Here is a 266,832-nt window from a genome sequence, read left to right on the forward strand (position 1 = left end):
ATGGCTTTATGCCAAATGAATAATTGTGTTACAAATTTGGATGATGTCCTTCCAGAGGGGTGAGAAAGTCCAAGAATGATTTCAAATACCTTCCTCTGATAGTGGCTGGCACAAGGGTGGCTGGTGCTGGTGTTGCAGAGGATGGTACATTCTGCATTACTGAAGGGGATGTCTTCCCCACATAGATTTGTTATACAGGTGTGACAGGCTTTGGTTTATTTTGTCTGTTCTCGATAGTGAGTCCGCCACCGGCTTTTTCCTACAAAGAATCTATTGTATGGTGCACCTGAAATCAGCGATACTAAGAGCTAGTGTTCTTAACAGGCAGAACATGTCTTGGTTTCTAGCATGGGCGTCAACGAGTGGTTGGTGGTCTGTTAGGAATGTAAAAAGTGTGCCTTTGAGAAGGTGCCTGAATTGCCGCGTGCTTAGGTTTATGATGAAAAGTTTGCGGAAAGGTACTGTTTGTTCTATTAAGGCACCCGTGACAATGTCGCTGATGTCTGTCATTAGCATGAATTTGGACTGGGGAATTACAGGGTGGTGGTGAAAGCCAGCACATTTTGGGTGGCTTTGAAGACGTCTCTTTGGGCAAGGTCTCAAATTTAGTTTTTGGTTTTTCTGCTGACGGCATAACAGAGGGGAATCTGATTTGTGTGATCTTCAGCAAGAACTGATGGTAGTGGTTTACCGTTCCTGTGAATTCCTGGGGGCCTTTTTTAGCAGTTAGAATGGAATATTTCCTGAATGCTGATACCTTCGAGGGCGAGAGGTAGATGCCGTTTGCTTAGGCTTGATGATCCAGGTATCTGATGGTGAATGCCCCGAAGACATATTTGTTGGGACGGACTACCAAACTGTCTGGTAAGTGGCATGTATATCTCGTATCGAAGTGCAAGATACTTTATGTATGTCTTGTGTGTAAGTGCAAGATATTTATATAACTCCACAATGAGTAGGGAACTGGTCTAGGAGCAAAAAATCTAGAAGTAGCATTTTGCTTTAAGACTAGTTCCTTACTCACTGCAAAATAACATAACGTACTTTGCAATTACATATGAGATATACATGACAATAGTCTTCCAGAGTCCTGTAAAAATGAGGATGATGTCAGGCACAGCAGATGCAGAAAGGGAGATCGCCAAAAATGCTGTCCTGTAGCCTCTGTAAAAGTGGCCCCTGAGTTATATAGGCCGAAGGTAAAGTAGTTGAATGTGAAGGTTCTGAGGGGTGTAATGACTGCTGTCCTTTGGACGTTATCTGGTGGACAGGGACTTGGAATTAGCCCTTCATCAGGTCGAACTTGGAGAAGATTCTTGTCTCTGGGAGGTGGAGGTGATGTCCGCCAATGTGGCGTTGGTAGTGGTGGAGGAAAGTGATGCCCAGGAGTCCGGAGTGGGACTGCTTTAGTCTCATAATCTGACCTGTTTTAACTATGAAAGGAGATAGAAAATTAGTAACAAGTAATTGACTTGTGGTCAGAAAACTAGTGCGAGACAGGCAACTGACGTGTTCAGAAAACTAGTGGCAGGTAATTGACTTGTGGTCAGAAAACTAGAGACAGGCAATTGATTTGTGGTCAGAAAACTAGTGGCAGGTAATTGACTTGCAGTCAGAAAACTAGTGACAGGCAATTGACATGTGGTCAGAAAACTAGTGGCAGGTAATTGACTTGCGGTCAGAAAACTAGTGACAGGCAATTGACATGTGGTCAGAAAACTAGTGGCAGGTAATCGACTTGTGGTCAGAAAACTAATGACATGCAATTGACTTGTGGTCAGAAAACTAGTGGCAGGTAATTGACTTGTGGTCAGGAAACTAGTGACAGGCAATTGACACGTGGTCAGAAAACTAGTGGCAAGTAATTGATTGTGGTCAGCAAACTAGTGACAGGCAATTGACACGTGGTCAGAAAACTAGTGGCAGGTAATTGACTTGTGGTCAGAAAACTAGTGGCAGGTAATTGACTTGTGGTCAGAAAACTAGTGACAGACAACTGACACGTGGTCAGAAAACTAGTGGCAGGTAACTGACTTGTGGTCAGCAAACTAGTGACAGGCAATTGACTCTTGGCCAGAAAACTAGTGGCAGGTAATTGACTTGTGGTCAGAAAACTAGTGGCAGGTAATTGACTTGTGGTCAGAAAACTAGTGACAGGCAATTGACACGTGGTCAGAAAACTAGTGGCAGGTAATTGACTTGTGGTCAGAAAGCTAGTGACAGACAACTGACACGTGGTCAGAAAACTGGTGGCAGGTAACTGACTTGTGGTCAGCAAACTAGTGACAGGCAATTGACTCTTGGCCAGAAAACTAGTGGCAGGTAATTGACTTGTGGTCAGAAAACTAGTGGTAGGTAATTGACTTGTGGTCAGAAAACTAGTGACAGGCAATTGACACGTGGTCAGAAAACTGGTGGCAGGTAATTGACTTGTGGTCAGAAAACTAGTGACAGGCAATGACACGTGGTCAGAAAACTAGTGGCAGGTAATTGACTTGTGGTCAGGAAACTAGTGACAGACAACTGACACGTGGTCAGAAAACTAGTGGCAGGTAATTGATTGTGGTCAGAAAACTAGTGACAGGCAATTGACACGTGGTCAGAAAACTAGTGGCAGGTAATTGACTTGTGGTCAGAAAACTAGTGGCAGGTAATTGACTTGTGGTCAGAAAACTAGTGGCATGTAATTGACTTGTGGTCAGAAAACTAGTGACAGACAACTGACACGTGGTCAGAAAACTAGTGGCAGGTAATTGATTGTGGTCAGCAAACTAGTGGCGGGTAATTGACTTGTGGTCAGAAAACTAGTGGCAGGTAATTGACTTGTGGTCAGAAAACTAGTGACAGACAACTGACACGTGGTCAGAAAACTAGTGGCAGGTAATTGACTTGTGGTCAGAAAACTAGTGGCAGACAACTGACACGTGGTCAGAAAACTAGTGGCAGGTAATTGACTTGTGGTCAGCAAACTAGTGACAGGCACTTGACTCGTGGCCAGAAAACTAGTGGCAGGTAATTGACTTGTGGTCAGAAAACTAGTGGCAGGTAATTGACTTGTGGTCAGAAAACTAGTGACAGGCAATTGACACGTGATCAGAAAACCAGTGGCAGGTAATTGACTTGTGGTCAGAAAACTAGTGACAGGCAATGACACGTGGTCAGAAAACTAGAGGCAGGTAACTGACTTGTGGTCAGAAAACTAGTGACAGGCAATTGACTTGAGGTCAGAAAACTAGCGGCAGGTAATTGACTTGTGGTCAGAAAACTAGTGACAGGCAAATGACTTGTGGTCAGAAAACTAGTAACAGGTAATTGACTTGTGGTCAGAAAACTAGTGGCAGGTAATTGACTTGTGGTCAGAAAACTAGTGACAGGCAATTAACATGTGGATGGAAAACTAGTGACATGTAAATCCATGATAGTGACTGTGTGGGGGCAGAGGAGGGTGGCCAGGTGGTGACGTCTGGGTTAACTTTGAAACTGGCTGCCAAAGGCGGCATTTAAACTTGATTTTGATAGCGAAGCTCATGAAGCTTCACATCCTAGGGCACGTTTGAATCTGAGGTTTCTTCACTCCTGTATGCTCCATACGGGATTTTCCCATCGACAGGGGACGTTGGTAAAAAGAGGCTCTCGATATTCAATGAAATATTGATGCCCGTCAAAAGGGAGCTTCAGAGTTCCTGTGGGAAATCTGTTGAGGACTGGAAGCAATACCTGTTGGGAATCTAAAAGAAACCTCGAATTCAAACGTGCCCTAGGCTGTGAAGCTTCGTGAGCTTTGCTGTCAAAATCAAGTTTAAATGCCACCTTTGGCAGCCAGTCTCAAAGTTAACCTGGACGTCACCACCTGCCCCCACGCCCCGCCCGCCCCCACACAGTCACGATCATGGATTTACATGTCACTGGTTTTCCGTCCACATGTTAATTGCCTGTCACTAGTTTTCTGACCACAAGTCAATTACCTGCTGCTAGTTTTCTGACCACAAGTCAATTGCCTGTCACTAGTTTTTTGACCACAAGTCAATAATTACCTGCCACTAGTTTTCTGACCACATGTCAACTGCCTGTCACTAGTTTTATGACCACATGTCAATTGCCTGTCACTAGTTTTCTGACCACAAGTCAAATACCTGCCACTAGTTTTCAGAACACATGCCAATTGCCTGTCACTAGTTTTCTAAACACAAGTTAATTACGTGTCACTAATTTTCTATCTCCACTCATAGTTAAAACAGGTCACTGATTCAGCTGATACAAAACATAGTACGAGACGCCAGTAAGAGAGAAAGATGGAAGGAGAGAGAGCAGTCCAATGCCTTAACCACTCAGCCACCTCGTAATTGAAGGAAGAAGCAAAAGAAATCAAGTGGAGTAAAATGCAATAAGAGAGAGAGAGAGAGAGAGAGAGAGAGAGAGAGAGAGAGAGAGAGAGAGAGAGAGAGAGATCAATTGGCATAAAATGCCAATGTATGTGTGTGTGTGCGTGTATGTGTGAGAGAGAGAGAAATACTGAATTCATATTGCTCTCTTTGTCCATGACCACCTACTCATGTGCCAAAATATGATGATAAACAACATTAACATGATGCTTAGTAATATGTCATAAGTAATTATCTACCAACTAATGAGAACATAATAAGACGAATATAGTAGATTGTTTAAACTGAATGCCTCTGGAACAGAGTGTCAGTAACACTGCTTTGGAGAGGAACTCCTAAATAATAATAATTATAATAATAATAATAATAATAATAATAATAATAATAATAATAATAATAATAATAAAAAATCCGAGTGGATCTTGTTTGTCCTCCCCCTGGTGACAGTAGGCGAGACATGGCACAGCCACCCACCCCACACAAACTGGTTTGTCTGCCCTGGGTGGGAGCAGGGTAGGTAAGGGAATGGGAGGGTATGGGGAGACATCCACCGTCCCCCTGCAGACCTGTTTGTCCACCCAGGTGAGGTGGGGTAGGTAGGGGATCGGGAGGGTAGGGGAGACAGCAGCCCCGGGTTCCAGCACACATAGTGCGTGCCAACAAGCTCATAATAATAACACTACTACTACTACTACTACTACTACTACTAATACTACTACTACTAATACTACTAATAATAATAATAATAATAATAATAATAATAACAATGAAACCTATCCTCTTTTTCCCACATCGTTGTCTTGTTTGAGTGTGACTTATTCTAAAAAAATGATCTGTTCCCTCAAAACAGTTTTCCTTTTCTTGTGATACTTCTCGTGAATATGTTATTCAACTTTCTCTCATTCTTGAGGTAAAACATTTCTCATTTAATTTCGAATTCGAGGCCTGACATACAACATTTGGCTATTTTCATCTTTCTATCAGGATAAAGCTGGAAAATTATGGCCGGTTGCTATCTAAATGTGTCCAAAAGACTGTTATACAACAACTTCCTTAAAAATGCAAAAATAGTCAACTCAGTTCAGTTTTAACTACAAGCTATCCTTTCTGTTAAAAAGAAGGATAAAGTGACATTCTAAGCCAAAAGAATGCCTTTTTATTGCATGTGTGATACCATCGCAATCATGAAGAGAGACCCTATCTTGGGAGTACCAATATGGTAGAATGATGTGAGCGACATCAGCAATCGGATACCTCATCTAGTTACTCATTCTTAACTCTACTAGAGCTGGCGTAGGTTGCGTGAAATCAAAACAAAAATCCCCCGGCACACGTCTGGCGGTTAGGTGAATTATCAACTACTGCTTCACTTGCGAGTGTTTCATGAACAATTCAGCAATGAAGGTTGTAGATCGAGCGACTGATAGGATAACAGAGGATGAAGCAGAGTTGTACGACAGACAGATCCGCCTGTGGGGCTTGGACGCTCAGAAAAGGTGAGTTCTTGTTTGATTCAACAGCTTCCCTTCAAGCCCTAGAAGGATTTGTTTTGATATATTCCTCGTAATTTTTGCCATTTGTACGCCCTTTACCCTAACATAAAATTGGTAGAACTATGGGGTTTGCTCCGCATCGGGTATTTGCCTACCTTGGAAATTGACTTCATGTAGGTTGCTTATTTACAACTTACCATTATATTTTGGCGGTCGACTATAATTAACCAATAATTAACATCAGAACATATGTTTTTGAATTCTGGCCATCCTGGAATGCTATCGCGCGTGCTCAGTGTTATATGTGAGGTTTTGGTAAAACAGTTTCCTTCACTGGGGGTCTGACAAGCCTAAGTAACACGGTCTGCTTCAGTTCCTCGTTGGGTGGGTGGGTTCCGTCCTCAGCTAGCACTCTGCTGGCCGCGAGTTCGAATCTCCGACCGGCCAATGAAGACTAAGAGGAATTTATTTCTCATGATAGAAATTAATTTCTCGTTATAATGTGGTTCGGATTCCACAATAAGCTGTAGGTCCCGTTGCTAGGTAACCAATTGGTTCTTAGCCACGTAAAATGAATCTGATCCTTCGGGCCAGCCCTAGGAGAGCTGTTAATCAGCTCAGTGGTCTGGTTAAACTAAGATAAAGTTACTTAACACAGCCTGTTAGGTTAGGTTAGGATACATTAGGGTTGTATAGTTCCATTTATAATAGGTTTCCTTAGCCAATCCATTCGTGAACATATGGCTCCCTAATAACTTACACATGCATGGAACCATTCCATTACAACAATGTGGCAGTGCGTGCAGAGTTACCCTGTAGGTAAATGATCGGGGTTGAGACACATGGGTGGCAGAATTTTTACCTTTCTCTCGATATTTAATAGGAGAAATAAAAAAAATTAAACCTTTAAGAAAACCTTTCAAAAGATTGAAGCTTCATTAACAAAGTGAGCTATAGGAAAGTACCATATGAACTAAAATAAGCATGTGAAGTCTTTGTAAAATAGGTAATTGTAAATATTAGCTCCGCGCCTGTTTTTACCTTGGAAACTGGTTTTTTCTACACTTTTAGGGCTTCTGATACTGGCGGTGCATTTGTTTGTTGTCGGCCAAATGGAATGTCCCTTCGCCGTGTTTAGTACTGGCCTGGGGGGCCTGGTTCCCATAAGTTAACCAGTTATTGCAATTGCTGGATGGGATATGAACCATTCCAAATAGACTTCCCCGTGCTCTGTCTTGTGAAGATCGCATATGGAAACCCCTTGTTGGATGAACTTCAGTGGTTAATTACAGGTTAATTACATTCGTGTGACAAAAATTGAAGGTAAATCCATAATTAGCCACCAAAAAACTGTAGAAAAAGTCAAGTTAGAAGGAAATCGCCGCTGTGGAACTACTACTTAGATCTACCATAAAATAGGTGTTGAAGGCAACTTTGAACCCAATATGACATCTTCCCAAATACTGTGACAGAATGAGTGGTGATTGGACACTTCCTTCCCAGTGCTCATTTAATGGTGTGCTGAACACTAATTGCATGTATATGTAATGTTTATAGATATTACTCAAGACTTTAGTTGTAATCAGAAAGAATAAAACAACATTTTGTTGCCTATATTAGTGAAAATATGAGACATGGAATTCCTGTCTGTCATGTGGTTGAACTGAAATGCATTTTTACCTTTAATCTGTGGTTTTATCCTTACTTAAATCACAACTGAAGCTGCACAGTGCTTATATGATTGTAATTATGCACATTTTGTTCTTAATTCACTCACAGTACCACTTAAAATATGTGAGAATGTTTGTTTACAGTACTGTACTCCATCAAAGTAGTGAAACTGGCAGGAACAATTTTCCAGCCTTATTGTACATCAGGCTGCCACAAACTTTCAAGAGCAGACAACGCATTAGTGAACTGTTTACGATAGAAATGTAGTATTTTGTTGTTAGGACTTTTCATTTATTTAAGTCCATATTACTATGTATACTTCTGAGACATGCAATGTGTACATATGAGTGTTACCACTTTGGCAAAAATGTAAGAAAGTTGAGTGATGATTTATCTAGAACTGGTACGAGAGTCAAGATGCCATGGCGTCAAAATACAGGACTGAAATAAAGGTCTTAAATCCAAAATTATTACCTAGAACACCATTATATTTGGCAAAACTTACACCGTGTATGTGATATATATATTACACTGTAATATATATTAATAAATAAACAAAGATGGGAAAACGCAAAAAATAGCTACATCATAATGTTCACTGCTAAAGTGTTGAAATATGTCTCAGGAATCTGGTTTGCTTCAACAACAAATGTTTTCGAATGAATTATAATGAACACGGAACACATTTACTCAATTTATAACCTTATTCTGGTGTTTAGCTACCTAGTTATTTAAATATTATCTAGAGCTCTGGCATCCCGAAAATTCGCTAGAGTTCCCCGTCCAAGCCCTGAAATGCGCCATCGTCTACCACTGATGTCAAGGAAACGGTGTCAACGTCTATGGGTAAAAATATTTTGCAGATTTAACACAGGAAATGAGCAGTTTTTTGTACACAAGTGACTCGGCAAATATCGAGATGGCGTCACTTGTCCAATTTTAAAGTGTTTTAAGTAAAAGTTTCAAGAGCGTCATGGCCAGTAAGTTAGCACCGTACACGGCTAAATCTTAACAAACCTCTGTTTAATTGGAAATATACCATTATTTCGTAATTCAGGAGAAAACTGCTACTTTGATGGGAGCGTCGAGGTCTCGGCATATTGTGTAGAGGGGGGCACAAGTCTCACTGATGCTCATGGGGGCGCGTTCGAATGAATTTTCTGGAAGTGTCCAAACAGCGGAGGAATGTCACAGTGTGCCACTGCCCGAGCGTTTTCCCTAATTTTACCATAAAATTGGAAACAGAATACGTCTTGGAGGTAGGTAGCTCAGCAGTGTGATCTTACCTGAAGTCCTGTATGGCCTGTAGGGTAAACGATCGGGCCGTGGCACACTGTGTCATTCCTCCGTTGTTTGGACACTTCCAGAAAATGCATTTGAATGTGCCCCCATCAGCATCAGTGAGACTTGTGTCCTCTCTACACAACACACAGTAATATGGACTCAAATAAATTAAAAGTCCTAACAACAAAATACTACATTTCTTTCGTAAACAATTCACTAATGCATCTTCTGCTGTCAGATGTTTGTGGCAGCCAGATGTACAATAAGGTTGGGAAATTGTTCCTGCCACAGTTACCTACTTTGATGGAGTAAAGTACTGTAAACAAACATTCTCACTTATTTTAAGTGGTATTGTGAGTGAATTAAGAACAAAATGTGCATAATTACAATCAAATAAGCACTGTGGAGCTTCAGTTGTGATTTCAGTAAGGGTAAAACCATGGATTAAAAAAATGCATTTCAATTCAACCACATGACAGATTAAAGGTAAAAAAAATGTTGTTTTATTGTACTGATTACAACTAAATCTTGAGTAATATCTATAAACATTACATATACAGTATGTGCAATTAGTGTTCAGTACACCATTAAATGAGCGCTGGGAAGGAAGTGTCCAATCATCCAATCACCATTCATTTTGCATCAGTATTTGGGCAGATGCCATATTGGTTTCAAAATTGCCTTCAACACCTATTTTACAAAGACTTCACATGCTTATTTTAGCTCGTATGGCAGTTTCCCATAGCTCATTTTGTTAATGAAGCTTCAATCTTTTGAAAGGTTTTCTTAAAGGTTCAATTTTTTTTTATTTCTCCAACTAATATTGAGTGAAAAGTGAAAAATCTGCCACCCATGTGTCTGATGCCCCATCTTTTTACCCTATGGCTTGTAGCCTATAGGCTAGCCTACCTGTAGGCTTTAGTGCAGAATAGTGGTACACATTGGGCCTGTTTCTGTGTGGCGCAGCCTGTTTAAAATTAGATCAAAGACAGATTTCAATAGGGATTCGTCGTAACTTAACCATCCCTGAATCTAACATATCCTAGGGTGCCATACCCTGACCTGGCCAGAGGACCTCAGCTCCCCAAACTGACAGCAGACCGGGGTGTGTGCAACTATTCTGCAGTATTGCTGCCATCTGATTTTGACCAGTCAACCTCTTAAACTTAACGAAACCTGACTGAGACTAACTATGGCACCCTAGGTCTTAGTAACATTAGCTTACCTTTAAGCATATTTTAAGGTAGAACACAAACAGCCTGCCCAAATGTTTGTGTCTATCTTGGTAAAATCAAATACATTTTTCTTTTATGACTAAATTGATGTAAATGTAGATCACAGGCTGAAAGAGGGGGTTGATTGCACTGGGGAAGTATAAACTATCTCAGACATGGCTAAAAATATCAGAGATCTTTGTTGAACCCAGAGAGAGGGTGAGGCAGGACCGTACCATGGCCAAATCAGTCCACAATACCCCAAGTTTAGGTTAGGATATATTAAGTGTTTGGGCATATTTTATAAAAAAAAACATACTTTAACCCTGAGTGTACTTGCTCCATAGCTGTTTCTAGGATGCAAAGGCTAAAATTTGGCAAATTGTTATGATTTCTAGTGAGACATAGCAGAACTCAAATGTTGCTAAGTAACTACCTTGCTACCAAGCTCTAACTACTGGACTGGTATAAATGTTGAAATATGTTGTGTTCCATGTGTAGGCATTACGGGAAGTGAAGGTACTGTATTGATAAAACAACCAAACCTTCAGTCAGTATTACTAGGTGAGATATTCCAACAGAAACAGAAACCATCACCTTTTATGCAGGAGTTTCCCTCGGCATGAGCTGGAATAAGTTGTTGAAACTTTGTAACAAGCTAGTTAACTGGTGTACTTACGCTTGGCCATCATCAGATGAGAACATATTGTGCATTCCAACTGACTGCTAAGTTGGAACTTCTGTTTTTGGTTTGAGTGTTTTTTTACCTTACCCTGGAAAAAGTGTCATTTCCATAGGTGTGAGGGCCATCAGTGAATGTAGTGGCCTGTCTTGCCTTCAGTGTAAGTGAATTCCCTCTATTAACTACTACATTGTAATTATAGATCTGCTTTTGTCTTGAGAAAGTTTTGGTAGAGGAGGTAGGCTAGACTAGTTAGCCTACCACTTCTTCCTCACCACTGAACACATTCCTACTCCTCCAAGTACGTCACTTTTTTGGTCGAGAGAGGAGTTATACGCACAAGGTTGGGGATCAAAACAGCTACCCTGTACATAGATTTTTGGTGTCGGTAAGCGGGTTATTGGCACCGATAAGTGGTTAATGGCGCAGATAAATGGTTTATTAGCACTTACAATGTATTAAACACCATTTATTGCAGTACCGTAATTATCAGCGATTTTTGGTTAGCAGCTCTGAGCTGGGAACAGAGCCTCTGCCATTAACTGGGGAACTGCTTGTATTTTAAAAAAGTCTGATGTCACAAACCCAAGTTTCATTGGCTTAAACTGATTTATGAGGTCCTTAATAGGTGGTAACAATTTCACGGTCATAGCAAATAGAAAAAATACCGGGCAGATCTTGAAGTCAATTGTATTTATCCTAGGTATACAAACGTGTCATTTGTCAACAAACGTGTCATTTGTCATGTTTTTCACCTGAAGTTTTTATATCAAGTAAAAAATGCAACTTATCTACAACTTGCAATTTTTATAAAGTAGTTTCAAGATTAACCCTTAAACGCCTACTGGACGTATCATACGTCGACTAAAATTGTCTGTTGGGTGCCAAGTGGATGTACTGTACGTCAACTACAAAAAACTTCAACCTTCGGTCAACTTTGACTCGACTGAAATGGTCGAAAAACGCAATTGTAAGCTAAAACTCTTACATTCTAGTAATATTCAATCATTTACCTTCATTTTGCAACAAATTGGAAGTCTCTAGCACAATATTTCGATTTATGGTGAATTTTTGAAAAAAACTTTTTCCTTATGTCCGCGCTGTAACTCGGCCAAAAATTTCAGAAATTCTTTCGTCATTTTGTCGTAATTTTTGCACTGTTTTATATTAGCCGTTATGTAAAGTTTTATATATGAAAATGTGCGCAATTTCACATAAAATACAACAAAATACAACCCATGGTTGTAGCTTTTATCAGTTTGGAAATATTTTCATATAAATCTCGATAACTGCCAAAATTTCAACCTTCGGTCAACTTTGACTCGACCAAAATGGTAAAAAAACACAATTGTAAGCTAAAACTCTTACATTCTAGTAATATTCAATCATTTACCTTCATTTTGCAACAAATTGGAAGTCTCTAGCACAATATTTCGATTTATGATGAATTTCTGAAAAACTTTTTCCTTATGTCCGCGGCAGAAATTCTTTGGTCACGTTGTCGTAATGTTTCCACCGTTTTATATTAGTCGTTACATAAAGTTTTATATATGGAAATGTACGCAATTTCATGTAGAATACAACAGAAAATAACTCATGGTTGTAGCTTTTATTAGTTTTGAAATATTTTCATATAAATCACGATAACTGCCAAAATTTCAAGCTTCGGTCAACTTTAACTCTACCAAAATGGTAAAAAAATGCAATTATAAGCTAAAACTCTTACATTCTAGTAATATTCAATCATGTACCTTCATTTTGCAACAAACTGGAAATCTCTAGCACAATATTTTGATTTATGGTGAATTTCTGAAAAAAACATTTTTTTTCCTTACGCTCTGCGCGGTAAACTCGGCCAACATCTCAGAAATTCTTTTGTCACGTTGTCGTAATGTTTGCATCGTTTAACATTAGTCGTTACATAAACTTTTATATATGAAAATGTGTGCAATTTCATGTAGAATACAACAGAAAATAATTCATGGTTGTAGCTTTTATCACTTTTGAAATATTTTCACATAAATCACGATAACTGCCAAAATTTCAACCTTCAGTCAACTTTAACTCGACCGAAATGGTTGAAAAAACGCAATTGTAAGCTAAAACTCTTACATTCTAGTAATATTCAATCATTTACCTTTATTTTGCAATAAATTGGAAGTCTCTAGCACAATATTTCGATTTATGGTGAATTTTTGAAAAAACATTTTCCTTACGTCCGCGTAACTCGGCCAACATCTCAGAAATTCTTTCAGTCACGTTGTCGTAATGTTTGCACCGTTTTATATTAGTCGTTACATAAACTTTTATATATGAAAATGTGCGCAATGTCATGTAGAATACAACAGAAAATAACTCATGGTTGTAGCTTTATCAGTTTTGAAATATTTTCATATAAATTACGATAAATAGAAAAAATTAGACCTTCGGTCAACTTTAACTCGACCGAAATGGTCGAAAACTGCAATTGTAAGCTAAAAACTTACAGTCTAGTAATATTCAATCAATTAGCTTCATTTTTCAACAAACGGAAGTCTCTAGCACAATATTTCGATTTATGGTGAATTTTTGAAAAAACATTTTTATGTCCGCGGCGTTACAGATTCATGCATCATATTGTGATAATATTTTCTCTGTGTTGCTTTGATCGTTTTACAATTTGTTATATACAAAAATCATCGCAATTTAGTGTACAATACAAAGAAAAAAAATAATCCGTTAGCTTTAACTGTTTTGCTCACAGCGTGATTTGTATAAAATTATATATGAAAATTTTTTTGCACTGTCATATATTTCAATATTTATATATGATAATGATATTTTTTTTAATTTCTGATGGTTGCATACTAAACTTCAGGCAATGACAAAAAAAGGAGCCAAAAATGAACCCTTAATCTTAAAAACTAAGCGTGCTGTGATTTTTTGAAAAAAAACTTTTTTTCCGCTTTGGCGCTAACTCCCGAACGCCGCCAGCATACGGGAGACGTTTTTGTAAATAGAGGCTCGGCGTTTAAGGGTTAATAAGGCCTACCTGAAGGAATTGTTTAGAAATGATACTCTAAAATTGAAGTAAGGTATTAGTACTGGTACTGTTCTCACAGTTTTTCTCATTTTACTATACAGTACAGTATATACTTTTTTATGTAAGTAACTTACCAAGTAATTACATAGCTATAGTTTCCACTTAACAGCAGTTTAGATTCAAAATTTCGTGGGTAGCGCTTCAGTATAGTTTGTGTAGGTGATCAGCCTGTCCCACTAATGGAATATTGGAACAACCTAGCAAACAATTCTCATTAGTTTCATGCCGTCTGTGGTGGCAACACCTAGTCTGGCGGTAGCATTTTCATTATTTTCTGGTTATTTTACTGGATTCTGATGGAGGATTCTTTCAATCACCCATTGGAACGCATATATTGTAGCCTTCAAGCTGAAGTCTTTCAGGATGAGTTTTTTCCTGTTTTGTTTTACGTTGATTCAGTCATCATCAAGCCGCTGTTAAATGACGCCATTTGCATTGATGATTTGTTTACCGATTAGGCTTCTGGCGGCGTCAATAATAGTTTTGCATTAAAAGTTAAATTCTCGGAGTTACAACATTCCATTATAAAAGTAAACTATGTTACGCATTTTCATTAGGCCATAACTTTGGCAATTTATGAATTGTTTTCCGGCTATAAACAACTAGCGAGCTGCCAATAATAGTTTTGTTTTTTAAAGTAATACTCGAGTATTACGACACTCCATTACAAAGTAATTGGCCTAGACACTATTATAAAACAACTGGTGTATGTTAGGCCTTTCATTAGACCATAACCTTTGCAATTTATGAATTGTTTCATGGCCTTAATATATTAACGAGCTGTAGATAATAGTTTTGCCTTGAAAGTAATTTGCAGATGTTACAGCATTCCATTATAAAGTAATCGGTGTATGTTATGCCTTTTCATTAGGCATTAGCTTTTGCAATTCATGAACTGTTTACCGACCATAGGCTACTGGTGAGAAGCCGATAATGTTTTTGCTATAAAGTAGTTTTCAGATGTTATGACGTTACGTTACTGTTTTTCATTAGCCCATAATTTGGCAATTTATGATTGGCTTATCGGCCATATGCTTCCCGCAAGCCACCAATAACTGCCTTGAAAGTATTTCTTGGGTATTTTGCCATTTCATTAAGCCTGTAACTTTTGCAACTATGAATTATTTACTGGACCTATGCTTCCTGGAAGCCTCCAGTAAATATCTTTTTGACATAACCGTCACACTTTCCTTTGCAGAACTCAAAGTGCTAGGCAGAAAGTAGTAAGGAGAGAATTGGGGTTTTTTTGTTGGCGGCTAAGAGTTGACGTTTTCAACAGCCAAGAACCGGCTCACGCTAGGAACCTTGCTGGCACTGATCTCGGGTGCTAGCTTCGTCCCCAGCACCCTCTCTCATGCGCTCGGTGCCAATTCTCTCCTACTACTCCTACTAGCTGTCTTATCACATGCTCCCACGCCTGGCTCCCTTGCTTCCCTTTCCATACCTTTGCCAGTCTTGTGTCTTGGTTAACAGATGTTAACCTTGTTATAGTGAAGTGTAGTGCAGTGAAGGAGGTTACTACTCGTCCCCCGATGCTCCTAGACAGAAGGTCCCTGTCAAACTCCCCTTGCCAACTTGGGAGGAGGCAAACTGGAAGTCCAAGGGAGGTTGGGGGGTTTCACACGGGTTGCTGCCTCTCATTCAAACCTATTGCGGTCCCAGGTATCGGCAGACAACCACTGGATAGGCGTCTTGTTGGATGTGTAGTGGAGGAGGTAGCTATCCGGCCCTATCGGATTTCATAAACCCAGTCCCTGTCAAACTCCCCTGCAAACCTGGGAGGAGGCATACTGCAGTCCATGTGAGTCCGAAAGGGTTTTGCCCCCGGATAGTTACCCCTCAGTCGAGCCTGTTGTCTGCAGGTCTCGACGGACAGCCATTGAAAAGGCATCCACGAAGATGTGCTTACCTTGGCCGTAGTGGCGCCGATGATGTTTTTTCGGTTTATGGATCCCAGTGAGAACAAGATTAGGATTCCAGTGTGGACAAGAGGCTCCATTGACACTTCTGGGATCCCAGTGTGGTTAGTTAGGGATCAAAGTGTAGACTAGTGACGCCAATGGCATTTTTTCGGAATTATCTCAGCCATTGTAAAGATATATTTCCCAGTTTTATTGCATCAGTGGTTGTCGTCATTGCTCTCTGAATCTGGACAGTCAGAGCGCCCAAGTTCCGAGCGCCCAAGTTAACAAGCTACCTAGTTCCAAACCCCCGATTTCCGAACTCCTGAATTCCGAGCTTCCAACTTGTGAGTGCCCAAATTCCAAGTTTCGAACACCTGAGTTCCGAGCTTCCGAGTTCTGAACTCCCGAGCTCCGAGTTCCAAGCGCCCAAGTTCCGAACTCCCAAGTTCTGAGTTCCGAGTTCTGAGCTCCCGAGTTCTGAACTCTTGAGTTCCGAGCTCTCAACTTCCGAGCTCCCAGGTTCTTAGTGTCCGAGTTCCAAGCTCCCAACTCCCGAGCTCCCAGTGTCTGAGCTCATGTTTGTGCTGCTACCTGTGTCCTATGTCCACTCCTCGTCCTGTCCGTTTTGAGCCAGGTATCAGTTATCTGACCCCACACTCAGGACTATGGGCACAACCTCTTCACTTTTCTACATCGGTTTCATCCACCCCTTTGCTTCGTTGGAGACCATTCAGCACCAACTTAGTAATATGTTGGGCCTGTTACACCATCTACTGAAAGTCTAGTGTCCAGTGTCAGAGCACCCAGTGCCTTGGATTGTTTCTGTGCCGTGTCATGTATGGACTTGGAAGAGTTTTTTCCGTTCTTGTTTTGTATTCTCTAAAAGGAGATCTCTGGTGCTCTCTTCTACTGTAAGATTCACACGGTTGCAACAGGTTGTCGCTCCCAAACGACGTTCTGACACTAGTTACGGAGCGCTTGACTTTTTTTCTTGAACTCTGCCCCTGACAATGGGCTGCCTGACCACAGTTCATTTCTTTCTCTTAGACCTTAGATGAAGGTCAAGAGGGAGTTGATCCAGATAGTTCTTTCACCCATTTCCAGGGCGATTAATAGGAGCTTGGATATGCAGGGAGCACTCTTCCAGATCCCCTTCCGAATCCCAGAGAGTTTTTAGTTCCGCCTTTCGGGACAGGGCTTCCCAATCGGGAGTCGTTGCTTCGATCTCCCAACTACTAGCTCTTCCTGCATTTGACTTCCCCCTTTTGTCTGGGCATTACTTCAGTCTTTACATGTTGACTGACTTCATTATCTTCAAAGAAAAGGGGCTCGGAGCCTCTTGACAGTAACCTTCACTGGGACAGAAACACAGTCGGACACCTCCGTGTTGTTTCTTAGCCCAGGTTTCTTTAGTCAGTGGTGGCTCTCTGAACATGACTTGTGCAAGGGGATTCCTTCTTCTGCTGAACTTAGTTCTAGTCTTCTTCTCAGCACCTCAGATCTAGGTCAAAGGAGCCCATTTGAAGAACCGGGAAGATGTCCAGGACTTGGTCCCCAAGAAGAACAGAACCTCACGTATACTTTGGAGAGGTAAAGTGTTTCTCTCATGGCCCTAGTACTGCTCAACCCCAGCTCTATGCTAGTGTGTTTGGATTAGACCTCGGCCCTAACACATCTACTTAAGCAGGGAAGCGGGATCCAGCGTTTCCTCTTGAGCAATCAGCAGAGTTCTTCCTCTGTTGACAGATCAATCAAGTCTTATAGTTATTTGATTTATTCAGGGACTGACCGTCGAAGGACGTACTGGGCCGTCAGAAGCTTGTCCTTCCCATCATAGCTTTTCGATCCCCTGAGTTGTCAAAATCTCTTTATTGTATGAAGTAAGCCAACCTTAGACCTGTTTGCGTCTTCAAGGAACCTTCTACGTGGTCGAGGAAGGCCTAAACAGTCTCAGGCTTAGTTTCCAGTAACTGGTGGACTCTTCAAGATCTTTCCCCAAAACTGAGTCTTCTCAAACAACCTAACTTCAGATACTACCACAGGGGTCCACTCTTGCCCAGACAGGTGCCGGGCTTCCATAGGATTGTTTTTCGAAGAGTCTTCAGTACATGTTGCAGAGGCAGTTACAAGATTCAGAAGTCACCCTCTTCCCCCGTCTCCCAGACTTAGTGGTCGTCTTCCAAAGCTGGTGTCTCAGACTCATCGTCTCTTCTTTTTAGACGCCTCTGACCCTGCTGCAGATTACTGCTTTGTTTCCAGGTTCTCTCGCTTTCCTTGAAGAGGTACTGATCTATGCTTATCTCAGGTTAAGCACAGAGACCTAGGTCTTTCATCTTCTCAAAGACCTCGCAAGCCTTTTTCACACCCAGCTAGGAAGCAAGAGATGTATTATCCTTGTTTTTTCCTTTGACTTTAGCCAAGAATGAGGATCCATCCGAGACCTGGATCCGTTCTTTCTCCCTTAGAGCTTAACGGACATGCTTGGCTTCCAGGAGCTCCGGCCAGCTCCTGAATTCCTAACTCGCCTGGTGTCCAACTCGCCTGACACCAGCTACAACCTGGCGCCAGCGCATGCTCCAAGCACCCAGGAGCGCTCACCAACTCTAAGGGAAAGAGTGAACTCTCTGTTTGAGGGAAAGAGTGAACTCTCTGTCCAATTGGAGTTTTTTTTTAGGTATTTACCTGAACAGGACTTGATAATCTAGAGGGCTTTCTTGTCCTTTGATGTTTGGTCATGAACCCCTCTCTTGGATTAAGATCACATTGTCCTTCATCCTTAAGAGAATTTCTGAAACACTCAGATTCAGAAGAACAACTTTGCCTTAGTTTAGTGAAAGCTAAGGGTATCTGAGCAACCTCTACATCTTTAGCTTTCAGTTTTCAGGCACATATGTCCCTTACTTCCATTTGGCATCAGCCTACTGGAAGCATATCGTCCTTCACGTCTCACAGGCACACGTGGCCATTACTTCCATTCTGCATCGACCTACTGGAAGTATAATCGCCCTTCAAATCTCACTATCTTAAGAAGTGAAACCTGAACTTCTAGCTCTGCTGGCACCCAGCTCTTCGGGCGCTAGCTATGGTCTGTCACCAGCTTTAGAGCTTCCAGAGCCTCAAGCTGCTAGCTTGCCTGGCAGCTAGCTCACGTGGCGCCAGCTACAAGTCTGGCCCCAGCTATAGAACCCCCAGCGCCCAGAGCTTCAGGCTCCCCTGGTACGCAGCTTGCTGGCACCAGCTACAGTCTGGCGGCAACTTTAGAACTTAAGGCTTTCGTGATCTCCCAGCAGCTTGCCTGGTGCCAACTCCAGACTGGCGCCAGCTAAGTAGCGTGTAAATTCTGCAGTACCACAGGATAGTATCTGGCATGGTATGGCAGGAGGACGCATAAGATTTTCTCCTACTCTCTCTTCACCTTCTGGTGAGGTATAGAGTTTTTTAGGAGCCAGGAGGTATAAAGTACCTGGAACACCCACCACTCTCAGTGGATGGGTTGTGGTGTTATTTCAGTGTAGGTGACAGTGTATCTGGTTGTTTTTACGTTGGTACTGCACCCAGGGCATGGGCACTTATTAAGGTTTTGCTAGCTATTGGATAACTCCTTAGCTGCATAACTTCTACTGATTCTTTGGTAGCCATCGGAGTACTCCTTTGCTACAAAGCCCCCACTTAAGTAGAGGCGACCCTTGGCTCTACCGCCACACCACTACAGGTTAAGTTGGGCATCAACCAGTTGCAGTTTTATACTGCAGGCTCTCTTAACTAATAAGGAACAACAAGCTTTGTATTCAGTGCTAGCAACTTTTCTATTTCAAATTCATTACATGACTTACTGTTTTTAGAGTAGAATACAGTGTCCATGTATCCCACCTCCTGTCAATGTGGGATTCAGCTATGTAATTACTTTGTAAGTTACTTATATAAAAATGACATTTTTATAATAAAATAAAGTTTTATATATATATACTTGCAAGTAATTACAGAATCAGAGCCCACCCTCCTCCCCTCTGATGGACATAAGGCATAAAATGAATGAGAATTGTTTGCTAGGTCGTTCCAATATTCCGTTAGTGGGACGGGCTGATCACCTACACAAACTATACTGAAGCGCTACCCACGAAATTTTGAATCTAAGCTACCGTTAAGTGGAAACTATAGCTATGTAATTACTTGGTAAGTATATATAAAACTTTATTTTATTATAAAAATGTCATCTTTTGCAGCAATGAATTGTTTAAGCAGTATATAAACAGTCTTTTCTCTGCCCTTTGACAAACTTAAATGTATAACATTTAGCTTTTGATTATCATCAGACTGTATTTTACTTTGCAGATTGCGGGGATCACGCATTCTTGTGGCAGGTTTATGTGGGATGGGAGCTGAGGTGACTAAGAATCTTGTTTTAGCAGGTGTCAAGTCTGTGGTGCTGCTAGATCATCGAGAAGTTACCCAGATTGACACATTTTCAAATTTCCTTGCTCCTCCAAATGCAGTAGGCCAGAATGTAAGTGTACTGCTGTTTGTTGTTAACAGGTTGCTTGAGTAATTTACATACAAAGGTACTGTATATCGTCATTCTCCTTCTTTGACACTGATATCTAATGCATTTTTGCATATCTGACTTTCAGCATTGGTTAAAAACATGCTCATGAGTGTGTACTGTATATGCAGGAAAAACTGATAAAAAAATGGTAATTTTATATAAATAACTTGCCAAGTAATTACATAGCTATAGTTTCAACTCGTGCAGCAGCTTAAATTTTAAAAATCACAGTAGTGCTTCTATTGTTTTCATGTAGGTGACTAGCCCTGCCCACTATCGGGGAACAAGAGGAACAGCACAGCTGAAGAGCTCAATTCGTTTCTGCTGGCTTATGACTGAAGATCGGTTGTATGAAGCAGCTTATTTTGGATTCTTTTTGCATTCTGCTTGAGAATTTCTCTGAAATTGGTGAAGTATTCTTACCTTTGGCAGCCTTTGAGCTAGTTAGTGCTAGTTTAGGTTTTTAAACCTTTAGTTCCCTTAATTATGTCAGACTCTAGTTCATCTAGTATTCGTTATTGCAGTGAAGGTGGCAAGAGAAGACGTTATTAAAGCCTCTTACGATTCCCATACCATTTGTACCAGTTGTAGAGGACAAGTATGTAGGAAAGATTTGATTTTTAACAAATGCAGAGACTGGGATGAGAGAAAATGGAAAGTTTTGAAAGCACATTTAGACAAACTTGAGAGAGACAGGAAGAGAAAGGCATCTTCTAAAGCCAAGAGTGGGACTTTAGCTAAACTTAGAGTCTACCCCTAAATCTGTTATGGTTGATAATGTTCCTATTATATTTTCTGTACCTGTCTTGTCTCCCATCACCAGTCCTCCTCTTGTACCACCTACTCTTTGCCTGGCTCCCAAGCTTCCGACCCCAATCCCATGGCCAGTCTCGAATCTAGATGACCAGAAAATAAATCAAGTTGTGAATACTGTGGCCGAATTTGGGGCATCCCTAAAAACCCTGATGGACAAAGTGTGTGAAGTATCCAGTGACAGTGCAGTCCAGCCAACTCTTGTACCAGAGGTCCAAGGGAGGTCGGTGGGGTTTGCCCACGGGTAGTTGCTCCTCCAGTCGAGCCTCTTGATCATTCCCGGGCTACAACTGACAGCCATTGAAAAGGCGTCAGTGTGCAAGTGCATCAATTGTCCTCCGGTTCGGATGAGTCCTGATAAGGCCGTTGAAGAGGTCTTGGCGTTGAAGCTGTCAATGACCACCCTTCTCCATTGCCGTGTAAGTGGTTCAAAGAGCCTTTGCACAGTCCACAGCCTTCCTGCAGTGCATGGGACAGTCCTGAGCTTTTTCACCCAAGTGCTCTGTTGTTGAGTGCCAGTATTTGGCATCTAAATGTCTGGTGAGTTCTCATAAGCACCCATTGGCTCACGGGCACCCAGTGCCAGCTCGCCAGCTGCCTGCTTCTGGTCTGCCCGCTCCTGCAGTGCTTGATCCGTCTCTGGCACCTGTTCATCGTCAACTAAGTGATGTTTGGGCTTACTGCAGAAAGCGCCTACTGCAGCTAAGGCTCCTTCAGATTTGTCTCTCTCCCCGGTCCCACCGGACAGTGAAAGCTTAGATTGGGAACCTGCTACCTCAGCATATGCAGTGTCTCTGAGGTATTTTCTATTGAACTTTCCTGCCCTCTTTTCTCCAGCTGCCTCGACCTTCATGATGAGGAACCACCCTGATGATAGTACCAGGCCTCCTAAGATGGTTCTTTCCTCTTCCTCAAGGAAGACCTTCAGTGACGTAGAAGTTTGGCTCTCGGAGAAGAGAGAACAAGGCAAGGCCACTTTCTGCTTCTCACCCCTCTCAGTTGTCCTGTAGGAGGTACTTGTCTTACACCACCAGAGATGCTCCTTCTCTAGGAGTTGCTGCCTCCTTCCAAGGGAACTTCTCTGGTCTCATCAATTTGTCTAGAAGATCAGCCTTCTCATCAGCCAAGATTATGTTCTCCTAGATGGAGCTTGACCATCTTCCTAAGAATATTTTTAAAGTGTTTAGTTGATAGAGGACTGTGGTACCTTGACAGGAGACTGTGCTTCAGACTTGCTTGGCGTCCTTTCCTGGTTGGACAAAGCCATAAGGGATGGTTCCATGGAGCTTGCTGCTCACTTCTCTATGGGAGTATTTAAGAAGAGAGAGCTTTGCTGATCTTTCATTACTAAGGGAGAAGTCTGCCCTCCTTTTCTCTCCCTTAGACTGTCACCATCTCTTTCTCCAGTCCACTGTGAAAGAGATTGCTTCAGACCTCCAGAAGAAGTCCACACAGGATCTCTTGGCGCAGTCAGCCAAATGACCTAAGGAGTCGGCCTCGTTTGACTCAAAGTCAGTCTCTCCTCTTCAGCAACAGACCTTTCATGGGAGCAGACCGAAATTTCAGCCTAGGCCTCGGTTGAATGTGCATTTCTCAGCCAGGGCAGTTAAGAAGTCCTACACCAAGCCTTCCTCTCAGAAGTGAAGATTCAGTCCTCTGTGCACCAGTAGGAGCCAGACTTCTTCATTTCTGGCAGAAATGGAGAGTCAGAGGAGAAGAACACGGTAGTAAAGGTTCTGAAAGACGGCTACTCCATCCCATTCAGAGAGAAGCCTCCTTTAGTCAATGTGCCCATTGTATTGACTGCCTACTCAGTAGGCTCAGAGGGATATTCGGCCCTTTCGGGAGAAGTTGCTTCCCTCATCAGGAAGAAAGCTGCAGAGGTGGTCAAGGATGCCAAACAAAGGGATTTTACAACCGTCTGTTTGTAGTCCCCAAGTCATCAGGGGATTGGAGACCTGTCCTTGATGTCAGTGCCTTAAATATCTTTGTCCAGAAGACGAAATTCAAGATGGAAATGAACCAGGCAGTCCTTTCATCCATTCACCAGGGAAATCGGATGATTACCATCGACATGCAGAATGCATACTTCCATGTCCTCATCCATCCGAACTCCAGAAAGTATGTCAGGTTCGTCTTTGAGGACAGAGTGATTAAGTTTCGAGCGCTGTGCTTCAGCCTCTCTACAGCTCCTCAAGTGTATACTTAAGTTCTCACCCCTCTTGCGAAGTGGTTCCACCTTATGGGAATAAACATCGCCCTGTACCTGGACAACTGGCTTCTTCGATCCCCTTCAGAGTAGAAATGCATGGAGGACCTAAAGTCCCAGCTGACTCTGACACAGGAAATTCTTTATTTGGGGATGACGATCAACTCTCAGGAGTTTTGGGTTTTTCCATCCTCCAAGAGAGTCGAATCCTGCCTTCAGAAGGTTCGTAATTTTCTCTCTCATAACATGTTCAGCTAACCAGTGGATGAGCCTATTAGGAATGCTAGCCTCCATCAAGCTGTTCGTGACATTAGGAAGACTCCATATGAGAATGCTGCAATTCTTTGTACAAGCCAACTGGGACAGGAGAGCTTACCTGGACTCTTTTGTTTTTCCTGTAACACCAGAAATCAAGATGGGCCTGCGATGGTGGCTCTCTGAAAGAAGACTTTTGGAAGGAAAGTCTCTTTCCAGTGAGCCCTGACCTAGACTTTTACTCTGATGCATTGGATCTAGGTTGGGGAGCCCTTCTGGGGAACATTGAAGTTTCCGGAACAAGGTCCCTGGAACAGAGAAAGCACATCAGTGTCAGAGAATTGAAGGCGATTCATTTGGGCCTTCAATCCTTCTCGACTGTGATTTTCAAAAGACAGTGGTGGTCCACTCGGACAGCACCACTGCTCTGTCTTATTTCAGGAAGCAAAGCGGGACTCGCTCTTTTCCCTCTGCAAGGCAACAAGAGACCTTCTCCTGTGGGCAGAACAGAATCGGACCAAGATCGTCACTCATTCATTCAAGGCAAGTTGAACCTGCTGGCGGATGAGCTGAGCGGCTACAAACAGGTCCTTCCCTCAGAATGTACTTCACAGCCACAGGTATGCACCGATCTGTGGAAACTTGGGAAAGCCTGTTGACATCATCAAGTAATCATTGCCTTCCTCTGTTTTGTTCTTCAGGCCTGTACCCTGTGGCATGGGCAATAGATGCCATGCTCCAGACCTATAAACATTCCCTCCATTCAACATGGTCAGGGAAGTGTTAAATAAATTTTTACCCATCACAATCTGTCGATGACTTTGGTAGCTCCATTCTGGCCTCTGATGGAGTGGTTTCTGGACCTTCTCAAGCTGCTCATGAACTCCCTGAGGCTACTTCCACAAAGACCAAGTCTTTTCAGGCAGCTTCATTTCAGGCAATTCCATCAAGGACTATTTGCTCTTGCTCTGACAGGCTTCAGACTGTCAGGAAACTCATCAGAGCAAAAGGTTTTTCAAGACCAGCTGCAGAGTCTGTTGCAAGATGTAGATGTCATTCTTCTTGCAAGGTCTACCAAGCCGAGTGGACAATCTTCTGCAGCTGGTGTAGAAGACATAAGAAATCATCATCTCAGACCTCTGTGACGCTGATTGCGGATTTTCTACTCTACTTGAGATCTTCTAGAGGCCTGTCCTCTTCTACTATTAGAGGTTACAGGTTCTGTGTTTAGACACAGAGGTTTGAATCTGTCATCAAACCAGGATCTAAGTGAGCTCATCAAATCTTTTGACACCTCCAAGCAGGGGAAGACAGATTTGGTTGCCTGGAATCTCAACATAGTCCTAAAGTGGCTATCTGGGTCCCATTCAAGCCCCTTCGTTCCATGCTGTTAAGGGATCTAACAAGAAAGACCCTCCTCCTTGTTGCTTTAGTAACTGCTAAGAGGGTCAGTGAACTGCAAGCTACTGATAAAAGTGGTTGGTTTCTCATGAGGAGATGCAGTCTCTTCATTCACTCTCAGTTTTCTGGCCAAGAACAAGGCTCCATCCAAGCCCTGGCCCCATTCTTTTACCATTAAGAATTTAATGGAGATTCTTGGCCCAGAAGAGGAGGAAAGAGCTCTATGCCCTGTGAGAGGGACTTGAGATATTACAGGCAGTCCCCGGTTATCAGCGGCCTCAGTTATCGGCGATCTGGTATTACAGCGCTTGTCTGGTGACGACGATAACCGGGTTTTTGACCTGATCCTTGGTGATCGGCGCTGATCCCCACTTATTGGTGGCTCTGATCCTCAGATATCAAGCACCGACAACCAGGGATCAGTGCTATTGTCACTGATTTTCGGTTGTCATCACACTGTCGGGGACAGAACCCCCGCCGATAACCGGGGACTGCCTGTGCTGGACAGAACAGAGAAGATCAGAGGACCTTCAGCAGCCTCTGGTGCTCTGTGAAGAACCCTTTGGGACCTGATTACCGAGGCACATTCACGAATTGGAGAGGACCTCTTGCTATTGGGTAAGGATAAAGCTCACAAGATCAGAGCCGTTGATACCTCGTTAGATTTTAGACATAATTTGTCTATCTCTTCCATTTTACAGTCCACATATTTGAGGTGTAAATTGAAACGATGTTCAAGAACTGCAGTACCTTGGGTCCTTTGTCGGTGGCTTGCATGGCATTGGAGGACGAAGCATAGGAAACATTCCTTCTATCCTCTGTCTCTTTGCCTTGATATAGGGTGTTGAGTCTTGGGGGAGCCTGAGGGTGCCATGTACCTGGAGTGCCCACCAGTTTTTAGTGGATGGGTGGTGGTTTTTTATTTCAGTGTAGGTGACAGCATTGTCTGGTTGTTTTTTATCGTGGTACTGTGCCCAGGACAAGGGCACTTATTGATGCTTTGCAAGCCATCAGACACGTCCTTCGTTCCAAAACTCCCACCTAAAGTAGAGGCACTCCATGGCTATACCACCACACCACTACTGGTTAAGATGAACACTAACCTGAGGCAGTGTCTACCTGCAGTAGCTCTTTTACCAGGTAAGGAAACAACAAACATTGGCTCAGTGCTAGCAACTTTTCTGTTTCAAATTCATTACCAATACTGAATGTTTTGGAGTAGAATATTTCCATGTATCCCACCTCCTTTCAATGTGGGGCTCAGCTATGTAAGTTCTTGATAAGTTACTTATATGAAAATTTTATTTTCATAATAAAATTAAGTTTCATATACTGTGTACTTACCAAGTAATTGCAGAATTGGAGCCCTCCCTCCTCCCCTCTCAAGGACACAAGGGCACAAATGAATTGAGTTCTTCAGCTGTGTTGTTCCTCTTGTTCCCCGATAGTGGGCGGGGCCAGTCACCTACACGAGACTAATAGAAGCGCTGCCGCGATTTGTAAAATGTCAGCTGCTGTGCAAGTTGAAACTATAGCTATGTAATTACTTGGTAAGTATATATGACTTAATTTTATTATGAAAATAACACATTAGTTCATGGAGGAATGTCTGGATGTTTTGAGCCTTAGTAGAAATTGAAAACATAATGGGTGTACAGTACTTTTCTAATTAGTACAGCACCTGGGTCTACATCTCTAATTTGTATCAGATAATTAAACCCTTTAACGCCAAGCCCTATTTTCAAAACGTCTCCCGTATGCGGTGGCCTCCGAGAGGTAGCGCTGCGGAAAAAAAAGGTTTTTAAAAAAATCACAGCGCTTAGTTTTCAAGATTAAGAGTTCATTTTTGGCTCCTTTTTTTCTCATTGCCTGAGGTTTAGTATGCAACCATCAGAAATAAAAAAATCATTATCATATATAAATATTGGAATATATGACAGCGAAAAAAAACTTATATAATTGTATACAAATCGCTGTAAGGAAAACGGTTGAAGCTAATGAGTTAATTTTTTTAGTTGTATTGTACACTAAATTGCGATGATTTTGGTATATAACAGATTGTAAAACGATTTAAGCAACACAGAGAAAATATTATCACAAAATGATGCATGAATTAATGCGCCTGGACGAAAAAAAGTTTTTTTCAAAATTCACCAAAAATCAAAATATTGTGCTAGAGACTTTCCAATTGTGCCAAATGAAGGAAATTGATTGAATATTACTAGGCTGTAAGTTTTTTTAGCTTACAATTGCATTTTTGAACCATTTCGATCGAGTTAAAGTTGACCAAGGTTGATTTTTTCTATTTATCGTTATTTCGATGTAAATATAAAAAGCTGTGAAGAGCTAAAGGAATGATATATTTTTTGTTGTATTCTACATGAAATTGCGCACATTTTGATGTATAACACTTTATGTAACGAATAATATGAAACGGCAAAAATTACGGCAAGCTGATGCAAGAAATGACAGGATTTTCAACGAGTCATGCGAGAGCGGGAAAATGTTTTTAAAAATTCACCAAAAATCTACATATTGTGCTAGAGACTTTCCGTTTGTTGCAAAATGAAGGTAAATGATTGATTGTTACTCGAATGTAATAATTATGGCTTACGGATGCGTTTTTGATCATTTCGGTCGAGTCAAAGTTGACCGAATGTTAAAATTTTGTCAGTTATTGTGATTTCGAAAAATATTAAAAACTGTGAAGAGCTAAAGGAATGACATATTTTTTGTTGTATTCTACATGAAATTGCGCACATTTTGATGTATAACACTTTATGTAACGAATAATATGAAATGGCGAAAAAATTACGGCAAGCTGACGCAAGAAATGACAGGATTTTCAGCGGAGTCCGCGCGCGTGGAGCGAAGGAAAATTTAAAAAAAAAAAATTCACCAAAAATCTAAATAATGTGCTAGAGACTTTCCGTTTGTTGCAAAATGAAGGTAAATGATTGATTGTTACTCGAATGTAATAATTATGGCTACGGATGCGTTTTTAGATCATTTCGGTCGAATCAAAGTTGACTGAATGTTAAAATTTTGTCAGTTATCGTGATTTCGGCGAAAATATTAACAAACTGTGAAGAGCTAAAGGAATGACATATTTATTGTTGTATTCTACATGAAATTATGCACATTTTGATGTATAACACGTTATGTAACGAATAATATGAAATGGCGAAAAAATTACGGCAAGCTGACGCAAGAAATGACAGGATTTTAAGCGGAGTACGTGCGCGGAGCGAAAGGAAAAATTTTTTTTTTTTTTTTTCAAAAATTCACCAAAAATCTAAATAATGTGCTAGAGACTTTCCGTTTGTTGCAAAATGAAGGTAAATGATTGATTGTTACTCGAATGTAATAATTATGGCTTACAGATGCGTTTTTCGATCATTTCAGTCGAATCAAAGTTGACCGAATGTTAAATTTTGTCAGTTATCGTGATTTCGATGTAAATATTAAAAAACTGTGAGGAGCTAAAGGAATGATATATTTTTTGTTGTATTCTACATGAAATTGCACACATTTTGATGTATAACACTTTATGTAACGAATAATATGAAATGACGAAAAAATTACGGCAAGCTGACGCAAGAAATGACAGGATTTTCAGCGGAGTTCGCGCGCGCAGAGCGGAGGAAATTTTTTTTTTTTTAAAATTCACCAAAATTCTAAATATTGTGCTAGAGACTTTCCGTTTGTTGCAAAATGAAGGTAAATGATTGATTGTTACTCGAATGTAATAATTATGGCTTACGGATGCGTTTTTCGATCATTTGGTCGAATCAAAGTTGACCGAATGTTGAAATTTTGTCAGTTATCGTGATTTCAATGTAAATATTAAAACACTGTGAAGAGGTAAAGGAATGATATATTTTTGTTGTATTCTACATGAAATTGCGCACATTTTGATGTATAACACTTTATGTAACGAATAATATGAAATGGCGAAAAAATTACGGCAAGCTGACACAAGAAATGACAGGATTTTCAGTGGAGTTGGCGTGCGGAGCGGAGGAACATTTTTTTTTTTTTTTTTTTTTGTCAAAAATTCACCAAAATTCTAAATATTGTGCTAGAGACTTTCCGCTTGTTGCAAAATGAAGGTAAATGATTGATTGTTACTCAATGTAATAATTATGGCTTACGGATGCGTTTTCCATCATTTCGGTCGAGTCAAAGTTGACCGAATGTTAAAATTCACTTTGGTTGCTGGGTCCATCTCCAGCATCCCAGTCTAAAACTCGCCTCACACACTCACTTCTGACAGGCAGTATGCGCCTTTCACGGTCCTGACGCCTTTGTGACATATCTACAAATGTCCTGTTGCAGCACGAATACACAAACACTCGCCAAAGTTCTGCAAAACATGTCTGCGTCAAAATATCGTTCCCACAAGGTCCGACGCTGATGCTATCTGGCGTGAGTAGGAGGGAATTCGTGCATGCACGTCTGGGTGATGCTCAAAAACAACACAACACCTGGATCTGTGAGCTCCCAGCATCCGCCAAGGCGCGTGATTTGAAATCTTCCGCAAACTAGGCCTATAATTATTTTTCCGCGAATATTTAAAAAAGCATTTTCAGTCAACGCTTGCAACGCCCACTCGCATTCGACAGACAATTTTTTTGACGGCGTTTAAAACGCCCAACAGGCGTTTAAGGGTTAATGTGCTACTTAGGAAAGCAAGGCAAAAATAGAACTGAAAAGCTGGATCAGTTAAGTATGAGAAGAATAGAGCAATACTGCAGCATGATTTATTATTACAGATTACAGTACGTATTTTACCCAGTCATATATGGTTAGTTAGTTATAAATGATTTGTTTAACCAGACCTCTGAACTCTTTTAGGGTTCTTCTCGGGCTGGGACTCGGTCATATATGGATAAGTATGTTATGAATATATGAGAACAAGTAGTGGCTTAAGACTTTCACTTAGTTTACCCTTACCACATCATGACTTGATGTGATTTTTTTAAATTTGTGGGGTTGAGATTACAGATTAGTAAGAGAAGAGGAAAAAAGTAAAAGTTGGAACAATGACAGTATGCTTTCTTATGGTCAGGTACAGGCAGTCTCTGGTTATCGGTGATCTGGTTTTTTGGTGCTTGTCTAGCGACGACAATAGCTGGATTTTTGGCGCCGATATTCATCGATTTCCGGTTATTGACAGTTGTCAGCTATTGTCATGCCATCAGGAACAGAACCCCCACCGATAACTAGGGACTGCCTGTACAGTAGTTGCATGTAACCTATTCCATGTATCTCATGCATCCCATCATAGTTCTCGCTTTACTGTTCTCTGCAAATAAGGAGAAAATAAAGCTGTTGCAACAGATATGTGGTGATGAAGATGGAGCTCAAAAAGGCTTAAAATCATTACCTAGTCTTAAGTCCAGGTCCTAGTGTATTCATAGCAAGTTTTGTTCTAATGAGTATATATGCTAAATTCTGAGGGCATGTACGCCACCCATTTGAAAGTCAGATGTAGAAAACAGTTTATATGCAAAAAATTTTAATGGACATTATTACAGGGTATTCTTAATATTTGCAGGTATTAAGTTAAAACATTTAACAGATCAGTATTCACGTAATATAGATAAGATCCGAATGGCATGGGTGTCCATAATTTTTGCTAATGTTGATACTGTATGACCAGATTGCTGTGGCATCAGAAGAAAGAGCACAGGCATTGAATCCAATGGTGGATGTAGTGGCAGATCCAACTAATATTGAAGATAAAACAGAAGATTTCTTCAGAAGTTTTGATGTGGTCTTCTTAAGTCGTTGCAAGAGAGAACAGCTTCTCAGAATTAATAACATCTGTCGCAACAATGGCATTTTGTTTTTAGCTGGGGATGTGTTTGGCCAGATTGGCTACATGTTTTCAGACCTTTTGGATCATTCTTATGCTGAGTAAGTTTTGTTTCTAGTTATATCATTCCAGTTTTTTCCCCTTGCAAAAGATTGTAGACTATCAAGTTTTGAAGGAAGAATGTTTGCTTTGAGTCATGACTTTGCTTTTATATTCCTCAATGTTTTTAAAGAATTTGAAGACTAAAGCATTCCATTCTCTTCAGTGCTTTAAGAGTTCATGTGAACTGCATCAATGTAGACTGTGTGCACTATTTCATATATTTCTAATTACAGTGAAGTTAAAGAGAAAGTGGAAGTACCTGGTCAGTCTCAAACTGTTGAGGAAACAAGAATTGTACGTCGAGAAGAGTCTTTTATTCCTCTTAGTCAGGCTCTTGATGTGGATTGGACCACACCTAAGTATGCTAGCCAGCTGCGAAGAACATCTCCGGCATATTTCATTATGCAAGGTACAGTGATTTTAGAGTACTCAGAGTCTTTTAACAGCTTTGCATTACACATTTGTTGTATTTTTATCTTGTGCCTTAGCAACCAGTGCAAGTAAATATTTGATTAGTATACATAAAAAAATCGTGTATTGTAATTTTGCCAAATGTAAAAATTCCAGAATTAACTGGTATTGCAAACATAATGGTATCTAGATGGCACGCTTTGTTGGATGACCAGCCTTTATAATAGAGCAGACTTAACCATCTATTACTGCTTAAACATTGATTTGTTCCGACATGATGTACAAACTGTCAGTCCTTTACATTAGGAATTACTTTCAGCGTAGGCTGGAAATGGCTGTTGAACTTTTGAACAAGATGGTTAGGCAGTTGACTACCGTCCGGGAGGTGGGAGTACTGCCTGCCCGGATGTAAACATTCCAGTTTGCTTTCGGCCGTTGTGTGCTGCAGATGTGTTTCTTGCTCTCTGCCCTGACTGCCTTTGAGCTTTTTTCCCGGTGGGATCTTTTTTTGTTAGACATTATGAATGTGGATAAATCCTGTAAGCCCTCCTTCCCCCTGCGTATGTGTCCTGGGGTGGCAGGCAAGAAATGTAACACCTATCGCTCTAGCATTGACATTGACCCACACGCCCTCTGCCCCACCTGCAGTGGACGTATGTGTTCATGCGCTTTGCCTTGTACGGAGTGTTGTTCCTGGTCAGCCGAGCAGTGGGCGAAGTTTGAGGGGAGGAGACAATACCGTGGGAAGCCTGCCAAGGCGTCGTCCGAGGGTAACACTCCCCCGATGACTCCCGTGGTGGCTGATCTGTCGGGATCGTTTCTCCCTCCTGGCAAGCTTCCCCTTCTTGCTGCCTCTCCCTCAGGTGAGGACTCCCCTTCCCCATTTGTTTCATCGGGTGTGGAAGGCCGCGGGGAAGCGGATGTTCAAGACATCCTCTCTGGGGCCTCTCCTTGCTCTGGGGGTGAATTTTTTCCCCCCGGAGCGAGTAGAGTCTTCCGTGTTTGACCCGACTCTTTCCTCAGGCTTGGGTGTGGAAGCATCTCTTGGTAGCCAGGTACCTGATCTCGCCTCTGCCTGGCTGCACTTGGGTCTGCCTGCCGTTCTGTCACTGGAGGGTCTGGTGTCCCATCTGTCAGACGCTCTGGTGACAACCCACGCAGCCACCGCATCCACCACCACGACTGTCACCATGTCATCATTTGGGAAGCTGCCTGTGACGGTGGCCTCGCACCTGGACACCCAGGTGTTGGCTGCTCCTGCCATGTTCCATTTTGTGCCGCTGCCTCCTGGTTTCCTGGCCCTGTTATCCCTGCCTGGCCTCTCAAGGATGGTGACTTCTTTGGTACCATATATTTCCATGCCTGCTCCTGGTACCAACCCACGCTCGTTCCTGACCATGGTTCCGGCTCCTGGCTACCCTGACTCTCGGCCTGGCCTAGCTTCCCATGCGCCACCTGTGCCCTCAACCCATGCTTCGCCTACTGGCTTTCCTGGCTCCCGTGCTGCTCCACCTGCCCTGGGCTCCTGTCCTGCTCCACCTGCCCCGGACTCCCGTGCTGCTCCACCTGCCCTGGGCTCCTGTCCTGCTCCACCTGCCCCAGACTCCCGTGCTGCTCCACCTGCCCAGGTAGCTGCTGGCCCGAGCGCCGTCTCTGCTACCTGAGTTGTGCCCACTTCCCTGGCCCCCTGGCTGCACCTGTGCCTTCTGCTGCTCCTTCATGGATGGGGGACCTGACTACAATCCTGAGGAAGATGACGAAGAAAAAGTCAAAGAAGAGATCTAGGAAGGTGCTGCTGTCGTCGGCGTCTGCTACCTCTTCTTCTTCCGAGGCTTGCCAGATGAAGAAGAAGAAGCCTGCCTCTCCCCCCCCCACAAGAAGTCTTGCACCAAGACTTCTAAGGGACTGCCTCCTTCCACAGGGAAGGCAGTGGGATCTCTTGTTGGCTCTTCCTGGTCCATGGACCAGGGAACCGATGCGTTGACCCCTGGGTCAGTCGTATCGGGAGCCGAGGGCATGCAGACCGCAGTTTGCACTTGTTCGCGAGCCACTCCAAGTACCTGGGTCTCTATGGAGACCGGAGTACCCCGGTCTGGTACTGGAGAAACCTCTCTCTCTACTGATTCAGGCACGGGACGGGAGAAAGAGTCCGGGCATGTAGGTGCTCTGACTCTTCCTGTTGGTACTTCTTCGAGTGCCAAGCCAGGTTCCTGGGAAGGTGCACCGAGACCTCGCGTCCAGATACCTGGTGAGGTAGAGAAGAGGTCCCCTGCTCAGTCTTCCCGAGAGGTTTCGGCCTCAAAGAAGACTGGGGCGTGTCCAGAGGACAGCGCAAGTTCTCGCCAGCCAGCCGCATGCTCGACTCCTCCCAGTCCCCGGCCACGTTTGCATGGCCAGCCCGGCTTGGGGGAGCCAAGTGCGCAGCCCTGACTTGCGTGAGCCGCTCTGCTGTCCTCAGGAGGATGCTTCACCCAGGCGAAAGCATTCTCCTCAACCCGGTTTGCCGTCACCATTGCGGGTTGTTGACCGCTCCTGGCCCGCTGCTCCTTTTGGTTCTGCCGAAAAGACCAGTGGGAGTGCCCAATCCTCCTCGGCTGTCCCCTCTACCTCCTGGGTTCCTCCCAGGGGGCGCGAGTCAGACAGGAAGAACTCTGGTGAGTTTTCTCCCCAGAGTTCTACCTTGGGGGTGTACATGCCTGGCTCGGTCCTCGGGTCAGCCAGGTTGTACACCCACGTGGTGCAGGAAGGATCACGGGTCTGCCGAGGTTCTCCCTCCTGCAGGGAGAGTAGATTGGGAGGACCGCACCCTGGAAGGACTCGAGGGTCCTCTTCCCCAGGATGCGGACACCCCCAAGATACAGAGGACTTTTGCCGAGGTAATTGCGCTGATTTGTCAGCATAACGACCTTGGGGAAGGGACCACGGCCTCTTCTGTGGATCGTCCTTCTTACCTCAAATCCTTTTGGGGACCCAAGAAGGAACCCAAGGCTTTGGTGGGGTTGCCGTAGTCCATGCTTGCTGAGGGGGCCCTTGATCAAGTGAATGGTCTTGTGTCTAGGCAGGACAATTCGCTGTGATCGAACCACTTGGACAGGCTGCTTTCCCCTCCTCTGCCTCATCAGAAGCGTTTCTATATGCATCGGAGAGGTCTTTGCCGCCTAAGCAGGTTGACCTGGACCTGGTTCGTCTGGATCCAGGTCTTTGGTTGCAGCAACTTACTGCGGAGAATATCTCCCTCTGTCAGCAAGAGGCCGCAACCCTGGAAGCCACTGCCATGGCAGCTTTCCAGGCAGTCTCCTGGTTGGATCTGTGATCATTCAGTGTCCAAATGGCTGCTTCCTCGGGCGCTATTGTACCTAGGGAAGACTCTGCTTTTGGGAGACTATGCCATTCTGGAGGCAGAGCCATCTCCTACCTCGCCCACCAGACGGCAAACTGTGAGCTAACCTGGTCTTGAAGTGAAGGGACGCAGTTCTTTCTTACTTCTCCAGGTCCATGGGGCCCGAGTCGGCAGTGACCCTGCTGAACGGACCGTTGCTGGGGTCTACCTCTCTCTTCCCTAGAGAGTTGGTGGACACTGTGGTGGACAAGTGTCATGCCGATGACAGCGTCCGCCTTGTTCACCAGGCATGGCCAAGACCTCTGGTTCTTCATGTCCCACTGCGACCAGGCCCTCAGGTCAGGCTAGCTCTTCCTCGGCCCCTAAGAAGTCCAGTTTTCGAAGGGATCCCGTGGAAACACCCAGCCGCCTTCTTCCTCTGGAAAGGGTGGTTCTTCCCGCCCCTTTCAGCCTGCTTTCCAGTCCAGTAAAAGGGGCAAGGGGAAGAAGAAGAAGGGGAAATGCTAGGGGTGGTGTTCCCCCCGACTACTGCTGAAGGTGGGGGTGGTGGGGGGTACCTGTCATACCACTGGGCAACATGGCAGCAATATGAAGCCGAGAACTGGATAGTGGATGTCCTTCGGGAGGGATATCTACTACCCTTTGAGCCTTGGCCACCCCTCACCAACACTCTGGTCTGTCTCAGCACCTGCGTCTAAGGAACACCGAAGGACTCCGCACTAGAGCAAGAAGTGCAAGCCATGCTGTGGAAGTCGTGTCGGACCAGTCCCCAGGCTTTTACAGCTGTGTCTTCCTCTTAGAGAAAGCCATAGACCTCTCTCCCCTGAACCGATTCGTTTGCCAGACTTGATTCACGATGGAAATGGCGCGATCCGTGCTTGCTTCCATCAGGGAAACGACTTCATGCTTACGGTGGACTTGAAGGATGCATACAGTAAACTCCCCGTTTGCTTTCACGGTTCGCGGACTCACATATTCTTTTCTCTACTCCATTATTCGCAGAAAATTCGCCCATTCGCGGTTTTTCACCGAGAAATATTCACTAATTATTGTATTTTCATATCATTTTCATGACTAAATGCACTTTTTGTGATAAAACTATTAAAATATTCAGGTATAAGCATTTTTAGAGGGTTTTTCTTGTGTTTAAATTATCAAAATAGGCAGTTCTAAATGTTTTTAGAGGGGTTTTAAGTATTCGCAGATCTTAGCTATTTGTGGGGTTGGGGGCTGGACTGAAGGATTTACTGTATTTCCAAATACCCATTCATCCGTCCTGTCGCAAGTACCTCCGCTTTATACTCGGGGAGACAGTCTTCCAATTCAGGGCACTCTGCTTCGGGCTCTCGACAGCTCCCCAGGTGTTCATGAGGATCTTCTCTCTCGTGTCAGCTTGGGCCCGTTCTCACGGGATACATCTGCTGAGGTAACTTGACGACTGGCTGGTCCCGGCGAGCTCCTGCTCGCAGTTGCTGCAGGACAGGGATCGGCTCCTGGAGCTTTGCCGCAATCTTGGGATCACAGTGAACCTCAAGAAGTCGGATCTCACCCCAAGCAGAGGATAAAGTAACTGGGCATGCTGATAGACACGTTACTAGTGAAAGTCTTTCCCTCGGACTCTCGTATCAGCAGGTTCAGGCAGGCAGCACAGCTGTTCCTGTCTTGACAGGAACAGCCAGCCCGGTAGTGGCAAGTCACCATCGGTCACCTGTCGTCGCTGGAGAAGCTGGTACCTCATGGGCGTCTTCGCCTGCGGTCTCTACAATGGAGACTAAGAAGTATTGGTCCCAGTCCTGAGACCCCCAGTCCTTTCTCATCCCTCTTTCTGAGGAGGTGAGAGAGGACCTTTGCTGGTGGATGGATGACAGGAACCTCTTGATAGGAGTATTCTTGCATACTCCCCCTCCGGACAAGCTGCTGTTCTCAGACGCATCAACCGAGGGATTGGGCGCATACCTGGAGGAGTTGCTGACTTCGGAAGTGTGGCACCGAGACAACAAGCACCTTCACATCAACATCCTGGAACTCAAGGCAGCTTTCCTGGCTCTCTAAGAGTTATGGGATCGAGTGATGGGACACTCTGTGGTACTGATGAACGACAATACCATAGTAGTGGTATACGTCAACAAGCAGGGGGTCTAGTATCCCTCCCACTCCACCAGTTGATGATGTAGGTGCACGAGTGGGCCCTGGCTCACATAGTAGAGCTGTCAGCCAGGTACATTTCAGGCAAGAGGAATGTCTTGGCAGACAAGCTCAGCCGCCAGAATCAGGTGATTGGAACCGAATGGTCCCTTCACTCGGAGGTCACAGAAAGGCTGTTCAACCTGTGGGGCCATCCAGTCATCAATCTGTTCGCCACCCGGCACAACAGAAAACTCCAGGTCTTCTGTTCTGCCATGATGGACCCATGGGCTGCTGTGGAGGACGTGTTCCAGCACCCATGGGACAACCTAGACGTCTACACCTTTCCTCCGTTCTGTCTGATTAGTAATCAACCAGGCGATGATGTCTGAATCTCAGAATGAGTGATAAATCAACCATCTCCGATGTAGAGCAGTGCAGTCCTTGTGTCTTCACGGCTGGAGGTTATCCACCATCTGCGAGCGAGAAGTTTTTCGCGTCATGCAGCAACGGAGATGGCCGGGTACCTCAGATGATCCTCCGCAGTGGCATACCAGGGAAAGTGGTCCGTCTTCTGTGGTTGGTGTCATGGACGGGGTATCTCTCCAGTCGGAGCTACTATTCAGCAGGTCGCGGACTTCCTCGTCTTCCTTCACCGAGAGAAGCTTCTCTCCGTTTCAGCTGTAAAAGGCTAAGGCTACCGCGCCACACTCTGCCTAGTCTTGCAGCTGAAAGGAGTAGATATCTTGTCCTTCTTTGTGATTTCCCTACTGATGAGAAGCTTTGAAAGGTCTTGCCCACTCAGGGATCTCAGGCCCCCTGCGTGGGATGTGACTCTCGTTCTAAGGAGCCTGACTTGTGCACCGTACGAGCCTTTACAGGAATCGTCAGACAGGGATCTGACCCTCAAGACTGCCTTCTTGGTGGCCCTGGCATTGGTGAAGAGAGTTTGGCAAACTTCATGGACTTTCCTTTGATGTTAAACGCTATAGGGAATGGGGATCGGTTACACTCGATTTCGTCCCGGGTTTTGTGACAAGACTCAGATTCCTTCAGTCCCTGACGCACGGTTCAAGTCTTTCACAATTCCCTCCCTAGAGGACTTTGTAGGTAATGAACCAGACGAGATGCTACTGTGTCCTGTTAGAGTGCTATGGTGCTATCTGAAGAGGACTCGACATCTTTGCCCTGAATGTTGACGACTCTTCCTTAGTACTGGCTCGACCAAGACTGGCTTCGTGAGATGATAAGGAGTGTATTTTACTGCTGGAGAAGACGACACTGGTATGCTCCATCTGAGAGCTCACGAAGTCCGCAGCATTGGTCTGTCCCTCGCATTCTGGAAGGACATGGCAGTTCTTCAGGTGTTGAAGGCAGGTGTGTGGTCCCAACAGACCACCTTCACCTCCTTTTACCTTCGGGACGTTGCACACAAGTCCTTGGACACTTTTTCCTTGGATCCTGTGGTAGCAGTATTTTTAATGAAATCAACAAGAAATTTATTAGTTACATTATGGTCTTTTAAATATTCACATGGTGGCAGTCGATGCAGGTAAGCACTCAATGGGAGCTTCCATTCTATTTCCATTCAGGTTTGTAGAAGCAACCCCACTCCTTCCTCTTGCAAAGGGGGGAAGGACACCATGACAATAAGACAAACCCAATGCTTGTAATTTCCTTAATGTCACCGATTCCAAGTTTTTCCTAGCCTACTTTGCATGAACTGACGATTCCTCTTTCATGCAAAGGGACCCAGAAGTCTGACAATTGATCTCACATTTCTCACAACCTGATCATTTTGTCAGAAGCAGTTTTTCCTTCTTCACTCTATCGACCAGGAAGGGAAGACTAGGTGTGGTGAACTCCAGTCAGTTCATAGAGACTCAGTCAGATTCCTCCCCCCAACCAGTGAGTCTTTCTAATGTAAAGGACTGACGGTTTGTATATCATGTCGGAACAAATCACAGTTTTTTTAAAGTAAATTGTATTTTTCCTAACTATACAAACCCAAGGTCCTTTACATTACATTTCATGCTCACCTTATGCCACCCCTCAATCTGATACCTGGGCCGAAAGGCAAATTGGAATGTTTGCATCCGGGCAGGCGGTACCCCCACCTCCCGGACGGTAGTTAACTGCCTAACCACCTTGTTCGAAAGTTCAACGGCCATTTCCAGCCTACACTGAAAGTAACTCCTAATGTAAAGGACCTCGGGTTTGTATAGTTAGGAAAAATACAATTTACTGTAAAAAACTGTGATATTTGGTGCGATTATTAACCAGTCTTGGAATTGCACAGACTCATTAAAGGCTGTGTGAGTAATGTGCTTTTATTTTTTCTATCACCAACAAAGTATGTTGTGCTTTTATGTGTTTTTGAGACTTGAACTTTAGACAGTGTGCTGTGTTCATAGCACTTCCCCATAATGGTTACTACTTCTGAAAAGCATAAATTATTTCTTTGCAGTTATGATGGAGTTTGTTATGCTACATGACAGACTTCCTAATCCATCCCGACGAGATGAGGATACAGTTGAAATATTGACTATAAAGAATGCCTTAATGGACAAACTGAACATTCCACCAGAAAAAGTCAAGAATGATTTTGCAGAGTAAGTTGCTAGTTTTTATCTTCATGCAGTTGATAAATGTCTGATTGGGTGACTCATTAGTTTTACCATTTAGTAAAGTGCTTTTAAATGAGCACATTATATTAACATTTGAAAGTCATTTTCAGAGCATAGTAATTTTAGTTCTGTTTGCAGATGCTCTAGAGAATAACCAAAGGTAATTCCTTCAGGTTGAAAATTTTAATAAATTTGAATTTTCAGTACAGTATATAAAAATGTATATAGAATGTATTTGAGGCCTTCAGAATCCTTAAAATAAGTTTTATGATTAGTTCCCCTTTCCCCTGTTCTTTTGTAGTAAAGAACTGATTATTGTGGGGCAAAAATTACCCACATGCATATAGCTCCATAATAGAAAGGGTCTTTGGGAAGATCTTGGAAAGTACGTTTTGAAATTACAGTGCAGTAAACCCCCTGTATTCGCGAGGGGTGTGTACCACAACCCCCCACGAATAGCGAACACCTCCCCTCTAAAAATGCTTATAACTGCCTATCTTGAAAGTTCAGATACCAAATGTTTACCTTAAACTAGCATCCTACATCAAATATATGTTAAACTATTATCCTATTATTGTATTAATCTTTATAATGATATTAATATCATTCCAAAGTCATCTTAAACATTTTACCCCTAAAAATATAAATGTACATACTTCTAACCCTTCCAGCCAATAACAGAGAGAGAGAGAGAGAGAGAGAGAGAGAGAGAGAGAGAGAGAGAGAGAGAGAGAGAGAGAGAGAGAGTGAGTATATCTTTCTATCAGCCATCCTCCCATTTTATCTATCTAACTATCTATCCATCTCTCACATTCTGAGTATCCTTTGGTGTGAGAGAGAGAGAGAGAGAGTGTTTGTTTTTATGTATTATGACAAAGAGCAAATAATTTTGTTGAGAGAGAGAGAGAGAGAGAGAGAGGTTATTCTTACGTTAGATATCAAAAGATGGAAATTCATGATTTAAAAAGGAAAAAGAGAGAGAGAGAGAGAGATTTTTCAGTATCCATATGAACTTCTGTGGGCAGCATTACCTCCCCTTCTTGGTCTATGTCAATATGTCAAGTTAATTGATAGGTAGCCTACTTGCAATCCCCATTGCTCTGAAGAATCTGAGAAAAGACTGGGAATGATATGTATTTGTTTAAAATTTTTGATAATTTACTATACAAATGCAAAAAGTTGTAATTATAGCATGGAAAATATGAAAAAAATTAATAACGTTAGTTTATTGATAAAACTACAGTATACAAAACAAATAAACATATGTTGCATATGCATAAAAAATTGCAGTGAGAGAGAGAGAGAGAGAGATATGAAATACAAAGAACATAATTTAGATTAGATGAGAGAGAGAGATTTTTCACTATCCTTTGTAGGGTATTTGCCCACCTAGTGGCAACATCTACCCTTGCGGTCAATATGTCAAGATATTTTACATATTTGACAGACTACAATCCCCCTCACTCTAAAGCTTTCGGAAAAAGATGAGGGAAAGAATTTGTATTGAAGTAAAATCTTACTAATTCACTATTCTTTAATGAATTGATATTTTGCTGTGCTTAGTACATTAATATTATTTGAAAATTAGTAAATCATTTATTTATCATACAAAACAAATAAACATACATATTACATATGCATAAAAATTCTCTCATTTCAGTAGAGAGAGAGAAAGAGAGAACTGAGAAAGGAAGGAGGAAGAGAGAGAATTATTATTTTTAATATTTAATCTTAATTAATATTTGAAAATTATTACTGTAAATCATTATTTTATCATAAAATGTATGTTGGTACAGTACAGTATTCTAGTCATGAAAATATGAAAATACAGAATACTGCTCTTATGAAAAAATCTGCAAATGGTTAAGTTTTCCTGCAAATAATTTATAGATAGGTTCCACAGAAAATTCCACAAATTGTGAGAACACGAATCTGGGGGGTTTACTGTAATCTAAATTTCAGTATAATATTGGAATTTAATTTCCAAAAATAGCTAGTAAGTCGACTAATTCTATAAAGTTTTTGTGTTTTTTCCTTTCAGATATGTTTTTGGTCAACTAAGTCCAGTGTGTGCAATTCTGGGAGGTGTAACAGCTCAAGAGATCATCAAAGCTGTGTCACAGAAAGATGCTCCCTTGAAGAATTTCTTCTTCTTTAACACTTTAGAAGGAGCTGGAATAGTAGAATGTATTGGTCACTAGCCATAACTGATGCCTGTTTGTTTGTGTATGTGTGTGGCTTTTGCTGCAATACGTATAGATGTAACTTTACGTACTTCTAAGATAATTTTTTATATTTCAAGTGAAAATTTATTTTGTTTCTTAACAGGTCCAAGTTAAATTATATTACATTGTTAGTACAGCAATTCTGTTAGACTTGAGTACAGTCTTTCTTTCTGTTTTATTTAGGACCCATTTTGAATACCCTTTCAAATTTTTGTAGCATTGTGTTGTTTTGTATCAGATAAACTTTCTTTACTATTTGGATGTTTCATTGCACACTGGATGGTAACAAATATACTATTGTTAATGGACCCAATCCAGTCCATAAGCCTGTCCTTAAACTGAATATTTCTCATAAGGAAATATTTGGTAATCTGTTCCAGACCCTCAGAAATACAACCCTGTAGGGAATATTGCCATCAATGTACCTCACATGGTGCACTGTAGGCATTACTCATGGTTCTTGGCAGCATCCCTACAGCCCCTAGCTGCAACCCCTTTCAGTACTTTACTGTACCTTCATTCTTATTCTCTTCCATCTTACTTTCCACCCTCTTTTAACAACGGTTCGCACAGTGCATCTTGGTCTAAATTTTACATTTCAATCCACTCTCAAAAAATGTAACAAATAAAAGCATTTTAAGTCTTAAGAAATCATACAAAAAACAAAAACTAGATTAAATAAATGCAAATTTGTTCTTACTAATCTGCAATTGGGAGAGTTGCTGGTGAATGTGGTAGGTGGTGAGAAAGATGAAGAGGAGGAGATTATTTAGAATGGGGCTCCCATTCCATAAAAATGGCAGGAAACTATTGTCTCAGATTGTTTCTCTTTTCAGTCTCTATACTGCTTTCTTTCTTGCTAAAAACCTGTCAGTGTTTGTTTTTGCCTGTATTCTAAAATGTACCTAAGGTGAGAGATAGCATTGTCATTCAGCCTGTTTACAACATAGTTTGCTAAAACTATGTCAGGGTGATAGTTTTCAAGAGAACTTTGTACTTTCCCCCAGTTTGCACATATTAATGAACTAGGGACATCCTTCCATCCTCCTCCTCTGGTGACAATTCCTCAGTTGTCTGTTGCTGCTCCCTCTGAAGGTTCTGCAGATGTTTTGTGCAAAGCTCTCCTTTGAACTTCACCACATCATCATGAATAACCTCCAGGCCCATGGACTTGCTAGACACTGTATCTTCCACAACAGGTTCAGTCTGTAGGCCTTCATATTCCTTTTCTGTTACAGCATCTAGCCACAGTTTCCTCCCGGCAGAGTTCATGGTCCTGTAAGAGACATCTCCCTGGCTCTGTCTATGAGGCTTACACAATGGAAGATGTTGAAGCTAAACTCCTGCAGCAACTTAGCCTCAATGCCTGGAGGATGAGCAGGAGCATTGTCCAACACAAGAAGGGTCATTAGAGGTAATTGTTTCTCCCTGTGGTATTTCTTAGTTTAAGGTCAACCACTTCATTTACCAACTCGACAAAATGTTGGATGGTTACCCAAGCATTACTATTAGCCCTCCACATCACAATTTCTTTCATGACACTGTTTTTATTAATAACCCTCTAGTTTCCTGAGTGGTAGACATGAAAAGGCTTCAGTTTTAAATCCCCACTTGCAATTCCCGCAGAGGAAAAGTTAGCCTGTCCTCCACTGGTTTGCACCCTGGCAATGACTTCTCTTTGGTGATATAGGTCCTGTTTGGCATTTTCTCCCAAAACATGTCTGTCTTATCACAACTGAACACTTGTTGAGGAACAAAACCTTTACATATTCCTTGAACCTTTTAACACACTTCTTGCCAGCATCCTTGTCAGAATTGGTGGCCTCCCCATGCCTCAGCATATTGTATATGCCACCCCTCTTGAATTTGTCAAACTGCCCATGACTGGCCTTGAACTCCTGAATGCTACTTGTGTCAGCACTTGTTCCAGCAGTGATTTTCAAGAGATCAGCATGCACTTGTCTTGTCTTCTCACAAATGAGGGCTTCAGAAACAATATCACCTATGAACTGTTCATTATTACAAACCATCAACAATTTCTCCATATCTTGAGACCTGTTTGGTAGTAACTTTCACTTCCTGAGCAACATCAGCTGCTTCGATGGCTGCTTTACGTTTAATAGTGGTAGGAATTGTTTGCTTGGCCACCCCATACTCCTTTGCCAGATCAACCATGCAAACACCCCTTTCATATTTTTCTATTATAGTAGTTACTTTTGAATCTCTATTGTTTTTCTAACTCTTTTTACTTGCTGGCCCTGATGACTTACACATTTGCATTAGAACTGCAAAAGACACAAGAGACAGTTTAGCAGAGATGTGCACTGAGCGAGACTTGTGGAAACTGAGCCCTACCCTTTGTTTCAGTTGGGAACCACACTCAGATGTGACAGGCCTTATCCCACATGTTTTAGCTGATCATCTTTGTCAGTCCTTTAACCAAGCAAGTCTTCTACTGGAGCAGATTTTCCCTGACAAAACATCCTTAAACCAAACTGTATGTTAGTGGAGATGTCCATTAACCATTAAACACCTGTTGGACGTAGCAAACGTCGACTAAAATTGTCTGTTGAATGCCGAGTGGACGTAGCAAACGTCGACTACAAAAAATTTCAACCTTCGGTCAACTTTGACTCGACCGAAATGGTCGAAAAAAGCAATTGTAAGCTAAAACTCTTACATTCTAGTAATATTCAATCATGTACCTTCATTTTGCAACAAATTGGAAGTCTCTAGCACAATATTTCGATTTATGGTGAATTTTTGAAAAACTTTTTCTTACGCCCCCGCAACTCGGCCGAAAATTTCAGAAATTCTTTCGTCATTTTGTCAATTTTGCACTGTTTTATATTAGCCGTTACATAAAGTTTTATATGTGAAAATGTGCGCAATTTCATGTACAATACAACAGAAAATAACTCATGGTTGTAGCTTTTATCAGTTTTGAAATATTTTCATATAAATCACGATAACTGCCAAAATTTCAACCTTCGGTCAACTTTGACTCAACCAAAATGGTCAAAAAACGCAATTGTAAGCTAAAACTCTTACATTCTAGTAATATTCAATCATTTACCTTCATTTTGCAACCAATTGGAAGTCTCTAGCACAATATTTCGATTTATGGTGAATTTTTGAAAAAAACTTTTTCCTTACGTCCGCGCCAGAAATTCTTTCGTCACGTTGTCGTAATGTTTGCACTGTTTTATATTAGTCGTTACATAAAGTTTTATATATGGAAATGTGTACAATTTCATGTAGAATACAACAGAAAATAACTCATGGTTGTAGCTTTTATCAGTTTTGAAATATTTTTCATTTAAATCATGATAACTGCCAAAATTTCAAGCTTCGGTCAACTTTAACTCGACCGAAATGGTAAAAAAAACGCAATTATAAGCTAAAACTCTTACATTCTAGTAATATTCAATCATGTACCTTCATTTTGCAACAAACTGGAAGTCTCTAGCACAATATTTCGATTTATGGTGAATTTCTGAAAAAAAAAATTTTTTTCCTTACGCCTCTGCGCATGCGATAACTCGGCCAACATCTCAGAAATTCTTTCATCATGTTGTCGTAATGTTTGCATCGTTTTACATTAGTCGTTACATAAACTTTTATATATGAAAATGTGTGCAATTTCATGTAGAATACAACAGAAATTAGCTCATGGTTGTAGCTTTTATCAGTTTTGAAATATTTTCACATAAATCACGATAACTGCCAAAATTTCAACCTTCAGTCAACTTTAACTCGACCGAAATGGTAAAAAAACGCAATTGTAAGCTAAAACTCTTACATTCTAGTAATATTCAATCGTTTACCTTCATTTTGCAATAAATTGGAAGTCTCTAGCACAATATTTCGATTTATGGTGAATTTTTAAAAAACATTTTCCTTACGCTCTTGCTGTAACTCGGCCGAACATCTCAGAAATTCTTTCATCTCGTTGTCGTAATATTTGCACCGTTTTATATTAGTCGTTACATAAAGTTGTATATATGAAAATGTGCACAATTTCATTTACAATACAACAAAAAATAACTCATGGTTGTAGCTTTTATCAGTTTTGAAATATTTTCATATAAATCACGATAAATAGAAAAATTTGACTTTCGGTCAACTTTAACTCGAATTTAAATGGTCGAAAACTGCAATTGTAAGCTAAAACACTTACAGTCTAGTAATATTCAATCAATTAGCTTCATTTTTCAACAAACGGGAAGTCTCTAGCACAATATTTCAATTTATGGTGAATTTTTGAAAAAAAAAAAAAAAAAAAAAAAACGTCCAAACGTTAATTCATGCATCATTTTGTGATAATATTTTCTCTGTGTTGCTTTGATCGTTTTAAAATTTGTTATATACCAAAATCATTGCAATTTAGTGTACAATACAACTAAAAAAATTAAGTCATTAGCTTTAACCGTTTTGCTTACAGCGATTTGTATACAATTATATACGAGTTTTTTTCGCTGTCATATATTCCAATATTTATATATGATAATGATATTTTTTCATTTCTGATGGTTGCATACTAAACTTCAGGCAATGACAAAAAAATGAGCCAAAAATGAACTCTTAATCTTAAAAACTAAGCGTGCTGTGATTTTTTGAAAACCTTTTTTCCGCTTCGGCGCTAACTCACCGAACGCCGCCGGCATATGGGAGACGTTTTTGTAAATAGGGCTTCGGCGTTAAAGGGTTAAGTGAGGTCTGACTGTATTTCTTTTCTTTAAGAATGAATTTTCAACTTATACTGTAGTTCTTGGTTAAAACTAAATAACAGATACATCTATAAACTAAATAACAGATACATCTCTACATTATATTTCTTAATTGCGGTTTTATAAGTAATCTATTTTTCCTGGGTATACAAACCAGAGCCTTTTATATTAAGAGTACTGTACCCTGTAGCACAAGCTGGACTGGCTGTTGAATCTTGGTAACAAGGTAGTCAACTGGTGGACCACTCTGTCCCCTTCACCTGACACTGATGACTGAGCTCATCCACCAGAACATTCTGTCTGCCTGGAATGTTTCTGGCTAACAATTTGTCAGCTTGAGAAGCTGACCACTCATGACTGCAAAGCCAACTGGCACAGGGTTCAAGAAACTGTCCCTCTGTTTACTGACGTAGGGAACTATGGTCATATCAAAGCATATCAACACCACCAAATGCCCTCTCAAACAATCTTGGAATGCTTGTAACACTAACCAAGCCACTTACACTTCCAAGATACTGTGTGATGGGTGTGTCTGTCCACACACCTAAAACAAACTCCTCTCAAGCGTGCGTCCCATTCCTTTTTCAATGCATCCGTAAACAGAAGCGTTTCTGATGAGGGGTGCTTAATGGACTCCCTTTAAGATGTATGTGTTGCTTAGCAACATTTACTTCCAAACTCAGTGTTGTTGTTTCAGATTTAGCTGGCCTTGTGCCAGCACGGGCTCTTGCTCCTAGAGCAGCCCTTTGCTTTATGTTGATGAGTCTGTGAGATGGTTAGGTAAACTCAGAGACATGATTTGAGGTGGATTCCAAAAGGCAGGCCAATGCTGCATTAGTTGCTGTTTCCAAGCAGTCCAGTTTGGAGATCAAAAGTTGGTCTAACAAAATGAAAGGTGAAGATGCTACTACTCATGCTAAGGCAGCAGCTCAGGAAGGAAGGAGCAGCACATGAAGACAAAAATCTCTCAGTGCAACAGAAAGACCATAGAGAGGGAGACATCTGTATGAGGGGTCAAAACTCAGAAAAAAAAAGCCCCAGGTCAGAACAGTCTTGGTGAGGGGAGCAAGAGAACATTGGGAAGTGGAAGGCTCCTTAGACAAAACTTGATGTCAAAAGACTGCTATACTACTGAAGAGGAACAGGCTGGAAACAAAAGCCAAGACCAGCCCTAACCACATGGCCCATGCTTTGTGGGGAAAACTGCAGATCCTTACACAAAAGCACTTACAAGGGTGACTTGCAAGAACTGCAGACTAAGCTTACCATCTTGCTAAAGGAGGGTGCTGAGGAATGATTAAGATAACACCGTTGCCTTAAGGTTACTAAAGGGAAGGGGAACGGCTACAATGGTTAAAAAAATCATTATTTCACACATCCTGATGCAAATAATCAAGCAACTGGAGGCTGTACTATTTTCCAACAAATACACTTGGACATTTCCAGATGGCAGTCATAAAAACCAATTATATCACTTACCCATTACTTGAGAGAAAGAGAACACAAGAATGTTAGGAACTTCAGCAGAGATCATCAACATGTCATTGCCACATTAAAGCTGAAATTATAAGCAACCTACAAAAAAAAAAAAAAAACTGATAGGGTATGTGGATTTCATACAATAAAGCTTCATGAATAAGAAAATTGAAGGCTTTTGCAACAAAGTCAAAATAGATTTGCAGTCCTAGAAACTATATCTGAGAAGGAGCAGAAAACCAATGAGGACTGATTTAACCAATCCTATGTGGTGTCAATGTTACTGACAGCTTTCCTCCACCTGGCTCAACCACACACATCATCATCTGTCAATTGCTTGTCTCTCAGATCTGCTCTAACAACATCCATCCACCTTCGCTTTGGTCTTCCTCTTGCTCTCCCACCTGGCACCTCCATCTGCATCACTCTCCTCCCTACATATGTCACCCCCCTTCTCATCACATGGCCATACCACTGCAGTCGTCTTGCCTGGACCTTCTTTGATAGTTCTGCCACTTTTGTGGTTCCATTGTTCTTTTATTCTTGATCCCATTCACTTTTGTCACTCTACACATGAGGACTGATTTAACATCAGAGGTATATAACAGCCTGCTGTAAAGGAAAAAGTGGGATATAGGATAACAAGACAGAAACTTTGGATGTTGGATGAGACCTAGAATAAAATACAAAATGAATAAAAGCAAAAGGTACTGGTAGAACATTTCAGAGAGAAAATGAAAAATGTAAATTAGAACATGCTGAGTACTCAATTCTAGACCGTAAGGTTATACAAAGTTCAAAAGGGATGAGAGAAAATATCTGGAAAAATAAGCAGATGCTGACATGGCCCTGTAGTCTGGAAGTGATCTTGGTGTTATAGTGGCTCAAAGAATTATTAATGGAATATCCATGGGTGAAAAGAAAAAGATGAAAATACCTGTCAAAACAAGGGTTGGTTTAATAAATATATCAGAAGAAAGACAATACTGGGAGGAACATTTTTGTGAGATATGAAGGGGATAATTTAATTGACATACCAGAAGTTGAAGAAGACCTGAATGTGCTAATAGATGAATTCACAGTTTTTGAACTGGAATGAATACTGTAGAAAGCAGGGAGATGGAAAGCACCAACTTATGATACCATTATTTCAGATAATTTTAGCTGAAAATGAAATGACACCCCTTATGCTAACTAGACTATTTTGCTAAAAATGGAAGGAGGAAACAATGCCTGAAGACAAGGAACTGGAAGTTATTGCAAAGTTACCAAAGAAAGGTGATCTGACTTAAAATGTTAACTATTGAGGCATGCTTTCTTCACAACAGGCTGGCAAGAGAAATGGATAAAATGTTTAGATGTGAACAAGCTGGTTTTAGAAAAGGCAGGAGTTACACAGATCATGTTTGTGTACAACATATTGTGTGGTAGAAATACGGAATTTTAAAATCCTTGCCTCATAGCTTTTGTTGATCACTTGAAGGTGTTTGACAACAGTCACAACAAATTACATGTAAAGTTAATGCTAACAAGGTGTTGTCAAGTGAATTTGCAGTAAATATTATGGTCCTACAGGTGAATGTTTTAGAACATGCATGAGTTACAAAGATCAGATATTTCTATGATGACTTGTGCAGCAGTGTAAGGGATTTAAAAATCCCTCTCTGACAGCATCCACAGACCAATATTATTAAAGGCCTTCTGTCATTATAGTATTCCAATTAGATATATAAAGGTAATTGAAATTATCCATAAACAAATTAGATGCACATTAAATGTTGATGGGATCTTGTCAGATGGATTTACAGTAAACTGTAAGGTATTACAATGAAAAATTATGTCAAAATTCGTTACGGATTTTATAATGAAAAAAGTACAGTAATTGGATATGGTTGAGCTTTACACTGGATTAACAACAGAAACTTATCAGAATTAGATGAAGCCAATGGTGCTGTTTTAATCAACAAAACACCAAAATATTTACAAACATTGCTTAGTAGAATGCATTATAATTTAAGAGAGTTGGAACTCGCAATAAATTTAAGAAAAACGGAAGTAATAGCAGATTATGTGCAAAGGGGCAAAATAGCAATGGATGGAGAAAGGATTACCAGTAATCAAACTGAATATTTCTATTATATAGTAACAATGATTTCCAATACAGGTTCTTCTGAACTGGAATTTAGTGAATGGGAAATGGCAAATCAAACAATAGGCAAGCTAAAGATGACTTAGAAACCAAACAGACTAAAATCGCGATCTGTATTACTATACTGTATAGACACGAATCATTGTATGACATTGAAATCATATCTGGAAATATCTTCTTGATCTGAGAATATGGCTTTAAGAATATTAAAAGTCAAATGAAAGGACTGAGTTATAAACAATACCACACAGGTAAAGAAGTTCCACATGTAGGTGATATAATGATGAAAGGGACATGGTGATGGTATGGACACGTCCTTTGCACCAACCAGGGGAGACCAGTACATAATGTCTGCTGGGCTCCTGCAGGCACCACAAGAATTGGAAGATCCAGACCTTATTGATGAGACTGGAGGCTGGAAATGAATGGAGATTTGTGGAAGATAAACACAGGAGAAATGAATGGTGGAAGTTTACAGAGGTATTTTGCATAACATGATGTTGGCAGTGATGATGATGTTAGATTACTTATTGATTTTAAATATATTACGAGTCAAATTCTGAAATTGAAATCTGAGCATAGTATTTTTTTTTTACATAAAATTATTTTTGTTTTTATTTTAACTGATTTTTATATTTTAAAAATTTTATTAATATAACTAAGTGAATTAAAAGTATACAGAGAGGTATTGGAGCAGACATCAACATATTCTTCATTACTGTACTAATATACATACCTAATTAAAAAATTTAAGCCATCATGTTGCAAATCAATTCATCCTTTACCATAAGGCTTGTATCATTTTTACTTGTATTTGCCATTTGTAATCAAGAAAAATAACCATGTCTGGTAACAATACTGCTTTGGCAATAATCATGCTTATACCTGAGATAACCCTTGAGACCTCTCCTTGTGCCAAACCAAAAGAATATACAGAAAGAGCCAATGAAATGAAAATAATAAAAAGAAAATTTCTTATTCTCCTTGTAAGATTGATATCCGAGTTTCTTAAATTGACAAAAGTGCCAATTCTTAGCCACTAAAAAGCACCCATATAAGAAATGGGTTTTGTTAAAGTTATCAGACTAAACACCCTATATGGGGATAAAACTCACATTTGCCTTACACAGCACTGTGTGATTCTTCATCAGCCCTAACTGTACTGCTTTCTGTCTTTTAATTTTCATCCATTATTTTTCTTTCAACATTGCTGTCCAACTCCTTCAACTCTGCCTTGCTCTAATTTTAACCTTTCATTTATGAACAAATGCTTCTGGTGAGCCATGTGAGAATGAATATGACACTAATACAGTTAATCTACATGTACTATGTACAGTAATATTAATAAACAGGATAAACAAGCACTGGCCCAATTTACGACCCTGTTCTGCAATACGTACCGAAAAATTAATGACTATACACAAAAATATGGATATGATGTAATCTTAGTAGAGACAAAACTTTTACGAAAAATTAATGACTATACACAAAAATATGGGTATGATGTAATCTTAGTAGAGACAAAACTTTTACAACATTTTTATTGTGATGCAGCACTTGTTAGGTTATGTGACATACCTGTTTACATGACTAATGGATGTCATTCATTTTGACAAATTATCAGCTAGTTATCCTCAATGAATTTGGGTTAAAAATTTTTTTAGTATGAATATATGAAAATAATGTCAAACTAAACCTACTGAGAACAAATAGAAAGGAACTGGAGACAAACCAGAAAAATAAATCAGTCACAGAAATGATGATTTAGATGGCTAGACTGAGAACACTCAGGGAGGTGCACTGATGTCTATCATACTGTGTACTCAAGTTTCTTTGTTTTCTATTAGTTTATAATTATGATTTTAAAAAAATCATATATATATATAATATATATATATATATATACATATATATATTACTGTAAACAAAACCATAGTTTACATTTTTCAATAAGCTCATTCTAACAATAGCAATCTAAATAGGCTGATTCAAGATTTCTTCAAGTTGTTCCTCAGTCATGTCATCTAGGTCTTCACATTCCTCTTCATCTTCAGGATTGTAGAAAATATCCTTTACCTGAAAATAAAAAGAATAATATTAACCTTTATTGGACGGGCATCATCACATGAGTATCTATAAAAGGTTTTGAGTGATGGATGGGCTAACCCATATGAGTATTAATATTATGAGCTATTCGGTTTGGATGAATTTAGTAGGAAAAATGTTCATATCGCTTCACTGCCCCATAAATGACTTATGGCAACTGTTATAGCTCAGCACGGGAGAGACATAGATCAGTATGCCTTGAGATTTCAGGGAGAAATGTACTGCCTCTCTGCAGCTCCAGGATGTCTTTTTATATATTAGCTCATAAATATACCCAGGGATTGCTGTTGGTTTTAGCTCTTATCTTTTATGATAGTGTGTCAGCTATAATTGTAATTTTGCAAGGAAAAGTGCAAAGGAATATTACAAAAAACATGTAAATCTTGTAAATATTTTACATCAAATATACTCAGAATTTATTACAGATTTTAGTTCTTATCTGTTATGATATTGTGTGAGCTGTACTTATAATTTTACAAAATAAAATTATTAGAAAATACATGCATAACTTGGTAAAATTAGCATATTTTTACAAGTGTCTCTTGTAAAAGAGGCCCCATACAGCATAGTGAATAGTCACTTTCAACTTCCTGTGGAATGTAGGGAAAATTGTAGGATTTTATTTCTTACACCATGTGCATTTGCATATCTTCCTCCTTCCATTGATGTTTTTTTTTTCTTAAATTGGCCATCCTTAAAGTTTGCCTGGTCTGGGAGTGTGCTTGATATACTGTATATCTAGCCCATTCCTTAAAACTTAAGGTGTGTCAGCTATTAAATAATCACTGATGTAATGTTTATCAACACACATGACATTGCAAAAGAACATAAGAACAATGAAATTTGGTACATAAGGAAAATGATCTCAATATCACTGTTTAAATTTTTCATGAGGTTTAACCTTTATGGATTTACATACCAATGAGCTCTTTTTGTTCCTTTCTATCTTGTGTAATTCTTCAACAACAAATCTGACCTTTTAAGGCTTTGCAATATAACATGACAACCACAAGCACATACCCTTCTAATTACAGTACAGTGCTAAGATTTCAAGTTATTTACAATCTTATTCCAGCTACAATAATAAAGATATCAAGTTTATCGAAAGAAAAGTCCCGACAGAAAAGAAACACCATTATTTGTTTTGATGTCAGGTTTTCCCTTTATGGAGTTAGACATCAGATGAGTTTTTTATTCTCATATATCTTGTACACTTTCTACCTGAATGCTATTCTGGTCCAAGTCCTCATCTCCATCTCCATGCCCTTTCCTCAATGGTCAAGTCACAAATATGTCACTTCCAAATCGACCACTTGGCTAATTAAATGCTCTTCTACCTTTCTCAACACATGCTAAACTATTTCAGTCTTTACAATCTCACTCTATTTTCTGGTTTTTGATGACAACATTTTTCTTCTATTTTTCTAGATATACTATCTACCCTTTGAACTCCAGAAAAATATGCCAGCATTTCATAGGAACACCTCCTGAAAATTTAATCCATTTTCTTTCAGTCCAGCACATAAACAATGTAACAAAAATATTTTATCTCCTTTACGGTGAGCCTCTCTGCCATCAAAATCCCAATCCAACTTTCCACTATTAGCACTTATTGTGCATAAAAAATTACTTACTCCATTTAAGCCATTGTTACACTTACTATGTCATGGATTCTCTTCCATCACAGCATCCTTTTGCTATTCCATCTTCTAAATTAAATCTACATACTCACATCTTCTGTTAATACCATGTCATATACATACAGTTGGTCCCAAGTTGTTTCCTCCATTTCTACGACATACAACAAAGGGATCACTGTGGATCATTGATGGACCCCAACCAATTATTAACCAGACCAATGAGTTAAATTTCTATAATGATAATAATAGTTGAGATAAAAGTTAGTCCATCAACGATCAACACTAAAGACTTTATTTAAGATTCTTTAAAATCCCTACCATTGTCTTCTCATAAATCTCATTACAGTATATACTTAAGTACAGTCACTTATTCAGGGATGTTTCTGGTACTGTCAGGCTTCATAATGCCAATACAGTACAATAATAATAATATTAATAAACAGTTTAATCAGACCACAGTCTAACACTGTTGTTCTACCAAATAAATTCCTATAAGCATGTTACTTCACTGTCAATTCACTTCCATGGTCTATATTCTCAGCACTGTATCATATTGACCACTTTTAATTTCAACAATTATTCTTAACCTTTCTTCAAAACTTTCATCTTATAGTCCATGGTCAAAATGAATAATATTGTCCAGTATTCAACATACAGCAAATAAAAACCTACCACTAACCTACTTAAATTTATTAGTCTCTTTTAGACTCTACAAATAAATGTACTATACTACAGTACAATATAATCACATAAAATCCAATCACCTTGAATGATGTCAAGACTCTGGTAAACAAAAAGTACTTCTTACCTTCACAACAGGCTTATCCCAAGCAGGATCATATATCAAAGGTTCTTGCTTTGTCGTATCAACTTCAACTGTCACTTTTCCATTGCTCATGACAATAATTATGTATTTGGAAAAAGCAGATTTCATAGCAGCATGCATGGCAAACCTGAAAATAATAAACCTGAAAATAGCATTTTGCATTGTGTTTTAGAGAGAGCAGCTAAACATTAAGAAGATTACCACACTGTATTAAAACAATCCTTTTAAAGAACTACAAGTAACCTCTTCTACATGAAAAAAATTTTCCACGTGAGAAAGCATTGGATCAGTACCGTTTTTATATCAGATTTTCCTTCTCTGGGGTTAGTGATGGAATTAGTTCTTGCCACTCTTTTCTGACTCAAGAAGCCATAATATAATTAGTTTAAATTAATGAATTATAAACAAGAAAACTGCAAGATCAGCTAGGGAAAGTGTACAAAAATTAATGTATACTATGCAGTGGCAGAGAGTTTATATTTCGTATTTTGGACATTTGACATTTCATCAAGGTCAAAACAAATGGTAAGACATCTGCCATGAAATACAAAAGGCAGAACTATTCTGGAAATATTTTGAGATATAAAAATACTGCAAAGTCAACTTAATTTGCATTTTCATATATAAACAAACCTATAGCTCAAGCTTTTTAATTTTCTTTCCCTCTCGGTTACTTGCTCTGTGATCTACCAAGTTTGAAGGCATACAAGACCCTTGGCCAAGAGAGTTCAGAGGTCTGGTTAAACAAATTATTTATAACTAACTAACCGTGTGTGTATGCATGCACATATCCATCGCATTAAGTAAGTTATACACTTACTGTGCCTCCCTCTCTCTCTCTGGTACTGAATTATTTATCACCATTTATTTACTGCAGTACAGTATTGTACTTGACAGAATAATGTAGCGTTACACACATAAATTTTTCATTCTATGTACAGCATTCTTTCAATTATTCACAAGAATAAATCCAAGGGTCTAGCAGATATTGGAAATTTATAGTTTAAAAAAAACACTAATATGTAAAATGGATATAATGAACAAAACACTCCATGTATGTAAAATGACAATTCTGCAACCTTTTTTCCTTTTGTAACTACACAGTACTGTAGACACACCTCTACTTTTGAACAAGTTACGTTCCAAACGGCTGTTCGTAAGTCCACTATATGATATATGCGGTCAATACATACGGTACTATTTACGTTTTTCATACTAAAACACAATACTAGTAATGCACTGTATTTTATAGAGTATTTTACTAATATGAATGATATATAAAACCCAAATACATTAAGGAAATTATGATAATAATAAATTAGTTTTAATTTATGATCACGATTGTTCGTATCTCTGAAAGTTCATAAGTAGAGGAGCGTCTGTATATGCTTATAAACAACACAGAATACGATGTACAACAGTGTACACAAAATAAATACCAAAATGCGGTTTACTATATTTAATGTATACAAAATTTCAAATACTTAGATGGGCCAGAATAAAAAAACCCATTTCTTTTTAAACACTAGGGAGAGAAAGAGAAACGCTGAGCATATACACAGCAATGTGACGCACAAGTATGTATATACAAACATTAATTTCTGTAAACACATGCTGATTTATACTGAGTATCAAAAACCTAAAGTACACTTAATTCAAATCTGTTTGTCCAGGCTTATTAAAGATGCATTACAGCAATACTGTATTGTTATTTATTTTGTATGGCATACAATAACTTATTGAATCTTTACACCGTCTGTAACAGGATGTACGCTACTAGAGCTTAGACTATCGGATAACATTGGTTGAAAGCTTTGGTAAGTAAATACAGTAATGCACTGTATTTACTGATTAACACAATTATATTAATCACATTCCACTAAGGGATATTTACTTTATCATGCACTATGTAATATAATTTACATTGTAAAAGTTCATTTCATCCGTCGGTTACATGTAAATTGCACTCCTGTTAGCGATCGTAATAAGTCTTGTCTATTACTTTCTCTCACTCTTGCGTTGTGCATGATTATTTTATTACTGTACTAGTTAATATCTTCAATAAAATGTGATTTATACAACTTTATCAGTAAACATACTGCAATACCTATTTACTCAAGGTTCAACCAATGATATATGGCAGCCTACTTTGAAGTAAATTATGATGTGTTTTGGACGAGTAAGGATCTGTAAATTTTCATATGCCATACCAAATAAATAGCAATAAAGAATAACCCACAAAGAGACAGAGAAAAGTGAGCAAACACACAGTGCACTGGAGTTTACCTATACCCTATACATACACACATAATGTACTTATACACATGCACACAATACATACTCTTTAGCCTTGGCGGGCAACTCTTTCAGGAGAAGGATACTCCAAAATCAAACCATGGGGTAGAAGGGACCCTTTAGCCTTGTTAGGCAACCCTTCTTAGAGGTTAATCTGAATACAAACCTTGTTCTTCAACCATGGACTGTGCCACAGATGTTGTACCATGGCCTTCCATGGTCTTGGGTTTGAGTTCCCTTGCCTGAGGGTACAATCAGGCATTTATCCTCTTTTTTGTTCACTTTCCTGATTTTACGAAGTGTGTAGGACAGGCTGATAAGAAAGCAAAATTTTTGGTGGATTATCAGGAAAGTGCCGTGTCTATACCTACTCTTTTCCTTCTGAGTGTTTTACAATTTCTAAATCCATCCTGACTGTCCTTTCCCCTTTGTTGTGGCAAATCTGGTGGATTTCTTATTTCCCTTACAAGGTGTGCCAGCCCCACTTTGTCAACCAGTTGCTGCTGGCGCTTTTTTCAATGACATATAGTCACGTTTATTTATACTTTCAACAAAATTTTTGTAAATAATGTAAATACTATTGTTGTTGATGGTATTGTTGTTTACTATTCTGTTGAATTTTACAATGTTACTGTTGTTAAGAGTTATTTATTAGATTTGCTCCTGATTTTATGTTGTTAATCTTAATTCTTTCAGGAGACATCAAGTTGAGCCCTGGCCTGTTATTCATTACAGTAAGAAAAATTGCAAAGTATTTTACTTAAATATTCAAGGCTTAAGGTCCAATTTTCTTTGTCTCTGAAGTTGCGCCTGTAACTACAATCTGATGTTTTTATCTGTAATGAGAAGACAAAGGTTGAGTTTTTAATCCCAGGGTTTGCTGGCCCTGACTTATTTATCGTTGTAACATCCCGTATGCGCAAAGTATGGCTGTATAACACTAAGTCCGGACAACCTTTTTATTGTCAGCAAAATATGGAGCGTAGATGAGGTTCTTTGTTTTAAAATTTTCAGTAAGTTCTAAAATACACATATTTGCTGTTTACCACAATCCAAATACTGTATGGACGATTCTATATAAGACTCTCTTGGAAAGGATTAGTATGGCTCAGTCACACGATTCAAAGTTTCATTCATTATTTTGGAGATCGTAATGCAAAGCACAGAAAGTGGCAATATGACCAGTCTGCTCTTGAGTTCTGTGTATCCTCCAATTTTGTCCACCTAATTGAGGAACACATATTTCTGGTAATAGATTAAACTTCATCTTCCCAGATGTTCCAGTTATTGTCAAGTCCAAGGTCTGTGAACATATAGGCACTTCTGACCACTGCGCCATTCAGATGGACATATCTGTCAATCAGTATATTCCTAATGCCACCACTGGAAAAATGGTCTGCTGAAATCTGGATCCAATTGGGATCACATTACTGAAGCCATTACTTTTCAAAAAAATCGAATTCGAGTTTTTCATCGATTTATATTCTATACCTATCCAAAAACACAGAGCGAAGTTCATTTGAACATTCCACGTCTCACATGGCTTTAAAGGGGCATGGGCGTAACCCATTTAAAGGGCAGAACGCGAGAATAAACCTTATGCGATCTGAAATACTGTTCATTTCTACATGTATTTTTGGTATTTTATGCCTTAAAATCTAGTGATCTGTACACCCCTCCACACAGCCAAGGCTGTGAGACAACCAACACCACACCAAGTTCGCCGACAGTATTGATTAGTTACCTCCAAAACGTGAAAGTTCAAGGCCACGCACTTGCATCATCCGACTCTCACCTTGTGTTTTGTGTATTTATGAAATATTTGTGACTTTTTCTTAAGTTTTTCTTTATTGCTGTAAACATGAAGTTGACGAAAATGTATGAAGCTTGAATGAAGGAATGCAGCCAAAGCTGATTCAGTTGGCAGCAGTGCTGTTCATGTCTCTTTTCCCTCAACCTCCACCACCAGTCCACCGTCACCCACAAACACCTCCCCCAAACCCACATCTACAAGATCAAAACAGGAACTTGATATTGGTGAAGAAATTGATATGGAAATTGATAATGAAGATTTCAAGGCAACATCATATGTGATTTTTGATAAAAGTAACTTGTTGCAATGGGTTCGTGATATTGCATGCTGGAAATGTGGCAATAAAATGACAGTGAAAGAAGAAAGAACTGTGGGCATGACTGAGATGTACATTGCAAAATGTCGTAAGTGCAATGTCAATAAAGAGGTGTGCACTTCGAATGGAGGAGTGAAAAAAGCTGATGTGGCCAAAGGAATACAAACATGCCATTATGACGTGCATAATGGATTGGTGAAAGCTTCCTTACAGGCAAGTAATGGATATGGTGTGATATGTGAATTAGGTGCTACATTGAACATGAATTCATTATCTACAAAGAATTATTATATAATTGCAAAGAAGATTCAGGAAGCTGAAATCGAAAAGCCTGAAAGGACAATGGAAAAAACTCGAGAGAAATTGCATGAAATATTGTGGCAGGCAGGAAATACAAATGAAGTAAAAGATATTCGAGTGAGTTGTGATGGCAGCTGGTCTAAGGGGGCTTTACTGGTCTAAGGGGGCTTTACCTCCCTGTATGGATTTGTTTCAGTAACAGAAATGACTACAGGTTTGTGCGTTGACTTCGTAATTTTGAGCAAGTGGTGTAAGACTTGTGAACAATTCAGTGAAGGAGAAAATGTTCCTGAACATGAGTGTACCAAAAACTACAATGGGAGTTCACCTGCCATGGAGAGAGAAGGGTGGAGGATTTTATTTGCACATTCAATTGAGAAATGCAAACTGAGATATACTGAAGTAGTGTTGGATGGAGACTCAAAAGGAGTAACTGCTGCACAGTCTGCTGTCTCCTACCCAATAACTAAGTATGAATGCGTGAATCATGTAAGTAAGCGATTGTATAACTTGCTCATGAACTTAGCGAAAAAAAAAAAAAAACTTGGTGGTAAGAAATTTAGTGCACTTGCACAAGTCAAAATTTTGAAGCTCTCTTATTACCTAGGATGGGCTACAGGCAGTCCCTGGTTATTGGCGGGGTTCCGTTTCTGAGGGTATGATGATAACAGAAAATCGCCACTAACCGAAAATCGGTGATTTTCAGGGTCATCAGCACCAAAAAGCACCGATTTTCGGTTATCGCCGCCTCTGTTAAGTATGTATCGGCACCAATACCCAATTATCGGCAAGGATGAGCAGAAATCGGCGATTTTTGGCGCTGAAAATTGCCGATTTTCGTCACTAAACAAGCCCCATAAAACCGGATCGCTGTTAACCGAGGACTGCCTGTATTAGGAACTGTAACTCAGTTGCCGACATGAAGCAATCAATTTTTGCAACACTTAGGCATTGTCAAAGCACAGATGAGAAACCCCAGCATAGGACCTACCCAGATGGCGAAAATTCATGGTGTTTTTACTAAAGACCTGTTGCCACGGATCAGCCAATCCCATCTCATAAAAAGAATGACTACCTATCTCACCAAGAAAGTTTTGTGTAAGATGGTACCTGTTTACTTGAAACTGGCAAACTCAGAAACTTTAGCAAGGTGTCAAGGGGAGACAAAAATGCCAATGAATTTCTTCATAGTGTGCTGTGGAATGAATTACCAAAAACAAAATTCTTTACACTAAGAAGGATGACGTACGGTATTTACAGAGCAGTGGTCAAATTTAACTTAGGGGAAGGTGCACTGGGGAGAGCATTAGGTGAGAACGGGGTAAAAAACGTGGATAAGAGGAAGAGGATCGATAACAAGAGAAAATATTCATTGATGGTAGCACTGGAGAAGACATTAGAAGCGAAATTTAGGAAGCTACGGAAAGTGCAAGAGGAAGAGGCCAAGGTAGTAGCGGAAAGCATTACTTACGGTCCCAGTATGGCACCACTAATCTAGTGGCACTGTGGCACTTCTTTAATGAGCAATGTCGATGAGAAGAGGGAAGGTGCCCACTGCTGATAAAACAAAACCCCTTTTCAATGATTTGAAATTGTGATGACACCCCAGCAGTGAGGCTAAAAGGCCGATAAAGGCATGGAAGAGAGAGAGAGAGAGAGAGAGAAACATATGCTGAGGATATCAACATTCAACAAGATGCCAAAGTAAAAAATAGTAATCATTTCTAATAAACATTACAATAAACAAAGAGTAATAAGTCTAATATCGATATATAAGTGTTTAGAATGTTGTATGTGAAAATAATACCAATCATAATGTCAATAACCAAGGTATGGTGTACTGAAAAGTTCACACATCTTACTGAAAACTTTGAGGTGCGATTACTCAAAACAAACATTTTGCGGTTTCAAATATTTGCTAAAATTCGAAAAATTATTGGATCACCTTGAAACTACTCATGTTAACGCATATTTGTTGTGCCTTTCTTGTGCAGTTTAGGTTTTTTTGATAAATGATAAATAATATCGCTAGAGGGAATTTTATTAAAAAAAAAAAAAGGTGGTCTATCAGTGTGATGTCACAGTTATCTCTCTATATCTAGATCTGTTTGAGAATTTAGGAAAAACTAAACTACACGTTGTTTGTATGATATTTGAGTATTTACATGCAAAAGCAGGTGAGTCTAGGATACAAAATAAGACCGCAATGCGCTTGTGGCGACAGACATACATATCGTGTTCTTATGCTAACATAAAGTTCGCAAGGTAATATGATTGTACCCTGAGAATATTAGGTTGCTAAAGTACTTTTTTATTATTAATATTTTTGTGTTCTTAGGCCACCGACCTCTTAACATTTCCAATGCTATATTAGATCCTGACCTTAAGAAGTTAAATGAAATGCTGATGGCTATTTTAATACGGTATTTCTCTAGAAAGGTCATCAAATTAAGGACAAATGACCAGCCATGATGATACATGTAGAAGAGCTTACCATGATAAACAGACTAAATTCAACATGTGAAGATGAAACTGTTCAAAAGAAAATTACACCATTTTTGTTAAGTCTTGCCGTGCTGCAAATAGAATTTACCATACACCCATTACAAAAATTCTTTGAAGAGGAAACTTGAAGGAATTACTCAGCCTCATCTGTGTTGGACCAAATTGGCATCATCTACCTTTGGGTCAGCCTCGTCTCCCATTCCACCACTACTAACAGATGATAGTATATTAGTTACTGACTCTAGGGAAAAGGCTGAACTGCTTCATCAAGCTTCTGAAGCTAAGCAATCAGCTGAAGATGTCCCTCTCCCTGATATTTGTCATCCTGAACCTATTCTTACAAAATTTCCATTTTGCTCTATGGATGTTAAGAAAATTCTTGATAATCTTGATAGCTGAGGCAGAGAAGATCCTGATGGTTTCTCCCTTTCGTTTTTAAAAAAATTTCTAGTGTTTTCTCCCAAGATTATTAGATTCTATACATTTTTATTTCAACATATCTTTGCAGATGAGCGCAAGCTTAGTAATAAAGTACCTGTTTCCACAGAGTGGCATATCAGCAGACTGCAGTAATCACAGGACAATTTCTATTCTCCCTGTGCCCTCCAAAGTTGCTGAAAAACTTTGTGTGCTCTGAAGTTGCTGAAAACTTATTTTTAAGCTACTATACAAATATGTGGAATCTACAGGAATGTTAGCTGATAGTCAATATGCACATAGGAAGCAGTTAGGTATCTGCGATGCTCTTTTAGACTTACTGGCAAGAGAACCTTGATAAGGGTTTTGAGTGCATGGTAATTTAAATAGATTTTAGTACTACTTTTGATTTAGTAAACCACAAGGCACTTATTTATAAACTTTAGAATCTTGGAGTGGGTGGATATTTTTTAGGATTACTTCAAGATTTCCTTACAGGTAAGCAGCAGTGAGCTGCTTTTGATGGGATCTTTAGTGAACCATGTTCTTGGTCCACTTTTATTTCTAGTATATACAAGTGATATGGTTGTTGACCTGAAAAACAAGACTGTTCAGTATGCAGATGATGCAACACTTGTGGGCGTATAGTAGTCTCCACTGACAATATGTATCAGATCAGTGTATGGTGTTGTTGGTGGGGAATGAGGCTGAACTCCAGTAAAAATGAAAACACTACTAATTAGCAGATCTTGTACAGATTTTCCACCCCCTCCTCCCCTTCAGGTGCCTGGAACTTTGCTGAATGAGTCTGAAGCTTCAACTATTCTAGGTGTAACTTTTGGCTCAAATCTTACTTTTGAGAAACATCTAATGCAAGTTTTAGCAAATGCCACACGAAAGTTAGGTATTGTTCGTAAGGCCTCATACACAGGCAGTCCCCAGGTTATGGCTGCATTCCGATGTTGCGGCGCTTGGCTCACGGCTTCGTTAACCTGATTTTTCGGCACCGTAAGCAGTTTTACAGCACTATAACCTGGTTTTACAGAGCTTACAGCACTTTAAGCGCTATTTATTCCCATGATAATTATGATGTTCCAGTTTACAGCATGCCGCTGGGAACAGAACCCCCACCGTAAACTGAACTGGGGACTACCTGTATTTATAAGTGATAAAATCAGTGCAACCTCTTTTAGGTCATTTGTCTTTCCTTTGCTAGAATACTGATCTCTGATGTGGATGTGCTTCTGCCAGAGATTTATCTCTTTTAGATAGTGTGGTTCATGTTGGTAGGTTTTGTTTCCTAAAATTAGCAGTTATAACTTGGGCCATCAACGGATGGTCTCTTGTTTGTCACTTTTCGTAAGTTATGTTTTAAAAGAGATCTTCCCATTCACAGTTGAACCCTGATCCCATTTCCTGCCGAGAGCAACCAGATTTGCAGTAAATGTGCCTCACTGTTGAACTTCTCATTTCCAGGAGACCTTTATTCCTCACACCATTAAACTGTGGAACTGCCTCCCCTAGGATATCGTGCAACTGGAACTCCATAAATTCAAGTGAAGGTGCAATGCCTTACTACCATAATGCAATTCAACTTGTATTTTAATATTTTACTTACATTTGCATTATTTATTAATTTATCTGTTTTTCTAATAACTGATCTCCTCTTTCTGTATTTCCCATTACCTTCTGTTCCTTTCGAATGAACACCACATTCTTTGGAACCGTGAATTTCAAGTCAATGGCCCCTGTGGGCTTGTTCCATATGAATAGAGTTTATCTTCTGAATAATAATAATAAAATACTGATACAGGCAGTCCCCGGTTATCGGCGGTGTTCCGTTTCTGAGGGTGTGATGATAACCGAAAATCGCCGCTAACTGAAAATCGGCGATTTCGGTGATTTTCGGGGGTTATCGGTGCCGAAAAGTGCTGATTTTCGGTTATCGGTGCCTCTGTTGTTATGTATCGGTGGCGATAAGCGGAAATCGGCAATTTTCGGCGCCGAAAATTGCCGATTTTCGTCGCTAGACAAGCCCAATAAAACCAGATTGCTGTTAACCGAGCCAGCCATTAACCGGGGACTGCCTGTATGTTACTTTGTAATCTGTTTCAGTTTTTCAAATTGCTGGCACATCAACTTGAGAAAAGCTTATTTACTATTAAAATCAATGAACTAGAAAATATACAAAGTATTTTTAAAAAAACATGGGGTGAAAATTACAATAATCAAAATGTTGTACAAGCCAAATTCATACATCTTCCATGCAATGAGAAAGTTGAAAGTGATACAGCACACCAACCAAAAGAAAGCAATCAACTTGTATGTTGCCATCTTATTTTTATGTTATCAAAATCTTACTAGTCAAATGTGAGGTGCGTCTTTGAGGTCAGAGCGTCTTTGGCATTGGGATATATTAGATTTTTTTATGTTTAATGTACAATTTTAGTTTTTGTTTTCATTCTGTTTGCAAATTTAAGCAATCATGAGTTCACTGTCATTGCCAGAGTTATCCATTTGAAGCAGGGGAGATGGAAGACAATGAGAGAGGGAGGACTCTTGAGAAGTGGAGGAGCTTAATTTATATACATACACACACACACCCCAATGCAAAAGGACCAATAAGAGAATGAGACTTCTATGATACAGTCTTCATGCATCTCTATCAGCCATTCAAAGGTGATAAACAAAATTATGTATGACATTGCTTTTGAGCCGTGGAAGCTCCAAAAACTCTCATAGCCATGAAATTTCTATGACACTATCGTAGTCATAATGCATCTCTATCAGCCACTCAAAGGCAATAAACAAAATTTCATTTCATTTTTGCTTTTGAGCCTGGCAGATAAGGGACCCTCCCCACTCTGCTACACCCCCCAAAACAATTACCCTAGTATACTCCCCCACAATACCCCTTTCTCAGTTTGATATATGAACTTTTAACAGTGTTACCATCACATTTTTCCACCCACAGAGCATTGCAAGCCAAATAAAAAGCTTTCCATTAATTTCTATTCATTGTATATCTATCCACATATATTACAGGGGGCTACAGTTGCATGCAAATAATGCTGAGTTGTTACAGATAGTGCCAGCTTGGAAGGTTGCAATAGTAATGCAAAATCTTCTGAAATAATAATGCTCTAGCACCTGGACACCCTCCTTCATAAAAGGGAAACAGCAATAGTCATAGTAAATGTGACTATCACTGTCTCCCTTTATGAAGGAGGGTGTCCAAGTGCTAGAGCATTATTACTTAAGATTTTACTATCTACCAAAAGGCCAGAGAGAACAATGTAAGGCTGTTAGCTGCTAGACAGAGGAATACAGAGAAAGGGAAGGAAGTACCAGTCACCTTGTATGAACACCTGTGGAGCAGCAGACTGTCCAAAGCAAAGAGCCTTGAAAGGACAGATTGTCCTATTCAAGATATAGCATTTTGATAGACACCATCATGGAACATGGTGTTTCCATCCTGAAAAGAGTTTGATGAGTAAACTTTTTCAATGGAGAGAGATCAATGATTGGTCTTCAGCCCCAAGTTGCCTTTTTTACCAGGAAGGGATAACTGTAGAAACACTGAGGGTATTCTTCTGTCTTCCACACATCCTTCTCCAAAACTGTCTACAGAGAGCACCAGAATTTGGATGGTCCTAGAGAATGTGCTTTGGACATGATCATTCTGTGGGCAAGCAGAGATTATTAGCCTTTGACAGGTAGTAACCATCCCAAAAGACACACTCTGTCAGACTATCCCAAGGACCAAAGGTGAGTAGGCATCCCCAACTCTTGGGACTTGGGGAGGAAGACTGCCAGTTTTGTCCTTTCCCTTCTTTCCTTGCCCCTTTTCCAGGCTGAAGCCTGGAAGGATGACTGAAAGAACTGGGAAGAAGCCTAACTTTCCCCTCAGGAAAAAGAAATAAGAATGCTGAGTCCATAACCAGACCTTTCCCTAATCCTGATGTTGATGGTTTGGCTGCTGTAGTTCTCTTTGCAGACCCCCAAGAAATTTTAAAGGAAACTGCACAGTGGGTAATGGGGTCTCAAGCATCAGTTGTCCAAATCTCTACAGCTTTTGCAACCTCGCTCTTTAAGAAGAGAAGGAGATGCCCAGGAACAATTAATTCAAAAGCATGACACTGTTTTCAGCCAAACTTGTCTTGAGTAGAGACTAAGAATACCACATCTTATCTAAACAAGGTTCACTCACAGGTTTGTGGACTGGTGCAAGAAGATCAGCATCCTTCCTCCCAACACCAAAAACCTCTGTAAATTCAACTCTGAAAATTTAACTTTTCCTCCTCAGATGACACAACGAAGATGGCAAAGATTGCCATCACATTGAGTCAAAGGTCCAACCATGATAATGCTTGGAATAAAGCTATGGTGGCCAACTCCATGGCTCCTGCTTCAGCAGCCAAGAGGGAAATCCCTTCTGCACAAAGCTGCTCTAAGAGAAGATTATTCATCAATCCACACACTAATGGGTCCAGCTGCAGAGGCTAAAACTCAGTGTCTTCTAGGGTGCAATACTTCCCTTAGGTTGTCGATTTGGTTGTGGGGAAACAGCTCGGATGAGTGACTAAGCGAGAAGAAATTCTCCAATCTGGAGGTCAGAGGGTATATCTCGTCCAGTTCACTGTGAGCAAGCAGAGACCAAGGTAGTCAAAACAATGGTGAAACCTCCTGGACGAAACCTAAGGGGCTTTTTTTTTTTTGAGGATACTGGCTGCCAAGTAGTGCTGGTTGCTTCTGCTGTAGTAACCACTCATGTATAGTATGATCTTAAAAAAAGTGCCTCTAGCTTGATACACATGGGTTCCATGAACAAGTGGGATCCAAAGCAGAACCAGAAGGTACCTCAGCTAAAGGAGAGGAGCCTTGCACCTGCTCTAAGGATTGTGACAAGTGCTTACAATGAGCCCAAACAGAATCATGGTCCAAAGATATTAAAGGTTGTCAAACTTGATTATCTTCTCTGCCTTCAGGCCTTGAAAGGAAGCTGAACTAGCAGGGCTGGAACGCCTAGCTGACCAAGGCGAGCAAGTGTTCACACCGTTTGTACCGTACAGAGCAGTACAAAGTGGTACTTTGCCAAGTCAGACCTAGACCAAGGGCTCAACGCTTACCTTGGTTGATATCTGGCATAAGAGTACAAATGGTCATAGGCATGTAGAGGGATGTACTTAGCTACTCCCAAAGAAGTAGCATGGTCAATAGTTCTGGGAAAAGTGGACTCTTCCATCTGAGCTTCTTGGGAGCACAAGCATGAGGAAAAGAGTCAGGGTCAGTCATTCTCTCCCTGGAAGGTAAAACAAGCACTGTACAGGCAGTCCCCACTTAACGGCGGCATCAGTTAACAGCATTTCGGTTAATGGTGTTTCAGTTTTACAGTGCTTGGCTAACAACTTCATTAACCCTTTAACGCTGAAGCCCTATTTACAAAAACGTCTCCCGTATGCCGGCTGCGTTTGGTGAGTTAGAGCCGAAGCGGAAAAAAAGTTTTTTTCAAAAAATCACAGCACGCTTAGTTTTCAAGATTAAGAGTTCATTTTTGGCTCATTTTTTTTGTCATTGCCTGAAGTTTAGTATGCAACCATCAGAAATGAAAAAATATCATTATCATATATAAATATTGGAATATATGACAGCGAAAAAAAAAACTCATATATAATTGTATACAAATCGCGCTGTAAGCAAAACGGTTAAAGCTAATGACTTAAGTTTTTTTTAGTTGTATTGTACACTAAATTGTGATGATTTTGGTATATAACAAATTTTAAAATGATCAAAAACAACACAGAGAAAATATTATCACAAAATGATGCATGAATTAAATAACGCCAGGACGTAACAAAATTTTTTTTAAATTCACCATAAATAGAAATATTGTGCTAGAGACTTCCGTTTGTTGAAAAATGAAGCTAATTGATTGAATATTACTAGACTGTAAGTGTTTTAGCTTACAATTGCAGTTTTCGACCATTTCGGTCGAGTTAAAGTTGACCGAAAGTCAAATTTTTTCTATTTATCGTGATTTATATGGAAATATTTCAAAACTGATAAAAGCTACAACCATGAGTTATTTTTTGTTGTATTGTAAATGAAATTGCGCACAGTTTCATATATAAAACTTTATGTAACGACTAATATAAAACGGTGCAAATATTACGACAACGAGACGAAAGAATTTCTGAGATGTTCGGCCGAGTTACCGCACAGACGTAAGGAAAATGTTTTTTCAAAAATTCACCATAAATCGAAATATTGTGCTAGAGACTTCCAATTTATTGCAAAATGAAGGTAAACGATTGAATATTACTAGAATGTAAGAGTTTTAGCTTACAATTGCATTTTATGACAATTTCGGTCGAGTTAAAGTTGACTGAAGGTTGAAATTTTGGCAGTTATCGTGATTTATGTGAAAATACTTCAAAACTGATAAAAGCTACAACCATGAGCTAATTTCTGTTGTATTCTACATGAAATTGCACACATTTTCATATATAAAAGTTTATGTAATGACTAATGTAAAACGATGCAAACATTACGACAACATGATGAAAGAATTTCTGAGATGTTCGGCCGAGTTACCAGAAGCGCAGACGTAAGGAAAAAAAAAAGGAACATAAATTCACCATAAATCGAAATATTGTGCTAGAGACTTCCAGTTTGTTGCAAAATGAAGGTACATGATTGAATATTACTAGAATGTAAGAGTTTTAGCTTATAATTGCGTTTTTTACCATTTCGGTCGAGTTAAAGTTGACGAAGCTTGAAATTTTGGCAGTTATCGTGATTTATATGAAAATATTTCAAAACTGATAAAAGCTACAACCATGAGTTATTTTCTGTTGTATTCTACATGAAATTGTGCACATTTCCATATATAAAACTTTATGTAACGACTAATATAAAACAGTGCAAACATTAACGACAACGTGAAAAGAATTTCTGGCGCGGATGTAAGGAAAAAAGTTTTTCAAAAATTCACCATAAATCGAAATATTGTGCTAGAGACTTCCAAATGGTTGCAAAATGAAGGTAAATGATTGAATATTACTAGAATGCAAGAGTTTTAGTTTACAATTGCGTTTTTTGACCATTTCGGTTGAGTCAAAGTTGACCGAAGGTTGAAATTTTGGCAGTTATCGTGATTTATATGAAAATATTTCAAAACTGATAAAAGCTACAACCATGAGTTATTTTCTGTTGTATTATACATGAAATTGCGCACATTTTCATATATAAAACTTTATGTAACGGCTAATATAGAACAGTGCAAAAATTACGACAAAATGACGAAAAATTTCTGAAATTTTCAGCCGAGTTACATACGGGCGTAAGAAAAAGTTTTTCAAAAATTCACCATAAATCGAAATATTGTGCTAGAGACTTCCAATTTGTTGCAAAATGAAGGTACATGATTGAATATTACTAGAATGTAAGAGTTTTAGCTTACAATTGCGTTTTTCGACCATTTCGGTCGAGTCAAAGTTGACCGAAGGTTGAAATTTTTGTAGTCGACGTTTGCTACGGTCCACTCGGCATTCAACAGACAATTTTAGTCGACATTTGCTACGTCCAACAGGCGTTTAAGGGTTAACCAGATTTTTGGTGCCGGTAAGCAGTTTATTGGCGTCAGGAGGCAGTTTATCGTGTAAGCGATTTTCGGCACCAGCAAGCAGTTTATTGGTGTCAGTGAGCGGCTTATCGGCGCTTACAGTGTCATAAAAGCAATTTATTACCAAAATTATTGTGATGTTATGGTTAACAATGATTTTCGGTTATCGGCACCTAGCCAGGAATGGAACCTCCGCCATTAACCCTCTAACGCCGAGCCTCTATTTACAAAAACGTCTCCCGTATACCGGCGGCGTTCGGGAGTTAGCGCCAAAGCGGAAAAAAAGTTTTTTTCAAAAAATCACAGCACGCTTAGTTTTTAAGATTAAGAGTTCATTTTTGGCTCCTTTTTTTTGTCATTGCCTGAAGTTTAGTATGCAACCATCAGAAATGAAAAAAATATCATTATCATATATAAATATTGAAATATATGATAGCACAAAAAAATTTTTCATATATAATTTTATACAAATTGCGCTGTGAGCAAAACGGTTAAAGCTAACGGGTTATTTTGTTTTCTTTGTATTGTACACTAAATTGCGATGATTTTGGTATATAACAAATTGTAAAACGATCAAAGCAACACAGAGAAAATATTGTCACAAAATGATGCATGAATTCGTAACGTGCGGACAGAAAAAAATGTTTTTTTCAAAAATTCACCATAAATCGAAATATTGTGCTAGAGATTTCCCGTTTGTTGAAAAATGAAGGTAATTGATTGAATATTACTAAACTGTAAGTGTTTTAGCTTACAATTGCAGTTTTCGACCATTTCGGTCAAGTTAAAGTTGACCGAAAGTCGAATTTTTTCTATTTACCGTGATTTATATGAAAATATTTCAAAACTGATAAAAGCTACAACCATGAGTTATTTTCTGTTGTATTGTACATGAAATTGCGCACATTTTCATATATAAAAGTTTAAGTAACGACTAATATAAAACGGTGCAAATATTACGACAACATGACGAAAGAATTTCTGAGATGTTCGGCCGAGTTACTCGCGGGACGTAAGGAAAATGTTTTTCAAAAATTCACCATAAATCGAAATATTGTGCTAGAGACTTCCAATTTATTGCAAAATGATGGTAAATGATTGAATATTACTAGAAATTAAGAGTTTTAGCTTACAATTGCATTTTTCGATCATTTCGGTCGAGTTAAATTTGACCGAAAGGTTGAAATTGTGGCAGTTATCGTGATTTATGTGAAAATATTTCAAAACTGATAAAAGCTAAAACCATGAGTTATTTCCTGTTGTATTCTACATGAAATTGTGCACATTTTCATATATAAAAGTTTATGTAATGACTAATGTAAAACGATACAAACATTACGACAACGTGACGAAAGAATTTCTGAGATGTTTGGCCGAGTTACTGCGCACAGATGTAAGGAAAAAGTTTTTTTTTTTTCAGAAATTCACCATAAATCGAAATATTGTGCTAGAGACTTCCAGTTTGTTGCAAAATGAAGGTACATGATTGAATATTACTAGAATGTAAGAGTTTTAGCTTATAATTGCGCTTTTTTACCATTTCGGTTGAGTTAAATTTGACCGAAGGTTGAAATTTTGGCAGTTATCGTGATTTATATGAAAATATTTCAAAACTGATAAAAGCTACAACCATGAGTTATTTTCTGTTGTATTCTAAATGAAATTGCACACATTTCCATATATAAAAGTTTATGTAACGACTAATATAAAACGGTGCAAACATTACGACAACGTGACGAAAGAATTCTGGCGCGGACATAAGGAAAAAGTTTTTTTTTAAAAATTCACCATAAATCGAAATATTGTGCTAGAGACTTCCAATTTGTTGGAAAATGAAGGTAAATAATTGAATATTACTAGAATGTAAGATTTTTAGCTTACAATTGCGTTTTTTTACCATTTCGGTCGAGTCAAAGTTGACCGAAAGTTGAAATTTTGGCAGTTATCGTGATTTATATGAAAATATTTCAAAACTGATAAAAGCTACAACCATGGGTTGTATTTTGCTGTATTTTACATGAAATTGCGCACATTTTCACATATAAAACTTTATGTAACGGATAATATAAAACAGTGCAAAAATTACGACAAAATGACGAAAGAATTTCTGAAATTTTCGGCCGAGTTACCGCGCGGACGTAAGGAAAAAGTGTTTTTCAAAAATTCACCATAAATCGAAATATTGTGCTAGAGACTTCCAATTTGTTGCAAAATGAAGGTAAATGATTGAATATTACTAGAATGTAAGAGTTTCAGTTTACAATTGCGTTTTTCGACCATTTTGGTCGAGTCAAAGTTGACCAAAGGTTGAAATTTTTTGTAGTCGACGTACGGTACGTCCACTCGGCACCCAACAGACATTTTCAGTCGACGTATGATACGTCCAGTCGGCGTTTAAGGGTTAACCTGGAGCTACCTGTAACCAGAAGTGACCAGAGAAGCAAGGTGGACATGAGGGAGCTCATGATCAACCGTGAGCTGATTACCCCGCAGCAACCCTGGCCCTGAACAGTTGCACAGGAAAACTGGTAACAGTGGTCTCAGATAGAGAGGTAACTGCCAAAGTAGTAGGGTCTCCTGAGATCTAGGCAGATGAGGAGCTCCTGGCAACGGTTAAATTTTCCATAAAAGCATACAGTGAGGTGTCTCCAGGATGTCCAAAACATTCCAGAGACTCCATCAGCTACTTGTCTCCTGGAAAGGCCTTGAAATTGTCAGTGTTGAAGCAAGAGGGATGGGAACCAAACCTAAAGTAGTAGGGGTTAGGGGAACCACCATCACACCTAATGAAATTCCAACCAAAGAAAGTTTACTTCAATTGACAACCATACATTCCTCTGGTGGAGTAAGGGGAAAACAGACAGGTCAGAGCTGGTGAAGGTTGGCAGTGTGTTACCCCAACAAGGCACCTACAGTGCTTTTTCTCAACTTCCTCCACTTCAATACATACCTGCCACTGAGCAGGGAACCATGGAAGGCACCCAGAGAGACAGTGTACACTCCTGGCCTCTGCAAACAAAGCAGTAAGACTGAAGTAAGACTGAAGTTAACTTCAAAAGAGGACATGATCCTAAGATGCATTTGACCATGTACTGGACAACTATGCTGATCATTGTTACGGGCAAGAGAATCAAGCATCATCAGTCTTACAAGTCACTAGCAAGGTCAACAAACAAGCCACAGTCAGCAACCACTGAAGCCATCAATACTTAGAAAGTCTACTTAACTGCCATAACAAACACAAGAGCATAGTACAGATGTGTCAAAAGCAAGGGGACTGAAGACAAAGCAACTGATAGCTGAGTGAACAGGTGGGCCCCCATCCCCTCACTTAGTGCTGCTAGTTAACTATCCAGTTATCAATGTTTGAACTGCCAGAACAGCTTTCACAGAAGGTAGTTCATATACAAGACAAAGGAACAAACTGCCTTACAAACCCCCTTTTTATTATGAGAGACCAGTTTATACACTTAAACTGCTAAATGAGTCATGGTTGATTAGGGAGCTCCCCTCTCCCACTCTTTTGTATTGTCACTTTTCTCTTATATCTCAAAGCAAGTACGTTTCAGCGGTTAACTTACTTGGACGAAAGAAGAGATATTTCTCAGCAAAGGTTTTCAGGTTATAAAGCATGAATCATTTATTTACTTTGCAAAGATTTAGATAGCTGCAAGGGCAACTATTTGGTTCATTAATAAAAACTTAATTTTAAAAAGAAGACTAAATAACATAAATTAAAAAATATTAATTTACACAACAACTGTCTACTACAGGTTTATTCTCAGTTTATTGACATTTTTGGCTTTTTAGAAAGGCTGTCTACATGCCTACTTTGTAAGAAAACTGAGTCTGAATAGTCCAGAGATAAAAATTTAAAAATTGAATTTTCTTAATAAAATGACAGTGAATGGATGAATTTAATATCTTCCAACAAGAAGAGAAAAATCCTAATACTGTAGAATGTTTAAAGCCAAAGATATAGTTATTCTTAACGAGAACCTACTCATAATGGGGCAACATGCCATGATATGTATACTACAGTGTGACAAGGTTAATTTTGCAAAAATTCTTGAAATGCTCTTACTCCAAAAACTTGCATTGAAATCTTCCTTACATCTGAAATATGTCTAAGGAGTGAAAATAATAATTCGATACAGTATTTGACTATGGACTTGAAGCATAACGCATTATCTGAAACTACAAGGGAAAAATCTCGTAAACATACTTCTGTGAACACGAAAAAGCACTTCCGCGGGAGACTGGTGAACTCATGTTACAAGGGACACTGCTTAGTCCAAGGCCTTCACTGCAAAGACCTTCTTTGGGCATCTTCACACGAACCAAGCACAAGTACTGAACTGTGTTAGGTTCAGCGGGTTCTAACTCTCTCTCCAACTGTTAAAATGAAAAATAGAATTTAAAATAGATATCATTACTAATAAATATTTTATACAGACCAGAGTTTGTTCTTAATGATATATTAGACCTTAAATAACCATCACTTAATATATTGTACTCTCTCTTTCTCTCTGCCATCTGCCCAGCTGGTGACTAGGTTCCAAAACTTGCACAGCATCCAATATGGAAAAACAAGATCAACTAATATGAATATTAAAAAGTGGTTTAAAAATAACCCTAATAAAATGAACAGAAAATAAGACTACAATGGAAGTATTGGTTTTTATCTTTCACTCAAGCTGCTAGAGCAAATGATTCCAAATGGTACAGTTCAAAACCCATTCATGTTTCTCGGACAGACATCAAATTTTTGCAAGCTTTTGTATATGGAATTCTGACTGTATAATGAATTCATTTTGATTTGTCCTTCATGGAAAGTGTTCCTAATTACTCATTATAACTAGGAATTTTAGCAATAATAGATAATTTCTAGGAAATTATTATATCATGTTTTATCAATGCAGTTCTATCAGATCTCTCTTTACTTTCAGAAGTAAAAGAGCAAGGATCCAGGTTATTCTTAACTTATTTCACCAAAAATCTATTACTAGACTAATAATTATGTTTAACAGACGTAAGAAGATAGGAGCAGTTCTGTTCATGTGTCTATGGATCCTTGGGTCCCAAGCAATTAACTACCCCACTTTTTTTGTAGGTCTGTTATCTTGTATTCGGTTTAGAGAATTCCCAAGATCTTAGATGATTTCAAGATTTCTTGGGCATTCCAAACATAATTAATTCAACTAACCTACTTTGTTTCATCCCATCATCTTCTTTGTGATAAAAAGACTGACAGGTAGATATTTTCTTTAATGGCTAAAGGGTTTTTCTGCCTTTCTGAATGTTAGTTGCAAGAACATTTTTCTTTACAGTAATTTGCTTGAGAGAAAAACACTGCTGTACCTACATTTCATCTGGCATTAGTTTTTCAGTGTTCCCAGTGTTAATGGTATTTTGGGATATCTAGTGTCATGAAGTTAACTATGAAACAAATGGTGCATTATTTAGCTAGTCTTCTGAAGTTACTCCTGACTGGCTTCTGATAACTTTCCTTTTTGTATGTATTCAAATGCCAGGTTTTCTAAAAAAAATTGCTCCGTAATGGTTTTCTTTCTTGGTTAGTTAATTCACGGATAAATTATTTTAAAAAAGTACTTACAATTAATAAATTGTTAGCAACTATTTCAATGAAGACTGACCTTAACCTCTAGATACTTATCTATTATTGTATCCAGGGTCTATGACATGGATATTGTAACAATGAAATATCTATATCTGGTGTAAATATGTTTGTTCCTATGGAATAGATTTGTATCCATTCAATTGTTTTTAATGTAACTTATATTAGTTCTCTTTTCAGAAAACTATAACATCAATATACCTACTTCTGCAACAACTCCTTTTTATTTTTAACTAATAGCGTTGTTATTTGTTACTGACCATAAAATCAGGCATGAAGGGACTGTAACTGAATGAACCCTTTTGACAACCCTTATACAGTATTCATAACTGTTCCTGCTTTTACCTTGCTTTCTTGCTGTTTCTCTATATATGTAAAGAAGCCAACACATCTGTAATGATAAGGTGGGTGAAGCTAATTAATCTACCTATCCCACTAGTTAGAACTGATTTCCAAATGTCCATCTCTTAGTCCCATTCTGATGTCTCAGTAGGTCTGATAGGGCTTAGTTCTATGAACCGACCAAGTGACTAGAAGACCTGATTGATCTGTCCACAGAAACAGGTTGAAGAAACTTCCAGCTCTATGTGAAGGAAGTGAAGGATCTGTCTTTCCAGGGACCACACCCCGGAAAAACCCCGGTTCCTTCAGAAAGCTCCCCAACCCGTAACCAAAGCGTTGAAAAGAAATCCAGGACTAGCTTCAAAGATGAAGGAACTTCCTTTCAAAAGACTAAGTTCAGAAAACTATGAGAACAAGGGCTCTGGAGAAGACTAGTGCTGTCAGGAGGCCGACATCTGGCAAGGATAAGGAAGGGTGCTTCCTGATCTCCAAAATCCATTCAATAGCCATGAAGATTGAAGGAAGAGGCTATCTGGTTCATCCTCTATCCACTGTGGGCATGTCTCGCATTGGTGATCATGCAGACTCGCAGCCAAAAAAAGCAAACTAGTAGAAGGATGTGCAGAACCACAGACAGCCATGCGAACTAGCTGTCAACTCTGTGGACTTTATGACAGCCAAGAGAAAATGTCAAAATCCTTGCATTTTTAACAAAAACTGAACTTGATAACACTTAGCACGGACTCAACGATACCCTTGTACAGAACAAAGACATGCAGAACTGTGCGCCGAAAAAAATTCCATAACCGTAAGAACCTGGGCCCTGTGAGCTTACGCCAGGCGAACGGAGGTGGCCGCCGAGTACTTGAGATATAATGATGAGCGCTCTAGTGCAGGTGCTGGGCACTCAACGAATGCGCCAGGCACTACGAAGTGGTGCCACGAGCTTGGGAAAGGGTCCAGGAAAATGGGAATTGGTGCCTTACAGGGAAGGTCATTCAACCAAGAATGAAACTACAAGACAACCGTGAAAAGAAGATAGATGGCTTTAACCGTTGACAGGAAGCACAGAACAGCAACTGACAACATGCGGAGTGAAAGGGTCAAGGAGCTTACGGTGTTCAGTCTTCGCCTGAAACCTTGGAACTGAAGTAAAATCCGAGGAAACATTTAGGTCTGTCCAATCTGGCCAATGTCTCATGGGCACCGGAGCTAGAGCAGGCTTACTACTAATGTCCCGGGCACGAAGGGGGGAAAGAGGGTAAAACTCTCGGGCCGTCTGAAAACAGAGATTCTTGGCAGATGGAAAAAAAACTAAAAAATCCGAGAGATGTTGAAAGTCGACAGGAGGACTCTGGCCAGTGCTCCTGATGTCAGCCCAGAAAATCAGGACTCCCAACAATCTTGACAGGAAAGTCTAGATCCAACAAGGCACTAGAGTGAGGGAAGACAAAAGACACTTGTCTTGCTCCTTTTAAATGAAAGACAATTTCCCAACTTTGACAGATGCTTGGATGGCTAGGAAATAGCCCACAGAGGAAGCTTCCTACAGCAACTCAACAACTCTGACCCAGAAGTCTTGTCTAGAGATAAACCTGGTTCCTGCTCAATGGGAACTGGTGCACAAGACAGGACAACAGCGTGTTCTTAAAATTCAGGCACCGAACCAAAGAGGAACTGTTGTCGGACACAGCAGGTTAAAGCTCGGATCCCTTGGATCTCACTACACACTTGCATCCCTCGGATCCCACTGTACACTTGGATCCCTTGGATTCCATTGGGTGCTTGGATCCCTCGGATCCCACCAGACACCATCAGATCCCACTGGATACTTGGATCAACCAGATCCCACTGTATATTTGCAGTCCCTGGTTTACAAAGGGTCCGGCTTACGACGTTCCGAGGTTACAACGCTTTTCAAATATATTCATTAGAAATTATTTCCCTGTTTACGATGCATGTTCCAGAGTTACGACAGGTCGTACGCTGATGCGAAGGAAGAAATATGGCTCCAAAATGGCAGAATAATCAAAATTTGGAGTTTTTTTTTTATGAAAAACTCAATTAGAATGCAGTTTACATCGTTTCCAATACACCCAAAGCATTAAAAGTAAGGTTTTCTTAGGATTTTTCACAATTTTCAACAATTTTTTGGTTTACAAAGATTTTCAGTTTATGACACGGCATAAAAACGGAACCCCCGTCGTAAACTGGGGACTGCCTGTACTTGGATCCATCAGATCCCACTAGACACCTGGATCCATCAGATCCCACTGGCCACTTGGATCCAACAGATCCCACTGGTTACCTAAAGCCATCAGATCCCTCTGGATGCTTTGATCCCAGTGGACACCCGGACACTGGGATACAGGTGGATGCTCGGAAATCAGGCGCTTGGACACTGGGCGCTCGGACTCTGTCCACTCTGACACTTAGATTGAAAGAGCGTTTGGCGCCAATTACTGGCACTCCACAACTGGAAGATATGCCTCTTCAAAGGCCAAGATATGCCCGAAAATCGCCATCAACACCCCTTGTCTACACTTGGATCCATGTCTGTCCACACTGGGATCCTGGAACAACACTATTGATGCCTCTTGTCCACACTGGGATCTGTAACTGTTCACGATCCGCTTTACTAGAGGACATAGAAAGCGCATCCCTATTGAATGGCTATCTGTTGAGAACTGCAGATAGCAGGAACGACTGAGGAGCAACAACCCAGGGGCAAAAACACCTTCAGACCCCCATGGACCAACAGTACTGTATGATTCCTCCTGGGTTTAGGGGTCTGACAGCGACTGGGTTAGGAGATCTAATACACATCCAGTAAAACGCCTTTCCAGCGGCTGTCTGTCGATACCTGGGACCAGCAACAAGCTCGACTAGGGGCCAACTACCCGTGTGTAACCCTCCTACCTCCCTACTTCTAGTATGCCTCCTCCCAGGTTTAGGGGCGTTTGAAGGGACAATCTGTCTAGGAGCATCGGGGAACAAGTAGACACCTCTTCCACTGCACAACACTTCACTATTCCAAGGTTAACTCCTGTTAACCCAGACACAAGACTGGTAATGGCATGGGAAGGAAACGAGGGAGCCAGGCGTGGGAGCAAGAAGAAAAAATTAGAGGGCTAGTAGTAAGAGAGAAAAATGGATGCGGGGAGAGTAGGTGCCAGACTACACTTGAATCCCTCGGCCACTTGCATCTGCTGGACGCTCAGATCTGCTGGGCGCTCGGATACGCTAGGTGCTTGGATTCACTGGAAACCTGGATCCGCTGGGCACTCGGATCCCGCTGGGCACTTGCATCCCACTGATTGCTCAGATCTCACTGGGCGCTTTGCCGGGCCCTGGGTGCTCCCAGGTGGAGATGGAAGCCAGGCAACTGGGCATCAAATGAGCTAGTAGCTTGTAAGCTGAGAAATCAGGAGTTGGTGAGCTCTCCTAGGCGTTCAGAGCCAATTCTCGGCTGTCAAGAATGTCATTCTTCCAAAAGCCCAGCGCAGCCAAAATAAGCACAATTCTCTCCTTACTACGTTCTGCCCTTACACTTTTTCAGTTCTCTGTAAAGGAAAGTGTAATAAGACAATTTTACTCAATTCTTGAAGTATACAGAGTACCATCATAAAGACAAATCTCAACTAACAAATATTATTTGAGACTTACGGAGTTATAGTATATCATTATCAGTCCTGTAGCAAATGCAATGTTTACGTTTTATTACACTACTTGATAAAGATGATAGCGAATGCAAAGTTTATTTTATCATGTTACTCGGCAACACTTTACATTATTACATTACTTGTCGTAAAGGTGAGTAAAACCAAAGATTGTAAATTCACTGCTGTAGCATCGAAAAATTCAGTTCAGTAGCGAACATAAATATCGGTTCGACAACGAACCAATGTTTACATTATAGTGTGCCACTCGGCAAAGTAGCTGAACAATTAACTGCAATTTTCACCGTAAAAGCAAAAACCTGATATACTAGACTCCATTTAGTAACAACAAAACAAGGAAAAAACTCATCCTGAAAGATTTCGGCTGAAGCTACTCAACTTTCGGCTTGAACACAGAAGTCCGGTTCAATAACGGCAAAAAAGAAAAGCTGCTTCCAACACCTGATGCTAACACCAGATGTCACAGAAACAGACCGAGGATTCTCTGCTAAGTCTTTCCTAACTATCTTGTTAGAGGGCGAGACTAGTTCCCTACACAGAGCATTGGCATTGCTACCGTGAAATTTGAATTTAAGCTGCTGCGAATAAAGGAAACTAATAGCTATGTAATTACTTGGTAAGTTACTTATATAAAATATGAGGATACAACAGAGGAAGAACACTAAAATCTGGAAGTTGTTACAACCAGGTGTTGCTTGTTTCATGCACACACACACCTAACTATCACTGCTGCCTCTGGCAGTTTAAAGACTTTTCTTTTCATCTTCTTTTGCTGTGTCTCCGAAGAGTTGCTGACTACAGGATTGGGTAAATGTAACTGATACACTTGTGTTAAACAATGATCAATATTCCATAATGATAAATTTGCTGAATGTCATAAATTTATGAACATGCAGTTGTAAAACATAAAATGCACCTACTTACAAAAACTACCTCAGAAGTCCAGCAATTAAATCCAAAATAATAAGTTAACAATTCTTGTGCCTTTCCAAGAGAAAGTCCAATCACCTGCTTTGGCCTTGGAAATGGGGAATACATTATCTTCAAACGCTGCCCCTCAAAAATTAATTTTCCATTTTCTTGCACTGCCAATGTAGCTGCTCTCACTGAATAAAATGTTACATAGGAATACCATTCATCGCTGTAATAATATTTCAAGTATATCATTAAAATTCTTTAGATGTCTTAACCTTTATATACGACTTATTTCACAATCAGAATTAGAAAAATATAAGAGATATATAATACTAAAATCAATACAAAAAAATTCAAAGTCAAATAGATACTCTAAAGACTTGCATAAGCTAATTCTAAAAGGCTAAAATAACAGCAAGTGGTACTAAATAGTCAAACTGTCAATTTATCTCAATCCTGAAATTTCTACCATAACAGGCAAAAAGATATATACTGTACATCTTTCTTCTCATTACTCTTCATCCATTCTCATTGGTCTTTCCCCAACCTAGTTGTCCAACCTCATTTAGCTTTAACTTTATCCAGTTTTTAGCTTTCATTTAAGAACAAAAGCTCTGGATAACACCACAAGTCTAGGAATGCTACTGAATGGTCTTCTTAAACTACTGTGTAATAGCCATACTATATTTTAAGTAAAAAAGATTATCTCATCAGCACAAAATAATTCTATTTAACCCTATTTTCCATCCTGCTTTTCTTCTCAAAAACTAATAAAAAATGTGAGACGAGCTTCGCGCTAAATAATCATGCATTGGTGATAACATTAATTCATCAGATTTTATTATCAAATAAAAGTTGTAACTTTTTTAATCCTGCAAAACTCCCAAAAACTGTCCAAGTGCAAACAACAACTGCACATCTATGTACTTAAAACAGCATGGCAAAATACAATATTATACGATAATAATATTAAACATGAAGTTTTCATAATAAAACTAATATTGTAATACCTACCTGAACACCTGAATTCGCCCTTAATCCCACTAGCCCGAGCAACCTCAATTACCAATCCCACTATGGGAATTTTAACAACCAGCGTTACCAACACTGCATGTTAAATCTTGTCACTGAGCTACCACAAGAAATGCTTGGTAAAACTGACACAGGTGTGTGCCGACACACCCACTTTCGTCAATTGCTTTATTCAAGGACAAACTGATGTGGGGAAAGGAGGGTCGGAATCATACAGGTGTTCAGGTAGGTATTACAATATTAGTTTTATTATGAAAACTTCATATTGCAATACACTCCCTGAACACCTGAATTCGCCTGATTAACAACATTTAGAGGAGGAGGGATCAATTCTATTGCACACCCATTTTATCAACCGCAGAGATGGTAGCTCACCAATCTGCTCTGCATAGGATCTTTGTTTATTCCTACACTCACCATAATGATTGATGTTTTCGGTGAAGAGACATACTGGAGAGTACAGTCATACCCCGAACTTACGCGAGGTTAGGTTCCAGAACCCCACACGCAGGTTGAATTTTCGCGTAAGTTTGGCACGGTCTCTAAATATGCTAATAAGTGCTTATTTCTGAAGTTTAAACACTAAATATGACCCTGATCATGCTCCCAAATTATTAACTTTTAAATGAAATTAAAGTTACTGTAATTATATTTAAAACTTAGTTTAATACATTACCCTTAAAAAAAAGAAATAAATGGCTGACATAAAAATTGACAGTTGGAAGAGAATTTCTGTCTCTCCCCTTCCAACTGTTCTATCTTTAGAAGTTGTCTCAACCTCTCTTTAATAACTTCTTTATTCTGTGTCTCTTTCTCTTTGTTCTGAAATGCTTTTTCATGAACAAACAGTGTTTTTTATTTTGACTAATACAACTCTTAATTACTATGTCTCTATGTTTTAGAACGTATTTGCAACACTAGCGCATTCACACATCGTAGACGGTACAGGTCAAATTAGATAAATTTAAACTATCTACTGTACAGGTAACGACGTACAGAGAATTAATAAGTTGTAAAAATGTGTGAACGCTAACTATGAGAGAGAGAGAGAGAGAAATATTGTCCTTGCTTGAAATATCAAGTTTAATTATTTATGGAGAGAGAGAGAGAGAGAGAGAGAGAGAGAGAGAGAGAGAGAGAGAGAGAGAGAGAGAGAGAGAGAGAGAGAGAGAGAGAGAGAGAGAGAGAGAGAGTTATTCTTACATTAAATAAAGATGGAAATTCAGTATTAAACTAACTTTTAAATGAAATTAAAATTACTGTATTTTCATTTAAAAGTTAGCTTAATACATTACCCTTAAAAAAAGAAATAAATGGTTAACGTAAGAATATAGGAATGTGTGACTCTCTCCTCCATTCCACCGATCTATTTTTACAAGTCCTCTCAACCTCGTTTTTAAAAATTTCTTTTTCTGTCTCTTTCTCTCTGTTCTGACATGCTCTATGTTCTGGAATGCTCTATGTCTCTATGTTTTAGAATGGCGCATTTACAGTATGTAAACGGTAAAGGTAAAACTAGATCAATTTAAAATTATCTACTGTACAGTTAAAGACATACAGAGAAACCGTACTGTAATACGTAGGTTGGCTAACTTCGAACAAGAGAGAGAGAGAGAGAGAGAGAGAGAGAGAGAGAGAGAGAGAGAGAGAGAGAGAGAGAGAGAGAGAGAGATAACAGTTGTCCTTAATTAAGAGTGTGAAATTTTTATTATGGACAGAGAGAGAGAGAGATGGACAGAGAGAGAGAGAGAGAGAGAGAGAGAGAGAGAGAGAGAGAGAGAGAGAGAGAGAGAGAATTACAAGAAATATTTGACCACTGATCAGGAACACACCCCTTCTTGTCATGTTAAATGACATGTCTGACAGCTTTTGCCCTTGACCTTCTTACAAAAGATGAGGGAAGAATTAGTTTGTTTAAAATAATACGAATTTTGTCATTATTATTATTATTATTATTATTATTATTATTATTATTATTTAATTTTATTAATCTTATTAATATTTGAAAATCAGTACTTATTATTAGGTAAAAAGTTTAGTTATCATACAAATAAACATACCTGTATACATGTACCATAAAAATTCTCTCATCTCACTAAAAGAGAGAGAGAGAGAGAGAGAGAGAAATTATTACCTTTAATATTATTTAATGATATTTAATTTACACATAAAAGCTTGAAAACTTATAAATTCCATAAAAAATTAAAATACACTTTTGCAGGGTTTCTCAGTGTTTGCAAATGCTCTCGTGTCTGTGAAAAACTCGTGTATGACCATTAGTTAGGTTCCAATGAAAAATTCATGTGTCTGTGAATTCGTGCAACTCAAATTGCGCAAGTTCGGGGTATTACTCTACTTTGTTCGTCGGTCGGGTCAGTATTGTCTCTGTCCGTCGACTTTCCATGTGACTATTCAGAGCCTCTCATGTATGGAGGAAGTGCTGTAGTGTGCAGAGCTGCTGTCCTTCCGGGTAACCCAACTGGGTTGAGGAAAGGGTCAGACGACTGACCAGCGACGAAGTATCTCGGTGTCGATGAGAAAGCCTAGCCTACTAGAGCACCCCCTTGGACTCTCATATGGAAACTATCCGAGACTACGATAGTTAAAGAGACGAACTAACCTAATTTCCTTTGATTATACTATCACTGCTGCCTAGAAAAAGGAATTCATTTATCTGGTTAACCTACAAATCAACGAGCTAAGAGAGAATACCCGCTTGGTTAAACTGAACGCACCTTAGATAATAGAGTTAGCCACACATACGAACTAAGAGAATACCCCCTCAGTTAAATTGAACGCACCCTAGATGCTACAGTTAGCTGCTACATACAGACTAAGAGAATACCACCTCAGTTAAAATGAACGCACCTTATATGACAGAGTTAGCCGCTACACACAGGCTAAGCGAATACCCTTCCGACGAGGCGAATTGAACGTCTCTTAAGTAAAAGGAAGTAAATACTGAGACGGATTTCCAAGTAGCCGCTTCCAGAATAAAAGACACTGAGTAATTCCTTAAAAAGGAAGATGAAGTGGCCATACTCCGAATGCTGTGCGCTCAGGGTAAGACAGAGCTTGAAGATGAAGAAGAAGAACAACCCAGAGAGGCCTGGGAAATCACCTCCCTCAGAAAGTAACTGATCTCATTCTTTGACAGCGGATGGGAAGGATTCTGCGGAGAGATAAAAAGTGTATGCGGACAAGGATGGAGTTTCTTAACCTTTGACAAAGAGACTTTTAATGCTTGCACCGGACATAAGGCCATCTCCACTGGATCGCCAGCAACAAACTCTTGAGAGAAAGAACTCTAAACGAACGAGGAAGAGAGTTAACTTCCGACTCCGTCTTCGCCACAAATTCCGAAAGAAAAGACAAATGCATATCATTCCCTGCATAGGAGACAAGCCTAGAAACCCCCTGAAGCTCACCCACCCTTTTCGCTGTAGCTAAAGCTGTAAGAAAAAAGCACCTTCTTAGTAGGCTGTCTTAACGTTAGAGCTTTAATGGGTTCAAAGGCAGGGGAATGCACAAATTGAAGTACTTCCAACAAATCCACGAGTCGGCAAGACAGGACGTTCAATCTTAAAAGAACGTAACAAATCGTGGATGATTTTGCTACTAGAAATCTCTGGGAGATGGAAACTAAATGTACAGTACTGCTAAGCATTGAGCGGTAGCCAGCAATAGCCGAATACGAAAGTCCCTTGACTTTCCTAAGGAATAACAGAAAATCTGCTATTTTAGCAATAGAAGGTCTAGAGATAGAGTGACCTTCCTTACGACACCAACTTCTATACATTGTCCATCTGACCTGGTAAAGCTTGCAGGTTGACTTTCTCAAGCTGAAAGAAGCTGTCTAGTCACAGCTTTAGAGAGTCTGGTCTGTCTAGCTGCTCGCTCAATAGTCACAATGCAACTAGGTTCAGCACGCGAAGGTTTGGGTGATAATGGTGCAAATGCGGTTGTCTGAGAAGATCTTTCCGCATGGGTAGGAACATCGGAACTTCCGTGAGGAGCTCTAGGAGTTCCGGAAACCAAGGTCGTTGGGGCCAACAAGGAGCTATTAGAGTCATGTCCCTCTTGACATTCTCCCGTAATTTCCTGATTACTTGATGAATGAGTCCGAATGGAGGAAAGGCATATACCTGCATTCGATTCCACTTTTGTAGCATCGGATCGGTGCCTATCGACATGGGGTCCACCACTGGAGAGAAGTAAACTGGAAGACGATGGTTCAATCTCATTGTGAATAAATCTACCGTTGCTGGCCACTTCCGGAGAACCTGACATACTATGTCCTGAGCCAAAGTCCACTCTCCCCCCAATACCTGACGAGAGCGACTTAATGAATCGGCCAGCACGCTGAGACTCCCCGATATGAATTGAGGAAGAAGAGACACTTTCCTTTCTTTGCAGGACTCTCTGAGCTATAATAATGAGTTCTGTTGATCTTGCCCCCCATTCTTCAGATACAACACCACAGTTATGTTGTCGCAAAACAGAGCCACTACTCTGTTGAGCACTAGATCTGAAAACAACTGAGGACTTCTTCTACCGCCCTGAGTTCCCAAAGATTGATTGATTCCTCTCGTTCCTGATTCCCCCAGAGGCCCAAAGCCTAGGATTCCTCCAAGGTTGCTCCCCAACCTTGTTCTGAGGCATCTGAGTACAGATGAATGTTGGGAAGAGGGGTGTCGACAGACCTTCCGGGTGTCAGATTCCCTTCTTCTGACCACCACAGAAGATCCGACAGGCAAGAATCGTTCCAGACTATGATCGCGTTCTCGTTATGGAAATCCTAGCGATTCCTGAGACATACCTGCAGAGAGCACACCCGAGAAGAGAGAGAGAGAGAGAGAGAGAGAGAGAGAGAGAGAGAGAGAGAGAGGACATTTTCCCTAAGAGGCTTCTCCAAGCTGATACCGGCTGTTCCCTGCTGGACAGGAACACCTCTACCTGCTGCAGGACCGATTGGATCCTCTCCAGGGTTGGAAAAACCCTCAAAGGAAGAGAGAGAATCCTCATCCCTAAATAAGTCATGGACTGTGTTGGCACTAGGCAGCTCTTGGCTAGGTTTAGTTGAATTCCTAGTATCCTGCATAGTTTTAAAAAGAAGTCCCTTGCCCTTACTAGCTCCTCTAGAGAAGAGGCAAGGATCAGCCAATTGTCCAGATACCTCAACATCCTGTATCCCCTACGATGCATAATTGCCGACACTGGAGACATGACCCTCGTAAACACCTGTGGTGATGTGGTCAGCCCAAAGGGGAGAACTTTGAACTGGAAGGTGTCGGCAGAAGACACGAACCTGAGGTACCTCCGAGAATCCTGATGAACCGGAATCTGGAGGTACGCGTCCTCTAGATCCACCGAGGCCATCCAACCCTCCTGACTGACTGACTGCAGCACCAACTGTGAAGTCTCCATAGGAAACTTCACCGAAACCACCAGACGGTTGAGGCTCGAAAGGTCTATAATGGGCCTCCATGCACCTCCGGCTTTCGATGTGACGAAAATTCTGCTGTAAAAACCTGGAGAGGGAGGAGCTGGTTCTAACGCACCCTTCTCCAACAGGGCCCGAATCTCCTTCGCTAGAGCCATCCCCCTGATGGAAGACGGGGAATAACTCGGAAGGTTGACAGGGGAGGAGGACAGAGGGGGAAGGGAATAGAAAGGAATTCGAAAGCCCATCCTCAGGACCTCTACAACCCAATCCTCTGCACCCGACTCCTTCCAGACTTGCCAGAACAGAGCGAGACAACTCCCTTTGGAACGGACGAGGGACATATCTCCTCCTTGGTAAAATCCCAAGACGACAAGGACCTAGGAGCAGACACCGATGCAGCCTTGTTTGCAAAATGCATCCTTTTGGGTGTTCTAGGGGGAGACTTCGAAGATGTTCTCTTGGAAGGAGAAGACTTGTGCTCTAGAGGAACGAGAACCCTGGGCTGCTACCCTTATCATAGCTTGCTGTGATTCTACAGCTGAGTTGGTGGTGACAAAATTTACCATGCTGGCTACATCCTCATCCCTGAACAAGGAATTGGCTAAGGCTAAAGGAGCTCTGAGGAGAACTCTCTTATGGACGTCTGGATAATGCTGGGGAAGATGACTAAGATATAAATCCTGCTTCTTCTTACTCACAAATGTCGTCAATGAAGCCAATGCATTCGCCTGGTGCACCAGACCCATCAACACAGAAGTTATTAAACTGTCAAACAGCCCCAGATCCAAAGGGATATATCTGTCATTCTTTAAGAAACCCATTAACCCAGACAACATCCATAGAGAGTGCGAAAGAGCCTCAGTCTGATTACGCAACACGTCCTCTAGACCCCCGACTTCCCCAAGGGAAATCCCTACGAGGCGAGATGATGCCTGAGACCTAGATAGGATTGCCTCAACAGATTCGCTGAGTGGCAACCTGGCACCTGCCGAAGGATTACCATGAACTGTATAGATCGCCTTGTATGGGGAAAGAAGAGAAATGTCCTGCCTATTGGAAGTCACCACCGATGCCAGATGACCATCCGCCTCCTCCAAGGCTTGCCTAACCCGATTGAACCAAACCAGACCACACAAAAAGGGAGCAAGACTTGGCTTAGTGGCATAAAAATGACTTGAATAGAGACTGATTTGATGCATGTGGTCGGTCCGGAGCTCTTGCTTGAGGGTACAAGGAAGTGACATACTCAAGCATACATCTGTAGTCAATAGAACTGGAAAGAGGACATTCCGAATCCTTCGGAATTTCTTGAACCTCCGGATAAGAATCCTGTGCCGCCATGTCTGAACGGTCCAAGACAGATGAAGGAGGAGGAGCTGAACGGAACCCAGATGATGACGAAGAGTCTGCAAACAGACTGTCAAAGCCAGAATGCCACATACCTACACCTAACCTGGTACCCGGAGCTGGATCCAAATTGTTGATTCTGCAGGGAGGAAGAGAGGAAGGAACCGAGAGATCCAGAACCGCTTCCACATTACTACCAAAGGGGAGCCAAGTGAGAGAAGCCGAACCCACATAACTAAACCCTGCGGGAGGATGCGCAAGTGAAACCGCTTGCGGAGGGACAGAAGAAGATGAAGAAGAGGAAGAAGGGAGAATGAAAGCGGTAGGAGCTACCAACAAAGTTTTTGCAGCAGAAAATGTAGGTGATGAAAACAGTGGACCGATCAGAGAAGGTACCGCAAGTCCAGTCAGGGCCGCGGATCGCAAACCCAAACTAGAAGTGACTGGCAAACCCTGGGAAATACCTGATGCTTGAAGTGGAAGCAAGGGGTTGCGCATACCCGAAGGGATGGAACCTGAAGCACCTGGGGCCAAATTTTGCTGAAATTGTTCTCACCTGACCGGAGGATCTTCCTACCAAAGAAGGCTGTACTGCGGAAGGGAAGGTGGAAGACAGAGGAATGGTGTACGAGGAAAGAGTTGCTTGGGAAGAGGAGATGCCGGGGTCCGTAGAAAGAGGGAAAGCGGAAGATGCGGAAGCCGCAGAAAGGGCAGAAGAAGAAGAAGAAGCCGAAGAGGAGACTGAAAAAGAGCAACAGAGAATGTGGGCGAAGAAGGTGAAGCTACAGATAACTCAGAAGAAAAAGCAGAATCCTTAGAATGAAGGGACAAAAAGTAAACCGAATCCGCACCTCCCTGATAATCCTGAAGCGTGTCCGACATAAGTTCCAGACACTCTTGAGTCACATATTCACTAATGTTTGAAAACCCATTTAACAAACAACCACTCACCAAAAGTCTATACCCTCTGGAAAGACCCAGCAAATCTGCATTATATTCTGCCACATCCCCATACCGATCACGTGAACCACTCTTAGGAGCCGAAAGAGGCACACCCGAATCAGCTTTATTAGATGGAGGCAACCTTGCACTAGATCTAAACAGAAGCGATGAAGGCAAAAATTTTGCCGGAGCATAAATTCCATTAGAAACAGGAACCGAAACCCAATAGAAGAATGACTTTGCACACTTGATACTTTCTCCTCACTACCTAACCCCGACCTATCTGTCTTAGTCACACCTAGCTCCTGATTCAGACCAATGTTTTCAACATTGAATATTTCAACAATAATACAAGGGGGTTGGGGGGGAGGATCCTTCACTGTCTGCTCCGTGCCAAGGGGGCCGGCAGAACCTACCCATTTGGTGGCTTGCGGTTCTCCATTACCCTCAGCACCCATTAGGGCTGGTTCTGGAACAGACAGAGGAGCTGAAAAAGAAGAAAGATTAGACATCCTAACGCTACTACTATCCTTACTTGAAAATTGTTGGAAAAGACTAGCTACTAAATTTGTCATACTACTCGTAATCCTATCTTCTATCTGTTTAACTATATCTGAGCTTGCTAAATCTGAAACCAAAGCCTGAGGTCCTTGAGGCAATGAAGAATCTGACCGCCTTTGCCGCCCTTGCTAGCCAAAGACTTGCGTTGGCGAATGTAATCCTCCATCTGTTCTACCATCCAATCGAAGCATTCCTTGCAACGCGTTTGAACATTACATTGAACCTTCCTACATGCCTGACAAATAGTGTGTCTATCATGTCTTAAAGTACTCATCCGTTTCTTGCAGGATGAACAAGAGCAATGAGCGCTAGCATCCACAGTCGTAGGGGCAGACGAAGTCAAGGCCAAAGGCGCAGTAGTGGCAGAATAAAGATGACCAACTGAGTTTCAAGAACTGGAGAATCCAAGTCTAAAAACATTCCATGAAGAAATATCCAGAAAAGGCAGAGAAATCCAAGCAGAAGGTCGTAAATCTGGGAGAAAATCCAGAAAATCCAGTCCATAAATCCCAAATACCAAAGAGAAGTCGGGCAATACGATTAAATCTTGCCCTGCTGAAGGGAACAACCATTCAGCAGCGCGAACAAAAAGCAATTGATGAAAGTGGGCATGTCGGCACACACCTGTGTCAGTGTTACTGTTTGTTGTGGTAGCTCAGTGACAAGATTTAACATGCAGCGTTGGTAACGCTGGCTGTTAAAATTCCCATAGTGGGACTGGTAATTGAGGTTGTCTGGGCTAGTGGGATTAAGGGCAAATTCAGGTGTTCAAGGAGTGTATTGCAATAAAAAATATTCAATAATCAAACTGAACAAACCCTTTCAATTAATAATACCATAAATGCCCATACTTTTCCCATCATAAGTTTAACTAACCAGTTCAGGTAAGAACAGATTCAATCCTGCTGGCTGGGTTATAATAATTTCAACGGTAGAAAATTACTAAAACAAATGGTTACTCACCACTTGGCTGAAATATCTCACCTCTCTTCCGCCGCAGAACGAATTACTATGTTGTGTATGAGTCCAAATGCAGAAAATATTTTCTCCATTTCATGCTGGAATCAGATTATGAATTAAAGCAGAGTACTGTTATACATATTTTAAGCCTCAGTCTGTTTAACATAAGCTCTAATAAGACAGCTCTTTTTCCATCTTCTACAATATCAAATCTTTTAAAGTAATTTGTTTTTTTCCTACATATATAAATCAGAGCCTTTTATACAGAAGTATCTTTCATTGCAAGCTGGAAATTGGTTGTTGAAAACTTGGTAACAAGGTAGTTAACCAGGTGGAGATGGGGTGTGTTATGGTGTATTCCTTCCTCACTAACTGCTGCACTCACTTTTCCTTTGCCACTATAAGGAGTATTCCTTCCTCACTAACTGCTGCACTCACTTTTCCTTTGCCACTGGGGACTGCACAGGGCAGATGAGGTGGGTAAAGTATATACCTAGGAAAGATGCAAATTACTTTTGAAAATTTGTTACTTGTTTCTAAGGAAATATAAACCATTGCCTTTTACACAGAAGACTTAGTCATTAGGAGGGAGGTCAGTACCCACAACTGACTAAAGTTGAGATCCATCTTGAAATTGCCACACTCCCAGTTGCCTTGCAAGCAGGGGATGTCATGACTCCTGTAATCTCCTACCTGTCTGGCAAAATGGTTGGCCACAGTAGTGGGACCCTGGGCCCTAGTACCCCACTAATAAAAAGGGATACACATGTAGGGAAAAATTAAGAGAACCATGAAATCTCTCATACAAGACTTCGAGTTAGAAAGCAGTTTAATTTTGACTATTACCAAGTAATGCGTTCAGGATTAGACTCAACCATTTTCCTGCCTCCCAGCTGTTATAAGAAAGAGGATAAGTGCCGCCTACCAGTCACTGACAGTTACCTGTATCTGGTAAGAGCTGACAGTCACCTGTATCTGGTAAGACTTCAATATGTACTCTGGCTCAGATAATGCTCTTGAAAGAGGAAGTAAGGATGAGAAGGAACTCAGTCTTTCAACTTACACTCCTCCACACTTGAAACAGGCTTAGATACATCTAAGATACTGACCTTGTCTGAAGTGGAGCTCAAGTGACTGCACAAACTGTAGGGCAGCCACCACAATCCCCTCAGGCAGAATGAGGTAAAGGTAGTCTGATTACGCCAGACACCTGCCATCATTACTTAGAAAATCAAACAGTTCTTCCAAATAGCAAGGGACAGACCCATGTCCCTGACTTCATGAGACCTCACATGGGAAAAGAGGCCCACCTCCTACTCAAAGGTGTAGGTCCATCTGATTACTTCACAAAGCCAAAAAGAAAAGGTGTCTCTAAACACTTCCTTCTTGTGCTTACCTGTGCTAATGAAAAGTCACTTATGCTCCAGCATCTGGGAGTGTTCTCTTTTCAAATACTCGTAGTACCTAACAGCATGAACTGTGCAAAGCAGCATCTCAGCCAGATCTCCACATACAAAATCTCAAAGGGAGGGGATCATGAAACTCTTGAATCTCGCATCTGGTATAGATGCATCTGAGTCTTTGCTACAAACTCAGGAATGAAGGAGAACATGAGATTTCCACCCTTCTGAATGCAGAATCAGATACAAAAGGCCATGTAACTGTCCCCCTTTTCATCAAGGCCAAAACTCAGAGGTAAACAGCCTTATGTGTAAGGTCTTTGTCAGTAGCCTGAGACAAGAGGTTCAAAAGGTGTCCTGGTGAGACTGAAGTACCAGGGACATCCCACTCAAAACAACTCCAAAGAGGAGAGGTCTAGTCTGCAATCTGCTGAACAGATGCTCCAACCAAAGAAGTACAGTATCCTTTCTACAACATCAATCATAGGTGATGGCTACAATCCCCAGCAAAAGTTCATTGAGGAACAATGAGGGTACCATGACATTTCCCTGGCTTCCCTGCAAGAAAAGCCTCTCTCTCTCTGCAGGATAGGCTGGGTAATCTTCAAGTGTGAAGCTGCAGGGTGTGCACTGCCTCATGGTACTGGCAAACATGCAGCTGAAACAAGAAGGGAGGCAACTGGGGTAACTCTGTCAGTGCCTCAACCAGGAGAGACAGCAGATTGGGATACCAATCAGCATAAGGCCAACAAGGAGCCACTGTAGTCATGCAAAAACTGGAGGGTGACAAAAACTTGTTTTTCACACTGCAAAGAAGTTTGAAAGATTGGAAAGAAAAGAGTACACACCCAGGCTTCCCCAGAGGTGTTGAAAACCCTAACTTACACTTCTAGAAAATCTAATCAAACCTAACCATGAGTGGCCATCTCAACATCCTCCCACTTTCAGCAATTAAACATCCTCTCCATAGGTAGCCTAAGGGAAAGGTGTTGAACTGATCCATCTGTTTCAAATGTACTTTATAACATATTATAATGTGCCCAAATGATTTATAAGTAATTTTAAATGATGCATAAATCATACCTCCAAATGCTCTTTGATGCCTCGCCATAAAATCCTTCTTATGTATATCTGATGATCACGATCCCCTGGCACTTCCATTGCTATCAATTCTATGTCCTAAAAAGGAGAGACACAATTAGCAAAACCTAGTACTGGTACCTTAAACACATTCTTGTACACTGGAAATACCATCACAACTAAAGGCATTTATCCATATAAAGAGCAAAATAAACCTTTATAAAAAGTGTTACAAATTATAAATATACATTATTAAGATATACAAAATTTTACAGATTTGTAATTTTCATGGATATACGAAACCATACACTTTCATATTAGAATATCCCCAGTACTAGATGGAAACAGTCACTGAGGGCTGATAAAAAGTGGTTAATTGGTGGAAGGAAGGTGAATGGTGGGGCACTAAAAATTCATCTGTCAAAAACCAGCATTTTCCTTAAGAAAGTGGGATTATGAGAGGATAGCTGAGGTGGGATTATGACACCATACTCTGGTTTGCACTGTATATCCATGAAAAATATATTTTATCTTTAAAATTTTGCAACTGTTCCTAAAAGAATTAAAACCATCATTTTTTAAATAGGAGACTTATAACTTATGCTGGTGGTTAATCCCAAGAAACTGACTGTGGGTGCCCTTATTTCCACTCAGAGATGTCATGTTCCTGGTCTGGTAATGAGCAATGGAAAAATACCAGATTTTTTAAAAGTAGTTTGTATTTTTTTTCTAGGTATACAAACCAGAGCCCTTTATGTACGCATCAGCATGAGCTGGAAATGGCCACTGACACTTGGTAACAATATGGTTAATTACAGGTGAGTGTATGAGAAGAGACATACCCCTACTCAACTGCTCCAAGATGGCACTTTTTCCAAAGGATCAGGAACTGTGTGGGGTGGCAGAGGTAAAATTATGAAGAAAAGCTCTGGTTTGTATACCAAGGAAAATGCAAATTACTTGAAAAATACTACGTCACAATTATCAAAGTAACCTAATTTGCTGCTTTGTCCCAGAGGCCAAAGGAAAAGTGGTTGGTAACATCAGGTGAGTGATGGGCATTCCCTTAACCACCTATTAACCCACCTTGTAACCAAGTTCAATGACTGATTCCAACTTGCACTGAGGAATACTCCTGCAAAAAACCAATGGTTTATATTTCTATAGGAACAGTTAAGTAAAATACTTTGTAACAGTTTATTTAAACTAATTTGTTTGCCGATAAAATTTACAACTTTAATGTCTAGGTTATTCTACTCTTTCACTATTTTTCCTTTTCTGTTAACTAACTTTAGCTGCAGTTCTACCTGACTCCCCCTTACCCTAACCAATAAAGGTTTGAAGAGCTATCTTTCTTAACAAGCATATATTTTCAGTGGGCAATGCCTATTGATGCTAGGTTTTCACTGAGGTGTGAGGCTATAAGGTGTATCCTCTGAGGAAACCACACCTCAGGGTAAAACTTTATGCTACTATTAGGCCCCATTGGTTTTGGTTACAACCAGTTTACACGCAAAGTGGGTGCTGTGTTTAGTACCAACCCCTTGGGGATGAGTATAAAACCATAGGTAAAAGGCAGTAAATACCGTAAATACAAACAAAAGACATAAACATTAACAAAAACACAAAGTGTCGTAAATATTCCTGTCGGTTACTGGGAGTTTTCTTCAGTTGCACCCACCTCAGGATTTAGGCTATGGCATTACCTATGATTTTTTATTTCCTTCCAGAGTTTTCGAGCAAAACCCCAGCCAAGGTCATCCCGGGCCTGGGATGCGTAAAGTTTTTAGATGAACGCGAGACCTAGCATGAGATGAACTCTACCTCCCAGGATGTTCGTCAGGCTTTTTCTTGTTATGATAATGAGTTAATTGCTTACACAGATCTAATATTATTTGAATATAAAAGAAGAGAGTTTAATACTACTACTGCTGTTAGTACAATATGCCCTGTTTAGTTTACTCAAGTAGCCTATACATAGTATCAAGAACCATGCCAGCCTTCAACCTAGTCCAGGTTACTGCAGGCCTAGCCTAGTGATTTCGGGATAGCCTACCCTACTCCTTTTCCGAAAATGTTACTTAGACCAGCCTACAAATAAGAGGCGATAAGCATTCAGCAAATTACACTTGAGTTTTGAGTAAAACGGCCATTCAGCTTAACGTTAAATTAATACTAGAAAACCACAACCACTGTTTGGTGCCAACCCCTCGGTAGGTAACAGGAAATTTACGATAGATTTTAGCATATTAAGAGCACAGCATAAAATCTCCAATAATGAGTTGTCGTATTTAAGTAAACTAATACTTATTCAACTTGCTGTCAGCCTTACGGGTGAGGATGCCATGGTTGGTAGCGTAAGTGACAAATAGTTTTCTGGGTCAAAATATCCAAGTTGCTGCTCGTTTTCCGTTTCAAAAATTCCGCCGTCTTCTTCCTTGGGTAAACATGGTCAGTACTGACTACTGACTCACTGAGTACAAGGTCTATAGATTAAATCTATAGACCTTGCTGAGTAGGTGTATGTTCGGAGGGATGAAAAATTAAAAATACGAGGTCTTAAGTATTCTTTTATTTCTTGTAGATTAATCTTAGTAGCTTAGTGCGAATGAGAATCATTAATTGCATTGGTTTCTTTGTGGTTCAGCAATTTTATCATACTCATAAGAAATAATAAAAAAGAATGGTAAAATTACGACTTCGGTTTCATCATCGTCGGAAGAACTTCACATTCGCACGTTCTTGGGAATCATTCCACAGCAGAACAAATTATCTTGTCATTTAATGCAAGACTGATATTGATTCTATTTTAAAATTATAGATGCATGAAAATGTAAATAATTTTTCTTACGTAGTTTGTATTGGTATATAAACACACAATATGGTAAGAAATTTTTTTTAAGAAATTTGTTCTATGTGTATGTAGTGTGTCGAAAAAAGTTGATTGTATGGACAAAGTGGACTGTATGCTTAACGTTGTTACTTGGTCAAAAAACCGCTAAAATCCTTGAGTAACACCACCACAAGGCTCCCTTTGCGGTTTCTAAATTACTGGGAGATATCTCTCAACCCAATTCATTTCTAACGAGGATAACACACTAATATCATCACTGATGAGTACGACAATTAAGTACTACTACTTACTGAGCAGTCCCTATAGACATGAACTCAGATCATAAGTTGCTACGAGGTACGACGAGAGGTACACGCCTCTCTCTCTCTCTCTCTCTCTCTCTCTCTCTCTCTCTCTCTCTCTCTCTCTCTCTCTCTCTCAAAATCTTGCGAGTACTCTCTCTCTCAAAATCTTGCGAGTACTCAGGGGTTGATTTTCAGACCTTAGAGGACCGCTACATGTTATCTCTCTCTCTCTCTCTCTCTCTCTCTCTCTCTCTCTCTCTCTCTCTCTCTCTCTCTCTCTCTCTCTCTCTCAAAATCTTGCGAGTACTCACGGGTTGATTTACCTCGTTACTATAAGTTACTTGCGAAACCTTAAAGTATGAACACCATACAAATTTATCAGATCAAATTATATTCCCCATTCTTAAAAACTGAAACACAGGAAAATGAAATAAATTAGGGGATACTGAAACGCATTTGTTGAATTTAAAGTTAAAATAATTTAATAACTAAAGGTTAAACATAGCAAAGAGTAATTACATAAGAGACAAATAAAATTAATTACTCAAAAGGGGATTATAACTCAATGGCACTAAAATGAGCCAAGTTACAACAAAGTTCAAAGGACAAGGGCAATCACCCTTTCTAGACAAGGGCAATCACCCTTTCTAAGTCCACACACACGCATCACTACAGTGACTACACGACACTAAATATCAGGTCTACTCAAAAGTTGAGCCAAGAAGCTGTAAGTTCCGTCCTGCATTCGGGTTTTATTGGGGGAAAAATAGACAAGTTATACTATAACCACGAATACAGAACAGACTTACAAACTTTAAGATAATTCTCAAGTTCGTTATAAAAAATAAATTCCATATATAATATTGCGCAATTTCGACATATTGGTTAAATGTAGTGAATTAATTGGTGGTGTGTGACAATACAATTTTGGGCGACGTCACGCCCATACAGTGCACGCACATACGCATACACGCCTGCGGAGGGGCGCGAAGAGGGGCGATCACAGGCCGAACAACTACCCTTCCTTTCCCCTCCCCCGTACTCTTGACCTCGGTTAATGGCTTCTCTGGCGAGAGGTACAAACAAGATCTAATAACACCTTCAACTATTACTATACGTGGTGCAATGCATTCACTATGAGTTATTTCAAACACAAAAATGAATTATTATAACTAAAACAGTACTCCAGACTTCATGCTAGAATCATAATAAAAAATCAGGCAAAATAATGTAAGAGTGTCATTCTCGAATTAGATGTGGTTCTTTCACCCTTATTACGTTAAGTAATAGAGACGTAAATATTTCTACAAAATACATAAGCATGCGAATATATTTGGATTTCACATGAAAACAGATACAAATACAGTAACACAGTTCTTGTCTGTCGATTACCTGACAGACGGCAATTTACGACGAAAACTCAAATCAATTATTTTTTTATGAGACAGACGATCCTAATAACTCTACAATAAGAGATAGACCGCACGAAACCAAGTGAATAAACAAAAACATCAGAAAAAATGGTTGTGAGAAGAATTTCTCACATGTAGAATGTAAGCCTACTAGGAGCCATTTGATGACCTGTGGTACTGTTTATAACACTTGTGACCAAGGACACATGTAACCTGTCAATTGAAGCTACAAATTAACCTCAAAGACAGATGTTTATTAATGGAAATAGGTTGCCAGTCGAGAAGGAAACCCCGACACAAAGAATATACAGTTAGCTAGAAAATTACTTGAACAATTGCCCAACTTCGGATGCAGTCAATTATCCCTTCGCTTCAGTAAGGTTTTTAACACAACGGTTCATCATACGCAGTTAGCACTGGTAAAAGGCTATTCCTCTTCCGAACAATGGGATCGAGACACAGGGCTGCCTAAATGCTGTAAATTACTTATTTAACCTTCCCTAATTCCTAGTTACTTCTCGGGAATAGTCGAATGTCGCTAAGCAATATAAATTATTCTTAATCTAGACTTCATAAAGGTAACTTGGATACTTGGTTTATCTAGATGGTGGTGAAGGGTGAAACAAAGGAACTGGAAATACAGAAAAGAGATACTAGCAAATCGGCGAAACTTTGCAAAAATTTCAGACTTACTGTGGATGAAAGTTGTTTGTGCATACAACGGACGATCGGAAGTCTTGATAATAGCAGTCTTCCCAATTCACTAATAGCAAGGGGGATGGTAGGACAAGACTTGTGTCTCTCCCACGTGTAGAGTAGCTAGGGAAATTAGGTAGAAAAGAGAGAAAGAGAAATATAGAAAATTGAAAAACTAAAGAGAGAGAGAGAGAGAGAGAGAGAGAGAGAGAGAGAGAGAGAGAGAGAGAGATAAAAAAGAGGCAGAGAGAACAGTGATAACGCCTAAAAGCTGTTGTTATTATCGTGGATTCAAATACGCTGACCAATGTAGGACTTTGCACGAACTAAAAAACAGTGAGCAAGTATATCACGTCGAAAGCCAAAAACCGATCATAAAAGTGGGAAGTAGTGGCCTCGCGATTAAGTTAACCAAATCATGAGTCAGCACAGCCAAAAAGCTTACAGCAGCCAGCTCTATAACCCCACCTTCAATAGGAGGCGTTTTCATGGAAATTCCAGGAAATTGGGGGCTGGACAAAGTGATGTACTTCAACACACTCCAATCAAACATGCTAGGGAGGGGTCTTTCACACACCCTCCTAAGATCACCTCCAATCAAGTCCTCTAAGGAGAGATTTGAATCACACCCACTACAGTCCTTTCCAATCAACTATTTGAAGGGGAGGCCTTGCTGATAAATCCTTCCAATAAGACTAGAAGGAGGTGGAGATTACAGATAACAAGCAATCGAGGGGTTCAACAGTCTGGAGAGCGACAGGAGAGCAGCAGATTGGAACTGTGTCCACTAAGGGAGAGTAAGTCTCCCCTCGCTTTCGTGTTCCCCATACAGACTGAGTCAAGTTAATTACTCCAGAGTGATTTCGTTTATACCGCTGTAATCTGTTAATTTTGTACTGATCTTTATAATACTAAGTGCTTATTAAAGTGAAGAAATTACAGAACTCGTCTCTATACGCCTTTCTGAGAGATATAAATACTTAAAAATAATTTATCTTCAAGAATATACCAGTTGCAGAAAGCGAGGTGCTGTGGACACACATGGAAGAATAACAAGGTAAGAAGTGAGAGACTAAAAACATACAACAAAAAGAAGAAAGGCATTACACACGCACGCTAATTTCTCTCTGCGGCGTCTCAGGTCAAGCAAGGCAGCTGGGGGCGCTCCAGTATGTCGTTGTTCGCGATTTTTTCTATAATAAACTGCACAGAGGGCGAACAGCAAAATATTTATATATATATATATATATATATATATATATATATATATATATATATATATATATATATATATATATATATAATGCCGTTATCGTGTAATTTCTCATTTCTTTCATTGCTACTTAGGCATATCATTTTGATGCTTCTTATGAAGTTAACTGAATATATAATGCCTATTTTTGTATTTCTAAAGAATTAAAATTAGCAAGAAGTTCAACATTAATTTAGTTAATGTTAAACGCCAGCAGTAAAGAAGACTACCATGCTCATCAGTGGAGAATGTCTCCTCCTCATCGCAAAAGATGACTCTTACAGAAATCATCAGCCTTTGGATTATATCAGAACGCAAACCCTAGCCTCTATTCTTTGTGTTTCGCTGATATGAAGTGTTTCTTGGCAGGAGTATGATGAAATAATATCTTGGTCTCATGTAGCCTGTTATGGATGGTTTGAGCAGCAACTTGAAGGGAAAGCGTAATGTTCTCTATAGCAACGAGAGAGAACCATAGAGAGGGCCGACTTCCTATGTGCAGCGTAATTTGGCCGCCATTTTGATTGTGTGTAACTTGAGCTGCAGTGACAGCAACGTTTTGTAGACAAACATGCTCTGAGTACACTGCAACCCACTGTGGGGCCAACAGTTTGTCTTTATGCTGGAACACAACAAACTGCCAATGTTTATTTATTTGACAGCTGTTAAGATATTCGTGTGTGTGTATTAATAGAAATCATTTTAATTTCGTAAACAAAGTGCTTAATATCCCGGTCATATAAAGGTTCTACCAATACAAATGAAATGCTTAAGATACAATTAACACATTTTTTTCACATACTGTGTAATAAATAACAGGCCCAAGCGCTCCCAAGTTCTGTAGCAAAGACACATGATTTCGCTCTCCTCTCCACCAAATGTGAACAAAGATTAAAGAAAGATAGAAATTTTGTTGACGATTCTCATTAAAAAAAAAAAAAAAACAGTAATGCAAGTGAAGGTTGATTCTCACCACGCACGTCAGTTTTTTCTTTAATTCTTTATTTTAGAAATTATTTGTGTATATACATACATATATGCAATAGGTTCTCATAATGTAACAAAAGAACCCATTTTAAAAATCGTGAGAGAGCATAAAACAGGGATTCATTGGCGGTCACCCATCCAGTTACTGACCACACCCAAAGCAGCTTAACTTCGCTAATCGGAAAGCAGCTGTTTTCTCTACCTTGAACTTAATTCACCATCTCAAGCACCTTCCCATCTTCTTGATAATGAGTTTGCTTTCCTTTTCTTCATTTTGAATGACGATGACCAATGGGAACAAAGCTGGCTGCTCGTGATTGCTACTTCAAGTCGTGTTTTGCTTCATGTTTCAATAGGTTTACTCTTCTCTCTCTCTCTCTCTCTCTCTCTCTCTCTATATATATCATATATCCTGAAGGGCATCCTATATATATATATATATATATATATATATATATATATATATATATATATATATATATATATGCATGTGCGTTTATCAGTACGGTGTCTTCTCCTTCTCATTTGGATCGTTATTATGTTAACAAATTGGTCTAATTAGACGTTATGATAGTATGGCAGTTTGGCTACAAGTGTTTAGTCTTTTTCAGATTACTTAGTTAATTTCGTCTTTTTAATGTTTCGTTTTTTTCTGTTAATCGCGCAAATATTTTTGTATCAACAATGATAGTTCAATTTCTCATATTCCCTCTGTGCTTTCATGTAATTTTCAGTTAGTAAGAATTCTCGTATAGCTGCTTAAAAGTGATCATCTTTTTGTAGTACCAACTTTTTGAAGCATAAATTTGCATTAGTGTTTTTTTTTTTAATGAAAATCATCAACAAAATATCTATCTTTCCTTAATCTTTGTTCACATTTGGTGGAGAGGAGAGCGAAATCATAAGTGTCTTTGCCACAGAACTTGGCAGCGCTTAGGCATGTTATTTATTGCACAATATGTGAAAAAAATGTGTTAATTGTATCATAAGCATTTCATTCGTATTGGTAGAACCTTTATATGACCGGGATATTAAGCAGTGTTTTCCTATCCTAGAGTCATCACTGTTTCTGCCTTAATTACAAGCTGTGAATTCATCCATAAGGACATAATCGCCTTCACCACTAGCCCACATCAGCGCAGGGGAGGGCGTTCGAATCCCACCACAGACGTAGTTTTTATTCTTTAACTTTTATATTATAGATAATTTAGGTGTATATTTACATGCATATTTACAGTAGGTCCTCGTAATAAAGCAAAAGAACCCTTTTAAAAAGCGAGGGAGAGCATAAGACAAGGATTCAGTTGCAGTCACCTATCCAGTTACTGACCACACCCAATGCAGCTTAACTTCGTTGATCGCAAAACAGTAGTCGTGTCATGTTAAAACGCCATTTGTGCCGCAAAAATAAGGTTATTCTATCAAATAATATATTCATATTATATAACTTTGGTGTGCGGCTGTGAAAAAATTCCGGTTGTATAAGGATACGCCTTATACCACCAGTATTTCTTTGTTTTTGGGTCCCACTCGTAGAGAGATATGACCACTTGGTTATGCCGCTCTACGAAGGAATCTGTCTTGGAACTTGTACTGTATCTAGAGATTAACCCTATTCCGGGTAACAAGGGCACCAACGCCAAATCAAATCGCCTCAAATTCCAATTATATTATTTCCCGCCAATATTTACTACTCCCAAAATACTTCTGCCACCAACCCATGTCTTCTCTTAATAAAATTATGCATGAAATCCACCTTGTATTATATTAATTGTACAGAAATCATTTCATCAACGATCACCATCTCAATCACCTTGCCATCGCCTTGGCGATGCGCTTTTGTTTTTCTTTTCTTCTTGAATGCCGAAGCCCAATGGAAACAAAGATGGCTGCTTGTGATCGCTGTTGCGAGTCCTCCTTGCTTTTCATTTCAATCAGTTTGCACCACATACTATATTATTTTCAATTTCAGTGTCACAGTGACCTCAATAAAAATAGCATGAATTATGTAGTTTCATAAAAACGTCTCTTTACAAGCTGTAGATTTCTAAATTGGGAGAGGGTAGAGGGAGAGACTAAAAACATACAACAAAAAGAAGAAATCCATTACAATCAATTTCTCTCTCATTCTGGTCAAGCAAACAGCTGGGGGCGCTCCAATATTTCGTTGTTCGGTGATTTTTTGAAAAAACTTTTTTCCTTCCCTCCGAAATTATTTAATATATATATATATTATATTTAGTCACCTTATATATATATTCATATTTTATATTATATTACATAAATGTTATAAATAGAAATCGTGTAATTTCTCATTTCTTTCAATGCTACTTAAATAACTCATTTTGATGCTTCTTATGAAGTTAACTGAATATATAATGCCTATAAATTTGTATTTCTAAAGAATTAAAATTAGCAAGAAGTTCAACATTAATTTAGTTAATGTTAAACGCCATGGTAAAAAGACACCATGCTCATCAGTGGAGAATGTCTCCTCCTCATCGCAAAAGATGACTCTTACAGAAATCATCAGCCTTTGGATTATATCAAACAAACCCTAGCCTCTATTCTTTGTGTTTCTGATTTAAGTGTTTCTTGGCAATTATGATGAAAAATATCTTGGTCTCATGTAGCCTGTTATGGATGGTTTGAGCAGCAACTTGAAGGAAAATCTAATGTTCTCTATAGAATTTCCATTAGAGGGCCGACTTCCTATGTCAGCGTAATTTTTCCGCCATTTTGATTACATAAAATATGTAACTTGAGCTGCAGTGACAGCAACGTTTTGTAGAAAACATGCTCTGAGTACACTGCAACCCACTGGTTGCCAACAGTTTGTCTTTATGCTGAAATAACAAACTGCCAATGTTTATTTATTTGACAGCTGTTAGGATATACGTGTGTGTGTATTAATAAAATCATTTTAATTTCGTAAACAAAGTGCTAAAACTCTTATAAAGGTTCTAATAACATTCAACCATTTACACATTTTTTTACTGTGTAATAAATAAAAGTCCCAAGCACTCCCAAGTTTATGTAGCAATTTACAAATGATTTTTCCTTCCTCTCCACCAAATGTTTTGATTAAAAAAGATAGAAATTTTGTTGACGATTCTCATTAAAAAAAAAAAAATTTTAATAATAGGTCGATTCTCATAAAAAAAATGTTTTTCTTTAATTCTTTATTTTAGAAATTGTTTGTGAATACATACATAATGCAATAGGTTCTCATAATGTAACAAAAGAACCCATTTTAAAAATCGTTCATAAAATCACGATTCATTGGCGGTCAAAATTTAAACTGACCACACCCAAAACATTTGACTTCGCTGATCAAAAAATGCTGTTTTCTCTAAACTCTTACTTAATTCACCATCTCAAGCACCATTTTTCAACATACGTCTTGAAAGTTTGTTTTCAATTTTCTTCATTTTGAATGACGATGACCAATGGAAACAAAGCCCTCGCTGCCTCATTGCTACTTCAAGTCGTGTTTTGCTTCAATTTCAATAGGTTTAGTCACTTGTCTAATTTTCTCTCTTTTATATTAGGCGTTACATAAAGTGTTATACCAAATGTATATTTCATATATAATACAACAAAAATAACTCATGGTTGTATATTTATCAGTTTTAAATATATTTTATAAATCACGATAAGTGACAAAATATATATACCTTCGGTATCATATGACTATATGAAATGGTTTAAATGCAATGTCTTCTCCCTTCTCATTCTAGGATCGTTATTATATTAACAAATTGGTCAAAAACGGAAACGTTATGATAATATTTCAGTTTACTACAAGTGAATCTTTTTCAGATTACTTAGTTAATTTCCTTTTTAATGTTTCTTTTTTTCTGCTAATCATCGCAAATATTTTTGTATCAACAATGATAGTTCAATTTCTCATTATTCCCTCTGTTATTTCATGTAATTTTCAGTTAGTAAGAATTCTCATAGGAAAAGTGATCATCTTTTGTAGTACCAACTTTTTGAAGCATAAATTTGCATTATCAGTGTTCTTTTTTTAATAAATCACGAAAATCATCAACAAAATATATGTCTTTGTCTTAATCTTTGTTCACATTTGGTGGAGAGGAGAGCGAAAACACATAAGTGTCTTTGCTACAGAACTTGGCAGCATTAGGCATTTAAATTATTGCACAATATGTGAAAAAATGTGTTAATTTATCAAACATTTCAAGTCTATTGGTAGAACCTTTATATGACCGGGATTTTTGAAAAAGTGTTTTCCTTCCTAGAGTCATCACTGTTTCTGCCTTAAAATTACAAATTTCTGTGAATTCATCCATAAGGACATAATCGCCTTCACCACTTTTATATTAGCGCAGGGGAGGGCGTTCGAATCCCACCACAGACGTAGTTTTTATTCTTTAACTTTTATATTATAATAATTTAGGTGTATATTTACATGCATATTTACAGTAATCCTCGTAATAAATCAAAAGAACCCTTTTAAAAAGCGAGGAAAATTAAGACAAGGCTTCAGTTGCGGTCACCTATCCAGTTACTGAATGGTCCCAATGCATGCAACTTCGTTGATCTAAAACAGTAGTCGTGTCATGTTAAAACGCCATTTGTGTCGCAAAAATTCTAGGTTATTCTATCAAATAATATATTCATATTATATAACTTTGGTGTGCGGCTGTGAAAAAATTCCGGTTGTATGGTGGGCTACGCCTTATACCACCAGTATTTTTTTTTTTGGGTCCCACTGGTAGAGTGATATGACCACTTTGTTATGCCGCTCTACGAAGGAATCTGTCTTGGAACTTGTACTGTATCTAAAATTAACCCTATTCCGGGTAACAAGGGCACCAACGCCAAATCAAATCGCCTCAAATTCCAATTATATTACTTCCCGCCAATATTTACTACTTCCAAAACACTTCTGCCACCAACCCATGTCTTCTCTTAATAAAATCATTTCATGAAATCCACCTTGTATTATATTAATTGTATAGAAATCATTTCATCAACGATCACCATCTCAATCCTTGCCATCGCCTTGGCGATGCGCTTTTGTTTTTCTCCTCTTCATCTTGAATGACGACGTCCAATGGAAACAAAGATGGCTGCTTGTGATCGCTGTTGCGAGTCCTCTTAGCTTTTCATTTCAATCAATTTGCACGACATACTATATTATTTCCAATTTCAGTCTCGCAGCGACCTCAATTAAAATAGCAGGAATTATGTAGTTTCATAAAAACGTCTCTTTACATGCTGTAGATTTCTAAATTGGGAGAGTGTAGAGGAGTCTGGTGGCCACCCACGATATCATGTTACACCAACTGTCAAAATAAAACAATACCCTTGCAGTAAATAGCCCATTTCTTCTATTTTATTCTCGTATATCATATTACCTCTAAACAAACCTCTATTCCTCCAATTATAAGGTTTGACGAACCTTATTAGGCTGCATTTAGGATGTACAAAAATTAACTATCATTGATATAGAAAAATATCGGGTATAAGCCATATAGTTTGAGAAGCAACAAACATTAATATAGTTTAAAAGACACTATCTCGCTGCCATTTTTCTCATATATAGACTAGATTAGGCTAGAAATACTGTACCATTTCTAGGAAGAAAGATGATTTTCTAAATTGTAGAAGATATTGGCCTGTACATGCAAGTCTTTATATAAGTTGAGACTAGTTCATATTGTGGACTCAATGAATAATTATTCGAAACCTTGGTTTTTAGGACTATTTGCTTTAATATTTTTGTTTAGTTTTGTTTTAATTCTAATGAATAGTTGATGATACAAGATTCATTTATATGATAATCATCTTTCAGCAGTTACATAAAATCTTGTTTTCTGAAATTTTTGAGATCAGTATTGTTCTTTGCTTGCTACTGAATTTTATGTTTTATTTCTTAACGTAAGTACAATTATCCTCAGTTTATGGTCACTGACTAAAACATCCCAATTTGTACAAGAGTTTGTTTCAGGTCTTCCTTCAAAACCATTATTATATTCATATAGTTATTTCTTACATAAAAACAACTTTACTATGTATATGTATAAGTTACTGTATAAGTAAGACCTCATTGTCTACAAACCTTTAAAGCGAAATATAATTCAGGACGTCATTAGAAACATTCAAATGGCAAAATTAAAATTGTTAAAAAGTAATATGTTAATTCTTCTGCCGCGTAATTGTGTTTGTTTTTTTGTTAGGGGTTTTCATCAAGACGATTAATATTCTTTTGAGTTGCCCTGCTTCCCAACTCCCTCAAAAAATATAACAGCTGCTTTCATGAAGAAAACAAACAGTAATATATTTGTTTCTTGAAATAATTTTAAATGGGTACTTATTTAAATATTTTATTTTCGCTTAAAATGGGTTTTCTTTGTTGGAACTCCTGAATACTATTCCTGTATGAGCAAAGGTTTGACATCAAATGAGGTTAAAGCTAACAGTAACTTATACGGGAGAGAAATAAATTGTTTTTATGTTCGAGAACGTCACTATGCATTGGACAGGATGGTTTTGTGGAAGACCTGAAACAACACAAAAACTTGTACTAATTGGTTCTGTTTTCGGTCAAGGTTGACCATTTGCAGGAATTGTACGTTATTTATTTTAAGAAATAAAACATAAAATTTAGTAGCAAGCAAAGAACAATACTGAGCTAAAAGATTAAAAAATTTTAATCAAGATTTTATGTAACTGCTGAAAGATCATTATCATATAAATGAATCTTGTATCATCAACTATTCATTAGAATTAAAACAAAACTAAACAAAAATATAAAAGCAAATAGTCCTACAAACCAAGGTTTCGAATAATTATTCATTGAGTCCACAATATCAACTAGTCTCAACTTCTATAAAAGACTTGCATGTACAGGCCAATATCTTCTACAATTTAGAAAATCATCTTTCTTCCTAGAAATGGTACAGTATTTCTAGCCTAATCTAGTCTATATATGAGGAAAATGGCAGCCAGATAGTGTCTTTTAAACTGGCTTAATGTTTGTTGCTTCTAAAACTATATTATGTGCTTGGCTTATACCCGATGGGTTTCTATCTTTTGTACATCCTAAATGCAGCCTAATAAGGCTCGTCAAACCTTATAATTGGAGGAATAGAGGTTTGTTTAGAGGTAATATGATATACGAGAATAAAATAGAAGAAATGGGCTATTCACTCGCAAGGGTAGTTGTTTTATTTTGACAGTTGGGTGTAACATGATACCGAGGGTGGCCACCAGACTCCCTCTACCCTCTCCCAATTTAGAAATCTACAGCTTGTAAAGAGACGTTTTTATGAAACTACATAATTCATGCTATTTTTATTGAGGTCACTGCGAGACTGAAATTGAAAATAATATAGTATGTCGTGCAAACTGATTGAAATGAAAAGCAAAGAGGACTCGCAACAGCGATCACAAGCAGCCATCTTTGTTTCCATTGGGCTTCGTCATTCAAGAAGAAAAGAAAAACAAAAGCGCATCGCCAAGGCGATGGCAAGGTGCTTGAGATGGTGATCGTTGATGAAATGATTTCTATACAATTAATATAATACAAGGTGGATTTCATGCGTGATTTTATTAAGAGAAGACATGGGTTGGTGGCAGAAGTGTTTTGGGAGTAGTAAATGTTGGCGGGAAGTAATATAATTGGAATTTGAGGCGATTTGATTTGGCGTTGGTGCCCTTGTTACCCGGAATAGGGTTAATCTTTAGATACAGTAGAAGTTCCAAGACATTTCCTTCGTAGAGCGGCATAACCGAGTGGTCATATCTCTCTACCCACGGACCCAAAAAAAAAGAAATACTGGTGGTATAAGGCGTAGCCCTATACAACCGGAATTTTTTCACAGCCGCACACCAAAGTTATATAATATGAATATATTATTTGATAGAATAACCTTCCTTTTGCGACACAAATGGCGTTTTAAGATGACACGACTGCTGTTTTGCGATCAGCGAAGTTAAGCTGCATTGGGTGTGGTCAGTAACTGGATGGGTGACCGCCACTGAATCCCTGTCTTATGCTCTCTCTCGCTTTTTAAAAGGGTTCTTTTGTTTTATTACGAGGATCTACTGTATATATGCATGTAAATATACACCTAAATTATCTATAATATAAAAAGTTAAAGAATAAAAACTACGTCTGTGGTGGGAATCGAAGCCCTACCCTGCGCTGATATCGGCAAGTGGTGAAGGCGATTATGTCCTTATGGATGAATTCACAGTTTGTAATTAAGGCAGAAACAGTGATGACTCTAGGATAGGAAAACACTTCTTAATATCCCGGTCATATAAAGGTTCTACCAATACAAATGAAATGCTTAAGATACAATTAACACATTTTTTCACATATTGTGTAATAAATAACAGGCCTAAGCGCTGCCAAGTTCTGTAGCAAAGACACTTATGATTTCGCTCTCCTCTCCAGCAAATGTGAACAAAGATTAAGGAAAGATAGATAATTTTGTTGATGATGATTTTCATTAAAAAAAAAAAAAAACAGTAATGCAAATTTATACTTTAAAAGTTGGTACTACAAAAAGATGATCACTTTTAAGCAGCTATACGAGAATTCTTTAACTGAAAATTACATGAAAGCATAATAATGAGAAATTGAACTATCAATGTTGATACAAAAATATTTGCGCGATTATCAGAAAAAACGAAACATTAAAAAGACGAAATTAACTAATTAATCTGAAAAAGACTAAAGACTTGTAGCCAAACTGCCATACTATCATAACGTCTAGTTAGACCAATTTGTTAACATAATAATATCGAATGAGAAGGAGAAGACACCGTACTGATAAACGCACATTCATATATATATATATATATATATATATATATATATATATATATATATATATATATATATATATATATATATATATAATATATTGAAATATAAAGCATTGAAACACGACTTGAAGCAGCAATCACGAGCAGCCAGCTTTGTTCCATTGGTCATCGTCATTCAAAATGAAGAAAAGGAAAACAAACTCATTATCAAGACGATGGGAAGGTGCTTGAGATGGTGAATTAAGTACAGGGTAGAGAAAACAGCTGCTTTCCGATCAGCGAAGTTAAGCTGCTTTGGGTGTGGTCAGTAACTGGATGGGTGACCGCCAATGAATCCCTGTTTTATGCTCTCTCCCGATTTTTAAAATGGGTTCTTTTGTTTCATTATGAGTACCTATTGCATATATGTATGTATATACACAAATAATTTCTAAAATAAAGAATTAAAGATAAAACTGACGTGCTTGGTGAGAATCGACCTTCACCTGCACTGAAGTCGTCCATGATGAGCAGGATTCGAGTCCATGACAGAAGTCAGTTTTTTACTCTTCATTTTATAAACTGTTTCCGTGTATATTTACATACATATATATAATAGATTCTGATAATGAAACAAAAGAACCCGTTTGAAAAGCCGAGAGAGAGAAGAAGACAAGGATTCGGTGGCGGTCACCCATCCAGTTACTGACCAAACCCAAAGCAGCTTAACTTCACTGATCGTAAAACAGCAGTCGTGTCATCTCAAAACGCCATTCGTGTCGCAAAAGGAAGGTTATTCTATCAAATAATATGTTCATATTATATAACTTTGTTGTGCCTCTGTGCATAAATTCCGACCGTATATGGGTACGCCATATACGATCAGTATTTCTTTGTTTCTTGGCCCAACGGGTAGAGTGATATGACCGCTCGGTTATGCCGCTCTACAAAGGAATCTATACACTTGATATAATACAACTGGATTTCAAAATTGATTTTATAAAGAGTAACAAATGTGTTGCAAAATAATGGGAGTAGTAAATGTTTACAGGACATTTACTACTTGGAAAACACTTCTGTCATTTCAGATTTTTGTTGTCATGGCATGAAATCCATGGTTTATATTAACATAGAGCCAACCAGCAGGGGGTTTTGATTTTGAGCTATTTTATGTCGTTTCTGAAGCCACATGAGCAATCAAAATAAGAATGACAAACAAACATTGTGTGTGACAACAGACAGACAGATAGATTTATAGATAGATAGATAGATATAGATATGATGTTTCACATTTGAGTTTCAAAAAAAATAATGGAAAACCTGCTGTTTGTTACTTCTTGGGGCTTGGGGTGTGAGGGGGCAATTTGATGGCTGGGGGGCACCCTTTGGGGAGGCAGTTGCCCATGATGCCCTGATTTAGGGCGATTTGTTTTGGCGTTGGTGCCCTTGTTACCTCGGAATAGGGTTCAAACTTTAGAGATGTAGAAGTTCCAAGACATCTCCTTTTAACCGAGTGAATTCTCTCTTGTTTTCTAAAGAAATACTGGTGGTATAAGGCGTACCCTTTTGGAAAAAACAGCCGCACACCAAAGTTTGATATGATATGAATACATTATTTGATAGAATAAACTTCCTTTTGCGACACAAATGGCGTTTAAGACGACAGGCTCCTGTTTTTAATTCAGCGAAGTTAATGCTGCATTGGGAGTGGTCAGTAACTGGATGGGTGACCGCCACTGAATCCCTGTCTTATGCTCTCTCTTAATTTTTAAAAGGGTTCTTTTGTTTTATTACGAGAATCTACTGTAAACATGCATGTAAATAAACACCTAAATTATCTACAATTTATAGTTTTAACTACGTCCATGGTAATCGAACCCCCCCTGCGCTGATATGGGCAATTGGAGAAGGCGATTATGTCCCTTATGGATGAATTCACAGTTTGGTAATTAAGGCAGAAACAATGATGACTTTAGGACTGGAAAACACTAGTTCATGTTGTGAAGATCAATCCAGATATCATTTTAAGGAATTTCAGTTGGACCTTCAGTGCTAATATATAGACTGTTTTGCAAAGAATTAGGCAATCAGGTTGAACTGGAAGTCAAGACTGGCATCAGTGAAAGGAGAACTGACTGACCAGACGATGTCGGTTGCAACGAAAATGTTCAGTTTGCTTTTATGAAAGGCAGGAGTTTTAGGACACGATAATATATAGGCAGTTCTTCCACAAGTTCAAGACTGCTTTACCCAGCGTCTGGACCAAAATGACCTTAAATCCATACTGATTACCATGAACTTTCTAAAGAAACATCATGTATATTATATATGCACACATATATGTTATTATTAGAACTCATTTTAATTATGTAAACGAAGAGCTTAATACCCATATTGTGTAATAACAGGCCTAAGCGCTGCCAAGTTCTGTAGCAAAGACAGTTATGACTTCGCTCTCCTCTCCAGCAAATGTGAACAAATATGAAGAAAAGATAGAAATTTTGTTGATGATTCTCACTAAAACAAGTTGGTGCTACAAAAGGATTATCACTTTTAAGCAACTATAAGCAACTTTGCAAATTACATGGAAGAACAGAGGAAATCATGAGAAATTCAACTATCATTGTTGATACTAAAAATATCTGCACGATTGTCAGAAAAAAGAAACATTAAAAGCACGAAATAAGCTTTGCAATCTGAAAAAAAAAAACATGCAGCCAAACTGCCATACTCATCATAACATCTAGATAGACCAGTGAGTTAATATAATCATGATCCGAATGAGAGGGAGAAAGCACCATTCTGATAAACACACACACATTTATATATATATATATATATATATATATATATATATATATATATATATATATATATATATATATATATATATATGTATATATATAGTATTGTATATATATATAGGAAACGGAAAACTGATTGAAATATAAAGCAAAACACGACTTGAAACAGCAATCACTTTATTTATATATCTTTGTTTCCATATGGGTATCGTCATTCAAGACAATATGAAATATGTAACAAAAACACGTTTGCCAAGATAATGGAAAATCATTGCTTGGGATGGTGATTTTGTTGTAAAGAGACAGCTTTCTATGCAATTAATATAATACAAGGTGGGGAAAACAGCTGGTTTCCGATCAGCAAAGTTACAATTTGGGTGTGGTCAGTAGCTGGATGGTGACCGCCACTGAATCCCTGTTTTATGGTCTCTCCGATTTTTAAACTGGGTCTTTTTGTTTCATTATGAGAACCTATGCATATATGTATGTATAGTAACAAAACACGTCTTCTTTTTATTTGAATTAGTTTGATATTTCCTTTATAGTTGCTTTATCGTTTCTAGCTTTGTTTGTAGTTAGTTGTTAGAGTCCCAGGAGGCTTTAGGAAGACACAGTACAGTTTTTCTTACTTCATCAACACACTAATAAAATAACACTGTATATATACAAGTTAAATATTTATACAAGTTAAGTAGTATGACTAAGAATCGAAGTATGAGCCTTTCTTCTTAACCCCAACTGGTGAGGCTTTCAACCTCACTCCATTAAGGCTCTTGGATCTTCTCTCTCCTCCATCTGCTCTTCTTCAAGCTTGCCTTTTTGAAGATTCTTCAAAGCAATTGTCCATCCCACCAATAGGCAGACCACTGCTTCTGTTCCGCCTTATAGCCGACCTTACTGCTTGGAGATTATCTAAAGATGTCCTTTTGGGTGTGATTTATTGACTTAATTCCCTCCTTCGTGGTTGGGACCAATGACGTCACTGGAAGTCTTCAGGTTCCGGCAAAAGTTGAAAGTTCAGGACACAGATGAGACAGGTAGGCAGTTTTTAACGGTTTCGCTTAGATTATTCTGGCACCCGTGTTTTGGCTTCATACTCGCAACAATTCCTGTTACTCTCTCTCTCTCTGTCTCGTTTCTCTATTATTCTCTCTCTCTCTTTCTCTGTCTGTCATTTGTCTATAAATGGTTCTCTCTCTTAATTCTTTTTCTCTCTTTTATATTTACGCTATTTCCTAACTAATATTCTCCTAGCTATCATTGCATAACTCAGTCACCTCCCAAACATTGTCTTCAATGCTTAATTAAACACAATAAAATGTATACAACAGTAATAATTAAATTGGCAATAAAAATTGTTTCTCCAATTGTGGAGGAAAAGACATAAGTTCATTAAAATATTCTTTAAAAAATAATCATATTAAAATATTAAACATATCATATTATAAGTATATTATTTCATAAGTATATTAAATGAACATTCAAAACAATAAACATATGAAACTATTACCATGTAACAAATAATGTTAACATCAAATGTCAATTATTGTTATTTCTGAGTTCTGTCAATATCCCTTGTATTTTTCTGATAATAAGATTTCTCACTATTACGATAAACAAAATAACAGTCATTACTATTACCACTAGATTTGCTAATGATAAAATTGGGGAGACAGTTTCTTTATAGTAGAAATATTCATCAACATAGTTCAAATTTTCAAGTTTCTTTAATTCTAACTGAGACAACTTATATTCATCTATTTTATATGAGTAATTTTTATATGGCACATGTTTGTTGAATTTATATGTTGTGAAAAGATTGGGTTCATAATATAGGCTAATTGGTTTGCTATAACTAACTGACATGATGTTGTAAAAGATTTAACATTTTTAATTTTTATTTCTGTACTAATGTTGTGACATTTAATTTTAGCTACCACAGTATTTAGTGAAAATGCAAAAATTTCTTGATCAATTATCAGAGCTTCAAAAGGTTTATCATAGTTTGTGGTACATACATCCTTTTCTTTGTTTTGGTTTAACACAATCTCTTGAATACAGGGATAAGCATTAGTATTCTTATACAGGTTATCAAAATTACACATATATTCCTGTTCTTTTAACAGAATACACTCATTAAATTGTTTATCAGTGAAGAATGACAATAGCAGAGCGCGTTCTTCTAGTGCAAAATGCCTGATTGTTCCGTTTTTAATGATTATTTGGTTATTAATTATCACAGGAAATGGGTACACAGTGTTTAATGTGTTTGTGATCTTAGTAATGAAAGGTACAATTAAAATAATTATATCATAAAGCACTTTGGCACTTATTAAATTGTAGTTCATGAAAACATCTTCCACAAGTGGCTGAAAGTGTTTTTCCATGATGCAAAACTTAATAATGTCTTCTAATTCTTTAAGAGTGATTGGTGTTGGGCTCAAAATACCTTTATAGGCAAGCAAAATGGCATTGAATGTATTTTTATGATCCTGCAATATCACTTCACTTTCTAGAGCAAATGTATTTAAAAACTGAATGTTTTCCAATTAATTCAGTTCTTCTGTTACATTCTGACTGACTTGATTTATAAAAATTTTCATCTTTTCTATTTGTTCTGCATGTTGATTCTATGAAGTAATCACTTTGTTTTCTTTACATATAGGTTTGATAATACGCTATATTTATGATATTTTCAGTCCAACACCAATATATACACATATAGGCTATACACATGTTTAACTCTGTCGGTTTCGTAGATTATATATTTTGTTTACAACATTATCTAGAGCATTTTCATATCTTATCTTTAACTTTGGTGGACAATGGATCTGTTTTTACTGCTTTTATATGATTCCAGTGACCTATTTTTCCTTTAGATCTCTTTCATTAATTATTCTATTTGTTTAATTTTAACACTTCTACAACTCTATATGGTCCAGTGAACTTGGGAGAAACCTTTACATTTGGTCCTTCTTGTCAACCCTTCATATTTCTACCTCCTATTTCTAATTCCTCAGTCAGCATTAGAGAAATTAGCGTCTAATCTCACTGGCATTTCGTTGTCTGCTTGTAAAAAACTCTGCCAGTATCAAGTCTTCTGTAAAACACTTCAGTATCACAGACAACACCTATGGGATCTTTCCTAGGTAGTGACCCCCAACAAAGTTCGGGGGTCGTTATCTAGTACTAATGTTTCTTGGGGGTCATTATCTTTATGATATTTACAGTCTTTTGTTTATGCTTTTACGGTCATCCGCAACGGGATTGTACTAAACACGCCACAAAATCTTGGGGGTCACTATCTTAATCATTTTACTAATTGGTTATAATTTGTGCCAACAATTTTTTATTGAATAGCCTAAATATGGCAGCAGAGCGCAAATCACACAATCACGGTCACAAAACTGCAATCTGACTCCTAGCTTCCTTCTGTAACCCGAGTCTTTGTCATATTCTCTAGTTGACTCCCAGTGCCCTTCTGTAACCCAAGTCTTCTGTCACATTCTCCAGTTGACTCCCAGCGCCCTTCTGTAACCCAAGTCTTCTATCACATTCTCTAGTTGACTCACAGTGCCCTTCTGTAACCCAAGTCTTCTGTCACATTCTCCAGCTGACTCCCAGTGCCCTTCTGTAACCCAAGTCTTCTGTCACATTCTCCAGTTGACTCCCAGTGCCCTTCTGTAACCCAAATCTTCTGTCACATTCTCCAGTTGACTCCCAGTGCCCTTCTGTAACCCAAGTCTTCTGTTTTTCCATTCTCCAGTTGACTTCAGTGCCCTTCTGTAACCTAAGTCTTCTGTCAAATTCAGTTGACTCCCAGTGCCCTTCTGTAACATAAAGACTTCTGTCAAATTCTCCAACACTCCCAGTGCCCTTCTGTAACCCAAGTCTTCTGTTTATTCTCCAGTTGACTCCCAGTGCCCTTCTGTAACCCAAGACTTCTGTCAAATTCTCCAGTTGACTCTGAGTGCCCTTCTGTAACCCAAGTCTTCTGTCAAATTCTCCAGTTGACTTTTGTGCCCTTCTGTAACCAAAGTCTTCTGTCACATTCTCCAGTTGACTCCCAGTGCCCTTCTGTAACCCACGTCTTCTGTCAAATTCTCCAGTTGACTCCCAGTGCCCTTATGTAACCCAAGACTTCTGTCAAATTCTCCAGTTGACTCCCAGTGCCCTTCTGTAACCCAAGTCTTCTGTCACATTCTCCAGTTGACTCCCAGTGCCCTTCTGTAACCCAAGTCTTCTGTCACATTCTCCAGTTGACTCCCAGTGCCCTTCTGTAACCCAAGTCTTCTGTCACATTCTCCACTTGACCCCCAGTGCCCTTCTGTAACCCAAGTATTCTTTCACATTCTCCAGTTGACTCCCAGTGCCCCTTCTGTAACCTTCAGTCTTCTGTCACATTCTCTAGTTGACTCCCAAAACCTTCTGTAATTTTCAAATTCTCTAGATGACTCCAAATGCCCTTCTGTAACCAAAGTCTTCTGTCACATTCTCTAGTTGACTTCCAGTGCCCTTCTGTAACCCAAGCCTTCTGTCACATTCTCCAGTTGACTCCCAGTGCCCTTCTGTAACCCAAGTCTTCTGTCACATTCTCTAGTTGACTTCCAGTGCCCTTCTGTAACCCAAGCCTTCTGTCACATTCTCCAGTTGACTCCCAGTGCCCTTCTGTAACCCAAGTCTTCCGTCACATTCTCTAGTTGACTCACAGTGCCCTTCTGTAACCCAAGTCTTCTGTCACATTCTCCAGTTGACTTTCTGTAACAAGTCTTCTGTCACATTCTCCAGTTGACTCCCAGTGCCCTTCTGTAACCCAAGTCTTCTGTCAAATTCTCAGTTGACCCCTTCTGTAACCCAAGTCTTATGTCACATTCTCAGTTGACTCCAGTGCCCTTCTGTAACCCAATCTTCTGTCAAATTCTCCAGTTGATTCCCAGTGCCCTTCTGTAACCCAAGTCTTCTGTCATATTCTTATATACTATGCCCTTCTGTAACCCAAGTCTTCTGTCACATTCTCTAGTTGACTCCCATAAGTTCTGTAACCCAAGTCTTCTGTCATATTCTCTAGTTGACTATATATTTATATAACCCGAGTCTTCTGTCACATTCCCAGTTGACTTCCAGTAATTCTGTAACCCAAGTCTTCTATCACATTCTCCAGTTGACTTGCCCTTCTGTAACCTCAAGTCTTCTGTCAATTCTCCATTTGACTTTCTGTAACCAAATTTAATCACATTCTCTAGTTGACTCCCAAGTTTTATGTAACCAAAGTCTTCTGTCAAATTCTCTCGTTGACTCTCTGCCCTTCTGTAACAAAAGTCTTCTGTCAAATTCTCTGAATTGTCCCATTTCTGTAACCCAAGTTTCTGTACTCTACATTGACTCCCAGTGCCCTTCTGTAATACCAAGTCTTCTGTCAAATTCTCTAGTTGACTAATGAGTGCCCTCAAGCTAAGTCTTCTGTACAAAAATCTAGTTGTTTATTGTAAAATAAACTTCTGTCACATTCTCAAGTTGACTCCCATCCCTTCTGTAAAATAACATCGCAAACTGCCATAGTCATATAAACTCTAGTTAAATCCAGTTTGTTAATATAATCTTCTGTCATATTCTCTTCCTAGCTCCTTCTGTAACAGAGTCTTCTGTAACCCTTCCAACCCAAGTTTTCTGTCATATTATTCGTACCCTGAAAAATTCACTAAATATATATTCAGTTATACATTGGTTTCATAATTTCTTTATATCAGTCAGCTCTGTCATCTTCAACTTGCTAGTTTGTATTTTTTTTTTTTGATTATCTTACAACAGGTTTATATTTGTACTTATGAGTTAATGAAGCACTTTCTGCCAAGAATAAGTTCATTAGTGTTCAAACTAAGCATTTAAGTCGATTCCTTGCATCTGCGATCATTTAGACATTTTCTTGTAATGTGAAATCAAAAACTGTAATGAAAGTTTAACTACCAAAACTAAATACTGGCATGTTTTTTATATTTCTGGGGACATTTCCCTTTTTGGTCAGTATTTAATAACTGAAAATTTCGCATGTAATTTTTCAGGAGGCCGATGAAGTGATCCTCAGGACAAGACACATGATTGGGGTTTATCTCGTTACTATTGTCGCATTCATTATTGCTGTGCTGACTTTCTTTGCTGAAAAACTCATCCAAAGCTGTTACACTAAGTAAAATTCAAGCAAAACTTGATATAATGAAAACAATTAATTCCTTGAACATCTTTTCAGTACTGTATCACTCTTTTAAATTTAACTAATTAGCGCAGTTATTATGTATATGCATTATGTATAATGTGAACGTGTAATGAAAGGCATAACTAAAATGACAAGTTTGTTTTACTAACTTCAACATTTTCCATCACTTCAGAGAGCTGACCAATTGACTATATTATTTCTTCTTCATAACTGGTGAGCTTTCAACTTTTCCAAAGTAAGTGATACCATAATTGTCTTTTCCATCAAGAAGTTTTTCCAGCTTAATTTATGTTGCCTCTTGTTAGAAAGTAATGACCGTATGCTAACGTGAAGTCAATACATATAGGCTATTGCTGTTGGAGTTTGTCGAAGATAAACATATCAATAATTGTACATTTTTATGAATGCCGCATCATATGTATAAAACTGAGAAAAATGTATTATCCTGACGAGAATATTTAGGTTAACAGGTTAAAACATCACGGTCGAGAATTTCTTCGATAAATCAAGAGATGGTTATAAATTGTCCTGAGGTATCACCAGCCCACCATTTACTTTTAGCTATTTCACGAATGCTGGTAGTTTCGAATCTATATATATAAAAATGGATGCATGTGTGTGTGTGTGTGTGAAATGCATGTGAGGAATTTCATTCAAACTTTTGGTATACATATGACTTACTATCTCGAAAAGAATACTGTGGGGGTAAGACCACTAGCACCAAAGGCCACCAAAGGGGGTGGGGGTGGGAAGGGCTTCCCTGAAACGGGGCTGGTTCTGCCCGTAGACTTAGTAACTATATAACTCTACGGGTTTATCACACCTCGTTTCGGTATACACATGTCTTGCTATCTGGAAAAGAATACTGTGGGGGTAAGACATCACTGGCCACAAGGGGAGTTGGGGTGGGAAGAGGTGACATGTAAAAATAACCAAAAATGACAGATATTAGTGTCTAATCCATATTTTTGAAAGGTGCTGAGATGAACAGTGACATTCCCGATGCCCTTTAAGTCCAAGTTCAGCCCCAACAGGCAGGGTGGGGTGAGAAGGGGTGAAATATAAGATGTCAAAAATGTTGGGCAATGTAATTGAAGCAACTATCTTACCAGGTGAGAGAGAGAGAGAGAGAGAGAGAGAGAGAGAGAGAGAGAGAGAGAGAGAGAGAGAGAGAGAGAGAGAGTCAAAATTGTGTCAAAATTGTTGGCACTGTAATCAAAGCAACTATCTTTACAGGACCCTTTCTGCGACCTAGACAGAGAGAACCAGAGGATACCTAATTCACTCCTTAGAGTCAACAGAGAGTTTAACAGTTTTTATTCAGTTTCCAAATATCTCTGGCTTGCTCAGCCAGTTCATCATGTATCCCAAACAGGAATAATACCATATAAATTATTGAGTTTATCATACAGTGGAAACAAATTACCACTTCATTACTTACCACAGGTTAGTGGACGTTATGCTCAAATGTTTGTTTTTAGAAATCGTGATTCTAAATACTGAGTGGTCTTGCCGGATGTGTGACGTATATAGATTTTGTTTGATTGAATTAATAATCATTAAAATTTATTTTACTTTTTAAAGAATATTAGTCATATACAGTTACACCTCAAACCTGTATTATCTATATATTATGGCAAAATAAATTTCATAGTAATTTTTTCTCAATGTTAATAATCGTTTATACTAAATACGAACATTTATATATTTAAAAATCTATGATATACTGTATATTGAAAGCAGGCTTAGATTTGTTGCTTGAGAAGGCTTATTCCTCATCGAGAGAGAATTTGATTCTTTCAAACTTTGTATTCTGCTCATCCCTCAAGATATTTTCTCCTGACCCTCTTATCTTTCATTAAATGACAGAAACTCGTTCTTTTTCATTTAGTTGAAATTTGGTGCTCATCACGTTCTCCTGGTACATATCATAGTTTCAGGACGGCGTATGTCGGCTTATTATCGCTGAGGCTAAGATAAGTTATCAGTACTAGGAAATTGGTGTAGCCTAAGTGATTCTGGGAGTTTTCCTCTTTCTGGTAAAAGCAGACATATGATCTGACATATTTTCTTTCAATCATATAGATTTACTCAGCATTCTGATGTGGTTGATCAACACTCGACTCAAGACTGACTCTGATTTCTCTCTCACTACTGATGGCTTGGATTTCTCTCTCACTGCAAAAATCACTGACACAATTTCCGGTACAATAACTTATCTTGCCTCCCAAGAGGTTCAGTAGGAGAATGGTACCAGCCATCTTGAAAACAATGGGCCTACAAGGAAAATGTGATGGCACTGGGGCCTGTAACTCTTTAAAACTAGATCAGCGAAGCATCAAGGCCCAGTCTTTAAATAATATATGTTAGATAAGAGACATAAGAAAATATATCATAATATATGAGCAGATATAGAAATTTGAATAATATATGTATTATTTAAAGGTAAGGAATAAAAAGTGACCAGGATATTGTAAATTCTAAATCCGTATAATTTGTGTCATGCTTTTGAATTCAGAGCCATAAAGCATAAATTAGACTATCTGGTGATTAATTGAATTTTGATTTGTGTAAATGGGACTAAAAAATGATTAGGCTATAAATTCATTCAAGGTGATTTGTTTGAATAAGAGTAAATGCTACTTGTGGTATCATACAATCTATTTCTTGCATATTATATACATATATACGTTCAATTTTTTCTTTTTCGTTGATTAATTAATATTTCACTTTTAAATATTTTGTTACATCATATCCAAGCAGGAACATAGAACTTTCTTTACTTTTATTAAATAAAAGTACATATTTTCCTAAGATTGAAATCTATATTTGGAAAGAAAAAGTTTTTAACTGGATTAGGTATTTGCTTCAGTGAAGAAATCCAACATCTTATTTCAAGATAGCTTGCAAACAGTATGTTCTGTGATAAGATTCTCCCCACTGCTTTTTAGTTTTTTGTAAACAAAAAATCATATTTGTATGGCACCTCCTGTCCGGCCTCAGATCTTAAACTACTGAGGATAGAAGGCTGTGATGCAAGAATGTTGCATCCAGGCTCACCAATCATCAAACTGAGAAAATCAACAATCAGGCCTCATTCGAAATTTTATTTATGGTTAAAGCTGGAGCCATAATCACCTTCTCCGATATAGGTTAGCCCCACCAAGCCGTGGTTAGTTTCAAAAGGCTCTCATTGGTTATATTGAGAGAAAAGGTTGTTTACTCTTAAATCAATCTTGAAGGGCTGTACAAAAACTCATAACTTTATGCATTTTTTACATTTGATATCTCAGAATGCTTTGACTATACCAGCAGATATTCTGGTTAACACCAATATGTAGTTCCAGTGGTTTTTGATTCTATTAGACTTTTCAGTCTCCCTGAGTTTTCCCATTAAGTCATTTTGACAATGCAATAGTAGGCAACCTGTGTAACAATTCACCTTCTATTTTGATCTGTTTATTTATTGATTTATTAACGTTTTTTCATTTTTCTTGATAACTGATCTCTTATTTCTGTCCGTTCCTTTATCTTCTGCAGCCTCTTTGAACGCCATCTTCTTTGGAAAAAATTGTTGTCAGTGGCCCTTGTGGCATTATTCCATATCCTGGGTTTATTTCTCCCAGCATAATTTTTCTGTAGTAATAATAATAATTTTAATAATAATAATATTGTAGTACTGACATATCAGAAGCATCAATAATAATATAATGCTTAATAAAAATAATTAATAATAATAATAATAATAATAATAATAATAATAATAATTCTTCAACTAATAATAATAAAATCATAATAGATGAGGAAATCAAGAAAATCAATTTTTTGATAAAGACCTGAAAATTTTTTAAGAATAATGTGAAAAAGTGGAAACTTTAGTTCATAATCATAACATTTTTCCAAGATCCCTCAAGGATCTGGAAAAAACTGGATGAAAAAAGTAGCTCCAGGACTGTAAAAAAGTTTCTTATGAATGAGTTGTGATGGACTCAAGGAGGTAGGATGCAACCAGCTTTATTTTTAAAAAATACCCAGTCGAATAAATGGTTTTGACCAAAAAAATTAAATAAATAAAAAATAAAACTTTTAAAACTTTTTAAAAATATGCAAAAAAAAGTTTCACTCAAAAATTAAATAATTTCCCACTTACAAAATAAAGATATATAGTTAGCCTATATTACACTCTGTAAAAGTTTCATCGAATTTGGTTGTCTCCTTAGCGTTATAAGCTTTTATTTTTTAAAAAATTAAGTTTTGAGAAAATCGTGAAAAAAAATGGTTATTTTGCAATAACTATGAAACTATGACAGTTAGAAGGCTGATTTTTGCACAAAAACTATTTTGTCTTATAAGAAATATGCCCTGATATTTACAATATAATCAAATGAATATGTTTAAATATATCTCTCTTTGATTTATATATATATACCTAAATATTTGCTATATATATATATATATATATATATATATATATATATATATATATATATATATATATATATATATATATATATATATATATATATATATATATATATATATATATATGTTAAATATATATGTGTGTATATATATAATATATATATATTATTATATACATTATATATAACCATATAAATGAAGATAATGTTTTCACTCCCTTCTGTGACCATGTTCTCTGGTAAAATATGGACATATGATGTGTTACAAGTTATATAAAAATACAAAGCATATGTAGGTGTGGCAGTACAGGTATATACAGTATATACTCTTGTAACACATCATCTCCCCATATTTTACCAGTGAGCAGGGGCACAGAAGGAAGTGCTCAAAATATATGGCTGCAATGTTCAAATAGTGTTTTATGGGCCTTTTTATCTTCATATTATACTGTTGTATTACAGTAAAAAATATTCATATATATATATATATATATATATATATATATATATATATATATATATATATATATATATATATATATAATTTTATATTTATTAGTGCAAAGTTTTTATCAGTGCAAAGTTTTTTATAACATAAAAATTCATTAATATAAGCTATCAATATAATGTTTTCTCCATAACCTATAAAAAATAGTATGTGCTACCTATAAAAAATATTAGGCTATATGCTATCAGTGCGAAATTTTTTCATAATATAAATTACAAAAATAAATGCCCTAATGAGGTTAGGCCAGGACATGGTATTCTAGAAAAGGTTTCGTTCCCATCGTTTTATGCTCACCCTGAAGTTTTTTTCATAACCTATAAAAATATTTGGTATAAATATAATTTTTCTACATAGCCTATTTACGTTACAGCTGTACATGTTTTCCGTTCAGATATTGGAGAGGCTCAGATACTGGAGAGGCAAATAAACAAACAACTGCGAGGATAAAGTAAACAAACGCTGAACAACCACGCCTACACAAGTCACGAGTCAGACGACAACTCACTGCAGTAAAATCAAGCTTTGCGGTCTTATACAATTATTATAATATTATGAAAAGTAGTAATCACTGATTAGAATATCACTAATACAGGAAAACAAACCCCATACTTAGATGTGGGCGTTCTGGTGTTGTTGCTAATCCCATGGAGGCTTGACAATTCCCGTTTGCTTCGTCCCTCTCTTGTAACAAAATTACGAGACGCAATCGTTCAATTTTCTCTCTCATTAGGGCGGTGCTTCTTTTACTTATGGCAATGGAATTGCGTGGATGCACTACACGGTAAGAAAATCCGAAAAGGAAATGCATCACAAAGCACTAACTAACACACCGTGACAGCACCAGAACCACAGTTACCACACACAAATCGGGACCGTAGCCCGTGGGACGGTTTATTGGTAAAACTTGACTCTCTGTTTGGAACTGTTACGTACTTATATAATTTCATATTTCCGAAAATACGCAGTAAAAATATGTCAAGAAATATAAAATATTATATGTATACTAGTTTTCATGGTACATCTGTGATATGACTATGACGAATTCAAAATATCGAGATACATAGATATATATTTACTTGATTATTTTGATATTTTTTCTTAGAGAACGAACAAGCTCTTATCGTAGAAAATAGGTAGTTTTAGTAGGTAACTAAAGTAAATTTCTCGCTTTCTACAGTAGGCTACAGTACTATCCAGAATTGGCAAATCATACAGACATTGTACGACAATTTGTCGCTCAGTGTCGCTCATACAGATAAATATTTACTCTGATATTAATCTTTTTGTGAGAGAGCCAGTTTTCATCGTAGATAATGTGTATTTTAGTAGGAAGGTAAAGTATATTTCTCACTTCCACCTATAAAGTCATACAATGTTTGTGACAAATTTTCGCTCAAATGCCGGTAAATGCAGTGAACAAAAATGTAAAAAAAAAACCACTTAAAGAAATTCTTTTTAGCAATAACATTTCAAGACATGTTTATTTAGATATATACAAGTCCAAAACTGTAAAAAACTAAGTCCATAATTCCTCGAAATTCGGCGATCAGCGCGCCCCTTAAAAACTACTGAGGCTAGAGGGCTGCAAACTGGAATTTTGATCATCCACCCTCCAGTCATCAAACATACCAAATTTCAGCCCTCTAGCCTCAGTAATTTCTACTTTATTTAAGGTTAAAGTTAGCCATAATCGTGCTTCTGGCAATGATATAGGATAGGCCACCACCGGGCCGTAGCTAATGTTTCATGGGCCACGGCTCATACAGCATTATACCGAGACCACCGAAAGATAGATCTTTTTTCTGTGGCCTTGATTATACGCTGTAGCGGCTGTACAGAAAATTCGATTGCGCCGAAGAAACTTCGGCGCATTTTTTACTTGTTTTCTTTCGTTCCAGATGTCACAGAAAATAGGAGTAACCCATGGGCAGTTGTAGCCATGATGATAGCCCTGGTTACCTAGTCACAGGAAGTATAGTTCTATACAGAAGACTCTTCTACCTGGAGGAAATTGCGGCCCTGTTAATCCTACAGTACATAGGTAAAGTCCCTAAGCGGGTTTTCTGTGATGGCTGATCCTCGTGACCCGTTATCCCAGAGCGGCCAAGAAAACGCCGAAACGGGTCACGCAGGATCAGCCATCACAGAAAACCCGCTTAGCGGGAACTTTACACATATACCCTCTCCGAGGTAAGCAGCATCGATCACAGGTCTATAGATTAAAGAGGTCTTCAACCCGACCAAAATATGACCGTTCTGGCGAGGTACAGATCGTGGCGTGGCCGGACCTATAGGTGCGGCCTTGACCATTTCACCCAAACATACCAAAGTACAGTGCGATGATCAGAGGACTTACGACTTCCTGAAACAAATTATTTATTATAATTTCGACACTAACATGAAAAAGATCTCCTTTTTAAATTGATTATTCAGGTTGAGAAAGCTGGGTTTCCTGTAGTAGCCATGGTTAGTGACTTAGGAACAACAAATGTTAGTTTATGGAATTCCTTAGGCATTGATATAGATAATTCTGCATTTGTTAACCCAGTAGATGATAACAGAGAAGTACATGTGTTTGCCGATGCACCGCACCTAATAAAACTCATAAGGAATAATTTCCTTGATCAGGGATTTGTATTGTCGGGAGATAGGTTTGCTCATTGTGGTTCAGTTAGGGAGTTAATTATGAAAAGCAAAAGTGATCTACGGACAACACATAAGCTCTCTGAAAAGCACATCAATGTAATGGGCATGCAACGCATGAATGTTAAACTAGCGGTGCAATTACTGTCCGAAACAACATATAAATGTCTTCAGTACTTCGGTAACAAAGGTTTGCTTGAAGATAAGGACTGGGAAACCACAAGTCAGTTTATCTGCCTTGTAGATACCTGGTTCGATTTATTTAACTCTCGAGTGCCTCGTGATAGGAAACCATCAAGAAATGCCTATGGGATGAATCTGGACATACAAAATAAAACGTTGCATGATGTGATTCGGGTGTCTAAAGAAATGAAAGTGATGAAAAGCAATAGGCTCTACCCTTTCCAAAAAGGCTTAATCTAATCATGCAATTCATTAATGAAGCTGCTGAGAATGGTCAAAGATATATTTCAAACATCATATATTCTGACTGACAGGCTAAATCAAGATGGTCTTGAACACTTTTTTGGCTGCATAAGGCAGATGGGTTCATGTCATCAACATGCATCACCCGTTGCATTTAAGCACCGAATCAGAGCCCACATTCTAGGCAAAGAGAGCAAACTGTTAGGATCAAACTGCAACGTTGAAAGTTGCAATAGTGATATGATGACATCAACCTCATTTTCCAGCTTTCCTGTTGAACAAAGCGCATCCTATGTAGATGAAGAAACTTCTATCCAAAAAGAGCTAAGCCTGCCGGCTATGTCGTTTTGTTTGCCAGTGGAATTTGGTAATGATTTGCAAAATGATGACAATGTAGAATTGGAAATTGAAAAAGAAGAATTAGGAAATGCGATGGAAGATGGAGGCTTACAATACGTTGGTGGTTATATAGCTCGTAAGTTTCCTGAATATGAATTCCTTGGAACTGCAGCGACGAAGGGAGATGGTTCGTGGATTGGTGCCATAAGTGCAAGAGATGGAACGCTGTTGCAACCAAGCGAGGAGGAATTTTTGGTGTATTTAAAAACAATGAAAAAAATATTTCTCTGTTATCACGGGGAAAAATATTTAAAACTTGCAAAAGGCGCCACAGATAAACTGACTGATTTAATTAGCGAGTGTTTTAAAAGCAATAACATCACATTACCAATCGAAGTTATTAAATTTTTTGTTAGATGTCGTACATTCTTTAGAATTCGTGTTTTGAACAGGAGTATTAGTTCATCAAGAAAAGCGCAAAATAAAATGCAAAAGCTCGCAACGTGATATAGAACATAATTGAAGCATATACTTTGTATATATCATTATTTATTTTGTAAATTTAAACTGTCTAATGCTCAACAAATTTCAGTTATTTACATCATCAAAAATATGTTTGGTTGTTTTAATGTAATAAAGTTATGTATTTGTTATCTTACTTTTATTTTCCTTAAAGGAATAAAATATAAATCTCTAAAAAGATGAAAAAAAACAAAGCAGAAAGAATAGTTCCTTTATTTTCTTATGGAAGTTCCACAGCTTACTCAGGCACGGCATGGTCTGAGTGACGTCACCGCTCTGACCCACCACAACTCCCACCATCCGGCTACCTGCGCACTACGGTGGCCTGAGAAGACCTCTTTAATCTATAGACCTTGGATCCTGTAAACTCTCTGTTTAGCTATCAAACTTTCGTGAGAATAATTTGAAGACAAGATTTTAATTCCTTTTGCATACGTATGTCCAACTTGCTGCCATACGTGACTGCAGAGAAACAGCAAAATGGTCAAATTCCCCGACCAGGATCTGCACACGATTTCGCCTCTCTCACGATCAAGTATCTCCCCTATTGTTTTTTTTATTTCCTTCGGTCCTAAGGAAAGGTCGTTAGGCTTCCTATTAATCTTAGCACTTAAAAAAGTAATGATTATAATCCAAAACACCGTAGAGATAGTGAAAGCTTAATTCACGGCCAGTCTTGCTGATTACCATGTATGGCTTAGGTATGCCAATTGTCTTACAATGAAGACTAACGGCACCGATAGCTCAGTATATTCTGTTTCGCGCTATGTTTTTCATACAATAGAAGCTATATATATATATATATATATATATATATATATATATATATATATATATATATATATATATATATGTATAGCACAAGTGCACGTAACCTGTTCTTTTTTTAATACATTGTAAGTATCATGCAAGTACGCTGTATATTTATGAGGCGTAAGTGTATAAGGGTGTAAATTTCTATTTAAATGACTTTGCGGATCTATAAAAACATTTTTCATATATAATACAAACGTATGTAAGTACGGGAAATCTATAAAAACACGTTTATGAAATTATACGTGAGCCCTGGGCGCTTCATACGCGTATGCTCTGAGGGTTTTCAAACCGAATATGGGGAAAGCTGTTCCAGTGCTCATCCATGGTAGCAATAACAAAAAAAAAATCCTTCATTTTCGAGAAGGATCACTCCTGCTTTACTTTTCAAGCAGAGCTGAAATTAATGTTTAACGGAACAACATTTTTTTCTTGAGTTACACGAAACACACTTTTGAGTGATGAAGAAAATGCCGTGAGTCAAAGCAAATAATGTTAATTACGCCTTTCCTTTTGTGTGGTTCCGGTACCTGAGTTTAGAGAGGTCCTGGGAAGACGTGGCGAGAATATTACACAAGCAGCAGAAGCTATATGATTCGCAACTGGAAGTCTGGAAGGCTAAGGTTGGGAAGGCATCGCGTAGCCTCAAAGACGTAAGTATTTCACTTTAAAGACAGGGAAGTATATACGAGTATATGTATATATATATATATATATATATATATATATATATATATATAGTTTTATATTATATATATATATATATATATATATATATATATATATATATATATATATATATATAAAGACAAAATCTGCTAAGTAAAGGACGACCTCAAAAGGCCTCTCAGCACTCCAGTGTTTCTCTTTCCTTCAGTGGTTTTGTCTTTATTTATATATTCATCATGTTCCATATTTTAGTGATTCAGTTATACATATATATATATATATATATATATATATATATATATATATATATATATATGTACATATATGAACATACACATATACTGTATATACACATTCTTATATATATATATATATATATATATATATATATATATATATATATATATATATATATATATATATATATATATATATATATATATACACACATATATATACATATATACATGATGCAGTAAAAGGATTCTTGCATTAAGTATCCCTTACGGCTGAATCGAATTATTTAAAGGCGCCTGTCTCACATCCTTAGACAACACTCATACAACTTTGTAGGTATGTTCAACAGAGCACTCCCCGTAATCATTACATTCATTTACAGTTTGAGACACATTGTAGGATTATGTATCTAGTCTTATTTGTTTCTGCGCAGGCCCATTCGAGTCGTCATTCATTCCATCCATAATTTCATGAGTATCGTAATTGACTCCACAGAAGAATTTTGACACTGGTTGAAAGTAAAAAGAAAACAAACAAAGTATTTAGTTTTTCAAAGGTTGCAAAAAAGCTTACGTAAGTAATGCATAATAGTGAATTATGCAGCAGTATTACGAGAGTTAGTATTAACAGTTTTAACAGAAATGGCACTAACATTGATTAGCTCGAGGGTTTATTTAACAGCAATAGTAGGAGTGGTCGTTAGCAGCGACAGCAGACGGAAAATGAGAAGCAATATTAATTCATTCAAAAGGTGCCTTCAAAGTTGCCCAAATACCCACAAATGAAAAAACTGAGCTAATCAAAAGGAGGTACAACAGATTTCGTGATTCTTTATTCATTAAAGCAGTTTCCCTGCTTAACGATATCCTGGGATCAGATTTCTGTTAAAACTGGATTGTATTTTATTTATTTTTTAATCTCTTCAAGAGAATTAGATTGGGCAATGACGCCCAAAGGAGACGAATTTCGTAGGATATAACTTTAATGTTAATTATAGTTATTTCACGAAATGATCTCAGTACTTTTCAACCTCGAAAGCAAAATAACGGCAGCCATCTTGAATAACCTTCTCTGTTATAGACTGAAATTAACAGATGCCATTCCTGATCCTCCTTCACTTTGGATATAAAAACTCAACTCCAATTTCGACCTACTGTAGCTCTCTCGTCTCTATTCAGGTGTACATGCCTGACATAATGGTAACAAATGATAAATATTACAATAACTTCCTCTCTTGCCCTTCTTAAGGTGTATGTCTGTTACATGGCGTCACAGGGATGAGTTTTTGGGGGAGATGTTATTTTGATCACAGTAAAGTTGAAACTCGCGTTTTCCTTGCATTCTCGTAGGTTCAGGACACTATCCAATGGATGACTGAAAAGATTAGACTACAAGAGGAGATCTTTTAGTCGGCCGTCGAACAAACGAGCGAAGAATTAAAGCAAAAGTGGCTAAAAGACAACAGTTGGAAAGAAGAGCAACTCCAGATCATTGCCCAGAAATACAACTCCGAAGAAATGGAAGAAGAGCACCTGAAGCAGAAGGCTCATCAAGAGCACTGTCCGTCAGGAGCCAATTCGAGTGAGGATTGCGAAGAAGGTTTGAGATAAAGAATGAGGAATTCCGTGACAATTTTATGAGGAGTTTATACTGTGCATTTTATCTCATTTAGATGTGACGTAAGTGTAAAAATGAATACATGATTGCCAAGCTATTGATCACTTTATATCCCCCGAAAAAAAAAACCTTTAAAAACCTGATTTAGGGTTAAACGGAATCCTTATTTCTACATCCATAAGACTTCTACCCTAATTTAGATGGAAACCTAAACCTCTTCAAAATGGAACTAATAGTATGAGATGAGATGCTCCTAAATATACTTCACATAATGGTTCTCAGAAAACAAGAAACTACTTTTCTGAGGTACAATCAAATATAATGTTAAGAACTAAGTAAACTGATGTAAAACTTGTCGTCTCTTTCTTATGAACAAATTTTTTAACAAGTAGGAGTAGATTTGGAAGTTTATCTTGTTATTTCCAACAGAACAGGTGAAACAGTACATAAACAAGAAAATACATTACTACTTCTGCAGTTGCAGTCATTAAACTATCTGTGCATGTGTTTGGTTAAACAAGTATACACTTGTTCCTACTTCCTTATGAATGAACAAAGTCCTTGAATAATCTATATATATGTATGTATGTAGGTATGTATAAGTCCAGAAAAATCAAGGCTTTGTTAATTGGCCGATATCTTACCATACTCCTACTCAATGAATCACCGTGCAATGTCCTTGAGAAATAGTAAATTGTATATATACCATTTCTTTCATAAATATATATACTGTATGTGTACACTCACACACACACACACACACATATATATACATATATATATATATATATATATATATATATATATATATATATATATATATATATATATATATATATATAAAATGAAAGAAATGGTACATATACAATTTACTATTTCTCAGTATTGAAGGAATGATTGTGAACATTCAAAGCATGACATTACACGGCGAGTCACAGAGTAGGAGTATGGTATAGGATATCGGCCACTTAATAAAACCTTGATTTTTCTGGACTTACCTCGTCCTTTCAGAATTACCTTCTGGTAACCTGCCATTTCATTTAATATCAGAATGAGAGCAAATGAGTGCAACACGACCTACTTCATTTGTGTTCAGTGCTATCTGATTTTCTAGGCCAACAAGAGCGCAACTGGCAAAATTCAAATATAGATGAATACATGAGCTTTATTTTTTGGATCATCAGACAAGAGAATTATGAAACGTAATGAAACAATAATGTAGTCATCTGGTTGGCCCCCATAATTAGTGTTCCATGTGCTTAACAATATGGTTAAAATGAATTTAAGGGCCTATTGGAATTCTAGTTATATGCACGGGTCTGCGAAAGTCATGTTTCCAGCTTCCATGGGAATGAATAATATATTCGTTAAGTCTTGGTCTTTTATTGTGTTACATCACAAGCATTATTATTAAGAATAACGTAACAATTCTTTGGCATAGCAGCATAGCAGTTGGACGGTTTTGTATAATGAGTTATTTTTAGAAAGATTTTTGATAATAACAATAATGATAATAGGCCTATAATCTATGATAATAAAATCCGAGTGGATCTTGTTTGTCGCCCCTTGGGGTGACAGTAGGGGAGAAGTGACACAGCCACCTACTCCCTGCAAACCGGCTTGTCCGCCCCGGGTGGGGTTAGGTAGGTAAGGGAATGGGAGGGTAGGGGAGACATCCACCCCCTCATGCAAACCGGTTTGTCCGCCCCGGGTGGGGTGGGGTAGTTAGGGGAACGGGAGGGTAGGGGATACATCCACCCCTCCTGCAAACCTGTTTGTCTGCCACGGGTGGAGGCGGGGTAGGTAGGGGAAAGGAAGGGTAGGGGAGACAGCAGCGCCGTTCCAGAGCGCATAGCGCGCGTTAACAAGCTCGTTTTGTTAATAATAGTGACAACGGACAAGAACAACAGCAATAACAGTTACAGTAACAAAAGCACCTCGATAGCAACATATTTAATGAAGTCCGGACCGCCTTATAGTTGGAGATACACTTATATTTCCCAATTCTTAAGGAACATCAATTGAAAACCATTTCAGTAACCACGAACATTTAAAACGTTAGTACATTGTGACATTTTTTTTCTATAGATTCGCCGTGCTAAGGGACACTTCGTCAGCAGTAAATCTGTCTTAAAGGAAAAGTATACTCCTCGACAATAGACTTCTTGAAAGTAATATGAGAGTAATTCCCCATCTACAAAAAAAAAAACACGTAACAATGAAGTATAAAGCTAAAAGCATTGTTGTAAGGTTGTTAGTTGGTTGTTTCCTACCAAATGACACTCACTGCAGCAACAGGATTTGGTGCTTTAGCTGCCACGCAATAATGACTTCAGTACAGTCATGCATTATTTCTACATTTCACATTTCTTACCAATTGAAGTTTCTAGTCCAATCAAAAGCGAAAGCGGTAAATGAATATAACAAACATTCAGATTAAAAACCAAGATATTCACTTTTTCTCATTGCATAATTATTTTTGTTCTCATTTCATGAAATCTTCAAAATCTTGATTTTTCTTACATTTCTGTCAGAAGTTAATGAATACAGTACAATACCTACAGTCCCCAATGCCAGCATAACTTCATGAAGGAAATGTTAACATGATACATAACAGCAACAATTCTATTGATAATGCCCAGAAAACCTTTTTGAAATCTCTTATGCCATCATTGTAAGTGAGGCTAGCGTGTTTATATAAAAAACAAACTCAAGGATTACTGTGTCTTTTTAAGGATTTTGAAGGAAGGAACGATACAAATCGCAGGTTGAATAGACAAAGAAAGATAATAGGAATGTTATGAAGGTAAACAGTGATTTAGGTCAAAATCCGTAAAAATTCTTTTAATCAAATTGATACTTTCCATGTATTTAGAAAACCAAACTGATTTTACTGGTTAAAATTATATCGCCTTTATATACGTCTAGAGTAGGCCCAACATGTTCATCTGCCTTACCAACAGCCATAAGAAGTTTTCTGGTTCATAACAGGGAATATACTGGCTAGTAAGATCATTCATCTTAAAATCTAAAACTAAGAGTAAAGGTAATTCAGTTGTTCTCTTGAAGGTGGTTTTGATGGGTCCTCTTCAGAAACGAATGATCAATCTCGAGGGTCGTTCGTGCATTTCCATCTGAACTCTTGTCCCCATTCGTGAATCCACAAATTGGCAACTAGAAGTGAAAAAAATTCGTTAGGCAATGAAAATATTTCAGTGTCAAAACCTACAATTATTATTATTATTATTATTTGTCGTCAGATTGATGTATGTTTCTCTCTCTCGGGGGAGGCGAAGTTTGCCCCCGTTAAGGGCGACAAGCTTGCGCAATAACACTTCCCGAGCAGCAGAACATCATTATCTGCCTGAAGAGGATGGAGGTGAAGGATGCCCTTCGTAGGAGACGCACCATATTATTATTATTATTATTATTATTACAGATTTATTGACAGAAATTTACATCAAATGGGGAGTATCAGCACGCTAATATACGTACTAACAAATAACAATATATTCTATTCAATACACATAATATATTTTTTCGGTCAATAATACAAATTATTTGTTTCAGTAAAAGTTAGAAAACTTTTGAACAGTTCTAAGACGCACGCCATTATAAGAAAAAAAACATACCTGATAGTTTACATTCTTGATCCGAGCATCCCTGATTTCTAAAAAATCCTGCAATTGTCCTGATGATGCAATGATAACCCCTTGGACTTACAAATAGTACATCCGTTTTTTGCTATAAGCAAGTGGCGTTAGAGTACCTTAAAATGTTCCCCAAAATTCCGATATAGATAGTTGTCAAAAACTAGATCATGAAATGTGAGATGTCATGAAAAAAAGACTACTAGGACAAAATGCTCACTCCCTTTTTCTCCAAGAAGCACAGGACAGGAAGCGTGGACAGTAGTGTAGTCGCCCTCGCCGCTCCTTTTCAGATTGAACCTAAACAGAGCAGACCCTCGGCCTCGTCTTGCCGGAATCGCAACACAAAGAGTTGGGAAAACAGTCGATCGGCGCGCCTGCTTTCACATCATTCAGCTGAAACACAAAAGAGGAATTTAAAGCAACTAAGAGCAGTTTAAACGTATCCTATCAATGATGAAGACTTTTAATGAAATATTTCGTTGTACAAGTTCACTGAGCATGATTATCCATTCGCCGAAAATACTTACAGTAAGATTAAGTCAAAATTTGGGAAAATCATTTCACGACGCCTCCTCAGGAAATCATGCTTTAGATTTTTCTGGAGATCCTTATCCAGGTCCGGGAAGGAGCTGATTAAAATGGGTGTGATGTGTTTTATTCCTATTGCTCTTCACTTATGAAATATGGCTAAATATTAGTTAAGACATCGTTTACTCCAGAATTTCTATTGAAACACGACCACTGCTCACTCCTATGTGACGTGAAAAATAATGAAAATATAAAAAAATAATACATATTTAAAAGTTTACTAATATTCTCAAGAATAACAGTAATGGGGGGGAGGGGGAGGTCGAGGCGGCAGGTTTTGCCCCTAGGGACGTTATGTACCGTTCTGAAGCCAGGGCCAAGGAGAAAGGCTGGACGTTAGCAATCGGAAACGTGTACTTCATTATCAATAGGCTATCGTTGTTACACACAGGAAAAACATGTTTTCATACAAATCTGGTTTAATATATATATATATATATATATATATATATATATATATATATATATATATATATATATATATATATATATATATATATATATATATCTTACAAGAACAAGTTTATTCTGCCAACGTTTCACATCATCATGCATCCTCAAGGCTGGAAATTACAGACAATAAATACTTAAAATGTCACTTCCACAATGGGAAAAGCTTCTTTAAAAATTTTAACATTTTAAACATTTACAACTACAAAAAATTAAAACAAGAACTTGAAAGGAACACCTACCAAGGCAAGAGCTAAAAAGTGACTAGAAAGACAGGAGGAAATAAACAAACGAAAGAAACCTATAACGAACGTGGAGAGTAAACAAACAGGCAGTTATGCTATAAACAGTTGTCTGGACGACGATTGGGTGTTTAGTGTTGGTACATTAGTTTTTATGAAAAGCGACTCCAACACCATCAACTCGTCGTCCTTACGGGCAGATCCAATAATTTTAAAATCATTAATATCCAGTAAGTCAGTCAGTGAGTAATGGTCCAATTCCAAATGTAATTCATTATCAGTAAACCATTCATAAACGTAGAAACGTTTAAAAAACTCAAATACAAAATTTTGGTCTAAAAATTTCATTCTACAAGTGCTATTTTCCTTTCTTGCCATGTGAATATACATGGCAGAAAAAATTTTTCCACCATTTCCGTCATCTTCGAAGTGTGACGTCATCATCCGTTTCTCGGACGAATTTCCGCCAAAATCCAGCACTATCCAACTACAGTACACTTTTATAGTTAGCGGCAGGTATTTCGTTTACAAGTGATCTGGCTGAGCGACGTTGTTGCCTCCAATCTGCAAGCAATTATTCCCAAGATCACACTTAACAACCATAATTACCCCTCTCAATACACACGCGAGCTTCCTGAACACCCTATATGTACGCAAGGTTAAAAAAAGAAGAGAGAAGTACGAGGGTGTTTAACATTTTCACTTGCTAGGCTATGCTACAAAATATAAATAAATCTAAGATGTAACAGAGATGGATAAAGAAGGAGGATGACCTTTGAGCACAGGACACCTCAAATATTTGGTAAAGATGTCAAAGATGAGAAAACCTACAGATGTTCAAACAGAATTCAAAGACGCGCCAATTAAAAATAAAAAAAAGTCAGTGACTGTGAACGCCAACAATGTTTAAAGAAAACTATACGTTTTGAGTGATAGATAAAAAAATGTCAGCTTGAAGGACCTAATCAAGATCAACATTAGGACCTCCAAATTGAATTGGAGTTTTTTCGAGTTGAAGTATAATTTTTTCCTTGTCGCACCCTTTCTTATTCAAATCACGAATTAATGCGGGAACATTTTAGTTATAGCTTTTACAATGATATAAATTAGTTACAATAATATGGTCCGTAATCCTGTCTGTACTACATTTTTCTTACGTTTCATGATTTTTCTTTATTTCCACTGACTTGAAAATACTTCCTGAACCCATGAAACAATGTCATGATAAGAAAGAACACTACTATAAGAAACTACAAACTATGTAAGTTCTGCAATATCTTTGATATATACCATGAAATACAGTGCTACAACTGTCAGGAACTGCAAAAACCAATGTGTCAGAGAGCCTCTACTAAATTGACCGAAACCTCACCAAGATACGATACAAGAGGGGATGAAAACAGCGAGCAGAAAACTAGTAAATCCGTTTTATATAAAGCTCTGCAACTAACTCCAGTAGTGTAGTGTGCCCGCAACTATAAACTCTAAGGAAACAGGAACTCGAAGCCACGAAGGAGGCGTTTCAATGCCATGCACAGACAACAAACAGATGTTTGATTGATACAGTTTATAGTTGTTCTGTAAAAAAAAAATCAACTTGTGCAACTGTAAATATTCTGTAAGGGCGTCAAATCGCCTCTCCATTCTTGTGTTTCGCTCTTCATATGTACATTAATCACGTCATATATGTTACTTGTTATTATTTCAGATTCTTTATGTATCTCATTGTATGCATCATTGTACGGCCTTTCCGCCGATATGTATACCTGCCTTTTACATGTTCTGTAATGCATTATACGAGTATATGTCTTCTTACGCCTGTTAACAAACACAACTTCTGTATGGACGTAGTGGGGGGCCCCCAGGTTGCCCGCTACCTTTCCATCTGCTTTCCGCATTATAAACACCTGTCGAGAATAATAAACGATCAGTCTTTCACTTCTGACATTTCTTGAACCTCACACTGGTGACCCCGGAGTGACAGGTAATGCGGTTTTGGTCCAGCCATTAATGGACTAAAGATGGCCGCAGCCTACATCAGAGAGCATTTAGTGGAAACCGTGCCATTTTCCTGGGTTTTGGTGCGTGAATAGTAAAGATGTTGGAAGCTGAACTTCAATGTGAACCTGCGAGCATCATCTGTATGCCCCTCTCTCCAAAGCCAGACACGGTCAAACTTCCTCTGTTTTCGCGGCACAACACAGCATCATGGTTCCTGCATGCATACATGCACTTTTGTGTGGGGAGCATCTCAGACGATGCTATAAGATCCGATGTCACCACGACGGTGCTCCCAGAAGAGGTGTTCAACAGAATCTCCCCCTGGCTCGACATGCAACCGGACAAGGTCACATATGCGGCCTTGAAGGATAAACTCATCCAAACTTACTCCATGTACGTGACCGAGAGAGTGCAGTGTGCACTCGACCTATTATCCCAGTCCCTCGGAGAAGCATCACCCAGGGAAGCCTGGGACAAACTATGGGGGTTGGTAACACTGCCAGGCCGCGACGAAAATGGGAGGAAGAGGAAGGTAGATTTAACAAGAGCGATCTTCCTTCGGCACCTCACCAGGAGGTTAGGTGCCAGATAAGAGATGCAGACACCCTCAACATGGACGCCTTAGTCAACGTCGCCCAGAAAATACACAAGGCCACCAAGGCTTCGAAATACGCTGCTGCCCTCGCAGCCACCGCCCTAGGAGTGTGAGAGGGTGCAAAAGAGAGAGCAGGTAGACATTGCAGGTTTCTTCATCAGAGACGAAATTTCGAAACAGCACCTTCTGGTAGATAGGGAGCAATGCAGTTGGTCTTCCTGCCATCCAAGGAAGATTTAGAAAAGATACCTGACTCAATGCCCTCCCTCATAGCAGCAAACAGAACTCCCATCTGCACGTATGGCACTATAACCCGGACTATCTCAATTCTGGGCTGCAGATATCACTGGCCCTTTGTCATCGCGGAGGTCAAGTTCTCCCTGCTGGGTGCAGATTTCCTAGGGCACCACGGACTTCTGGTCGACGTCGGAAGACAACGCCTCCTCGACATCAGAACCTGCCACTCCTGTCAGCCCTCCACCAGACCTGGAATGCCCGCCATCTGCTCCACAGCCCCCAATGGCTACACATCCCGCCTACAGGAGTTCCTGGACGTATTCAAACCAGAGCTACGCCAGTCACCTGGGGCTTCAGCAAAGCACGGCATCTTCCATCATATCACCACGACAGGCCCACCGACCCATGCCAAGTTCCGACGACTGTCCCCCCAAAAGTTACAAGATGCCAAACAGGCCTTCGCAGAGATGGAACGGATGGGCATCTGTAAAAAAGCATCAAGCCCATGGGCGTCTCCCCTCCACATGGTAAAGAAGTCTGATGGTTCATGGAAGCCTTGCAGGGACTATCGGCGCTTGAATTTACTGACAACACCAGACCACTACCCCCTCCCTAACATGCAAGACCTGATGGGTGCCCTCCACGGAGGGAAGATTTTCTCCAAGATGGTCCTGCTGAAGTCATACTTCCAAGTCCCTGTGCACCCCGACAACATCCCAAAGACCGCCATCATCACACCCTTCAGGACTTATACATTTTCCTATTCCACCTTTGGTCTCAGGAACGCAGGTGCCACATCCCAGCGCCTGATGGACACCATCTTGGGGAATCTGCCTTTCTGCATTTGTTATGTCGACAACATTCTCATCTTCTCCAAGTCCCCAGAGGAACGCCTTCGCCACATCTGCACTGTCCTGAAATGTCTGCAGGACAGCGGACTAGTCATCAGGTTCGACAAACCCCCTGACATCAATCCTGAAGGGCAAGCCAAAAACACTGACCTGGGAGGCTCCGCAGTAGCAGGCATTCGTAGAAACAAAGACAGCCCTCACCAATGCCAATACCTTGACTCACCACAACCCCTCAGCTGCCCTCAGACTGACAACGGACACCAGCAACATCACCTGCGGCGCAGTACGCGAGCAACTAGTGAACGACACCCCCCAACCCTTGGCCTTCTTCAACCACAAGTTTTCGCCAGCAGAGACCCGCTACAGCGCCTTCGACAGAGAGCTGCTGGCTATCTACTAGGCCATGAGACACTTCAAGTACCTGCTGGAGGGGACTGAATTAACAATCCTAACAGATCACAAACCCTTGGTGCATGCATTTGCAAAGCTGGGAGATGCATGGTCTGCAAGGCAACAGCGACACCTGACCGCCATCTCCGAATTCGGGTGCACCATAAACTACGTCCCTAGCAGGAAGAACCCAGTAGCCGACGCCCTGTCGAGAGTACAAATCAATTCCCTTCACCTTGGCATCGACTACGAAGACCTGGCAAAAGAACAAGCAGCAGACCCAGAGACAGCAGGCTACAGGACGGCAGTAACGGCTCTTAAGTGGGAAGACATGCCCTTAGCAAAATCGAACACAACTCTCCTCTGCGACATCAGCACAGGCCGCTCCCTCCCCCTAGTACCTACCTCGAGGAGGAAGCAGGTGTTCGACATAGTCCACGGTCTCTCCCATCCATCAGGGAGCACTACAGCATGCCTCATGACTGACAAGTTTGTCTGGCATGGCATCAACAAGGACGTCCGACAGTGGGCAAGGCGTTGCATCCCATGCCAGGCGAGCAAAACATCCCAGCACACAGAGTCCGGGGTCGGCGGCTTCCCCTAGCCTCGTCAGCGCTTTGGCCACATCCACATCTACGTCGTCGGGCCTCTTCCATAGTCGGAAGGAGCCAGATACCTCCTGACGGTCAAAGACCACTCCACCCACTGGCTCGAGGCAACCCCCATGGAGGAGGAATCAACAACGTCATGCACAAAGGCCCTCCTATCCAGTTGGATCAGCTGTTTCGGAGTGCCAGACAGTATCACTACAGACAGGGGTCTTCCTGTCAGAGCTCTGGGTCTTCTTGGCACACCTGATGGGTACAACACCACACAGCACAACGGCCTACAACCCCACAGCAAACGGCATGGTCGAGAGGGCTCACCGCTCTCTTAAGGCAGTTCTCATGGCTCGTTGCACTGACGAGAGGTGGAAGGAACAGCTCCCCTGGGTCCTACTAGGTCTCCGTGCCGCACTGAAGGCAAATGGCGATGCCTCCCCTGCTGAGAAAGTCTATGGGGAGACACTGGCTGTTCCCAGAGAATTCTTCCCGCCTTCAGCCGATGGCGCCGACACTCCCTTCCCGAGGTTGAGGGAACTCACACAGAAGTTTGTACCCTGCCAGAAGACCTTCACCGACAGAACCACCACCTACAGCCCACCTGCCTTAGACTCCTGCACCCACGTCTTCGTCAGGTTGGACACCCGTCGGCCGCCCTTAACCAGGTCCTACAGGGGGCCCCATCGAGTCATCAGGCAGGCCACCAAAGCATACCTCCTTGACATCCACGGGCGGGAAGACGGGGTCACCATCAACAGGCTGAAGCCGGCATTCCTGTTGGACAGCGAAGTAAGCGAGGAGGCAGGCAGGTGCCCCAGAGTTCCCCCTCAGTATCTCCCCGCAGACACACCTGCTCTCCCACCAAAGTGGGGTCTGGGGCGGCCCAGGGGACACATCAAGCCAACCTCAGACGTCAATTCCACCCCACGCCTACAGTTCTCCAGGAGTAGGGGCCCTCTCCAACTGCCTCAACGTTTGTGTGATTAATGTTGTTTCATCCAATAATTGCTCCTCTGATTATTGTCTTGGGAGGAGTATTTGTAAGGGCGTCAAATCGCCTCTCCATTCTTGTGTTTCACTCTTCATATGTACATTAATCACGTCATATATGTTACTTGTTATTATTTCAGATTCTTTATGTATCTCATTGTATGCATCATTGTACGGCCTTTCCGCCGATATATATATCTGCCTTTTACATATTCTGTAACTCATTATATATGTCTTCTTATGCCTGTTTACAAACAACTTCTGTATGGCCGAACAGCAGCTACCCAAATAACAAAGCCCCTCAGGTCGCCGCTACCTTTCCATAAAGAATCCATACCTTTAACCACCCACTCTCCTTCCCAATTCTTAAATCAGACACAACAGACCCGACCCAGACAACAAATCAAAAGCCATACCATTCATCTCTAGATGCTGACTCTTTTAGAAATCACTCCCTCCCTATCATTCCATCCATCACAATCAACACCCAACAAATACACAAAACACATACAGACACAAGAATTAGGACCGGACAAGGAATATGGCTTTAGATCACCACGAACTAGCATACTAGCTACCTGTGCCTACTACTCAATTCTTCTTTTTTCCATCTGTTGGCCTCTCCCACTAGCCAACACTCACTGCTATCGTACTTTTATCCTCATCTGATGGGTACCTTAGGGTTCAAAGAGGTTGCAACCTTGCCTGTTAAATCTTTTCATTTCAAAATTCACCCCCACCAAAATCACTTTCATGTATCATAATAAAGTTTTCATTAACCTACCCATCTCACAGACTCATCATCAACATAGAGTTACGGGCTGCTCTAGAAGCAAGAGCCCGTGCTGGCACAAGGCCAGCTAAATCTAAAACAACAACATAATAAAGAAGTACCTAACCATCTCACAGACTCATCAACATAGAGTTACGGGCTGCTCCATGAGGAAGAGCCCATGCTGGGACAAGGCCAGCTAAATCTGAAACAACAACAACAACTAATAAAGAATTAGTCTTTCACTTCTGACATTTTTTGAACCTCACAATTCTTGTAATCTCAGTGTCAAATCATGAAAACACGGTTTAAGGTTGTGATGGTAGTTGTTTTCAAATTCTGAATTATACATGTACTAAAGCATGAATTGCTTCACAATGATATTGAAGATACAATTGTTTGTTATCTGTTTCTTATTCCGTAAACACCTTAGCACTGAATAATATCCTGTGCTGGGTTGTTGACCTGAGCCTAGCTTAATCTGACCGATCAACTAACTTTCCCAGTTTTCTTTGGAAAACTTTAGTTCTGTATTTTTACAAATATAAAAAGTTAGTTGTGGATTTTTATGGAAACTACATAGTCTGATATTTATATGTTTGTTATTATGTCGGTAAGGCATGAAAAATTTCTTCCTCCAACAAATTCAGATATTGGCATTGGATTGATTCCTCAGTTTTTTCCTCTTTTCACAATCCTAATAACATTATCACACTTTTGCACAATCGAGTTTCGGTAGTCATTAATTTGTATCCGGTTCATTAATTATCTGATTCTGCGTTTCAGGAAACGCGGGAATTAAATTGTTAACATTTTCTTTAAGAAATTAAAAATCAAAACCAGCAAGTTCTTGATCACTGAAACCTTCAGGGAACCTTTTTAAATTTCACCATATGTCCTCTTTTCGTCTTTTTTTTTTTTTTGTCTCAATCTTACCATTGAACCCAAGTCTTCTGTCCTTGGTAATTATGCGTTTCTTCATCAAGGGACAAATCATATTCACTTATATTCATCCGATTGTAAACATTCATATGGCCATTAACACAGTCTATTCTTAACAGATATATAAGTTACCATGATTACACATGTAATGTTTATATGGTCATTTATTTTTGGATCACTTTGAAAAACGCTCGGAGAGAAATTCGATTTTTACTGAAATTTATTTTCTTTATCACGTTGTATTTCACTGCCAGTATTGTAAAAGTTATGAGCTATTGTATTAGGGAGATTGTGTACTTCTCCCCTACACTGATACGCTGTTATTTATTAAGTCCCTTAAAACAAGACATAATGCGTTTTAGTCGAGGACAGTCTCGAGACATCAGATCTACCTATCAGTGCGGACTATAGTGATACGGTCAGTTATATAAAAACAAATTTAGTTACATAAAGTGCACACAGACGACAGTACTAATCTTGAAATAATTGTTTAAAAATATGATAACATTATTATAAGTACTACAACGAAGTTAGCCAACCATTTAAGCACTATATAGGAGTAATATATAGAGGCTGAATGCAGGATTAATCCTGGCTGAAATCACGAAACTGCACTTGGAGGCAGAGACTACAGTCATTAACTCGTTGCCCCCAATTAAGGCTGATTTGACCCTCTGTACCTTATACATATGTATTTTGTACGTAGAGGGCTGAACTCTGGTTTTATTGCACTTAGTGAAGTCGTTCCTTTCTCCCAATTAATTTAACACTTTGGTACTTTGTATGTGTACACGTGAACTCGTATAATAACTTGACCATATCACTTAGCAGCAGTTGCCAAGGGCAAAGTTCAAATACGTGTTGTGTTGGAGAAGTCCATGTGTAAATATACTCCTGTTCCTCGATTCCTCGAATTTCTTGGGTTTCAAATTCATTAAGGTTCAATGTTAAACTTCTAACTATTAATTTTCGTTTCAAATTAAAACAATTATTTTAGAATTTGAGGGAAGTTAATCTATTTTCCGAAGTATTTGATTATCATTTCGAGATAACTTTCTATCATTCATTCATTGATTATAATCTGATAAACCCGGGTTTTCAGAACCTTGTTCACTTGTAATTTTTTGCGAAAATTTCAGCTTTGATGACACAGGTAGGCAATGACGTATTTTAAACAATACTATATATTGTAAATTTATACCCAACAACCATTTGGTCACTCTGTCAGCCCCAAGTAAAACACAGAGTAGTAGATGGAAGATTTGTATCTAAATTTTCAGTGAACAACTCCCACATTTTACGTCAATATAACAGCACTTCATTTAACCTACGCATACCATTTTCTTCATAGTGTTCAGTACAACAATAAGGTAAAAAATACCAAAACATATATTGATAGTTTACTTTAAACCGTTATTGCGGTTAGGACATAAAAATGATATTTCCTTATCTTATGATAAGTGCTTTGAACGATTCTGACATTCGTTTCGTTAGCAAATAAGTACTATAAGAGATAGACCTTACTCATAGATCCTACAGTTGGGGGACCACAGTGGGAAAGCTGGTTTTTAGGGCTGGGGAAATCACAAAACGAGTGAAGTACAGATACCTTAATCCCACTAAAAGTTCTCATTCAGATTAAGGAAAGTTTATGGACATGATTCCGAACTAACATCATTCGCTAGCGTGATGAACTAGTATCCTAGATTAGGGTACTAGGTTAGAACATTCAAAACACGCATTAAAACGTAGGAAAAGGACATTTTAGATTTTGTCGGTTAACATTCATCCGTTCACTGTTTTGAACTCAATTAACCTAAGTTAATTAGTGGACAGGAGCGGCCAAATAAAAATAGTCTAGATCGGCGTAGGTTAGGCCGATCTAGAATATTTATATAAAGCCATTTCTGTCCACTTGTTCATGTATCCAATAGGCTGAGGACTTTTTCGCACATACATATATATGACTGTATTTAGCAAGAATCCATTGGTACCAGGATTATCCTGCCTGTCTTGTCTGCATGTAAATATGATTTGTTTGTGTAGGCCTATTCCAGTAGACTAGAAGGAGGGTCTAACATCCTCTTGCAATTACCTGTGGCTATGGCTGGTCTATCTATTCAAGGTTGTGGTAGAACTATAGGTATTGTTTTATAAGTTGCCAATACACGATATGAAATTGTAACCTACATTATTTAAAAGAGCTCTATATCAAATTATGACTTATAAGGTATGTCAATACCAACCCCCCGCCCCTCCATAACTAATATGGCAAAATTGTAACTAGTAAACACCCCTACTTTACGTGGTATTATTTTATATTGGCAACTTATGAAATTTTACCGAACTATATAGTAGCTCCGCGGCGGCGACTGCCTTTAACTTAACTTTTTCTACAGTTTTTTGGATGCTAATTATGAATTTACCTTTAATTTTTGGCTCTCGATTGTAATTAACCCCTGAAGTCCATCCAACAAGGGTTTCCATACGCGATCTTCACAAGCCAGAGCACCGGTACGTCTGTTTTGAATGGTTCATATCCCGTCTGGCAAGTGCAATAACTTGTTAACATATTGGTACCCCCAGGCCAGTACTAAACACGGCGAAGGACATTCCATTTGGCCGACAACAAACAGATGCACCGCCAGTATCAGAACCCATAAAAGTGTAGAAAAAACCAGTTGAAAAGGTAAAAACAGGTGCGGAGCTAATATATAGAATTACCAAGTATGTTAACAAGGTACAGTAGTTAACTAGCAGCAAGTGAGTGAGGGTTGGTTACCCTTCTACTCACCTGACTAACAGTGTCACCTTTCTTTAAACTGTCATAACTGTCTTGTTTGTTGTAGCTTACAGTTATGACTTCTAAGAATGATAATACCTGAAGATTCTCCTGCTTGTAAGAATGATGAGCAAAGTTATTGAGTGTGTGGAAATGTGTGTACAAGGTTCATGCCTTTTGTAAACAGTGACCATAGTTCTTTCTATTCTCTGAGGTCAGATCACCTCATCCCTGAACTGTGTGGAGTGTCTTGCTTGGTCCTGCCAAGTGGAAATACTTTTCAAGGGAGAGGAAATTGAGGAAGGTGCTGACATCATCCACTTAGCAACACATCGCCATACACCCTTGCCTCTGTGATTTGGATTGTACCTGGCCACTCTCCAGTTCTCCAGTTCTAGGAGGGTATGCACTGACCACACAGCAATCCACTTCTTTTTCTGCAACAACAACTTGAAGGCATCTAGATGACGCTGAATGATTCAACCAAAATTTCCTCACCTACATTGGTCTCAGTGGACACCACTGCTTTTGCAGATGTTTCTCCAACTTAGACAGTGCATATCACCATCACTCTTGATGCCCCTTGTTCCTGCTTCTCTTTTGTTCCTAAGGAATTACAAATCATTGCCTTTTATGTTGGAGTATTTCCCATTGTGAGCTGGAAACTTGTTGAAACATGGTACCGAGTTGGTTAATTGGTGGTAGGTTGGTGAATGGGATGCATTCCCCCACTCACCTGACTTAAGCCAACATTTTCCTTTGACCATTGTTGAGGAAAGACATGTTGCTGTATTCTTGCTAGCTGACAAATTGAAGCTTTTTTTTATGTTTGCTGTGTATATGGTGTTTTGTTTATGTTTACATCATGGATGTAAAAAAAAAAAGTGAACTACATAGTTGTGCTGAACATTAGAGATTGTGTTGCTGCTTTATGTCCTTCTTGTCTGTAGATCCTCACCTGTTAGGTCCTTAAAGTTAAGTTCTTTCTGAATGGTAGGAAGCGTAGCCCTGTCGCTTCCTGTTAGGAGAGTGTTGGCTGGTCTTTGCAATGGAAGAAGTGGCAAGAAAAGGACGAAGGCCAAAAAGATGGCCTCCAGATGTTGGGGGCAGAAATAATCCGTCACTGACAATGTTGATCTACTATAACAACTTCTGTCTGGGCTGTCCTCCTCTCCCTGCCTGACCTGTTCATTCTCTGGCTTGGTCCAAGAGAGGTATAGGTATGAAGGTGGTAGATTAGTACCTTATCACAAATAAATTTGTTAAATAAGAAGCTGATAGTCAAGGATACTTAAGAATGAGTGTTTTATTAACATTAGAAACAAGTCATTGGCCAGTGTAGTAACGCACTTTTTGAGCCATATGCTGCCTTGTACAGTTTGCTTTATTTATTTGACACTGGCTGTAGGTTATATACAGTAGAGATGAGATGCAGCCTAGATCTGCTTAATGAAGGTACTTGTAAAAAATCTTTGTCATGTGGGTAAAAAGTTCAGCATGTTGATTCATTTGTTCCTATGGAAACACAAGCCTACTTTTATTTAGTATTCCTCAGCACAAGTTAAAATCACTTCTTGAAACTTTGTATCAAGGTAGTTAACTGATGGTAGCAGGTTGAGTGGAAAAGACCCCACTCATTTTCCATTACAGAGTGCTTTTTTGTCAGCTGCCATCAAGTGAGGCCATCTTGCTGCTCTTGGTAACTGCCCACCTGAAACTGTGTGTGCAATAGAGGGTTCATGTGCAAAAGGCTGTTGCATTACTACATATAAATGTTTTGCCAACCTGCATGCACATGATTTTGCAGATGCTTGGGGTGTTCTGAATCATCCAAGGCTACTGCTCTGCACTTGCACAATAGCACACATGACAGCTTATCAGTAGCTTCTAGTTTGGTTTTGACTGGTCGTATGAAGTCTACGAGATGTGGACTACAATTTAAATGGTTACAAGTCAACCTAGAGTTATCATACAAAAGATTACAGTATTGTGGACAGTGATTATGAGAGTACCGTACCTTAAAATAGTAATTGAGTGGTTGGTAACACAAGGTCTGAGTGTTCACATCCATAATCCAAAAGTGCTAATCAGTGCAGATTTGTGTGTTAGCTTCTCTTTTTGGAAAAAATCTGGCACTTGATGTAGGAAATTTGTTAGAACCTGAGGGTTTTTCCTCTCTCAGAGCTCCTTTAGACAGAGATTGAACAGAGAGGTTTTTTGGCTCTCCGTGAGCTTAGTGACCTTGGGAAGTAACCACTGCCTGGGTTGAACCCATGTTGTTGTTAGAGCATATTCTAGGATTCACTCAGGAGGTGAGGCAGTAGTTTTGACTGCTGTGGCTCTATTCATTAGGAGGTTCCCTGGTACCCAGCAATAAAGCAAGCTATTTTCTTGCCATTGACACACCAGAGGAAGTTTGACTTGCACAAAGATACATAGTCTACTTATGTCAGCATTCATTTCTTGATAAATTTTGGCTCAGCAGACCAAATTGGTCTTAATTTCCTCTTTATATTTTATGAAGAGTAAAGATGAGCTTGTTAGCAGAAGTAAGGGTGTGTTGGAAAAGAATATGCTGAAAGTTATAGATGAACAGTCTTCAGACTTTTATAGTCGACTCTTCTAGGTGGAAAAGGTGCATGGCAGCTGGAAACCAGGCACAGGTAGTCCCTGGTTAATGGCAGGGGTTCTGCTCCTGGCTGAGCACCGCTAACCGAAAATCGCTGATAACTATGGTAATAAATAGTGTTTATGGTATCGTAAGTGCCAATAAGCCACTTATCGTTGCCGATAAACCACTTACTGATGCTGATAAACCCTTTACCGATGCTGATAAACCCTTTACCGATGCCAAAAATCACCTACCATTGCTGAAAAACTGGTTAACGGCGTCTTTAACCAAGTGCCGTAAAACTGGAATGCTGTTAACCGAGGACTGCCTGTATTGATATGATTCTGTTGAATGAATTTGTTTTACAGACTCTGCTCATGATGGAAACATCATGTTCTGTGTTTGATTCCATCAAAGAGGATTACTTCATGCAGTTGTGAGTCTGAAGGATATGTACTGTCAGGTGCCTATCCATCACTACTCCAGGAAGTACCTCAGCTTTTTCTGTGACGTCTGTCTTTAGCTCAAAGATCAGTGCTTCAGACTGACAACATGCGCCTAAGTGTTCATACATGTGTTCACATCTGTGTCAGCTTGGCACCATTCACAGGATATTATGCTTGCCATGGTACCTGGACGATTGGCTGATTCAGGCATCCTCAGAGGCACAGTTATTCCAGGCCAGAGACAGTCTCCTTGTCTCCTTGCATTTTGTCACAAACTTGGGCTTGTGATAAACTAGGAAGAGTAAGAACTCATGCCCAAGCACCAGTCAAAATATCTGGGCATGCCTAGACACAGCAACAGAGAATCTTTCCCTCACATTCTCCTGTAAGCAAGCTCAGGGAAGTGTCAGTGTAATTTTTGGTTGAAGCAGAAATATTCAACATGGCTTGGCATTTAACCCTTGGTCACCTCTTGCCCCTGAAGAGGCTCTTCCTGCATGGGTGACTCCACCTACATTCTTGTTAGTGGCAACTTAAATGACATTCATCACCCTCGAGCATCCTCCCTTCCCAGCTTGGGTCCTTGAACAGGACGATAAGGAAGGATCTTGCATGGTGGTTAGGCAGCAGGAACCTCCTTATGGGAGTTCCCTTGAACTCCCTGCATCCAGAATTGCTTTTGTTTTTAGATGCGTTGGAAGGGTGAGGCACAAGCCTGAGCAGCCTTTACTCCACAGGCATGTGGACAGAGGATGACCCTCATATGTACATCAAAATTTTGGAAATTCAAGTGTCACTGCTAGCCCTACAATCATTCCAAGATTTTGTAATGGGGCACTCTGTAATACAGTCTTGATGAGTAACAATATGACCATAGTGGCTTATGTCAACAGACAGGGGTAGATGATTTCCCGTCACCTATATCAGTTGGCAAAGTAGATGCATAGGTGGGCAAGAATATCTGCCTCAGTGGAGTTGTCCTTCGAGTACTTTTGTCCTTCTTGGGTGCTTCGACCATTGAAGCATAACTCATGTTCTCTGCAGCCTGACTCAGTGCTGTATGAGCCCCGGTGGGGTAGACATCAGACAGAAATCTCACACTTAAGACTGTCTTCCTGCTAGCCTTAGCCTTCATGAAGTGTGTTGGTGAGTGCATTTGTTCCTTGGTTTATGGTGAAAACCCAGAACCTGTCAGTTCCTGATAAGAGATAAAGCTTTTTTGGCTCCCTCTCTCTAGGACTATCTTGGTGGTGAACTGGATAGGATGCTTTTATGCTCAGTGAGTCATGAGGTATTACCTATGCAGGACCCAACCTCAAAGGCCAGTACGTAATAACAAACACATACTGGCAAGTACAAGAAGGTGGTGTTTAGGAACACCCTTTTTTCTGACTTTTTGCTGTAATTAGCCCAAATGAGCTTACAATTTGTCCAGCAAAGTGAACAGTTGTACAGTTTTGGCAAGAGCTAACAGAGTTGGGCAGTAGACTAATGTAGGCAAAATGAATAAAGATTAGGTAATGTACAATGCAGATTAATATTGATTTCTGACTTTTTGAGTTTCAATGTAGTATCATTATATAATGAAGTACCTATTGAAAATTTGTTAGTTTTAATTTACTGTAGATAGCAGACATCAGGATACAGTATTTATCTGTTGTAGATAGCAGACATCTTATGTCATTCTCTAATAATACCTTAGTTGAATTGATTAAACTGTGTGTAAACAATAGTAGCTCTGAATTCAGTGGGGAGTATTACAGTATGTATAATTCAGAAGGAGACCTTCTTTTAAGCTTGTTGTGTTGCAAATTATTGCTGCATCAAGTGAGTTTAATTTGTAATAAGTCTTTTCAGTTTTCATAATTAGTATTTTCATATGAGCAGCTTACCAAGTAATTGCACAGATAACATTTCTAACTCTTGCAGCAACTTTTTTTAAAATTCACGGTAGCGCTTCTGTTTAGTGTAGGTGACAAGCTGTGGCTCTGGTGTACACATTGGCGCCATTTGCAGCAGCTTTTTTGCTGGTTTTTCAGTTGTCTTAATGAATTTTGGTGAAGTATAATTACTTTGTTTCGGTAGCCAGCAAGCTTTTGATAGGTTGTCGTTTTTCTGAGTAGTTCCCTAGTTTTTTGCTGAATTATGTCTGATTCTAGCAGTTTGAGCACAAGCAATCCCCAGTTATCAGCGGGGGTTCCATTCTGAAGGTGTGATGATAAACGAAAATCGCAGATAACCAAAAATCAGCGATCACCAATACCCAAGTATCAGCGCCAATAAGTGGAAATCACCACATATCAGTGCACCGATTTTCGTCGCTAGACAAGCCCCTTAAAGCCGGGTCGCTGAGAACTAGAGACTACCAGTATTCGCTATTGCAGTGAAGGCAGATAGGAAGAGGGAAGCAGCTTCTAGAGTCGAGAGGCATTCCCTTAAGTTTAGAAGCTACACCTAAACCTAGTTCACAGGTTAGTCCTATTGCTCTCCCTACTGCTCCTATTGCGACTGTTTCTCCTACAGTATTCCTTGCCCTCCTGCTGTTCAACCTCCTACTCCCATGCCTGGCTCCTTGCTTCCAACCCTGATGCCATCACCGGTCTTGAATCCAGGTTTGATAAGAAAATTAACCAGGTAGTAAGTACAGTGGCAGAGTTAGGAGAGTCACTGAAAGTCATAATGGATAAAGTGTTTGTGGAGAAAGTGATGAGTGAGAATTCAGTGCAAGTGGAGGAGGTGGCTATCCATCCCGACGGTTCTCCTAGACAAAGGTCACTGTCCTGCTCCCTTGAACCTGGGAGAAGATATACCGGAAGTCTAAGGGAGGCCATTGGTGTTTGCCCACGGGTAGTCGCCATTTCAGCTGCTCCTGTTGCACAATCCCAGGTGTTGGCAGACAGCCATTGGAAAGGTATGACTTTGGAGATGCATCAATTATCTTCAAGCTCTTCCGATGACTACAGTGCAGACAGGAGGCGCCACAAACAGTACCTAGACTCTTCCTGACTTTTTAAGCGCCCTTCTGAGGATGTTGGTTGTCGTCCAGATCCACTCCTTATTAAGCGGTATAAGAAGTCTAGTACCAGTCCCCAGCCTTCTTGTAGTTATGCTGTGGACCCTTCTGTCGCTGCCACTATCCATCAACATCCACTTTTGTCTACATGGGACAGTCCGGAGGCCTTCTCACCTGAGTGCCCAACAGCTGAGCACCCTCACCTGGCTCCCAAGCAGTCCAGTGACGACTCACAAGCCAAACGTCTGGTGCCACTTCCCGAGCACCCAGCGCCAGCTCCTGAGAACCTGCATCTTGCTTCTGAGTGCCAAGTGCCCACTCCCAGGCACTCTTCACCTCTTCAGTCTGCTGAGAGACCACAGTCTCCTTCGCCTTTGCCTTTGAATCATGATGAGCCAACTCTGGCGCCAATTAAGAGGTAGTTAGCCCAAACCATGGACTCATTAAAGAAAGCTCCCTCTGCTCCCAAGACCTCTCAGGATTGTATCCTGTCCCCAGTCTCCTCAGAAGAGGAAGAGGTTGACCAAGAACCTGCGCCTCCCTCGCCATGTGCAGCTTTGTTGTGGTATTTTTTGGCAAATTTTCCCCTTTTTTGCCCCAGCTGCCCCAGTCTCCCTTGCTTCGACCTTTTTCAGGAGAAGTCAACCAGCTGAAAGGACCAGACTCCCTAAGATGGTACTTTCTTTATCCCCTAGGAAGTCCTTCAAGGAGATGAGAGACTGGCTTTCGGCCAAAAGGGAGCAAGGCAAAACGTCTTTCGCTTGTCCTACCTCTCGCTTGATACACAGGAGGTACTTTTCTTATGTGACCGGCAAAGCTCCTTCTTTGGGAGTCGCTGCCTCCTCCCAAGAGGACTTCTCTGGTCTCATCGACTCTTCTCGCCATTCTACAAAGATAATGTTTTCTTCTGCGGAACTAACCATCTAGTTAAAGACATTTTCAAGGTTTTTGAAGTCCTTAGCTTTCTGGACTAGACAGTGGGCACCCTGGCTAAGAAATAGAGGACTGCCAGGATCTAGTGAGAGATATTGCCTTGGACTGGCTCGGGGTTTTGTCCTGTGCTAACAAAGCCATTAGAGATGGTTCTCTAGAGTTTTCCTCTCTATTTACCTTGGGTGTTCTAAAGAAAAGAGAGCTCTTGGTGCTCCTTTACTTCTAAGGGAGTCACCCAGTCTCAGAAGTTGGCTCTGTTTTCTCGCCTCTGGACCAGCAGCACCTCTTCCCTTAGGACACAGTGAAGGGAATTGCGTCAGATCTACAGATAAAATCTATGCAAGATTGTTGGCCCAGTTTTCTAAGCATGCCAAAGATTCATCTGCCTTTCAAGCCAGGACTTCCTCACCCCTCCAGCAGCAGACCTTACGCAAAGGTAGACATAGACCACAGTTCAGAATCCATGCAAGTGTCCGATTCATGCCAAGTCCGTTAAGAATAGCTCTGCCAAGACAGTGCCTAAAAAGTGAGAAGGAAGTCCTTCATTCACCCGTAGGAGCCAGACTTCTGGAGTTTTGGGAAAAGTGGCTGATATGAGAAGCGGAACCTTGGATCGTCAAAATTTTGAAGGAGGGCTGCGTCATTCTGTTCCTGGAGAGCCCCCCCCCCGTTAGTCACTTCTCCCATCACACTGACAGCATACTCGATAGGCTCCGAGACACATTAGGCCCTCTGGAGGAAGTTTCCTCTCTCATCCACGAGAGGGCCATAGAGGAAGTCGAGAACACCAGCACGGGGTTTTTACAACCGACTCTTTGTTGTACTGAAAGCATCGGCGACCTGGAGACCAGTCCTTGATGTGAGTGCCCTCAATCATTTCGTCTTGAAGACAAAATTCAAAATGGAAACAAGCCATTCAGTCCTTTCATCCATTCACCAGAACGACTGGATGATAACCCTAGACATGTAGGATGTATACTTCCACATTCCGATTCATCCTGCCTGCAGGAAATATCTAAGGTTCATCTTCCAGGACAAGTTATATCAGTTTCAGGTCCCTTGCTTTGGCCTTTCTATGGCCTCTCAAGTATTTACTCGATTCCTGGCTCCTCTCTCGAAATGGCTCCACCTAACAGGGATCAGTGTCAGCTTTTAGCTGGAGGACTGGCTACTTCGGTCCCTGTCGAAGGAAAAGTGCATGAAGGACTTACGCAAAATCACACAAGATCCTTCTTCTCACCCAGGAACTGGGCATTCTTATCAATCTCCAAAAGTCTCTGTTGAACCCATCGCAAGAGATCCTCTGTTTGGGGATGACTCTGAACTCTCAGATTTTTCAGGCTTTTCTGTCTCCCAAGAGCATTTCCAGCTGCCTCCAGATGGTCCAGAGTTTTCCAGCCCTTTCATCTTGCTCGGCTCAACAGTGGATGAGCCTACTGGGGACTTGGGCATCCATAGAGATGTTTGTCAGATTAGGCAGATTTCATATGAGAGTTGTCCAGTTTTATATGAAGGCCAACTGGGACAGGAAAAAAACAGCGGGGAATTGGAAAGTACCTTGTACAAGGACCCCGGATCAGCAAAGCTTACATATAAATGTGAGAGAACTGAAAGCAGTTCAGCTAGGCCTTCAGAGTTTTTCGTCCATGGTCTGCAACAAGATGGTAGTGGTACATGCAGACAGTACTACAGCCTTAGCATATATCTGAAAACAAGGTGGCACTCATTCCTTTTCTCTCTGCCAGGCAGCAAGAGATCTATTCCTGTGGGCGAAACAAAATCGAGTGACTTTGGTTACCTGATTTATCTAGAAGTTGGATGTTATGGCAGAAGAGCTAAGCCGTTAGAATCAGGTCCTTCCCATTGAGTGGACCCTGGGTCCCTTGGTTTGTCTGGATCTTTCGGAGCTGTGGGGTAGGCCAAAGATAGACCTGTTTGCCACCTCCAAGAACCATCACCTACTAATCTGCTCTCCAGCCCCAGACCCTCTTGCATGGGCAACAGACGCCATGTTGCAAGATTGGTCCAATCTGGATCTGTAAGCTTTTTCACCCTTCAGCATGGTCAGGGAGGTGTTAAACAAGTTTCAGTCACATTACAATGTAGCTGTGATACTCATAGACCTGTTTTGGCCCCTGAGGGAGTGGTCCCCAGGCCTTCTTCAGCTACTGGTAGATTATCCAGGACTCCTTCCCCGAAAACCGTCTTTACTCAGACAACCCCTCTTCAGAAGACACCATCAAGGATTGTCTGCTCTTACCCTGACAGGCTTCAGAATGTCTGCAAGCTTGTCTGAGCAAAGGTTTTTCAAGGGGAGCTGCAGAGGCTATTGCACAATGCAGGTGAAAATCTTCTAGCCTCATCTACCAGGCCAAGTGGGCAGTTTTCTGTCGTTGGCGCCACAACCACAATGTCTCTTCTTGTGGGACCTCTGTAATGCAGATTGTTGATTTCCTCCTTTATCTGAGGAACTCTAGGAATTTGTCTTCCTCCACCATTAAAGGGTATCTCACTAGGCTTAGCTTAGTATTTAAACGTAGAGGCTTGGATCTTTTGTCAATTTCAGATATTAACTACAGTACCTGCTTAAGTCCTTCAATGCGACAAAACAGAGAAAGGACAATTTAGTCTCCTGAAATCTGGATGTGGTCCTGAAATGGCTGACCGGTCCAGCTTTTGAACCCCTTCATTCTGCTTCCCTTAGGAATCTCACTTGCAAAACACTTCCTCCTTGCATTAGCCACAGCTAAACATATTACTGAAATTCAAGCCATTGATAAAAGGATAGGTTTTTCCCAAGGAGATGTGGTTTGCTCCTTCACTCTAGGCTTTTTGGCCAAAAATGAGGACCTGTCCAAGCCCTGGCATCGTACATTTACCGTTAAGAATTTAGTGGATGTTCTCAGTCATGAGGAAGAAGAGAGAGAACTCTGTCCAGTCAGAGCTCTTAGATACTATCTGAATAGGACAGAAAATATCAGGGGTCCATCCAGTAACCTCTGGTGTTTGGTTAAGAACCCTTCTCGTCCTCTCTCTAAGAACACCTTGTCATTCTTCCTGCGAGATTTTATTTCAGAGGCACACTCCCAGATCCAGAAGGATGTTTTGCCAAATTTTGAAGTGAAAGCTCATGATATGAGAGCGGTATCGACCTCTTTGGCTCTCAGGCATAATATGTCCCTGACTTCCATTATTCAGTTGACGTACTGGAAGTACAGGTATATTTTCACTTCCCACTATTTGAAGGAAGTGGAAACTGTGATAACTGCAATTCCTTGGGACCATTATCAGTGGCTGGTATGGTATTGGGTGAGGAATTATAGGAAGCACTTTTTTTCTCCTACTATGTTCGCCTTGGTGTAGGGTTTTCTAGTTTTGGGGAGCTTGGGGTTACAATGTACCTGGAGTATCCACCAGTCTTAGTGGAGAGGTTGTGGTGTTTTTTTCCTCCATTGCAAAGCTCCCACGTAAGTAAAGGCGATCCACGGCTCAACAGCCATGCCGCCACGGGCAAGAAAACAACAAGCATTACATTCAACGCTGGCAAATTTTATATTTCACAGTCATTACCATGCCTTAATGTTTTGGAGTAGAATATGTCCATGTAACCCATCTCCATTCAATGTGGGATTCAGCTATGTAATTACTTGGTAAGTTGCTTATATGAAAATGATATTTTCATAATAAAATAATGTTGCATATATACTTACCAAGTAATTACAAAGCCAGAGCCCGCCTTCCTCCCATCTTATGGACATAAGGGCACAAACAAATTGGCTTACCTGCCAGATTGTTTCCTGTGTTCCCCAATAGTGGGCGGGGCCTATCACCTATACAAAACAGAAGAAGCGCTACCGTGAATTTTAAAAAAAGCTGCTGTGCTAGTTAGAAATGTTAGCTATGTAATTACTTAGTAAGTATATATGAAACTTTATTTTGAAAATGTCATTTTCTCTACAGCACCCCTTGGTGCAAGATTGCTTCAGGTGTTAGAAGTCCTCAATACAGTATCCTTTAATATCCTAAAAGAAAAACCTGATTTTAAGTATGTACAATAGAGAAAACATTTTATATCCTCACCAATGTAAACTGTCTTAGCAACGATTTGTACATAACCCACTGGCCCAACAAGACCATACATCCAAATGAGGAAACCACCAGTATACCCAGTAGTAACTCCCTGTGAGTGGTGAAAATCATACAATAATGTTAGGCGTGAGTCACATGACAGTCGGACACTGCTATGCTGCTCACTAAGCCAAGAAACTGCTTGTGAATTTTTTACCAATCAAAGTGCTATTTCCCCTGTAGAGACCATGGTATAAATGAAGCAGGACCCCATTCCCTTAATCAGTCTTACCAGTTACCCTGACATTAGGAAGAATAAAAAGAATTGCTACAAATTAACTCTTACAAGCCATGCTGAACATACACTAACAAATCCCCTAGACCCAGCAAACTTTAAGGTCGGTCAATTTAAGAAAAAAATTAATGAAAGGGGAAGATATGCAAGTGTATATGGTATAGATATATAATTATAAAAATTTTCTGTACCTACCACAGGAAGTTGAAAGTGAATAAGCCCTGCAGGGACCTCTTTACTGCAACACTCATAAAAATACCAGCTAATTTGATCAAGTTATATATGTATGTGCTTTCTGATACTGCGTATTGCAAAATCACAATTACAGTTAGCATTATATTGTAACAGATAACTAAAAATAAAAAACATTACCTGAGTTTACTTATAGACGAATATAAATTAGACATACCACCTGTAATGCGATGTGGAAATGTAGCACCTTCCCTCATGAAATCTTGTAGGTGACTTATTATTCCACCCCCTTGCTGAGCTAAGCTCTGTGTTGCCATAAGAGTTGCCATGTTGTTATTTAGGCCCATATAATCAATCTGAATGTTTTCCCAAAAAAAATTCATTCTAATTTCATGGCATGAAATAATAATTCTCACATGATGATAGCCAGACCCCACCCTATGTGATCATTGTCGGACCCAAGGGGTTAACCTCGACTGAAACAGTAATAATTTTCAACAGTATTGTACAGTACAGTACAGTATATCACTTTCAGATCTTCCAGGCCTGTAGTGTCCTAATTATTTTAAGAGTATCTTTGATGAATATAGATTTTCATTTTCCAGGGAAAGTGTTTGTAAAGCTGCACTTACATCAAAATGGCACTAGCTCGGTTCCAGTCACTTTTCCGAACATCAAGAGCAGCTGTCATTGGCATGATTCATGTTAAACCTCTACCAGGTATGCAGTTTTCTATGTATTTTCAAATTTAATTTTCTCTGAATACAGTGTTCCCTTTTCTTCAAGTTCCATATTCTATATGTTTTTACTGATGTTCAAAAAATACATCAACTAACATTTGTGTTATGAAGAAGTTTTTTGTTGCATTTGTTTTACTATAAAAATTCCAATCATCATGAATTTACAACATTGATAGTAACATTCTTCTTTGGTGATAGGTAGTAATTAAGTATAGTAATACAGAATGGTAGAGGGATAGTTGAGCCATTCTCAGAGCTAAATGAAGTTTATTCACAGGAAGGGCTTATTAACCCTTAAACGCCTATTGGACGTATCATACGTAGACTAAAATTGTCTGTTGGGTGCCGAGTGGACGTACCGTACGTCGACTACAAAAAATTTCAACCTTCGGTCAACTTTGACTCGACCGAAATGGTCGAAAAACTCAATTGTAAGCTATGTAGGTTATTTGGGGCCTCTGGCCCCTCATCGTGAGACATAATCTCCTCAAATACTCAACTTTCTCACGGGAGAGAGAGAAACGCGCGCTTCCTTCAAATCTTTATTCTCTCTCACAAAAAATTCAAAATTCAAACAGCTTGGGGAGAACGTAACAGGTTCCACAGTTCTTTTTTATAATTCCCAGTTCACTCAAAAATTCACAATAACGGTACAAACAAGATACAAAACACAATTGGTACATCAATTTACAACTTCAATATAAAAATAGCAAGAAACTCTGAAAAGAAAGGGCATAAATACGACACAGCACAGGGTGTGGGTAACTTCGTAAGGCGTCACCCTAATAAAAGGCAAAACAATAATTGTTTTGCAACACAAACACATATATACCTGATTAAACACACTCCACAATTGTCATATAAGTAAAGTTTAGCAACACTCAGAAAATCTACTTAAATTTCCACATACTGATACAATGTAAACAAATAGGGAGCGTTCTTTTAGACGCTAAACGTACATTTTAACAAACGTAAACACAAGATCGAGAGCGTTCTTTTGGACAAAAAAACATACATTTAACATCCTCCCCACCATAGGAGTGTGTCAACACTTCTATCATCATAAGAACCTCCACTACAATCTCATAACCTGAAAATTACAAGTCAAGTTTAACAGGTACTTTAATAGATCTCCCCCTTCAGGTTTTACCTACAGTAGACTCAGTGATTGATTCAACTGGGTCCATGGGATCCCCTACAACTGGATTTTCCTTTATTATTTCATCAGGGAATTACAAACACTTTCCTCACTGATATCAGAAATCTCTAAATTGTATAGGTTTTGAACAGGTCTAGTTACAAATCCACGTTTAGTTTTAACCTTGGCACTTCTCACCATTCCATCCTTTCCAGGGTACAACTCAGTAATAACTCCAAGTGGCCACAGCAGCCTAGGCACTCTTTCTTCCTTTACTATTACAACAGAACCCCCTAGTTAAATTACAATTAGCTTTGAACCCCTTTACCATGCAAGGCAGGTTTCTAAGGTACTCGGATTGCCAGATGTTCCAGAATTTCTCCAACTGACTCAGACGCACAGCCTCTCTCACACACAAATCCTTTGAGGTCACACCTGAGGCAGAGTCATCTGCCAGTTCCACCTGAAAACCTGCTGAACGACCAATAAGAAAATGAGATGGAGTAAGGGGATTAGCAACATCAGGTTCTTCACCTACAAATGTCAAGGGTCTAGAATTGATACATGCCTCCACCTCATGAAGAGTGGTTTCTAATTCACTCCTAGACAATGTCTTAGTGCCCAACGTCTTTCTCAACGCAACCTTCACTGATCTAATGAGGCGTTCCCACCAGCCTCCCCACCAAGGTGCATTAGGTACAATAAACTTCCATTGGGGGGCCATGGGGCCATAATGTTGCTTCAACAGGTTGGAGGCACCCAAAAAGGTTTTAGCATTGTCAGAGTAGAACACAGAAGGTACCCCACGTCTAGCCGTAAACCGACGAATTGCCAAATTGCAATCAGTAACCGAGAGAGACTCAGTAAGCTCTAGGTGGACAGCTCTGACAACAGCACAAGTAAAAAGAAGAATATACAACTTCTTGGAGGGAAAATCAACACAAAATAAGGGACCAGCAAAGTCTAGACCTGTAACAGTGAAAGGAGGGGCAGATTTGACTCTTAACTCAGGAAGGGGAGCCACCGGCTGGGAACAGGCCTTGGCTTCACATCTACGACAAGCGACACATTCTCTGCAAACCCTCTTAGCAATCTGACGAAGACGAATGATCCAATAATTGTTTCGCAGAGTGGAAACAAGCACAGCAACACCAGCATGTTTAAGCAATCCATGCTGGAAACGAACCAACAACAAAGCAATGTAAGTACCAGGGACAATGATAGGGTGCTTACTCTCAAAACTCAATTCGGCATTCTCTAAGCACCCCTTTATCCTCAGCAACCCTTCCTCATCTAGATAAGGATCAAGTTTGACCAAAGGGGACCCCTTAGGGAGGGGTTGAGACAAAGCCAGAGCATTTATTTCTTTTGCAAAGGCCTCTCTTTGAGCACAGTAAAGCAGTTTGACCTTGGCTTTCATCAGTTCTCCATAAGTCAAGGGACCACCAGCTTTAAGGGATGAAGCGTTACAATTACCAACAAAGGAGCTCCATCGGGAAAACTCAAACAAGGGCTGATCAGACTCAACTGCAACACAAACAGTGTCTGTTTCACATTGCTCTTCTCGTGTGAATCCCTCTCTCGCATCTTCCTTAAGTAGGAGAGATGAGGTGCGGAGCCAAGAAGGACCCACTAACCAGACATCAGACTGTGTGAGTTGCTCCGCATAAACACCTCTCGATATCAGGTCTGCGGGGTTGTCCTTTCCAGGACAATGTTGCCAACAAGATGGTGGAGTCAATCCTTGAATTTCCACAACTCTGTTGGCTACAAAGGTTTTCCATCTATTCGGTTCTCCTTTAATCCACGCTAGGGCAACAGTGGAATCAGTCCAACATCGAACTGAAACCTCCTGGACCAGCCGCAACGCAGACTTCACAAATACGACCAGTCTAGCTCACAATAAGGCACCAAGTAATTCTAGCCTAGGGAGGGAAACTTTCTTTATAGGGGCTACCTTACCTCTAGCAGAAATCAATGTTACCTTGAAATTACCCTTCTCTGGCACTCTCACATACACACAAGCACCGTACCCCCTTTCCGACGCATCACCAAAGGCATGAAGCTCAATAGCAGGGAGATTCTCCAGGACAATTCTGAAAATAAGTAACGATTAATTCTCAATGATTCAAGTACAGAAAGTCCTACTACCCACAACTTAACTCTGCCTTGCATAGCCTCAGGTAATGGTTCATCCCAATCTAGACCTAATCTCCAGATTTCTTGAAATAGCATTTTTGCATGCATAACAAAGGGACATATGAACCCCAAGGGGTCAAAACATTGAGCAATTAGGCTTAACACATTTCTTTTAGTACAAAACAATATCCCCAAAGGGATCTACATTCTCTACCTTAAATGTAAAACAGTCCGAGGAGGAATCCCATTGTAAGCCTAACACCTTTACACCTTCTACAATAGAATCCTCTGTCATGGGCAAGGTTTTATAATTGGAAGTACACTTTGATAGGGACATACCAGCCTTCTTCAACATACCACAGGCTTCATCAAATCTTGCACAGGCCTCAGCAGGGCTATCAGCCCCAGAAAGCCATTCATCAACATACAGATTCTCAAGCAATTCAGAAACCACCTCTGAGGGAGTATTTCTTTAAATGAAATTTCAAAGTGGCATTCAACAAAAAGGGACTACTCTTATTTCCAAAGGGTACTCTTACAAACGGAAATGTTTTACAATATCCTTTTTCTTCAACAAAAACCTGTGAACTGTGAACATCACGGTCCTCCCTCCTCACCTTAATTTGAAGGAAAGCCTTTGTAATATCAGCAGTTAAGGCCACCTTCCATCTTCTAAACCTCAGTAGAACTTCTACTAAATCTGGGTTTAAGGAAGGACCACTTTCTAAACAGTCATTTAGGGACACACCATTACTGCCACGAGCTGACCCATCAAACACAGGCCTGATTTTGGTGGAGATACTCGCCTCCCGCACCACAGGTCTATGAGGCAAATAGAACACTGGGTACCCACCCTCCAACTGATGGGGTGGGATCTCTGCTATAATACCTTCCTTTTCATACTCTTCAAACACTGTATAATATTGTTCCTGCAGACCAGGGTCCCTATCTAACTTACGACTCAGATTATCCAATCTTCTCAAGGCATGGTGTTTGTTATCAAGTAACTTTAACTTTACAGACTCTGATTTCCAGGGAAGGGCCACCTCATAACGGCCTTCCTTGTAACTTACCAATTTCTCAAATTGCACCAGAATAGGGTCATGCTTAATAGCGTCAGAACGTGGTTCCTGGGCTTGAATACCTACAGATTCTAAATCCCAAAAGTTACTCAAGCTATCTTCCTGAAAATTAGAAAATGTTAACAGTTGCACACTTACATCACAGTTATCTTCGGACCTAATTGAGGATCCAGACAAAACCCAACCAAAAACAGTCTCCTGGGCTACAAGCCCTTCATGACACACAATTTTGTTAGGGAGCATCAGCTTCCAATACAAATCTAATCCAATCAACATATCCACCTGTATCTTTCGGTTAGATCCATACTCATCAGTTAGGTTAAGATGCGCAAAAGGCTCTAAGCACTTAGGATCCACCTTGGTCCTACATAAAGGGGGACAAATTACATTAATCTCAGCTACCTTAAAGCTATATTTGTGGTTATTAGCCCCAAAACTCATCACTTCATAAATGCTACACAAATCTGCCTTGGAGGCCTCCTCCCAAAGGCAGAAAATAATAAATACTCAGAGGTCAGCCACTTGGGCCTGACCTTTGACCAAGTCCTTGGAAATGTAGGATCGATCCGATCCTGTATCAAACATTACAGTTGCAGAGATTATACCCTGATAGCCTACAACCTTTATCTTTGCTTAATAGCACTAGCCCTTGACTCACAAGGAGCCACTCCCACATGTGTAACAGATTCACTCTCCCCCTGCACCTTTTCTCCTTCAGGGGTTTTCTCACTAGCTGTTACAGGGGTTATCGCTTCGGACTTACGACAGATAAGTGCGTGGTGATGGCCACCCTTGCACTTTGAACACCTGGCCCAGCAACCCCTTGCATAATGGCCAGGAGATAAACACTTAAGACACAGTCGCTCTCCACGAATGGCTTTTTCTCTTTCATGAAGAGAGAGCTTCACTATACCAAAACACTTATCACTAGGATGCAGCTTTCCACAGAATGCACACTGCTGCTTAGAGGCACTATCTTCTGATGAAGTTTGAAGGGCTGAGGCTGAACCCTGGATGAGCTTTTTCTGCCTTTTTTCCACGCCGGGATCCTCAGTCTTTCGGTGGTTCAGCCCCTGAAGGGCCTCAGCCCTTTCTCGCCCCTCAACTTCGTTGTAGGAATTCCAGCAGCCCTTTAAGGTCTCCTTCCTCTTGCTGACTTCGAGACCACTCCAGTCTAATCTCGTGGGGGAGTAGGGACAAGATCATGGGTGCCAATACCAGCCCATATTGGTCCCCTCCTACCCCAAGAGCCTCCAAACTGCGAACATGGGCTATCACGTCGTCTTGCAACTTCCGCAACGCCAAGAGTTGATTGTCGTGCTTGATCTCCTTGACAACGCAAGCTGCATTAGGTCCTGAATGTGGGCGGAAATTATCTTGTTTGGTTTGGCATACCTCTCTTTTAACAGTTCACATGCTGAATTATAATTAGCTGCCGTCTGAGCCAGACCCTGTATAACTCTTCTCGCCTCGCCCCTCCAACACAGAGCGCAGGTACATAAATTTGTTAACAGGAGGCATAGGCTTGTCATCACCAATAGCCTTAAACTGATCCCAGAACGGCATCCACTCAGTTATTTTCCGCCAAATTTTAATAACTCAAGCCTAGGCAATTTCACACTATGTGCTTCACTACTAGGCTCACTTGCAGAAATTATACTGCCTTCAGTAGCCCTACTATTCAAGTTCACAAGCCTACCATTGCCTAACCTTTCTAAAACTTCTGCAGCAGCAATGCGTGTTTGGTCTACCTCACTGAGGAAATCGTCGGCTTCATAGACTAACCTTTTGACTTCTTCCGGATTTTCGATCAAGTCTTGCACCGCATCATCTAGTTCAACCCACTTAGACTTACGGTGGTCGAATTCGTCCATTAAGCTAGTTAACTCATGCCAGCTTGGTTGGCCTTGTAGAACTCCACTTAATTTTCTCGCAGCACAACGCAGCCATGCTTCAGCTCCGACTTTCTTCAATCTAAGACTTTTCAGTTTCATCAAAATGTCAGGAAATCCGGGAAAATCTTCGTCACTTTCTTCTGATCCTGGGTTCTGGGCACCATGTAGGTTATTTGGGGCCTCTGGCCCCTCATCGTGAGACATAATCTCCTCAAATACTCAACGTTCTCACGGGAGAGAGAGAAACGCGCGCTTCCTTCAAATCTTTATTCTCTCTCACAAAAAATTCAAAATTCAAACAGCTTGGGGAGAACGTAACAGGTTCCACAGTTCTTTTTTATAATTCCCAGTTCACTCAAAAATTCACAATAACGGTACAAACAAGATACAAAACACAATTGGTACATCAATTTACAACTTCAATATAAAAATAGCAAGAAACTCTGAAAAGAAAGGGCATAAATACGACACAGCACAGGGTGTGGGTAACTTCAAAGGCGTCACCCTAATAAAAGGCAAAACAATAATTGTTTTGCAACACAAACACATATATACCTGATTAAACACACTCCACAATTGTCATATAAGTAAAGTTTAGCAACACTCAGAAAATCTACTTAAATTTCCACATATTGATACAATGTAAACAAATAGGAGCTTTTAGACGCTAAACGTACATTTTAACAAACATAAACACAAGATTGAGAGCGTTCTTTTGGACAAAAAAACATATATTTAACAAGCTAAAACTCTTACATTCTAGTAATATTCAATCATGTACCTTCATTTTGCAACAAATTGGAAGTCTCTAGCACAATATTTCGATTTATGGTGAATTTTTGAAAAAACTTTTTCTTACGCAAGGCGGTAACTCAGCCGAAAATTTCATAAATTCTTTCGTCATTTTGTCGTAATTTTTGCACTGCTCTATATTAGCCGTTACATAAAGTTTTATATATGAAAATGTGTGCAATTTCATGTACAATACAGCAAAATATAACCCATGGTTGTAGCTTTTATCAGTTTGGAAATATTTTCATATAAACCACGATAACTGCCAAAATTTCAACCTTCGGTCAGCTTTGACTCGACCGAAATGGTCAAAAAACGCAATTGTAAGCTAAAACTCTTACATTCTAGTAATATTCAATCATTTACCTTCATTTTGCAACCAATTGGAAGTCTCTAGCACAACATTTTGATTTATGGTGAATTTTTTAAAAAAACTTTTTCCTTATGTCCGCGCCAGAAATTCTTTTCAAATCACGTTGTCATAATGTTTGCACTGTTTTATATTAGTCGTTACATAAAGTTTTATATATGGAAATGTGCGCAATTTCATGTAGAATACAACTAAAAATAACTCATGGTTATAGCTTTTATCAGTTTTGAAATATTTTCATATAAATCACGATAACTGCCAAAATTTCAACCTTCGGTCAACTTTAACTCGACCGAAATGGTAAAAAAACGCAATTATAAGCTAAAACTCTTACATTTTAGTAATATTCAATTATGTACATTCATTTTGCAACAAACTGGAAGTCTCTAGCACAATATTTCGATTTATGGTGAATTTCTGAAAAAAAGTTTTTTTCCTTACGTCTCTTGCATAAACTCTGCCGAATATCTCAGAAATTCTTTTTCATGTTGTCATAATGTTTGCATCGTTTTACATTAGTCGTTACATAAACTTTTATATATGAAAATGTGCGCAATTTCATGTAGAATACAACAGAAAATAGCTCATTGTTGTAGCTTTTATTAGTTTTGAAATATTTTCATATAAATCACGATAACTGCCAAAATTTCAACCTTTGGTCAACTTTAACTCGACCGAAATGGTAAAAAAACGCAATTGTAAGCTAAAACTCTTACATTCTCGTAATATTCAATCGTTTAACTTCATTTTGCAATAAATTGGAAGTCTCTAGCACAATATTTCGATTTATGGTGAATTTTAAAAAAAAACATTTTCCTTACGTCTGCGCGGTAACTCTGCTGAACATCTCAGAAATTCTTTCGTCTCGTTGTCGTAATATTTGCACCATTTTATATTAGTCGTTACATAAAGTTTTATATATGAAAATGTGCGCAATTTCATGTACAATACAACAAAAATAATTCATGGTTGTGGCTTTTATCAATTTTGAAATATTTCCATATAAATCACGATAAATATAAAAAATTCGACTTTCGGTCAACTTTAACTCGACCGAAATGGTCGAAAACTGCAATTGTAAGCTAAAACACTTACAATCTAGTAATATTCAATCAATTAGCTTAATTTTTCAACAAATGGGAAGTCTCTAGCACAATATTTCGATTTATGGTGAATTTTGAAAAAACATTTTTTTACGTCCACATTACAAATTCATGCATCATTTTGTGATAATATTTTCTGTGTTGCTTTGATCATTTTAAAATTTGTTATATACCAAAATCATCGCAATTTAGTGTACAATACAACTAAAAAAATTAACTCATTAGCTTTAACCGTTTTGCTTACAGCGTGATTTGTATAAAATTATATACGAGTTTTTTTTTTTGCTGTCATATATTCCAATATTTATATATGATAATGATATTTTTTTCATTTCTGATGGTTGCATACTAAACTTCAGGCAATGACAAAAAAATGAGCCAAAATGAACTCTTAATCTTAAAAACTAAGCGTGCTGTGATTTTTTGAAAAAAATTTTTTCTGCTTCGGCGCTAACTCACCGAATGCCGCCGGCATAATGGAGACGTTTTTGTAAATAGGGCTTCGGCGTTAAAGGGTTAAGTTGCCATGACTGTATGGAAGTACAGTACTGTCATAAAATTTTACTTATACCTTACTGTCTAGAACAGTACCTTGTTAGCCAAAAATACCGTAAAAATGGTAAGAAGTAAGAGGTCTTGAGTCTTCCTCTTTGGTGATTGCCTGTTACAAACGGTGGAGGTTGCCTTTTCTCACTAAGTCACAATTCATTGTTGCCTGGCTGTCTTATTTTGGAGAAGCATTGTTGTTAATTCTGAAACTTGGTACCCTTCACTTCTTCCCGTCATTTATCCATTTGTACGCTTTCTGGAGAAGGTCTGAATTTTTATTATCAAGATTTACCGATAGCTTATTTTAGCTTTTATTGGTAGAAGGAATAGTTATACAAGATTTGGAATACAGTACTATACTTTTGTTCAGCACATTTTATCAAGAATTATTCAGTATCCATGTTTGCAGATTATTGGTCTCAGACATTGGATCGAGTTATAAACACAGTTACACTGACTTTTCTAGTGCCAATATGCACTTTGTTCATGTAACAAACTGCATTTGCCATTTGATATTTTATATGTTTTACTGTTAGTCATTGCCAGATAATGTTTTATTGGTACCTGATTTCTGTGTAACAATCAGGAGTATGGATTTGGTTATGAGTACAGTATTGATAATGTGTGTATACACTATTCCTAGTTAGAACATACAGTATATTAATGCCGGTTTGTTTGAATATTTATGTACTCACTTGTTACTGCAGGTGCTGGGAGTACAAGATAAAGAGGATATTATTTTGTGCTTTTTGGATTTTTGTGGATCAGCAGTGTGAAGTATTTGACCCTTAATACCCTATGAAAGAAATTTTGAAGTTGTCATACCCATGTTAACAGACACCTCACTTAACAAACAGTTTGGTTAATGAAAGTTTTTCCCAAGAAAAATTCTGCTCCATTAACATTTGCTCAGTTTAAGGATGGAGAAATATGACTGGGTAGAACATGTATGGGGTCAGTTTAAGGATGGAGAAATATGACTGGGTAGAACATGTATGGGGTTAAGCACATCAAATGTGTGCAGTTCCCAGCTGATACCAAGGGAAGGTTTCAGTGTATATATGTGGGTCTCACTCAGTGCACATTTGTGCTAATCTATTGCCTGTGCTAAGTATTGTAATTGTGCTGTACAAAGTCATCATGGCTCCTAAGAAGGCTAGAGATGCCAGCAAGGCAAAGAGAGAGAAAATCTATAGAGATTCAAAAGGGAATAATAGAAAAACTTGGAAATGGTGTTCGAGTAGCTGATCTGGCAAAGGAGTATGGAGTGGCCAAACAAACTATTTTCTACTACTGTATGGTAAAATGTAAGGAGGCCAGGAGAGGAGATGATGTTACCAAGGGAGTGAAGTTTGTTACAAGACAAAGGTCTCAGACAGTTGAAGTGGTTGAGGAATAATTTTTAGTTTGGATAAATGAAAAACAGTTTACACTGGTGTGTCTGAGCCATCTTACATGAAAAGGCAAGACACCTGCATGCTGATCTCTTGAAAACCACCCTTGGAACGAGAGTGCTGATAAAGATAGCTCTCGAGTTCAAACCCAGTCATGAGTGGTTTAAGTAATTCATGAAGATAAGTGGCATACACAGTGTGATGAGGCATAGCCAGGCTGCTAGTGCTGACAAAGAAGCTGCTGGAAAATATGTGAAAGAGTTGTAGCACCATGTAAAGGATGGAAGTTTAGTTCCCAAACAAGTGTTCAATTGTGATGGAACTGGCCTATTTTGGAAGAAAAGGCCAAACAGACCCTATATCGCTCAAGTGAAAAAGTCCCTGTCAGGGCACAAGCCAGTGCAGGACAGACCAACTCTTTTTGCTCTGTAGGAATGCAAGTGGGGTTTACAACTGAAGCCTTTGCTTGTTTATCATTCAGAGAACCCGATGGCTTTTAAGAAAAATAATGTAATTAAAAATAAATTATTTGTGGTTGGAGGCTACCAGAGGACTTTGTTGTTAGTGACCAGGATGAGATGCTACTGTGTCCAGTTAGGATGCTGCTTAACTATCTTAAGAGAACTTGACATTTTAAGCCTGGGTGTGATGCCTCCTAGTGATGATTTGACCTAGAAAGAGGTGTCCAAGAACATGGTTTCTATCCGGCTGTGTGAGACGATCAAACAGGCACATTCATCGTCCAGCGAGGAAGAAGGGGGTGTGGCCTGGGCGAGAGCTCATGAGGTTAGGGGCATCGCCCTGTCCCTGTCATTCTGGAAGTACATGTCGGTTCAACAGGTATTATGGGGGTGCAGTAGTGGTCGCGCAGACCACATTCACCTCGTTCTGTCTTCAGGATGTTGCCCACAAGTCCTTGAACACTTTCTTGGGGTCCTGTGGTGGCTGCCCAACAAGTTGTGTTGGGCAGCTCCCCTGAGGGACAAGTAGCATCTTGTCTAAGGTATTTGGTGAGTGAGAGAGAGTGTGTTTTCCTCTTTTTTTCTCTTTCACCTTTCTCTTGGGTAAGGCAGAGAGTGAGGTAGCAAGCCAGTATGTGCTGGGTGGACGAGTATTAGAGGTAATTTGCATGACAGGGGTGTCCTGCCCATCATCTTTTATTTCTGTAGATTGATTGGATGCATGTCCCCTCTCTCTTGACAAGGGGAGAGAGGGATAGAAAATGAAACAAACATGTTGGTTTTTATGAGCAAGTTTTGTTGTCTCCAACTTCTCTGATGCATACTTGATCTTTCAGCCTTCAACAATTTAATGAAAGAAAACTCATATTTTATGCTCACTAGTGTAGCAGTTGTAACATCCCATATGTTCAACAGGCTAGAGATGTGGGATTCCTTTCTCTGCTCCTCCAGACCAGGAAGGTGTTCTTGGATGGGTAGAACCAACCAGTCAGTTCAGAGTACCTATACTCCTCCCACCAATGGGTAAGTCTCTTATGTAAAGAACAAAGGTTTGTATTTGTGTAGGAACAGATAGCAAATTTTGAAAGTAATTTGTATTTTTCCCGGCATCCGGTCAATTCGTTGACGGCAATTCGTCGTCGGTCAATTCGTCGACGCCACCCGTTGTCAGCCAATTAAAAAGTCGCCAATTCAATTCGCCGTTGACCAATTAGTCCCCAAGTCAATGCGTTGTTGGCCAAATAGTCAAGTTCAATGATTTATTTTCGCATTCTCATTCTGACCTTCATTAGCTACTAAAATTGTCTAACGACAATTTTGGTTCAAAACTAATTATTAGAAACTTTGCTCGAATATTGTATCTTTTTAGGAAAGGGAGGTAGTTACAATATAAATACAGTAAAAATGTGAAATAATGTTTATTTTCAGTTAAATTTATAGTCAACGTACAAGATACTATAAAATGAAAAAAGTAAAGTTACGATAAAATTCTAAAAAAAACTGGTTAAGCATTTAATTTCTAAAATGTAAGATTATGTGCGATTGCTTTCAAAAAGGTAATTTTTTGGTTGGGATCATATTTCTCCATGACATTTTTTATACGCAAGTTCATGTCTCTGTATTTTTTCTTTTGCCTTGGATCATCTCCTTGAATAAATTTCTGCAGTTTGGCACTAGCAAACCTTTCCTCACTTTTCAAAACATCTATGAGCTTCCAAATATTTGGATGACTCATATTCACTGTGTCTTTTAGTGCACTGTGGTAAGCTTCTAAACTATTTGTAGTTCTAGCAATCCCGACATGCATCTATCCCAAACATTCCAAATAGTTAATGGATATGGTGGTTCAAGACGTCGCCTCCTTTCTCCTCTTCCTCCTAAGGGGTCCTATGTAATTATTCTCAAAATAGGAAACTACCGATTGTGGAATATCATCATCATCTACAAGTTCCTCGTGGGCCATCGACAAACATCATCTACCGGCAAGAAGGCAAGGGCAACAAAACAGCGCATTTTAAGACTAAAGCTGTCATCTTGGTGATATCTGCTTTTCATTCCTTCTTGAACGATATGCTTGTACACATTTTGCCCTAAATGAAACAAGCAGCATGATAAATTTGACGCAGGAAACGATTCAAGAAATCCATTATGGGCTGCTTTTTCAAAATCCATAGTCATGCAATCTGGGCCTTTCGTCCTGCACCAATTCACTTATTTTGGCAAAAGTCTGTTATATGTGTTTTGGCTTTTGTTTGATAGCAATGCGAACAATCGTTGTACACTTAAAGTATCGATCTGTACGTGCACTATATATAATTGAAAAATATACTAGAACAGCATTTAAATGTTCCGTCTGCCACCAATTCTTGTACACTTTTAAATGTCTCAGCGCCATCACTTGCAAATATCAGAATCCTGCTTGAATCTTCGATTCCACTATCATACTGTGAAAAATTTCATTAGTGTCTAAGCGAGAATATTCACTTGGAATGGAGAACCCAACATTTGTTTGTGGGGTTGTGGGATAATTAACATCTGCTTGCCTCCAACGTCTGATATACTTACCGAGTTGTTCCAACCGAGGAATTTGTGATAAAGCACATTCGTTTAACTTTTCAACTTCACCAGCAATTATTGAGCGACGTCGTCACGAGATGAAATTGATTTTCTTTAATGTTTGAGACTGCAGTCCTCGCATTTACCTCTGCGGCAGTTGAAGCGTGATTGTGGATACCAACCTTCTTGATCTCTGTATAGTTTTCATCAGTATGAAGTCTCGCCTTGCATGCACGATTTTCACACCTCCAGTAGATCGTCAGTCTATCAGCACTTTCCTTATTCTTAGTATATATATAATTCTCTTGATCCACCACTTTGTTTTTTCCTTTCTCAGACGTTAAAATCTTGCAGGTAGCCATGTTGTTGGATGGGTGTATTCTTTAGAAATAACTCGATCTAAGTAAAAAACCTTTTGTTTTCAACTGTCCAAAACAGGAAAATAATAAGAAAAAAACAAACAACCTAGTGTCTTCATTGGAGACAAAATGCCCAACGACGAGTTAACTTGGGGACAAATTGTTCAACGACGAATTGGCTGACGACGAATTGGCGGGGACGAATTGACCGGCGACGAATTGGCCGGGGACGAATTGACCTAGCACCTTTTTCCTAACATACAAACGTGAGGTTCTTTACATTAATGGCCCACCTCAGCCACCCCTCACTCTGGTACCTGGACTGAAAGGCAAAGTTGAAGGCATATCGACAGGTGGGCGGGGCTTCCCCCTACCTGTTGATAGTTAACAACCTTGTCTGAAAGTTAAATGGCTGTTCCAGCTTGTGTTCATAAGCTAAATCCTATGTAAAGAACTTCAGTTTTTTATGTTAGGAAAAATGGAAATTACTTTAAAAATTTGCTATTTTTATGGAAGGGGACTCCCCTTCCAGACAAAAGTATCTCTCCTCTTCACCATCCTCACCACCTTCCACATAGGCCATCAACTTTCCCAATTACAGGTAAAGTAAAAACAAACTTTCATCCATTTCATATGTTTACTTCATGTTCTTTTTTGTATAATTTCTGCATGCTAGTCTTGTTAAATTGAGTTTAAATGATTTTTATTTGTTGTATTTTTGGAGGTCTTGAATGGATTAATCCAGTGCCAATGATTTCTTATGGGAAAAATTTGCTTGGTTAAAGGCCAGCCTTCTGGAATGGATTACATTTGTTAACCAGGGTATGACTGTATAAGGGCCTTGATGGTAGAGATGGTAACCCATCATTTACTTATCTTCCTTTATTTTAAAGGACACAGGAAGACAATTGAGAGCTTACAAAAGTTAAGTATACCTTAGTTTTACCACACCACTGAGCTGATTAACAGCTCTCCTAGGGCTGGCCCGAAGGATTAGACTTATTTTACGGGACCTACAGCTTATTGTGGAATCTGAATCACATTATAGCGAGAACTGAATTTCGATCACCAGAAACAAATTCCTCTAACTCTTCATCAGCCGGTTGGTGGAATTGAACTCCGGCCCATCGAGTGACAGTCTGAAGCTCAACCGACTCAGCCAACGAAGGGCTTGAGAGCTTACAAGCTGGTGGTTTTGATAGTGTAGCAGACAACTCCATATGGATTTACTAAAGAGTGTTTGCCATGGCCCTTCAGCCTGTAGTTACACCCACTTCATAGCCTTTTACTCTACCTCCGTTCCTGCTTCCTTTCTTCAATTTGGCTCTCCAGCCTCTGTAACTTTTACATCTTAGTGGAGCGATGGGGTTTTCTCCAAGTTCAACTTTCAGATCCTTGTACTGTACTTCATTTCTTTTATTACATGCTTTTATTTAACTTGGCTTCTGCATCTATCTGTCTGTCTGTTTGGGTTAAAACTTGTAACTCAGTTATCGACCTGTCCCCTTTGTCCGATGTACAGTATTTGAAATTTTGCATGGTCACTCAGTCCTGGTGACAATACAATCTTACTTGATCAGTAGGTCAGCAGTGACTTCTAGTGACCCTACAGTGACCTTTACCAGTATCTTATGATTTGTATGAAACTTCAGATTTTCCATGCCTTCTTTGACTCGGTAAAATAAGTTAATAACTATGGATTTTTCAAACCTTCTTTGGCTCAACAGGATATCATGTTCAATTTCATTAGCTACATGCATAAATCAGTTACAATTTCTGTCAAAACTAAAAAGTATAAAGTAAGAAAATATAATTTTTTTTTAACATGTTTTTATTAAAATGCACGAAAAAGTAAAAAATAATTTTTTGAGATGCCAGGATTTTCTTACAATTAATCATGTCTACAAAAATAACAGCGTAGGCACCAAACATCGAAGGAAATGCTAAAGGAAAAGAAATATATATTTTTTTTATTTCTTGTAGCATTTCCCTCCATGTTTGGTGCTCACGCTTTCATTTTTGTAGACATGATTAATTGTAAAAAAAAATCTTGGTGTCTCAAAAAATTATTTTTACTTTTTAGTGCATTTTAATGAAAGTGTATTTAAAAAAATTTTTTTCTGAATCTTTCTGTCAAAATTAAAAAGTATAAAGTAAGAAAATATAATTTTTTTAAAGCATGCTTTTATTATAATGTACTAAAAAGTAAAGAAAAATTAATTTTTGAGACACCAGGATTTTCTTACAGTTAATCATGTCTACAAAAATAAAAGCATGGGCGCCAAACATTGGAGGAAATGTTACAAGAAAAGAAATATATATATTTTTTTTATTTCTTGTAGCATTTCCTTCCATGTTTGGTGCCCGTGCTTTTATTTTTGTAGGCATGATTAATTGTAAGAAAATCCTGGTGTGTCTCAAAAAATTTATTTTTCCTTTTTAGTGTATTTTAATAAAAGCATGTTTAAAAATGTTTTTTTTTTTATATAAGTAACTTACCCTGTAATTACATAGCTATTACAGTAAACCCCCCTTATTCGCTTTCTCATGATTCGCGGACTCACGCATTCACGGGTTTCTCTGTAGAACATATCTAGCCATCATTTGCGGAAAATTCACCCATTCGCAGTATTGTTCGCTGAGAAATATTCACTAATTACTGTATTTTCATATAATTTTCATGAATAAATGCACTTTTTGTGATAAAACTAATAAAATACTCAGGTATATGCATTTTTACAGGGTTTTTCTGTGTTTAAACTATCAAAATGGGCAGTTCTAAGTGTTTTTAGAGGGGTTTTAAGTATTCGCAGATTTTAGCTATTTGCAGGGGTGGGGTGTGGGACACATCCCCCGCAAATACGGGGGGTTCACTGTAGTTTCTTTTAACCAGCAGCTCAAAATTTTGAAATTGCGGGTCTGCTAGTTTGTTATGGTTATGGCGACTTGCCCCACCCACTTTCGGGTGTAAGAGAAGGCACAACGTAGCAAAGAGCTTCAATTGGTTTCTGCCGGCTGTGGTTGAATGACTGTAGTTGGCATCAGCTTGAATTTTTGGAATTTATACTTTGCTGGTTTTGTGACTGATCTTCAATTGGTGAAGTATTTAATTTCGTAGCCTTTTGGCATAATTAAGATAGTGTTAGGTGAATTTTGATTATCGATTGATGACTCTTTGCCTGTTTTTTGGACTTGTATTAGACTTTCTAGGATGTCTGACACTAGTAGTGCTAACTTTAGGTATTGCAGCAAAGCTGCAATACTAGACTAACTGAGAATCTTATGATCGCACACTGTTTGTGTTCCATGTAGGGGACAAACATGCTCAGTAGATTTACGTTGTAAGGAGTGTAATGACTGGGACATTAAGAAGTGGAAGACTTTAGATGCACATCTCAGAAACTAGCTAGAGATAGGAAGATGAAAGCTATTGCTAAGGAATTTAGTAAAGCTTTATCTAGTCAGGATTCATCCACTAAGTCGGATGCAGTCGCGCTTGTAATTTCTTCCAATCCCATTCTATCTCCTCCATTTGTGCAACCATTTCCTTTACCTGGCTCTCACGTTTCCGACTCCCAACACCATCACCAGTCTGGAGTCGAGAATTGACACTCGCTTTGAATTGATTGTGCAATCAATTGCTAAATTGGTGTCATCTGTGAAAGTGCTTATGGATAAAAGCTAGTCAAAGCACCCCGTGGCGCCCAGCATAAGTGCAGTGGTAGTGGAGGAGGTGGCTGTTCGGCCTGCTGATTCTCCTAGGCAAAGGTCCCTGTCATACTCCCCAGCACCTGGGAGGAGGCAAACTGGCAGCCTAAGGGAGGTCGGTGGTGTCTGTTCCTGGGCAGTCGCCCCCTCAGTTCAGTCTGAAAGTGAGTCAGAGCACCTTGTGGCGCCCACTGCAATTGCAGCGGTAGTGGAGGAGGTGGCTGTTCGGCCCACTGATTCTCCTAGGCCAAGGTCCCTGTCATACTCCCCAGCACCTGGGAGGAGTCATACTGGCACCCTATGGGAGGTCGGTGGGGTCTGCCCCTGAGCAGTTGCCCCCTCGGTTCAGTCTGTTGATGACTCCCAGACTGCAACCAAAGGCCATTGGAAAGGCCTTCAAGTGAGTGCTCATTGTATGTCCTCCAGCTCCAAAGATTTTAGTCCCAGGCGCTATGTAGACAAGTCATGCCTGCTAAAGCGGTGTGCAGTGGAGTTTGAGATTTCTTCCCCTGTTCCTTGTAAGAAGGGCAAGGATTCAGCGTGCCCATCGTGTAGTCACTGGGATACCCTGGAACAATTCTCTTCTGCTTCTTCTGACGATGGTCGTAAATTGGCGCCTAAGCGCCTTGTGGCGCAGAGACCTTCGTCGTCGAATAAATGAGCTACTGCATCAGAAGTTGTGCACTCAGCACCTCCATCTCTACAGTCAGCTACACCAGCAACTAGTGTCGAAACGCCCAAACTCCCGTTTGCGATTGAGCGCCCACTGGCGCCCATTCACCAACAAGTTTCACTACCGGCTCCTGTCTCCACAGCGCCCCCCCGTGCGCCCATCGGGGCCTGTTCTTCGAAAGGTTTCGCTACTGGCTCCCGTCTCCACAGCACCCCTGAGCGCCCATTGGCGTCCGTTCTTCGACAATTTTCACTACTGGCTCCCGTCTCTACAGCGCCCCCCAAGTGCCCATTGGCGCCCGTTCTTCGACAAGTTTCGCTACTGGCTCCCGTCTCCAAAGCAGCTCCCCGAGCGCCCGTTGGCGCCCGCTCCTCCACCGCTTCTTAGTAGTGCCGTCTCGGACATTGTTCTTCCTCCAGTTGACATGATTCAGAGAAATCTGGATAATATTCTCAGTTTGCTTCAGAAGGCTCCCCCTACAACTCAGACGACAGCAGACTTATTGCTTTCTCCTGTCTCTTCTCAGGAAGAGGTTGTTCCCGATCAAGATGCACCTTCATTGGCGTACTTGGCGCTGTTGAGGTTCCTGCTAGCGACTTACCCAAGCTGCTTCTCGCCAGCTATTTCCTCTTCAGCTAAGAAGGCACTGGAGGAAGTAGAAAATTATGATCTCGGCCTCGGAACTTGCACACCTTTAAAAATATTTTTAGGTGTTCGAAGTGATGAGCTTCCTTGACTGGGCGGTGGGCGCTCTGGTGCACAAACTTAGAGAGTGTTCTGTTACCTCAAGAGTTCTCGTCGAATCTCTTGGGAGTACTTTCCTGTATTGACAGAGGCGTTCGTGATAGTAGGCTGGAGTTAGCCAGTCTGTATGCCATGGGTATTCTTAAGAAGAGGGAGCTTTGGTGCTCTTTTACTTCGAAAGGCATCACTCCGTCTCAGAGATGGCCCTCCTATTCTCCCCTTGGACAAGACGTATCTCTTTCCACAGGCTACAGTACTGAACATCGCCTCTGACCTGCAGAAAAAGAACACTCAGGACCTGCTCACTCAATCTATGAGATGCCTAAAAGATTCATTGGCTCTTCCTCCCAGATCTTCGTCTCCACTGCAACCTACTCCATTTTGGAGCTCCCGTTCTAGGTCCTAGATTAGGACAAGAACTTATATCCATTTCCCACAGCGTTCCATCAAGAAGTCCTCTTCAAAGTCTTACTCCAAGAAATGAAAACATAGTCCTCCTGTATTCAGATAGGAGCGCGGCTCCTTCACTTTTGGGAATGGTAGGAACAAAAGGGAGCAGAATCTTGGATAGTGTCTGTCCTGAAGGAGGGCTACACTATCTCCTCTTTGAACATTCCTCCTCTCATCTGCAAGCCTGTCGAATCGACAGGCTACTCTCCAGGCGCAGAGAGATTTGCTGCTCTCTTGCTAGAGGTGAAGTCCCTTGTTCAGAAAGAGGCTATAGAGCTAGTAGAGGACATTCAATTTCTGGGATTCAACAACCAGGCCTCTCAACAGCTCCACAAGTGTTCATCAGAGTATTGGCTCCACTAGCAAAATGGCTTCATTTCATGGCGATAAAGATCTCTCTATATCTAGAACGGCTACCGTGTTCTCTCTCGTAAGTGCAACATACGGAGGACATTCACACAACTCTTCTCTTGGCTCAGGAATTGGGCCTTCTCATTAATCAAAACAAGTCCTTCCTGACGCCTTCTCACAAGATTTCTTATTTAGGGATGACGATCAATTTTCGGGTTTTTTGGGTTTTTCCAGTCCCAAAGAGAATAGAAAGGTGTCTCCAACGGAAGAATTTCCAAATCTAAACTGTTGCTCGGCCGATCAGTGGATGAGTCTTCTAGGTACCCTCCTATCCATGGAACAATCTGTTACTCTGGAAAGACTTCACCTGAGACCTCTCCAGTTCTTCCTCAGAGCCAGCTGGAACAGGGAAAAAGTTCGTGTTCCTGATAACAATGGAAATCAAGGAGGATCTTTGTTGGTGGAATTCCAGAAAGAGACTATCAGAAAGGAAATATCTTCATCGTCTGATCTCCAGCCTAGAGTTCTTTTCAGACGTGGCAAACCTAGGTTGGGGAGCTCTTTTGGGATTAAATGAAGTGTCAGGAACCTGGTCCCAGGAACAGTAAAACTGGCACATCAGCGTAAAGGAATTACAGGCGATATTTCTGGGCCTATAGTGCTTCGCTTCAGAAATACAGGGGAGGACAGTAGCAGTGCATTCAGACAACACAACAGCACTGGTGTACATCAAGAAAAAAGGAGGAACCCAATCTTTCTCCCTGTATGAAGTGGCAAGGGACATTCTTCTTCGGTTGCACCAGAATGAAACTTGAGTGACAACGCGTTTTATTCTGGGAAGACTCAACGTTCTCGCAGACAAATTGAGTCGTCAGAAACAGATCCTCTCCACAGAATGGACATTAGACCTGTTGGTTTGTCTGGATCTGTGGAAGCTCTGGGGGAAACCAATGATAGATTTGTTCGCGTCCTCCAGAAATCACCGGCTTCCTCTCTTCTGCTCACCAGTTCCAGATCCCTTGGCATGGGCGACCGATGCAATGTTGCAGGATTGGTCCAACAAAGACCTGTATGCCTTTCCCCCCATTTGGTTTAGTGAGGCAAGTCATCAACAAATTCCGGTCTCATCAAAGCCTATTCATGATCTTGATAGCCCCCTTCTAGCCAACGAGAGTGGTTCCAGGACCTACTAGAACTTCTTGCGGACTTCCTGAGAATGCTGCCACAGAAGCAACAACTTCTCAGGCAACCTCACTTCTGTCGGTTCTGCCAAAAACCTGTCTTCTCTGGCCTGAACAGGGTTCAAACTGTTAGGCAGTTGCTCCAAAAAAAGGACTTTTCAAGAGCGTCTGCAGACGCAATTGAGAAGTGTAGAAGACAGTCTTCAGATAATGTCTACCAGACAAAATGGTCCATCTTCAGTTCCTGGTGCAGACAAAATAACGTATCCTCTTCTAAGACCTCTGTAGCAGAAATAGCGGACTTTCACCTGTTCCTACACTCCGCTAAAGGACTTTCTACTTCTACCATTAAAGGATACAGAGCTTTGCATAGCTCAGTTTTCCACCATAAAGGAATGGACTTATCGTTGAACCAGGAGTTGTCCGACCTGATTAAGTCCTTTGACACCGCAAAGCCTAAAGAAAAAACCTCGGCTGTCCTGGAACTTAAACGTGGTCCTTAAGTGACTTTCCAGTCACGTTTTGAGCCCATGCAATCTATCTCTTTAAGGGATCTAACTGGGAAGACTTTTTCTGGTCGCCTTGGCCACCGCTAAGAGTCCAGTGAATCCATGCTTTAGACAGAAACATAGGATTTTCTCAGAGGAATGCAGTTTGCTCCTTTTCCGTAGACCTTCTGGCTAAGAACGAATCGCCATCGAATCCATGGCCTCGTTCTTTTATGATCAACAACTTGTCAGAGATAGTGAGTCCATGTGAAGAAGAAAGAACTCCCTGTCCAATAAGGACCTTATGTTTTATCTTCACAGAACGAAGGACATTTGTGGTACTTCAAGAAACCTTTGGTGTTTTGTGAAATATCCCTCTAGACCCCTGTTTAAGAATGCCCTGGCATTTTTCTGAGGAATCTGATTTCCAAAGGACATTCCATGGTGAATGAAGACTCACTCTCATCTTTAAAGATAAAACCCACAAGATAAGAGCAGTCACTAAGTCTTTGGTGTTTAAGCGCAATCTATCCCTTAAGTCAATTGTACAAGCGACGTTTTGGAAGTGCAAGTCAGTGTTTGCATCGCATCATTTAAGGGATATCGAGACAATTTACGATTATTGCAGTACCTTGGGTCCGTTTTACGCTGCTGGAGCGGTGTTGGGGAAGGAAACGTAGAAAGCAATGTCCTTTCTTCAATCTCTTCGCCTTGCCTAGGGTGTTGAGTTTTGGGGAGCCTGGGAGTACTATGTACTGTACTTGGAGTACCCTCCATTCTTTTGGTTTTATGGTTGGGTATTGGTGTTTTTAATTTGATTTTTGGTGGTTATGGTGACTATTTACTCTGGTTATTTCGTGTGGTACTGCGCCTTGGGCAGGGGCATCTTGTTGTACACTGCTAGCCATTGGAATTTAGTCCATCGCTACAACGCACCCACTGTAGTAGTAAGCCCTCAAGGCTTAACTGCCTCGCCTCTACTGGATAAGATGAGCGCCAACCAGAGGCAGTATCTTACTGTAGCAGCTCTCTTATCAGGAAAGGTTCAACAACATTGATTCAGTGTTAGCAAATTTCTATTCTCAAACTCATTACTATTAATAATGACTTGGGGTAGATATGTCCAACATTCCCACCGCCATTCAATGTGGGAATCAGCTATGTAATTACGGGGTAAGTTAATTATATAAAAATGACATTTTTATAATAAAATAAAGTTTTATATATACTTACCAGTAATTACATAATTGGAGCCCACCTGCTTCCCCTCACTTGGACATAAGGGCATAAACAAATTGAAGCTCTTTGCTATGTTGTACCTTCTCTTACACCCGAAAGTGGGCGGGGCATGTTGCCATAACCATAACAACCTAGCAGACCTGCAATTTCAAAATTTTGAGCTGCAGGTTAAAAGAAAGTAATAGCTATGTAAGTACTGGGTAAGTATATATAAAACTTTATTTTACTATAAAAATGTCATTTTAAAAATTTTTTGGATCTTGCTTATCTTGCTGTCTAAACATTGCAACTCCCTGTTTTCACTGCATTAAGTGCTAAATGGCTATAAGTGCCCTAGTGCTTGGCTTGACAGTATAAATTTTATATTCATCAATCATTCCCTAGCATACAAAAAAATACAAGCACTGTATAGGAAACTGGCTTAAAGATAGTATGTATAGATCAGAGTAACTTACCCAGTACTGTAATTACTTAGCTAAGAGTTTCTACTCGAACAGCAGCTTGAATTTTGAATGGGGAATCAGCTAAGTAATTGCTGGGTAAGTTACTTATATAAAAATGACATTTTTATGATAAAATAAACTTTTATATATACTTACCCAGTAATTAAGAATGGAGCCCACCCTCCTCCCCACGCATGGACATTTGAGCATAAGCAAATTGAGCTATTGGCTGTGTTGTTCCTCTCTCTTACCCCAAAAGTAGGGGAGGGGGCTTTGTCACCTACACTAACAAAAGAATCACCACCGTGGAATTCAAAGTTCAAGCTGCTGTTCAAGTAGAAACTCTTAGTTGAGCAATTATTGGGAAAGTATATATAAAACTTTATTTTATCATAAATATTTCATAATTGTTTACTGGTCAGTCAAGGCAGAAACCTAACACAGGACAGGCATCTGAACTGTGGTTGTCTGAGGTGAGGGACACTGACGAGAGCTTCAGTGACAGGAACTAGGAGCTGGAGACTAAACATTTGAGGCATAGTTGCTCAGCATGTGTAATGGAGGAAGATATTTGAGGTGCTTTTGTATTTTTACAGAAAAAATTTCAGGTATTGGTTTGTTTTTACAGAGGCCAATAGGATTGACAACTGACTGCTGAATTATCTTTGTGACTTTATGGCCTTAGGACTAGTAAGATAGTAGATTGTAACAAGTTCCATTATTAGTTTCCTTATGCCTTCATTTAAACCATTTACTAATGTTCAGTTAGTAGCCATCCAATCTTCAGGCTCCCCAGCACCATCTTTTCATATGAGTAACTGAATTGCATTCATACAATTCACCAGTTTTATTTATCTTCAGTCAGACAAGAATAATGAAGAATTGTGTGTTGACTCAGATAATTAATGATTTAGCATAGATCAAATAAGTAGTTTTTTTGCATTTTATGAAGACATGCAAAAGTAAGAAATTTTTGTTCCATATGTAACCTGTTGGTTTTCTTGAAGTGTCCTCATAACCCTTCCAATTTGTCTCTTTCCCTCTGTATCCACAGCTTATTATTACTTTGATAATGTTTATGACTCAGTCATGGGGCTTGTTCAAGTGCTTTAGGCTTACCAGAGAGGAAGACTTAAAGATTTCTTTTGCCTATTAATGGCTCTTCTCAGCTTATATCACACCATTCCATACAATATAAGATAAGCAAGATGGGGTTTGTGTTCATGGAAAATGAAAATTAAGTAAAATTTTATTGTTTTTATTGGTTCATTATATTGGAAATCCCACTTTCTGCTTTGATAGTTAGGTCAAGTAGACCATGAAGAGAATAGGGCATGCATACCAATTACTTAGGTGCTCACACTTTTGTGATACAGTATTAGTAGGAAACAGTATTGCTGAGATAACATTCTTGGTGGATAGAAATATGGGGTTATAATTAGTGTTGTGAAAAAAAAATTTTTTCATTTCGTGTTTTTTCCTTTTTTTTTCCGGTTTTTTCCTTGCATCCAATTTCTCCATTTTTGAAGACTTTACTTATAGTTACCATAGACTTATTATGTTATATAAGACTCACACCTTCCTTCTAGACTAGAGGATTCATGAAATTAGGATGTTTTGGTATCTATTTTAATATGATTTTTCTCTTCTTTTATTGCTGTATATATATTGAGGTAGAACAGTTTTCTTTTGCGAGATTGGCTAAGTATATCCTGAGCAGTTACGCTAAACTGCAACCAACCCTAACAAAACATCACACAGACAATAATTATTGCATTCTTTTATGGTCATTCTCGGGGCAAAAACATTTGGCTACCTACCATAGGCTACTGTAGCTTACTGGTAGCCTACTGTAGGCTGTAGCCTATGATTTATTGCCTTTCATCAAAGGAAGCCCTTGTACCACCACCAAAAATATGGCATGCAGTAGCCATGCATGTATAGGCTAGTTCTTTTGTCCACTTACCAGGAAAAAACTTCATCGTAATATTTACCGACATTAGTAATCAAAACAAATAAAAAGGTATTAAGTTTAAAGGCAGTTGTCACTGCCAAGTAAACACTGATTACTGTCCTATTCTTTCGTTGTTTAACCCTTAAACGCCTATTGGACGTATCATACGTCGACTAAAATTGTCTGTTGGGTGCCGAGTGGACGTGTTCATACGCCGACTACAAAAAATTTCAACCTTCGGTCAACTTTGACTCGACTGAAATGGTCGAAAAACGCAATTGTAAGCTAAAACTCTTACATTCTAGTAATATTCAATCATGTACCTTCATTTTGCAACAAATTGGAAGTCTCTAGCACAATATTTCGATTTATGGTGAATTTTTGAAAAAACTTTTTTCTTACGCACGGGCGGTAACTCAGCCGAAAATTTCATAAATTCTTTCGTCATTTTGTCGTAATTTTGCACTGTTCTGTATTAGCCGTTACATAAAGTTTTATATATGAAAATGTGCGCAATTTCATGTACAATTTCATGTACAATACAGCAAAATACAACCCATGGTTGTAGCTTTTATCAGTTTGGAAATATTTTCATATAAACCACGATAACTGCCAAAATTTCAACCTTCGGTCAACTTTGACTTGACCGAAATGGTCAAAAAATGCAATTTTAAGCTAAAACTCTTACGATCTAGTAATATTCAATCATTTACCTTAATTTTGCAACCAATTGGAAGTCTCTAGCACAATATTTCGATTTATGGTGAATTTTTTAAAAAAACTTTTTCCTTACGTCCGCGCCAGAAATTCTTTCATCACGTTGTCGTAATGTTTGCACTGTTTTATATTAGTCGTTACATAAAGTTTTATATATGGAAATGTGCGCAATTTCATTTAGAATACAACAGAAAATAACTCATGGTTGTAGCTTTTATCAGTTTTGAAATATTTTCATATAAATCACGATAACTGCCAAAATTTCAAGCTTCGGTCAACTTTAACTCGACCGAAATGGTAAAAAAACGCAATTCTAGTAATATTCAATCATGTACCTTCATTTTGCAACAAACTGGAAGTCTCTAGCACAATATTACAATTTATGGTGAATTTCTGAAAAAAAAATTTTTTTCCTTACGTCTGCGCGTGGTAACTCGGCCGAACATCTCAGAAATTCTTTCGTCATGTTGTCGTAATGTTTGCATTGTTTTACATTAGTTGTTACATAAAATTTTATATACGAAAATGTGCGCAATTTCATGTAGAATACAACAGAAAATAGTTCATGGTTGTAGCTTTTATCAGTTTTGAAATATTTTCACATAAATCACGATAACTGCCAAAATTTCAACCTTCGGTCAACTTTAACTCGACCGAAATGGTAAAAAACGCAATTGTAAGCTAAAACTCTTACATTCTAGTAATATTCAATCATTTACCTTCATTTTGCAATAAATTGAAGTCTCTAGCACAATATTTCAATTTATGGTGATTTTTAAAAAAAACATTTTCCCTTACGTCTGCGCTGGTAACTCGGCTGAACATCTCAGAAATTCTTTCGTCTCGTTGTCGTAATATTTGCACCACTTTAAATTAGTCGTTTTATATATTAGTTTTATATATGAAAATGTGCGCAATTTCATGTACAATACAACAAAAAATAACTCAGGGTTGTAGCTTTTATCAGGCTTGAAATATTTCCATATAAATCACGATAAATAGAAAAAATTCGACTTTCGGTCAACTTTAACTCGACCGAAATGGTCGAAAACTGCAATTGTAAGCTAAAACACTTACAGTCTAGCAATATTCAATCAATTAGCTTCATTTTTCAACAAAAACGGGAAGTCTCTAGCACAATATTTCGATTTATGGTGAATTTAAAAAAATTTTTTACGTCCGCACATTACGAATTCATGCATCATTTTGTGATAATATTTTCTCTGTTGCTTTGATCGTTTTAAAATTTGTTATATACCAAAATCATCGCAATTTAGTGTACAATACAACTAAAAAAATTAACTCATTAGCTTTAACCGTTTTGCTTACAGCGATTTGTATACAATTATATACAAGTTTTTTTTTGCTGTCATATATTCCAATATTTATATATGATAATGATATTTTTTTTCATTTCTGATGGTTGCATACTAAACTTCAGGCAATGACAAAAAAATGAGCCAAAATGAACTCCTAATCTTAAAAACTAAGCGTGCTGTGATTTTTTTGAAAAAAATTTTTTCCGCTTTGGCACTAACTCACTGAACGCCGCTGCATACGTGAGACGTTTTTGTAAATAGGGCTTCAGCGTTAAAGGGTTAATATGTCTAGCCTTCATTTTCACACATAGCATGCCTTATATGTACCCCTACCACAAAATCAAAACCATATATAATAAATATGGCATGTTTTTAAACAATGAATAAAGCCCACATTTTTAGTAAATGTACACAGAATTTCACTAGGATTGTGATATCTTTCACCATATTTATCACCTCTTATAATGAGCACAGTAACCCTCCACCCACTCTCCAAGCACAATAACTGCCCACTGCCATCCTATGCACATTTACTTTGGTTCTGGAACAGAGCTTGTTGATACAAGCATGATACAAGTTTCAGTTGATATTGAATATGTGTTGTACCGTACATACTTTTAAGGAACTGTTGCCAATCATACAGTTTTCATACCTCTGACTCTGATACATTTATGATATAAGTTTCAGTTGAACATGTTTGATACTGAGCACGTATATGTCTTGTATTTCATACATACCTTTAAGGAACTGTTGCCAGTCATGCAATTTTCATACCTCTCTTCCTGTTCAAATGCATCGAAATTGAAATAATTGACCCCAGTACCTCATGGATTCAAGATAAGATTGAAAAATAACAGTAAAACTTGTTTGATAATAAAATTTCAATGTTCAAATGTGAAATATTGAAATTCTAATGATATAAATGTAAGTACTTACCCAAAACACTCTTAATCTCAAAACACTCAAAATCTCAAACAGGTGATGGTTAGATACCATTAGTTTTCCTTACTTTTTTACTTCTCTAGTTTTTATTTTTCACACTAATAGATTTTTCTTTCCAGTGTTAAATTGCCTTGTTACCCAAGCTCTAAGCATACTATAAACACAGTTAGCCATTTTTTGTAGTTTAGGATGCAATAGAGTGTGAATAAATGTTAAAAAAAAATTTTTTTACCTGTTTCTTTCAGACTGTTTTCATGAAAAAATGTTTCCCCCCCAAAAAAAAGGTTTGCAACCCTAGTTGAAATATTGAATATACAAATTCAAGTTTCCCTCTGTCTTCATATTTGCTCATTTTATAGCTACATGTATCTGAATAACAGAGATATCTTTGGTTCTATTTTCCTGAAATTCAGACAAACATTCAGTAACTCATAGAAGATTTTTTGTTGATGTTTTCTAATTTTCTATAACAGGTACTCCACTCTCTAATTATGGGATGGATGAACTTATTGAGATGGCAGGAAAAGAAGCAGAGATATACAGAAATTCTGGTGTAGTATGTTAAGTTTCTTACTGACGTATTGTCGTATATATGTTAATCAGTTAAATGTGAATAGTAACAGTCATAATATTAATTAATGTACAATTTTATGTTGTTGGTAGCAAAAAAACCAGATGAAAATAGAAAACTGACACTGAACATGGACACATTAGGGGATAAGCCTGTGTAAATACAAAAAAATGTGTTTTGTAGACAGATAGCCGAAGAAGTCGACAAAAATCAGAGCAGCTTTTTTACCTTGGAATGAGTATTGTGACAAATGTTGGATAAAGTGTGAAAAGTATTGAAATTTGAGGTCAAAACTGTTGGACATAAAGCTAAAAGTTACTGTTACTAGGTTTAGGTTTTTAGATCCCATATATTCCTTAAAATACATTTATGTGTATAGTAACCCTCAATTATTTGCTATTTGCAGTAATAGGTAAGGGACATATCACTATGTCATATGTGAGGTCATAGGAGCAGTACTAGGCTAGCCTAGGCTTATGCTACCGGTAGGACCACCCAAAATCTTAGGCAAACCTTGGCTCCAATCACTTAAATTATTTGCAGCACAAACATTGTAATAAATTTCTCAGCAACTTCCTCATTGGTATTATGATTTGTCCTGTACACTTCAGCTGTAAATATCAACTTTTTATAATTGGATTTTTTTTATAATCAGACTAGCTGACCAACCCAGCGCTGCCTGGGAAAACTCTGAATGACAACTGATAAATTTTCTCTCTCTCTCTCTCTCTCTCTCTCTCTCTCTCTCTCTCTCTCTCTCTCTCTCTCTCTCTCTCTCTCTCTCTCGTTAAGATAGTTGCTTCAGCATTTTTGACATTTTATATTTTGCCCCTTCTCACCCCCCATTTCTACTGGGGCTGAACTTGGACATAAAGGGCATCAGGAATGACACTATTCATCTCAGTGACCTCGAAAACTATGGATTAGACCCTAATATCTGTCATTTTTGACATTTTATTTTTCACCCCTTCTCACCCCCCCCCTTCCTGTCGGGGCTGAGCTTGGACTTAAAGGGCATTGGAGCATCACTGTTCATCTCAGTAACCTTGAAAACTATGGATTAGACACTAATATCTGTTGTTTTCAGTTATTTTTACATGTCACCCCATTCCCACCCCGAACCCCTTTTGAAGCCATTGATGTCTTACCCCCCCACAACATTCTTTTCCAGATAGTAAGTCATATGTATACTGAAGTGAGGTATGATAAACCTGTAGAGTTTATTTAGTTACAAAGTCTACAGGCAGAACCAGCCCCGTTTCAGGGAAGTCCTTCCCACATCGACCCCCTTTGGTGCCCTTTGGTGCTAGTGGTGTCTTACCCCCCACAGTATTCTTTTCCATATAGTAAGTCATATGTATACCAAGTTTGGTTGAAATTGCTCAATGTGTTTCAGAGTTATGCTGGAACATACATACACACACATACTGTATGTATATCCATTTTTATATATATATTCTCTTTACAAGTGTCCATGGTTTCACTGCATGAAGGATTACAGTGTAGGTCTTACACCAAGCTGTAGTTGTTGAGCAATCTCTCTCCACTTTATCCAGGCTGTAGCTACTTTTTCATATTGTCCTTTGAATTTTGGGCTTACTGCACTATTAAATCTGGCAAATAAACTTTTCATGATAATCAACTTCTTTTACTAACAAAAGTCATGTAATATAGGGTAATTGCAGATTTTTACAAGACAGCTTTGGGCTTTTGTATCCTGGTATAGTTTTGTGTCTTGTAATGGGTATATCAAGTTTCAGTTAACAACATATGTTTTATTAAAAACTGTTGCACCAAAGAATTTTTTTTATTTCAGCAGAAATGGAATTTAAGCAGATAGTAGCAGGTCTGTGGTAGGCTAGTCTTCTGTCTTTATGTGACCCCTATTTGTATATACTGAAATTTTATCATAATGCTATCCAAATGTGAAGAAAGTATTGATTTCTTTCATGTTTGATATCTGAATGAATGTTGGGAAGATATAAAAATTTGTACGTAAGGCTCTCTGTCATGATAGATAGAGTAGTTAACACCTCAAAGAGTATAGCAGATTTAACTTTTATAGGAAATGTTATTTATTCTTGAGTTTTCTCATATTGCATGACACAGTAAGCAAGACTTAAGAGTAAGATTAAAGCCAAGAAATTTCTGAGGTTCCCAGTGAATTAATATATACCATACTTGCATAATGTAGGCTCATATTACTGTACTGTACCATGAACGTATTGTTAGTTCATTCTTTCATCTGTAAACCCATTGAATGCATTGGTAAGGCCATTTTATTTTTACTTTTAGGAGGGTGTTTTAGTTGAAAACATGTTCGACCTACCATATCTTGAAAGATCATCACTTGGGCCAGAAACTGTGGCTTGCATGACACGCATATGTCAGGAAGTTCGTGCCATCGTGCCAAAAGAAATCCCTTGTGGGATTCAGGTAAAAACATTGTTCCTCTTTTATTATTGTTATACTACTATACCGTAATTGGATGAAGTCAGTAAGTAAAGAGACGTATCGTAATTTTATTTAGTCAGTCAGTAAACTAAGGAGACGTGGATTTATACACTAATTCTCCGAAGTCCGACAGAATTTCAAAAACTCACGGCACACGCAGTGGGGCCAGGTGGTTAGTACCCATTCCCGCCGCTGGGAGGCAGGTATCAGGAACCATTCCCGTTTTCTATTCAGATTTTTCTCTGTCGCCGGTACTGTCAACATCTGTTTTCAGTACCTCCGTCTTTGGATTTCGTAAACTCGTTATTTTTCACTTAAGTATTCTATTTGACTTTTGGTTTTTATCACGGCTGCATCGTGATTGGATTGTGAATTGGCATACGCTTTTGTGGACTGTTTTTGGATTTGATTTTGATTGCTCTTTGAATGATGTCTGGATCTAGTTCTGCTAGCTTCAGAGTATGTTGTGTGAATGAGTGTAAGGTGAGGCTACCAAGACTTCGGTAGATCCTCACACTGTATGCACGAGGTGAATATTAAATGATAGCTGCAAGGAGTGTGAGACTTGCCGGATGCAAGCTGGAAGGTGTTTGTTGCCTATATCCGCAAGTTGGAGCGTGATAGGATCTGGAGGTCTTCCTCCAGGAGTGCTAGTAGAGTAAGGATATTTATTCCTCTCCTGTAAACCCGAGCTTCTCGGGGGGAAAGCAATTAGATCCAAATTTAAGACAACAATTTGGAGCGGAAGGTGATACTTTCGCCTAATTTATTTTTGTCAAGTACTTGCTTCGGCAGTACTTATACTAAAATTGGAACGTTACAAATTATAAACACCATCCGTGCTCTGGAATCGAAAGTGATTTCTCTTTAAAGTGCAGTAAGTGTTGTGATCCCCCTAGTGCAGTGGAGGGGGCGTCAGATCGGCCGTATAATGCCTCTAGGCCTGGACCTCTGTCGGACTCCCAGGACTTTGGGAGTGGGCAAGTCGAAAGCCTCAAGAGGGTTACGCGGACCCCCACCGATCTGGCGTCCCTTCGGCAGGACCTGTTGACGCTTCCCAGGCTGCCAAGGATCGTGCGCGTGCACGTATCCTGAAGGACTGCTTCTCGTCCTCTCAGATCGGCCCCATAACGCTTCTAGGCCTGGACCTCTGTCGGACTCCCAGGACTCAGGGAATGGACATGTCGAAAGCCACAAGAGGTTACGGGGGCTTCCCACCGATCTGGCGTCCCCTTCGCAGGATCTGTTGACGCTTCTCAGGCTGCCAAGGATTGTGCTCGTGCACGTATCCTGAAGGTTTGCTTCTCGTCCTCCGAGGTGTCCTCCCCATGCAAGGGGTGGAACTCTCGGAAGGACTCTCGCCCGCTTTAGAGAAGCTTCAGAGAAGAGGACGCTTCACGTCCTCTTTCTCAAGGCGTATTTTTTGTCTTCTTTGAGTGTTTCGACGCTTTTCCATCGGCTGCAGCGTGACGCTCCAGCAAGCAGCTATCCTGGGCGCTTCTTTAGCTGCTCGTCAGGACGCCCTCTCGCTGCCGTGACACGACGCCGGATGGATGCTCGACAGGACGCTCATCAGGACTTCTCTTTGGTTGCTCGTCGTGACTCTTCAGAGCAATCAAAGACCGCTCGCTGGATCGCCATCGTGGCGATCGGCTGCAGCCTGACGCTCCGCAAGCAGCTATCCTGGACGCTTCTGTAGCTGCTCGTCAGGACGCTCCTCTTGCTGCCGTGCAGGACGCTCGGCTGGACGCTCGGCAGGACGCTCATCAGGACGCCTCTTTGGTTGTTCAACGTGACGCTTCAGAGCAATCAAAGACTGCGGGAATCGAAGCTCCCCATCTGCGTGTTGCACCGCAAGGTCTTCGTTCTCCCAAGGACTTGGGAGACTCTCTGGTTTCTTCCATTGAAGAGAGAGAAGTCTCTTGTGAGTCGGAGCCTGCAGACCTTGAGCAGCCTCCTACTTCCTCGTCTACGGTCTACCAGGTGTTAGCCGGTCTTCTCAAGGACTTGTTTGGCGACAAGTTCAAACCCTCGGCTCCTCTCTCTCTCCTTCTTCAGTTAACTTCGTCCAAGACGATGAGAGCGTCGGGGTTTGTTAAGATGACTTCGTCTCTGGCGACGAAGAAGGCCTTCAAGAAGGTTAACACCTGGATTGAGGAAAGAAAGACCCAAGGCAAGACTTCTTTTACCCTGCCTCCGTCCAAGCTTTGCGACAAGGCAGGTTTGTGGTACTAGACCGGAGAGGACGTCGGCTCAAGTGTTCCTTCGTCGTCCCAGGGGTCTTCGCTACCTTGGTCGACGCGCCTAGAAGGTCCTTCCTATCTACAACCAAAGTGTCGTGGACTTTGTCGGAGACGGATCTCCATTTGAAGGGACTTTTTCGTCCCATGGAAGTCTTTTATTTCATGGACTGGTGTTTGGGACTCTAGACGTTAAGATTAGAAGTTCCTTCTCTATCAGCCTGAGGGAGCTGTCCAGCGTCTTGATCTGCTTGGACAAGGCCGTCAGGGATGACTCGGAGGAACTGGCTTCCCTCTTTTGTACGGGCCTCTTGAAGAAGAGGGCCTTGTACTGTAACTTTACACTAAGTCAGTTTCTCCGTCGCAGAGGGCAGAATTGCTGTTCGCCCCCAGTTGTCGAGCCATCTCTTCCCCTGTCTTTGATCAAGGATCTCGCCGCCAGCTTGAAGGAGAAGGCCACTCAAGATCTCTTGGCCCACTCGTCAAACGCCCGGCAGTCCCTTTGTCGTCGTCGTCGGGTCAGACCTCCAGGAAACAGAAGCCCTTTCATAGAGGAGCTTCTTCCTATAGATCCTCTCCCCGAGGAAGAGGTCTTTCCAGAGGCGGAGCCCCGCCTAAACCTAGGGGCAAGAAGTGACCTGCAGCGCCTCCAGACGCCTGTAGGAGCCAGGCTTCTTTCGTTTGCGGGAGCCTGGAGAGCAAGAGGGGCGGACTCCTGGTCCCTCCTAATTATCGAGAGAGGATGCAAGATCCCCTTTCTCGACACGCCACATCTGTGCACGTCGCCCAGGGATTTGTCGCCCTTCTACCATCAAGAGAAGCAACAGCCCCTTTTCGAGTTATTAGTGCAAATGCTCGAGAAAAAAGCTGTGGAGCTAGTCCTGGAGCTGGACTCCCCAGGATTCTTCTGCCGACTGTTCCTAGTTCCGAAGCAGTCGGAAGGATGGAGATCAGTCCTAGATGTCAGCGGACTGAACCGCTTCATGGCGAAGGGAAAAGTTCACGATGGAGACGTCCTAGTCTGTTCTAGGAGCATTTAGACCAGGAGATTGGTTGTCTCGCTGGACCTTCGGGACACCTTCTTTCACGTCCCCATACATCCCCAGTCGAGGAAGTTCCTGAGGTTTGTATCGGGGACGAGTGTTCCAATTCAGAGCTCTTTGCTTCGGGATAAGCACAGCCCCTATAATCTTCACGATCATCATGAAAAATGTGGCGAGATGGCTTCACTTAGCGGGCATACGAATCTCGCTTTACCTGGACGATTGGCTCATTCGAGCCTCTTCGCAGTCAAAATGTCTGGAGGACCTGAAATCGACTTTGAAGTTGACGAAGTCCCTAGGACTTTTAGTAAACGTGTTCTGGGGATTCAGATGGAAGTCCCCATCTGATCCCAGACGCAGTCCATCCTAGTGTTCTGGGGATTCAGATGGATTCAGTGGCATTTTCAAGAAGTTTTTCCGTCCCAGGAACGGCAGCAGATGCTTTTTCCTGGAAAAACTCATCCTACCTGGGAAAGGAAACATGCCCGGTGAGGGAATGGTTGAGTTTGCTGGGGACCATTTCCTCGCTGGAGAAGTTTGTTTCCCTGGGAAGACTGCATCTCAGACCCTCCAGTTTTTCCTGGCTTAAAACTGGATAAACTAGGAGGATCTAAAAGAAATAGGATCCAAAATGGCCCTGAATAATCTCCCATAAAACTCAAGGATCTCCTGAGGTGGTGGCTCGACGATTTTCAAAGTTGGCAGAAGAGGTTTCTCTGACCTTCAGAGCCCCCGTCGACCTGTAGTGTTGTTTTCCGACGCGTCCAGGGAGGGATGAGGAGCAACACTAGGGGGGAAGGAAGTGTCAGGCACCTGGAGAGGGGAACAGGTGTCCTGGCACATCAATCTCAAAGAGTTTAGGGCGATTCTGCTGGCCCTGCTTTTTCTTCGAGAGCCAAGCTTCAGGCCGAGTGATACAGGTAAACTCGGACAACACCACAGCCCTGGCATACCTCAAGAAACAGGGAGGAACTCACTCCCGGTCCCTGTTTGTACTGGCGTAGGATTTCCTGCTTTGGGCGCATGCTCGGGGTATCACGATCCTTACGAGGTTCGTGGCAGGAGTGGAGAATGTCCACGAGGACCTTCTCAGTCGGCAGCGTCATCTTCCGCCGACCGAGTGGACCCTTCATGAGGAGGTGTGTCAGGAGCTGTGGAGATTATGAGGAAGTCCCTTGGTGGATCTCTTCACGACATCCAGGACAAGGAGGCTTCCTCTATACTGCTCTCCCGTACTAGATCCAGGAGCAGTAGCGGTAGATGCCCTCGTCTGGGATTGGAAGGGATTGGATCTTTACGCCTTTCCTCCCTTCAAGATTCTGGGGGAGGTCATCAGGAAGTTCGCAGCGCCGGAAGGGACGCCAATGATGTTGATCACCCCCTTTTGGCCAGCGGCAGGGTGGTTCACAGAGGTCATGACCTTCCTGGTGGACTTCCCAAGAGCGCTTCCCCTTAGAACCGATCTGCTCAGACAGCCCCACTTCAAAAGGTACCACAAAACCTCCCCGCTCTGAGTCTGACTGCGTTCAGACTATCACGAAATTGGCGAGAGCGAGGGGTTTTTCATGAGCAGTGGCAAGGGCTATCGCCGGCGCCAGGAGACCCTCCTCCAATTTGGTGTACCAATCTTAGTGGGCCAATTTCAGGAAAGGGTGCAGAAGCAAGGGGATTTTCCTCAACCTCGATCTCTGTGCCTCAGATAGCAGACTTCCTTCTTCATCTTGGGGAGAAGGAAAAGCTGGCAGTCTCGACAATTAAAGGACGTTGAAATGTGCTCTCGGCAGTCTTCAGACATAGAGTTTTAGACTTAACCGACAATAAGGATCTTCACGATCTCTTGAGGTCCTTTGAGACTTCTAAGGTACCTCATCCGTGGACGCCTTCCTAGAACCTGGATATCGTCCTAGAATTTTTGAAGTCGGTTACATTCGAGCCTCTTCATTCGGCATCGCCCAGGAATGTGACAAGGAAGGCTTTTTTCCTAACTGCTCTGGCGACAACGAAGAGAGTTAGTGAAGTTCAAGCCATCAACAAGCACATAGACTTTAGAGGGCATAAGGCCTTATGCTCCCTTAGCCCTATGTTTCTCGCCAAGAACGAGAACCCTTCTACCCCTTGGCCCAAGAGTTTTGAGATCAAGGATATAGCAGAAATTCTTGGGCAAGAATAAGAGAGAGTCCTGTGCCCTGTCAGGGCTCTCAATTTCTTCTTAGATAGGACGAAAGGAGGCAGAGGCCCGTCGGACAATTTGTGGTGTTCTGTCAAAGGCCGGACTTTCCGATGTCCAAGAATGCTCTGACATTCTTTTTAAGAAGTACGTTCAGGGAGGCTCATTCTACCTGCCAAGACAGCGACATGAGACTCCTGAAAGTCAAGGCTCACTTAGTGAGAGCTATCGCGACCTCGGTGGCTTTCCAGAAGAACATGTCCCTTAGCGATCTTCTGGGTACCACCTTCTGGCGAAGCGATTCGGTGTTCGCTTCACATTTCTTGCGGGACGTGAAGACGACATACGAAAACTGCTACTCGCTAGGACCATACGTTTCCGCATGCTTGGGGGCAGAGAGCAATACTCTTCCTATCCTTTAGAGGTTAGGAAGTATTTTTTAATCTTGATTTTGTGTTTTTATGGTTGTTGGGTTAGCCACCGGAGGTGGACATCCCAGTCTTTAGCTTATACTAAGTTTTATTACTTAGATAGGCTTGGTCAGGTGGTTGGTCGTTGCTCCTTTTGCCCTCACAGTATGGTCTTATGATCTAGTCTCATTGTGGTCACACCCCCGTGGACAGATCATCTAGAACTCACCAGCTATATAGGTCACTACCTTGCTGGAGACTCTAGTAAAGCAGAAGCAGGCTTGGGTGACAGTATCACGAAGTCAGCTATGCTAACAGGTAAGGAACCAAGGCGTCAATCGCCTACATATTTTTGTTTCCTAAATCCTATTCTGTCTCTTCCCACCTCCAATGGTGGGATTCAGCTATATATATATCTGACAGGTAAGTCTCATGAACAAAATGATATTTTAATAATAAAATAAAGTTTGTTCATACTTACCTGGCAGATATATATAATCATAGTGCCCACCCTCCTCCCCAGGAGACAGTGGCACTAGAAAATCTGAATAGAAAACGGGAATGGTTCCTGATACCGCCTCCCAGCGGCGGGAATGGGTACTAACCACCTGGCCCACTGCGTGTGCCGTGAGTTTTTGAAATTCTGTCGGACTTCGGAGAATACAGCTATATATATATCTGCCAGGTAAGTATGAACAAACTTTATTTTATTATTAAATGACCATCTTTTCCAAGGTTGTGTGAACAGATTTGATTTGTGGTGTGAACTACTTTTTGACTAAAAAGATGCCTGTCAGAATAAATATAATAACCAAAAGGACATCTGTAACAGTTGAAGCATCTGTCAGTCACACATTCTAACTTCACAGTAAACATTTGCAAATCCTGTTAAGGGAAATGAACTGAGGTAAATGTATTTGGTTTTCCTTGAATGGTTACCGACAAGATGCCAAAATCAAAGTATCATATTTCATTAAGGGATCAAATCTGAATGAATGATTCTTAATCAGTCTGTGCAAATAGAATGATTTTTATTGAAGTTTTTCTAATCATGCATCATCTTCCTCGCAGCTGATTCCCTAGTTGGGGTCACTGTCACTCATCATCTCCTCTCGTCATCATGTACCCAAACCATCTCCAGCTTGACTCTTGGACTTTTTTGACATGTCAGTGACTTTTGCTAATCCCCTTATGTATTCATTTCTTTTCCAATCTCTTCTCTTCATTCCATCCATATGAGCATCCTCATTTCTACCAGATCTAACTTATTCTGTTTTATTTTTTTTAATAGTGCTGGTTGTAGCATTACAAATAGCAAGTTTTACCACTACCTAATGTATCTCTCCATCTAGCTTGAATTCAGTGGTTAACTTCTAACCTCTTCATCTGTGTCACCCTCTGCATCTACTGTATTATCAAGCCCTGATGCTTAAACACTCTTGATATTACTTTTCCCAGCTTAATCATGGATTGCTGGTCATCATTTATCCAATTTGTCACGTGTTCAGTGTTTGTTTGACTATCTACATGCCATACTTTGTAATGCATATCTCTGCCTATCTAGGTTTGTCTTTAGCTCCTCTCCAGTTTCTGCCTTCAAATCCTTGGTTATTATATCCAGCACAATATTGAATAAGTAGGGTCTCAGTGCTGATTCCTGTTGTAGCCCTACCAGGATTTGGAAGCTGCTAGTCATCCCTACCATAATTTTCACGGAGGTTGCACGTTTTTGTACATTTCCGTAGTTTTTACTAATATATATCACTTTTCTGGTGCCTACCACTCCCTCAAATTTCTCCACTGTACTTCTCCATTACCTGATGTACAGAGGATATTCTGTCATTTGTACCAATCCCATTCATAAAGCCTAGTTGCGGTCTTCCAATCTTGACTTTGTTTCTCCTGTGTACCTCAGTAGCACCGTTTTCAAGTTCACAAGACAGAACAATACTACAGTAATTCCTTTTCTTTCTTCCTTACTTGCACTGCTGTAGTATAAGTTTGTAACCTTACACCAGTTCCTTTGCCATTGCACACACACAGCACATCTTTCCTAACTTTCATTAGGTCTCAATTGCAGAGCCCCTCCCTGTCATGCACCTATGTTTTAACATTCCAAATCTCTGAGGTTGAATTTGTTTTAATTGCACCAGCTCTTACGTAGTAGCCGTTGCATGGCCACAGAGTTAGAGCAGCTTATATGTAGGTTTCTCATTGCATAATTTGTTATATGGATGGATGCCCTTCTTGGTTCCAACTCCTTGTGTTGGCTTGAGAAAGATTAAAAAGCGTAATTATTGCAATATTAAACTTTTATAATAAATAGTTATATAAAAATTTCATAGAAGAGGCATTACTGAAATTAGCATTTATTCAGCATGTAGTATGTAGTATATTATCTTTGAACGTGGAGAAGGATGTGCATGAAACAGAATCACAAAACTCATAGTGTTAGTGGAACTATTGTAAATGCTAATAAAACAACGATTTATGATGTAGTTTAATAGACATGTAAATATGGTGATGATCTCTTGTAATTTTTAATTATGTTTTTATGAACAGTAACCCTAAAGAAAATAATTGAGAGGGTTATGTGTTAGCAGATCCTTGCTGGAGGAAACCAAGAGGCATTGGCTGTAAGTAAGGCTTGTGGATTACAGTTCATTCGGGCAGAGTGCTTCGTATTTTCACATGTCGCAGATGAGGGTATCATGAATGGCTGTGCTGGTCATCTGCTTCGATACCGACACACAATAGGGGCTGAGGATGTTATGGTCTTTACAGACATTAAGAAAAAACACAGGTAAGCCATGTATTTGAAGATGACCTAGTTAACTTGATTCTTTGGAATAATGATAATGAAGACTGTAGTTGGTTTAATCAGACCACTTGATGACAAGTTTCAACTCAAGTGGGACTCACCAAAAAACATAAAACATATATTATATCAAGAGAATTATATATTGTCTGTATGATTTGCAAAAGAAAATGTTGATAACAAAGTTGTGAAGAGTACAGTGGGTCCATACTTAGTCGCGGATCGGCAATCACAGGATCATGGCTGTGTTGCTTATATTTAAATATATTGCAGGAAATTCACTACTTCACAGATATTGAAACGCTGCATTTGTTGGCCTTGGGATGAACATTTTTCAAAAGACAAAAATACATTTTACAGTACATATTGATTAATGTATTTTGCCGTGTTTACACTAATATTACAGTAAGGTACTGTAATCAGTACAGTAAATAATTTTTTTTATCATAAATGTATTATTTCAAGAAAATACTAACATAAAATTATGTATGAAGATCGCTGTGAAGTAAGCAAACCTACCATTCGTTCATACGTATGTATTGTTAAGTATGTATTAACAGTAGTTACACACCGTTCTACAAACTACCCACATATTTTAGATGTGCTCTAAACTCATCCTAAAACACTTTACTATACTGTACTCTGATATCATTTCAAAATCATCTTACAGAACACGAAAAAATCAATAAATGCACAGTTGCGCAGTACAGGATGCGCAAAGCATACGATGCGTAGTTGACCTACCCTCACGTGATTCTCTGGTAAGATTTAAAGTGTAGTGTTTGTGGCGAGTTTTAATGGGCTGCTTTCCCCATTATGCTTATCCAGCTGGGATTGCAGCTTGCCGAGTAATAATGATAATGATAATGATAAAAATACAGTGAGTGTTGTTAGTTTCTGAGTTATAGTAGGCTAGTATACAAGTGCAGTTGCACTTTTGCATATGGTGAAGACCCAAATGCTTGGTTGAAATTATGAAAATATCTTAGGGAAAATATCCTATTTAAGTAAAATAAACCAGCCAACATTTAAATCATTGACTAGAAACACATCTATTATTTCTGGCTACACAGTACACTTATACAGGTATAAAATACTTGCTTGCTACCATTTTGGTAGGAAAAACTGCAATTAAAAAAATTGGAAATATCAATAAAAATAGAGAATAAATAAAGTCTTACCTGCTGAACCCACCTTGTAAGTTAAAGAGTATGACTTGATACTTATGATATTGCATAGTCCCTTTCATCCCACTCACAGGGTTGAAGCAGTAAATAGAGAACACAATATAATGCTGGCAAATCCTTTTCTGCAAGTGAATAGAATAAAAAAGACAGTATAAAATAGAAACTAAATAAAACCTATCCTGTGAAAACCATTGGACACTTTAATATTTGAGAGAGAGAGTTTTGAAAAGTAATGCTCGGTGTTATTTCTCTTTCTCTTTCCACCTCAGCTGCCACTGACAGCAGTTGACTACTATTTAGGTACCAAAATGATTTCTTACATCAGCAGAGCCACATAGAATATCAGGGAAACACCCTTATCATCCCTACACATCCCTCACAGGAATTGAACATTGTTTGAGAGATAGTAAGTGAAGGAGAGAGGACCTAAGGTATTATAGAGAAAGAGAAATAACTGCTAGATACTTCACAGTTTGAAATAAGAAGGGTGATAACCATTGTCTATTTAGAGGAAAATATTAATATCCTAGAGATATATAACTCAGACCAGATTCACCAGAAGATGACAGACTTATATTCAAAACTATAAAAAGTACTGCCTGTAGATGAAATCAGTTCATTGATAAGAAGGTCATAGATAAGCTAGAGCATAACAATAAAAATAATGGAAGAAAAGACAAAGTGCCCTGTAAGCTCAAAATTTGAGGGAGTGGTAATCAGTCATATAAAGTAGAGTTCATGGAATTCTAACAGTTTACTAGACTGCCAGTATCACAATGGATCCATGACATCTAAACTTACAAAATGTACTTGCAGGAAAAGTGAAAGAAAATTCAGAGTTCACAAAGCTTCCATCTGTTTTTCAAGACATGATCACAGAAAAAGATGAAAGCTCAGTGAATTTTGAATTTTCCTTCACTTCTCCTGTTAGTACATTTTGTATTGTCTACTGGAGTTAAGCTAATACAGCCAATATGATATAGAGGATATCTTGCCCAAAATATGAAGATAGTAGGATGAAATCTCTCATATGTTCTAAAGGATAAACAGAAGAAAATTATCCCAAAGACTACAGAGTTTAGTAAAGTAGCAGCAGTGATTTATGACAAGAATGCCTGACTGGAAAGATGATGCTCTGAGTCTTTCTTTCTTTCTTGTTTTTAAATCTCCAGATGAAAACCCATATGGAATGAGTCAACATTATAAACCAAAGAGGGCTCCAAAGGAAAATTGACCTGCAGAGGGAGACAAGTTATAGGAAAAGATGATAAATAAATAAATATGACAGAATAGAAATAAAACTGATACACCTGAGTAGTATAAACCTGCTACTGCAGAAGATACTCTTTGTAGCAGCAGCCTGTGTAGCGTTTTGAGCAAAAATAACTAGGTCAGGTAAAGAAGAGTGCAGAGGATGCTTGTTGTTGTAGTACATTTTAGGCAGCAAACATAATGAACTTATTGAGGAGCTTCTGCCCATGCAAGGCAGTAAAGAAAATATTTTGGGCTTACTGGTAGAGGAATTAGAAAGGTGAAGTTTCCTCTCCAATTTCCTCTCCTAACATGGAAACTTGTTGCTTTTGAGGGTAGTAGAAAATGTCAGTGCTACATATTTGCAATTGCTCTGTGAGGTCTTTTAGGCATTTGATAGTAGATTCCTCCAGGATGACTTGAATGGTACACCTTACATGTCATACCATAAATCCTCCTATCTTATACAGGTCAACACCTAGTGAAGACTTGTCTCAGATGGATGATATACAAAATCAGTAAGGAGAGAAGATTGAAGTATTTGAATCCAAATTTGGGTCTGTGCCCAATCAGGATTTGAAATATTAAAAGGCTTTTACAAAAACTTGCCAGAACCAAGAATCCAGAAGTGGGCAGTGCCTGTTAGTTACAGAGCATGCGACCAGTGCTCAAAGAGGTGAACAGCAAATGAATCGATACCAGTTAGGAAGAGCTGAGCGTAGACTATATTTGGAGTTGCCACCTGTATGGAAATAGCCAGTATCAGGTACACTGTAGTTGCAGCAGACATTGGCACTATCCAGCTCCGAAATGGCATTTGCTGGATTGGTTATAGGCACTGGTGGCATGGAGCACACACTGCAACCATTTTTATCAGGCATTAGAACACAGTTCTATGACACATAAAGGATTACCACAGTATTCATGATCCCTACCAGGCAAGAGAGGAATAAGGAATTCGTCATGAGAGAACTGTTTATAAGGATAGTTTCAATTATAATTCACAACTGCAACTGAAGCCCTTTGCTAGAGGAACCAAGTTGTAAACTGAATGGTATCATCCCAGCAGATCCCTGTCGATGGTCCTGTACTGGGGACAGTACTGGACTGGGCCAGTGATAAACATAGATAATGTCTGCTCATGCAATGCACAGACCTCAGCCTCATGTGACATGAGACACTGGATGTAATTAGTTTGCTGATGTAATTGAAAGCAGTAAGAGTCTGTATGGACAGGATAATTATGAAAACCCCAAGGCTGTGATCATCATGGTCTTGGACTATTGATGGGTAGTAAACACCCGAAAAGCACGAACACTTGTAGAGGAACAGTTACGGGCAGTTCCACTGGGTCCAGTTTCCCAAGCAAGAAGGGTTTGTGGCAGGATTTGTGATGGTAGCCCTGAAGTGGTGTGTGTGTGTGGCCACTTAAGTTATTGCCTACCAGCTTAACAAGATAGAGGGATCAATTTATTATCAACTGAATACAAGTGGATTATGCCTAGTCTAAGCAGGGCTTTTAATTATGCCATACCCTACTTTGAGCATGTAGTTTTTTAAATTGCCATATATCTTAAACAAGTTTTAAAAAATTTTGTAATTAATCTTGTTTTTGACAAATCAGTAACTGTGGTCAGCTCTCTCTCTCTCTCTCTCTCTCTCTCTCTCTCTCTCTCTCTCTCTCTCTCTCTCTATATATATATATATATATATATATATATATATATATATATATATATATATATATATATATATATATATATATATATATATATATATATACACACACACACACACACACACACACACATATACAGTAAACCCCCTGTATCTGCAGGGGATGTACACCACACACCCCAGCAAATAGCTGAAACCTGCGAATACTTAAAACCCCCTCTAAAAACACTTAGAACTGGCTAATTTGATAGATCAAACACAAAAAAACCTATAAAAATGCTTATACCTGAGTATTTTAATAGTTTTATCACAAAAAGTGCTTTTAGTCATGAAAATAATATGAAAATACAGTAATTATTGAATATTTCTTAGTGAAAAATACTGCGAATAGGCGAATTTTCTACGAATAATGTGTATATATGTTCCATAGAGAAATCCATGAACCGTGAGTCTGGGAATTGTGAGAATGCAAATACAGGGGTTTACTGTGTATATATATATATATATATATATATATATATATATATATATATATATATATATATATATATATATATATATATATATATATATATATATATATATATATATATATATATATATATATATATATATATATATATATATATATATATATATATATATATATATATATACATATATACACAGTGTTTCAAAATTAGAGGCCCCCTCTACAGCATAAACTAAAATTGATATGGACAAAAACAAAAGTAATTCAGAACAGGTGTTTATTTAAGTTTCTCTCTGAGTATTTAATTTTTTGTGTGGCCTCCATCTGCTTGTACCACAGCCTGCATTCTTGAGGGGTATGATTTCAGCAAATCGCAAAAAAGCTGAGACTCAAACGCCGTTTCCCTGGGCACTTTGGTCACCTCTCTTCGCAGGTCGTCGAGGCTTGGTATACCATCATAGTTCACTGTGCACACTTCAACATGATCGTTTAAGATACTACCAATGTTTTCGCACATGTTAAGGTCAGGGGAGCTACCTGGAAATTCACTTGACGACAAGAAATCGATACCACTGTTTCGAAGCAGCTCCTGTGTCTGAAGAGCCTTGAAACATGGTGCCTTATCATGCAAAAATGTGACTTCTTCAACAGATAACACATTTTCAGGATCTTTGAGGAAAGGAAATACTCCACCAGTAAGCACAGTTTCTCTGAAGTATTCGCCATTCCATGACTGTCCTTTTTCTTTGATGATCCGCATTAACCGTTTGGCTGTGAAACAGAGAAAAATTCCCAAACATTCAGGAAATTTCACAACTAGGCGATAACGCACATCATCGCTGATATCATCCAACTTTGCAGCCCAAATGATGTCATTTTTATTATTTGGCTTCCTGGTTGTGTAAATGAAGAATTCATCTGATGTGGCAACACGGAGAAAGTCAGCCTCATCCCAATCTTTAAGAAATGAACCACAAAACCATGCACGGTCTGCTCTCTGTTGCTGAGTGATGTTGGGCTTGCTGATAACATGAAATGGCTTGATACCAGATTTTTGCAACTCACAATATACAGCACTATAACTTCTCCTCTTTCCCCTTTTTGTTTCTAGTTCAAATGCCAATTTACGTAAAGACTTTCTTGGTCTACCCACTGCCTCAGCTATGATGTCTTTTGACTCCTGAGAAAGGACTTCAGGCTTTCCAAGATTCTGACTCTTTTGTGATGACAGTCATATGGATTTTTGTTCCAGTTTCTTTTAACAAAGGATTCATCTCTTTTAATGTATTTAGCTATCCAGGAACGTGAAATGAAGGATGCGCCAGCATCCCTGGCCTCTCTGAAGATTATAGCCTGGATTCGGTCAATCCATCTGATTTCCTCCGAGTCGTTAGCCATGGCTGTATCTAACTCAGTCACTCAGTCTGAAAGTACAAGAAATGTAAAATGAAAAATAGCTTAATAGAAACTTAAAATAATGTACTTGGAGATAGGCTATAGCAGAAAACTTCATAACTTTCGATTTGTTCTGTGTAGGGGGGGTCTCTAATTTCGAAACACCCAGTACATATGAGGGGCGCGGCGTAACAAGGTGGCAAGCGCCACCGGCGGCGAACTGGTTTTTTTATTGTGAGCGAGCAGCTAAAGTACAGCACTATCCTGTACACACTTTTGTCCCCTTATGTTACTGGCAAAAGGTTCGAAAATCCATGCAAAACAAAGGGAAATTTCGCCCTTAGCGAGTTCTCACTGCTACATCATAAGACTCGTCATAAAAGGAGGCAAAGCGGCAACCAGTGGAGGTGCGTGGGTGGATGTAGGAGGCGTGGGTGGGGGTTGTCAGTGTTCTTTAACTCACAGCGTGCTGGCGGACCAATCAAAACCTCTCTTTAACCCGCTCACGGATTCTGATTGGCTATCCGCACGGCTGGGAGCATCACATTGTTTTTCTCCCGCCTTCCCATCTGTGTGTTTGTTTTCATTAGACGCTCTCGATTACGCTCGTATATTTTTCGTATTTACGTGTGTAATAACAGTGATTGCTGTATTTTTCATCATGGCAGATAGCCAAGATATCAGTGGCGTAGTGATGTGCATATCAGCAATGCTGATAGTGATTTTGAAGTACTAGATGAGCTTAATGATGCTCCACGTGAGGGTGGTAGTGGTTGTGGGCGAAAGCGTAAACGTGGCGAAGGCCAGAAAATTGGAAACAATCCATTAAATAAGAAAATGCGTAATGAAGGAAAAGCGTATTACAGTGATGTGGCTAAAAAGCAAATGAAGAACGTAAAATTGGCCCCATGTCGTGATCGTTGCTTCGATAAAGTTACAATGCCAGTGATAGAGGCTCTATTTAAAGAGTTTTTGGGACATAGGAAATTACGATGGCCAAACGGCATATTTACAGAAACTCATGGCGCCTATGCCAGTGAAACGTCGTGAAACCGCAGCGAAACCAAACGTTCATGTACCGTTGTGTACACTGTAATGTATGGTTCTACTGAGCACCAAGTGTGTAAGGCAGGGTTTTGTCAATTTTTGGCATTGGCAAAAAGGGCTAGTGTTGCTTTAAGCAAAGTAACAATGGGGAAAACTACAGTGCCTGACCAACGAGGTCGAAAACCCACGGCTTCAAAAATAGTGGGTGAGAAAGCCGAGCTTGTGCGCAAGCATATCCAGATGTTGCCAGCAATGTCCTCTCATTATTCTCGTGCGACTTCTAAACGTCTGTATCTGGATTCGAATCTTTCGACAGTGAAATTATACGACTTGTATTGTGCATTTATGAACAGTGACCATCCAAATGTTGAAAAAGTGTTGTTTAATTACTATTCTACAGTGTTTAGAAACGAGTATAACATTGCATTTGCAGCTCCTGTTGTTGATTCGTGCAACATTTGTGATAAACTGAATTCTAGAATCACTAATTCTAAGCAGCTAGGTGCGCCACCAGAGGTTGTGGAGGCCATTGATCGTGACCTTAAAGCACATGTTGACCTTGCTGAAACAGGTCGGAAGCTGTTGATGATTTTAATGATGACAATGAGGACATCATGGCTCTTTGCTTCGACTTACAGCAAACTCTTCCTACTCTAAGCTCAGCACTAATGTAGCGTATTATAAACGAAAAGTTGTGGACCTATAACTTTTGCATTCATAATCTACAGACGCGCAGGTCGTCTATGTACATTTGGGATGAAGTCACTGCCAAACGAGGGTCTAGTGAAATTATGAGCTGCCTTAATCACTACATTGACCATCATCATAAGGAGAACCACACTAAATTGATACTCTTTTCTGACAATTGTGGAGGTCAAAATAAAAATATAAATGTAATTCTAGGATGCTTGCGACTTCTGCACATGAAAAAATTCGTCAGGATTGAACACTTTTTTTTAGTGCCAGGTCATTCATACATGCCCTGTGATAGGCATTTTGGTAACATAGAGAGAAGACTGAAAAGGGAGACTACTATACCTGGCAAGCCTGATTACATTGAGCTTATCAAGGGTGCTATCAAAAAGGGCTTTGACGTCGTTGATGTGCAACAGAAAGACATTTTTGAACTGGAAGCTCTTCAGTCGCACATAACAAACTGTAAGTCTAAGACAGCATCATTGCAGAGTGCCAGAGTTATTGTCTATGATGCCAGCTTTGCAGAGGGATTTGCACTAAAGTCAGTTACAATGTAAATGACACAGCTGATGAGCATCGTGTTTGGCTCATGAAAGGAGAGCCAAATACTCAAGCAAGGTGTTTGACCTTAGTGCTGTTCCCTTAACTCGCAAGTATCATAGCCCTATTCCTCTTGCACCAAAAGAAGACCAAGGATTTGAGAGACCTAATCCCATACATAGCTCCTTTGGCGGCCAGGCATATCTCAGATCTGTGGTCGACAGTCAAGCAAGTGCCAGTGCCATCGCCCGATGATGATGATGACCTTCCTGATGGAGATGTGAACTCCTTTGAAAGAACCCTTGACTACCACAACTAATAATAAAAACCATAGCCTTTAACCTGAGAACTTTGGGAGCGGATTTTAGTCAGGAGACTGGTAAGTACAGCCATACTTTTATAATGATAATACTAATGATACTAATAATATTAATGAACAATGACAATCATAATGAAAATGTTTATCTTGATTGTTGTCATCATTATTATGATTATTATTATTATTATTATCATTATTGTTATTATTATTACTATTATTATTGCTAACATTATTATTATTATTCTTATTATCATTACTATGATTATTATAACAATAATAAAAATTATTCAATACAGCTGTTTATTCATTAGTAATAAGCAGAGTATTTTTCCCGTTTTATAAAATTTTTTGACAAAGTCAGGCGCTTAATTTTTTTTTCTCTTATTATTAATAGTTTTTCTTATTACTCTATCTTTAATGATTATACAGCATTACTATTATTGAATAATTTTATACCTGGTTTAACATTGTTGCTGTAGTTATTACTCTGTTATTAATACTCTGTAATGTAGTCTGTTTTTTGGTACGGTAATTGTTTTTGTTTTATAATATTTTCATGGAAATTTTACTCAGATATGTTATAATAATAATTTTAGAGCATTATTAGGATAAATATTTTAGGTTGTTTTCACAAAAACATGCTTTAATTGCCGTATGAAAACATTTTCATTGTGTTCATTAACACTTTACAATCTTACATTACCTCACTTTTGTGGTTGTGGCCGCTAAATGACAAAACATACTATAATGATTTTTGCATATGTAATAGGCGAATAAATTTCCTTTAAAATGAGGTATGATTCATAGAAATCGTTTGGCTGGTTTTTCTTTTATAAGCGTTTTCATAGTTGGCAAACTTTAAATGCGTTTTATCATTTTTTTTTAAAAACAGTGCTTGGCACCTTATTACACTGCGCCCACTCATATATACACACACATATATATATATATATATATATATATATATATATATATATATATATATATATATATATATATATATATATATATATATATATATATATATATATATATATATATATATATATATATATATATATATATATATATATATATATATATATATATATATATATATATATATACAAACACAAATTAATTTTTATACAACATTTTAGCAGTATGTTTCATGTCATCACATAATGCCCCTGCATAATTATGATTCAGCCATTAAAATGATTTTTTTTTACTGTATAATTTAGATCAGAGCACATTTTTCATATCAAGATGGATCCTGTATGGACTTTAGAAGATAAACTGTAGAATCTTGAGTTGATTATTCCTCAAGGCTACCTGAAACTCAGCTTGACTCAGGCCCTACCATTATCTTAGGATTTCTTCCTGAATGATAAGATATTGACCATGGAAATGTCATTGAAATCATTCATAAAATATTAACTTTATACTGTATTGATAGCAATGCAGATATACAGATAACCAGGAGGTGAAAACAACCTTGTTCCGACCTCGTTAGTGGAGGGAATACACTCCAGAAGTCATACCAACAAGTTAGCTTGCGCATGTTTTTGTACAGATAGGTGTAGCAGAATTTCTTAAAGGAAACCATTTTTTGTCATCGTCTATGTTCTATAAGATCTTTTCCCTTTAAGGAAGGTTTATTTTATTTTTTTTATGTGTAATACTCTAAAAGTTCTAATAGGTAATTAAATGATGCCTTGATGACAAAATACTGGTGAAACACATTCAAACCAAAAGACAAAGGATTGAGGAAAATAACTAAACCAAAGTTTATATATCCACCACCACTCAGCCACCATCTGTATGAAGACTGCCCCACCTCCATTTACCTTTCTCGCCAGGGCTACCAACACAAATCCTGCTGCAAACCCTTCTTGCTCGGGAAACTGGTCTCAGTGGAACTTTCCGGAACTGTACATGCTCAAGTAAGGCTTCCTTCCCCCTGGGATAGGGACTGCTTAACCCTTTAACGCCGAAGCCCTATTTACAAAAACGTCTCCCGTATGCCGGGCGTTCGGTGAGTTAGCGCCTAAGCTGAAAAAAGTTTTTTTAAATCACAGCACGCTTAGTTTTTAAGATTAAGAGTTCATTTTTGGCTCATTTTTTTGTCATTGCCTGAAGTTTAGTATGCAACCATCAGAAATGAAAAAATATCATTATCATATATAAATATTGGAATATATGACAGCGAAAAAAAAAACTCGTATATAATTGTATACAAATCGTGCTGTAAGCAAAACGGTTAAAGCTAATGAGTTAAATTTTTTTTAGTTGTATTGTACACTAAATTGCGATGATTTTGGTATATAACAAATTTTAAAAGATCAAAGTAACACAGAGAAAATATTAGCACAAAATGATGCATGAATTAAGTAACGCCGATTTAAAAAATGTTTTTTTCAAAAATTCACCATAAATTGAAATATTGTGCTAGAGACTTCGCGTTTGTTGAAAAAATGAAGCTAATTGATTGAATATTACTAGACTGTAAGTGTTTTAGCTTACAATTGCAGTTTTCGACCATTTCGGTCGAGTTAAAGTTGACCGAAAGTCAAATTTTTTCTATTTATCGTGATTTATATGAAAATATTTCAAAACTGATAAAAACTACAACCATGAGTTATTTTTTGTTGTATTGTACATGAAATTGCGAACATTTTCATATATAAAACTTTATGTAACGACTAATATAAAATGGTGCAAATATTACGACAACGAGATGAAAGAATTTCTGAGATGTTCGGCCGAGTTACCGCGTGGACGTAAGGAAAATGTTTTTTTAAAAAATTCACCATAAATCGAAATATTGTGCTAGAGACTTCCAATTTATTGCAAAATGAAGGTAAACGATTGAATATTACTAGAATGTAAGAGTTTTAGCTTACAATTGCGTTTTTTTACCATTTCGGTTAAAGTTGACCGAAGGTTGAAATTTTGGCAGTTATCGTGATTTATGTGAAAATATTTCAAAACTGATAAAAGCTACAACCATGAGCTATTTTCTGTTGTATTCTACATGAAATTGTGCACATTTTCACATAAAAAACTTTATGTAACGACTAATGTAAAACGATGCAAACATTACGACAACATGACGAAAAGAATTTCTGAGATGTTCGCCGAGTTACAGTAGCGCAGATGTAAGGAAAAATTTTTTTTTTCAGAAATTCACCATAAATCGAAATATTGTGCTAGAGACTTCCAGTTTATTGCAAAATGAAGGTACATGATTGAATATTACTAGAATGTAAGAGTTTTAGTTTATAATTGCGTTTTTTTACCATTTCGGTCGAGTTAAAGTTGACCGAAGGTTGAAATTTTGGCAGTTATCGTGATTTATATGAAAATATTTCAAAACTGATAAAAGCTACAACCATGAGTTATTTTCTGTTGTATTCTAAATGAAATTGGGCACATTTCCATGTATAAAACTTTATGTAACGACTAATATAAAACAGTGCAAACATTACGACAACGTGACGAAAGAATTTCTGGCGCGGACGTAAGGAAAAATTTTTTTTTTAAAATTCACCATAAATCGAAATATTGTGCTAGAGACTTCCAATTGGTTGCAAAATGAAGGTAAATGATTGGATATTACTAGAATGTAAGAGTTTTAGCTTACAATTGCGTATTTTGACCATTTCGGTCGAGTCAAAGTTGACCGAAGGTTGAAATTTTGGCAGTTATCGTGATTTATATGAAAATATTTCCAAACTGATAAAAGCTACAACCATGGGTTGTATTTTGCTATATTGTACATGAAATTGCACACATTTTCATATATAAAACTTTATGTAACGGCTAATACAGAACAGTGCAAAATTACGACAAAATAACGAAAGAATTTATGAAATTTTCGCTGAGTTACATTCGTGTAAGAAAAAGTTTTTTCAAAAATTCACCATAAATCGAAATATTGTGCTAGAGACTTCCAATTTGTTGCAAAATGAAGGTACATGATTGAATATTACTAGAATGTAAGAGTTTTAGCTTACAATTGCGTTTTTCGACCATTTCGGTTGAGTCAAAGTTGACTGAAGGTTGAAATTTTTTGTAGTCGACGTACGGTACGTCCACTCGGCACCCAACAGACAATTTTAGTCGACGTATGATACGTCCAGTAGGCGTTTAAGGGTTAATATATTAACCAGACAAGCTGCCATTGCAACCAGTCATAAGCTGATTGGTACTGAGCACTCAGACTTTCTGCAGCAAAAAAACAAATAAGAAGCATCATGCAACGCTGACTGTGTGAGTTCTGAAGGTGAAGGATCCTCAGATCTCAACAGATACCCTGAATACAGAGAAGGATCCTATCCAAGAGGAGAGGAAGCTGATAAACTAGCATGTTCTGCACTTCTCTTAAATTGCAGTCAGAAGTGCTTGGACCTAACGTTGCTATGAGTAGAGCTGCAAATTGAAGAAGCTGGAGCAAATCTCATACTATTCAAACCATTGTCCCACAGGAAGCAGTGTATGTGCACAGTAGACAAGCTGGAGAACTGGGCGCAGTACTTTGTGACAGTGAGCCACAGGCTTTTCCCAGATATGTTTAGCACATGAAGACAGACTGTGTATGTACACATGCACACACACAGTCAGAGCATAGACATTGCACAAGCACATGCTGAGCATGGACACTGATATTGTACAAGCACTAGTAGTACATAGGGTGAAAAGGGAATGAGCACACAGAACACAAACACAGGGCAAGCAATGGAAGTTATAAGAACAGTAACTATCGTTAAGAAGGCCCAAGACTGTAACCAAATGATTGCAAACAGCTGAAGGTATAGTCTCAGGGCCAGACCTATTACTCCCATGCTACCAGAAGTATCATAAAGAAAGAATGCTTGTAACCCTTAAACTAACTGATTACTACCATGCCTGGGAACAGAACCAGCAATGAAAATCAAGGACAAAATCTGTCACTGGTATGACCTTCCTTTAGTGAGCCATGTAGACATCCATGAATAAGGAATTGTGACCAGACAAACCACTTCTCCAGGAGCCTGGTCTTCAAGAGGAGCAAGACAAGTGTCCTTCTTATATAAGAAGGAACATTTTGGAAAAATCTCAGAGGATCACCCATAGGAAAGACTATCAGCTGCCCATTTTGTTGCGATCTGTAGGCTGGGAAAAACAAGAGGAAAGGACAAAGAGGAAGAACTCAAAGGCAGAAGGAAGCTAGAGTATGTAAACCATTGTTCCCTCTACTATCTGGCTGTCTCTCCTTCAGTCCTCTGCAGTGAGGATGAAGACTTATAGGGCAACAGCTGAAACAGACAAAGGATTTTTGCCAAAGCTGGAACTTAAGGAAAGGGGCTCTTGGACAAAGTCAAAAGACTGCATGTAAGAGTATTCCAGGTCCACCCTGAGGCTGACTGAAGGAAACTCCAGCAACTTCAGGGGAGGGGCTCAGGTCAAAGCCAGAACACTACATGAAGGAGAATTCCAGGTCCACCCTAAGCCTGACTGAATGAAACTTCAGTAATCACCAGAATAGAATAGAATTTACCATTGTTGTAGGGTTACAAACAACCAGGATGGAAGAGATTCCTTACACGTCCATGATCACAATTTTGGTTTTATAAACTTCTTGTGGGGGTTGGGAAAAGTAATGGTATGGACCACATAGAAGGATGAGAGGATACCTTGCTACAAGCACTCTTGCAGTCTGTAGAGGAAATGGTTGAAAACAGGATACAAAAACTCAGACCGGTCATCAAGGTCCTCTCCTAACGTTTGTAATGTAGGGTGTACCGGACTTGCATAACATGAAGACAGGTGCTCTTGTGCAGAGCATGAGTGTGTGTGAACCACAAACACAGGGTCAGTTTCCATTGAAACTGCCCACCATGGATGGAATCAGTCTGCACCCTTGGAAATCTGGCTGAAGATTGTCACAGGCCTCATCACTACCCAACAGATTCTGGTGTTTTAGTCCCGACTAAGGGATTGAAGACCTCCGTCTCTTACAGAAGTGAATGCTTACAGGAAATCCTGATGGATAACCCCAATGCAAAGACTTCCCATCCCCCCCAGCAGTCTGGTGCACTCTTCTGGAAAAGTTCACAGGAGTAGCCATTGCAGAAAAAGTAATTATGAGACTTATCATAACTAACTACTTTGTTGCTTTATCATACAAATTGAAAGTGTAAAGACAAAAGTTAGAGTACTGTATGAACAATTGTGCAATTGTTATGATATAACAAACCTAGAGGCTTGATATGAGCATGTCTATAAAAAGATAGAGGCTGCCACAAAGAAAAGCAAAAATATTTATATCATTGTTCAAGCATCCATGTCATACTCAACAACCACTTTAAATATGGAAACAAATCTGCTTAACATATACAAATCTGTAATCTTGATCAAACTTAAGACTGTTATCAAGCTAAAAAAGTAAAAAAAATTCACTAATTGGGAAGGATGTCTGAGATGTGCTTCATAATACTGGAAAAAATACCCCATATGGAATGTTGATCATATTAGAAAATAAATCATGCCTTTCACTTTCACTCCTGAGACCAAGCATTAGAATAAATCTATGGATGTTGTTTATGTAGGAATGATTATGACTGACTAGTAGTCAAAACTATCTATGATTGGCATGTGAATAGTGGTGTTCAACAATACCATTTCACTAGCGCTAAGGTGTTCAAGAAGACTTAGGAAGGCTGTACAAGGAAGTGGATTATCCTTTATATGAATGTTTAAAATTAGCCAGGTTTCTTTGTTTTGTGTACAGTAATTACAAAAACCTGATAGTCAAGGTAACAAAGCAGTGTTGTAGTCTATAAGATAATCAACATTGTATGAATTCTTAAAGTGATGCCAATGATTAATTTTCTCTACTTAGAAGATTTGAAAAAATATTTCATATTTTATTGATTTACTTGACAAAATTGCAAAGTTAAAAATGATGTACCATGGTCTGAATGTTGGAATCCTTTGGCAGTGCTCATGCCATAACAGGCGATATCAGCATAACAGAAATGGCACAGGCTGCAAGGTTTTTCCTTGCTGATGGAGTCATAATCACTGGAGCGTCAACTGGACAAGAAGCTGATCACAAAGAGTTAGAAGGTTAGTTATATTGTCTTACTACTTTCAAGATTGGTTTAGACCACGTTATATAATTATAAGGTAATTTAGTTTATATTTTTTCTGACCTTAATCAAGTGAGTGATTTAACTGCCGTATTAAAAGAGTGGCACATTAAAGGACTATTTAAGTATAATAAGTGTGATAATCTTGACCTTCTCAACTTAAGGTAAGCGTGCAAGGTCAGGGGAGGTCCAGCACTTCCCAAGTCAAGTAGAATTACATGCATGATATTAATTTTCAGGCTAGATCAAGGTTATGTCCACTGGAATGAAGTTTTCTTCCATAGTCAGGAATGACACTGTACCTTTGTTTAGTTTAGGGTAAGACAGGTGTAGGATAAGGTAGATTTGATCAGGATGTATTCTTGTGAGTACTACTAATGCAGTGTCAAATTTGAGTTCTATTGGGCATAACTTTTAGACAAGAGAAGGGGGTCTTTGCCCTCTACCCAGTCAGATAGGATGCAACATCATGGGCTAGGTTAGGTTATGATGCATCAGCCTTATTACCATTGGTGCAATATTTATGTTACTTCTTTCTGTTTCTGAATTTTCAATCCATTGAAATTTCACTCTTCATATACACTGATTCTGAATTGTCAATCCACTGAAATTTCACTCTTCATATACTAACATGTTTTATGCAGTTGGTTTTAGTGTTTGTTTATTTGGTGTAGTTGACTTTTGAATGGTTTTCTTCTTTATCAGTTGGGACATCACAATATTATCAAATTTTATGACTAAAGTCTAAAATCTAAATACAGTACAGTAATGCTAAATTGCGTTACTGTACTGTACCAGTTTCAAACCTCATAAAAGACAAATTAATCACTACTATATTTGCCCACATTTTCTGTCTGGGCTTTCCTAGACTCAGTCCAATGATGCAAGAGCTCTTGGACCCTTGGGTATGTATATCAGACACCCACCTCATATTTTGTTTATTTAGGAAAGGAGTTTGTAAAATTTGTGGGGCCAGGAGGAAGGAAATCATTTTAGGACTGAGTTTGTTAAAAAAAAAAACTAGTTGTGTAATAAAAACTAATTTTCTTTCATCGAAAGTCATCCATCATATTTGTGTGAATCTAAAATTAGGTAGGATGACAAATTGCTGAATGCTCCAAGGTGGTTTTGCATTTACTCATTCAGAGCTCTGATACCTCACTGGGTTGTTTATAGTATGCAAAGCAGAGTACTTGGAAAGTATCTTAAGGGTTAGCATAGAATATCTTACCATGCACATGAGACATAGCTGCCTGTAATACTTGAAGTCTACATCTGTAGTTACCTTGAATGAATAGATGAAGATGAAGTTAAGAAGTGAAAATGAAGGGTTCCCAGTTTCTTATCCCCATAGGTAATGTGTAGCCCTCTGCATTTACTGATCCGAGTAAGTATTAATGTGGATATTATGTGGAACCTCCCCAAAATAAAATGCAGCAAAGGTGGATTAACATCTCCAGGTGTCTGCCTTTGAAATGGAAGACATCCATATTATTTATATATGGAACAGACATTGAGAGGGCTCTTATTTTGTGAACTTGCACTCTTTCTTCTGGTGTTCTTTGCCGTCTTACACATTATTGTGAATTCTCAGGAAGACCAATTTTAGGTAGTAAGGGATTGTATTCCTCATAACTGGCTCCATTTGTTGTGCCTTGGGATGAATAGTCTGGATGTGTCACCTTTGTAATCCCTGGTTCTTCATAGGTAATGTTTATTAACCCTCAGTTGACAGAGCACAATATCCTCCTCTTTTCAGGTGACAAGACAGAAATGAGATGGCAAAGGGTTGAATGAATAGCAATTAGGAGGGTTTCTTTTGTTCCAAGATAAAAGACCTGACGGAGATATGACAAGCTTCTCGAGAGAGAAAGGTACTGTGTAAAATGTAAAAAGTGCAAAAAAATTTGGACACTAACTGGGGCTTATGAGAAGGCATAAACCATGGTAGCAAATTACAGCACTGAGTTGTTTTAGAAGAATGAATCTTAAGTACCCACTTTGTAAAAATAAGGACATTTAAGCGATTAACCCCCGAAACTTATGCCTCATAAGGATTTCCACAAAGTGATGAACGAGGAAGGTGAGTTGATTGTTACTGAACCAGCAGGCCCTAGAGATGAGTCTGTAAACTTCTGGGAGCATCCCTCAAATAGAATTTTGAAGAAGTAGGAGTTCACTACCATGCTCCTGCCATTTAAACAGATTTTATTCAGATTTCATTTAAAAAGGACTGAAGTAGAAAGTGCCATGATCTCATAACCCCTGACCTTCAGTTGAGCAGCCTGAGCTTCTGAAATACCCTCATGAGCTCTTAGAGTGGCTCTTGTAAACCAGAATAATTTATATCTTGATTTTTGGCAAAAGCAAATGAGGCATACCTATTGAAAAACTTGGTGTCCTACAGAGGTAAAATCACAAAATCTCTGACACTTTCTTAGCCAGGGTTTAATTAGATGGTACAGGGAATTGAGTTTCAGAAAAGTCCTTCAAAGCAACTGTTTGTGCCTTGGCAATAAAGTCATAAGTGAAAAAAAGGCTGATGGAACCCAGGTTTTTGAATGCATAGCCTTGTGGAAAGGGAGTAAAGCTCATTGACTTTTGTAAAATAAGCAAAAGCCAGTATGAAAGCAAATTTTTATTGTAATACTTTCCAAAGATGCAGTTTGCGTCTTGGCAATAAAGTCATAAGTGAAAGAAAGGCTGATGAGTCCTAGGTCTTTGTACGCATAACCTTGTGGAAAGGGAGTGCAGAATAGCTCCTTGACTTTAGTGCAGTAAGCAAAAGCAAGTATAAAAGCAAGTTTTTATTTTGAGGTTTCCCAAATATAATGTTTGTTTCTTGGCAATAAGGTCATATTGAAAGAAAGGCTGATGGATCGTAGGTCTTTGTATGGATAACCTTGTGGAAAGGGAGTAGTAAAGCTCACTGACTTTAGTGAAGTAAACAAAAGCCAGTATGAAAGGAAATTTTCATTATAAGACTTACCAAAGATGCCTGAATGATAGGCTGATATGGAGTTCCTATTATACTTTTTAGGAATAAGGAAAGGTTCAAGTAGAGGGGCTTGATGTACTTACTTCATAACTCTTTCTCAGAGTGCTGGTATATTTTTTGTATCTCTGGAGATGACTGCAAGTCTAAACCTCAAAAATTGAAAACTTGAGACAAGGTGAACCCGTATTCTTTAATGTCTGACACTGAGAAATTATTTTGAAGCTGTACGATAAGCTGGAAAATTGTCCGTGATAGAAATAATGGCCTAGGATCACAGCTTCATCCAGTACACCAGTCAAAGAATATCTTCCACTTGGATTTGTATAATTCGGATGCCTATGTTTTGCAGGTTAGAAAGAATTATAGTCTGGAACGTTGTCTAAATAGGTCTCATTAGGCCAAAAGGAGGAGAGGGAAAGGCTTTTATGTTGTCTCTGCTGTGCATCAGAGCATCCATTTTCTAAAATGCTGGATTAAAAGCTGAGTAGTAGATTAGTACCCTAAAATTCTAAAAGGACAAAAATGAGCCCACTGAAGTAGTCACCTAAAGATGCCAAAGAGCCTAGCAGGTGTTTTGTGTAAAGTGACCATTCTATTGGGAGGACTTTATCCTGTCAGCTTGGTGATTTTGCTGCCATGTTATAATGCCTATTAATGAACCTTGGAATATCCTCCTTTTCCGCCTAATAGAGGGCTTTGGGTCTTTTTCCTTCTTGATTTCATTAGTATAAAACTTTGAATTGTCACTTGATACCAACTAACTTCCCAGAGAGATGACTGGTGCTAAGATAGTATATGTGATGTCTTTTTCTTGAGTTGTGCCAGATCCTGAAACCCAGAGATCTAGAATATTTCTCCCCATCTGGCATGGAAGGTACAAATAAAGAGCAATATATCTGGAGGAGTTTGCACTGTGGGTATTCCAATCTGAGTTTGTTCCTACACAAGTACAAACCTTCAGTCTTTACATAGGATTTAGCTTGCAGACGTGAGCTGGAATGGCTGTTTAACTTTCAGGCAAGGTCACCAACTACCGATGGTAGAGGAGAAGCCCCACCCACTCATCGGTCTGCTCTCCACTTTGCTTTCAGCCACGGTTGTGTGAAGACATCTCTGACATGAGTGTAAATAAAATAATCTAACTTGACTTCTTTTTCTGGCCACATGTTTGGTAGCTGTAGGACTGCTCCTACTTCATTGGCAACCCCTCATGCAGCATTGGGATTGTGTTTCTGGGTACTGCCGTGTACATCATTTCATCACTGAGTGATGTTCTCCTCTAGCACTGTTGTCAAAGGTGCACTCAGTAAAATCAAGAAGAGGAGAAGGAAGTCATCATTGTTGTCTTCATTTTTTGTCTGTGTTGGCAAGTAATGTTGCCTCCTCTCCTTCTTCCAAAGCTAGCAAGTAGAGGAAGAGGAAGGTTACCTCGTTCTCCCACAGGAAGTCTCGTTGAGCTTCCAGTGGCTGGCCCTCTTTTTGCAGAAAGGGCTGACAGTCTCCTGCAAGCACGAGTACCGCTGCTTCTGTTGCCTAGCGCACAAGTACCCACGGTACTCTGCTCCTGTTTCCGAGCACACGGGTGCAACGGCTACCTGGGGTTCTTCAGATCCCCAGTGTACTGGTACTGGCCCCGGCAGGCCTCCTTCCTGGGCTTTCAGTACCAGCCCTGGTCTTTTGCTAGCAGTACCACTGCTCCCATTGCTGAGCGCACTTATACAACCACTGCCTGGGGTTCTTTGCCCCCCAGTGTACCAATACTGGCCCCAGTGGCCCACCTGACAAGGCCATGGGTACTGGGCCTGGTAGCCCATCTACTGGGGTCAGCAAGGGTCCCTGGTCTACGGATCTGGTCTCAGCCACCAATGAAAGCCAGTGAGAAAAGGTGAGCAGAGAGCGTGCAGGTGCTCCCTCACCCCTCTCCTGCACTTCAAGAGAATGGCCCATGGGTCCCGAGATGGTGGTTTGGCGAGATGGTCACTCAGGCAAGGCAAGAAGAGGTCCCTTGCTCAGTCGTCTTTTCTTGTAGAAGCCTTAGCTTATAAGTAGATTGAAGCACACTTGCAGGACAGCCCCAGCTCATGCTCGCCTGAGCGGGACCACTCTCCCCAACCCAGGTGGACCTTGTCACCACTGGTTAACGACCACCCGTGGCCTTGCTTACCTGCTGGGGCAAGGGTGCTTGTGATCTCTCACTTGTTCCCTACTTTTTAGAATTTTTTTCCGGGAGACGAGAGCTGGACAGGCCTGGGGCTTGGGACCATGAACATTCTCATTCCCATCACGGCCCATTACATGGAGGCCTACATTTCTGGTCCGGTCCTCAGAATAGACAGGATGTAAACCAAATGATTAAGAGATCGGCAGGGGCTCTGGTTAGTGTTTCTCTCCTACAGAGTTGCAAAGGCCTGTTGTAGAGATCATTAGAATAGTACATCATTTTAACCTCTAACGCCGAGCCTCTATTTACAAAAGTGCCTGTCGTATGCCGGCAGCGTTCGGGAGTTAGCGCCAAAGCGGAAAAAAAGTTTTTTTCAAAAAATCACAGCACGCTTAGTTTTTAAGATTAAGAGTTCATTTTTGGCTCTTTGTTTTAGTCATTGCCTGAAGTTTAGTATGCAACCATCAGAAAGGAAAAAAAATATCATTATCATATATAAATATTGAAATATATGACAGCGCAAAAAAAAAATTTCATATATAATTGTATACAAATCGCGCTGTGAGCAAAACGGTTAAAGCTAACGAGTTATTTTTTTTTTTTGTATTGTACACTAAATTGCAATGATTTTGGTATATAACAAATTGTAAAACGATCAAAGCAACACAGAGAAAATATTATCACAAAATGATGCATGAATTCGTAATGCGCGGACATAAAAAAAATTTTTTTTTCAAAAATTCACCATATATTGAAATATTTTGCTAGAGACTTTCCGTTTGTTGCAAAATGAAGGTAATTGATTGAATATTACTAGAATGTAAGTGTTTTAGTTTACAATGCAGTTTTCGACCATTTCGGTTGAGTTAAAGTTGACCGAACGTAGAATTTTTCCTATTTATCGTGATTTATATGAAAATATTTCAAAACTGATAAAAGCTACAACCATGAGTTATTTTTTGTTGTATTCTACATGAAATTGCACACATCTCCATATATAAAACTTTATGTAACGACTAAAATAAAATGGTGCAAACATTACGACAAAGTGACGAAAGAATTTCTGAGATGTTCGGCCGAGTTACTGCGCGGACATAAGGAAAAAGTTTTTTCAAAAATTCACCATAAATCGAAATATTGTGCTCGAGACTTCCAGTTTGTTGCAAAATGAAGGTACATGATTGAATATTACTAGAATGTAAGAGTTTTAGCTTACAATTGTGTTTTTCGATCATATCGGTCGAGTTAAAGTTGACCGAAGGTTGAAATTTTGGCAGTTATCGTGATTTATATGAAAATATTTCAAAACTGATAAAAGATACAACCACGAGTTATTTTCTGTTGTATTCTACATGAAATTGCGCACATTTTTTATATAAAACTTTATGTAACGACTAATATAAAATGGTGCAAACATTACAACAAAGTGACGAAAGAATTTCTAAGATGTTCGGCAGAGTTACCGCGCGCAGACGTAAGGGAAAATTTTTTTTAAAAATTCACCATAAATTGAAATATTGTGCTAGAGACTTCCAATTTGTTGCAAAATGAAGGTACATGACTGAATATTACTAGAATGTAAGAGTTTTAGCTTACAATTGCATTTTTCGACCATTTCGGTCGAGTTAAAGTTGACCGAAGGTTGAAATTTTGGCAGTTATCGTGATTTATATGGAAATATTTCAAAACTGATAAAAGCTAAAACCATGAGTTGTTTTCTGTTGTATTCTACATGAAATTGTGCACATTTTCATATATAAAACTTTATGTAACGACTAATATAAACCGGTGCAAACATTACGACAAAGTGACGAAAGAATTTTTGAGATGTTCGGCAGAGTTACCGCGCACGGACGTAAGGGAAAAGTTTTTTCAAAAATTCACCATAAATCGAAATATTGTGCTAGAGACTTCCAATTTGTTGCAAAATGAAGGTACATGACTGAATATTACTAGAATGTAAGATTGTTAGCTTACAATTGCATTTTCTGGGTTTCTCGACCTGTGTCAGCCGGTGAAATAACCTTTCAGCACTTATTTCTAGGTAAAGCTATTGCGAAATATACCAGAGAAAAGCTAAAAAGCTAAGCCGGAGTTACTACCCCCGGTGCGAGCTCCATGGTATGGAGTCGTGTATGAGAAAGGGTGAGATTGTCACAATCACAGGCCTCCGCCCTGTAAACCTTCCCAATGTCAAAAGTCCTATAGAGTGAGGTGCCGTTACATACCCCCGCACCACTCGCGGAATGTAAACAAGCCGGCGTCACCCTCATTCCACTTATAGCATGCGTCCGCTATTGTTGTGCTTCTATTCGTGTGCGCTTTTGTTGAACTCTTCAAGCAATGGCATCTTCATTGGATTCTTCACCTAAGTTGAGTACCATCTCTGTGTATTATTTTGGGTGGTTGAGGTGTTTTATTTCCCCCTAGTTAAATAATTAGGAGGATTTATTGCCAGTCTCATCCCCATCGCCCGACGCCATGTGACCTTATGTCGGCTCGGGACTAGGTCGGGGCTTATTTCCCTTCCTTTTTTCCTATTGTACCCTTTTGTTTATTATATATATATATATTCAATTGGGTTTTATATTTTTATCACCCTTCTCTGGGGGAAGTCTCTATTATTGTCGTTTAGGCTTCGAGTTTTACCTCTCGGGCCTATCCGCCTTTATCCCTTGTTATATGTGTTATAATTTGGACATTTGCTTCCTCCAGGGTTGGGATGTTTTGTTTGAGATGGTACGTTTATGCTTATTTTGCTTATTTTTAGCCAAGCGCACGGATGTCTTTGATATTTACAGATATTAACTGAGAAATTTTATCTGGGAGGTCGGCCATTTTCCCTCCGCGCTCATATCGCGTGGGGCTTGGTCTTCCTTTCTACATATGCGCTTATGATTATTTAGATCATTATTATTTTGCCTAGGCTAAGTTAACTGTAAGTTGGTGGAGTAGATACTTCTCCTGGGTTTCCTTCCCCAGCCCCCAGCTGGGTAAGGCTAGCCTAGGCTATGGCTTGGCGGTCTCCTACTGGCTAGGAGAGAGCTCAGTGTGTAGGGGGATTCATGTTGGATTCCCGTTATGTGGCGTTGGTTGGTGAGTTGGGCTGACGCTTTTCCCTCTCCCTATTTCGGCCTTTCCGTTTAGTCTTTACAGTACTAAAATAGTTAAGCTGGAATAACGAGGGTCCCTCGTGTTGCTTTCTCCTTCCGAGCCACATCTTCGGGTTATTCTCCACTTCATGTTTTACCCCTCCTACCACATCCTCTCGCCTATCGCCTTTCCCCTCCACCCTCTCCCACCCTTGGTTAGCTTTCATTTATATGTTATCTTACCAAGGCCGAGATTTATCCTTTCCTTTCGCCATAGCCTATATCCCCTCCTCTGCATTGATTGGCTGTTCTCTCACACCTGACCTTATCCGGTCATTCCTTTGAGACCACAGTAGGGGACCGGGGGTGCTCCCACACCCATGTTTCTCATCCCTTTCTTTGCTTTGTCCTTGAGTGTTCCCTGTCTTCCTCTCTCTCAGTATCGTTCGTACATGTTCGTCCGATCGTAGGGAGGGAGTAGGTTCTCATGGCGCCCGGGGTGTGTCTACCCACTCCCTGGTCGCTACCTGAGTCCCACACTCATAGCCTATATTATCCCCTCCCCTTCTTGTGTCAGTACGCGTCTTTTCCCATCCGAGATAGTTCTTCGAACACACCTCGGGTGGGGAGAATTGTGTTCTAGTTGCCAGTTGGAGCCTCCCACCTGACTGTCTTCTGTCGTTCACACGGTATGACACTTATATTTGTCCTCTTCAAGTACACCTATTCCCAGTATCTTCTCTCCACCAGCTATTTATCTTGGTGTTTTTCTCTGCTAAGTGGCCGGATGTCCTTGTCTCCCCCACTCCGGTGGGGATGGTGTTTGGTCGGACGGTGTTCACTACACCTCCTCCGCCGTCACCGTTTTGAAGTACAGGACTCCCTCCGGCTCCAAGTGGAAAAGTACACCTTATAGTTAATCTTTCCCTAGTCGCAGATGTTTTTTGTTCATTTCACATATATACATATATTTTATATTGTATTTTTACTTATTGATACCTACCCTTGGCTCCGGATTAACTCTGGCGGCCCCCATTGGGTGTTATTACATATTCCAGTAGGCCCGTTAACCTCCCGGTTTACTCCGGCGGGACCTGTCCGGATATGGTTTTATATATATATATATATATGTGTGTATTTATTTGATATTGTAATTAACTATCCTTTTGGGACCTTTCCCGTCGCTCCGGATTAACTCCGGCGGTCCCTCTAGGTAGTTAATCATGTCGTTCCAGTAGCCCCTTTTTTCCCCGGTTAACTCCGGCGGGACCTACTTGGATAACTACTATTCTAAGACACTACTCCGGCAAACTACTCCGGCAGTCTTATTAACATACTCATTTATCGTTCAACTTACAGATGGTGCGTTGTCAGGAGCAGGGGTGCACCGCTGTGCTGAACCAGGCCAGCGGGCATGAAGTCTGCAGGTCCCACTCCAGCTGCGCAGTCCACGTGGGGGACCTGACTGTTTGGCACCCAGACGGTTGTGAAGTGTGCTACGCTCTATACGAGCAGGTTCTAGATGAGTCAGTAAGAAAATCTTCCACTCCCGATTCACGTTTAACCTCAGTTTTGTCCTTGATGGATAATTGCAACATATTCTCCTTTTAGGAGGATCAGTCACCTGTCTTTCTTCCCCCTTTCAGATTGACCGCAGCTCCCGGGACTCCGCCTTATCGACCCTTAAGTCCTGGGTCGGCGGCTTCGGGAGGAACGTTGGGGCAGGGAAACCCTACATCCTCTGCAAGGAAGTCTGCAACGTTCTCTTCCCCGGCGCCTGGATCTCGGCTTCGGTTGCGGATGAGATAGCCGCCCCCTTAATCGCCGGGATCCGGGAGATGACGCAGCCCTCCCAAGAAGAAGTCGCTGCATGCGTATTGTTGCGGAAGACGTTGCGGCCTCAACCTCAATCTGGAACCCATGAATGTGGACTTGGAACAGCCAGGTAAAGGGGGTAAGTGAGGCAGGTGACCTTCTATTCAGTTCTCCCTCTTCTACTGCTTCTTCCTTCAGAGGATTTGTGAAATCCTCTTGCCTTATGGACGGTGCAAGGTCTACCGTCCCTAAGGTGAAATCTGTTAAGAAAAAGACCTTGAAATCCCAGAAAGTCCGCTCCGAGGTTCCCTCGAAGACGTCACGGCCCCCTAGCCCCGTGCCGTCTACGAGCAAGGCCTCTACTTCTGGGAAGGGAGCACGGTCAAAGCACAGTAAGGAGACTCCCACCCCTCCTTCCTTTGACGCGGAAGCGTTTGCTGAGCTTCTTATGAAGCAGTTTGACAAGAGGGTTGACGACAAGCTGTCGCAATTCTCGAATCAGCTGTCTTCTTCGAACGCTTCGATGCTCTCCTTATCAGAGGAGGTGAAGTCACAGAGGACTTTGATCTCCGGGTTTATGAGTGGCGGAGCGGCCAACAAACCCTTCTCCGTCCCAGATACTTCCAACCTGCCCCCTTTCGATAAAGGGAACCCCTGGCGCCTGACCCTTTTTGCTCCCCAGCATGAGGGTACCCTCACTATTGAGGGTTTAGGCACTCGCAGGTTGGAGGAACTGGAATTCTTCCCTCCCAGCCTGAAATCTCCTTACGCAGGTTATGCCAGGCTTACGGAGGAGGCATGGATTCGGTCCGATAAGGTCCCAAAGGAGACGGTCATCTTCCTGAGGGACCAGGCCCAATCAGCCCTACTACGGACCTTGTCGGAGTGGCAGGCGGAGAATACAAAGCTCACTCTGGCAAAAGGTGCATTTACCATGTTCTCTCTGGGGAAGCCCTCCCACTCCATGCACCTCTAAAGTCGCCTCCTCACCAACCAAGCTTGCGTGGAGGGCAAACCAGTTCCTCATCTCCGGAGATAGATCCCACATCTCTAGTCTTACCCGGAGATTCCCAGTATTGGGCGGCAACCCCGATACCTTTACGGTTACCCGGCTGGACCTTGACTGCGCCTCTAACCTCTTTAGTGAGCAACTCCCCAGAATCCCAGAGTCGCTCCTGAAGGCCGAAGCAGACGCTAAGGACAGACTTAGTAGGTCCTTAAACTCGTTGACTTTGGCAGAGGCGACGTCAGTGGTATACTGCGAGGATCCTCTTTTCCAGGTGTTGACGAAATCTCTCCTGGGAAGTTTCCAACAGGACCTCTATGATTTCGTAAAGGCCCGATTGAACTGCCGGAAGCACATCTTTTCGGCAGCTTCCATCCGTCATGAGCCTAACAGGCTCATAAAAAGCTCCATCTGGGGAGCTAACCTGTTCCCTCAGGAAGAGGTTGACGCAGTCCTAGCAGAGGCAACTAGGGCCAACCAGAGTCTCCGCTCCCGTTGGGGTTTGTCCTCCAAGAGGAAGCAATCGGAGCCCGCCGGAACTCACCCTAAACAGGGGAAGAAGTTCAAGAAATTCAAGCGGCTCCCGACTCAGACTGTACTGCAGGCTGTCCAGGTCCCCGGCCCTGGACATCCTCAACTTCCCAACCTCAACCACAACCTCAGTATGTGCTGGTTCAACCAGCCCATCAACCTCTCGCTGCCCCTTCTTACGTATCCTCCCAGCTTATAATGCCTCTTATGAAAGCCAGGAGCATTTCAATCAATCCAAAATGCAAAAGGAACGAGAGCTAGAGGGTACTTCAGAGGTAGAGGTTCATCCCGCTCCTCCTCCAAAGGAAGAGGAGGCAGAGGATCTAGAGGAGGCAGGCCCTCTCCCGCACAGTGAGATATCTCAGGTAGGCGGGAGGTTGTACCATTTTCGGGACCAGTGGAGCTTCAGTCCCTGGGCCCAGAGCATAGTCTCCAAGGGATTGGGGTGGAGTTGGAGCAGAAGTCCTCCCCCCCCCGATCAGGTTCCATCAATCACCCTCCAAGGCTCTGAAGGACTTTGTGAAAGATCTGTTAATAAAGAGGGCAATAAAGAAAGCGAGACATCTGAAATTTCAGGGCAGACTATTCAGCGTTCCAAAGAAAGGTTCCAGTCAACGAAGAGTAATTCTAGACTTGTCCCGTCTAAATTCCTACATTCAATGCGACAAGTTTCGAATGCTTACAATCTCGCAGGTTCGGACCCTACTTCCCCATGGAGCCGTAACCACCTCTATAGATCTTTCAGACGCCTATTATCACGTTCCGATTGCGAGAAGGTTCTCTCCTTATCTGGGGTTCAGACTAGGAAATCAAGCATACTCATTCAGAGTCATGCCATTCGGTCTCAATATAGCTCCCAGAATCTTCACCAAACTGGCGGATACGGTAGTTCAACAACTCCGGTCTCAAGGGATCATGCTAGCCGCATACCTAGACGATTGGATCGTTTGGGCGTCCAACGTCGACGAATGCCGGAGAGCGACAGCCACAGTAATCGGCTTTCTAGAATCACTGGGCTTTCAGATAAACAGGGAGAAATCCCCCTAGTGCCTGAGAGTCGCTTTCAGTGGTTAGGAATCCAGTGGGACCTGGGTACACACAGACTATCCCTTCCGCCGCCAAACGGAGAGAAATAGCGAAAGCAACCAGACAATTTCTCAAGAACAAGAAAGCTTCCCATCGTACCCAAGAAAGAGTCTTAGGTTCTCTTCAGTTTGCTTCAGTGACAGATCTTCTTTTGAAATCCAAACTGAAAGATGTAAACAGGGTATGGCGGAGCCGAGCCAATGTCAGGTTCAGAGACAAAGTATCTCTGATTCCACCGATTCTGAAGAAGAGACTCCGCCTTGGACGTCCGTCAAGAGTTTATCGAAGTCAGTGCCCTTCAGTTCCCTCCGCCATCCCTAGTGATTCACACCGACGCTTCCCTAAGCGGGTGGGGAGGATACTCCCAACACAAGAAGGTGCAAGGGACTTGGTCTACCATGTTCCGCCAGTTTCATATCAATGTTCTGGAAGCCATGGCAGTCTTTCTAACCCTGAAGAAACTGCGCCCGAACAATTGGATTCATATAAGATTGGTTCTCGACAGCGCAGTAGTAGTGCACTGTTTGAACAGAGTAGGTTCCAAGTCGAGTCGGATCACCCAAGTTATGATAGCAATATTCTCTCTAGCAAACAAACACCAGTGGCATCTGTCTGCTACCCACCTTGCAGGGGTCCGGAATGTCATTGCAGATTCCCTATCCAGGACAACTCCGCTGGAGTCGGAATGGTCCCTGGACAAAACTTCCTTCAGGTGGATTTGCAACCAAGTTCCGGGTCTCGAAGTAGACCTCTTTGCAACAGAATGCAACCACAAACTACCTTGCTATGTGGCTCCCAACCTGGACCCTCTAGCTCACTCCACAGATGCAATGTCCATAGATTGGAACAAGTGGAAAAGAATCTACCTCTTCCCCCCAGTAAACCTGTTATTGAAAGTCCTTCACAAACTCAGGACATTCAAGGGCCAAGTAGCCTTAGTAGCTCCAAATTGGCCGAAGAGCAACTGGTTTCCACTTCTTCTAGAGCTGAAGCTTCGTGTTTGAAAATTCCCAACCCAAACTGACGCAAATAGTACAAACTCAGACTGTGTCAGCTTCCTCAAGAATTCAGAATGCCCTAGCTTTGTGGATTTCATGAAGTTTGCTGCTCAAAGGGATGCTAATATCGACCCTATTAACACTTTGTTCCTAGAATCAGATAAAAGGGATTCCACTCTTAGAATGTTCCTAGAATCAGATAAAAGGGATTCCACTCTTAGACAATACGACTCAGCAGTCAAGAAATTGGCAGTCTTTTTAAAAGAATCTGAAGCTACAGTAATGACCACTAACTTAGCCATTTCATTTTTTAGGTCATTGTTTGAAAAAGGTCTGGCCCCTAGTACTATTACTACAGCAAAGTCAGCCTTGAAAAAGATATTTTTGCACGGGTTTAAGATTAACTTAACAGACTCCTATTTTTCGTCTATCCCTAAAGCCTGTGCTCGTTTGAGACCAGTAACCCGCCCACAGTCGGTTTCCTGGTTCTTAAATGATGTCCTTAAGTTAGCTTCAGAAATAGATAATCATTATTGTTCTTTCACTAACTTATTAAGGAAGACCTTATTTTTGATTAGCTTAGCTTCAGGTGCTCGAATTTCTGAACTGGCTGCCTTGTCTAGAGAACCCAATCATCTTGATTTCCTTCCATCAGGTGAAGTGTTACTAGCTCCTCACCCTAAGTTCCTAGCTAAAAATGAAGATCCTCAAGATAGGTGGTCCCCTGGAAGATCATCCTCCCCCACAGGACCTGTCTTTATGCCCAGTCTTTACCCTGAAAGCCTTCTTAGACAGGACCTCACACATAACTTCCCTTTATTTGTAAGGGAAGGGGAGGAACCATTTCTTTGAAAGCCATTAGACAACAGATCCTATATTTCATTAAACATGCAAACCCAGATTCAGTCCCAAAAGTGCATGACATCAGGGCAGTGGCCACCTCCACTAACTATTTTCATTATATGAATTTTGAGGATCTGTCAAAATACACAGGGTGGAAATCCCCTGTAGTTTTTAAACGCCACTACCTGAAATCACTAGAAGCTCTCAAATTCTCTACAGTGGCGGCAGGGAACATAGTTCCCCCCCCCTGTTTGATTCTTTCTGTACTCTCAGTCACTCTCCTCCCTCCTACCTGCCTCATTTATTCCCCCTTTGTCATCTCCAGGTCAGGCATGCTTCACAGCCTTCTCCTGACCATGACATGAATTTATCCTGCTCATTGTTTACTTTATATACATGTATTGTTTTGTATTGTTTTGTGGAACACAGTTTCCTTACACTAGTTTTAAGTATATGTTTAGTACTTAAGTTTGTAATTTTTAGTACTCTTATCCAATTAGGATTATGTATTCATGTATAATTATGTTATTTTAAAACTAAGTATATTATGATGTCATCATTATGTCTTAATGCCATTCTTACTACTAGGATATTAAAACTCTTGCAGACATTTAGTTTTATTACTTTCCTCTACAAGTCTACTTTTGTTTCAGAATGGTATTTTGATTTCTCTGTTATTATTTCACCGGCTGACACAGGTCGAGAAACCCAGAAAAAGGATTTTAACAGAGGAAAAATCTATTTCTGGGGAGAGACCTGTGTCACCCGGTGACCCCCCCATGTTTCCTTCTTTCCCCCCCTGGTAAAATACCATTCCAGTGTGGGGTGCTAATGTGGAATGTGGGTGACGCCGGCTTGTTTACAGTCCGCGAGTGGTGCGGGGGTATGTAACGGCACCTCACTCTGTAGGACTTTTGACATTGGGAAGGTTTACAGGGCGGAGGCCTGTGATTGTGACAATCTCACCCTTTCTCATACACGACTCCATACCATGGAGCTCGCACCGGGGGTAGTAACTCCGGCTTAGCTTTTTAGCTTTTCTCTGGTATATTTAGCAATAGCTTTACCTAGAAATAAGTGCTGAAAGGTTATTTCACCGGGTGACACAGGTCTCTCCCCAGAAATAGATTTTTCCTCTGTCAAAATCCTTTTTTCGACCATTTCGGTCGAGTCAAAGTTGACCGAAGGTTGAAATTTTGGCATTTATCGTGATTTATATGGAAATATTTCAAAACTGATAGAAGCTACAACCATGAGTTATTTTCTGTTGTATTCTACATGAAATTGCACACATTTCCATATATAATACTTTATGTAACAACTAATATAAACCGGTGCAAACATTATGACAAAATGACCAAAGAATTTCTGAAATTTTCGGCCGAGTTACCGCGCGGACGTAAAGAAAGTTTTTTTAAAAATTCACCATAAATCGAAATATTGTGCTAGAGACTTCCAATTTGTTGCAAAATGAAGGTAAATGATTGAATGTTACTAGAATGTAAGAGTTTTAGCTTACAATTGCATTTTTCGACCATTTCGGTTGAGTCAAAGTTGACCGAAGGTTGAAATTTTTTGTAGTCGACGTACGGTACGTCCACTCGGCACCAAACAGACAATTATTTTAGTCGACGTACGATACGTCCAGTCAGCACCCAACAGACAATTATTTTAGTCGACGTACGATACGTCCAGTTGGTGTTTAAGGGTTAATGATCTCTAGGAAGAGACATTATTTTTTCTTGCTCTGTGCTTCCCTGGGCAAGAGAATTTTCCGCCCCAGCCATTTATGCAAGGCACTTCCTCCATCTTTAGCTCACCAGAAGAAATATCAGAGAGATCATCGCTGTCTATTAGGTTGATAAGGACTTGACTCGTGTGTCCCAGTCTGTCACTAGAATGTCTCTGTGCAGAGGGAGTCTATCGCAGATGGAGGTAATGGCACCGGAATTGACTGCCAGAGCAGTATTCTAGTCAGTCTCGTAGATCAATCTTTGGGTCTGTTATTGGCTAAGAGCATTTTTTTTCTTAGGCTTCCATACACCCGAGAGAGCGCAGCCCTCAAGAGACTGTTACTCTGAGAGGTAGTGATATTGTCTTCTTCCCCCAATAGACATCAAACCTGTGGGGGCCGAGGTTTGTTGGTTCCGAGTCGGCTTTGACGCTCAGGAATGGAACAGTTCTGGGATCCTCCATACCCGCCCTTGCTGGAGGGAGAGGGAGGCCGCGGTGGACAGACTTTGGCATGTTCACCAGGGAGTGGCTAAGATCTTGAAGTCTTTGTGTGGCACTGAGAGAGAAAATCCCAGACTTCCATAACCCTTTGTAGAGGTACCCAGACTGCTTCTATCCCGGTAGAAGACGAAGGGCACTGGGGGGGGTGCAGCAGATCTCCATGATTGCTGACAATGGGGATGGGTGCCTGTTGAGCCATTGGACAAGCTTGGCAGTGACATGGAGGAGAAGCACGGGTATCGGATGCCAGTCAGGTATGGTTCGGCTACCCGTAAAGTCTTTGTCATCCCTCACCCTCTTTCCAGTCTGGTTCCAATTGTTTGTTTCCAGCTTGCGGAATGACCTCGCCTTGTGGGAAGAGGTGAATGCAACGCTTCTGGAAGGCGCTGTGGGAGTGTTCTACCCCTCTTCCCAGTGAACCAGTTTGTTTGCCAGAACCAATCCTAGATGGAGTACAGTTGACCCCTGGTATTTGCTGGGGTTAGGGACCACAACCTCCTGCAAATAGCTAAAATTTGCAAATATTTGAGACCTCCTCTAAAAATGCATATAACTGCCTATTTTAATAGTTCAAACACCAAATATACCGTAGTCTCCCCTCTAAAACTGCTTATAACTGCCTATTTAAATTCAAACACCAAATAAACCTTAAACTATCATCTTAAAACACTCTATCATTTCAGTCATCTTACAACATTACCCTTAACCCTTAGTGGACGGATTGAGCTTCAGTGTGAAGTAAAACAGGTTTGGGGAGGTGGACGGATTGCGCTTCAGTGTGAAGCAGAATTACGCACCACTGCTATGGTAATAATGATTCGAAACAAAGGTGCCAATACTTCTATATGCTATAAATTCACTAATGGCAACTTTTATACATACTGAGAGTTAAGCCAGTATCAGTAATGCTTGTGACTTCAAGGGTGAAGGTACTACATCTCTCTCTCTCACGAGTCTTTTTGTAAATTTGCTTGTAAAAATACGAAGGGGTTGCTGTTGTTTTTTGTTTTTGTCTTTTACGATAGTATGTCAGTTGTAATTGTAATTTTACAAAGAAAATTGCAAAGAAATATTAGAAAAAGCATGTAAAAGTAAAAAAAAGTTTCTGAATCTTCCTTCTTGTAAACTTACGTGAATATTTTACAACAAATATGCAAAAAATTTGTTACTGCTTTTATTTCTTATCTGTTTTGATATTGAGTGAGCAGTAATAATAAGTTTACAAAATCCAAAAAACTTATTAGAAAAAACATATATAAGTTGGTAAAATTTACGATTGTCTTGTAAATGAGGCCCCACAAGGGGTTGTACATAGTAATTTTCAACTTCTCGCGGAAGGTAGGGAAAATTTTTTAGGATTTTTTTATTTATACATTGTGAATGTATGTGTCATTCTCTTTCCATTGATGTGATTTTTTTATTTTGCCGACCTCAAAGTTTCCCCGGTCTGGGGTGCTGCACGTTGATAAATTATGCCGTCCCTTAAGGGTTAAAAATACATGGCTTCAGCTATGTGTGAACACTCCTACAACTGTTACTACAACTGTTACTTGTACCAAGGCAGCTAACATCCTAAAACACTTTAATATCATTTCGAAGTCATCTTACAACATTACCCCCTAAAAATATATGGCTTCAACTTATGTGTGAACATTCCTACAACTGTTACTCTTACCAAGGTGAAAACTAATCAAGTTACCCCTAAATTCAGGCATGCACATTTTCTTTCATACACTATTCAAGCCTTACCCGTTTTCTTTTAACGTAGATGGGGCAACATTGGTACGTAATTTGGCGAATATTTAAAAAATAATTTTATTGACATTTTGCAGTGTTTACATTATTATAAAAATGTATTTAGTGAAAAAAAAATAAAATTAAAATAATTAGTGAATATTTTAGATATGCTCTACAAACTTGAAGGCCCCTTCTAAAAACACTTATAACTGCCTATTTTAATAGTTCAGACACCAAACATACCTAAAACTATCATCCTAAAACACTTTAATATCATTTCAAAGTCATCCTGCAACATTACCCGTAAAAATATATGGCTTCAGCTACATGTGAACCCTCCTACAACTGTTACTCTTACCAAGGCAAAAACTAATCAAGTTACCCTTATATTCAGGCATGTACATTTTCTTTCATACAGTATTCAAGACTTACCCATTTTCTTTTAATATAGATAGAGGTAACATTGGTACATCATTTGGAGAATGTTTAAAAAAAAATTTACTGATTTGCTATGTTTACATTAATTAATATTAATATTTGAAAATTAGTAAGTCATTTTTTATCATAAAAAAATTATGCAAGTTTTTTATTCTGATTTAGTAAAACCAGCTTCTTTGTTTTAGCTTTAGTGCCAATTGGAGTAGTTCCAGTCTGTATTTGTAGATTTGTAAAGTATTCCTGTTTAGTTTGATGCATTTACTTTTGTCTCACAACCTGTTTTTTCATGATAAAACGATTAAATTTCAGGCATTAATTTTCCTCTGTACTCTATTCTTTGACAAACCTGGAATACATGCTAACTGTATGCATTTATCTGAGCCTGAGTACTCCATAAATATGGCGTTATGTTCCACAGAAAAATTTGCGAATAGGTGAATTCCAATCCTGAACCGCAAATAGTTGGGGGTCGACTGTAGTCCATTCTGTCCGCGATTCCATCAGAGAGGGTGACTTCTTGTGTTTGGAGGATTTGAGGAATGTGTATGCTCAATACCTACCCATCAGTCCTCCCGCAAGTATTTCCTCTTTACCCTTGATGGGAGACAGTGTTTTAGTTCAAAGCACTAGTTTCAGACTGGTAACCACTCATTGATGGTTCACTCAAATGTTTATTTTTTATCTCTACTTGAGGACCAACCCGCTCTGCAGTGGCGTGTCGTTCTGGGTTACCTGTCATTGCAGAATTGGGCCCTCAGGGGTGGCTTCACCTCTGCGCCCTTTAGCGGAGGTTGAAGGTAGATAGTTCTCTCGCCAGAGATTCACCTTTCTCTCATCTTCCTCTGTCGGAGGAAGTGAGGAGAGAGCTAGCTTGGTACAGTAGTTAGGCAACAGGAGCCTCTCTTTATGGGTGCCTTTGGGCACTCCCTCTCCTGAGGTGCTTGTTTTGTCGCACACATCTGCTAGGGATAGAGTGCACACCTGGAAGAATGTTCATTTCAGGTGTTTGGGACCAGAACAAGAGACACCACATCAGTGTCCTGAAACTCAGGGCAGCTTTTTTTTAGCCCAGCAAGAGTTTCAGGACTGAGTGTTGGGGCACTCCGTTGTGTTGAGGAGCAACAACACTACAGTAGTGGCATACATCATCAAGCAGGGAGGACTGGAGTCCTTCCAGCCACACAGGTTGATGGTGCTGGCATGTGAGTGGGCTGTAGCACACTCAGTAGAGCTGTCAGCCCAGGTATGTACTGGGTCTTGGAATGGGGTGGCAGACAAGCTCAGTTGCCAGAGCCTGGTGATAAGGATGGGGTCCCTACACCAAGACATTGCAGAGAGACTCTTCGAGTTATGGGGAGTCCCAGCCATGATCTCTCCATAACCAATATGACAGACATTACTGGAGTATAGCTCATTTATTCTGGGCCATGGTTTGCGATGGAGGACATTTTTCCAGCACCCAGGGGACATTTTAGAGGTTCACGCCTTCCTCTGTTTTTTTGTCTGATTCGTTAGGTGATCAACAGGCCTCTGATCTCCCTGAATTTTGGTTTGACTCTGGTGGCTCCCAGTGGCCACACGCCAAGTGGTTCCCAGGCTTGCTGGCTCTGTTTTTCGAGAGAGATTCCCCCATGACACAGCCTTCTGTGCCAGCTGCACATTGAGAGGTATCACCAGGCAGTGGAGGTGATGCCACTTCACACTTGGAGACTATCCAGCATCTCTTATGAGTGAGAAGGTTGCTTCTTGGCACACAACAGGATATCTGGATACTTGCGGAATATTCAGCGGCTGTGTGCCAGGAGAAATGAACCGCTTGTATAGTTGGTGTAGTCGACAGAGTATCATCCCTTGGCCAAGTTCTTTGGTTGAAGGAAATAGATCTCTTGTCCCTGCGAGGGATCATTATACTTCAGAGAAGTTTCGAACAGTCTTGCCCATCCAGGGAACTCAGGCCCTCGAGCGGGATTGCGGTTCTCATCATAAGGAGCCTGGCTTGGACTCTGTACGAGCTATTGAGAGAGTCATCAGACAAACTTCTGACTCTAAGACTGTTTTATTTTTTTTGCTTTCTTAGCTTTAATGTGAAAGAGAACTTGAAAAAGAAACTTATTTAGTGGGCTGAGATTGATGGTGGTCCACCAATGATAATTGACTGAAAGTCTCCAAAATCATTTACATCCCCTTGTCACATGCTTGGCTATAATATCTCACCTTTTCCTTTAAGGCCAAAACTTCATGGGGCATGAGAATTGAAGAGTTGGCATAGTTAAAAGTGGGGTCCTCATTTCTAGAAAAGGAAATGACCAGTTTTCTTCAAAGTTTTTACTACCCCTGGTTTTGTCCCTATCATCACCCTTGACCTTCAATATGTATAAAGCTCCCACTGGAGATAGACCTGACTGTTGGTAGGAGCAGGATTTGCCTCCTGTGTTGAGATCGTGGATGCAGCTTGGTCTTGCTTTGTCTTCCAGTCCAAAAGGAGAGCTGATGTCCTCTGTTAGAAAAAGACCTGGAAGAAGAGGTTTTGAAGGGAAGTCTAGGATGTACTCTTGATGTCCTGGGTTCTTGGCAGGTTCTGAGTAATTCTAACATGAGGGAGATTTTGAGCTATCCAAGTTCCTCTTGCCTGCCTGTTTAGTGGTAGAGTCTAGCTTCTTTGTAACCTCTATTCTATGGCTGTCAGGAAAGAAGTGGGGGTCCCCTGTGATCTGCAGATAGGAGATATTGAAAAAATAGTTTGGAAATATAGCGGGTTTTTAAAGTTTGTGGTGTCGTCCTTCTTGAGAATAGTGTTGGCAAGGTGATAGCAGTCACCCAGAGGTGGAGAATGGAGGTATTTGCAGGTGAGACAATCAGGCTTCAAACCTTGGTCAAGTTATTGGATGGCATCCCCTGCTGGTTAGCCATAACAAGCATCTCACAGAGAAACCTCTCCAAGTCAGTTTCTTCAAAGATGAACAGAAAAGATGGTGGCATGGAGGAGGTGGTATCTTGACAGGATCCTTAATTCCTACCAGAAGCTGAACATCTGGAAGGATGAAGAATGTTTATATAGATGCAATGGGGAGCAGATCAGCAATGTTAGTGGAAAGAACAATGGCAGCAGGAGGGTGGCAGGAGCTGGAAAGTCAAACAGAGAGGGCCAAATGTGGAATGGTTATGTGGACTTAGGTCTGTGTAGTCTGTGTAGAGATAATTAAAGAACCATCAGGTATAGAGCAATAGCAGCAGAATGATTAGAGAACAGAAGTCTTGAGAACATAAGAAAAAGGAGAAGACAAAGAATCTATTGGTGAAGTGCTGAGAAGAGATCATTGTTAAGCAAATTATCTCCTGTTTGACAAATAAGCAAACAAAGTAGCTGATGGCTCTTGTAGGCTAGAAATGAATAGAAACCAAAAACACTAACTAGGTCATAAATCCATTAAATACAGGTATTTATTTTTCTCTTTAACTATTCAAGTACTCAGCTATATACACAGAATTATTAGTAAAAATTTGAAAAAGAAAGTTACAAACTGCAGATAGCACCATTAGCTTCCATAGGTTTCTGTAGACAGGAACCTTAGCTCCAGCAGATCCCAAATCAGTGTATATTGGAATATTGGATCCTATAGTGACGCCTGATAACTTACAATCATTCATTCATTCCTCTAGTGAAGTGGTTGGAGAAATAGTAGTCTGACCCTGGCTCTAGTCAGAGGATTGTGATATGTCTATAGAATGAATTCCAGACACTTAAATTGGAAGCCCCATCAACTAGACTAACCTCTCTACTTGACTGAGGTGAGCGTGAGTGCACACTTCCTGTCTTATTTGAAACAGTCCTGAGTAGTGCACTGACAGGGTCAACATCTGGCTGTGTATGCTTCAAAACAGGCTTTGGCAGAGAAAGATGTAAGCAGTGAACTAGTAAAACTGCCAGTGGTCCCAGGAAGTGTGAATTTGTGGACTCTTACTTTCATGCCTCTGAAGGAGCACTGATGGGAACAAGGGGATCAGGGATAGAGCAAGAGCAGACTTGTGCAACAGAGATAGATTATGAGCAGACTCTTGCACTGATTCACCTGCGGTGCCCACAGCCACCTGACCCTGCTTACAGGTGCTGTCATTCATCAGAAGAGTGACACCTCTGAGAAGGCAGCCTTCTAGGTCTTATTCCTATATGTACTGTGATCCTGAGATGGATAAAACAAGCAGGAAGGTGAGGGGAGAGAGATGATTAAGAGAAAAAAGTAGAAGCATGGTGGTGTTTCTGTGATCACCTGTGACCTCAGGTCTTGAAAACTTCTCCCTTGTCTACCAAGGAGAGACAAAGCAGGCATCCCCTAAGGGACAAGAGCAGGACTTACCAGAGTAGCTAGAGCAGTAACAGCAGAAACTTCAGTGGTAAGTATGCAGACTGTCTTGGTCAGGAGAGACCAGAGCTAAGGGATAGAGTCCATTGAGATTGATATAGATAAAGAACTTTTGGCCAAAGCTAATTGTTCTAGGAAGGCATATAGGGAAGGATCCACCAGGATTCAAGAAGTAGTCCAAAATGCCTTCAGCAGCTCCTTTATCACCTGGGGATTATCATAGTCAGCAGTACAGAGGAAGAAGTGAGAACTGAAGCAGGAACAGTGAGGTTAGCAGGAACAGTTCCAGTGGGTCAGTCTAGTCCACATGCACCAAGCAAGGGGAGAACAGGTGGACACTGTCCCAGTTGTAAGAGTAAGGGACAAAGCAGGAACAGAATGGGGAAGAAGAGTTGAAAATGGTGGTGTTACCCTTCACACACCAATAGGACCCTCTTTGACTTCATTCTCAACTTGTAGATCTTTTACTGGGCAGGCGACCATAAGAGACACCAGGTGCATACACTTGACCTCTGCAGGCGATACAAAAGAATGATGGTCAATAGGTACAGGTAACACAATTCTAACACACCCAAGACATCTATGCAGCTAATTCTTTCTGAAAGAAGAATATAACATACAAAGAAGCTAGACTCCACCACTACACAGGCATGCAAGAGGAACTTGGATAGCTCCAAATCTCCCTGCCACTTGTTAACTTCTTTATTACCAAGCTGCAACAGCCAAACCAATATTCATTTAAGGTATACCCGTTTAAAAGATGATAGTTTGTGTTCTTGTAGGAATAAATGAAAGTAACAGCAAACCATTGTTGGGGGAAAACAGCAAGGGTGCTGACAGAAGAGCCTTGATTACCTCCAAATTAGCACTATAGTATTATCACAAATCTGTTGAATATTTCAGTAAATTAACAAATCAACAAAGTACACTAAGGAAATTAAGGAAATGAATGAAACTGAAAATTAGTGAAAAGCGACCCAGATACACAAGCAGGGGAAAAGTTAGCAGACACAAAACGAGTGTTCCTGTTCACTACCGGAGGCATGAAGGAGATTTAATTTGAGTGCTGATCACCACCTAGTAGTAGCAGCAGCAGCTTATCTTCATCTTTGTTTTTCTTCATCTATGTTTGAAGCATCTGAGAAAATTCATATATGTTTGAAGCATCTGAGAAATTTCATCTATGTTTGAAGCATCTGAGAAATTTGTGCTTGAAAGGCTTAGTAAACATGATAGGTTTGTAGGTGAAACAAGCAAAGCAATAACAAAATTACCAAATATTAGTGCATAGTAGCAAGGACAGTCAGATTACTTTTGCAGCTGTATATAATGAAAATCAGCCAAAGAGGTTAGTTAATAAAAATGTAACTTTGAGACTTAACTAAGCAATTTATGAGCTAGGTAGTGTAAACACATAACACTTAATAAGCAGTCACCAAATCTTGAGGAAAAATTCAAATATACACACAACTTTGGAAACACTGACACAGTCATTGGAATGTCACTGATGATGCAAAAAAGCATAATTCTCAGGAAAAGTAAATTATTTATTAAATACTATCAGTTAATCATCACCTTGAAGGTAGCAAACCAGAAGAAAACACTGGAAATGGAATCACCTGGCCTTTTAAGGTGCACAAGTTATACTGTACTTTATCACCTGGAGGAAACAAGTGAAATAGAATAAAAGAATAATGAATTAACAATGAAATAATATTTAGAATAGTACTGAAAAGTAGGGATTCTACCAAGGAATTGGGAGTACTGGACAGAATGGTTAACAGCTATGCAGACTTAAAAAAATATGTTAGGTGATTGATGCATACCTTTGGTTCCATGTGTCACATTTGTCCACAAACATCATTCTGCTTCATTCAGTTAGACTCAAGACAGAACAGGGGGACCTTTGAGATAGCACATGTGGACAAGTATCAGTAAATTATTTCATTAACTATGATGAGACTGTTTTGCAATTTTTAAAAGATTTTCATTCAGGTTTGTAAAAAAGATTAAACTAAGAAACCTTACTTTAATCTTTTTATATTTTGAAATATTTTTTCATCCTTCTTAATTAACATTGGTGATGCAAGGGTCAAAACATATTCCTAATTTAATATATGCATATTAGATTGCAGTATTAGATTGGATTTATTTTGGTATGATATTTATGGGAAAATAGTATTATGGTCTTTCAAATTAATGAATACTGTATCTTAATTCCAACTCAGATGTAGAAAGCAGTGTAGATCTTCCAGTGCTAATAGGATCAGGAATAACAAGAGAGAATGTCCATAAGTATATGAAAGCCCATGCCTTCATAGTTGGATCACACTTCAAAGAATTTGGAAGGTAATATTGTTTACTTCTTTTAGGTGAAAGTCTTCATCTGTTTTGTTTATTGAGGGATTTCATGCTAATCAATATTTAAGCAAGTGTAATTTCTGCAGTTAAGATGATAACTTCATCACAAGAATTTTTATTCTGTAAATACTGTACTATCTTAGTTGATTAGGTCCAGTTTTCTAGATGAAAAACTGGAGCCTGATTTAACCACTATAAAATTATTTTTCATCAGTGCAAACCATTGCATTTGAATATCTTCTTTAATTGCCATAAAACTGAGACCAGCTAATTGGCTGTTTCCCCTGTTATTTACTGGCTTTCTTGTTTGTACAAAAAAGAAAGAGGCAACTAATGATGCCAAACTTCAAGTCTAGGGTTAGGTTTAAATTATTGCATTCCTTGTAAATATTTGGCAAGTTTTAATAATTTTGTTGTTGGTAAATAGAAGTCTAAAGTAGCTTTCATTAATTTCAAAGTTAACTGTAGGTTTTGTTTATTTTACTTAAAGATTAGGTTTTAGAACAAGACATAAGCTTGCATCAAAAAGGGACACTCCAACTTTGTTGCTTTTTTTGCTCAGGATTAACAAACCAGATATGTAAGGGAGGACCTTGCTTGGGTCCTAGGTGAAAGGAACCCCCTCTTGGGAGTTCCCCTGAAATCCCCTCCTTAAGATGTTTCTGCTGTCAGTGGCATCAAAGGAGGGCTGGGGCACATACCTAACACTACTAGGCACGCAAGCTTTCAGCTATAGTCTGATGGGTCACACCACTGTGTTCATATACTGTAATGGCTTACATTAGCAAGCAGAGGGGACAGTTTCCCTAACCCCTGTCAGTTGGAGAAGCAGATACATGCATTGATGGTTCACTACACTATCAAGCTGTCAGCCAGGAAGAATCTTTTGGCAAAACAGCTTGGCAGCTGGAAACAGTTAGTTGGAAGGAAGGTTTTTGAGCTTTGTGGAACAACGATGATTGGCCTGTTTGCCACATGGCAAGACAGGAAACTCTTAGGGTTCTTTTCTCTTGTGCCAAATCCATGGTTGCCCCTGGAGGACACTTTCCATCACCTCTGGAAGAATGTGGACATCTTTGCTTATCCTTAATTCAGTCTGACCTGCTGAGTTATCAACTAAAGTGTTGATCACTTCAGGTCTCAGAATGGCCCAAGTAGCTCCTTGTTGGCCCCATGTTAAGTGGCTTTCCAATTTGCTAGCTCTCTTGGTTGGGGTATCCACAGATATTCCCTTGTCTTGCACTCCCCTCCATCAGACATGTTTAGAGGTACCACTCTATACTGACCCTTAACCTTCATTGTTGGTTATCAGGCAGCTCCTGTGAGGAAGAGGCTTTTCTTGCAAGATTGTGTGGATACCTGGGCACCGTCAAGGTCCTCTAATAACATGTACCAGAGAAAAAGTAAGCCCTCTTCGCTGATAGGTTTTGCAGAACGGGTCTCTACTTGGTTAGAGCACCTGTCCAGTGGATCAAGGACTCCCTCGACTACTTCCATTGAGACAATTCTCAGTCCCTTTGGTGAAAGGCTGTCACTCCTTTTTAAGCCAGGTCCTCTGACTGAAGGGAGTAGATATTTCTTCCACATCAAAGTTTTCTTTGCTCATTGCTCATGAGAAGCTTTGAATACTCTTCAGATTCTGGAGTGGGATGTGACTCTCATTCTTTGCAGCCTAACTCAGGCACTTTATGAGCCCTCCTTCCAGGATTATGAGGAGATTCTCTAGTGACAGTGCAGGCTGTTAGGTAATAATTTGGACCCAACCTTGTTTTGAGTACCTCTTTGTTGGTACTGGCAGGTGCAAAAAGGTTGTGTCCATGAGCACCCCCTCTTTCTGGCTTAATGAGGCAAACAAACAAGCTTGTGACTTATCCAGGAAAGGGGAGAGCTGAACAGTTTGAGGTGGTAGATGGTAGGAGTCTGGAGATACCTGACCACCCTTTGTCTTATTCCATCTGAGGAGAGGTGCCCACAAGTTCTTGGATACCTTCTCCGTAGGACGTGTGGTAGCAGCTCAACAAGTTGTTTCATATTCTCTTTCTTCCATCTTACTTTCCACCCTCTCCTGACAGTTGTTTCATAGTGCAACTGCAAGGTTTTCTTCCTTTTACATCTTTCAAACCTTTTTTCTGTCAACTTCCATTTCAGCGCTGAATGACAACATAGGTCCTAGCGGTTGATCTTTGGCCTAAATTCTATATTCTGTTTTGCTCTATCCAGGTTCCTCTCAGACAAAATGTATCTCATCTAAGGTGCTTGGAAGGCATAAGACTAGCTCTCTCTCATTTTTCTTCCTCTCCTTTCCTTCATCTGTGAGACAGAAGTGAAGCTCATTATGGGGTCAATCAGGCCCAGTTGCCCATGAGCTTTATAATAGTGTCTCCCTCCTCTATCCCTTTTAACAAGTTTGGCGGGGGATGGTGGCTGTAGAGCTATTATGTGGCCCTATCAATCTGGCATCCATTTGCCAGATTGTACAGGAGATCGCAGGAGTTATTGCTCCCTTGCTCACTATTGTGACTGAATGTGACATTTATGGGTGGAGATTCAACTTACAAGTTAACTGAAAATCTCTTGCATAAACGTTTGTTGGAAAGCATCTCTTACATAAAAGGCCATGATTTGTATTCCCTTTGGAACTGATCAAAAATTTTAAGAGTAATTTGTATTTGTTCCTACACGAATACAAACCCTCAGTCTTTACATATGGATAACTTTCCGGCCGTTAAACTTTTGCAGGGGAGTTATGATAACAGTTACCTGTGGTAGGGGCGGAAGTACTGCCCACCCAACTGGTGCGTATTCAATCTCTTTAGTTTACTTTTGGCCGCACTCTTGATGAGGCGTGCTTTTCTTCTCTGTCCTGCCGTTCGGCCTTTTTCCTCTTGTATATTTTTTGTTGTAATTTGATATATTGAAACGTTTGTGTATTTTGATGTATTAAGACATATAAATATATTTTATTTCTATGTTTTCAGTGATATATTTGCTTACTCATACTGCTTAGTAGGCCTAGCCGTGGAGTTTTGTTTCTCCCTTTATATCGTTGTTGTTGTTTCTCGACATCTTCTGCTAGGTGTGTTTAATTATTTTCCTTTTTAGACACACAGTGTTTGATTCAAACTACATAATTTCTGGGAATGTGGTAATGTTTTAGTCTTTCGGGTGTTGTGTAGATTGAGATGATCGAGACATTATGGGTTCGTATTGCAGCCGAAGGTTTCATGTGGGGATTCGTCTCACTCAACATAGCAAGTTTTCCTCCTCTCACTCAACACAAATGTTAATTTAATAGGTTCTACAATTGTGTTGGTCCCGACAACATGCTCAGGACCAGTCAGAATTGACCGTCTTGTCTCTTTTCCGTCTTGGGGGAGTGTGAGTCGTAACGCTCACTCCCTTCCCCTTAGATACAGATATTTCTTTCCTTTCTCTCAGGTTGGGAGGTTTCTTCCCTTCCTGAGGGGAAGGCTTATTATTTGTTTCTTTTCAGGCTCTACAATTTGGAACTTGTTTTGCTTCTGGACTTCCCTGTCGTCTTTCGCGACAGTTGTCAGCCCTGTTGCTCGCCATCTTAGATGGACTGCTTCTCCGATGTATCCTTAGCCAGCTTTGGTGGCTTCTCGTCTCCCTTCCATTGTTTTGTCATCTGAGGCCCTTCACTTTGGTTGCCCTTTTATCATATGTATGAAATAAACTTACAGGGTGTTTCGAAATTAGAGGCCCCCCCCCCCACAGCATAAACTAAAATTGATATGGACAAAAAGAAAAGTAATTCAGAACAGGTATTTATTTAAGTTTCTCTCTGGGTATTTAATATTTTTTGTGGCCTCCATCTGCCTGTACCACAGCTTGCATTCTTGAGGGGTATGATTTCAGCAAATTGCAAAAAAGCTGAGACTCAAACTCCATTTCCCTGAGCACTTCGGTCACCTCTCTTTGCAGGTCGTCGAGGCTTGGTATACCATCATAGTTCACACAATGTTTTCACACACATTAAGGTCAGGGGAGCTACCTGGAAATTCACTTGAGAAGAAATTGATACCACTGTTTCAAAGCAGCTCCTGTGTCTGAAGAGCCTTGAAACATGGTGCCTTATCATGCAAAAATGTGACTTCTTCAACAGATAACACATTTTCAGGATCTCTGAGGAAAGGAAATACTCCACCAGTAAGCACAGTTTCTCTGAAGTATTTGCCATTCCATGACTGTCCTTTTTCTTTGATGATCCACATTAACTGTTTGGCTGTGAAACAGAGAAAAATTCCCAAACATTCAGGAAATTTCACAACTTGGCGATAGCGCACGTCATCACTGATATCATCCAACTTTGCAGCCCAAATGATGTCATTTTTATGATTTGGCTTCCTGACTGTGTAAATGAAGAATTCATCTGTTGCGGCAACATGGAGAAAATCAGCCTCATCCCAATCTTTAAGAAATGAACCACAAAACCATGCACGGTCTTCTCTCTCTTGCTGAGTGATGTTGGGCTTGCTGATAACATGAAATGGCTTCATACCAGATTTTTTCAACTCACGATATACAGCACTATAACTTGTCTTCTTTCCCCTTTTTGTTTCTAGTTACGTAATGACTTTCTTGGTCTACCCACTACGTCAGCTATGATGTCTTTTGACTCCTGAGAGAGGACTTCAGGCCTTTCAAGATTCTCACTCTTTTCAAGATGACAGTCATATGGATTTTTGTTCCAGTTTCTTTTAACAAAGGATTCATTCTTTTAATGTATTTAGCTATCGAGGAACGTGAAATGAAGGATGCACCAGTATCCCTGGCTTCTGAAGGTTATAGCTTGGATTCGGTCAATCCATATGATTTCCTCCGCGTTGTTAGCCATGGCTGTATCTAACTCTGTCACTCAGTCTGAAAATACAAGAAATATAAAATAAAAAATAGCATAATAGAAACTTAAAATAATGTACTTGGAGATAGTCTATAACAGAAAACTTCATAACTTTCCATTTGTTCTGTGGAGGGGGGGCTCAAATTTCGAAACACCCAGTATATTATCTTCACAGTTTTGTTACAATATGATTAAATGTGCTCTTACATATAGTAATTCTGCTTTTGTAAGAGTTGTCTGTGCAGGTGACGTCACAGATGGGATTGTGATGTGATGGCTAGTTCTTATCACGTCATCAGCCAATTTCTTGGACATAGTTTAAGTCAATCGATGCAACCTTTCAAGAGAAGTACAACCTGTCTTCCACTATCTCAGACTTTGGGGTTTTTGGGAACTCTTCGCTGTTTCTTCACAAGTACGTGTGCTGTGGTGAGGCCCTCTGATTGCAGTGGAAGTCGAAGAAGAGAATCCGTTTCTCATCTTCGCCTTCTTCTATCGGTGCTCTCCCTTATCTACGGACATGGGTGTCTCTCAGACTCTGCAACTAGAGCACGGTTTTCCTTGAATACGGCAAGTTGAGGTAACCTGTGTCACTGATATTAGTTTCAGGAATACAGTAAACCCCCCGTATTCATGGGGGATGCATAACACATCCCCCCGCAAATAGCTAAAATCCGCGAATACTTAGAACCCTTCTAAAAACACTTAGAACTGTCTATTTTGTTAGTTCAAACACAAAAAAAAAACTCTAAAAATGTCTATACAGGTATTATCCTACTTACAATGGGGTTAGATTCCAAAAAACCCATCGTTTGTTGGAAAACTTATCTCAAATATAGCCTAGCCTACACTAGGGTATTCAGTACCATGTATACAAATATGGTAGCCTAACCTACACTATAAAGTACAGTATACTCTATACATGCACAATACAGTAATTATTAATATCAGCTAATTCTGGAGGTTCATGCAGTGACTTATGATAATTCAGTACAAAGAGAAATTGAATAACAAACAAGAATTACCTTAGCCTATGGTATATCGTATACATATACGGTAGCCTAGCCTACATTATACTGTACTCTATTTCACATAATATCGTATTTTACAAGCATCAACATAACAAATATGCATCTTTTCCATGGATCTTTTAAAATGTTATTCTTTAATTCACTGTACCCAATAATATTGTATATATTATATAGCTATTGTATTATGAACTGCGATCATAGCAGCCAATGTTTTGGTTTGGAAATTGATTATGGGCTAAGTTTATTTCGCCATGTTTAATTCAGTTCAGAGCATTTTTCTTGCTTCTACTTAGTGTAAATGAATCTCTAGATACTGTACTTTATTTATATGGGGCAAAGTTATTTTTGTTATACGAAGTGTTTTTAAGTAGAAATATAACTTGAATAATAGATGATGTTGGCTATTTGGGAGCATGTTTGTTTTGTGTAAAAAAGAATCAAGATTCTGTTCACTAATTTCACTTGATTTCATCATAATACGAGCTCTACGTTATTTATCGTTTATCGCCGTAAAAATAGCAGTAATGTGTTCTTTGATGTCCAGTAGTTTTGATTAAAATACTTCCTCTCCAATTACAGTTACGGTCAAGTTTCATCCATGTTGCCGATGCATGATAATTTATAGTCATTAGCAACTTGAACACTGTTTTCTCAGCTTCAGCTACAACTTGCAGCTTAAATTTAGCAGTATATTTCCTTGCCGATCTTTTATCCATACCTGATAAGGGTATAACGTAAAAATACTGTATATCAGTCCTATTCTACTTAACTTCATTTGTACTATAACTACGGTAATTGTTTATTACCGTACGATGGTTGGAATACAAGCAAAATGGCTGTTAAGTTAAGTATAACTTAGTTTTACCAGACCACTGAGCTGATTAACAGCTGTCCTAGGGCTGGCCCGAAGGATTAGACTTATTTAACATGGCTAAGAACCAATTGGTTACTTAGCAATGGAACCTACAGCTTATTGTGGAATCCGAACCACATTGTAGTGAGAAATGAATTTCAATCACCAGAAATAAATTCCTCTATCTCTTCTTAGCCAGCCGGAGAGTCGAACTCGGGCCTACCGAGTGCAAGGCCACAACTCTAATGACTCGCCCAATGAAGAGCTTGCAAAATGGCTGTTGTTATCCGATTTGGTTACAGTATAAGCAAAACAACAGCTTCTCATTGTGTTGTTTATGGTTGTAAGCATTTATGCAAGAGTATATCATTACTAACGATACCTATATCATTTTCTTTTACCTTTTTAATTAGAAGTTGGGATAAAGGGATGGAGGAAAAGGTGGTGGTCTATTGTAATTTGGTCTCTCTTGCTGCCTGATTGTACGCTGCTGTCTGCGCCCGCAGGAAATTTTAAAATATTTTCTAAATATTGTTGTATGGGCATAAATTGCCTACCCCAATAAATTATCATAGGGCAAATTATAGTAACTTAAGCACTACCTGGGTACCTGAGTATTTTATAGTTTATCTCAAAAAGTGCATTTAGTCATACAGTAATTAGTGAATATTTTTCAGTGAAAAATACCGCAAATGGGTGAATTTTCAGCGAATAATGTGTATATGTTCCATAGAGAAATCTGCGAATAGGTGAGTCCGCGAATCATGAGATTGCGAATATGGGGCCTTTACTGTATTCCCCGAACTAGTATCTCCTCCGCCCATGTTTCTACAGACACTTGGGTCGAGGGAGAAAGTGATGTTTGTACTGTACGTGACTCGGTAGTTCCTTCCGAGTTCTTTGGTTTCTTCGGAAATCCAAGACTCGGAGCATGCTTGTCTTGAGCATTTGGCTTTGGCTGGGGGTTCGTCTCAAGCAGGAACTCTGTTTTCTTTGGATCTCTGAGCTGACAATTCTCACCAGATGGTTCAGGATAGGAGCAACCATGGAGATTCTAGCAGACGTTCCAGCCAGAGAGTTGATGCACTTTTCATTGGATGTGAGAGATTCTGGACGTTTTGGGACGTGTTTCCAGCATAGGCTTTGACGCCTCGACGCTTGCACATTCATGACTTAGCCACCATAGTTCCAGGTATCCACGAACATGACCTGGTTCGATGTTCGTCTTCCCGTGTTCAAGGACGTGCAGCCAAAGAAATGATGCACCTTCCTTTGGTGTAAGTAAGGGATTCTGCACATCCATGGACATGTTTCCACCCTGGGCCTGTTGTTGACTTGATGTTCAGATCTCCTCCCTTTGATCTTCTACAAGATTCCTGTTGATGTTTTTCTAGAGTCCTCATCACTCGGCCTCGGACTTGATATCGGGGATGAAGGAAAGTATGTCTGTACGAGCCCTGTATATGGAAGGGTGTGGAAACGTTTTCTTCTCCGGATTACATACCTGACCAAGACTCTACTGGTCGAGTACGAGGTCTGGAATACCCTGGAAAAGTATGTGGTCAAGACTTTTCTACACCCGTTCGTGTTTCCATGGAAATCATGTTTACGTACATGACCGTGCCCCTGATGTCATGCACATGGTCTTGACTGGCCTGTACAAGTACTTGTCTGACTTTTCCACGTTCCTGCTACTGTGGAAGATCCGTGCCACCTGTTCTCCAGTTGATTCAAACTCTTCACTCTTTGTGAGGTTCATTTTCTTGCTCTTCTGTGATAGTCGACTTCCCATGTCCACGGATGTGCCTCTTCAACTCGAGGGCTGATGCACATCCATTTGTCCGCGTCCTTGGCCATGGCTTTACCAAGTATGTCTGAAGATGTGACTCTTAACACGTCTGCGGGCATAACTCTTCACACTTCCAAGGACGTGACTCGTCAAGAGCTGTGAATGGTGGGGAGAAGAGGTCTCTCTCTCTCTCTCTCTCTCTCTCTCTCTCTCTCTCTCTCTCTCTCTCTCCCTTTTCTTATGGTGTTTACCTTCACCATAGGAAATGGAGGATTTGAAGAATAAGATTTTCTCTCCTCTTATGAAGTGGTTATTGATTTCACTTGTGAGTTCAATAATATTGATATAATAATTCTGAAATTTAAATCCCCACCTGTGATTGCTCCTACTGCTGTTGAAGCTCTTCTGAGCTCAAGAAAGGATTTGAGAACACTGGATTTTCTTGGCTAAGGACAGATGAGGAAATATCTCCTATTCCTGAAGAACTTGGTGGGATTAGGTTTGGTGGCTTATTTAACCTAGCCTAAGTAGTTGAGTCCTTAGCTTAGCCTACATGACATCAGGGGAATAAGTTCCTCTCTGGCATTTAAGAACTTGTCTGTTCATAGGATTTTGAATGCTGGTTCTTTGCTTCGTCAGACCACTTTCACTTCCTTGTACCTGAAGGAAGCCAGTTCCAGCGTATGATGTGTCTGTTCTTCGAAATTTCTAGGAAGAGTGATCAGGTGTGCCGAACCTCCAGTCGGTTCAGGATTCTCGTACCTCTCCAAGTATGAGTCTATCCGAATGTTAAGACTGAAGCTTTGTTCCGCTTATGAACAAATGACAAATTTTGTATTAATTTGTATTTTTCATGGCTAACAAACCTGAGGTCTTAATATAGACTGCCCACCTCTAGCCACCCTTCTTATGTCTTATCCTTGTTTGAAAGAAAGACTGGATATGTAACAAGGTTCTAGCAAGGTCTCTGACCTGCTTCCACCTCATCTACAATGCCAGATGCCACTGATTCTTTTCATATACAATTTTTTATTGTTTCACTTCCAGTATCGATGAGATCTTACTGATAAGGACAGTAGAATTGATCGAGACACTGATCTCATCTGTTCTAGTTGCTTTCTTCTCTATCAAGACAGGTAAGAAGATATGATCTATCAGATGTTGGACCTATAGAGTACACGTTACTGAAGTATTCCAACTGATATAACATTTTTTTTTGTACACAAATATATCTTTCAGTGGCATACCCTTCCTCTCTCTAGCTAAAGGGGAAAGGAAGGATATCAGAAATGTATAGATAGATACCTTAGTTTCTTGTCTGAACAGATATATCTATCAACTAATCTGGAGACTTAAGTTCTAAAAACTTATTTTCAGTCAAGGAAAGGTGTCTGGAGCCCCTTTTGTGGTCCTCATGTTGTTATGTTACTCCTGTGAGGAGTAGGGGATGTAGGCAGTAATTGATAACAGTGACACCATGATACTAACATGGTCTCCAAAGGTCCTAGTGTCCTTCCATGTCAGATCTGCGACAGTGGTAGTACTCGGACAGACAGAAGTACTTTTGGTACAATGGCCAACAAGGAATCAGAAGCGAGATGGATGAAGTGTCAGAACTTTTTCAGTTAAGTCAAGGATAGGACAGTTGATCTTGACTTCCGGTTCTCGTTCAACCTTGAAAGAAGATTGGTCATACTCTTTCTTCCCTCGATTTCCTGTTGTTGGCTCTGTTCTGATCTGCTTATTCTGTGTATTCAAAGGTGATCAGTTAGATTGATCGTTTTCCTTCGATGGTCCTGTGGCACCAAAGACAGTATGACTTCTATGTTACCTCCATAATCTAGTCTTTCGACCCAAAGCTAATGACTCGCTCATTAGCTTTGAGCTGCTTTTAATGTATAAGATTCAAAATCACGTTACAACAATTGAAATTTTATTTCTTGTTTTGCAGGTGGACTGAAAATCTTAAACTGGAAAGAATCTTATCCTTCACAAATGAAGTGAAAAAACTTCGGGGAGACTAATAAGGCTGTAAATTATTCCATGCTTGCTGGATAATTACTAAATAGGGTAAGTCATCCTTAATGGTAATAATTTTGTGATGTACTGTATCTGGATAAGGTCTAATTATTAAATTAGAGGGATATGAAATATTAATTTTTTCATAAAAACCCATCACATACATACACATTTGTAGTCTCTGAAAAATGTCTTAGACGCTGCAATCTTTGGTGTAACAGACAGAAGATTGGAGGTAATACTGTACTGCATGTGCACCAACTGGTTCCATGGATCCACAGCAGGTAACTGTTTTACTTCTAATAGAAATTGGAATACCAGTTGTGAGGTCAGTGGGGCTGACAGGAGGCCATTTGTTAAGCGAATGATGGGTTTGTATGTAGAAAAAAAATCCTTTGTGAGTATGCTAGAGACATGGAAAACCAGTCCAGGAATATAGCTAGCAAATTTAAGATTAAAAGAAAAGGGTAAAACAATCAAAACACTAATATTACAAAAATATTAGTGTAAATAAGATTTTGCATATAAAAAATACAGCCATGAGCTGTGTTTTCAACAGTCATTTGAATAAACAGTGTCCATTATAAGCTGACGAAGGCTTGCTACTGCCTGTTAAATAAAACAAACCTCCAGTAGAATATGAATAAGTAAGGGAAGTAATGTTTGTATCAGATGTTTATCTTTTGCTACTAATATATTCCATTTCTGGGACCCTTGCAGAGGTTTGAAGAAGCCATGGTGCTGAATTATAGTATTCTCTGAATTGCATATAATATGGCTAGGGCTTATTGTCAGTATCTGACCCAACTAAACATTTTGTCTGGAGGTCTTTAGGCACATTATTATTGGTGCTGAATTATAGTATTTTCTGAATTGCATATAATATGGTTAGAGCTTATTGTCAGTATCTAATTCAACTAAACATTGTGTCTTGAGGTCTTTAGGCACATTATTATTGCTATTGTTGTCATTCTTATCATCATTTTCCTTGTCAGCAGCAGACACTGCAATCTCTTAATCTCTTTGGTGAGATGGTGATGTTTTGGATCCTTGGCATTCATTTTGAGCTATATTACTTGATAACATTTTCTTTTTAATTTCTTTTACACCACAGAGACACTATTTGTTCATACACAGAACAAACCTAAGTCTTAATGTAAGAGGAGAATTCTCTAGTGCCTGCTGGAGTCTGGTTAAAAAAAATAAATACAAGGATTTGGTGGCAACGGGAGACAGCCAATAGGGTTGTAGGAGGAGGGAGCAGCCTGACCTGATTCACCCCAGCTACACAGTGGCGTATCAGTTTCTCTCTAACCGCTTTCACAGCAATACGGCCTTTTTGCCTTTCTAGCCAAGAAGCCGGTTATTTTAGCACCTCCTGCCCATATTATGCCTTGGCATTCTGGTTTTTTATTCTCGTTTTGTTTGTGTTTTCCAGAGTGATTTAGTGTTTTCTGTGTATTTTGCATTTCTAGAAATGTAAACCCTTGAATCTCCTAAGCAACCCAAGCCTCAGAGATAATTTCCAGGGGTAGGTAACAACCCTTGTTTTCGTTATTTGGCCTCTTTGGATACAGACCCCCATACCACTTGTAGCAGGTGCAGAGCTAACTATTTTAGCATGAGTAATCCCTGTCTGGAGTGTTGTATTTGGTCTCCTGAGCAATGGAGGAATTTTGGTAAGAAGAGGAAATACAAGAGGAAATCAGCGCCTCCGTCTTCAGAAGGTTTTTCACCCCCAATGGCATGAAACGTACCAATTCCTTCTTGTTCAATCTCTTCTTTGCCAAAATCTCCTCTCCTTGCTGCTTCTTCTCAGGAAGATTTATCTCCCTCTCATTTTTCTATTGCTTCATCTTTAGGAGATTCGAGGGGGAGGTTCAGGAGATCTTATTATTGATGTTGCTGCCCTGTTCTTTGGGGGGGCGGGCAGCTCCTTCTTGTACGGTCTTTTCAGGGTAGATGAGCAGAAGATCTCCGAATGTTGGGTGTCGTTAGGCCTACCAGGGGTACCAGCCCTTTGTGGCCTTTTGTCCCACTGCACGTCTTCTTGCATCCCAGTGTTGTCTGCCATGACAGTTTCCAGATCTTCAGTTTCCGTGATGTCATCTCAACTTACAACGGCTCTCCCTGGAACTGTTTCCAGAGCTACAGTTTCTGTGATGTCGTCTCATTTGTCAACGGCTCTACCCTCACCTTACAATGTGCTGTCGCCAGCCATGTCATTTCCATTGACTTCCATCCCTGCTCCCTCAGACTCTCTTATTCAAGCTTGTAAATGACATGTTTTTATGAAGAAGTACGGCTGTGCTGAGTTGCTGAAATAGAAGAAGAGAGGTTGTAAATCTCCAACCTCGTCTTCATCTTCCTCTTCTAGAGCTGCTTCAAGCCTTCTGCACATGGCTGTGCTTCCTTTAAGGTTCACAGCCTTGTCTCTTCTTCTTCAGACGTCAATCCATGCCCAATTCCTGACACGTGCTGCAGTACATGTTCCCAGAGAAGCCCTGCCACCAGGATCTGACCAAGAGCCAACCCGAAGTTTAGTAGGGTCTTTCCTGGATTCCCCTGACCTCAGTGGAAGCTCATACCCTGGCACGGCCTTGCAACCCTTGCCTGAGTTGGTCCTAGCAACATGCGAACCTCTTGCACCTACATCCACCTCTTCTACTTCATCACAGTCCCCAGAAGACAAGAAATCCTAGTTAGGGAGGTTAATGATGTGGAGGGCATGTAGCAAAAGCTAGCAGAACTGGTTGGCACCACTGTTGTCCAGGTTGTCGTAGCAACTGACTCAGTACCTGTTTTTCCATTCAGTGGCACCCCCATAGTCACTCTAGACCTAGCCGAATTGGCTGGCAATTAAGCCCATTTAATTTTCCCTGGAAATCATTGATTTGCATTTGTGTACTTTGTAAATAAAGTAGTTTAAGAGCTGCTTTATGCTTCCATCCACTAATTATTTTAACTTTCACTTTTGAGTTTATGAAGTAACGGAAGCAATTAGCACAAGGCCAATAAGCAACAAGGTAAGCTAATTAACTCCCCTCCGTTACTCGTAAAGATGGCAACCTTCAAAGCTCCTAAGGAGGAGAGACTGCTGGAAGTTCCTCATGAGCATGGATAACTCCACTAGGGTGGAGAGATCCAACCCCTTCAGTTTGAAGACCTGAGATAAAGATGAGTGATAGCCTTTCACTGCAGAAACTGAGAAGTGCTTGTCTAGGTGAGGGTAGATACTCCAACTGGGGAGCAGCCTCTTCTACAACACTAATCTCAGAAGATGGCTCACTTTCTTTGGTATTTGTCCATGGAGAAACAATGGAGGCACCCAGACATCTCTTTTGCTGTGCTGTGAGAAAAGCCCCCCACCCCCCGCTCTTGCAAGATACAGTGGATAACCTCCACCTGTGAAGGCAGAAAGACTGAACTGCCTGATGGTGCCTGCAAAGGTGCAGTTGAACCAGGAGGGTGTTCCACAGGGTAATTCTCTCCATGTCTTGACAAGGAGTGTCTACAGATCTGTCTACCACTTGGTGTATGACCTACAAGGAGCTACCAGAATCATCCAAAACCCAGAGTGATGGAAAGGCATATACAGAACATCCAGATTGTTCCAGGGATATAAGAATGCATCCTTTATTACTGCCAAAGGGTCTGGGATGGGAACAGAAAACTGTTAGTTTTCTTTTCAGTTTGGTGACTGGGCTGATCTGTCAGAATATTTTGCTTGCCTGGAATGTATCTGGATGAAAACTTAATGGCTTGAAAAGCTACCCTCTTGTGACTCTCCAACACCAACTGGCACCGGATCTGAGATGCTGTTCCCGGATTTGTTGACGTACGCAACCTTAGTCGTGGTGTCCCTCATCAACACCACTGAGTGCCCCCTCAAACAATATATCAGATTTTAAAAGTAGTTTGTATTATTCATAGGTGTACAAACTAGAATCTTTTATACAGGAATATCCTTCAGTACCAGCTGGCAAAGTCATTGAACTTGTTAACTAGTGGTTAACAAGTTCAACTCTCCAACTAACACTAGCCAGTATTCCTTTGCCTGCAAGGGCAGAGCTGGGTGGTTGAGTTGGATTTAAGTATATAAAAGACTCTTGATTTGTATGCCTAGGGAAAACACAAATTACTTTTGAAGTTTGTTATTTGTTCCTATGGAAATACAAACCATCGTTCTTTATGTAGGAGACTTAATCCTTAGGAGGAGGTCATCCCTTTCAACTGACTGGTGTTGAACACCACCCAGAAATGTCATGCTTCCGACTGCATGTGCAGGCAGGGGAAATCATTGTAGGGGCTTTTTCTTTCAGTACACAATTGGTGCAGTATGATGGGAACCGATTTGGAGATTATTAAATGAAACTCTGACTTTCCCTAACCTATTCATTACTTTAACCTACAGAACAGAAACGTAACCCAACCTTAACACTATAGTTCATCAAAACTTATCCTAGCTTTTGTCTTAATACTACAGTTTTTCCCCCAACTATCAAAAGAACCTTAACCTAATTAAAGAAGCCTAATCTAACTCATCAGCCATAATCTACAATCGTCCCAGTTATCAAAAGAACCCCAATACTACTCTTTGAGACTTCTTCACATTGGAAGTCAGCTTGCTCAGCATCAACCAGTATAGTTCTTCGATATCCTTCTTCCTATTGGAGAGATCAGCACCTAGTTTTGTTCCTTTCCAACTGCTGTTGAACTTTCTTTGCTGCAAGTGTGTCGAGATTGGCACCTTTTGGGATTTAGCATCGTATATGGAGGAATGGAAAGAAGAGCGGTTGACCAAATGTTTTTGTTTCTGCAATCTGGCAGCTTCGCATTCTTTCCCAATGTTCTTTATCACTTCTCTGCTATATCCCTTCCTCTATTTTCAATTGCTCTTCTAATTCTCTTTTCTTTGATTTCTTTCTTTTTATCAGGTAGGTGAAGGGGAGCTCGTCCCTCTACGCTAACCCACTCAAGCAAACTGCAAGTAGAAAAAAGAATAATAAAGATGAATAATCAAATAATCATATACTAAAAAACACTCAAAAATTAAATAAGAAAAAAAAAAAAAACTCAAGCCTCTTCTCACAAACCCAATTTTCCTTACAACCACCACACTCCCCCTTACTAAAATAAAGTAAATAATATTTCCTTTTTTTCTTTCAAAATCCCTTCTCACTACCCATTTATACTCCAGAAATGGACCTTGACTTTGGGTCCATGGCCTCTCATTCACTACCTTCTTCACTCGCTTCTACTCCAACCGCACTAGACTCACCCAGTCTTAGTTCCAAACTACTTACACCAACTTCAGTCTTAGTTCCAAGCTACTTGCACCAACTTCATTCAACTCTGGAGACTTAAGTCTGCTTCAACCTCACTAACACCTGACATGGTTTATATCATCTCTTCTATACTCTCACTTAATTCTGCTAAACTCTGACTCAAGTTATCCAAAACTTCCCTACTCACACTCCCTAGTATTGCTAACTCTTTCTCACTCACACTCACTCCCACACACTCTTTCAACACTTTCACCCAAAGGAAACTCACACATGCTGTATGTACCATCTTTTTCACAATTCGGTGTTGTTTCCAATCCACCCAAATCTTGCGTATCCTCGTCCACATTCCTGGTACTCGCCAAGCTCATTCCTTCCACACTCTGCTCAAATCCCTCAAAATCAATTTCACCCTCATTTGCACTACCAACAAACAACACCACAAAGCTATTTTCACTCCTCACGCTTGCTGACTTCTCAAACTTCTCGAAAGCAAACAACCCATCATGTGTGCTGTACTTTCCCCAAACAACCTAGTAAATGTACCCTTACTCATTTGTACTCCTCCTTTTAGACCTTCTCTTACGTTCCACCAACACTAGTTGTTTATCTCCCCAATTTATATCTTCTATTTCTTCACTCTCCTTTTGCTTCTCCTCCCTCAACAACTTCCTAATGGGTTGCTCTGCTGTGTATATTGGTGGTTCTCTCCACCTCAACTGATTATAGTGTGCTCTTAAACCTTCACATTTCCTTCTTCATTCTTATCTTCTAACACATAACCTAATCCATTTCACCACACTGTTTCACTACATATGGACTAACATACACATCCCCATAGCTCCACTCTTTGAGAATACTGGAACATACATCAGCTCTCCCATCCTCTGTCTTGCAAAATACACCACTCCTTCACACAACACAAATCTCTCCGCTAACCGTATCCATTTACTTAACAAAAAAAAAGGCCATCTTCTTCCAGATACTCCCTCTCTAATACACCTCGTCAACACACTTAATATCAAACACTTCTGCTGCATCTCCTCAACATCCTCTGTTGTTAGCAATTCATTCTCACTCTAGTCCAACTCAACTATATGCTCCTCCTCACTCAGACTCCTACCAATCATTTACTGCCGTACTTTGAATTTTCCCTATCACAGCCTCATCTTTCAACAGAAATCCTTTCCCAACATCCATTACCAATCCATTCTTCCTCAATAAATCTATCCCAAATAGGAAACAATACGGCATTTGTTCATCTCCCAGTACTACAAAACACGTTTCCGCCTCAAATTCTCTCAACTTTACCTTCAGCCTCACTTCCTCCCACCCAATCGACCTTCGTGCTATACCTCTTATTGACACATTCACCGCTTTCCTTTTAACATTCCAGTTCACTCTCTCAACATCCCTAATCACACACGCATTCACCAACAATATTTGCGCTCCCATCTCAACAAAACCACAGAACTGTCCCCCACTGATATTTACTCCCACAATCATTGTACATGCTGACACCTGTCTCGACCACCAACCAGACATCCTTCGCTCGCTTCCTTATTAACATTTTCCACTTCCAACAACTCCGACGTTCTCTCTTCAGTGTTTTCCTCCTCATACTTCCTTTCATATCTGTCTTTCTCTACAACCCAGTTATGGTGTACCCCACTCAAACACCGCAGATGCAACTCACGCTCACTCTCTTTCAATCCCTTGTGTTGATACACTATAGGTTTCTCACCCCCCAGTGTGCACGGGCACAATAACCTTATACTTCTTACTCACTGCCACCAAAACCTCCTGAAATGGGCTACTCCAGGACACATAATAGCTGTCAGACTCTTCCGATACTGTTCCATATTTGACACTCCCAAGCATCCAGGCACTTGTACCTTCAAACCTTCCCATCTACTAATTCATTCAATCCATACCACACACTTTAAAACGCCGAGTCACCACCTCCCTTACTCTCGCGTGCTACTGCCAATCCTCTCGGCAGATACTCTGGTCTCATGTCTTTCATTTTCTCTTCTTTTCCTTCCCCAGGTAGTTTAGACATCATGTCCGCAAGAACATTCCTTTTACCTGGGATATATTCTACCACAAAATCAGTGTCACTCAAATCCTCTACCATTTGTGCAATTCTAGCATCCGCTCCCCTTCATTTTGTGCAGATATACTAGAGCTTGGTGGTCCATATGCATCACAAACCTCACACCATGCAGAAATGGTCTTAACGCTTTCACACAAAATTGCAGTGCAGCCAATTCTCTCCCAGTAGTAGAATATTTTTGCTCTGCCGAACTAAATGCCTTACTGACATAGGGTATCACTATCTCTTTCAATTCCATTCACTACTTGCTTCTGCATCAAACATCCGCCCGTCGACACTCCACTCGCATCCACATCCACTTCTGACTTATTGGCTTCTGCACTACAGTCAGGGTAAGCCAACTCCACATCCTTCACCACCACCTCTTTCAATTTCTCAAATGCTTTCACCATCCTTTCATTCCACATCACAACTGTACTCCTCCTACAGCCTGTCTATTCTGACAATGGCTTTGCAATCCCTGAACAGTCTTCCACAAACTTCCTTCCAAACTCAATCAGTCCCAAAAATCCATGCAACTCTCACATGGTCCTGGGTCTAGGGAAATTCCTCATTTTCTCCACAAACTTTTCCGCTTTTCATACCCCAGACTCACTCACCTTACAACCCAAAAACTTCACCTCTTCCATGAACCACTCACACTTACTCACCTTGACTTTCACCCTCAGTTCCTCTAACTTCAACAGTGCTCGCACCAATCTCTTGTGCTCTTCTACAGTCTTACTCATCACCAAAATATTGTCAAGAAGCACCAACACATTTTTGTGGGGAAAACCACTCAGTACCACATTCATTGCTCTCTGAAACGCAGCTGGGTCATTAGCCAATCCAAAACTGAGATTGCAGAACTGATAGTGTTTTTTCGTAGTCGAGAAAGCAGTTATTGGCCTACAGTCCTCTCTACCACTGGCATCTGATAATACCCCCTTACCAGATCCACCTTGCTAAACACTTTCATCCCTTGCATACTGTACACACATCAGACACCACACACATAGGGAATCTTTCTTTCACTGTCACTTCATGTACTCTCCAATAATCGACACACATTCGCAGTCTTTCATCAGGCTTTCTTATTGGCACAATTGGACTATTCCAAATACTCTTACTGGGTTCAGTTATTACTCCTACCCTTTTTAATTCCTCACACTGCTCTTCAATCTGTGTTACTGGAGCTGGGAAATGTCGGTGTGTTGTCAATCAGTTGAATATGGAACTCTGACAACCTAGCTGTCCCAAAGTCCTCATTATCTGTACACATGCCTTTGGGTCCTTTACATTCATAATTCCATCAAACACATGGGTGACCTGCCTTTTAACACGCAGAGCTACCATCCAACATGAATATGTCACCCAAACTTTCTGTGCTGACTCCATCATTGGTTCTTTACTGTACTTTCACACTCCACACACTCCCCAAATCTCTTGGCAATTGTACATCTTCCATTACACTATAGAGGGATGAATAGATTTGTTTGTATTTAGCATTTCCCAACGTTTTGTGTGAGAGAGAGAGAGAGAGAGAGAGAGAGAGAGAGAGAGAGAGAGAGAGAGAGAGTAGAGTTCTTTAGTGCTTCGTTGGTAGTTGTTTATGGTGCTGTCTGTCTGTGCAAATGTCGAGGGAGTTTTTTTTTTTTTTGAGAGAGTCTTGAGCTGAGTTCTGTGCAAGGCGGACATTGATGGTGCATGATTATTGTATGTTCCGTGAGTCGAGTGTTTTCTGTTGGATGTCATTGTTGTCTGTGCATGTGTCTCTGTCTTTTTGCTCGTTTTTTTTTGGTTGGAAGTCTGTTTTCCGGTTGTTTGTGAATTTTGTCTACTGTGTTGGCGACCGTGGACACCCTCAACCATCTCCCAGCAACCGAGGATCATAGTGAGTGTTGTATGTGGTTATACGTTCGGTGCATCTGTGTTGTGTATTGTTTTTTTGTGTTTTAAAATCCCGCCACATAATATTTGGCGCCCAACGTGGGCTGTTGTATAATAGCCGTTAGGATTGTTTGTGGTGGGTAGAGTGAGGGTAAGAGGTCAGGATGAGTGAGATAGAGAAACTGAGAGAGGAACTCTGAGTGGCTAGGGAACTCCAGGGTAGGCTGGAGGAGGAGAATGGGAGGCTGAGGAGTGAGAATGAGGAGTTGAGGAGTCAGTTGGAGGAGATGGGGGGAATGCTAAGAAGTGCAAAAGAAGAAATGAAAGGGGAGATGAAAGAGTCCGAAGAGAGAATGGATAAAAAGTTGGAGGGAATGATGAAAGGTGTGGAAGAAATGGTGAAAGGTATGTTCAAGGGTGTTTTTGGAGAAGGGGCTGTTGGAGGCAGGTTCTCTGGAACGTGTGAAGGGGCAAGAGAGAAAGAAAAGGAGGAAGAAGTGAATGGAAGCGTGAGTGATGAAAGTGATATGGGAATAGGAAGTAAGAAACGAGGGAATGAGAGGCAGGGTAAGGAAAAGGGGAATGAAAAGCAAGGGAAGGAATAGAGGGAAAGTAAGGATAAGTCAGGGGAAGAAAAAGGGAAGAAGGGAAAGGGAAAGGAAACTGGTAAGAAGGATAAGGAAGTGGGAAAGGCAGGAAAGAAGGGAGAGGGTGAAGGCAGTAGTGAAAGTGAGGTGGATGGAGGTGAGTGGATAAAAGTGGATAAAAAGAGGGGAAGAAGAGTGTAATGAGTAAGATGAATGTAAGTGCGGAAGTGGACTCTTTGTATTCGGAAGAGGGTATGAAAGGACAGAGTGAAAGTAGCGAAAGTGAGAGTGAAAGTGAGAAAGAAGTGAGAAAGGCTATGTATGTGAGGGAGGTACCCGGTGTGAAAAGTATAATGAGTATGGAAGTAGGGATGTGCATGATTTCTTTAGGGAGTATGAAAGGTTTTGTCAGGATAAGTATGGGGAAAGTAAGAGAGTGTGGGCACGAGAATTAGGAGAATATTTGACTGGGTTTTTGCTTGATATGTATAGGGTTATTATGAGTGTGGGGATGTTGAGTATGACAAGGTGAAAGCTAGACTAGTTGAGCAAGCGAGGCGTATGAAAGCGAGTGTTAAGTATAAGAGGAAGAATGAATTTGATGAGGCAAGAATGAAAGCTGGGAAACCTTGTCACTGTATGCTTGTAGGCTGGAGACGTTGGCAAGGAAGAAGTTTGGGGATGATGGGATAGATGAATGTAAGGAGTTAGTATGGAAGTTGTTAGGGACAGTGCCAGATGGAGTTAGAGAATTTGTGAACTTGAAGCGGAAGGAGAAGAAAAGATGGACGAATGAAAGGTTGACTTGGGGAGAAATTTTGGAAATTGTAGAAGATTATGAGCTTGACAGGGTTATAAAAGAGAGCAGAAGTGTAAGTGTAAGGGCTGGGGTAGATGAGAGAGTACCAGAGTTCGGAAGCTTTAGGGATGCAGTGTTGAGGGGCCCAATGAGAATGGCCGATAGTGTAATAGATAGGAGTGTAAGAGCAAGTAATGTGGAGGTGCCAGTGAGGATGAATGGTGGGTTTGTAAGGGAACAACGGGTTGGACGGGTTAGGGATAGTAGTGTACAAAGGGAAGGTCGATGAGTGGAAGTCGAGCGAAGTGTTTCAGATGTGGAAAGGAAGGACATACAAAGAATGAGTGTAGGTGGGCTTTAGGAGCGTGTTTCGGGTGTGGGCAATTGGGACATTTGGTAAGGGAGTGTAAGAAAGACAGGGGGTTAAATGCTACAGGTGGGTCAGGTGGGTTGCTAATGGTTGTAGGGGTACCAGTGAATGTAATATGTGGCAACTGTGGTAAGAATGGGCATTATGCGAGAATGTGTTCAGAACCGAGAGCGAAGTGTGTCGAATGTGGAATGGAAGGGCATGTATCAAGTGTATGTAGACGAAAGAGGGTGACTGTGACAGCGAATTCGGGAAACTGAGTGTGAAGGGGTTCAAATGGGTGGATCCTCCAGGATGCAAGTGGTGCGTGTGATGCATGTACGTGAGGGGTTGTTGCATGAGGATTTTTGTTTTGATAGAGTATGATAGAAAACGTAAGAAAGGGAAGAACGTAAGTAAACTGAATGGTCGTAAGTTGTGTGATAGGGGTGTGAGTGCCAAAGTGAAAATGAGTGATAAAGCGTGTAATACGGATGAATGGGATGGTATGAATAGAACGTTATAGCATATGTGGGTTTGATATAACTGAGTTGACTGAACGTGTAGGGGTTAGTGAACGGTTGGAGGTGAGCGAAAGTGTAAGAGTAAGAGAGCGTAGCAGTAATATGCAGTGATTGAAAGCATGAATGAATCGTTGCAAGAATTGGAAAGGTCAATGAGCGAATGGGATGGGTTAGTTGAAGAATTGGGGGAGGTATTTGGGAACGAGTTAGAGGGTATAGATGAGATTGTGGATAATATTGAGTGGTAATAGTGAAGAGGATAGCATGAATCTGAGAGAGAATGGAGGAGAAGATGTGAATTTGAATGTTGCTAGACGAGAGAATGATTCTGAGAGAATGATTACGTGCCCGCGAACGCGATCTAGAGGACCTGCTAGTGAGCATCCATGGGTGTTGCGTAAGGCGATTTGAATGCAGTGTGAAAGGTGTTGGTTGGGAAATGCTAAAAGGGGGGCGAATTATAGAGGGATGAATAGATTTGTTTGTATTTAGCATTTCCCAACGTTTTGTGAGAGAGAGAGAGAGAGAGAGAGAGAGTGAGTGTAATTGTCGTTAGTAGTGCTTCGGTTGTTGGTAGAGGGATGAGGGTCTTTAGTTCGAGTTGTTTACGGTGCTGTCTGTCTGTGCAAATGTCGAGGGAGTTTTTTTTTCGGTTTTGAGAGAGTCTTAAGCTGAGTTCTGTGCAAGGCGGACATTGATGGTGCATGATTATTGTATGTTCCGTGAGTCGAGTGTTTTCTGTTGGATGTCATTGTTGTCTGTGCATGTGTCTTTTTCTTTTTGCTCGTTTTTTTTGGTTGGAAGTCTGTTTTCCGGTTGTTTGTGAATTTTGTCTACTGTGTTGGCGACCGTGGACACCCTCAACCATCTCCCAGCAACCGAGGATCATAGTGAGTATTGTATGTGGTTATATGTTCGGTGTATCTGTGTTGTGTATTGTTTTTTTGTGTTTTAAAATCCCGCCACAACACACACCTCCACTCCAGAAACCATCTGCAAACTTACTTGTCCATCCTCCTCCACATACAACTTCACACTTGTTTCACTCCCCATTCGTATCTCTATCATTTTTTGATCCTGGTACACTATTACCCTGTTTTTCTTCATTCACTCTATCCACAACATAAAAATCATCCTCCTTCAGCCTTATTCCTGGAACCGTAACCGATTCAACAAACTCCGTGCACACCTTTACTTCCAATCCTCCAATCCCTGTTACTGGATCCAATCCATGTTACATATCCAGCTCATTCCTCCCTTCGTGCTACATTTGTTCCATTTTCTCATAAACCTTTCTGAAAACCACATTTCCGCTACAACCGGTATCAATCAATGCTTCCAATAACACTCCACCACATCCTACTCTAACACACAAACAACAATTTACTCATTCCCCAAAACAGACATTCCACTTACGTACCCTTCTCTCACATGCAACACATCTATCCCTTCCATACCAGAGGGCTTACTGTGGTAAACCCCCTTCACACTTAGTTTCCCTGGGGTTGGGGTTCAGTACAGCAGACTTCCTTCACGTGACCATCCATTCCACATCCTTCACACTTAGAGGGTTCTTACATGTCCTGGCAAAAAGCCAACGCATTCCACAGTTTCCACAATGACTTCCACTTACCCCTACTCTCCTTTCAGTCTGGCAGTCTCGCACTGGATGTCCCACCTTTCTGCAGCCGAAACACTAGGACTCTCTTGCTTGTGGGCAGTCCACCAACATATGCCCTCTCTTTCCACAGCCGAAACACTTGCCATTGGCCAATTTGCAACCCACTTTCACATGCCCAGTCCTTCTACACCTGTAACACTCCTTATCACTACTACTCGTTCCCATCTGACTTCCCCTCACATTTCCATTCGCTCTACTCACACTCCTAATCCTAAACCTCTCTCTGCCTCTGCTCTAGTTCCTTTTCCCATTATTCACTACATTCACTTGCACATTCTTTCTTCCTCTTTCCACCCGGTCTCTCCTGCACTCCTCCAACAAGGCTCGCATCACACCTATCTCGTCACTCACCAAAGGGTCCTTATATGTCCTTCCATTTACCACCTCAGACCCAATGTACATCTCCTTTGGTTCATCACCATTAACTCTCAGGTCTTCTAGGACTCGTAAAACATCCTCGCAATTTAAGCTCTTCCCCGACCACTGCTTCTGATCTTTATTCTTCCCATTCAAAATTACCCTAATCTTCTCTGGAATGGCGGCCAAGAACTTCCGCATGAGGTGTTTGTTCTCCTCAATTTCTTTCTCTCCATACTTTCTTCTGGCCAAAGTTTCTAACCTATGGGCATACAAAACCACTTTCTCTCCGGCTTTCATCTTCGCCTCCTCGACTCTATCATCCTTTTTGTAAACAACACTCCCTTCATTCTCTTCACTTGCTTAATCACTCTAGCCTTCATGAACTCATGTCCTGGCTCACTGTCACACATACTTCTATAGCACATCTTTAACCGCTCATTCAAGAACTCTCCCAGCCACTTTATCCACACAATTTCATTCTCCCCAAACTTCTGTCTACAATACTTCTCATACTCATCAAAAAACTCGCATGTCTTGTCCCTTCCCGATGCAAAATTTCTCAATCTAGGGAACCTCTCAGGAACACCGTTTTGGCCTCTTTCTCCTCTGCCTCACTACTACTACTACTACTACTACTACTACTACTACTACTACTACTACTACTACTACTACTACTACTACTGCTACTGCTACTGCTACTGCTACTGCTACTACTACTGCTACTACTACTCCAATCATTCTCAACTTCTAAGTCTGAGCTACCCTTGCAAATCCGGGAACTTGACTCCTCTTTCCTCACACCTCTCCCCTTTTGTGTTCGCTTCTTCTTTCCCTTTCTTTTCTTACTTTTCTCTTCCTCATCACTTTCGCTCACCTCACTCATACCATCATCCTTGCCTGGGCTTCCTCTAACTTAATCTGTATGCTGATCATCATGCACATCAACCTATCCCACCTCTCATTCCACCGTTGCTCCCCTTCACCTGACCCAACACCTTCCAAACCTTCTCCCTTTGCCATCTCCAATTATGTACCCCACTCTTTCTTTACTGTCAAAGGCCCTACATTGGGCACCAAATTATTATGTAGGGGCTTTTTCTTTTAGTACACAATTGGTGCAGTATGATGGGAACAGAATGCATTGCCAACCAAAGGGGTACTCAAGTAAGGAAAAACCTTGGATAACCACAGAATCTATTGCAAGGGAATTCAAGGCATAAGGCATCTGCTTGTAAACAGACCCAAGTAGCTCTACCTCCCTCCCCTCCTCCTGCTTCTTGTTAAAAGGTTGAGCAGAGGGAGAAGGATCTTACACAATTCTAAGATGCTGATCCAGAATGGAAAAAGGGAAGAGATTCCAATCATTCTGTATTCATCCCCCTTAAACTTACACTAAACTAAAGTACTTGGACAAGATACTTATCTAGTCCAGAAGGAGCTGGGTTCTAAACACTCCCTGTGAGCAACTACTGCAGGTCTCAAGGAATGTGTAGGGCCCTCTAGGTGATACCCATCTCGTAAAATAAGGAAAGGAGCTTAAACCTAATCACCTGGCCCCATTGCCCAGAAAACACCATGAAGCTCAATCGAAAGGGCTAAGGCTGGTCCTGTGCCCTGACTTTGTGTATCCTGGTACAAAAGTGTGTGATGTCTTCGTCTGTTCGTTTGTTGGGCATGTACAAAGTCAGTGAAGGGTATATGCTCTTGATACCCCTCCAATGCTAGCCTAAGATGAGGTAAAAAGGAGCCAGAACTCAAACTATGAGCCTGGGTCCTTCAAGAAGTATTTTATGGTTTACAGGCATAAGAAAACATCCCTCCTGGAATCATTAACCATGAGTCCCTCTGAGACTGGATGGGATGTCAGAAAAAACTCCTCATTACAATTCACTAAAACTGTGATGGTTAAATAGACTATCTTGAGAGCAATGCCTCTCAAGACTTCACCAAAGGGCTAACATGGTGCTTGGGCTAGGCTACAAAGGACAGGTTTATCTCCCAATTAGATAATGAAGCTATTGAAAGAGGAAAAACTAGTACTCAATGACTTGAGAAAAATGGATAAACCCACCAAGTGGAGAAGTCGAAGATCTTTAGAGTAAAGACTGGCTAATAGCACAAGCCTTACAACCTAGCCTGACAAATGATAGTCTCAGTGAGGGTGAACAAAAGTCCATGACCAGCTGAACTGGCACTTTGACCAAAGGAAGACCTCCAGGCATGGGCAGCAGCACTGGATGCCTTTCAATATGGTAGTGCAGTCTGGATATATGAACTTATATATTTCTGGATCGGGGACCCGTGTCAGCCGGTGAAATAATCCATTCAGCACTTATTTCTAGGTAATTGAACTTATATATTTTTGTTAGTTTTTTTTAATTTGTATGTAATGATTTTTCATAATTTGTCACTTCACTCTGATAATCAGGTTTTTTTTTTTTTCAGATGAGTGAATGGCCAGTTCTGAACCCCACCTGTACCCTTGTATGGCTAAGTTGACTGCAACAAGGAAGATTGAGAGTTGGCAGCAGGGAGCTTGAGGAGGAAGGCTGAATTCTGTTGTCACTTGTGTGCTTTGTGCCTCTGAGGTAGTTATGGTGCATTGAGATAGATTCAAAGCAAGTTGTGCCTTTTCTACTTAGACACTGTTTTGTTAATGTTATTGTGATTGGTGTGTTTGTAATTTAGATTCTTCCAATGCCACAATGGTCCTGTGGCAGGAAAAGGTGAAAGGAAAGATCGTAGACACTGAACTTTCGACTTTATTTCAAAACCTGATCTTTCTGTTACTGTGATCAGGTCTTGAAGTAAGACAAAAGCTTAGTGTCTATGATCTTTCCTTTCACATTTTCCTGTGAGCACTTCTTATCTGTAATGTAGAGAGAAGAAAGATATTGTTCAAGTTATTGTCATCAGGCTGTGCCCTGAAGAGGGTTTACTGTTACTTTGTGATTATTTTTTTTTTACCTAGAAAGTAACATATAGTTCTTTGTAAGCTAATAAGCTATCATTTGTTAACATTTAGTATAAGGTTATTGTTAAGTGTATGAAGAATCTTAATATGTAAGTACAGTATTAGTATGCATACTATTGTTAATTGTAAACTATTAGTATATAAGCATTAGTTTTGTATGATGGTGTGTTTGTATGTATTGTATCTGTTTATATATTATTAATAATGCCAGGGTTTATGAAAGTAATTGTTTTCTGTAAACCTCCACAATCCACCCCACTACATTGACACTAGCCATGAGGAGTAACCCTGGTCAGCTCGAAACATGACCAGTCAGCACTGATGATACTACAAGTTAAATGGTGGAAAGCATAAAATCCAGAGCATTCCCATGATAATGGAATACAAATTCCATTATTGCCCCCCAGGGAATGGAACAAGAGAACAGAGTACTGCAAAAGTCTGTTCAGCCTGGAAACTGAGAGCTTGAGCATAGGGGAAAAGAATCACTCCAAACCAGAACTGACCCTAACCACTAAGCTAGTCTGCCAGCCTTTTCCTGACTGGCAGACAGCCCAACGTTGCGGCAAACCATCCACTCATACATCTGCAAATGCCATAAATCAAAGCGAGAGCAGAACGTT

The 266,832-nt window shown here is 39.9% G+C and overlaps 3 protein-coding genes and 1 long non-coding RNA gene across 21 annotated transcripts; 2 read left to right on the forward strand and 2 right to left on the reverse strand.

Annotated features, from left to right (window-relative positions):
* Positions 1-5,651: 5,651 nt before the first annotated feature.
* Positions 5,652-41,838, forward strand: Aos1 (activator of SUMO 1). Its single transcript, XM_067120443.1, has 6 exons — positions 5,652-5,878; positions 20,045-20,216; positions 30,599-30,855; positions 31,090-31,265; positions 39,199-39,343; positions 41,400-41,838. The coding sequence occupies exons 1-6, from the start codon at positions 5,766-5,768 to the stop codon at positions 41,557-41,559; spliced, it is 1,023 nt and encodes a 340-aa protein (XP_066976544.1). The 5' UTR covers positions 5,652-5,765; the 3' UTR covers positions 41,560-41,838.
* A 7,793-nt stretch (positions 41,839-49,631) lies between these two features.
* On the reverse strand, positions 49,632-124,155 carry LOC136848168 (RAD52 motif-containing protein 1-like). 5 transcript variants are annotated; one of them, XM_067120466.1, is made up of 8 exons: positions 95,456-95,622; positions 93,127-93,222; positions 90,668-90,741; positions 80,365-80,581; positions 74,006-74,175; positions 54,493-54,637; positions 51,880-52,014; positions 49,632-50,353 (listed from the first exon to the last, which is right to left on the reverse strand). In XM_067120466.1, exons 1-7 carry the CDS (start codon positions 95,468-95,470, stop codon positions 51,913-51,915), a joined length of 819 nt encoding a protein of 272 aa, XP_066976567.1. In that variant the 5' UTR covers positions 95,471-95,622; the 3' UTR covers positions 49,632-50,353; positions 51,880-51,912. The 5 variants fall into 5 exon arrangements, with proteins under 5 accessions (XP_066976567.1, XP_066976575.1, XP_066976581.1 ...); XM_067120474.1 differs by lacking the exons at positions 49,632-50,353; positions 95,456-95,622 and adding an exon at positions 123,949-124,155 and having other exon boundaries at positions 51,466-52,014; XM_067120480.1 differs by lacking the exon at positions 49,632-50,353 and having other exon boundaries at positions 51,466-52,014; positions 80,449-80,581; positions 95,456-95,627.
* A 7,817-nt stretch (positions 124,156-131,972) lies between these two features.
* On the reverse strand, positions 131,973-135,009 carry LOC136848190 (uncharacterized). The gene is made up of 3 exons (XR_010855968.1): positions 134,786-135,009; positions 134,476-134,651; positions 131,973-133,779 (listed from the first exon to the last, which is right to left on the reverse strand). It is a non-coding gene; the product is annotated as an uncharacterized lncRNA (long non-coding RNA).
* An 8,920-nt stretch (positions 135,010-143,929) lies between these two features.
* On the forward strand, positions 143,930-266,431 carry LOC136848194 (uncharacterized protein F13E9.13, mitochondrial). Of its 14 annotated transcripts, none has more exons than XM_067120516.1 (9): positions 143,930-144,071; positions 157,864-157,978; positions 186,519-186,601; positions 188,912-189,052; positions 197,534-197,733; positions 213,297-213,424; positions 238,977-239,097; positions 249,598-249,716; positions 265,681-266,431. In XM_067120516.1, the coding sequence occupies exons 2-8, from the start codon at positions 157,897-157,899 to the stop codon at positions 249,668-249,670; spliced, it is 828 nt and encodes a 275-aa protein (XP_066976617.1). In that variant the 5' UTR covers positions 143,930-144,071; positions 157,864-157,896; the 3' UTR covers positions 249,671-249,716; positions 265,681-266,431. The 14 variants fall into 14 exon arrangements, 13 of the variants coding, with proteins under 13 accessions (XP_066976617.1, XP_066976692.1, XP_066976662.1 ...); XM_067120509.1 differs by lacking the exon at positions 143,930-144,071 and adding an exon at positions 144,135-144,288; XM_067120551.1 differs by lacking the exon at positions 143,930-144,071 and adding an exon at positions 144,493-144,512.
* The last annotated feature ends 401 nt before the right edge of the window (positions 266,432-266,832 follow it).

This window comes from Macrobrachium rosenbergii, chromosome 2, assembly GCF_040412425.1.
Source record: "Macrobrachium rosenbergii isolate ZJJX-2024 chromosome 2, ASM4041242v1, whole genome shotgun sequence".
Taxonomy (NCBI): domain Eukaryota; kingdom Metazoa; phylum Arthropoda; class Malacostraca; order Decapoda; family Palaemonidae; genus Macrobrachium; species Macrobrachium rosenbergii.

What these genes read in the sequence shown, in the direction of transcription:
- LOC136848194 (XM_067120516.1), top strand. Translation starts at nt 157,897, where the DNA reads ATGGCACTAGCTCGGTTCCAGTCACTTTTCCGAACATCAAGAGCAGCT. An exon ending in TCATGTTAAACCTCTACCAG is followed by an intron (nt 157,979 to 186,518) that starts GTATGCAGTTTT and finishes TTTCTATAACAG; the next exon opens with GTACTCCACTCTCTAATTAT. An exon ending in TATACAGAAATTCTGGTGTA is followed by an intron (nt 186,602 to 188,911) that starts GTATGTTAAGTT and finishes TTTTACTTTTAG; the next exon opens with GAGGGTGTTTTAGTTGAAAA.
- Aos1 (XM_067120443.1), top strand. Translation starts at nt 5,766, where the DNA reads ATGAACAATTCAGCAATGAAGGTTGTAGATCGAGCGACTGATAGGATA. An exon ending in GGCTTGGACGCTCAGAAAAG is followed by an intron (nt 5,879 to 20,044) that starts GTGAGTTCTTGT and finishes TTTACTTTGCAG; the next exon opens with ATTGCGGGGATCACGCATTC. An exon ending in TTGGATCATTCTTATGCTGA is followed by an intron (nt 30,856 to 31,089) that starts GTAAGTTTTGTT and finishes TTCTAATTACAG; the next exon opens with TGAAGTTAAAGAGAAAGTGG.
- LOC136848168 (XM_067120466.1), bottom strand. An exon ending in GCTTTTTCGTGTTCACAGAA is followed by an intron (nt 54,638 to 74,005) that starts GTATGTTTACGA and finishes TATTATTTTCAG; the next exon opens with GTTTGCCATGCATGCTGCTA. An exon ending in GGGATAAGCCTGTTGTGAAG is followed by an intron (nt 52,015 to 54,492) that starts GTAAGAAGTACT and finishes TTTTATTTTCAG; the next exon opens with GTAAAGGATATTTTCTACAA.